Consider the following 288,358-nt stretch of genomic DNA (forward strand, 5'->3'; position numbering starts at 1 on the left):
TTTCTAAATGTAAAAAATTAACTGTTCATTTTTTTTTAATAAAATTTTCCTACAGACACTAATTGGCAGCTCCATGTCTTTGAGCTCCAAAATGTATTAACTCCATGATAAAAGTGTCCTGTGATAGATGATACTAAGTGTAGCTCTAGAACTATCACAACAATAATTATATTTTCACTGAACATTATATAGGTAACATTCACAAGTGATTGTTTCTGAACTATTTCATTTTTAACTAACGAGGTCATCACTAATCAAGCATAATTGAATCAAATGTTTTAGAGGTTGAAATCCTATGTGTGTATTTGAATAAACTGTGTTGGTGCTGGGAGCTTTGGTCAGATGACCACGGAAATACTCTAAATCCATTTCCTAAATAAATGGAAAACTCTTACACCCGAGAGAGCAAGACTAGGTGAGAGGATATTGCTTCATTAAAAAGCACAGAAAACAGTATCAGACCTTGGACCTGGACATTTTGTAGAAATCAAGAACAAACAGCCTTGGGAAGAGTTGATATAACAACATCCTTCAGCCTGGACCAGCCTCCGTGGTTTGGCTTCACAAAGGGGGAAAAACCAAATTGCTGTACAGAGAAATGGAGCTGAAATGGCGGGTGGTAATCATTTGAGCATTGCTAAGGTGGGTGGAATTTAGGGTAGGATTCAGAGAAGAGGGGATGACAGAGAATGAGTCTTCACAACATGCTTAATGATTCTTCCAGTGAAATTATGAACTTCACATATTCAAGGATAGATTGTACACATTCCAAGACAGACTTAAAAAAAGGCTAGCAAAGAGCAGCTACTGTCGGGTGATAAATGAACAAAGGTGTCAGAGTAATACAGCACTGAAGAGACACCAGTTTTCTGAGATGGCTCGAGGGGATAACTTTACAAATTAATTTATTATCTGAAACACCATCTCTTGACTGATTGATTGATAAAGCTGATAACAATAAAATATATTTCAAAACAATTGGAGAACTTTAAATATTAACTGAATATTATCTGTTAAATATTACTGTTAATATTAGGTTAGATAATAATACTGTGCTTAGCAAAATGTATTTTTATTAAGATACAAAAGTGCCAAATAAAATATCTTCCATATGAACTCTTATTCATTTTTCCTGGAATGTGTAAGGTAGACTAAGTAAGTAACTAAGAGATACCTTTGGTAGTAAAAAAAATAATCTAAGGAATGTGTAATGTGACTTAACATTAAAACATTTAAGAATCATATTAAGGGGAGAGAAGTAGTCGCTATTCTGACATCTCACTTGCACACCTGACAGTGCAGAGGGAATAATGTTCCTTTTTCCTACAAGCTGTTGATCCTAGAGAAATGAACTGTCAGCAGTCAAGAAATCTGTCAGCTAAATAGAAACATTAAAATGGAGAGAGTCAGAAAGTTATTTATTACCATGTAGACTGCTTTTGAAAAATTAATACCACATTTCCGGGTAACATAAATTGTCAACCTCTCTTAAATGATTATGTGGTTTATAGAGAAATATCATACTTAATCTATTCTTAACAACTATAAGTAGGATTTTAAAATATATTTCAATATTCTACAATTTCGTGGCAATTCAATATTTCCAAGGAACAGAAGTAAATCTGTATTGGTCATGTTTATGCCACAAACCTATTAGATTTTTCAATTGTGCTACAAAAAAGACAATTGAGTGTATGTAGCATTTAGGTCAGGGGACAAGTGTCAATACCAACTGATAACATTGCAGTGCAAGCATGTGAGAATTTTGGTTTGGTGTGGGGTTAAATCACTTTTTATTCGTAATCTTCATTTAGCCCTCAATTAGTAGAAAAAAATGAAGAAAATTTATATTTTTCTTTATACTTTGAAACACTTCAGAGAGAATTTTAAAGATACAGATTTTCTTTGTAATCTTTTTTACTTTTTAAATTTCTAAATATTTTTTGCAAAATATTCAAGGTGTGCAGATGTTTTTGATCCATGGCTTGGGACAGGGCAATAAAAGTGCCCATCACGTGAATAGTGGTCATCGTATTCATTAGGTGGGTTTTTCTCCCTCCTCCCTCCTCCACTGCCTGATTTCCAATAACTTTTACATCCCTCTGTGCACATGTGTGCCCATAGATTAGTTTCAATTTAGTATTGAGGGTACATATGGTGTGTGTTTTTCCATTCTTGAAACACTTCGCTTAGAACACGTGCACCAGTCCTTCCAAATTGCTGCAAAAATCATTAATTCATTCTTTGTTGTGGCTGAGAAGTACTCCGTGGTATATATACTACATTCTGTGTATACACGCACTAGCTTTTCATAACTTGTTGATTATTTCCTTAGCCATGCCAAAGCTTTTTAACTTAATCAAGTCACATTTATTCTTTTTGTTGCTACTCTAATTGCCATGGGGGTCTTAGTAATGTATTTTTGGTCTAGGCTGATGTTTAGATGAGTCTTTCCTACATTTTTCTAGAATTCTTTTAGTTTCATGCCTTATGTTTAAGTCTTTCATCTATCTTGAATTAATTTTGTAAGTGGCAAGAAATAGGGGTCCTGTTTCATTGCATATGGCTGTCCAATTTTCCCAGCACCATTTACTGAATAAACTTTTCTTTTCCCTAGTATTGCTATCTGTTTTGTCAGAGATCAATTGGATGTAGGTAGAGTTTTTGTTTGGGTCCTCTGCCCCTTTGGTCTATGGCAGGTTGGACATTTTAACAATGTGGGCTCTACTGATCCATGAGCAGGTTGTATCTCTCCATTCGTTTGTACAACATTAGTAATTTCTTTCCTCAGTGTTTCATGGTTCCCTGGCAAAGATCTTTTACCTCCTTGCTTAAGTATATTCCTGGGTATTTTATTTTTTATTAGCCTATTGTTAATAATAATCATTGAGTCTTTGATTCACCTCTCAGTTTGACTATTATTCATAGATAGAGATGCTACTGATTTCTGTATATTGATTTAACAACCTGATGCTTTCCTGAATTTATTTATCAATTCCAGGAGTCTCTGGGTGAGTCTTTAGGGTTTTCCAGGTAACACATCGTATTGTCTGTGAAAAGAGATAGTTTCACCTCCTCTTTCTTGATTTGGATGCCTTTTATTTTTTTCTCTGGCCTAATTTCTCTGGCTAGGACTTCTAGCACTATATTGAGTAGAAGTGGTGATAGCAATATTTCTTTTCCTATTCCAGTTCTTAGTGGAAATGTTTTCAACATATCACCATTCAGTATAATGTTGGCTTGGATCTGTCATATATTGGTGTCATCATTTTAAGATATATGCAATACCTCCTTGCTTTGTTTGTTGAAGATGTTTTTATCATGAAAGAGGCTAAATTTTGTCAAATGCTTTTTCTACATCTATTAAGATTATTGTATGATGTTTTTGTTTGTTTCTATTTATGTGGTGAATCACATTTATTGATTTACATATGTTGAACCATCCTTGCATTCTTGGGTAAGCCCACTTGATCATGATAGATTATTTTTCTGATGTGTTGCTGAATTTGGTTGGCTAATATTTTATTGAGGATTTTTTCATGTATATTGATAAGGAATATTTGCTTCACATGGTTCCACAACTAAATGACTCCTTCACCTGTATTGCTCTCTTTTATGCCTCTTTAAATGACTGGGTTAGCTCAAGAATCTTGTTGTCAAGCTCTGTGATTTTTCTCTTCTTGATTTAAACTGTTACTAAAGGTTCTGGTGTTTTTTCTGACCTTCTCTAAACAACTCTTTCCATTCTTTAAGTCCTTATGTTGACGAGCTCTTTTGTGACTTTTTCGTTAATTTCATGAAATTTTTTTTGGTTTCTTTTTTGGTTTCAACTTTTTATTCAACTCCATTCAGCTTACTTTTCATCCATATTCAGAATTCCATTTCTATCATTTATGCAATTTTCTGGGTGGTTGGAATTAACTACTGTAGCGCCACTGTGATCCTTTAGTGGCATTGATCTGTTTTGACTTTTCACGTTGTCAGTATTCTTTTCCTGGTTTCTTCTCATCTGAAGTCTCTTTTATTAACTCAGGCTAACAGGTTTGCAAGACACCTGTTCTTTTCTGGTAACTCTCCTGCTCAGTGAGATGAAGGGGGAGGTCCCTAGATGATGCTTTTCCCCTACTTGGGAACTTCGATGTGGTAAAAGGCATGTGAACTGAAACCTTGTATTTAGACTGCCAGGTTTGCTCTGTTCACCTTTGATAGCCTCTGTTCAAGTCTATGGTGGATGCTATTTGTGGTGAGTGTTGGGTTGCTCACAAGGTCAGTGTGGGATGTTTGAGTTGGGAATGATCTTTTTCACTGAGACTGCTGTTGTGGGGATTATTCTATCTGGGGTCTTCCCACAGAGATGACATTAGCAACTGTGTGACACTATTTAGTCAGTGGTCGTGGGTTCCTGGACCATGGGTGCTTGCTCAAGTCAGGTCCCAGTATACTGGCAGCTTGAGGCTGGGGGAGGGATCTCTGGTTGGGAATTGGACCCTGGAGAAGTTCCTGCAGCCTCATGGCAGTGGTGAGTGCTCTGTGCTGGGGTCTTTGGGCCCAGATGTGGTGCTAGACTCTCAGGGGCAGTGTCCCAGGCCTTGTGGGAGATCTGGAGGCAAAATAGCAGAGCTTCAGGCTCCAGCTTAACAACCTCAGATCTAGGACTAAGGAGAAGTCAGAATCAGGACTTTTGAGCTGGGATGATCTTAGAGCTGGTAGCAGGGCCATGCATGGTGGAGTTGCTGCAACCTGGAGGGTGCAGTCAGGGCCTAGGAGGTGGGAGGCATTTGGGACCCTGGGAGTCTATTTGAGGCCAAGCAAATAGACTGTTCTGTAAGCTCAGGGAAGGCATAGATTTGATGTCATGTGTGTGGAGTTTGGTTCCAGTGGCCCAGGGACCAAGGACCCTTAGGACCTGCTGAAGCAGTTGCCCAAAGCTTCCCATGTTGGAGACTTCAGCACTCCAGTCGTTCTCTATAACCTCTGCAGGGGAATATTGCATTTGGCTTCCAGTCACAGGGTATGGTGAGCCACTGGCTAGTTCACTCCCTTCCCAGCCTAGTGGGGACCATGAGAAGGCCTCCTTGGCAAAGCTCAGACCTGGGCTGACTGAGCCCCATGCATCTAACACCTGCAGTTAGTGTTAGCTTCTGCCTGATCCCCACCTCGCCTGTCATCAGATGAAATGACTCCGCATAGATCCTGGGCTGGTCCCTGTTCCATTAAAGGAGAGATCTGTGGCAGTGCAGGCTGCCGTCTTGGCCACAGCACTTCTGAAGTAATCAGGTACCCCAGCACACTGTCCTCCTTCCCACATGCATTTAATCTTGTCAAATACATTGTCTCATCACTTTTTTCTCCCCACACTGATTGTCTCACATTGCTTCTCTGTGATTTCCCAATGTTCCACTGAAGAAGAGCCATTTGTTCACAGGCTTCTGCCTGTACTTTCACTTCTTTCCAAAAGAGCAGCGTGCTGGTTGGCTGCATCAAGTCTGCCATCTTCTTCAGTTCTATATAGTTTTAAAAGGCTCTGTATTAACAACAAATATGTCTTCTGATTGTTACTCCTGTTATTTACGTACTGTATCATGTTGAAATATATGTACATTCACAGAAAGTGGCAAATAGTACAGAAAGCGCCCATGCCCAGGTCACCAGATTTTCTCAATGGTTATATCTTACATGATTACAGGATAGTAGCAACACCAGGAACCGATACTGGTACAATACATGCTCACAGTTTTCATTCAGTTTGAGATCTTTGTGGACCTAGACATAAGGAGAGATTTTCATTTGAAGGCTGACCATTTCAGAAATTATAAGACGCTGGTTCTTATTTAAATTTTCTGTTCTCCTAGATTTCTCTTATACCACCTTGTTACCAGAATTTCTTTCTTCAGTAGGTCCTTAGTCTCAGGAATTTGAAGAATGAACCCACAAACCACAGATCAGTGGTAATACAGGATTTTATTAGACAGAAAAGAATACAAAAAGTGTAAAAAAGTACCAGAGCTTCTGGCAAAAGGGAAGACCCAAGTCTGAAGTCTCTCACAAGAGCCTTTGGTCTAGGGGTCTATATTACATTTTGGCCAGGACTTGGTAGGTGGAAAAATATCTTTTCAAAGTTAATGAGGGCATTAACAAATGAATGAATGTAGTGCTGGGGCAAAGTTATCAGGCCCTTGCAGTTTTTGACTCAGGGAAGGGATTAGGGTGTGTGGAACCTAATTCAAGGTGGAACCACTAAAAAGGTTTCAGGCTGCTAGGGTGTGGCATGGAAATTGCAGCCTGTTTGTGCCTAGAGATGGAGGTCTGATTTCTGAGCTCACCTGGGCCTAGAAAATAGGGGGCGGGAGGTCCCTGTCCAGCCCGAGTGGGGGACTCTGGTATCAACTCCATCACTTTTGGGGAATGAAGACTTCTAGGATCCCCACAAGGTTTTGCCGACATCTGAAGTGGGGTACTCTTGAGACTGCAGCTGAGGGCAGAGTTTTTCAGCTTCCGACTGACAACTCTCTGACTTCAGGGGATAGGAGAGCCTCATACAGCCCCTCTCCGGGTCATCGTGTGCCTTCGTGAGTGGCAGCCTCCTCACTGCTGGGTATGGGTAAAACTCCCAACTCTCTAAGGGCCTTCTCTGACACCACCACAGCTGAAAAGGGAAGTGCGTGCTCCCCTTGTGGTGTCCGTGTACTGGTAGGTCCTATTCTCGGGGACTGGAAGAATGAACCCACGGACCACAGATCAGTGGTAAGACAGGATTTATTTTGCAGAGAAGAATGCAGAGAAAGCACCAGAGCTCCTGGCGGAGAGAAAGATGTAAGTCAGAAAATCTCCTCTCTGCCTGGATTCCTTGTCTAAGGATTCATATAGTCGCCGGGTCCCCGGTAGGGACATGAGGCTAGGACTTGGTAACACTTGAGTCGATATCGGCCCCCCTGCCAGGATGAGATGAATGAGCACATCGTGAACGGGTGCAGTCCCTTCCCCTAGGGGCAAGGTGCATGAACAATGAATGGGTACAGTCCACTCATGAAGTTTTTGCCCAGGCCAAGGGAATGAGGGGTCCCCCTGAATGGGGGACCCTGTATGGTCCTTGGGACTGTGAAATGCTTACAGGGGAGTAGTGCAGCCAGGGGAGGGCGCTCTAGGTCCAAGGCTTCCATCACGGTGCATCCAGAGGAGGGCCTCTAGGTCCAAGGCTTCCACCTGCTCGCCCTTTCTGTAGCACTTGGTTGTCCTGCTCTGCCTCCCCTTGATGGCTGCACCAACCGCAGGGGTGGAGGTGCAGAAAGCGGGCAGGTCCTCCTGGGTGGCTGCCGCTGATCAAGCCTGGGTGGGGTGCACCCGTCCTGTATCTTAGGGACCAGTGGACTTGGCCCGCGTTTGCCCCTCTCTCTGGCACCTGGCTCTCCAGCCCTGGCCTCCCTGCATTCACCCCCACGGTGAGGCAGCCTTGTTGTCTGCCTGGCGGGCGCCACCCACCCTGTATCACAAGGACCAGAAAACTCTGGCTTCCAACCTGGCCTTATCTAAAACAATCTTAAGGGAAGTCAGGGGTGTAGAGACAGGGCTCATTACAGTAGAGGCTAAGTGGGCGTTTCAGACCCGGCTCTCTTCTACAGGTGTAGGTAGAGGGAGTGATACGGAACCGGAGGCGCTGCCCAGCTCAGGCTGCGTTGGGCTCAGTGGAGGACCTGCTGCCCCGTCTGCACCGCAGCCCTGGGGAGATGTTGGTGCAGGAGGATGAGAGGACCGAGGCCTGGGGAGCCAAGCGCCTGAAAAGGGGCAAGCGTGATGTGAGCCGGCTGTTAGTTGAGGGAGGCCTCGGCCCAGCCCGGGCTGCTGCCACAGCCACCTCTGCTTGCCCCTTATTTGGGGGCGCAGTACTGCAGGTGTAAGGCTGCTTCCCTCTGGGGCTGGAAGTGGCTCCTATGCAGGGTTCCTCCATTCAGGGCGGAAATTTCCTAGGTCTGCTCAATTTCATGGAAGTTTCCTAGGCCTGGGAAATTTCAAGAAGGGAGCACTTGGACATTTTGCTTCTAACGAAAGGAACAGTATTCATTTGTCAACACATTCGTTAACCTTAACTCAACAGAAAGGACTGTATCCATTCATTTGTTAGGAGATTATTATACACACACACACACACACACACACACACACACACACACACACACACACACACACATCCCTAAGACCCAGGCAGAGAAAGGAGATTTTTTTCAGACTTGGGTCTTTCCTTCTGCCGGAGCTCTGGTGCTATCTCTGTATTCTTTTCCACTAATAAATCCAATCTTAACACTGATCTGTGGTCCGTGGATTCATTCTTTCTTTCAATCCCTGAGACCAAGGACCTACTGAAGAAAGAATTTTGGTAACAGGAGGGATAACAGTTTTGCTGCAAAATTTGGAATAGAGCATTTATTGTCTCAGTGTTTTCCATCATGATAGGCCAGAATTGATTGTAACCTTCCTGCATTTTAGGCAAAAAGGGACAGGCTTCATTTTTTGGTTTGCATTCTTATTTTTTCTCTTTGCCTATTGCTATTTCCAGCTTGCTGCTTATTTGGCTTTAAGTCTGGTACCCATAAAGCATAAAGAAAAATCAGAGAACTCGCCACAGTGCCCATTCTTCAGGTCCAGAGGACTCCAGCCAGCTAGAATCTTTGTCTCCAGCTCTTAGTTTTCTTCTAGGTTTTGTTTTACATATAAAATCCAGAATTTAGGCTGTATTTCCTCCCCCAAATAGGGAAAATTATGTCTTTTCCATCTTCCCAGAAGTAGAAATCTATTCTATTACTTATAATCATTGCTGTTCATTATGTTAAAAAGAGAAAGAGCTATATAATGTTTTAAAATGTCACTTGAAGTTCTGTGAAGGATCCACCTTCTCTAATTATACGTCTTAAGCAATCTATTCCAAAATTTGAAGTCAGAATGTTATGATTATAATTTGAATAGTCTTCTATTCTACTAATTTATTTTATATTATATTTGGTTACTAAACTACCAACCTTAATGATTAAGTATTTGCCAATGAGAATCTATGGAATTTCTTTTTTAGTGAAATCAACTGAACTAGGTATATATTTTTTATTATTTTTTTTTCTACTTAAAAAAATCCTCTTCCAATGTTGATCTCATGCTAATTTTTCTCACCTGTACTCACTTCCATGGTCTTTTTGGCTATCGGTATGTTTTCCTTGGGAAAATGTCTATTTAGATGTGTCCTCCCATTTTTCAGTTGGGTTATTTGTGTTTTGTTTTGTTTTGTTTTCTGTTGAGTTATGTGAGTTTTGTATTTATTTTGGTTATTGACCTCTTACCACATATGTGGTTTGCAAATAGGGTAGACTGACTTTTAATTTTGTTGATTGTTTTCTTTGCTGGGCAAAAGCTTTGTGACTTGAGGTGGATCCACTTGCATATTTTTGGTGTCGTTTGTTTTCTGCTTTCTTCTGGTGTTTTTCAGGCTGTCCCCAAGTTATAAACACCTGACTGATGTATAACACTCACTCAAAAACACAGCTATTTCAGGTAATAGGCAAGTAAATGTGCTTTTTCCAGTTTACATAGAACCAACCTACATAAACCTATCTTGTCTGTTTCCCAGGGATTGCCAGGATCCAAAAAATCATTGCCAAGACCTATACCATGAAGTAGTTTCCTTATGTTTCCCTCTATGAGCTTTGTAGTTTCAGATTTTATGTTGAAATTTTTAAACCATTTTGAGAAGAGTCTTGTGTGGTGTCAGATATAAATACACTTTCATTTATGTGAATGTGAATGACCACTTTTCCCTATACCATTTTCTGGTGAGACTGTCCTTTCCCCACAGTGACTCTTGGAATTCTTGCCAAATATTTACTTGACTGTGTATGCATAAGTTCATTCTTGGGCTTTTAATTCTATTCCATTTGTTTATGTGTCTGTTTTCATGCCAGTGGCATACTGATTTGATTACTGTAAGCTTTGTAATAAATTTTGAAATCCAGAGTGTAATACCACCAGCTTTGTTCTTAATTCAAGATTAGTTTAGCTGTTGAGTGTCTTTTTTTGGTTCTACATGAGCTTTAGAATCATTTTTTTATTAGCATGAAAAGTGCCAATGGAAAACTTATATGTATCACAGTGAATCTATAGATTGCTTTTTGTAGTTTGGAAATTTAAACAATATCTATTCTCCCACTGCATGAACATGGGTTATCTTTTCCATTTGTCTCTTGTTCCATTTCTTTCAATATTGTGTTATGGTTTTCAATGTTCAGATCTTTCACCCCCTTTGTTAAATTTATTCTTAACTGAAATCAGCCCTTCATTATCACAGGTTCTGCATTTGTGGACTCAAGCAAACACTCACAAAAAATATTTAAAGAAAATAATTAAAATAATAATACAGATACAGGTAATGCAAATATCAATTTTGTTCATAAGTATTTTATTATTTCGATTCTACCTTAAATGGAAGTACTTTCTTAATTTCTATTTTAGAGAGCTGATTGTTAACATATAAAACTGTTGATTTTTGTATGCTGATCTTGTATTCTGAAATTCACTGAATTTTTTTATTAGTTATAATAGGTTTTAGGTGAAATCTACATTTTCTATTTAAGATAATGTCATCTGAACTCAGGACAAAATTCCTTTCCCTTTTATTTCTTCTTGCCTATTTGTTCTGTCTAGGAACTCAGTAGTATAGAAATGGGCACATGTGCATTCAAGCAAATACTCTTCAAAAATATTTGAAAAAATAGTTAAAATAACAGTACAGATACAATAAGTAATGCAGATATAAATTTTATTCATAAGTATGTACCTCGTCTTAGAGAAAAAAAGGTTCATCTTTTCACTAGCGAGTGTGATGTTAGCAGTGGGCTTGTCATATATGGCTCCTTCCTTCCAGATCTCATTTGTTCAATCATCAGATACAGACAAATCAGAACTACAATGAGATATCAGCTCACACATGTTCGGATGGGAATTATCAAAAAGTCAAAATGAGATTTTGTGGAGATGTGAAGATAAGACAACCTCCATGCATTGTTGGTGGGAATGTAAATTGACACAGCCATTGTGGAATGCAGAATAGAAGATTCTCGAAAACCTAAAAACAACAAAAAGTTTCATATCATCCAGCAATCCCATTCTTAGGAATATGTTCTAGGGAGATATAATCAGTAAATTCAGGAGATACAGGCACTCCATGTTTATTGCTGCATTATGGAATAAACCCAAGGGTCTATCTATGGATAAGTGGATAAAAATGTGGGAAATATATATTACTTAGCCTTTAAGTAGGAAATTTATTATTTATGACAAATTTGGATGAATGTGAAGAGCCCACACTCTCTGAAAAGATACTACTTACTTTGTAATGTGGAGATTAATTATATTAGATTAGATAATTTATTTAGAGAGGCTATAAAACACTTCATGCTGTGGAAAATTCTGGGTTAAAACTGTTAAGAATAAATACCGATAATGTAAGTTTAGATGAACTGGATGGCCACAGAGAAATTAAGGTGTGACTTAAAGAATTTTTTTAGAAATGGTGGGTGACTAGGGCATTAAAAATTAAAAATCAAGGAAGGATCCAATTACAGATTAACTTAATTAACTGTACTGTACATTAATTTTTAGGAAAAAAAATTGGTACCTGAAATACAATATTAATGTGAAGAAAAGACACTATTAGGTTGTCTATAATAATGTATAATATAGGCTTGAAAGAACATAGTTGAAAAAATTCTGAATGACTGACAGTTAAAAATATAAGGGATTGGCATATTACTATATTTTGCTGTATATAATGTGCCCCTGTGTATAACGTACACTCACGTTTCTAACCCAAACTTTAAGGAAAACACCCCACGATAAAGTGGGCAGCTCTTGGCTTGGAGAGATACATCTGGAGAGGGTTAAGGTCCCCTTGAAAATGTGCCGATCGCACTGCCCTCCCACAGCCACCTGCTCTGGAAGGATGCCCATTTCCTCTCTTTTGGGAGCCCAGCCCTCTCCACCACATTGGGCTGTAGCCAAGGTGGCCACCAGCCTGGAGCTTCTGAAGCTGCTTGGTTGCAAGCAGTCAGGTAGTCCCTGGGGCTGAAGCAGGGATTCCTCTCTGTGGGGCTGATCTTAGGCCTCATTCCTCGCCCATCACAGCTGCAGCCCACCTCGTCAGTCCTGCAACTGCCCCCTCCCCTGATTGTGACACTAGGCCACTCTGGGCAGGGCCCACTGGATCCTGGATTCTCCCAGAGTTATCTCCTTGCACCTGGCGGGCTCAGGAGGGAGGCCCTCCCCGTCCTAGGAGACTCCTGGGCTCCACAACCCTGAGCTAGATGATCCAGGTATAATATGCATTTTTATTTCCCTCAAAACATTAGGCCAGAAAGTGCACATTATGCATGACAAAATAGAGTAATAATTAAACAGACAGTACATGTTAGTAAGCTTCTTGTAGAGTGTGAAAGAGTTTAGAAATCTCAAAAACAATATTTCAAAACATATAAATGCAAATGAACCTGTGTATGTAGCAATACATCGTCTGCATATATTTTACTCACAGTGTTATTTATTCTGATAGTACTTGAAAAAAAGCATGGTCTGTGGCTTAAAATGATCAGTTTGCCTTTCAGTATTTTTTACTGGACTACCTATATTTTTAAGAATTAGTCCCAAATTGATTAGCCATTTTGAATTAATTTTCTCTAATGTTAATAGATTTTACCTATGATTGTGATGACTCTAAGCATACATCTATAGACAAATATAATAAGAAGCAGAAAATATTTTTCATATTTAAGTGATTTTCAATAAAGTATACTATTTAATTATGTAACAATTTTTTCAGATTGTAATAAATGAATGAGAAGAGAGCCAGGGATTTGAAAAATGTTTGAAATCAGTCACTGAGTATGAGAATGCTGAAATGCATAATGAGACGATTTTAAGCCTGATGGGTCTCAGTGCCTGTCAACTTTTGGGCTTTACATATTTGAAATTGGCAGTTGGTCTACTCTAAGTGTCAATCATGAAATAGCAGGTATTTACTGCCTACTCTAGAGGGCATTACTTTTAGACCTATAAAGATATATGAATGATAGTATCTGGAAAATTAAATCCCTTCCTCACTATGAAGATGCTTAAAATTTCTTGGGGGTGGTATTTGAGGTACCCAGGGTCTGGGTTCTAAATCCAGTCTGGATTCTAAATCCAGTGGATTGAGAAGGTTGATTTATGCTCCCTGGGTTTATTTCACTTTGGTTTATTACTGAACAAGTAAAGGAAGAGAAGAAAAGATATGGGGATGCGAAAACTGATCCCTGAATCATTCCAAGTTCTTGCAAGTAAAATCACACATTTTGGCATTGTAGAGAGGAGTGTGATGTCAGTTTAGAGTAGCAAATGGTCACTATTGTCTTTGAGAGCAAGTGGTTTGAGAAAGAACTCAAGTAGATGGGATAAAGTATCTGCTTTTCTTTTTACATAAATCACTTTTCACAAATATTTTGCAACAATCACTCTTAAAGTAAAATTTGTATGTGAAATATCCTGCTTTCATAAACTTATAATAATCAGAATTTTTTAATTAATATAAATGAGTGAAATTAACTTACATGAAACTATAGGCATCATTTGATCTCTAATAATGTAAAATTATTGGAGGTTATGTAAAATTATTATACAGGTTGTCTATTCACATGGCTGCTTTTAAGAACTAATATTAAGCTGTGAGAGGAGAAAAGTCTTCAATACAGAATGTATACCCAAAAGAGAAGAACACCTTCACTATTTGGAAAACTAATAGTCTGAACATATAAAGAGTGAAAAATCATGTTTGGAAGACAAAACTAATGATATGGCCCCGTACCGATTTGCCAGAGCATGAGGAAGTATAGAAGGGGATGAGTGTTATTCCTTAAAAGATAATAGAAGAAAGATCTTAAAGACATTTACAAGATCTTCAGGCTGTCCCTCCCATCACTTGCCTTTTTGGGAGGACAGATGGTATTGAAATGGGCCCCAGACACCTTCTCTGGGATGACTACCCAGGCCCACCTTGGGATCTTGGGCTCTGATTCTAGCACAGTGATTTTTGGCCACCTTACCTGTGGCACAAGCTGCCCCAAGGACAGATCACTCTGTTATTCAAGAAGATACAAGCCATGAGCCCTGGCAACATTCATTTGGTGCTAATCCTGCAGATTTTAGGAAGCAAAAAGAGGAACAGCAGCCTTCACCCAGATTTCAAAGGATGCCACCAAAAGGCCACTGGCCCCGGCAAAGACTTGTCATAGGAGCAGAGCTGCCTCAGAGAGCCCCAAACAGGGGAAGGCCTGGTGGAGCCGTGCGTGTGAGATCACCATGGAGAATCGCTGGAGAAACTTTGGGAGCTATGAGGCTGCCATCAGGATGCGATGCCCACCTGGGAAAGCTATAGACACCAACCTACGTGAGCAGCCAAGTGGACGTCACCCATCTATGACATGGGGCAGGGCTACCTGAAACTTTGGGATCCCAACCCCTGCCCCAGTGTGTCCAGGAGTTGGTATGCAGAGTCAAATGGATTATTCTCCAGCTTTAAGATTTCGCATTTGCTTGTTGGGATTTGGTCTGCTATTCCTTCATTTTTGTCTACTGCTCGCTATTGGAATGGGAATGTCTGCTTATGCCTCCACTGTCATAATAACTTATTTTGATTGTAGCGGAACTCACAATAGAGTCTAGACTTTGGATTTTTGAGGTGGAGTTAGAACAAGTTAAAACTTCAAGACTATAGGCTTGAAACAAATGCATTTATATGTAAGAAAGACATGAGTTGTGGAAGTCCAGGGGAAGAACGTGGTGGTTTGAACATTAGTCCCCTCCAATGGGGACTAATTGTTAGTCCATGTTAAAATTTATTCCCCTATGTAGCAGTATTAAGAGATGGGTCATTTAAGAAGGTATTGGATAGTAATGGCTGTGGTCTTGAATGAATCAATACATAAATGGATTAATCATAGATTGGTAGATTATCATAGAAGTGAGACTGCTGCCTTTATAAAAGCAGAGAGACCTGAGCTTCCATGGTCACCCCGCCCCCAACAATGTGGTACCGTGGGCCACCGTGAGACTCTGCAGAGTTACAGGAGCAAGAAGACTCTCACCCAGTATGGCCAGCTGAACTTGGATTTCTCAGCCTCTATGAATATAATATTTTTTTTTCTTATAAATTACCCAGTTTTAGGTCATAATCCAATTTCTGTACAAGAAATAGAAAATGAACTAAGATGAATGCCCTCAACTGTCTCAAGCTTTCCATCACATTAACTTTAGTATTCTCAATAAAAATAAAAACATCTATTTATTGTGGCACTTCTGCATTTATTAGAAATGTAGTATATATTTATAAAAATACTAGTTCCTTATTAGCATCGTTACTACTTTTGACAATTTTTCTTACAAGATTTCATGGGTTTTTTTTTTTTTTTAGTTCTTTCCTAATCCAAATTTTTTTAGTTTGTGATTTATATAAAACAAGGTATTTCAGAAAAGAATATATTATAATTTATTGAAGAATGTCTAAATATCAGTATATGTGTTAGTTTTGGGCAAGAGACAGAAATCTCTCATCTGAAGGGTGTATGATTTGATGTAGGTATTGGTGGGTGTAAATTGTAAAGTTGAAGAAGCGTGTCCAAAGAGACTCCAGGAAATACACCAAAACAGTAGGAAAGTGACTCAGAGGCCAGTTTTGGCGCAACCATGAAATTATGCTGCTGTATCATCGTGCCAATGTCAAGACTGCAACTCCATCTCATCATCGGGACACTACGGAAGGGACGCCCATATCAATTACCCAAAGGGAGAGGAAATACCATCAACATTGAACTATTTCCTGTCCTCAAAGACACCGGACTACAGAAACTGCAATTTTTTTTTCAGGTAAGTCTCTCATTTGAATTCTCTCATTTGAACAACCATGCTCACCATCAGAAATAGAGAAAAGGGGAAAGGAAAACGTCCTCTGCCTCCCTTTTTACTTCAAAATCTCATGCAAGTGCAACTGTTAAAATCTCCCTCCCAGCCTGAAAACTGGCAGTAGCTTTTAAATTTCCATCTCTGAAAACTTTAAGGAAAGAAATGAAAGCTGAGAGGGACAGGCAGGCAGCACAATAGGTAAATGTTTGGACATAACAACTGTTGAAAACAAAATAGAGTCATCAGATGCTTGCATCTACTCCCGGTGAGTGTTTGTATCTAAGAGGTAAATGAAGACAGAAGCCATTTCTTCTAACCCTGATTCTCACAAATAAGTTAATTAGAAGAATTGTGTCAATTGCTACCTATCTGATAAAATGAATGCATGACTGAAACATACTGTGAGTGCTGAAATTCCAGCACATAAGCCCATAATAATGCACAATTCAGGAGTAAGCAGCTGCATAACGTGAGTGACGTGACAGGGATGTCCGCGTCTAATGCAATAAAAAATGTGTGTTTCTGTTACTGACACAATCCAATTATAATAAAAGGAGACTAAATAATCTGCTTTTCATTAACTGCTATGCCAGAAACTAAATGAAATCAGAGACAAAATACAGTTTCCTTAATCTCATTTTTTGGCCTAGGTTCTAAAGAATTGTTGTGGTCACCCGTGAGGTTTAATATATATATTATATATTTCATTATATATAACATTATTATATATATTATATATAATGTATATTATATATAATTAAATATATGTATTTATTATATATATTCATATGTTATATATAAATATACAAAATATGTATACATTTATGCTTCAATTAGCACAATTTTATCACTTGTGATTTAATAAATATTTGTGAACTCTCTGTTATGGTACTTACTTCCCAACACAGCCACATATTTTAGTAGACTAAGTTTAGTTCCATACGTACAAACAAATTTGTAACTATTTGGAAAGCTGTGCAGTTCCTATCTCCAATCCTGTAGCATACATATTCTTGCATTTGAGAAATAAACATTAGAAATAAAGATAATTGCACAGTCATTCTAAACATGAAGGGAAAGAAATGTGTTACTTGCATTTTGATCGTCTATATAAATACACAGTATTTATTTGTGTAGAACATGTCAAACCTCAGTGTTTCCGATCTTTTATGTGGTGTCCTCACTTCCAGCACATTTCAGTTTCAGTGGCTACCATTGTATCCCATCATAAACTAGATTAAAGAAATAGACACAAACAGTTAAATACAAACCTGTCAGACTTTTTTAAAAAACAGGATATTCTACAATTATTTTATTAATATTCTATAATGACTAATTTATATCCACCAGAAAAAAATAGTGATAAAACAAGTACCCTAAGTTTCATACACTGCCCTGTAAAAGTTCACTTGGAAATCAATTTATTTAAGTTATGAATCTCTCCCATGGAGGATTTCCAGCTAAATCATGATTTTAGTGTTGTTTATCACACGTTTTGTCAGAATTTCAATTTTAAATGACAATAGAGTTGAGCCTCACACTATTTGAGTTTTGGCTTTTCTCATTGCCCTTTAGTGCTTATATTTTTTAAAAAAAAAGTTCCACAAGTATGAACTGTTAAATATCATGAAAAATTATTATTAGAATATTTTCTAAGATCTCTGAGTATGCCTGAAAAATATAATTGGTGATTTTTTAAGAAATAATCTAAACATATTTTCTATCTAAGTAATTTATCACGGCTCCATAATTCTGCCAATTATTCAAAGCCCCAAATTACATTGTTGCAAATATGATTATCTTTCAGGGAATTAAGATAATCATGTGCTTAGAAAACTAGGTGGTATTTTGCTATAAAGTTCTGGATTTTTGTGTATAGACATAAGCCATTGATATTTTAAACATGATTTAGTTATGTTTATCACATTCAGCTTTTTTTAGACTTGGAAAAAGTAGACTGCTTATTATTCAATTCTTTGATATGGCTGAGAAAAAGTGATATCCATCGTAATATTTGATGACAGGAGTGTTACAGTAATCATTTCTAAGCAGTTATAATTCACAGCATTTAGATTTTATGGATAAGAAAAAAATCCCCATTTAGTTTGTTTATAACTATATCTTTGAATGAAAGCAGATGCTCTGATACGTAATTTTAGTACTATGAATAGATTCATTTAATATTCCCTCATTAATGAAAGGCCTGCTCCCTACCTTTCTAGGCCTAGAGGATATTAGAGAATTCTTTCATTATATTTTTTTTTTTCAGCCCCTGAGCTGGAATTATATATGTTGTTCAATCCAAAACAATCCTTTCCTTTGTATAAGCTGGCAGTATCAAGAAATTTATGGGAGCTACTCCCTCCTGCTAGTGAAGAGAATAAGACTCAATATGTTTTAAAATCAGGTATAAATCAAAATTGGTGAAAAGCAAAACTTGAAAAAATGCCGCCCACCTATAAAAATACCAAACATTTGTGAATATTTCTTTCTTGTGCTTTCACCAGCTGGTGGAGAGTAGAAATAAGAGGAAAGAAAATTGCAATCGATAATTTCAACTGACGTTATAAATCTCCTCATTAGTGACAGGTTAGGTAGTGGAACACTTTTTGATGTGACTGGGAACAAATCAACTTTCTTTTCTCTGAGGATATATATTTTTTTCACACTCAGGAGGAACTTTGAACAAAAAAGGGAGTTGTGTGGGAAGAGAATGACTTTTGATATCTGAGTCCTATGTTCAAATTTCAAGTCTTCTGTGTTGATTCTTAGTGCAAGTCACTCAGCTTCTCAGAATCAGTGACGCCATCTGCATCCCTTAGGTGCTGCTGTATGTGTGACTTAACGTTCCAGTAGGGAAGAAAAACCTGCACATGCTGATGGTTCTAATGACATTCACTGATCCTTCAGAGGATTTCACACATCACTTAATTATAAATATTGGTTTTGATGGACTAACACACCAAGGAGGCCCATTTCTGAACTGCAGACTGCAGATACCAGGGGAGAGAAATATCTGCATTTCCTCTGCACGATGCTTCCCATCTTTAGAGGCTCCAACACAATTCCTCTTTTGAAACGCATGTCATTACAAAGAAATTAGGGTTAAATATATTCATTTACACTCAAACTGAAATGCCTTCTTATGTTTTTTCATGGTCCCTATGTTTCTATCCTAGAAAGTAATATAATGGCAGGTCAGTTCTCTGCTCTAACTGAATAAGGGTTTGGGGTTCCATGAAGTGGCTTTATGGTAGCTTACATTATATACATGGCATTTTCTACTTTGAACGGAATAGGGCATGTAGCTGCATATGGTAACAGTTATTAAATTACAATGATTTACATTTTGAAATATCAGGTGAAGAATAACATTGTTCTCAGTTGCTCTTTGCAGGTTTTTCCTACTGGGGGGAACGTTATTAGAAACACTTCAACATGTTGATTTCAGAATCTGACATTGCACTAGAATTAGATTTTATTGCAATTTAAACAAATATGATGATTTTGCCTATAATAGTACACATATATTCACCAAGTTGATCATTCACTTAAGAAACATAATTTTAAATCTAATTTTTCCAAATGACTAGTATATTGAAATCCTAGAGGATAATACCTATAATAAGATCTTGTATTTTTAAGGTATAGTATCTTAAATTACCTGACATTTTCATGTCTTATGCTTTCTTTTAAAAATATTTTAATAAACTCAAAATTTCCCTGAAAACATGTATTTTCTCTAGATCCTTAAAATTAAGATTTTAATATTTTTTAAATGACTGCTCTGTTACTTCTTGACATTTTCTGCTTTCATCAGAGTCCATTACAGCACATATTGTGAACTGACTGAATGCCTCAACATTAAGATTTAAATTAAAACAAAGAATAACTACAATTTAATATCCTAAAGAGAATAGGCTTGAATTATTATTTTTTTTAATTTAGAACAGATATTATTTAAAAGAACATACACGCATGAATTGCAGGGGAAAAAAGAATGGTGGAAGAGGGATAGTTAGTGAATAATTGGTCAATTTTAGCAATCTTGATTTTAATTTGGAAAAGAAAATACATTTTTATATATTAAAGATCACATACAATGTGAGAACTTTTTTCTTTTCTTTTACTTTTTTTATTAATTCATATATACCTAGTTTATGAATACATTTATGCCTTTGTGTGATTCAATGTGTTGATTATTTGTATAAATTGGAGTTCTTACATCCTACTATTAAAATAGCTTTCACCTCATTTACTTAATCACAGTGTTAAGACATTTGTGTTCTATACTTGATAGATTTGACTTATACCCTTGCAATATGCTCCATGGGGTGGTCCCACCATGAACCCTCCCTCTGTCAAACAACCCCCCTCTTCCTGTCCCTTCCCTCCTTCATCCTGGGCTATAGTTGTGATGCATCTCTCATATGAAGGTGTGAGTGATTATAAACTGGTTTCACAGTAGTACTGAGTACATTGGATATTTTTTTTTCCATTCCTGAAATACCATGAACACTTTTTCCTTCAATGGTTTTAAACATCCATTTAGTCTGTCATTGAGACATTATTTGGAAGGAGGGGATTGGTCCACTGTCATCTACCACCGGTTCTCAATGTTCCTAATGCCATAACCCTTTACTACAGTTCCTCATGTTGTGGAGACCCCTAACCATAAATTTATCACCACAACATGAGGAACTATATTAAAGGGTTGCGTTGCAGCATTAGGAAGGTTGAGAGCCACTGATCTCAGAGGCTCACTTCCTGGATGAAGGGCTGCAGTACACAACTTGGGCTCTACCTAACAAACTCAAACAATGTGACCTAATAGTCTGTATCCTCATATTAATCTGAGATTATTTAAAAACAAACTTTACTTTTATGTATACACTGTTGTCAAGCTGACTTTTAACTCATAGAGAAGTTCTGATTCTGCTATTCAAGGAAACCATTGTATAATTGTTTCACCATCTTATCAATTTTAAATAATACAATTAAACTAATGTTATCTACATATGTATTAACTATAGGTATTATATTCAATTACATTCAATTGTTTTGCAGAAGCTTTTTTATCTTTTCCTAATTCTCTGTCCTAATTTGTGTTGGTTGTGTTAATATTACTATTATTTTAGCTGCTGCATTAATATATTTTAGAAAATAGAACTAAGTATCACATGAGGTGACCCAGATTGTTGCCTTGGGAAAGATTTCAAGCTGTGGAGCCAAGACTGGGATCTCAGCAGGATCCTGGCACATTGCTTTAGTTGAAGAGATGGAGGAGAGAGGCCACATGGGAGAGGGTAAAGGGTGTGGTAAGCTCACACCTATAAGGTACAGTGCCGGGGTACCCGGCACACCTCTTGGGTGTTGGGTGAAGGGCTCAGCTACAACTTGGATTTTATCTGAGAAATGCAAACGATGTTACTAATCATATCTACCCTTACATTAATCTGAAGGAAAAAGGAGTCTGTAAATAGAGTCGGGAGACCTGTAGCCTCCAGGTCACATTGGGCCTCCAGATCTCCAAGTGTGACTCGTGGATTGAATCCAAAGTTTGCAGAACAAATCCCTTTATTTAAAGAATTTGTTCTGTAAATTTAGATTCAGTCACAGGCTTTACTCAAAGATTGAGAAGGCCACATCGGCATTTGCCTATGTAGCTGAGGGCCACAAGAAGTAGTCAATGTTTTGTGTAGGTAGATAATTTAACATCATGTGTGTCAAAACACAGATTTCAGAAGGCACATGAGCTGAGTCTGAAGAGAAATGGATTGTATTTTAACCCTGGGTTTCATAACACCATACTAAATTACTAATTTTGCAGTCCTACCGATGAATTGTCAATCTCCCTCAGCACCACATTCTGCCACTTTTTTCATGTAAGTGCCTAATTGGTAACATCTCACATCAGGTACAAATTTCTGTATTGGTTTTAACTTTTGGTTTCAAATGCAAAATACATTTGCAGAAACGCAATGCAAACTTCTGTAGATAAACGAAGAACACATTGACTCACAGAACCCACACAGCTGACTGGAGACAGCTGGAGAGACCGTGTGCACATATGGACCAGCAAGAGCAGGAAACTGACTCACTCAAGGCCTCATCTCTGTGTGTCTCTTCTTGTTTGTGAGGTGCAATCTATCTTACTTTATCTCAACTTTTTTTCCTCCTAACAATTTTTTTTATTAAATCATTACTGTATACATTACAATCCAAATCAATAAGATGATAAGTCTGTAATTTTACTGCTAGTATAAAGATTGACCTCAAATTCTTTATAAAGTTTAAATGTTGCTAATAGCCTGACCGATCTGGTTTGTCAGGTGACATGTGAACCAAATCACAAATCACTGAATCTGGAGGAAGGAAGTTCTGGCAATTTCTATGATGGGGATAATAAGTTGAACTGTAATTCAATTATATTATGCAAATACAATGGCTCCTATACTAATTCTAAGAAAGTGGTACTAGGCAGCCAACTCCAGATGTTCACAGCAATTGGCCAATAGTATAGACTTTCACTTAAATTTCCTTGTATCTGTGTGTGTACCTATTTAGATATATAGTATATATGTACACACATAAACACACGTATACATATAATTTGTTTGTGTACATATATACATATATGTAAATTATATGGTATGTAAATATATATGTATTTTTATATACACGCACATATGTATATGTAAAATTGTTTGACTTAGCCCGCACCACATCATTTCAGGAAGGCAGCTTTCAGATTTCATACGCGTATATACATTTGAACCCAATGAGGTATTAGGGACTGAATGTTTGGCCTTCCCCCTTAAACACATTCATAGGCTGAAGCTCTAACCTCCACTATGATAATATTGGGGATGGGGTCTTTGGCAGGTAATTAAGATGAAATCTGATTATGAATATGGCATCACCATGATGGGATTAAGTCCTTATTGGAAGAGGAATAGAGACCCAAGCTAAATCTCTTTGCACCACATGCAGACAACAGTGAAAATACAGCCACTTGCAAGCCAAGCAAAGGGTGCTCACCAGGAACCAAATCTGCCAGCAGTCGATCCTAGAATTCCAGCCTCCAGAACTCTGAGAAATAACCATCTGCTTTTTCAGCCACCTAGAAGGTGGCTAGAAATATGGCCTTTTGTTCTATCAGCCTGCTCAGACTAACACATGGAGTTATGCAAAGCAGGATGTCAATCAGAAAGCATGGGCCTTTGATGAAGACCAACCGAATTTTCATGTCAATTCTTTCTACTTTTACTTGTACAACATACAGCATGGATTTCATTCATGATCAACCTAACTATAGTTTTCCTTATTTGAAAACTTAGTTAACACAGTTTATATGACGCGTGTGAGAATAGATTTAATGGACTATAGATCAGCAGCATCCGACCTTTCTGGCTCCAGGGACCAGTTTTAAGGAAGGCAATTTTTCCATAGGCCAGTGGGGATGGTGGTTTCCGAACAATTCAAGGGGATTGCATTTATGGTGCACTTTATTTCTATTATTATTACATTGTAACATATAATGAAATGATTAACCCTTTCACCATAATGCAGAATCAACGGTATCCCTGAGCTTGTTTTCCTACAACTAGATGGGCCCATGCTGTATTATAGCCACTCCCCAGTGCTGGCATCACTGCCGTGGGTCCACCTCAGATGATCAGACATTAGATTCTTACAAGGAGCGTGCAACCTAAATCCCTCACAAGCACAGTTTACAGTAGGGTTTGTGCTTGTGTGAGAATTGAACACCGCTGCTGATCTGGCAGGAGACGGAGCTCTGGTGATGACGTGAGCAATGGGGGCGTGGCTATAAACCACAGCCAAAGCTTTGCTTGCTGGCCACGCCTACCCAGCTGTGCTGCCCAGTTCCCAAGTTCCCATCAGGCCATGGCCCAGGGCCAGTGCATTGCCTGGGCTTGGGGACCACAGCTATCAATGACTGAACATAGGCAACATTTATTTTCCAATATTATCCCACAGTACATTCTTAATATAATTTTGTGCATATATGTACATATACATATGAAGAGGAGATAATCTATGCTAATTTTTATACCTATCTTATATATGATTTTAAAAGAAAATTCTAAAAAATTACTTTCCAAAGTAATGCATTAAATAGACTGTAAAAATCAATTCATATATTTTACAAGGGAAAAAAGCTTAGGATCTTTACTTAGATAAATAAATATTTGTGGTTTAAAATAAATTTATGGTGAAAAATGTTTTTTTCTTTATTTCCATTAAAAGAACCATCTCTCCTTGCCCCAATGCCTAGCAGTTTTGTGTTCAGAAAAGATACTTAATAATATTTCTTAAATGCTGAACAAATAAATATACCCACTTGAGAGAGTATGACTGGTATCCTGAGAATTTATTTTGTGTAATTTCTTAGCTTTTTTAGTGTTTACCTAAAACCTCTAAGTACATCTTTCCTAGACTTCAAAAGCCCCAAAAATGAGCAGTTTGGATAGACTTTTGGACCTAGGGCCATGCATTCGGAATAGTTTGGTGAAAATGTGACAATATGATGCATGATGGGAAACTCAGAATAAGCCGTTATGTGTTATTTGCTGTAGAAACATTTCTTTTCCTGGGTTTCAGCATGGTGAAGTCTTTCAGTCTGGCTCTTTTAAATATCTTGGGGTGGGAGATAAGGCTATTTATATCTTTTCTGATTAGAATAAAATATTCAGGATTGAGTCCATGTGTCACTGACTGACAATTACATTTAAATTTAAATTAGCTGGCATTAGAGATTTATTTTCCCCATGGTCATATAATATTATAATCATTTGCATTATCTTCATTAGGTTTATTTTCATGCTTTATCACTGTGAAAAATTAAATTTGCAAGTTTGTTTTCTTTAAAAGTTGTGCTGCCTTTATCTGTAAAAATTCTTGAAGGCATTGATAATATAGCACAATAAAGAAATTCCATCATTTGCATAAAATGTATTTGAACATCTGAGTAAACATATTCTTAAGGACAAATACATCAAATCTGTTAAGTCTGTGGATTTATTAATGGAAATAGTCATACGTATATAGATATATGGGTTAAAAGCCTCATTAACAAACACAAAATCCCTCAGTAGACTATATTGTCACATTCCAAAAATTAATCTCAGCCCACACTATTTGAAATAGAGCACCTATTGGGCGGCGCCTGTGGCTCAGTGAGTAGAGCGCCAGCCCCATATGCCGAGGGTGGCGGGTTCAAACCCAGCCCCGGCCAAACTGCAACCAAAAAATAGCCGGGCGTTGTGGCGGGCGCCTGTAGTCCCAGCTGCTCGGGAGGCTGAGGCAAGAGAATCGCGTAAGCCCAAGAGTTAAGAGGTTGCTGTGAGCCGTGTGACGCCACAGCACTCTACCCGAGGGCGGTACAGTGAGACTCTGTCTCTACAAAAAAAAAAAAAAAGAAAAGAAATAGAGCACCTATCATATACTGCATTTGTTCTATTCTTGTTAGTAATCACCAAGGTAATAGGACTACTGGAATAATACAGTTTTTAATTTGCAAAATTTATATCAATCATGAGGATATAAGGGGCTACAGTGTTACAAGAAAAATGTTTTCAACTTAGATCTTTAGAAGTGCAGGATAAATAAATTGAACTTTCATTTAAAAAAGAAAATTTCACAAAGAAACTCTGAGTCCAGTGGCTTCACTGGTAAGCCTAGATTGATCTTGATAGGCTGTTTCAAAAGGAGTCGTGTTCAAAGCATTTACTTAGTTTTTAACACACCTTTACCAAATACTTTGTATATATAAAAATGCTTTAGGCACTAGAACATATTCAATATTTCATAGTGTAACAAAATATGCGTAGACTGTTTTGAAGTTAAGAAAAAAATATATACTGCTTTCTTTAATTTTATTGTCAATTATGGAGTGTGTAGTGTCTTTATTGAAAAAGGATCAAAAATCATGGGAGTAACCAAACGTAAGTGTGCATTTCATAAAATTAATATGGAACTCTAGAAGTTACTCCAATAACTTACCAAGTGTTGAACTGTACTCTATCTAAGGCAGTATGGCTTTGAAAAGAATTTATAACACGCTTTATCATAGCTACAGTTTGTATTTTCCAGAGTAATCTAAAGAAGGAAGGGTGAACAGGTGGAGAAGTCTTTGCTTCCTCACACCTCTGACTTCTCATGATCTGACGGTCTCTGCGCTCCATCCCAGGGGTAATTAAACAGTTGTTGACTCCTGTTCAGCAAATCCTTTGGAGACCATCTGTCTTGTTTCGCTTTAGCCTTTTAAATGTCTTTTTTTCTCCCAATTTCTCACATTCAGCCTCTTCTTGTCATGTGATTAGTGATTCAGCTCTATCTGATTTATTAGATCCTGGTGTGCAAAATGGAAAAGAGAGAAGGTGGCTTTCACAGTTCTCTGCCTACAGTACATACGTGTAATCACTGCAAGATAATTAGATCGTTCATGCTGGTCAGGTCAGTGTTTTTGGCATGTCCTATTCAATAACATGATAAATGAGTGTTCATCAATTACAGTTTTATTATAAATATATGAATCCCTTAGAAATGTTCTCATAAAATGATTTAATATAGCAAATTTGATGCTCACAACACTGTTAGAACATATCCAAAAGAAGCTGACCTTTCAGGAAATTCTGTAAAAGCAGGAGTCACACGAGGCCACTTAAGAAAACCTCAGCTGCATTTTAGCTGTAAAACATGGGATTGGTGTGAATTTACCGGAAAGTTGTCACAAAGCTGCATCTGCAACTTTCAGATATGTGTGCCTATTGCTGTTATGATAGAATAATGATTTTCCATTTTCTTTCATTCTAGTTATTCTCAAAGGCAAGGGATGATACAGGGGACGGAGATCAGTGGGCAACATTTTAGAAGACCTCCGATGCACATTTTTTTTTGTGATGATTTTAATTGATGGCATAAAGTATATGTGAACAACAGAGTAAATATAGTTACTCATCTGCACTTTAGAGTTGTGTTCATAAATCTTATACCAGATATTTTGATGAATGACACACCAATTGAGGCAGAGGATTATTTGTAGCCGTAGGTCACGTCTTCTGGTCAATTTTAATTCTACTATTTCTTAATTAGTGGAAACCACGGCACTGTAGTTAAAATCTCTCTTTACACTGTATATTTATATCAATGTATACCCCAAACATAAGCTATCACCAGCAAGATGGACATCTTGAGAGCTACGGGACAACATTTTGCATAATGGAACTTTAGCTGTTGCAATAATCTCATTTTTTCATGGACTTCTCAGAGCTCTTTATGATGATTTAAAATTTACTTCTGATGGCTTCTCCTATCTGGTCCAGTATGTAAAGAGTTTAGAAGTAGTCACTCTGCCCTAACAACTAAAAAGTTGAAGAAAATAAAATAAAAAAATCAACTTTTCTTGGAGCTGTCAGAAATATCTGCGGGTAGATCAGTTTTTAACACAAGTACTAAGTATGTTGGACTGGTATGAAAGGATGATGAAGGAAAGAGGTAGGTCAGCAAATCATTTGGTAAAAGGGAAATGGAATGGAAACCACTCATAAACGTAATAAAAAAGGAAGAATTGCTTATGATGTCTTGACATCATCCCGGGTAGACATTTGGGGGTGAGGAGGTTATAGTTTTCTATTTATTAGAAATGATCATTTTGGCCACACAGATATTATACAATAAATTGAACTTTCAGTTTAAAATTTTTTTTTTTCACAAAGAAACTCTGAGTCCAAAGCTTCACTGGTTCACTGATAAATTTTATCAAGCTTTTAGTGAAAGAATAACACCAATGGTAGACTTTTTTCAGAAAATTATGAAAGATAGAATATTTTCCAACTCATTCTAATAGGTCCTTTTATGGTGCGTTATTGTGAAATGATCTTTCTGACATCTGAATGATATTCTTTCTTGTTCTTGATAGGTGCAACTTCTCCTACATTCACACATACGTTGGATCATGTTAAATACAGAATAAAAGATTTTGAAATTTTAATGTTGTGGAAGAATGAAGAAATACCCAGGTTTTTTAGGGAGCAGAAATACAGCTGTAAAGCACAAGCAAGGTACCAGCAGTAGCTGCTGTACCTGACCAGCCTTTCAGACGGCATTTGCCTGACTCTGGTTTACACTTAAGAGTTCTCATTTGCATGGTATACATATACCACAATTTATTAATCCATTCGTGGATCGATGGGCACTTGGGCTTTTTCCATGACTTAGCTATTATGAATTGGGCTGCAATAAACATTCTGGTACAAATATCTTTGTTATGTTGTGATTTTTGGTCTTCTGGGTATATGCCCAGCAGAGGAATTACAGGATTGAATGGCAGATCTATTTTTAGATCTCTGAGCCTTAAAGAAAGATGGAGACTTTACCTCTTTCATGTTTACATGGATGGAGCTGGAACATATTCTTCTTAGTAAAGTATCCGAAGAATGGAAGAAAAAATACCCAATGTACACAGCCCTACTATGAAACTAATTTGGGACTCTCACATGAAAGCTATAACCCAGCTACAACTTAACAATAGGGGGAAGTGGGAAAGGAGAAGGGTGGGTAGAGGGAGGGGGATCTGTGGGAGCACAGCTGTGGTGCATATTACAGGGGTATTTGCGAAACTTGGTAAATGTAGAATGTAAATGTTTTGGCACAGTAACTGAGATAACGCCGGAAAGGCTATGTTAACCACTGTGATAAAAATGTGTCAAATGGTTTATGAAGTGAGTGTATGATGCCCCATAATCATATCATTGTATACAGTTATGATTTAATAAAAAAAAAAAAAAGAGTTCTCATTTGCACTGCTACAAAATTCCATAATGTAATGTTTTAAGTTAAATGCTTTAAACAGGATAATTTTTTCCTTCAATTTGTAACATTGTTTCCTACAGTGTTCACTTAAGCGGGTTTCTAAAACATGTGATTGCAGATTTAATGCAATTCAAACAGAAGTTTGACATGCGCTGGTAAAATTTGATGCAGAATATGTGTGGCATCAAATTATAAATATCTTAAATAATGAATACCTTTTAAATGATAAATACCTCAATAATTACCCGAGGGACTGATAGCAACATTTAAATATATCAGCTTTGGAGGCATTTTTCCAGATTCTACTAAGTTCCAGACCACCTTAAACAAAGCAAAATACCCTGTCTCTACTAAAAGCAGAAAAATTAGCTAGGCATTGTGGCATGTACCTAGAGTCCCAGCACTCTGGGGACTGAGTTAGGAGGATCCCTTGAACCCATGAGTTTGAGGTTGCTATAAGATAGGCTGAGGCCATGGCACTCTAGCCTGGGCAACAGAAAGAGACTCTGTCTTAAATAAATAAAATAATAAAAGTATTTTATAACATGGGGGAAAAAGAAGACATTATTTAATGACTACTATTTTTATAAACACTATACTTTTCATTCATTGCTATCACTAATAAACCTGATGGAGGGATGGAAAAAAAAAAGGTAAAAACAGAGTAGTGTAATAAACATTTGCATACTCTTGAATATTGCATTAGTAGCATGAACTTCCAAAAGCCTGGTGTGTTTTACTGAAAATTTAACACATTTTCCTCTAGAGTTTGCTTTGTTTAACAAATACAAATTTTTACAAATGTTAAGTAACACATCAGTAGTTAAAGCCATATAACAATTGAATTAAATGATAAAAATATTTTATTTTCACAATATGATAATTAGTGACTAAAGGAGATAAAATTCCAGAGACAGTCCCTACGAATGAGGTCAAACAGCCATCTATCTTTATAGTATTTCAGCATCCTGACGGAGTCTCCTTCATACAAACATTATTTTACCCAATTGCTCTTGCCTCAAATGATGTTAGAATTAATTTCTTTAAATTAGAGCTTTGCCTCCTGTTGAAAAACAAGGATTCATGGGAACTTTTCTCAGATAATATTTTCCTTTCTCAAGAATATTTTGATACAAAAGAAGCTCTGAGAAATCGGAGGAACATGAAGCAGGCTGGAAGGAAGCCACCCAGAGAGGACCGGTGGGTTTTAAAATGCCAAGTGGGGACACAAACTACTGGGAAACTTGAGGTCTTCCACTTCTAGTGAGCTGAGACCACACGCTAGATTTTCTAGCTGTGGACTATGTGATAACACTGAGTCTCTCACTTATCAGGAATAACATGGGAAAAATAATCATCCTACCTCATAAGGATTTTGAAAATTAAAACGTACGCAGGTTAAATATGTGGCGCCCTTTCTCTCTCACACAGTACTATGAAAACATTTTCAGCACACCTGAACACAATGGTATTTTTCCAGTATTTTGAGTTTTTCTCTCAAATGTATTAATTCTTGATTTCCTCATGAATCTGATATTCACTTTTGTGAGGAAAACGCAAGTATATCCCAATAAACAGGTTTGTTTTTCAGCTATCTCACTGCTCTCTGCCTCTAAAGATGTTATTTTTAACTTTTAAAAATCTCATATCGTCTATTATATTTCTTTGGACTTAAGTCTTGGTTCCTTTGATTTTCTTTAATATTAAAGAGTTTCTATGAGCGGACAGTGATTTATGAGTCTAGAAATACCTGTCCATGGTTTTGGGTTTGGGGGTTACAGAGGGGCTTGAAGAAAAAGTCTCTTAGAAGGTACGAGAGGAAGCAAACCAGTTTAAATAATTGGTTACAGTTATGTGGTTGCTTTATGTGAACTATTCAGAGAGAAGTTTCCCTGTTATGTAATCAAAGCTTTATAGGCATTTTGTGGTCAGTGAAGCATAAGTTTTGTTTCTTTTAAGTTAGTAATTTACAAGAAATCCATTTGACTTGCAGGTAGGTTTCTTTAAGTTAAAACCCAGGACACCACAGCCATTATCCATCTAATTAACCCTATTTAAAATTTTATTTTATTTATTTTATTTCAATAGACTTAGTGGGTACAAGCAGTATTTTGTTACAGAGATGAATTATATAGTGGTGAAGTCGGGACGTTTAGCGTGCCCATCACCCAAATAGCATACTATACCCGAGAAGTAATTTTTGATCCCCCACCTCACTCCTCCTGAGTCCCCAAAGTTCATTGAGCCGCTCTGTATGACACATGCAGCCATCGTTTACCTTCCGCTTGTCAGTATATGTGTTATTCTTCTATTCTCGAAATACTTCACCTAGGATCATGGAATTCCAGTCCTACTTACACTGCTGGAAAAAAAAAATTATTATTGTTATGGCCAAGTTGTATTGTAAGGTATATGCGAGGTATTTCCAGACAGTATACACCCAGGTAAGTCTCTATTTTTCAAATTACATAGCTAGAGACTTTCTGGACAGCCTCATACACACCCCATTTCTTCAGACACTCTTTGGTTGATGGACACTTAGGTTGATTCTACATTTTTTAATTGTGGATTTTCCTGTAGTAAACATTCAGGTGTATTTTTTATATAGTAACCACCTTTCCTTTAGGTAGATATCCAATAATGGGATTTCTGGATAGAATGGTAATGCTTTTAGTTCCTTAAGGAATCTCTCTTCTGTTTACTACAGAGATTGTACTAAATTATATTTCTGCTAATATAGCGTATTAAATGCTCCCATTTCAGTGTACTGTGCCAACTTTTTTTGTTTGTTTTTATTTTTTATCATAAATATAGACATTCTGACAGAGGTAAGGTATTATCTCTTTGTGGTTTTAATCTGCATTAACAGATCCATAATATTACTCATTTGTAATTTTATTATGTTGACTTCTAAAGCTGAATGTACAGCTACCTTATAAGTAATTCCATTCTTGTATGTGAATATAATAGAGAACGTGTATCAACCAACAAAACATGGATATCAATGTTTATAGAAACTGTAGTCTTATTACACAACATCTAGAAACAGGAAAAGGCAATCAACATAACACTACACGGTCTGATAATTAAGTTTACAAACTTGCCATCACGTGCTTATGTTGGCAGCTCTGCACGAACTACGCAGTGAGGTTTCATAACCTTGGGATTAGTGCCTCACAGCTATTATCGTGTCAATGTGACGAGGTGTCTTGCTGAGCGCTGTTCATTCTTCTTGGTGCATTTTTTGTGTGCCTTTATAAGAAGGCAGAGACTTGAATTAGACCAACCAACAAATGTTCACAAATTTCGTGTTAAACTTGGCAAGAGTGGAAGTGAAGTAAGGGACAAGTTAGTCCGAGTTTATGATAATGCCATGAAGAAAACAGCAGTGTAAAAATAGGAAGCATCACTGATGAAGAAAGGGTGGGGTGGCCAGTAACAAGCAGAACTGATGCAAACATTGCAAAACTTCACTGAATTGTGTGTCAAAATTATGAGCTGATGGGTGGCGCCTGTGGCTCAAAGGAGTAAGGCACTGGCCCGATACAACAGAGGTGGTGGGTTCAAAGCCAGCCCCTGCAAAAAACTGCAAAAAATGAAAAAGAAAAGTTATCAGCTGACTGTGAGAAGCATAGCAGGCAAAGTAAACATTGATGGAGGAACAGGAAAATCTTAACTGGAAATCCGGGCCAACAACTCACGGCTCTTGCACTGTGACAGTGCAGCAGCTCAGGTGGCACTGTCTGTGAGGTGAGTTTTTAGCCAGTAAACAAGTGACTTTATTGGAACCACCTCCCCACTCACCTCATCTGGTTCCCAATGATATTTTTCTTTATTTAAAGATAAAGGAAATATTGAAAGGAAGGTATTTTGATCCCATTCAGGATATCAAGGGTAATACGATGACAGCTCTATCAGCCATTCCAGAGAAAGAGTTCCAAAATTGCTTAAAAGGGTAGACCTGGTGCCAGCATCAGAGCACAGTTTCCCAAGGGGAGTAATTTGAAGGTGACCATAGTGATATTCAGCAATGAGGGTAAAGCGATTTTCCTAGGATGCGTTTGGCAGCCTAACTGTCAGACCTCACGGTTAAGTAATTTTGAGATATTACTGGAATCGGTTACCCCATAGCAATCAAAAATAAACAGCTTCTGCTATGAACAACATAGATGAATCTCATCCTTACTAAGGAACAAATTAGTATGTATTAAATCATATGGTCTCACTTTATCAAGTTCAAGAATAAGTGAATGTAGTTGATGCTGGTAAAAATGAGAATGACGATGACCTCTGGGGAGTCGTTAACTGGAAAAGAGGCAAAAGGAACATTCTTGGGTGCCAGAAGTGCTCTATATTTTAAGCTGCAGTTGCTTCACTGGTTTGTATGTGTGTGTCTAAAGTACCACTGAGTTGCACACTTAAGATAAATGCACTAAATTGTTTGTACCTAACCCCCCAAACATAGTAATATTGCTAATGTGTATGTGTTTTAACAGACATAACTTAGCAAAGATGTTGCTTACATCAGAATTTAGATAATAAAAATCAAAAGGTGCCGTAAGAAAATGAAATAAAAGTCTGCATTAAATACATGCTTTAAAGTTCCCTATAGGAAAATGTGATTACATCACTAATAAAGATGGATAATACAATTCTGCATTAAATACATGCATTAAAATTCCCTACAGGAGAATATGATTACATTCAGAATGTAATCGTAATAGACCATCATAATAAAGATGGTTATGCACACGAAAGATGTATTTTTGTCTTTTGAATGTATTTCACTATATTTAATGCCCACTTTTGAGGACTTGTACCACTTGGTGCACCACACGTAGAATTATAACTGAATACATGTTTCCTGCAGGCACGCTGCTACTGTGGATAAGAAAACGTGTAAATGTGTTCATTCTTAAAGAAAACAAGGTCCCAAGTCTGCATATTTATCCTAAGGCAGTAATGAAAGCAGTTTGATGATGGATACAGTAAAAGGATTGTGTTTTCTCGTAGATTATAAGTAGAAAATTTTATTAAAACAGAATATGATGTATATGAACACAAATTAACTATCTCAAATTAGAAAACCCAGTCCTTATCTAGTAATTGTTACGCATTTACCCTGCTGCGTAACTTGTGAGATGAGTGAGCAGGGGGCATTATGAGCCTCTCTGTTCTGCTTACCATCTACGACAATGTTCTGATTATATGTTTTTATACTATCTCCTCTTTAAAACCCTGGCAGTTAACAACTTTCTTGCCAAATATGGCCCATTACTATAAATCTAGCCATTTAGATGAGGATGAAGTAAGGACACCATAATATTTCTGTGTATAGTTTCATGGCAGGATGGTAAAATATTTACCATGTTTTTTTTTTTTATTGTTGGGGATTCATTGAGGGTATAATAAGCCAGGTTACACTGATTGCAATTGTTAGGTAAACTCCCTCTTGCAATCATGTCTTGCCCCCATAAAGTGTGACACATTTTAATGCATTTGAAATCAATATTTCCTTACACATTAAATATACCTGTTAAATTGTTTATACATACATAAATATGAACAATATTAGTTTCAAGTGGTATCTCCCATATGGACTTAATGCATATTCAAACATTCCTAATGTTTCAGAGAAAATAAAAGACTAATCATAAAATGGTATGAAAGTAATCACTTAAAATTGAGATTTTTTTTTAACAATTGCAGAAGATGCCTACAAAATTAAACCATATTTTGAATGATCTTAAATTCTGTTACCAAATTCCTAATTCTGAGAGAGGGTGGTCCAAAGAGATTTTATTAAGGGACCAAGCAGTCAATTCATAACAAAACTTCTAAGTACACAGTGATCATTTTAAAGAAAACTGAGGGAAAAAAAGGTATTCATTAAATTATTTGGTTAAAAGGAAAATATAATAAGTGATCCCCTAAAACTTAATAACAACATTTTGGGGTTATACTTTACTAAACATTATTGTTTTACAAGTACTCAATTCTTAGGAATAAAATAAAATAAAAAACAAGTTAAATTGTCTAGTTTATAAAGTTTGAAAAAAAATTAAACTAAACCCACTCTCTCCCTCCCTCCCTCCCTTCCTTCTTTCCCTCCTCCTTCCATTATTATTTGATTCCTTCCTCCTTTCACAGATTTTAGTATTTATTTTGTGTTACATCTATATTCCGTGATTATGATAACACCGATTCCATGCTTTTGGAAACACTGATTAAAAAATAACTCCAAATTCTGTAGTTAAGTTTGCCACTTTGACATAATTATATTTACTTAATATAATTTTGGCTACAATATTTACCCACTGATAACAGATATCACATTATTCAATAAATATGAATATTTAGAATGAGAATTCTAATTATCTAAAATTCAAGGAAAGACAGAATTGAAAATATAAGCCATACAGTACTCCAAAATTCCTCTAGTACTTCATAGAAAACTAAATTATGCAGACAGAAGAAAAACCAGAGGAATAGTTCTCAAAAAGTAACTAGACTGACTGTGACACCACACAATTGCAACTCCACCTAAGTTCAGTGGAACCGTGGACAACTTCCTGTCCTCCACCTGGGCTTACATTTCCTGGGCTTCTCTAAACCAGTGCACTTCCATTTTATCATTTTATAACAAAACACTATCACAGCAATATAATACATATTTCCTTAAAAGCATCAAACTTTTAAAAAATAGAAAAAAGTACACGTTGGTGGAAATCCATTGTTGGTAAGCTAAATTAAAAGGTGGACTTACTGTAATTTTCGGACACAGTGAGAACCCTGTAAAAACATATGGATTTCCTTTGTTGTTGGCCATAAAGTAATTAAACCTTTTAAAGAACTTTAATGACTAAAATTAATAAAAAATGATCTATGTCAAATTTAATGCCATACACACAAACTAACATGCAAGGTCATGAGCTTGCTTAGCAGAAATGAAAGTGAGATTCGATGGTTGAAACCTTAATACATAGAGAATTTTCTTTCTATGGTTGTCTAACATTTTAGCTAGCCTTTTATTACCACTGTCTGTATTACTGCGTAATGTTTTTAATAAATTATAAACTAAATTAGGTAAATTAAGGCTTTTTGGGGGGAACCTCTATAATTTTACATTAAGAGGAAGACTAGAAATATATATATATACATATACATATATATTTAATTTCAGTGAAAAAAATCATCATCCAGCTTGCTGTAATTTGCCCCTTGGTTCTCTGCAATGAAATCTACCTCATCATATTTGGGAAAAACGTGGCAGCAAAAAAGTACGAGTTGCTATTAAGTAGCTCCCACATGCTTTAAAAATACATTGTGAAATCAGATTTGGCTGGATAGACATCTCTACATTGTTCACGGAAGTCGAATTGGCTACTCAAACAGATGGAGAGATACCATCGACCAGATACAGAGTCTTTTTCTTCTTCTCCAAGTAGAAGTAAGCACTTACAATGCTGCTTTGCCCAAGTCTCAAAGTGTGCTCTCCATAATCATCTGAGCGTTGTGAGTGAAAGAATGCATGATACCAATAGCGAGAAACTTCCACGGTTCTTTTACATTATTGCACATATAAGATTCACCCCTACTTGTCTTAGATTCCACCCTACCCCCATGGCTGCCTTCCCTCTTGCTACATACATGCTGTGTCCCACCGTGCCCTCATCCTCACCTGACCGCAGCTTTTACTAGGTTCTTATTACATATAAAGTCTTCCAGGTCTTCACTGTTTACTGTTTGGTTTTTTTTTGTAGAGACACAGTCTCACTATGTCACCCTCAGTAGAATGCGTGGCATCACACAGCTCACAGCAACCTCCAACTCTTGGGCTTAGGCGATTGTCTTGCCTCAGCCTCCTGAGTAGCTGGGACCACAGGTGCCCACCACAGCGCCCAGCTATTCACTGTTTACTTTTTTTACTTCACAGAATATAGTACCCACAATGCTCTTTTTTATCTTTCTGGAATTATTCTCAAAGTAAACACACAAAATAGTCATTATGCTAGCAAAAAGACAGAAAAAGAAGAGAAAGAAGTAATACAGAAAGCTAGTGTAGAAAGATACCACATTGTTTCGTTTAGTTTTATCGTTTTTCATTTTTTGGTGGAAGAGAGACTAGAGTTTAATTCACTTTCATGGTAAGTGGTGGCTTTAGAGTTAACAGTTACTGTGACTTGTGACAGAAGCTTGGGTGTGAGTGTGTTCATGGACACCTACACAGTGTGCGGTGATGTGAACCGCAGGAGGGCAGATGGACAGACTTGTCCGGCTCAGCAGCTGGTACCTCAGATACAGCATTTATTTTGCTGCAAAAACATCAGTGTCTTTCTCTCCATCTCCACTCTTTTCTATATAGTTAAAAAAAAAAAAGGCTTTGATCTTAAAATAGTTTTACAATTATAGAAAAATGTTGAAGATAGTACAGAGAGTTCTCTCCTAGTCACATTGTTTCCCTATATATTAACATTCTTAAGTGATAAGACATTTCTCATTATTAATACCACAATCTTGATAAATGATAATTAAATACCAAGTCCAAGCTTCATTCATATTTTCTTAAGTTTTTTATTTTCTTTTTTCTGTTCTTTTTTTTTTTATAGAGACAGAGTCTCACTTTATGGCCCTTGGTAGAGTGCCGTGGCCTCACACAGCTCACAGCAACCTCCAACTCCTGGGCTTAAGCGATTCTCTTGCCTCAGCCTCCCGAGTAGCTGGGAATACAGGCGCCCGCCACAACGCCTGGCTATTTTTTGGTTGCAGTTTGGCTGGGGCCAGGTTTGAACCCGTCACCCTCGGTATATGGGGCCGGCGCCCTACCGACTGAGCCACAGGCGCCACCCAAGTTTTGTATTTTCTGTTTCAGGACCTCGACCAAGGTATGACTTTACATTTAGTCATTCTGTTCCCTAGCTCCTTCTAGTTTTAATCATTTCTCAAATACTTCTTATGAATAAAGACCTTACTGTTTTGAGAAATATTGGTCAGGAGTTTGTATAATGTTCATGGATTAGTCGGATTTCATTTTTTTAAGATTAGGCTATTAGGATGACTTTTTAAGGAAATCCACATAAGTAGTTTGAAAATTTTGTTACATAATATCACAGGTGTGTATATACAGGTGCGGTGGCTCACTCCAGTAATCCCAGCTTTCTGGGAGGCTGAGGCAGATGGACTGCTTGAGCTCAGGAGTTTGAGATCAGCCTGAGCAACAGCCAGACCCTGTCTCTAGTAAAAATAGAAAAAAAAGTAGCCAGGACATTTTGGAGGATGCCTGTAATACCAGTTACTTAGGAGGCAAAGGCAAGAAGATTGCTTGAGCCCAAGAGTTTGAGGTTACTGTGAGGTATAATGCCATGGCACTTGACCCAGGGTAACAGAGTGAGACTTTGTCTTTAAAAAAAGTGTGGGGGGGTAGTATATGATCAAAATGTGTTATTATCTTTGACATTAGTCTTGATCACCTGGCTGAGGTTGTATTTTTCAGGTTTCTTCAGTTGCCCTTTTTACATGCTTTGCACACCCAGCTCTTTGGAAGGATATTGCCGTGTGCAGCCACTGGAGGAGGAGAGAGTTCTGCTCTGCTTCCTTGAGGATGGAGTATCTACATAAATAGTGTGGAATTCTTCTGCCCAGGATTTTTTTCCCATTCCCCCTTTTCCATTTATTCAAATATTCATTTATATTAATGTGGCTAATACATCTTTTGCTTCTCTTTGAGAGCTTTCCAGTTACCTCTTGTGTGCCTCGGATACACCTCCATTACTGATTTTTTTGGTTTTTGGACTTTACTTTCCTGCACTTTCAGATGTTCCAAACTCACTGTGTATATCTCCCACCCAAACACGGAATCAGCCATTCCACGAAGAGGCCGTGATTCTGCTCACTGTATAATCTGTACTAGAAACTAAGACATGGGTGCTGGGTTTGCTCTTTGCTACTGTGGTTGCTCGTAACCCTCTGAGGTGACGGAGCAGGAAAATGCACATGTGTGTAATAAAACACTCTACACACATATCTATAAACATCCCTGGAGATTATCATCTCTCATGCTTCACCTGCCCTCACGCTGCCAACTCCTGCTCTACTCTGTGACCACGTGAACAGCCTCTGTCCCCCTCACTGGCCTGTAACTTCCCATGTTAGTAACAAGAAACCAGACTCCCACCACCTGCTGACCATTTGCCCTATTATGTGCAGTGATTTCAAAGTATTCAGCCTCTACTCTTGTGGTAAACAACTTCATCAAATACAATACAAGGAGGTTTGGGGTTTTCTGTTGTTGTTTTTTGTTTCTTTTTGACCTTTATTGTTATTCTACTCATCCCAAAGTTTCAAAGGTGGCAACCATTTTTTCAGCCTTTTCCAGTGATACAATTTCATGACTTTGTAAAACAGTTATATCGTTGGTGACATTCTGCATTCCACATTGGGCTCCTCTCACCTCCTGAAACTTTAAAAAAAAAATGTTAAGGTTCAGTCCTGGTACATTGCTGGACAAATACTGTTTCTCTCCCTCCTAATATATAAAATCAAATAGTGATAATTGCACCCATTTTGCAAACTGGCCACAGACTATTCCTTCCAGTGTCCCAACACAAATAGTAGAGAGTGTTAAAACATTAATTTATTGTACATCACTTTGCTCTGATTTCTTAATAGTGAAGATGCAAAAACTTCTTAGCCAACAAAGTTTTCTATTTTGCATTTTTCTTCATAACTTCCCAACTCCTTTTCAGTGGATCTCAAATGGGAATGCCTCACTATTTATAGGCTTGTGCCTCAACAGCAGATGACACATAGACAGTGGTTCCATAATTTTATAACAGAACTGAAGATTCCTGTCCCCCAGTAGGCATGTGTCGTCATAGCATAACATGCTACCGTGCAAATAAGCCTACTGGGCTGCCAGTTCCATGCAAGTGTAGCAATGAAATTATGTACAGTACATAATTCTTGATAATGATAAAACTGACTGTGTTGCTGCTTTATGTATTCACTATTATGCATATTTTATGATTATTTTAGAGTATTCTCTTATAACTATTTTTTTTTAAGTTAACTGTAAAGCATCCTTCGGCAAGTCCTTCAGGAAGTGTTCCAGAAGAAGCGCAGTTAGCACAGAAATGACAGCTCCCTATGTGTTATTGTCCCTGAAGACTTCCCAGCAAGACAAGCTTTGAATGTGGGAAACAATGATATATACGGTTCTGACCTGCGTAGGCCCAGGCTAATGTGTGTTTTTGTGTCTTAGTGGGGGGCAAAAAAAATGTTAAAAATTAAAAAATAATTTAACAGTTACAAATAGAAAATTTTAAAAACAGATAAAAACCTTAAAGATTGGTGATATAAAGGAAGATGGTATTTTTGTTTAGTATAAGATATTTTGTACCGTACAAAGTGTTTGCTTTTTATGCTGTTATTACAAAGGAGTAACATAGTTTTAAAAATTAGTTCTATGAAGCAAAAAGTTAAGGTAAGCTAAGGTTAATTTATTATTGAAAAACATTTTTATATATTTAGTACAGCTGACGTGTACAGTGTTTGTAAAGTTCTCAGGAGCAAACATAACTGTACTAGGTCTTCACATGTACTCACCAACTCACTCACTGACAAATCCAGGGCAAGCTGTCATTCTGCAAGCTCCCTGCACCATCAGTAGCTATATCTATACAGATGTACCTTTTTTAAAAACTTTTACACTGCAATTGAATTGTACCTTGTCAATGTTTAGATTCATAAATACTTACCATTGGTTTACAATTGCCTACAGTATTTGGCAAAGTAATGTGCTATACATGTTTGTAGCCAAGAAACAGTAGGCTATGGTCTTGGTGTGTGGTGGGCTGTATCTCCTAGGTTTGTGTTAAGTGAAATGTATGTCATTCCCACAACAAGGATACCACCTAATGATACATTTCTCAGAGCATATCCACATGTTAAATGTCAGGTAGCTGTATATACTGTATAAATATTCAATCATTTCTTTTTCTTTGAGACAGAGTCTCACTCTATTGTCTCACACTGGACTGCTGTGCCATCACAGCTTACAGCAACCTCAGGGTCCTGGGCTCAAGAGATCCTTTCGCCTCATCCTCCCAAGTAGCTGAGACTACAGGTATGCACCACCACATCCAGCTAGTTTTTCTATCTGTTAGTAGAGGCAGGGTCTTACTCTAGCTCAGGCTGTTCTTGAACTGAGCTCAATCGATCCACCCATCTCAGCCTTCCAGAGTGCTAAGATTACAAGCATGAGCCACCAAGCTCTGCCTCAACCAATATGTTTTAAATTGGTAACCATTATAGGGCAGTAAGTGTTATTACTTTAGAATTTTATATCACAGTGTTTCATTTGGAGAGATTTTTGCATTTACATTTTGTGTGTATATATGGTTGTGTTGTATGCTATTTTGTGGAATATGAGATTCAGAATAGAGCCGACTTATACACATTATGTAAGATAGGCATAATGTACTTTCTAAAAAGCCAAACAACATTCACAACGCTTTTTGTGCTTAGATTATAACCATTTCAAAAAATAAGCTCTGAGCCTTAAGATAGCTCTGTCACATTAGTCTTTTACACATATAGTTACTCCTTTATGTCATCAAATCAAACATTTTTTGAAAAATTAGAGACTGTACAACATCTTTTAATATTAAACACATTAAAATTGGCCAATTTTGTTACCAGGAATACAAATGTGTAAGATCTGCTTCATAGGTTGGTAAATGTAGGCAGAGACTAATTAGGTGATTTGCTTAAATGTCAAACACAACTTTAACGCCAAAAAATCATCTGGAATCACATTCTTGTTAATTGCATATTACTTTTCATTTGTTCAACAAAGGGAAAATGCTTTTTTTAAAAATAGAAAAACTGAAAAACAAGAAGGTAAAAACAATTGCAGATGGATGACTAAGCTGACAACACCGCTAACAATCTGTCTCTTTAACACAGACATTAGCTTTGCTCCCAAGGCTAAAAGCATTCGTCATTCTTTAGCTAAAACTTGTTTTCCTAACACATTCGGTCCATGTTCTTAAGATGCTGTTAGGATTGTGCATAATCAACAATCATTCTTACCTTGACCTGCCTGTACCTTAATTCTTGCTCAGACTATCATCAATCTTCACCTGACTTTATTTCACTCTCCTAGAATTGCCAGAATTTTTTCTCTTTCTGAATTATACCTGCAGTGTACCTTAGGATTTACTTTGGCAGAGTGTGAACTATTCAAAATAACTTAAATTTAGAGTTCCTGAACCCAAGTAAAATAATTTTTGTAGAGATATTTACTAAAACAAAATTCAATTTGCAGAAACCCTCTGTATTGTTCCTACAAAGAAAGCTCTATGTGTTTTTCAGACACAGGTATAAATAATTTTATAACTATTATATATTAACCTAAATTTTAACTGGTTTCATATTTATGCTATAGTATAATTTTATTTTACATATCCTTATGGCATGAAAATATTATAAAGGTTAAGTAAATTTCATTTGGTGTTTCCTGAATGAAATTTAAATCATTTTTAAAATTCATGAGTACTGTACCAACTTTATTCAAGTAATTCTTCACTTATTTGACAAGGTGTTATTTCTATTATTTATTATACTATACCTATTATCTATATCCGTATCTATTATCTAAATACTATATTATCTAAATAGTATTATAAATACTATTATAAATTTACTATTATAAATTCTGGGGCTGGGTGTGGTAGATCATGCCTGTAATCCTGGCACCTGGGAGGCTGAAGTGGGTGGACTGCTTAAGCTCAGAAGTTAGAGACCAGCCTAAGTAACTCCATTCAAAATAGAAAAATTAGCCAGGAATAATAGCAGAATAATAATAGTCCCAGCTACTTGGGTGGTTGAGGCAAGAGGATTGCCTGAGGCCAAGAGTTAGTGGTTGCTGTGAGTTATGATGCCACGACTTTACCCAGGGTGACACAGTGAGATTCCATCTTAAAAAAAAAAAAAATTAAACAGATTGAATACTACAAAAACTCATCTAACATTAAGAGGAATATTATTTATCTATTTATTATCTGTTCTGATAGATAGTAAATTGCATAATGATTAGTGAAATTTGGGGGGCACTTCATAATGTTTGCACTATTGGCACAGGCACTGGTGCCCATTTGGAGACAGGCTTCTAGCAGTATTCTGTGGCAAAGTAATATCTAAAAACCATATGTAATGTGTCTGGGAAGAAGATAGTGGGATGGCCAACTTTAGTTACTTGTGAGCTTCAGAACTTAAGTAAAAGTGAATCCTCTTAAATGAGTGTGGTCATTTCAAAGTGAAAGGAAATCTTGGAGTGATTTGGCAGCAGGAATGGCTGTCATTTCAGGGTATGTTATATCATTGTATGCTGAAAGAAACTAAAAGCACCCATAATGATGCACACAAAATACGTTTCCTCCTCCTCCTCCTCCTCCTCTTCTTTTTTTGAGACGTTTTGTTGGGCCACCCTACATAGAGTTTAATAGCATCATCGTAGCTCACAGTAACCTCAAACCCTTGGGCTCCAGAGATCCCCCTGCTTCAGCCTCCCCAGTAGTTTGCACTACAGGTGCCCACAACAATGCCCAGCTGCTTTTTCTATTTATAGTAGAGACCTGGCCTCACTCTTGTGCCGGGTCCTCCGGCACTCGCAGTTCAGTTGCAGTTGAGGGAAGATGGGGGCCAGCCAGATCTCCTCCCAGGGGCTGAGCGGGATGGCGAGTATCCGCAGCTCCAACAGGAACACACGGAGCCGGGAGTCTGTGGAAGCAGGATCTCAACTTGATTGTGTGAAGGAGCCACTTACATAGGGCGTGGGGAAGGGGCAGGGAAAGGAGGCGGGGGATGAGGTACGTGAAATGGTGTGATGGGTGGTATAACAGGGTTGGGCCAATGGCATGGTACACGTTGGCTGTATCTAGGGAGAGGCAGTTTCAGGCCGGGCCTTGCTGAATCATTGCTACACGGAAGTAGCTGGATGGATCTACTTCTGGTCAAGCTCGGGAAGTTGCACTAGGCCTCAGGCACATGGCAGGGCCCAACACTCTTGCTCATGCTGGTCTGAAGCTCCTGAGTTCAAGCCATCCACCCACCTCAGGCTCCCAGTGTACTTAAACTACAGGCATTTGAGCCCCCATGCCTGGCCAGTTCTAATGCCTGAGAATTTTCAATGTTTTGGCCTTCTTGTGGATAAGGCATTATTTCAATCAATGATAATCAAATGTATAATAAATAGCAGAGGGTTAAAAAATGTCTTAAAGTCACAGATTGTAAGAATGGGAGATGGATTTTGAATGTAGAATTATTGATTATATCCATTTTTTAATTACAAAATTGCCCTTATCATTTTCCTTTATGTAATTTAACATTTTATTTTTTTCATGTTTTAAAATCCAGAGATAAAGAAATGATCCATAAATTTCAAAACTGAAAAAATTGATTTTTTTGACTTTTATTTTTTATTTTTGTAAAGCTATAATTAATATTCTACAAAAGTTGACCATTGTCAAAGGTAAAATATGGGAATTTTTTGGTATAATTACAGACTTGTCCAAACATCATTACTATTTAATTTCAGAATATAATTTTCACCCAAAAAGAACACTTTGTACCCAACCGCAGTCACTCATCATTCTGTCTGCCTCTAGCTTACAAACGTTACTAATTTGTATTATTTCTGCCTGAGTTTGCCTATTCTGGACATTTCATATAAGTAAAATGATAAAATACATGGCCTTTTGTGTCTAATTTTTCCCACACTTTTTCCCACAATTTCATCTATGTGAATATATGTATAAAATATTTATAAATTTTTGAGGTATACATGTAATTTTTCCATGGATATTTTGCATAGTGGTGGGGTCAGGGTCTTTAGTGTAACCATCACCCAAATAATGCATTTTGCATCCATTAAGAAATTTCTCATCATTCCCCCCTCCATCCCCTGGTCCATCACGGTCTTCACTGTCTACCATTCCACACTCTATGTACACACTTAGTTCCCACTTATAAGTGAGGACATGTGAGGTTTGTCTTTCTGTGTCTGGCTTATTTTACTTAACTTAATGACCTCCAATTCCACCCGCTTTGCTACGTAAGATATGATTTTATTCTTTTTAAAGCCAAGTAGTATTCCTTTCTGTATATATATTTTCTTAATCCAGTTATCTGTTGATGTACACTTAGATTAATTGCATATCCTCATAGTGAATAGTACCACAATAAACATATAAGTGCAGGCATCTTTTTGGTATGCTAATTTTTTTTCCTTTAGGAAGAAACAGTGGGATTCCTGGATCAAATGGTAATTGTATTTGTAATTATTTGAGAAATCTCCAGACTATTTTCCATAGAGGTGTATTAATTCTTTTTCCAGCAATAGTGTATAAACATTCCATTTCCCACACTTCCTCACTGACATCTGTTATTTTTGTCTTTTTAATAATAGCCCTTCTGACCTCTGTAAGGTGATATCTCATTGTGGCTTTTATTTTAATTTCTTTGATGATTAGAGATGTTAAGCATTTTTAATGTGCTTGAACATTTGTATGCCTTCTTCTGAAAAAATAGTTCATGTTCTACTTTTTATTTTTTATTTATGATTTATTTATTTTTATCAAGATGTTAACATGCCCTAATTTTAATGTGATTATTAACATTATTGTTGTTGAGACTATCTCATTCCTTTTTATGACTGAATACTATTCCATTGTATGGATATACCACATTGTGTTTGTCCTTTCATCAGTTGATGGAATCTGAGTTTTTTCACAATTTGGTTCTTACGAAAATGTTATAGTCAACATTCATGTGCAAGTATTTGTATGAATGTAAGTTTACAGTTCTCTTGCTTACATATTTAGGAGTGGAATTATCGAGTGATTGGCAGGTATATGTTTAACTATTTGAGGAACTGCTGTGTATTTTCTTCAGCTTTTTTGATAGTTTCTGTTAAAGCATAAATGTTTATAATTTTTATTTTTAAATTCAATTAATCTATTTTTTTCTTTTGTCACTTGTTTTATGCTTCAGATCTAAGAAATTATTTATTCCAAAGACATAAAGATTTGTACCTATGTTTACTTCTGAGGATTTTATTTAGAATTTTGAATTTCACATTCAGGGCTTCATTTCTTTTTTCTTTTTTTTTTTCACATCAATTTTTTTCTTTCATCTCTTAAATTCTGTTCCTATAATTCTACTTTTATATTTATTGTTAAGATTAACACATTTTACACAACATTTCAGACACAATAAATTTAACAAAATATACATTATTTTCTACAACCATAAGCAAGTATGGTTGCTTTAGTATTAAATCTGTAGTTTGAGAAATGACCTGTGCCATTTATATCTGTGTATATGTCTGTGTATAGTTGATTTGTTAAAATAATATATTAGAAATGTATTACTGCTCCAGCCAAATTACATATTTTATAAGTATAAAATCAAATCTTTCCTTTTATAAGCTCCATGTGTGATTAAAAATTATGTCAACTTTTACTTCGCTTTCTAACTGGAATATGACTACTACTGGAATGTAAGTGTTTTTATGATGCATTATGTTGTTGTCTTATTTTTTTCCTATTCATGAGAAATTTAAGCTCTTCCCTTTAATCTCAAAATTATTACCCATTTTTAAGGCCAAAATCACTGAAGTCGTTTTTGATGCTTTCTTCTCTTTCATCTTATAACACAGAATCTGCCTCTAAGTCCTGCTACCTATACTTTCAAAATATATTTGGAATTCATCCTTTCTGATATGAATCAACTCCACATCTATTAGTTCTATTCCAATCATATTATTGATCGGATTATTGCAAAAGTTTCCTAAATGGTTTCTCTTCCATTTATCTTCTACCTTCTACCTTCTAGCCTATCTTCGACAGGCTACTCCCAACACAATATTTCAAGTAATTCTTTCTAAAAATAGATAGTATATGCCACTTTCAGGATCAAACTCCACTTTCGGTTATATGTCCTGTGTAGAATCACACTGGAAGACATTTCATAGATCTATGTGACTTACTTTAGAGGGGATCTGATATTTTTTTGATCTCTGTTTCTTCCCTGCTGCCACTTTTTCACTCCATTGAGCTACACTTGCTTCATCTTTCCCCCTTAAATATACAAGCTGGCTTACACACTGGGACTTTTATAGTTGCAAGTTCTTTCCCCCCAGGAATGTTCTTCCTTCCCTCCCCTGACCAAATATCCAACAGCTTACTTCTGCCTGGCTCTTGCTTTGTTCTTATTCATGTATCACATGACATCTGAGGCAACCTTGACCATTTTCGTTGAAATAGCTGTTCTCCCATTTTTATTCCTCTACAACTTCTCTTACTTTTTATCATCATTGGACTAATTTTACATTTACCTGTTTGCATATTGTAATCTCTTTCCCCCCATTAAAATATAAATTCTATGATTGAAGATATTAGATTTTTTGCTCTAATTGTGTATTGTAATCTCTTCCCCCATTAAAATATAAATTCTATGATTGAAGATATTAGATTTTTTGCTCTAATTGTGTATTGTAATCTCTTTCCCCCATTAAAATATAAATTCTATGATTGAAGATATTAGATTTTTTACAACCTTATTCCAAGAATCTAGCACGTGTATAGAACAGAAGCTTAATAAATAGTAGTTGAACTATTTATTCATTCAATCAGTCATTTAATTAATAAAATTTAATTTATTTTCTTTTTGCCCAAAGACATACATCTTGAAATTTCCTGAAAAAAAGTTTCTATCTGAGCTGCTTTAACTCAAAGCCTGTTTATGTAACATTTATGCTTATGATTCACAGTATTGCATTTCTGGGAAAGAAACTGGGTTCCCATATCCCATAAGATTTGATATTTAGTTTTCGTTTGGCCTTCTTCATGTTCTTGTTGTTATTCACTAGTATTTGAGAAAAAAAATGGAATACTCAGGTATTCACTATTCAGTTTAAATCAAATTGCACCTACTATACTGAGGCTAATTTTGTTTTTAGTCATGTTAAGGACTGTCACTTGTAATGTGATTAATATTAACATCTGCATTGCAATAGTTAAATACAAGTGTTTGTAAGAATTATTGTTTTGGAAACATGGCAAAAGTCAAATAATTTTTTATGTATTCTGGAGAATGAAATGGATTAATGCCTTTAGCATTGGAAACATTACTTATTTGTTTATTTCTTAAATCATCTTAAAACAAATTACGTATGTTTTAAAAGTATACTTTTATAAGAACTTGACTTTTCCATGGTGTTTCAAAATGAATTGATCCTTTGATTGATAATACAGTCAGCATTGAAGACTCTGATGACAGATTACAGCCGGCAACCTGTGTATGTTCTATGCAGTCTATGGCTCTGTGATCTGATACGGATTTCCTGATAGATAACATAAAGATAATAACACCTACTTCCAGGGCTAGTTTAATTTGGTAATGTAGTTAAAATCTCTACTACATAACTTAGGCGATTACAGGCAACTGATACATGGCAATGTCCAATTTATACCTTTTCATAAATCTCTACCATGTCATCTTTTAATTGCATTCATGTTACTTTTGTAGGTATAAAATTTGAATACCACATTTCCTTATAAAGTTGTTTTATTTCCAATGTCATATTTTCTAACTTCCTGTATAGTACCATGATCTTTTAAATGAATAGAAAACTCTTTCAAAATATTGACACAGTCGAGTTTACCCTCTGGTCTAAATAGGGGATGGGAGAAAACAATCACCTCTTTGCTTGTGGAAACATTGACACAGTCAGATGAAGGTTGATTGAAGAATTTGATTTAAGAAAATTACTTTCCCATATTAAGAAAGGTGATTACACAACAACTTGACAATTAGCTACCAGGCATGGTAATTTCTTCCCTGTACCAGCTGTTCACACTTAATATTTGCATAAGAGTATAAATACTTTCACCTGCTGTCGGTCTAGTTTTTTTATCCCTTTTCTCTGCGGTCCCACTTTTAATCAAAATAATAATTTCTCTCCTGAGTTTTCTGCTAGGTCCAATTTACTTTTCTTTTGTAGTTATATGGCAATAAGAATATAAACTTTTCCCCACATGCTAAGGTTGTTTAATATTCCAAAATCATACTAAGCTTTATTTTATTGATGTAATGCACAGCAAAGACTACTTGTTTCAAAATCTAACAAATATTCAGTAGAGTAAACAAGAGTTTGTAGGTTTTGGTATGTGTAAGGTGTTCATAGTTCTAAGAGTTTGTTGAACATGTTATCTCCTTTGAAATGGCAACCAAATTACCTGTTTTTCCTGAAGAATTATGTATCATTTTTATTCTTATAATTTTACTTCTGGTAGACATCTACAAGTTGTAATGGAAAATGGCATTTCTCCATACTTCTTCCCTCATATGACTTTGTTCAAATATTCTGTGAATATGTATGTATGTATGTATGTATATATAGATAACTATATACATGTACACACACATCCTCACATATACAGAGACTTTTACACCTATGGTGTATACCTATTTGAGCTATATAGGAAAAGGAATAGAAAAAATATATATCTATCCCCCATGTTGTGGTATGGTGGATGCTCAGATCAAACCTGCCCATCAAAATTAATACGGTCACTGCATTTTTAATGTATTTAATCACTGATTTACCAGGAAAATAAAAAGCCAAAAGAAGATGAAAGTGGACAAGATGAGAATTGATGAAATCCAAAATCACATCCCATTCTGACCATATGGGTAAATCTTCATCATATTGAAGTAATGGATTCATGGAGATACATGACGAAGTCTAGGAAAGGAAGGGCTGGGGAACCTGGGGCCTAAATACCATGTGTGGCCCTCTAGGTCTTTCCTTAACTGTGACCTTTTGCCTGAATCCAAACTTCACAAACACAAAAAAAGCTTTCATTTTCATGAATACATTTTTGTGCAACCTTTCTATTTGTACTTTATTTTTAAAATGAACATATTCAAAATACCAAAGAATAAAATAAGTTTTAACAGCCAGATTGAACACCACAATTAGAACACTTGCAAACCATAGGGATAAATGGGAAGCTCCTACCTTCTTGATTTAGTTTCATGGTTTTACGTACTGTTGCATGAGCAGGTTGGTTGGTGAGAGTTTATGGGGAGAGTGCTCCTGTCTGTTATCAGGTTTGGACAATGGTGCACTGTGTTTCTGTTTGAAGTAGGATTTGTGAATAATTGTACAGCGCAACAGGATTTTTTAATTTAGTCTCCTTAGCAGTCCCCATGTCAAAGAAGACCACGGGAATGCTGAAGGAAGAACATAGACTTTTTAACCATCCCAGACCAACAGTGGTGGAATCAGGGATGGTTTGTTTTCACAAGTCCCTGACCACCCTTGTTTTGCTATTGCTTTTTATTTATTTATTTATTTTTTTATTTATTTATTTTTTTGTAGAGACAGAGTCTCACTGTACCACCCTCGGGTAGAGTGCCGTGGCGTCACACGGCTCACAGCAACCTCTTAACCCTTGGGCTTACGCGATTCTCTTGCCTCAGCCTCCTGAGCAGCTGGGACTACAGGCGCCCGCCACAACGCCCGGCTATTTTTTGGTTGCAGTTTGGCCGGGGCTGGGTTTGAACCCGCCACCCTCGGCATATGGGGCTGGCGCCCTACTCACTGAGCCACAGGCGCCGCCCTGCTACTGCTTTTTAATCGGTACAGTAACACCCTCAAGTTTTCCCACCATGGAAGGGAAAACTGTACCGACACTCACTAAATTTACCAAATTCAGTCCAACTTCATGACATTCATCTTGAAAGAAGTTGACCATGTCTGTTCTCCATGTTCTGTTTTCAAGAGTGCCACCCAAAGTGAGTAACTTTCTAGCCAAGAGAATCTTCTGTTATGAGCTGAATGAAGTACGATACAAAAGCCGTTCTGAGTCAGTAGTACCAGCTGATTTGTCCAAAGTGACTGAGTAATACATATTTCCCTTTTGAAGTATTGGATAAAGTTGTTCTGTTAAGTTGAATGGTAATTCATGCTGCTGATCAGTTATGTTTCTCCTTGCAAAGGCAATTGTACTTTGAAATCTTACTGGAGTCTAAGCACCCTAGACCTTTCATGATTTTTAATTAACTGAATAGCTTCCCTTTTTTTACCACATGTATAAGCTACTTTATGAATTGCTTTCGTTGCAATTTTTCCAGGCCTTATTGCTGCTTAAAAGTATTGCCTTTGATTTTGCTTTCCATTGTTTAATTTTTGCATACAACCTTTCCCACCTCTCCCTCTAATTGATAATAAAATATTTGTATTCATTTGTAGTCATTATGAATGTTATAATGCTGATGAGCTTTGAATCTCTTTGATGTTGATATTGCAGTGTCACAAAATAAGCAAATCATCTTATTTTAGCAGAAATAAGATATTACAATTCTGATCATCATTAATAGACGCAAACCAGTGGGGAGGTCAGGGATGTTGGAAAACAAACTGTCCCTGGCCCTACTGCCATTGGTATGTTTACTGTTTTAAAAAATGTATCAACTGATCCAGAAGCTCTGATTTCTTTTTTTTTCCATTTTATTAAGGCATATATACATAGATCATGAATACATTTATGCCTTTGTGGGATTTAATGTATTGATTATTTGTACAAATGGGAGTACTTACATCAAAATAATTAACATAGCTTTCATCTCATTTACTGAATCACAGTGTTAACACATTTGTGTTCTATACTTGATAGATTTGACTTGTACCCTTGCAATATGTTCCATAGGCGTGGTCCCATACCATGGAATACTATGCAGCATTTAAAAACAGAAGCTGTAATTTCTTTTCATTGTATCTTGCATCAGCAAAATCTCTATGCTAAATCTACTATTTTAAGTGACACTTTGCAATAAGTTAAAAGCATTGTTAACTATATTTGTGTGAATACAACATGGAATGGTTGGTTTCATAATGTGCTAAAGTTGAATGATGAGATATTCAGTGGGAATCTGCCATATCATTCCAAATGTAGAGTACTGGTGTAACAGGATGTGTTCTTTTTGTTGGTAGGCAGGGAGTGACCCATTAACAGATTGGTGACACAAAGATCTAGATAAAGAGCCATGAGACACACACTTTTCTTCATGGTTTTTTTGACTCTGGAAATTTGGGGGAAAAGGATGAGATAAAATGCTCTTTCAATGATATGAGAATGCTTATATTTACCTGGCTACACGTTTATCTGGCTTTGGACTACAGGTGAGTAGACAAAAGTAGAGCCTGTATTTACATCTTACTTAACAAGGGTTTGTACTTCATTAGAATTGATCAGAAACTTTACTTTGTTCTGATACAGCCAAAAGAATCTCCCCTATGAGGATTCGTATGGATAGGGACCACCAAAATGGAACAAAGAAGGGGATATATTTCCATCTACCCTTAAAACACTTACACAAAGAGGAGATTGTGTAAAGTTCTCAGGATGCCCCACCTCCTCTGTCAATTTAATGAATAGTTTCCTGCAGTGTTATAGATAATCACCATATCATATACCAATGTCCATACTAAATTTCCTAAGGGGTGGTTTTATCTTATGCTCTCTCTAATGCCAATAGGGGACTCTGCTCTCTAGGCAGAGTAACTTCTTTCTTTCCCAGGACACAGGACATCTATGACACTCTAACTTGAAAGACCCACTATCTTAATCTCCCAGAAGATTTCCTGATTGATGGTCACCTGTTCAGCCCAAACAAATATATTTCCTTGTTCTTGTTTGTAATGCCAGCCATGGTATTTGAACTAAATATTGAGGTTAGTTGACTTTGCTCCAAGGTAAGAGCTTTAAACAACACTTCACAAACTTTTAGTGCCCCAAGCATCGAACTGGGACAAGTCTGGGAAGCCGTCTTAGAAAATCAAGCAGCCATTGATTATTTGCTCTTAAGACATATTCATGTGTGTGCAGAACATACAGGAATGAACTGCTTCAACCTGTCAGACACCTCGCAATTAAAAGAACACAATATAAAACAAGTGCAAAATGCACTTGGTGATATCACCCATAAAGAAGGCTTTTTGGTTTAGATCCTCATCAATTATTTTCTTGGTTATTTAGAATTTATCCTTTCCCTTGCTCATGATGGTCCATGAATGTATTCTTCAATTTCCCGAGACCAAGGACCCAGCTGAGAAAGTCTGATAACACAAACGTTACCAAGTATAGAAAGGTAGATTGCAAAGTGATGAAAAGACAAATCCACAGGAAGATACAAAAACTTTTACTTAGTAAGAATCTAAAAACAAATCTCAGAGATATAAAACAAGAACCCCCAAACTACTAAACTATATTTATAGTCAGAGATTTCAATATGCCTCTTTTAACATCAGTAGGGTTACACAAGATTTAAACAGCAAGTTTAATTCCAACTGTAATTCACTGAAAGTGGGTAATTGGAAAAACATATAAATGTTTAGAAAGGCAGCAACATAAAGCAGAGTTAAATGTAAAGCTTTAAATACATATACATACTTAAAGATTAAAAAATACTTATCTAAGTACTCTGTTTAGAAGTTTAGGAAAGAAGAACAAAGAAAAGCAAGGGAAATAGTAACATATAAAGTACGTCAAGACCAGAAATGAATGAAATACAGTAAAAGGACAACAAAGAGAAATAAGAAAGTCAAATCTGGTGCTTCAAAAAAACAACTACATTTGATAAAGATATGGCAAAATTTTACTGAAAAAAAAGAAGAGAGATTATACAGAATATCTATACTTGCAATGTTATTCATTTCAAAAGTGGATATTACTAAAGTTCCTGCTGAAAATAAACAGAGATACAAGAGGATATTTGCATAACTTTTTGCTGAAGAAATTAAACACGTAGGTGAAATAAATTCCCAGATAAATTCCTAGATGGATAAAGGATTTAAAAACTAATTCAACATTTCTTTATAATGCAAGTAGATTGAAAGTCAGAAAATTCTGCAAGTTATATAAATGCTTTAGGTTTGTGGGACTACAGTTTCAATAGTTACTGAACTCTACCATTGTAGCATAGAATAACTCAGAAAATACGTGAATATTCATTAGTACATTCTAATACGGTTTTATGGACATAAGCCATAGTTTGTGACCCTGCTGTAAATAATCACGCATCGTATGACATTTTCTTAATCAGATTAACAGTATCAATAAAAAATTCCAGCTAATATATTTAACTCTTAATTATTAAAAGCTTTCTTCCCTCTGTATTACCTTAACAGAAGCCCTTACATGCAAGGTTCAATTACAGTAGCTACTTCACATATATGATAATGTCTATTTAAATTTAAATTAATTGAAACAAGGAGGGAATACAAACAACAAAATTATCAGTTTTGCTACCAATTATAATTAAGTTGAAATTAGCTTAGTATAAAAGCCTAAACAGGCGTAAGTTACAGATTTGGAGAGATGTACCCAGCTCAGATCATACACAGCTGAATCAGAGCATCTACAAATGTTAGCACATAGATACATGAAAAAAGCTTGGTCCTCATAGGGTGGAGGTGCCTAAGAGGGCAGAACTGAGTTACGCATACCTGTCATTGAATACACCCACCAGTAAAGTAAGTCATTATAATCCATAAGTGAGTGAAAATGTGGGGTAATGCCCAAACCTACATGACCAATCTTGACTTTACAGAAATGTTGTGTTTTAAGGCAGCTGTGTGTCTCTTTAAATGTTGGTGTTTCAGATGTCTGGATCCTTGGGTCTTGGGGTACTCTTGCTCAAAAAATGATCAAACACCCCAAAGTAAGACAAGCATGAAATAAAGTTTATTGAAAAAGAAAAGGAAGATTCACAGAGTAAGAGCAAGATATAGGCTTAGGGATCAAGATATGTTTGCCACACACAGCTAATGGGCCTCCTTCGTCACAACAAAGAATAGGCATGGGTCATGGCTGCCCATGCTCTGTTATACTCTCTCAATCCAACCTGTTTCACGGTTCAGAGGTCACCTTGAAACCTGATTCTTGCTGTACGTGGGGACCTTCCATGATTCCCTCTGAGAGCCCATGGGGGCTTGTGTACCACTATGTAGATTTAAGCTAATGACATGATCCTTAGTCTTAAGGCTATTCTAGGTCACATTTAAGACTCTACTGCTCTTGTTTCTAGGCCAGAGGGTCTCCTACATCCTATTGTCCTGGTCAGGCTAAGTTCTTACTAGGAGATTGGTAGGGCATTCCCTCCTCCCCAGGTGTGAGTAATCACCTGGGACAAAACTAAGGTGGGAGGCACTGAGATGACTTCCAGGGGGCTCCATCCTTGTTCTCCTCCTTCAGGAGACACTCTCCTAACTGCCTAACAGAGAGAAAACATCAGAAAAGAAAAAGAGGTAACACTCATTTAATACAAGGGTTGCTAGGCACTCATTCCAGACCTAGACAACAACTTTTGGCAGAAGCTATCAATGTCCTACTATATCTTCTGTCTTTTCTATGCAAGGTGTACTGACTTCAAAATTCTAGCATGTATTTGCCTGAAGATATTTCAGGGGAAGCTTAAACATACAGGAAAATTAACCCTCCTTGAGATAGCCCTTTATCAAAGAATGACCATTAGGGATAGATAAAAACAGCCAACTCCCTGGTTTCCGAGGCATATTAACTTTGAGATATGATCTACATGGACTTCTGAAGTTCCTAGCATGGTTCCTTTCCAGTCACCCAAGGGTTAACTAGATAGATAACCTACCAGATTTGGTTATTATCCTTTACTTGTTTCATTTCCCAATCCTTTGACTGTATGTACATACCACCCATAGAAACTACTTACATTTAAATTCTGCTATCATCTGGGATAATTCAAACCAAGACAAATGTTTCACTTTTTATCACTAATTAAGTAATATTTTACCAATTTAATATAATATACTGTACTTTCATATGGCTCATTCTTAAGAGCATGGTTCTATATACGAATGTAATATTAAATTATGGAAAATGGGAATTTGGGAGGACTGAAATATACACTACTAACATGTTTTAAAATTAAGCCATAATATGCTGAAATAGGTAGGCTTGTGGGCCTAATATAACAAAATACGTTGAAGTCACTGGAGTATAATATCTTGGCAGAGTGACCAATTTTACATAATAATGGATTGTGACAGATTTTTACACCTTAGGCTGGTGTTCTTAAGCTATTTATCTTTGATCTACCATCATTTTTAATTTACATCATGCCCCCCCCACCCCCACTGCCCCTGCTTTGGGAAAAACTAAAACAACTGAATGTAGCCTTTTATTTTTCACTGTGTCAATTTTCAAATTGCCATTTTTATCATAAAACAAAGCAAACTTAGAATCTATGCTTCTTAAATAAATTCATATACTCTTGTAAATGATTCTGTTAGCTAGCTATGCACTTAATTTTATATTTCACAATATTGTCTCTTACTGATCTCTACAAACCTTTTAACATGTCACAATATTTTATTTATAAAACCAATAGAACAAATCATAGTTGTATTGAGTATTTAATATATGATCTGTTTGGCAATATGAGATTCTCTGAAAATGTTACATTGGAGTTGACATGAAGGAAAACCTGATGTCACACTTAAAATCAGGTCTGTGATGCTTATTTTCCTTATAAATAAACTTTTTTCTTCATAAATATGCCATAAAATCTAAATTCACAGAATAAATTGATGAGATTTATTTTTTATTAAAATTATTACATGTTCAACTATTTATGGACTGAACTGTAAAATGTCAATTGATTCCACAGTGTGAGCCAAACCATAGCAGATGGTGTATAATGGTGAATATTTAGGACAGCAGAATCAACTGTTAAATACATACAAATACACAAACATGCACTCAGCATTTAACTTGACATCCATCAGGTAATAAAGAAATAGATAAATAAATAGATAATGTCCATTCAATAGATATGTGACCTTCTGTATTGCACAGTTAACACAGATATTTGGTATTCAAGTGGATATTGTATATTAATAGACTGATGTTGTTTTTCCAATAGAATGTTGTAACTACAAACTCCAATTAGTAATGGGAAATATTATTTAGACAGATAAAAGTTGAAGAACACAACTCAGTCCAATTTTGTAAGACATAACTAGAATAAAGGCCATCACTGTATTTTGTTACATATAAAATATTAATAATTTTATTAATATCATGTGCTAAATACCTTTTCATAACTCACAAAATACTCTTTTAATACAAATAATTATAGTATTCATTCCCATTCTCTAGAAATTTGAGATAACTATATTAACTCTGATAATGCTATATTTTGTTAATAAAATTATCTTAATGCTTTTTTAATAATCACTGAATAAAAATAAATAAGATGTTAATGATATAAATATTCACTGATAGCAAATTGAGAAACTAAAAATATTCTAGGGATATCAGTAGATGAGTCACATTCCAAAATATGCACTCAGAAGAGAGAGGCTTTTTTAAGACATTTGATAGTTTGGTATCTAAAATGAACTTTAGGTATAAAAATAATCAAATATTAAATATGCAAGAGTTTAAAAAATTCTTTATCCTTAAGACTTTATTGAGGAGTCTACTGACTACAGAAAGATCTTCCTTCAACCAGAGCAGGACTGGGAAAACAATAGGAAAAGAATTCCAAGTGAGTATTCAACAGTTGGATATCGACATATATCAGGCTGAAATAAAGATGGAGATGAGGGTGGAAGGCAAATGCACGTGTGTGTCTGCTGTGACAAAGTAATAGAAATAAAAAGGACGGTAAAGAGGAAAACGGCTGAGAGAAAGGTTGCTTTGATTTTTTTGTGTAGGCTGTTGGGAGTTCAGTATATTGTTTAAAATAACATATTACTCAAAAACTAACCAGATAGCATAGGGTCTTAAGGTATAATCACAGAAATAAATGGAATGAAAATACAAAACTATTAAATATAAATTTATTTTGTATAAGAGAAAATGCACATCTTATTAAAATGTTGGGTGAACCCACATATGAAATTACAGCACAGCATGATAGAGCAGAGACTGAACCTATCGATTACCTCAAGGAAAATAAACTCCTTTAATTCACACTAAAGAGAAAAAAAAAGATTTCTATTCTGGCTGATGAAGCAAGATGCAGCTATAATCTGCATAGAAGATCCAAGTCAAAATTAATCCAAAATGCTAAAGTTAAGTTGTAGCTGATGGAATATCCAAAAGACCAGAAGAAGAAAAAACTGGGGGTAGTAATCTTGATATGAACCAAAAAAAAAAAATAGAATTCAAGTTTAAGAAAAGCATTAAATGTGAAAAGAAAAGTTCATTTTAATGCTAAAAGCCATAATCTACAATGAAGAAGAAATGTCCACCAAAATTTATGGACGAAATTACACAGAAATTATATTCATAAGACAAAGGCTACCAAAAGTTTTATGCCACATATACAGAAAAATATTAATACTAGGAAAATCAGCATTGAAAAATCAAATCAATGTTAAATTTATAAAGGCATAAACACCTAAATATAACTAAAATTGATTTAATAGTTATATATCTAATTTTATCTCTGATATTTGAAAAAAATATCGTTTTAGGAGATAAAAAATGTTCTTTGTGAGAAATATTGCTATTTTCCCATAGTAAATTTTTTCCCTTGTTGGAAGATTTTATTTGAAATTTTGACCGTGATGGTTATAGATTTGGTTGAGACGCCTTTGGAGATACGAGCCCCTCTGTGGGGTCCTGTCCATCCCTGACCCCAGCAACGCTCCGCTGGTTTCTGGTCATCCAAACCTGCTGAATCCAGAGAAGCCGCAGGATGTTGTGTGACCAGAGAAGTCGAAAGAATAGCAGCTTTGTCGTGGGTGAGTTTAAAACAGCTTGCTATTCTCACTCCTGCAATTATTAAGGGTAAACAAGAAACAGACTACATAGTATGGGATGGCGTGTAGCAATTCTTTATTTGGGGATCTGATTTTATACACGTCTAGTCACGTACACACTTATTCTATCATCTGTTAGTTTCACCATTACCTCATTTTACCTAACTGAAATTAACTTGTAAGGAAATATCCTGTTACCACATCAACACAATCACTTCTGCAGTAAACATCCTCTTCTAGATACTGACTAATCTCTGGGCAGGTATCTAAATAAAGATCACAAAGAAGAAAGCAGCCACAGGGGAACAGAGTTAATGGAAGAGTACCTTCAAGCGTTCACTCAGTTTACTCAGTATGAAGTAATGACTGTGTCTCTCCTCAGGGCAGAGCACCATAGACCTCTGACAATATGTTTTTAACATACGTCAACCCTCTGGCCTGTATCTCTGAGGAAGGGCGGCATGCCCTTTGCCCTCACGCTTAACGGGGTGCACAACTTCAGAGAATTGGCTTGTGGAATTTTAACTCCAGGCAAGCTAACTCTGCGCATGTCCCAGGGGGGCCCAGGTTCCTTAAGCCTCTGGAAGAATAGCAAGCCGTTTTAAACTCACACTGAGTTCACTTTGTGTGCTTGATGTAGGATATGTTTATTTCTAAATATTATCCTACACCGGAGGCCTGAGGCCGCCCAGCAGCAAGCTTGGCTGGGGTGGGCAGGAGCCGGGGATGCCACCAGCCGCTGGGTACCAGCAGCTGGTCTGTCTCCCCTTCCTTTTGAAATCCCATAATTTCCTTCTCTGGAGAAGATACAGTTAGTCCAGTACTGGTACCAATTCTCCAGAGGTGACAGCTGCTGATAACTCCAAGAATACCTGGGAACCCATATTTTTAACAATGTCAAGGCATATGGTGTAAGTGTTTACTACGAGCTATATTGACACAGGATTTATCAAGGCAGCCACCAAAGGGAAGAAGGCTGAGTCTGACCTGCCCAGCTCTTGTTACTACCCCGGAGCGGAGCGAGTATCTCACTGACGCCAGACCCGGTGTAGCTCCAGTTCCACAGTTTCACAGTTTCTCACTTTTCATCTCTCCCTATTGCCCCTAACTTCTTAGGCTGTTGTCACTCACACGTCCCAATATGGTCAGAAAGTGTAAGACAATCCCTTTTTGAAGCTTTCACGATATGGTCGTTATTGTCAGCTAATTTTGTTATTTTAATTAAACTAAAAAGGCAAATACTTTTTCTTTAAATTATAGCATTTTACATGTTATCCATGTAAGAGGAGAATTTGAAGCTGCAGGAACCATCCCAATGTCACAGAAATAAATGGCACAGTTAATAAAGTTAGAGCAGAATGAAATTGAGAGGCTGAAATATTTGCATCCCTGAGAAGTCTTCCACAAGCTATGGACTGCCTACTTGTTAGATGAGAAGAATAAATAAGGATCTGTGAAGCCACTAGAGTTGACTATGTTATCTGTGCAATAGAAAAACATGGTGTTAAATAGGACAGTTGGTTTTCACATGAAAGCTATAACCCAGTTACAACCTAAGAATAGGGGGAAGGGGGAGAGGGAGGGGAGGGAGGGAGGGAGGGGAGAGGTGGGTAGAGGGAAGGGAATTGGTGGGTAGAGGGAAGGGATACACCTGCGGTGCATCTTACAAGGGTATATGTGAAACTTGGTAAATGTGAAATGTAAGTGTCTTGGCCCAGTAACTGAGAGCATGCCAGGAAGACTATGTTAACCAGTGTGATGAAAGTGTGTCAGATGGTCTGTGAAGCTAGTGAATCATGCCCCATGATCATAACAATGTACACAGTTATGACTTAATAAAAAAAAAAACTATGACTATTCTCTCCTCATAAATATCCAGTTTTAAGGTACTAGTTGAGAGGATGCAGCTATGTTAATAAAACTAGAGGCTCTGAGAATCATCAGTTTTCTTTGAAATTTTTATGTTAAATTACTTTCAGTTATCAACAAATTATATTGTCATGGAGATGTCTAGGTGCTCAGTTTTGAGGTGAATTTTCTGCCTTTCTAGGTGTAATGCATTTTAAGTGTCTGCTTCTCTGAAACATGGCGAATAGTCAATGAGAATTTGATTTCACCAACTTGTTTACTTTGGAAAGTTTGCCTTTCATTCACTTCTATTAAAGTCATCTTTATTAATGCATTCCATATCTTGTAGCTAATTACATTTTTTTTTAATTTACTTCTGTAAATAACTCTTTTGCTCAATTTCTTGTCAGAATACTTCCTGAAGTGTTTAACTTCTTCCTTTAAAGTACTTCAGAGTATTTTAGCAAAGAAGACGAGGTGGAAAAACAAGATAAAATATTTTTCTTCGTATACTTAAATAATAAAATTGTGAAAATGGTTTAATTTCAGGATAAATCAATATTCAAAATACACATTATATATATTAAGATTTATTAGAAATGATAACCTTGCTGCCAATGTGGGTTAAAAACATTTTTCTTTGTGTTTGAAATAGTTAAAATATATAATTAGTAATTCCTATTCTTCTTTATTCTTTCATTTTTTAGTTGATTTTCTTTATTATACTTAGAAAATAAAATTAGGAGATATTCTGCATCAAAAGCTCTATGTAGATTGTGTTTTTAGATATTTACAGATTTAAAAGATTTTTCCTATAGCCTCTTACTTATTTCACATAGTTGACTAAATTAAAATAGAAATAATAAGGGGAACAGACGGGCTCTGAAGGAGCGTTACAATAAAGGCAGAAGTCACAGCATATTTTGGCTACAACGCATTGTTCTTTCAAGGCTGAAATTGTGAGTTTAACAAGACAGCAAGATTGAACAAAAATTTTTAGCAATTGCAAAGATAATGGGATTTAAGTAGAGTTCAGCAATTCTGAAGAAGGAGAAATTGAGTTACAGATGGCATACATTGAAATACATTAGGCTTTGAGAAATGGAGATTACTTAGGATTTGTGAAGGAAAATTGAAAACTATAAAGTCTATTGAGAGTATGACATTCTATTCTGTCTGGAGAGAATGTTTAAGATTACCTTGAATGTGTTTCTGAGTTTGGCGAATAATACATATCTCAGCATTTCAGCCTGGTAAAAACAGAGAAGGGTAAGAACCCAGGGAAGCAGCCCAGGCATGCTTGTTGCAAGGTAAAATGTAAGCCCAATGTTTCTTTTAAGGAGAGTATTTCTGTTTGTTTAACTAATGTGAGAAAAAAGATGATGCCCAAAACTTTGTGTTTGAAATGTATCCCCCCATCTTAACTCCACAGTATGTGCATAAATTGATATTTAATATACTAATAGGTTTTGATGACGCTTAAGATAATAAAAAGCATGGCTGGGTGGGGTGGCTCACACCTGTAATCCTGCCACTCTAGAAGACTGAAGTGGGTGGATTGCTTGAGCTCATGAGTTCGAGACCAGCCTGCGCAAAAGCAAGACCCCATCTCTACTAAAAATAGAAAAACTGAGGCAAAAGGATTACTTGAGCCCAAGTGTTGGAGGTTACTATGAATTATGATGCAGGTTACTATGAGCTATGATGCCATGAAACTCTACCCAGGGCAACGGCTTGAGACACTGTCTCAGGAAAAAAAAAAAAAAAAAAAAAAACTAAAATAAATAATGAAAACTTTAAAGTATCAGCTGAGACTTGAATTATTTGTATTATTTATTCAGTCATTACCGTATACTTCTTCAGACTATCTGGATGATTGGGATACAACTATGTGCAAAGTATATACAAATACTTTGCATGATGAAGGAAAAATGAGGGAACAGATTGAATGATGAGATGGACAATGAACATTAAATATAAAAATGTTGGTTAAGTATATACTATTTATGAAGTTAATAAAATCTTTGGTGAAGGGGGAATAACTAGAACATGTAAGAGATGTTAGGCATGGTGCAAGTATTTAATTAATTGGTACTTTAATTTTCTCTGGGAAATAAATGTACAAATGGCGATAGTGTTTTCTCACACTAACAACAACTATCAAAAAAATCAAAAAAACAACACGCGGTAGCTACAGAACAAATAAAATACATAGGAACAAATTTAACAAAATGAGTGAAATCCATACTCTGAAAATGATATGACATTCATTAATGATATTGAAGAAGATACCTCATGTTCATGGACGGAAAGAATTAATATTGTTAAAATACTACCCAAAGCAATCTGCAGATTCATGCAATCCTTATTAAAATTTTGCCAATTTTCATAGAGGTAGGAAAAAAATCCTAAAATTCATATGGAACCACCAAAAACTCTCAACAGTGAAGGTCATACAGGATTAAAGATAAAGATGGAGGTATCACTATCTGATTTCAAACTAAAAGCAGTAATTACGGAAACACCACAGTACTAGCATAAAAAATGGTCACATCCACGAATGGAATGGGGTAGAGTCTGGAGACGATCTCAGGCATGTACAGGTCATAGACTTTTGACAAAGTTACCAAAACACACAGTAGGAAAAGCTGTGTGAAAAAGCTTTTTTTTTTGTTTGTTTGAAAAGCATTTTCAACAAATAGTTGTGAAAAAACTGGGTACCCATATGTAGAAGAATGACATTGGACATTTATTTTACATCATGTGCAAAAATCAACTTAAACACAAGACCTGAAGCTATTACAGAACATAACTACTTCCTAGAAGAAAACGTGAAGAAGAAACAGCATAACACAGGTTTGGGTAATGATTTCTTTTTGCATTTAATTCCTAAAGTGTAGGCAACCAAAGGCAAAATAACATGGTATTACATCAAGGTTAAACATTTCTGCACACCACAGTAACAATTAACAGCATGAAGGGACCACGTACAAACTGGGGGAAAACGTTTGCAAGCCATACATCCTGTAAGGGATTAATATACAAAGTACATAAGGAACTGAAAGAGTTCTACAACAAGAAAACAAATTAGCTGATGATTTTTCTCAAAGAACACAAATAGCCAGCAGATATATGAAAAAATGTTCTAATCACCAATCATTAGGGGAATGCATGTTATAAGCATATCACACCTCTCAAAATTATTATTTTCAAAAAGACAACACATTTGTAGGCGAGGATGAGAAACGAAGTTTCCCCCGTCCAATGTTTGTGGGAATGTAATAAGTGTGGTCATCATGTTAATAGTATGAAGCATCCTCAAAAAACTACAAATAATATTAGCATATGATACAGCAAGCACACTTCTGGGTATTTGCTCAGTAGATTTCAAATCCCTTTTTTAAAGAGGTATGTGCACGTCCATGTTTATTCCATCACTGTTCACAGTTACCAAGTTATGGAATCAAGTCCTGGAATCCACCAAGTGTCCCTCATCAGACAAATGGATCATGGAAATTGTCATATTTCCACAAGGGAATATGATACAGCGTTAAGAAAGAAGGAAATTCTGTTATTTGTGACAATGTGGATCGAATTGGAGAACATTATGCTACATAAAATAAGCCAAGCACAGGAAGACAAATACATCATGTTTTTATATAGGTGGAATCTAAAATAAGCTAGCAACAAAGAGCAGAATGGTGGTTATTAGAGGCCAGGGGCAGGGTAAGCGAGGAGACGGTGGTCACAGGGTGAGAGGCCTTAGACGGGAGGAAAAGATTTCCTCTCTGATCTATTGCACAATGTAGTGAATAGTTAATGATAATGTATTGTGCCTTCCACAATCACTACGAGAGCAAATGTGAAGTGTTCTTAACAAAGAAATAATAAATGTTTGAGGGGATACATGGCTTCCTTGAATTATTCCACCTTGTAAAACCACATAATTCCACATAATAAAACCACTTTGTATCTTCTAAACATATACAATCACAATTTGTCAATTTACAGAAAAATAAATTACTAAAAGAAGTGCTACTTATTATTTTATTCACTTGACTTTTATTTGTAAGTTTTTAATCTATTGTAAATTGATTTTTATGCATGTTATGAGGAAGCTCTGAAATTTTTTTTTGCCATAATATAACCAATTTTCTCAGAGGACATATACAGCAAATTCTGTGTTATCCTGAACTCAAGTAATCCGCACTCTGGAGCACCTGGCACACGAACTGTCCAGAAAATCCCTCAGAGTTTAAATTTTGTGTCTGGTGCCCTCACGAAACTGGTGCTTCACTCCCAGGTTTTCTCTGTAACAGTTTCAAGAGTTAATACCTTTTGCTTGAAGTTGAAGAAGTTTGATAGTGAAATTGGAAAGTGTATTAACTGCCAAGTTGAGAAGAAAATCAAGGACATAATACCCCTCACAGTAGCTAAAAAAGAAAATGATATACTTGGGAATACATCTAACAAAGGATGTGAAGGATCCTATAAAGAGAGCCATGCAACCCGGAAAAAGGAATTAGCATGAGACGCTAACAAATGGAAGAACATACCAGGCTCATGGCTGGGGAGAATCAACATTGTTAAATGTCCATACTACCCAAAGATATCTACAAATTTAATGCAATCCCATCAAAGCACCAACATCATACATTGAAGAACTTGAAAAAATAGTACTTCAATTTGTATGGAACCAGGAAAAAAACCCAAGTAGCCAATACAATTTTCCCCACTTTTTATATGGCTTTGGTGGTGGTGGCTGTTATTGGGACAGAGTCCCACTCTGTTGCCCTCGGTAGAGTGCTGTGGTGTCATGGCTCACAGCAACTACAAACTCTTGGGCTTAAGCTATTCTCTTGCCTCAGCCTCCCACATAGCAGAGACTACAGGCACCTGCCACAATGCTCAGCTTTTTTTGTTGTTGTTGCACTTGTCATTGTTGTTTAGCTGGCCTGGGCTGGGTTTGAACTTGCCCAAGTGGCTGGTGCCATAACCACTGAGCTACGGGTGCTGAGCTCCCTTGCTGGTTTTTCTAACACAGGGGATTATCGGATTTATCCTTAACTAGTTTTAAGCAAAGATATAAACAACAGCATCATTAAGTGCCAGGAACTCCAACACTCCATTAACAGAAATGCACAGGTCATGCAGGCTGAAAATGAACAGCCATTGGGCTTCAATGTGACTGTAGGACAAATGGACTTCACATATATTTACAGGACATTTTACCCCCAAACTACTGAATATACATCTTCTCATCAGAACATAGAACGTTCTCCAATATTGATCATATTTTAGCCCACAAAATATGTCTCAATGAACTAAAAAAAAATCAAAACCAGACCATCTACCTTCTTAGACCATAGTGGAATAAAACTACAAAACAATCCCCAGAGAAACACTCAATACAACAGAAAGCACAAAAAATTGAACAACCTTCAGCTAAGTGGTTACTGAATCAAGATTAAAATTAAGAAGGAAATCAAAACATTCCTCAAACTGAACAACCAAAGCAACACCTGCTTTGTTGTTGTTGGTTTTGTTTGTTTTAGTAAACAAATGTCCATATAATTTGTGAAATAAATAACATTTTCTTTTATGGTTATGTATTTTTTTGGTTACAAAATTAATATATTTCAACATTATGTAGATATTCTAATATGTCATCTTTCAGCAATTTCAATATTCTACCTATAACATATAAATTGACATCTACTTGAATTCTTTTTATTTGAGATAAACTTCAAGTTACATCCCCCCCACACAGGGATGATTCTCATCGACTCAGCAACACTTACTGAAAATATAACCCTCCTATTCTCTGCTGTGACCCATTATCATAATCATATACCCATGTATGTAGTGGTGATTTCTGAACTTTCAATGTAATTACTTAGTCTGTATTTCAATTTTTGAGCCAATACTATACTATCGGTGATTTCTGAACTTTCAATGTAATTACTTAGTCTGTACTTCAATTTTTGAGCCAATACTATACTATCGGTGATTTCTGAACTTTCAATGTAATTACTTAGTCTATATTTCAATTTTTTTTTTTTTTTTGTAGAGACAGAGTCTCACCTGATTGCCCTCGGTAGAGTGCCATGGCATCATACAGCTCACAGCAACCTCCAAATCCTTGGGTTTAGGCGATTCTCTTGACTCAGCCTCCCAAGTAGCTGGGACTACAGACGCCCGCCACAATGCCCGGCTATTTTTTTGTTGCAGTTTGGCCGGGGCTGGGTTTGAACCCGCCACCCTCGGGCATATGGGGCCGGCGCCCTACCCGCTGAGCCACAGGCGCCGCCCTATATTTCAATTTTTGAGCCAATACTATACTATGGGTGATTTCTGAACTTTCAATGTAATTACTTAGTCTATATTTCAATTTTTGAGTCAATACTACACTACCTTTATCATAACTTCATCATATGCCAATGTTTATTAACATAATTTTTTAACTTTGTTTTATTTTCTTCACTTTCCTCGGCTATTCTCTCCTTTTTTGTGCTCTAGAGTAAATATTGTGATTAAAATATTTACTATATATTTTACATGTATCGAGATAACCAGTTAACCTCGTTTATTTTTAAATTAATCATAAAAGTCTTATAGGTGAGATTCCATGTGGGACACCACATGTATATATGCTTAATTAATTTTGAAGGATCTAAAAGAATAATTCTGGAGATTAAGATCAATTTGTGTGGTAGGAAAAAAATATGGGAAATAAAAACATCATCTCTGCAATGGTTAAATGGCATTACCTATATAATAAATATTTTAATATTTCTATCTCCAAAGTTTTAGCCTACTTTCTCTTTTTTTTTTGGCAGTTTTTGGCCAGAACCGGGTTTGAACCCACCGCCTCTGGTATATGGGGCCAGCGCCCTACTCCTTTGAGCCATAGGCGCTACCCTAGCCTACTTTCTTAATTAGGGAAGTTCCTAGATTTCAAATTCATTAAATATAGGCCACCAATAATTCTACTCTAGCTCATTATAATGCTTTTTCTTTCTAATATATTGGAGACACGAAGTCCAAGTCTCAGGAAAGTGAACTCATGTTAATGAATCTCATCTTCCTGGCATGCGTAGTATCTATATCACTCTTGGGTTTTGCCAGCACAGGTTGGTAAGCATTTGTACCTCTATGTTGTATAATCGAACTCCATCCACAGTAAAACCTTGCTGTGCCATGCAGATTTCTTCAGGATGCAATGTTGGAAATCTGTTTCAATGTGGTTCTAAATGGACCTAGACGCAATATGAAATCATGGCAGGGATTCCGTAGGAGATACAGTCTCAGCTTATAGGCCACGTTCTAAATGTTCATACAAAACCATCAGAGGAAGGCTCATTCTCAGAAAGTAGACGGCAGTTGATTCTTCCAGGAAAAAAGTTCAGAATGATGTTCTGTTCTTAGTCTCTAAAGTGCATCTGTGTAGGTGTGTGTTTCTGACGGAGGAGTACAGATTCTTCAGGAGACACATTTTCCTCCTGCCCCTGTGTGGCCTTTGCAATGAGGCTTTATAAAACCTGAACGTCTTTGTAAATCGTTTTGAGCAATTTGAGTAAGGTGAAAGTGATATTGCTTGAACTCAAAATTTCAGACCTTATAGTTTTCACCTTTAATCTAAAATTTATGCTCTGAGATTTCATCCTATAAAATAGAACAAGAAGAGAGAATACCATAAAAAAGGATGCATCTATCTGTCAAACTGCCTCCCCTGAGCACAGCCCGGTGCTGACCCCTCCTGCTGATTGTAGAGGCATAAAGGGGAACGCTTGCAACCAGCAGAGAAATGACCCAGTCACCTCGCAATTAATTAACCCAATTATTTGGAAAAATAAGGAAATCATTGCTGCTTTAAAACACAAATACTCAAGAGCATACTACCAAACCAAATGGAATATCACATTAAAAGAACTAAAAACCATGTTCAAGTGGCATCTGTGATGGAGACCCAATGTATCATTTGGTTATAATCCAGTGTATCCAAATCAGCAAATGTCATATACTACAATAACAAATGCAAGACCAAAATCATTTGCTAATTTTAATAGATTCAGAAAAAGCACATGACAAAATTTAACAACATTTCATGATAAAAAACCTTTAAAAATCTGGTATAGGAAGAATGTGCCTCAACATAATAAAGGTTAAATATGACGAGCTCAAAGATACTCAATGAGTGTTATACTCAATGGTGAAAAGCTGAAAGCTTTTTCTCTAGTATGTAACAAAACAAATGTTACCACTCTCCTCACTTCTACTCAACATAGTACTAAAGTCAGTTAGGCAAGAAAAAGATACAAAAACACACAAATAACAAAGAAAAAAGTTCTCTCTGTGCCTATGACATAATTTAATACACAGAAAATCCTAGACATTACCAAAAGAATTATTAGAACTAATAAATAAATGCAGTAAAGTTTCAGCATACAAATTCAACATACGAAAAACCATTAAACTAATAAGTAATATCTGAAAAAAAATTAAGAAAAAAAATCCAATTTGCAATAACAAAAGATGTATAGGAATAAATTTAAGGAAGTGAACAATTCATGTACTGAAAACCCTAAGACATAATAAAATTAAAGAAGACTCAAATAAGTAAAAAGACAGCCCATGTTCATAGATAAGACGAGCCAACCTTGTCAAAATATCTATACTACCCAAAGTAATCTATAAATTTAATCTAATCACTATCAAAATTTCAGTAGCATTTTTCAAAGAAACAGAAAAAAAAAATCCTAAAATTGTTATAGAACCACAAAAAACACCAAATAGCCAAAGTAATCTTGATCAAGAACAGAGCTGGAGGCACCATTCTTCCTGATTTCAAACTATATTGCAAAAGGCACAATAACCAAAATATTATGTTATTGGCATAACATTGAGAGCCCAGAAATCACCCCATGTGTTTCCACCTGGGAACTGACCTGCAGCACCAGGACAAGAAGTCCTTGGACACCTGACCAGCCATGGTCTTGCAGACAAAGGGACAGAAGGTACTGCAGAATTTACATACGCCAAAATCATTGACAGTGTTTTGACCCACGAGAGATGACACAGGAAACTATGAGCCCCTAGAGAGGCTAACCGGTGCCGTGGGCTGCAGGATATTTAAGGCCTTTTATTAGAGGCCTTGCATACACGAGGCAAAAAAGTGAGAGGTTAACAGTTCCAACTAAACAGGCAGTTCTTTGCTCAAGGAAGAAAGCCGTCACGCTGAAGGACACAGAAGCACTAGACTAAAAATTAGACATTCTGGGTATTTAATGAGGAAAAGTTACAGACCACAGGTTAGACCGCTGCAGCTGGAAGGTACTTATCAGTTGCTTTCTAGTTTACTTCTATCTTGTCTCTAATGTGTTGATCATTATTTAGACACTTCCCAGCTTAGTTTCTCATCTCTTCTGCTGGACTTTCCAACCCCCTTCACCACGTTGGGTGTGCATAGCAGCAGAAGAGCTGAGGCTCAGGGCTGTAACTTGCAGAAGTCCTTGGGGATGCCAGCAACTCCAGCTTCCACTCGCACCCACTCAGAGATAGTCAACTAATACTCGAAAAGAGTGCCAAGAATACGCAATAGGCAAAGGATAGTCTCATCAATAAATGATTTAGAAAAACTGGACAATCACATTCATCAGAATAAAAGTGGGCCCCTATTTCACATCACTTAAAAAAATTTCCCCCAAATTGGATTAAAGATTTAAATGTAAGATCTGCAACCATACACTTCTTGAAGAAAACATACAGAAAAATCTCCTTGGAAGTAGTCTCAGTAATAATTCTTTGGAGATGATACAAAAAGCAGGGAAAAAAAACCCAAAATAAATATATGGTACTACATTAAACTAAAACACTTCTGTGGAGGACAGGAAGAGATCAACCAAAATTTTAAAAAGCAACCCCTGTAATGGGAGAACATATCCACAAATAATCTATTTGACAAGGTATCAACATCCAAAATGCAAATCCATCACAAAGAATCCACATAAATTACTTGCATTAAAAATGGGCAAAGGACATGAACAGTTATTTTTTCAAAGACATCTGTATACTCCCAGAGTTACTGTGGCATTGTTCACAATAGCCCTGACATGGAAATAAAGTATTCCTCAGGAGACCAATAGATTAAGAAATTTTAATATATGTGTATATAATGGGATATGATTTGGCCATAAAAAAGAAGAAATTTCTGCCCTTTAGAATAATATGAACAGATTTAAGGGCAGTAAGCTAAATGAAATAGTCACCCAGAGAAAGACAAATATTGTAATCTAGTGAGTAGAACCCACAGACGTCTCAAGTAGAGAAACTGAGAGCAGAATTCTGGTTTCCAGGGGCGGGGGGGGGGGCGGGAATGGGAAGAAAGTGGTCAAGGTGTACAAACTTTCAATTATAACGTGAATAAGTTCTGGGGATCTAATGCATGGTCATGAATGTAATATATGGTTTGCTTAAAATAACATGGTATAATATACTTAAAATTTCTAAATAAAGTAAATATTGAAACACAGAAAAATAGTTAAATCATAAAAAATGATACCTAAGTGCAATGACATGCATATTGGCTAACCTGATACAGTAATCATTTACTAATATACACACATGTCAAGTCATCGCAGTACATACCTTAAATTTACAGAGGTTTATGTGTCAACTATTCCTAAATTAAACCAGGGAAAAAAGTTAGAAACTGTGAAAGCCATGTGACTATAAATAATAATACTGTATTGCGTACTAGAGTGTATGCTCACGATAAGTGGGTATTTCCCTACCATCATTCATTCAAAGCTTATCAGGCAGGACACTGAATTCTGGTATTAAAAACATAAAAAGCCAGAGTGTCTCCTATATGGTCTTGTCCTAAGATAGACACAGATGTAATTATAATATATTAAATGATAATAATCATCAACCAGCATATAGCAAGTAAATAAAAACACAAAAAACATCTAAGTCTGGCAAGGAAGTTGGGAATGCTTTTTTAGGGGAAGTATCTTATTTAGTTACTGGAGGGTGGGTATACACTTTCAAGGTTAACAGATGAGGAATGTCTGGTAGATTAAGTTGCATTTAAAAACTCAGTATTGGCTACGCATGATAGCTCATACCCATAACCCTAGAACCCTAGCACTCTGGGAGGCCAAGGCAGATGGATCTCTTGAGCTCAGTTTAGTTTGAGACCAAACTGAGCAAGAGTCAGACCCTGTTTCTACTAAAAATAAAAATGAGAGAAAAAGAGAGAGCTAGAGAGGAAGGAAGGAAGGAAGAAAAAAAGGGAGCCAGGTTTAGGACCAGAAATCTAAATAATTATAATAGCTATTATAAGTAGATTAAAGAATTTTGAACAATGACTGTCTCTGAATGACCTTAACGGTCTTGACCAATGCAAAAATGGGGAAGAAGAGGGAAGGAAGGAAGGAAAGAAGGAAGGAAAAAGAAAGAAAGAAAGAAAGAAAAGAAAAGAAAAGAAAAGAAAAGAAAAGAAAAGAAAAGACAAGAAAAGAAAAGAAAAGAGAAAAGAAAAGAAAAGGAAATGAAGAGAAATCTAGCAATAGCCAGGTATTATGGTCAGCACCTATAGTCCCAGCTTCTCCTAAGACTGAAGCATGAGGATTGCTTGAGCCCAGGAGTTTGGGGTTACTGTGAACTATGACACCATGGCATCCCACCCCAGGTGACAGAGTGAGACTGCCAAAAAAAAAAAAAAAAGCAACTCAGTATTTTGGAATACAAAATCTGTAAAATTCAAAGTGCTTGAAAACCCGTATCTTATTTGCATGGTATTCCATGTTGATTTTTTTTCTACATCACAGCAGAACCTCTAGTGATAAAGGTCAAGCATCTGTATTTTACATTGCATCTCAATGAGACGTATGGAGAGCCAGGTTTAGGACCAGAAATCTAAATAATTATAATAGCTATTATAAGTAGATTAAAGAATTTTGAACAATGACCGTCTCTGAATGACCTTAATGGTCTTGACCAATGCAAAAATGGGGAAGAAGATGAAAATTCTCTGATTCGGCTGGTGAATTTGAACAGCAGTTGTCTTTGAAGTGTCATTAAAGGCTAATGTCCCAGAAGCCCGATCCTTTGAATTTCTTGCCACCTGTTCCCAGCTGCTGAGAACAATTTACTGTTTATAATGTACACACATTCTTACATTTAGACACATACAAGGAACTGGTTTAATAGGAGCCCATGTGGAGAATTGAATAGACACTCAGAATTCAGGGTTAATCACGACGCTTGGAGTAAAGTCTTAAGAGGAAACTGCTGATTTACAAAGATTAGATGCTAGAACCACATAATAGTTGCTTAAAATCCTTGTGATTAAACTCCAGGTGGCTCTGGACTTCAACGTACACTGGTAAAGTCCCTTAGGTCGACACAGATGAAGTAAAGTGATTGTCAGGAGTTGTGTTGAAACCTAAGGGTAAACCGGCTGATTTTATATTTTGTGTTTGCTGAGGGGAAGCTGCTAAATTGGAAACTTTAAATTGACATATAGTGTAACATCAGGACCAGGGTTTCATTTTCGGGCCAATTTAAATCTTCTTAACATTTCCCTTGTAATTGTTCTGACTTTTGAGCTCCATTTTACTTAATGACACTCGGTGAACTGAATTGCTTCGGTGAAATGAGGAAGCAGCAAGGAAATTCATGGGAAGGTTTGATTACATCCCTTGTTGTAGCCTAGTTTCTGAATAATCTTATACCTTGATTATAGAATCTTCTTTCCATGGTTTATCCCCCACTGAAATGGAAAACTATTCAGGAGTGATACGGTTCCCTGCCATTCATTTGCAGTACGTGTAGCTAGGATATTAAAAAAAAAAACAAAAAACTATAAATATTTGAATTTGATATTCCTCTGTTGCTGACCAGGATTTATTACTTTTAAATCTTACAAGCTTAGAAATTTCATACACTAATGTGTTTATTGTCTTATTTGATCATAATTTACATAGAGTTTCTGGTCCTTTGGTTAAAGTATTAAGTATTGATAACATTTCTGCCCTCATCTAGCCATTCATAGTAAAATTTATATTTTTACAGAAGCTTTTACAGAAAGATGTAATCAGTAGGTTGCCAGAAATTTAAAGTTCAGTAAATACTTCATTCTCCTGCTGGTATTTAAAGCTCCAATACTAGCTGCAATTTTTATATTTAAGCAGATGATAAAAAGTGAGCCAACAACTGCACCACTGAGTTGCTAAGCCACCAGAAAAAAGCAAACTGTTCTAAGCATAAGAACCAATCAAGCTGTGAGCCATGGACTCCATAAGCTGTGTATGAAATTAAGTCACTGAATCTTGATCTCATTCTGAACAAAATCATTTGGATACACATTTACATCAGGATGACTTGTTTGAAGTCCAAGAGTCGTCGGTGAAATTTGCACAGCGCTGTGTAGTGATAGGCACATCCATAAAGGAAAAGTGAAATCTCTTCCTTAGGCAGAGGTGTTTCCATGTGTAATCAGTTAAGTGCCACTTCTTTTTTCATTTCTACATATCCATAATGGTACCTTTTTAATTATCATAATTAGAATCTGTAAAATCCTCATGCATTTTATAACTGGGCTAATTTCAGAAACCATTTAGAACTACAGGGTGATAATATATTACTATGAAAAAAATCTATAAAAATAATCCATTTTTGGTGGCAATGTTAATTGAATTACTATGAGCAGGATAAGTTATTTGCCTCTCGATTAAGTTGTATAACTTAAGCAGATGTAAACTTGAAACTCAAACACAGCTGAGACAACAGATTATCTGTCAGAATACGGAGGACAGATGACACCATATGGCAAGGTATAGGGAGAAAAAAAGGGATATAAAATTCATAATGGCTTTGAACAAATTAAATTATCTTACACATGATATGGTCACTTGTAGTCAGGAAATGAAAAAGATCCTGGATTTCTTTAACAGGAAACTAACGCTGGAAGGATTCACTGGACACCAAGGTATCATTCTAAAAATTCAAATCAGATAGTAATACCCCTCTCAAATACTAGCTCTAGACAAGTAAATTCTGAATGATGATACATTAAACAAGACCAATTATTTGTAAATTTTAACATGATAATATCATTTTCCATAAAGGACAGATGAAACTTACTGATTTAGGGCATAAACCAAAAAGGAATGAAATATTTTGGAAAAGGTGAAACGTGATACACCTGCAAATGCATTTATTTTTCATTGCACTTTGCTAATTGTTACAGGAGAGAAAGCCATAATGAAAAGATAAGAGATACTTTATAGACTATATACTCTGAAAAGAAAGAGGACAGATCTTGTAGTTAAGAGTTTATTTTAAACTGACTCCTAGGAGTTAAGGACTATTATAATCATTATTATTTTTAAGGCAAGCATGAAACACAGTTTACTGAGAAAGAGAAAGAACATTTACAGAGTAAATGCAAGGTGTAGAGTTACAGAGCAAGATACCTTCACTGTAGAGCACATACAGGCCACTGTCATCTCAACAAGGAAAAGGCAAAAAACATCATTAACTTAAACACAAGAAAACCAAAAGATCAAAGAATTAAACAATTTATGCAGAGTGGTGTCTGTGGCTCAAAGGAGTAGGGTGCCGGCCCCATATACCACAGATGGCGGGTTCAAACCTGGCCCCCGCCAATACCTGCAAAAAAAAAAAAAAAAGATAATTTATGCAAAGACTAAAAATTACAATTTATAATGTCTGAAGGCACACTCACTCTGTACTGTGACAGATGTACCCATCAACCCTAATTCTATACTGTCTCTAGGAATAAAAACAAATGATAAAAAAATGATACTTTTAGGGAAAATGTCATAAAATTGTTAAAAGTCACAGGAAGAGCATAAATATATTAAGATATTATTTGTCTAGGTAGAACAAATTGACATTACAAAAATATGAAATATCTTCAATAACTACACAATCAGAATCGTAGCGATATTTTTTCTTTTTTTTTTTTTATTGTTGGGGATTCATTGAGGGTACAATAAGCCAGGTTACACTGATTGCATTTGTTAGGTAAAGTCCCTCTTGCAATCATGTTTTGCCCCCAGAAGGTGTGGCATGCATAATTTAAAATTTATATGGAGAATTAAATTTTGTTTAGAAAGTCTCCTTATCACTGTGAAATTCATGGATTCTCCACATCTTATTCAGTTGTAATTAAATATTGACTTTCTGTATATATGTTTGGAACCTATTTGAGTTCACTTATATTGGTTTTAAAGTAGGATGTATTTTACTTTTGTTCATATGGGGAGATTATTTTTAATCATCATTTACTAAAAATGCATTATGATTTTTATTGATTTGTGTTGATACTTTTATAGTAATATCACTTATCAAAGGGCGTGTTTATGTTCTTCAACATAATGTTCATTATTACTGTGGAACTTTACTAATTACATCAGGTAGGAAAAATGCTCTTTTTTAAAAAGTGTGATTCATTTATGAATTTTAAATTTTCTGCATGTATTTTGCAGCAAATTTGCTTATTTATTAAATTCTATAAACTTTATTTTTTATTAAATTGTAAGCATGTATATTAATGCTTTTATGGGGTACAATGTGCTGGTTTTATATACAACTTGAAATACTTACAACAAAGTGTTTAACATAGCCTTCACCGCACTTCCTTAATTATTGTGTTAAGACATTTATACTCTACACTTAGTAGATTTGACATGTACCCTTGTAAAATGCACTACAGGTGTGGTCCCACCAATTACCCTCCCTCCACTCATCCTCCCCTCTCCCCTTCCCCTCCTCTTTTCCCTTCATCTTGGGCTATAGTTGGTTTATAGATTTCGTATGGAAGTGTGGGTGCTTATAAATTAGTTTCATAGTAGGGCTGAGTACATTGGATGCTTTTTCTTCCATTCTTGAGATACTTTGCTAAGAAGAATATGTTCCAGCTCCATCTATGTAAACATATAAATTCTGCAAACTTTAAATTATAACTTTATTGAATGTATACGGTTTTTACAAGATGAACTGATATATATTTATAATTGTAAGTTATAATACCCATTAACATGGTATTTTACCTCCTATATTCAGATTCTTCTCTGTTTTTTTAATAGAGTTTTAGAGTTACCTTATAATACGCCTGGATTATATTGTTAGATTGATTCCTAGTGTCATTATAACTTATTTATTATTATATATTTAATTTTTCAATCCAAATTGTTTGTTTTAATCTATTAGGTTTTCTAAGTAGGTGATTATAATATCTCCAAATAATGGCATTACAATTTTTCCTTTCTAATGCTAAAATTATTTATTTCTTCTTTCTATTTTATTCCATGGTCAAGGACATCAAATAAATGATTCTAATGTTTTATATCAAATAAAATATTTATGTCAACAGTTGTGAAGTGTATGAGATTGCCGCCCCGCTGGTAAGTTGACAAGGTAATTTCCCACAATTCCACCGATGCTGACATAGACCTCTGGGTCAGAGACACTTGAGGAAAAATCAGTAGTCATATGTTTAACACATTTGGCTCAGTTTCTTGAACCATGATTTCCACAGAGCAGCAGAGGAGTCCTGAGGACAACTCAACACACAGTGGATTGCCTGAAGTGGAGGAACGCTAAGTCTGCGGAACGCACAGTTTCATGGCAAGTGCTAAGCAGGAAGGAGAGAGGCCATCCTGATCCTCAAGACACTTGCTGTAATAAAAAGAAAGACCAGGAAGGCTATGTTAACCAGTGTGATAAAAATATGTCAAATGGTCTATAAAACTAGTGTATGGTGCCCCATGATTGCATTAATCTACACAGCTATGATTTAATAATAGATTTAAAAAAAAAAGAAAGAACAAAAGTAAAACACTACCACCACCATCAAGCCAAGTCAAAACTGTTCAAGATAAAGAGAATCAAGGTAACTGCATTCTCCACACAGTAAAAACGTAATAGGAAAATATTTCTGAAGAGCTACAGCGTTCTGTTTATAGTCTTTCTAAAATTCTCTCAAATATTTTAGTATAAATTGGCATTTAACATTTTAAAATAGTCATTAACATTAACTTGATTTTTCTCTGTTAGTTCATTAATATGGTGGATAAATCAGTAATTAGTTTTGTAGTGATGAAATCTCTTAAAATTCTTGGTATAAATTCTATTAATTATTTTATAGATACTGTAACACACTACTTAAAAATAACTACTTTGAAAAAAGTTCATGATCAAGGCATTTCCACTTCCAGGTAAATATTTTTCTTTTCAATTTTTAATCCATCATTAAATGAACCTAAAATGATCCTATCTTGTATTGCTTTTAATTGACTTTAGAATTATGGCTAACCCAGCCTGCTAAAATGAAATGGACAGCTTTTCTTGTTTTTCTGTCCTAATGTACAACTCATCTGCGACAGAGATTTACAGCTTATTGAGATTTACATGTTATTGAAAGTTGGATAAACTTACCCACAGTGTCATTTAGATGAAGGTCCTTGATTGAACTTTCTTTTTGGTGAACAGCTGTATTTGTTATTTCCTGATGCGTCACGTGGGGCATTTTATATTTTTCTAGAAATATATTTTCATCCAATTTTTCAAATTGATTTCCTTTATTTTTCTTTTTTTTTATTAAATCATAGCTGTGTACATTAATGCAATCATGGAGCACCATACACTGGTTTTATAGACCGTTTGCCTTATATTTTTCTTTACTTTTCTCTTTCTCTTTTTTCTTCCTAATCTTGCCCGTGAAATAACTACATTTCTGTGTCTTCGTTTCACTCAGCAACATTTGGCAGAGCTGGCCACTTTGTCCTTCAGGAACCAGGCTCTGCTATTGGCGTCTGTGTTACCCTGATCTTCTGGTCATTCTCCTCCATCCTACACTCCACAGGGTCCTCCAGCAAAGCTCTGTGTATATTAGATCTCCAAGAACTTCCTTCTTGACTTCCTACTTTTGTCTCTGGGCATTTTTTCCCTAACTGATCTTACTCAGTTTTATGGCTTGCTCGTCAGGTTGACAAAGAAGTCAACTAGGTGTACATCTTCTATTAAACTCCCCATCTTTACTAAAAAATCCTCATCTTTACTAAATAAAACTCTTAATTTAATTCCCAGATTTAGTCCATTTACATCTGACCATCCATTGATTTGACAAATCAAGAACTTTGGGCATAATGGCATATATATTTTTCCTTTTATAGCACCCTAATTCCAATATATGAGCACGTCTGCCATTTTTACCTAACCCTTCACTAGAAATACTGGCATTCTTAACTGCTCCTCCCTTCTCCAAACAAACTAATCTTGTAAAAGTGGAAGAAATTTACCAGTCTCCAGAAAGGTACTAACTGAGTTATTTAAGAGGAATCTTAATGCACTCATTGTATTTTGATCATTTCAGAATACTTTTTTTTTTTTAAGAAGTTTGGTGTAGGGTGGCACCTGTGGCTCAAAGGAGTGGGTGCCAGCCCCATATGCCAGAGGTGGTGGGTTCAAACCCAGCGTTGGCCAAAACTGCAAAAAAAAAATAATAAATAATAATAATAACTAATAAAAAAATTAAAAAAAAGAAGTTTGGTGTGAGATTTTTTTAAAGTTGCAAATTACAGTGATGGTTGGCAAAAAGTGAGTAGTTAGAGTGAAATTGAATTTTTTCTTTTTTTCATGTTGAAAAATATTTTTATGATAATATTACTTGAAATGTACAAATATAAAACTACATATGCATATGCAATTTCAGAACACTTTTTGAATATATTGTAGTGAGGTAATCAGACAAGGGACAAAGCTCTTCCTGGGCGTATCACAATATGCAGTTGCGTAAGCATAATACGAAGTCAATGTATTTACCAGGCCTTCAAATACGTGTGACTTATCCCCACTAGGAGATATCTTTGTTGGTCTAGGGTCTTTTAGGATACAACAATATAAGTTTATTTTATATTTTGGGGGGAAGAGCGTGAGAGAAATATGTCACGACCTCTCTATAAGTATGTTAACACTAAAATTGCGATCTCATTAGGCATTCCCTGATTCGCTTAGTTAAAATTTCTAAGTTTCTCCTGTTGTGCGTATCTCCACCTTTATTACACCTCTGAGAAAGAGCTTGCACTGACATTGATCAGTATGCATACACGTCCCCTCCTCCCAAGTATGCCCTGGAATACGTGTGCACTGAAAAGTATCAACTATGATTTATTTCAATATTTATTTTGTACAGTAGTTAGGTAGCATGGAAATTTTCACATGGCAAAGGTGAATTAATTTTTATTAAATTGAAATTAATTATCAAGTGTAAAACATTTTGATATTATAAAGATTACGATATCAGAGGTGGAAGAGTCATTGAAGAATTTATTAACAATGTGTTCACTAAAATTTTGCCTGGTAAGTGAAAAGAATGTCTAGATAGTATGTAGAGAACTGTGATTTTGTCATGATTTTACAAAATATGAAGCCTCTAAGCATCTCTGAGACAACAATTCATTCAGTCTGTAACAGACATGGGACCACAGCGAAAGAAATTATCTCTGTATAATATCATCACTTACAACAGCACCTGATTTCATTTACACATTTTCTGGTACACCTGGTCAGATGGGCGGGGATATTTTGTTTTGTAGGTTTGTGCTGTTTACATTTGCAAAGCATTCATTAAGAGTGAAGAACAGCAAGGAAAATTATAAAAAACAGATATTTCTTATTTTTCTGTTTTGATTCACTTCGGTGCATTTTAAGTGTTGAAAAGGGGGAAGGATAAAGGACATTGGAGGTTCCTTTAAGACGTGCAAAGGGAAAAGGCCACAGTTCTTCAGTACAGATAAATTCCTAAATCATCCTTTTTAGCAAATAACCTTAGTTCTGTCCAACTATCTGTCATTGACCTCAGATGATATGTATCTCAAACATAATTTTAAAAAATAAATACTGACCGGATAGGCATTATGTCAATCTGATTGCTCTTGCCACTGATTTATTTATAAATGAGTGTGCATCAGGATACTTGCCATTTTCAATGGCTGGTCATTTTTTTTTTTTTTTTTGTAGAGACAGAGTCTCACTTTATGGCCCTCGGTAGAGTGCTGTAGCATCACACAGCTCACAGCAACCTCCAGCTCCTGGGCTTAAGCGATTCTCTTGCCTCAGCCTCCCGAGTAGCTGGGACCATAGGTGTCCACCACAACACTCGGCTATTTTTTTGTCGCAGTTTGGCCGGGGCTGGGTTTGAACCCACCACCCTCGGCATATGGGGCCGGCACCCTACTCACTGAGCCACAGGCGCCACCCAATGGCTGGTCATTTTTAATATGGAAAAATATTAATTATTATTAAACATATTTGAGTTGAAGTTTTCCATTAAATGTAGGTAAATTCTGACACAATGAATTAGACTTGTGAATTGATAATTCAAGAAAAAGTAAAACGTTTTCTGTAAAGAGGGTGTTTGCCTAGTGAGAGCAAGATTATTAATGACTGATGTAAATGTGCAGAATTTGAAAGCATCTTCTCCAACAATTTTCATGTTATCACGTCTTTGACAGAAACGTCAATAGAACGCATATAATTCAGTTTATAACACTTGAAGTTTATCATTTTAAGAATCTGGAAACCCTTGTTTTTAAGTATAAGTCTATAATTTGCGTAGTTTTGTAGAGTAAGTACCAGGCTGAGACCTGAGGGATGTGACCCAGGACGGATAAATTGTGATGTGTGAAAATGAGCAGAAAAGCATTGCTGGGACATGAAGCACATTGAGCAGAATGACTCCAAGGGCATAGGCAGTCTGAAAGTGCGGACCAACTGGGAAGACAGTAAAAGAGATAGAAAAAGGAAACTGCAGACAAGGTCAAATAATTTTTACCTTTCCAAGTACCATTTCTGCCTGAAAAATTGCTTGTCACATTCAGAATTTTTCTCCAAATACTTTCTGATTCTTTGCTGTATTTTCAGCTTTCTAATAGCCTTTTTAATTAAAGCTATTGTTCAAGGACATTAACAATTTTTTTATTGTTTGGGATTCATTGAGGGTACAAAGAAGTAGGTTATGCTGATTGCGGTTGTTAGGTAAAGTCCCTCTTGTAATTGTGTCCCACCCCAAGAGGGGGCCAGACACCGTGACCCCATCCCCCAACTTCCTTTCCTCTCCCCGCTCCCTCATTTCCTTATCCCCTTCCCTTCTATTAGGTCATCTACTGCCTCCTTATTAGAATTGAGTACATTGGATTCTTGCTTTTCCATTCTTGTGATGTTTTACTAAGAAGAATGTGTTCCGCCTCCATCCAGGTTAATACAAGAAATGTAAAGTCTCCATCTTTTTTTTTTTTTTTTTTTTTTTTTTGTAGAGACAGAGTCTCACTTTATGGCCCTCGGTAGAGTGCCGTGGCCTCACACAGCTCACAGCAACCTCCAACTCCTGGGCTTAAGCGATTCTCTTGCCTCAGCCTCCCGAGTAGCTGGGACTACAGGCTCCCGCCACAACGCCCGGCTATTTTTGGTTGCAGTTTGGCCGGGGCCGGGTTTGAACCCGCCACCCTCGGTATATGGGGCCGGTGCCTTACCGACTGAGCCACAGGCGCCGCCCAAGTCTCCATCTTTTTAATGGCTGAATAGTATTCCATGGTATACATATACCACAGCTTGTTAATCCATTCCTGGGTTGGTGAGCATTTAGGTTGTTTCCATGTTTTGACAATTCAAACTGAGCTGTGATAAACAGTCTAGTACAAACGTCCTTATGATAAACGGATTTTTTCCTTCTGGGTAGATGCCTAGTAATGGGATTGCAGGATCAAATAGGAAGTCTAATTTGAGTTCTTTGAGGGTTCTCTGTACTTCTTTCTAAAAAAGTTCTATTAGATTGCAGTCCCACCAGCAGTGTAAAAGTGTTTCCTTCTCTCCACATCTACACCAGTATCTGCAGCTTTGAGACTTTATGATATGGACTATTCTCACTGGGGTGAGGTGGCATCACCGGGTGGTTTTGATCTTGGTAAACCAGAGAAAATCATAGAGTGAAGAAAAGAATTCCTATTCAACAAATTTTGCTGGAATAACTGGATAACAACATGTAAAAGACTGAAACTCAACCCATGCCTTTCATCCCTTACAAAAATTGACTCAAGATGGATAAGTCACTTAATCTAAAACATAAAACAATAAAAATCTTACAATGTTAGATTTGGAGACAAATTTCAAAATCGTAGAAATTTAGATTTGTTTTAAAACGTAAAACAATCAAAATCTTAGAATTTTAGAAGTGGGGAAAACTCTTGATGATGTTGGAGTGGGGAAAGATTTTAGGACAAAGACTTCAGCGGCCATCAAAACAACAACAAAAATTTATAACAAATGGGACTTAATTAAGCTGAAAAGCTTCTGCACAGCCAAGGACACAACAAGTAAAACAAAAAACACTACCTTCAGAAGGGAAAAGATAATTTCAGGGTAGACTCTCACAAAAGATAGATAACTAGAATCCACAGAGAACTCAAATTAATCAACAGTGAAAGAGTAAACAATCCCATCTACCTCTGCGCAGGAGAGAGGAACAGAATCTTCTCTGATGAAGACAGACCAATGGCCATCAGACGTTTGGAAAAAAATGCTTGACCCCCCCCCCCATCATCAGGGAAATTAGCGAATTTTAAATTTATAAAATAATTGCACAAACTGCTGGGTTAACTGTGGACATTAATTGTTGTTTCCATGAGAAGATACAAAGTAACTTTTAAACGTACAGACTATTACTTAAAGGTAGCACTTCTGGAGCCAGGAAATCTAGAGTTAAACTTTATTTTCATTCTGTGAAGATGTTGCACTTCACAGGTAGGCTCAATCAACCACAGTAAAAGATCTTATCATGGATGTTTTTACTTGTAATACCAATGGTAAATAGATATTTCTATTTCTATTTCTATTTCTAGTATTTACTCTCAACTAAAGAGATATTAAGGATTTTTGTTATTTCCCCCCACACTTTCATTTGAAAGTCTAATGTGTTTGTATAAAGGATGGAAAAATAGCTTACAGTTAAATGCAAATCCAGCCTTTGATGCACAACAACCCAAAGTCAACTCTCATTTTCAAAACTCCAAAATCTTTGATCATGCTTACAAATATAATATTGATGAACTATGTATCAAACACATACACGGATGTCTCTTACATCTAAAAAAATAGCTTGAATTAGGAAACCAGAATATATTTAATAAATTAATCAATGTTATCTCTTTAATCCATAAAATGAAAGGTAATAATGTTTTACATACATGTAATACACATTAGGACATAATCTCACATATGTATTTGGTGGGATATTTTTTGCCAAATAATATGATTTTTTAAGTTTACATTGACATTCTCTAGACAATTTGAATTCCATCAATTAACAGAGGTGAGCTGGGTGCAACGGCTCACTCCTGTAACGCTAGGATTCTGGAGGCAGCTGAGGGCAAGAAATGGATACAGATATGCTTTTCATTTGTATTATTATAATTCTTTAATTATATAAGAATATTCTTAGGTATAATTATAGTGTTTGTAGAATAAATAGCAGAATTTAGAGAAGTAAAAAAAAGTTTTTAGAGGGAGAACTCCAAATATAAAATTGCATTATTCAAGAAGTTTTTAAACTGACATTATATTTAAGTGTGACGTAGAAATTTGTATTTGTGCAAATATATTCATTATTTTAATTGTGCTGATGTTTTCAAGATGAATATAGGTCAAAAATTATCAATTGTTAACTTATCAATGTTAATTGATAACTTATCAATGATAAGTATGTATGATTTATAGTGTATTTAGTATTGATCTCAATACAGCTAATATATATAGATGTAAACCTAAATATATACATAAAAAGGTTATATGTATACATATTTGGACACACACATGTAAATAGAAAATCATGGATGAGAGAATATGTTAAAAAGTAGAATTATGTTACAGTCATATAATGGCTAGCAATGACAATAGGAATAGTATGTATCTCTGCAAGAAAAAAAAATCCAGAAAACTAATTAAGAGAAATTACAGTCGTGATTACATAATAGTGGTAGTTATATTTCACTATTAAAATATTTTCCTCATGTGTTTTTCTGATATCATATCTGGTGTGTATGACAGCAATTCTCTTGTCATGGCTTCAAAACTATTACAATGGATGATTGAAAGGGATGGGCTGAACAAATTCTATGTTCAATGATAGAGCTTCAAAACAATCAAGCAAACAGGATAAACAATTCCAAATAATGTGGTTTGTGATAATTATGTTTTTTCTAGAGCTATGAATGTCTCATTTTACATTGAATACATATGTTTGCAAGAAATTTTATCCCACTGTATAATACATTAGTTGCTACAATTGATAAAAAAGTACTTATGATCTTGACTCTTTCTGGGAAACACTTGCAACAATCTCTGTGTTCATTTGACACTTTGACAATAATTCCTAAAAGTGAGAAGCAATTCAGTGTAGAAGTAAATGAAAAAAATAGGCATCTAGGTTTTTTAATTGGATTGAATTATTGTTCTATCAAAATTAGGTATCTATGTATTACATTTTTCAATTTTAGGATTACTATTTAAGGAAAAGTGTTACCTTTTTCTTACTTGTGTTATTTAGTCATAAGAAAAATTTTAATGAAATTATTTTCATTTATTAAATTGGTTGAGCAAAAAATTATCTTGTAAATCGATCCTATAAAACATTTACATACACTGATATTAATACATTTTTCCTGCCTTTTTGCTTAGATTAGGTTTTGAAATATTGTATAAAACTAAAACATATTTTACAGAAATAACTTTTTCAGTCTATCAACTGACGATATCAATGTTCCTTAGCCACTGTTTTTATAATTCTTAATAATACACTTGTTCAACTTTTATTATTTCCTCTCTTATTTTCTAATTAGCTCAGAAGACATCTCATTTAAAAATTTTTTTGAATTTTTAATAATATAAAAATATCTTACTTTTCAAATTCTATGAAAGCAGAGCCCTGGATGGTTTGTAGACTTGTGCTAGTGAAGATTCCAGAACCAAAACAAACAAACAGAATCCTGAACCCAAATGCACTACTGAGTACAATTAAAAAGAAATCTTTCTCTCTTACACTTGTCATGTTTAATTCTTTACAATTATATGAACCAGGTAATTTTTAGGCATGATTTTCAAACAAATGAAAAGGTTCCTTTTTGGATGAGAAAAAAAGATAACTTGAAAATAGCTGTAATAACTGTTGCCTTTATCTCCTTAATTTGATTTGTTATCAAACACAGCAAAGGAAACCATTATTTCTGACAAAGAGAAATGGATATTATATATCAATTTTATTTTATAGCTTTACCACAATCTAATTATGAATATAAAAGCTTTTTATGTAAACTTGCTGGCTAATGCACATCCTGAAACTCGCTGCTTTCTTTGAAGCACATCTCATTACATAGCAGGTAAGTTGAAATATTATTGGTATTTTAAGTCACCAACACACATAAATAAAGACTTTCATTCAGTTTTCATGAATTTAAATGTGGTTTTATACAATTTCACTTTGGAATTTTATAAATTAATGCATTTTGAAGAACTTTTAAAAACAATTTTAAACATCATCTATAAAAATTACTCCTACTTTTACAAAGCTATATGAGGTCGTCTAATCTTCTTTTACATCAAAAACAATTCAAGTTCACCCACCTGCTGTGTTGTCAATGCTGGAATCATGAATTAGACAGAAAATATCCTTGTTCTGTAATTTACACTCTCATGGAATGAGACAGATAAAAAATGTGTTTGTGTTTTTTTTTCTACTTTCCATACTTCCCAGAAGAAAATATGTGAACTTCTTAATTACTGTAAATATGATACTACTGCTCACATTATTCATGTGCTCCATAATGAGTTCGTTTTGATGCTTGTGTGTATGAATATTTACGGTATGTTTGCTATACTTCTTACATAAGAAATGCCTCTGGTAAGCTCTGAAGTAACTGATAAATTTAATACCCTATGGCCCCAAATTATCCAATTTTACTAGTATTTTCCTAGTCACAAACAATAATTAGTGTATTTAGCTGTTTGCATTCTTCAAACGCAGAAAGGTGTAACCTGGACAAATGACTAGACAAAAACAGCACATGAAGAGCATTGCATCCCACAAAGACGAGAGGCAGAAGAATGGAGAATACATTGAGGCGATGGAGAAAGGACTGATGGGCTTTTCTAGACTTGGGCTCACCTACCTAACATTCATATATATGTGTGCATGTGTATCAAAATATTAATGTATACATTTATCAAGATATCATTTTATTTATTTATTTATTTTTTTTTTTTGTAGAGACAGAGTCTCACATACCGCCCTCAGGTAGAGTGCCATGGCATCACACAGCTCACAGCAACCTCTAACTCTTGGGCTTACATGATTCTCTTGCCTCAGCCTCCCGAGCAGCTGGGACTACAGGCGCCTGCCACAACGCCCAGCTATTTTTTTGTTGCAATTTGGCCGGGGCTGGGTTTGAACCCGCCACCCTCGGCATATGGGGCCGGCGCCCTACTCACTGAGCCACAGGCGCCGCCCTCATTTTATTTTTATGAAATTTTAAATGTAAAGATAATTCAACATGTGTACCGTGGAAAGGTCTGTACTATTTAATTTTGGGGAGGATGACAGAGTCCTGTTCTAGGTAAATGCAGGTGACCCTTGAATACTGCGGGGTTAAAGGCATTAACACATCACACAGTGGGAAATATGGTTATAATATTTGACTTCCTAAAACCTAAAAAAATCACACACAGAGAAAATACATTTAATATTCAGTAAATGGAAGTGGATCATCACATAGGTCTTCAGCCTCATCACCTTCATGGGATGAGGAAAAGGATGAAGGGAGGGGTCTCCTGCTGGCTCCTGGACGGCAGGTGCAGAGCAGGTGGGCAGGGAGGTAGGGGAGGGTGCACTCAGTGTGACTTTACAAAAAATAGGTCATAATTTCTGTCTGACATTTTTGCCCTTTTATTTATCTAAAAATGTTTCTCTATGGTGCCAGTTATTTTTCTACCATTTGCTGTGGCTTCAGTTCCCGTATCAGATAAGGCTCCATGTTGAGAAAGAAGTCAAAGGCAGTCTGGGATAATCAGGGCCCTTCTCCAAGATGAATTATCAATTCATTTCCTTGCACTGTTTCTCACAAGCCTTTTTCTTCATCGTCTGGCACTGTTTCAGAAACACTCGTCTCAATTAAGTCATCTGTTCATTCCTCTGGCGTGGTGTCTATTAGTTCTGGAAAATTCCAAGATGCCCTTAACCCTGCATTATTCAAGCGTCACCTGCATTTACCTAGAACAGGACTCTGTCATCTCCCCCCAAAATAAAATAGTACAAACCTTTCCATTGTACACATGTTGAGAGGGATGGAGGGAGGGGGTGGGGCCTTGGTGTGTGTCACACTTTATGGGGGCAAGACATGATTGCAAGAGGGACTTTACCTAACAAATGCAATCAGTGTAACCTGGCTTATTATACCCTCAATAAATCCCTAACAATAAAAAAAATCATAAAAATCAAATGATATCTTGATAAATTTATACATTAACATCTTAAAACACGTCACTCACTCACCTTTGTGCCATAGCCACAATCTTTCAAGATTTCCTTGATTGGTTTCGTGTAAGTCCTGTGAAGGCCTGCATAACATCTGGACACAGTACCCTCCAGTAGGAACACAAGTATTGAAATCGGATGGTATTGACAACCTTTTCTATATGGAGTATCAACGATGGTAACTCCAATACTATCATGTACTAGACTTTCATGATGCTCTATGTGAGTTATCTTCCCTAGCCCTGGCAATCCTTTCCATGGAGCACTGCATATAGTAGGCCTTAAATATACTTATAACCCGCTGATGTCCAGGCTGAATTAGAGATGTTGTGTTGGAGCAAGTAGATCACTTTGATATATTCAGTGTTGAACTTACAAAGTTGTGAGTGGCCAGAGTATTGTCCAATATCAAAAGAACTTTAAAAGGAAGCTCCTTATGGGCAAAGTATTTCCTACAAAGCATCAATGAAACCCATCCAAAAAAAGGGGTTCTCCTTAGGCCTTTTTGCTGTTAATCAGAAGACTGGCAGCTTGTACTAATCCTTTCTCTTTAAGGCTCGGAAGGTAGTAACTTTATAGATAAAGGCACCACATATACTCACTATTAAATTGGAACTAATCAATCAACACTCTTATGCACATATGGCAGGAAAACTCAGTAGAAACCAAGCCAGTGGGAGGAGGGAAGAGGGGACAGATAAATTCACATCTAACGGATACCATGCCCACTAGCTGGGCAATGGGCACACTTATAATTTTGACTCGAACTACACAAAAATAATTCATGTAACCAAAACATTTCTACCCCTGTGATATTCTGAAATTAAAATAATATTAAAAAGTTATCAAATGGCATATACTAAGGAAGGGTTTTACTTAGAGTCAAGTGTCATGTTATATACTGAAAAAGAGCAATCATATCATGCAGTGCTAAATCACTTATTATTTGGGGGGCATGGAAAATGACTTTTGGTGGGTGTCTGGAAGGAAGGAAGGAAAGAAGAAAGGAAGGAAGGAGGGAAAAGAGGGAGGGAGGGGAGGGAGGAAGGAAAGAAGGGAAGGGAACTACAGGACAATAGATGTAAAAATCCCAAATCGATATTGATATTTTTTTTCATTTTTTCTATTAGTTCTTCTCTGATTTTTTTTTAATTTTTTGTCTTGTGCTGAATTTAGATTGTTTTTATTTTCTAGTTCCTGGAGGTGTGGCATTAGGTTGTCAATTTATGATCATTATGTCTTTTTGATGTAGGCATTTAATGCTATAAATCTTCACAGCACCGTTTTGGCTAAATTTCCAATTTTGGGTAACTTATGTAATCATTATCATTCAATTCAAAAAAAATTCCTGATTTTAATTTTGATTTTGTGGATGATTCAAAGACCATTCACAAACAGATGTTTTATTTCCATGAATCATTAAAGTTTTGAGAGTTCCTCTTGGAAATGATATCTAGTTTTACTCCAGTGTGATCTGAGAAGGTACATGATAGGATTTTGGTATTTTTTTAATTCAGTGAGACATTTTTATGGTCTAATACAGTGGCATCCAACCTGAAATCTTTGGACTGCATACTGATTTTGTGAGGATTTATTTCTATTTTCTATAGTTTTGGACATCACAATAAAGTATGCAGGGACTTTGTTTTTGGGGGGATTAGTCATCTTTCATTAGCATCTGTGTATTTAATGTGTGGTCAAGACAACTCTATTCTAATATGTGGCAGAGAAAAAAAAGTTATACATGCCTGGTGTAATATATCGTTGGTCTACCTTGAAAAAAATTTATGTGCTGATGAGAAGAATTACATTTAGAAATTTTGAAGTAGAATAATTTGCAAACGATCCATAAATGTATTTTAGGTTCTTTTGTTCTAAAGTCTTATTCAAGAACAATGTTTCTTTGTTTACTTTCTGACTCAATAAACTGTCTAGCTCTGACAGTGGAATGTATAAGCTCCCCATTACCATTGTGTTACTATTTATTTCTTTCCTTAAGTCTAATAGTATTTGTTTTATGAATCTAGTGTAAGAGGCATATATATTTAGGATTATTAAATCTTCTTGTTGAAGTGATAATTTTATCATTAAATAATGACCACATTTGTTTTTATTTACTATTATTGATTTAATGTCTATTATATCTGATTTAAGAACAGATACTCCTGCTTTCTTTTGGTTTCTATTTGTTTTAAATATATTTTCCTCACCTTTTCCTTAAGATTTTAAGAATCTTTGTGAGTCAAATGGGAATTTTGAAGCCAGCACACTTTGGGGTTGTTTGTTAAGCACCCCATCAGTCTTTATCTTTTAAGTGGAACATTTATACCATGTATTTCAGTGTTAATATTGATATCTGAGATACTGTGCAAGTCATTATGAAAAATGAGACATTGTAACCAATACCATAGAAATACAAAAGATTATCTGAGACTACTATTAATACCTCTGTGAACAGAAATTAAAAAATTGAAAAGATAATTTTTGGAAGCATACAGCCTTTCAAGTTTGAATCAGAAAGAAATATTAATTCTAAACAGAATAAACCCAGTTGGTGAGATTTCATGATAATAAAAAAATACCACCCCCAAAAAGCACTGGACAAGTTGTATTCACAGCTGAATTCTACCAGACCAACAAAGACAAACTGATACAAATCCCACTGAAATTCTTTCAAAAGAACAAGGAGGTTATCCTCCTAATTCCTTCTTTAAAGCCAGTAACATTTTGATACAAGCCCCAAGGAAGTGAAACACCAAAAAAGAAAACTATAGGCCAATATCTCTCATGAACATAGGCGTAAAAATGGTCAAAAAATTACCAAAAAGACGAATCCAACTCAAATCAAGAGGATAATTTATCATCATCAACAGGGTTTCATCCCAGTATGCAAAAATTATTCAACATATAGAAATTAATAAATGTTATTTACCACCTAAACAGAATTAAAAACTAAAACCATAAGAGCATATCAGTAGATGCAGAAGTAACATTGGAAAAATTCTGGCAACGATTTTATAATAATATCCTCAGCAAATTTGGTATAGAAGTAACATACCTCAAAATAATAAAATCCATATACGACAAACACAAAGCCAACATCATATCGAAAAAGATGAAATCATTTCCCCTAAGAAATGTAACAAGATCAGACTTTCCACTTTTTCAGGTTCTCTTCAACATAGTATTGGAGTTTTAGCCAGAGTGATCCGGGAAGAAAAGGAAATAAAAGACATTGAGATTAGAAAGTTAAATTATCCCTGTTTGCCAATGATATGATGTTATACTTAGAAAACACTAACGGTTCCTAGAATCGATAAATGAATTCAGTAAAGTGTACAAGGTTTACAAAATTGGTATACACAACTAAGTACAATTTCTCTATGCTAATAATAGCAAGCTGAGAATCAAATCAAAAATTTCAGTATCATTTACAATGGCTCAAAACAAAATACTCAGGAATATACTAAACCAAAGAGGTGAAAAGTCTCTTCAAAGAGAACTAGAAAACATTTATGAAAGAAGCCATACATTTCCCAAATACATGAAAAAACATCTCATGGTCATAAATTAGAAGAACCATTCTCAAACTATACATGTTACAAATGACTAATATCCAGACCTATAAGGAATTTAAATAAATCAGCAAGAAAAAAAAATAAAACTAAACTAACCTCATTCAAATATATACAATGACAATGCTCAACATTTTCAAAAGAAAGTAGATAAACATGAAAAAATACTCCACATTACTAATTATTAGGAAATCAAAGATTAAAACCGTAAGGAGATATTACCACATATCTATCAAAATGGCCATTGCTAAGAAGTCACGAAAACTATAGATGTTGGTGCATATGTGGGGAAAATAAAAGACTTACGCACTGTTGGTGAGAAAGCAAGTAAGTACTTCTATGGAAAACAGTGTGGAGATTCCTTGAAGAATTAAGAGTAGACCCACTATTTCATTCCCCAATCGCATATTGGGTGTCTACTCAAAGGAAAAAAGTTGCCACTTTGATTCTTGTAATCTAATGCTTTGAGAATTATTTAACTAATGAATTTTTATTTTGACTAAAATTATGTAAACTAGATAAGAAGTAACTAGACATGCATCTTCAGTGTGGCAGAGTAGATGGAACAATTATTTAATGTATGCACAACATAAGAACATATTTTGAGGATAACAAATAGTTAAAAAGGAGAACTACAACATTGTAGAGGTGTAAATTTTTATGATTTTTTTGTTTGTTTTGGCCATTTGTTTTACAGAACTACCTAACATAAAATTATCTATCACCAAGGTGTGACTAATTCTGGAAGAGCTCACTCAAGTATAACACTTTCATGTTAAATAGAAACATTTTAAAAATGTAGAACTTTTACCTAGTTTTAATTGTCAATAACATTATAGATGAGAACATTCTAATCCATCCCGAATATATACACCAAATACAGCGACGTTGTAACCCTGTAAAAAAGCAGGCAATAAAGGAAAGGGGTACATAAGGGGTAAACAATTAACAAGGATTTTCTTTTTCTAGAATTCCAATATAGATGAAGGCTAAGACAGGGTTTCATGGTTTTTACAGGCATACATTTTACTTATTAAGTACACTGTTCATGCAAATAGTTTTTAGTTATAATTTCTGTATTTTTGGTGTATGACTTAAGAAAACACAACAGCAATGAAGATATACCTGAGTTGAACAAATAAATGAAAGAAAAATAAATGGAAATTGGAAAGGCAAGAAAGGACTAAAGAACAAAAGAGCAAACAAAAGAAAGAAAAATCAAGTAAGAAATAATACTGATAAGAGAAAAAAGAGGGGAAAAAAGACCATAATGGCAAGAAGAAATTTAATCAATTGCATTGTAATATGTGATAGTATGTCATCATTAGGTCAAAAGTATACCACAAATGTTGCAGAATGATGATAACTAAGGAGCAACTAGATGACATAGGCCTTTAAATCAGTTTCATTTTCCTAAGGAGCTGAACGATATTTTTATTTAACATAATTTATCTGGATAGTGTTTTTATTTTCCTTTTAATTCCGTGTTGCCTTCCTTAAGCTTTTTGTTGTTGTTTTGTTTGTTTGTTTGTTTGTTTGTTTGTTTGAAACAGTCTCACTTTGTTGCCCTTGGCTAGAGGGCCATGATTTCAGCCTACCTCACAGCAACCTCAAATGTCTGAGTTCAAGAGAGCCTCCTGATACAGGATGGGTGCACCCTGGCTTGGTCAGCACCAGGGAGTGCCTGTCTGGGTCAGCATCTCAGCGTGGTGGGGGGAGTGGGTTGGTGGGGTGGGAAGGGGGGTGCAGCAGACCAGGGAAGGCAGATAGGGCGAGCATGGCAAAGTCCCGGGTCCCTACTTATTTGAGGGAGACCATGGTACAATCCTCATTGCTGCCGGGGCCAACTCCAGAACCACCCTTGGACCTAGAGAGCCCTCCTCTGGCTGCACTACTCCCTTCTGAGAATTTCACAGGCCTAAGGGTGATGCAGGGTTCCCCCATTCCGGGATGAACTGGGACCCTTCATTTCCTAGGCCTGAACAATGCCATGAAGGGCCTGTACCCATTCATCAATGCGCTCATTCTCCTTACCCCCTGGAAGGGCCTGTATCCATTCATCTGTTACCAAGTCCAGGCCAGATATAACTACCAAGGACCTTTGTGACTGTATACACCCCCTAGACAAAGAACTCAGGCAGAAAGGAGATTTTCCTCTGCCAGGAGCTCTGGTGCTTTTTCTGTATTCTTTTCTGTACAATAAATCCTGTTACTGATACTGGAATTTCTTCTTCAGTGGGTTCTTGGTCTTGGCGATTGGAAGAATGAATCCACGGATCACAGATCAGTGGTAAGACAGGATTTATTTATAGAAAAGAAAAGAATACAAAAACACCAAAGCTCCTGGCAGAGAGAACCCAGGTCAGGGGAAAAAGCTCTCACTCCCTCTCTCTGGGCTCTTTGTCCAGGAGTATATATAGTCTCCTGGGGTCCTCTGTAGTACATTTAGTCTGAACTCAGTAGCAAATGGGTGGCTACAACCCCTTTGTGTTTCAGCCTAGGAAACTTACATGAAATTGACCAGGCCTAGGAAAATGGGGGGTTCCCTGGACAGCCACAAGTGCCAGGGGAGGGAGACCTAAGGTGCTGGTGTTTCCCCAGCAATTGTCAGGCCTCTCCAGCTAGCCTCTTAGGGGGCCCCTGCCTACTCTCCCACGTGCTGGTTCCTCTGCCAGCTGTGCACCAACTCGTCCAAGGCTGAGGCGGCAGGTCCTCCCCTCAAGCTGGCTAAGCTGGCTGGGGATCACCTGCCCTGTATCATTACCACTGATCTGTGGGATCTGGGATCATTCTTCCAATCTCTGAGACTGAGGACCTACTGAAGAAGAAATTCCTTCCTCAGCCACCTGAGTAGTTGGGACCACAGGCCCCCACCACAATGCCTGAATTTTTTTTTTTCTATTTTTTGTGGAGAAAAGGTCTCAGTCTTGCTCATTTTGGTCTTGAATCCTGAGTTCAAGGGATCCTTGTGCCTCAGCCTTTTAGAGTGTTAGGATTATCACATGAGTCAACATTCTTGTTATTAATAATGAATACTGTATACACGTAGAAGACAACCATCACTAACTTAGAAACTACACAAAAGTTTTTATATCTACATATAAGACGCTTTAAATAATCTTAAAAATACAAATAGAAATTTAAACTTTTAACAGCTGCTTTCAACTAAATTATTCATATTTAGCTTTTTCTTCTTAAGATATTTTCTATAATTCAATGACACAATATTCTTTTTTTTTTAATTTTTTTTTTTTTTTTTTTGTAGAGACAGAGTCTCACCTTACCGCCTTCAGTAGAGTGCCATGATGTACACAGGACTCACAGCAACCTCTAGCTCTTGGGCTTCCGTGATTCTCCTGCCTCAGCCTCCCAAGCAGCTGGGATTACAGGCGCCCGCCACAACGCCCGGCTATTTTTTGGTTGCAGTTCAGCCGGGGATGGGTTTGAACCCGCCACCCTCGGTATATGGGGCTGGCGCCTTACACAATATTCTTAATCTTTGAAATTTACTAAATTCCAAATTTTCCCATATTGCAATTATAAAGCAAGACTTACATAATTGGAACATAGTGTCATGCATTTATTTTATCTTGGATACAGAACATTATAGCTGAAGTTGCTTGGCTCCTAATATTTTTCTTAAGATATGCAAAATATATTCATCACTGATAATGTATTTTCCTTTTTAAACATATTAAACCAGAATTTAAAGTACCACTCTGTAATGTAATTGTGTACCTGCTGCAATAGTTAATTAAGCATGTTTCGGAAACAATAAAAATATATAAAATAAGTCCTATGGCGAAAGAAGTACTATTTTTAAAAAAATCAATTATTCCCTGAAACACAAGAAACTGCTTTTCAGAAATTACAACAAAGTGAACTGCTGGTAACCATCCTACTGTTTATCCATTTCTCAAAAAAGCATTTTTACACACAAAAAGCCAAGTCATCCATTATAAAATGCCCCCAAGGCATAGATTTTCTTCAAGTGAACTTCCCATTTCTCCTTTGCAAAGGAAATCAATTTCAAAAATAGAGAGAAATGGTTAGCAACAGCAATTGAGTTGCTTTAAGCATATGTACTGAATATAGAGCGTATAAACATATAGGTATTTGAATACCATTTATACTTACAATTGAAACACTTCAGTTGATACTGTTAGTGAATGTTTAAGTGTGTAGTGCATTTGCAGTAGCATTTTTGTGCATGATAACCATGTGTAGAAAGCATAATTCATATAATAGCAACACTGTAAACTTTCTAGTTAATAACTATTTTAATTTTTAAGCACCAATATATTAAGAAAATGACTAATTTCATGGATTAAATGCTATGATAGAGGCTCCTCAACTATCTAACCTTCAAAATATCTGAAGTTATTTTTTTAAGTGACACTAACAAATAAGAACTTTTTTTTTAGCAGTGAGCATTTTGACATTAACTTAACATCTGTTGGCAATTATTATAGTTTATCTTTTGTATTTCTATAAATTAAGATTAATTCAGAAATTCTTTTTTTTCACTTACGTGTGTTGACTTAAGTGGTTGGACAAAATAAAAGCAAGCTCATTAGATGATTGATTTTGCAGTTTTAGGAGAGGTTACATTTCCTGGTCTGTAACTTAACTCATACAAACAACACCATCTGGATAATAAATAGAACATTTTGGGTAGTGTCATTCCAGAGAGCATCTACCCTTTGCACAATATTCAGCTACATATTTTAAAGCACATACAAATTATAATTACCTAAATGGAGCTATAAAGATAATTTTCTTATTCTTTCAAGTTATAAAATTCTCTCCATCTGCCTGTTGGAATAACTAATCAAGAATAGCCCATCATGCCAAACAATTATCGGCAGTCTTAAGTGTTTGTTTATCTATAAAGGTAATCTATTTTTGAAACCCACTTTTCTTGGAATGTTAGAACTGAACAAGCAGAAAGTGTCTGTCTGTACCTTCAGGCTTCAATCATTCTTCTTGTTCCAGTAGACGGAAGGCCTAGGTGATACTCTGCTTATTATATTTGTAGACACATTCTCAGCTGGCTACGTAGAAGAAAAACAAAATAAAGGAACTGCAAATGAACAAATTCTTCTTTAGCTCTTTGTTCCTAATTCTACCATATATTTTAAAGAGAATTAATTTAAGCACGAACTGTTTTGTATACATGCTAAAATTGTGCAAAGATAATATCCTTTTTATTTATACCACACACTGTTGGGTTTTTTGTTTTTTTTTCCAGATTGCATCACATGTATATCTGAAGTTCAAAATAATATAGTGAAGTAACTACTGCCAAGAGATTATTTTGTTAATGGAGATGGAAAACTGAAACTTAGGTTCTGAAGCTTGTCAAAAATCATAGGCTCTGTGAATTAGCATGAAATTTAATGCTAATAAGTCATTTATTACCTTTACTCCAAGTGCATGAAGAGAAACTGCACTTTTTCAGCATGCTTCTTTGCCACATGAGAACTTTAAACAGGAGAAAAGCTGTATTTGCCTCCCATTATAAGCATTTTAAAATGAGTTCGCATATAACAGGTTCAAAAAAACCCCATTAACATTGTTGATGTCAGAATTATAATGAGACAGAGAGTGGGCACTAAAGAGCTTGAGTCTGTATTTGATATTTGACACCTGACAAATTTCCAGCCCCACAAATCTCCCTTTCCCTCTGACCCACATCTGTAAAATCTGAATGTTCCTTCCCTTTAGTGTTAGTAGGAAATTCAAGTTCTGGAAATCCTAACCTTTCTGCAAAGAAAGCTTCTCCTTATCTTCACCTTATAATCAACATAAAACGCAATGCAGGCTCCATTCTTTCCTTGAAACTATTTTTGGGTGAACTGGGAGAGTCACCCACTTGCCACAGAGTGCGTCATCCTGAACATAGCAAAACTTTTCATACTCTCTTCCTGTTCATGTGGAATTATCAGCATGGACTTCTGAACAAAATTTTGGTGTGAGGGGTACCTCTCTCTTCACTATCCAAAACAAGGAGTTATTAGAATATCCTTATTACCATCCGATTGAACAATAACAGCTTGTGAAATTAAGCTCAGAGAAACATCAATAAATATATCAATAACCTTCTCCTTTTTTTATTTTTAAAAGAAATTGTGAGAGGGCGTTTATTCCCTCTAGAGTGAGTGTTTACATTCAGGGAAACAGCATGCTTTTGGACCTAACAATATTGCTTGTTCTGTGTCATAAAAATCAGCACTCTCTTCTTAGGCATATTTATACAGAGTTCCTCCATTCAAAGCTGAACAGGGACCCTCATTTCCTTGGCCTGGGCAATTTCATGAAGAAAGGCCCTGACGTTTGCTCCCAGTGGAAGAGGCCAATTCGCTCATTTGTTAACATGTTCATTAACTAGAAAAGGATTTTTCCACCTACCAAGTCCTGGCCAAATGTAATTCTCCAGCGTCTATACACCCCTAGACATGTGGAATCTTCCAATGTGGGTCTTTCCCTCTGCCAGAACCTCTGGTGCTTTTTAATCCTTTTGTATTCCTTTATTCCTTTCTGCTTAATAAATCCTGTCTTACTACTGATCTACCATCCATGGGTTCATGCTTGGAATCCCTGAGACCAAGGACCTACTGAAGAAGGTAATAATATCTCATTTGATATGCATGAATTATGTGTGCCTAACTCATTCCCTTACATGTATATATTTATTTATTTTTATTTTTATTTATTTAATTTTTGAGACAGTTTCCTTATGTTGCTTTCTGTAGAGTGCTGTGGGTCACAGCTCAGAGCAACCTCAAACTTTTGGGCTGTTGTTTAGCTGACCCAGGCTGGGTTTGAACCCACCAACTTTGGTGTATGTGGCTGGCACCATAATCACTGTGCTATGGGCACCAAGCCTACATATATATATTTAATTACTGTGGATTATTTAGTCACTGTGAATGACATATTGTTAATATTTGAATGCATCACTACTGTAAGAAATTCTTTATGCAAAAAATGTTGAGTTTACTTTGTGCAGCTAAGAAAGTCATTTAATCACTTTACAAATTACTGTTTTGTTGTAATTGTGACTCATCTCCTGTGATCATCTCATGTGTGCCAATCGGGTTTATAAGTGATATGGCTTTCCAAATCGTCAATCATTTAACATAGTATAAAGCACTTAACCAATAAATAAATTAATCTAGAGCCCAGCTGGATGTCTTTGCTGCCAACAATAGGGACCATGTGTCTGCCAATACTCACAGCTATTTCTCTGCCCTTTGGATTTTGATTATTTATACATCATCTGCCTTGAGGAAAAATAGTCTGTATCACACATAAGACTTCAAAGAATAACCATCTATTTTCTTCCATGACATCATATGGTATGCTATTGTATTTGTTTAAATAACGTCACATCAGTGATGACAAATTTTCTTATCATTTTCGCGCTGGTAAAGTGAGATATTTTATTTATTTTATGTCTTTATATATATGGTGTCTTTTCTTCAATTTTTTATCTGTTCATTTGGAGGGTATACAAAATTTGCCTTGGGTTTGCAGATGGTTGTTTTGTGAACCTTTAAAACTGCTAGCTCCAGGATCAGGAGAGATTCAGCATCCTCAGTCAGACTGAAGAGTGACAAAAACCAACAAACAAAAAATAAAATCTCCTTAAAAAAATTCTTTGACAGAAATTGACAGAACCTGCAATAGTAAAACACCAAAGTAGTTTGGAATTCCACCTCCCATTTCAATGTTGTTTCCATTTTAGGTTTTGTTTAGCAGGAAAGGGCTCAATTAAGGGAAGAAAAGAAAAATTTTCAAAAAAATCAACAACCATAGGAAAAATGCAATTTAAAAACTTAAAATATATTTACAAATGTTGCCAGCATTGGAAGGACTCAACAACAGTATTCTGGCTAACAGTTATAATGAAATATCAGTTTGCACTTTGTCTCTCTCTGCATTTATCATTCTCCCCACTCCACCTCTCATGATCAAATTTCCATATGCCCAGTTGTTTAATTCTTCTTTAAACTTATACTTTCTTTTTTTTTTTTTGGCCAGGGCTGGATTTGAACCCGCAGCCTCCGGCATATGGGGCTGGCGCCCTACCCTTTGAGCCACAGGCACCACCCTAAACTTATACTTTCTAAATTTCCCTGCTTCTTCCATTCATAACCTGAATAGAAGTGATAGGTACAAATATCATAACATAGGGACAACCCTTGGAATTTTCTCTTTACGTATTATGACACATGCTTTAGTTTAGCAAGTTGTACTTAGCAAACGTGTCCTTGGCTTAACCTCTGACGTTCTGAGCTCTTTATTGTCATCAGAATAGTGAGAGAAATCAGAATTGTATCTTGGATCACCTTGAGGAAATATGCAAGGATCAAATGGGGATGCTGAACCCCCTTTAACTTGCTGAGGACCTTTATTTATTTATCCTCCAAGAAGAACCACATAGATTCTGGATTTTTATCTTAATTGTCATGAAGAAGAGAAGTAAACAAATGTTTTTAAATCTCTTAAACATGCTGGGTGTGGTGGCTATGCCTGTAATGTAGGGAGCTGAGGCGGGAGGTTTGCTTGAGCTCGGGAGTTCAAAACCAGCCTGACCAAGAGCAAGATCCTGTCTTTATGAAAATAAGAAAAAAATTGCTAGACTAATCTTAAACTTGTGGTTCCTGAAGCATTATGACTCATAAACTATTGTAAAATCCTAGTTATATGGACCACCCGAAAAAACATAAACTGCATGATAATGCAACTTAATTATTTTCCTAACAGAAGTTTAATTCTTCCAAAAATCTCAAAAATATGTTCTTAGTAAAGTATCTCAAGAATGGAAGAAAAAGTACCCAATGTACTCAGCCCTACTATGAAACTAATTTAGGGTTTTCACATGAAAGCTATAACCCAGTTACAACCTAAGAATAGGGGGAAGGGGGAAAGGGAGGGGAGGGAGGGGGGAGGTGGGTAGAGGGAAGGGGATTGGTGGGATTACACCAGCGGTGCATCTTACAAGGGTATATGTGAAACTTGGTAAATGGTCTGTGAAGCTAGTGAATGATGCCCCATGATTATATCAATGTACACAGCTATGATTTAATAAAAATAATAATAAAATTAAAAAATTAAAAAAAGAAAGAAAAAAGAAACATCTCAAAAATACTGTTTATTGTTTTGTGTTTCTGTGTTCCTTTCTATTTTTACCTATTTTTTCTAAATTTTTATTTGTGTTACAGGAAGCTATATTCTTTTTTGGAGGCACAAAATTCTTCTGAGCTAAAGCATTTCTCTATTGTCAGAAATATTCAATTTGGTCTTGAAGTAGTAGATGAAAATTGATTCTCAAATACACAGAGATTTAGAAGAGAAATACTTCTTAAACAAAAGCATTAAATATCTTCCTTTCTATCTTGTTTAACTGCCTGTAAGCACCTCCACGTGTAATTCAGTTCATAAATAAATAAATAAAATTGGAAAAGAAAAAATTATATCCTTTCATTTCAATGGGAATCTCAATATAATGAAGAGTCCTCATCAAAGATCTCCATAAAGATTCTGGTACAAGAATTGATTAGGAATTAGGCTAATCAATGTTAGTGAGATGTATTCACACCTCTCTTGGACAGAATATTCACCTATTTCACCCAATGTGCTTTTCATAAATTTAATCCAGGTGTGTATTTAAATAGCCTCACGTGGTTTATGGCAAAACCAGAATCCTTCAGGACAAAAGAAAAGATAAATATATGTTATAATCCATAAATCTTGAGAGCAGATTGTTTATAGCTGTAATTCTTCCTGCCCAAATTTCTAGCTCTGAAATGTTAACGTACCTTGTGAAAAAAGAGCATAAAATAATTATCTGCTCTTTTTTTACACTGTTTCTGCTTAAAACTGAGACACCATCGACACTGGCTCTGATTCGATGTGCATTGGTGACGTTTAGTCCCCCATCCACCTCTTTGAATTTAGCCCCTAGACCACTGTCCGGGAAGAGAATTGTGAAATTGTCCTGATTGAAATCTAAGTGTATGAGGATAATGTCATTTCTTTGTGCTTATTTCCCGCCAATCCTTTAAGAAACAAAATAAGAACTATTTAGTTTATAGTATAGTATATTTAAGGGAAACAAGTAGATTTGGGGACTTGTCAAATTCTGGTTTTGTAAACCTTGAAAACCTACTGCATTTTTATATCCCATACTTGAAGAAAGAAATCCCCCCAAATTTGAACCTAATAAAGTTTCAGGAAATTTGTCAAAAGGCCCACACAGCAGAGACATATTGTTTGGTTAAACTTTGTCTCCCTTTTTTATTTCATCAATTAGACTTACCATTTTCAGAGAATTATTTTCTCTTCTGGAACATTCAGTATATAAATGCCACTAGTACTGATTACTTTCATATTAATGTTAAAATTAATGAGATAATGTATGGAAAATATTTAATGAATCTACTAAATAAAATGTTAGCATTTAATAAAAACATTCCCTCTTTGTCTTTTTCAAGTGTTAAAATAACTTATTCTAAGTACATAAATTTAGCATATACACACAATTTTAAAAATTCAGGATATATTTACTTTGTTCAAGTAAGTTTTCATAGAAGGAAATATAAAATAATAAAAAAATTTACATATGCACATGCATGATCTAAGATCTTTAAAAATTTAGGCTACTAATGTCTTAATTTATAATGGGGAAGAACGTTTCATGATACATAAGACTAAGAAATAAGAACAACATTATGTTTTTTTTTACTGGAGGTAAATGTGATTTTTCTCCTGATTGTATAATGCATCCAAATCACATTGATTCAAATTGCTGTTAGTTAGGTTCTATGTAATTCTCTCTTTTAATGAAATTAAAATTAGAATTTTAGTTTTCTAATAGTAATTGGACATCAATTGAGCTCTTTCCTGATGTTCTAGAAAGAGCATCATTATGTTATATAATGTCTTTTAGTGCATTATACATTTATAATATATAAATATTATATTTATGTATTTATAAAAATTATATGTATAAATCTATTTATACATTAATAAAATTATAAAATAATATATAAATATGTATTATATATTTATAAAATATATATTTATAATATATATCAATATATTTATAAAATTGAGCTCTTTCCTGATGTTCTAGAAAGAGCATCATTATGTTATATAATGTCTTATAGTGCCTTATATATTTAGTGCATTATATATATATATTAGAAAACTGTAGAAATAATCAGCACCCTAAATAAAATAACTAAAATTTAAATTATGTACTTGCTGAAGTTTCCCATCACAAATTAAGACAAATTATGATTTATAAATGGAATATCTTAATGAAAATGTTTCCATGGTATGAGTATGTTTTCACATTTTAAGTAAATCTGCTTAAGGCTATCATGCTCTTATAATATTTGATATGCATGAAAGGCTTGTGATGTCCCTGAGTAATAATACTAATCCAGGTAGAATAGCCTCAAAGTGTAGTGATGGAAACGATAGCTCTAATTTTAAGGGAAGACAGAATATTTACCACGTAAATCTCCTTTTTATTTTAATTCTATAATAAATAAAGAGTATATCTTGATCACATCAGACTATATTTCCCAGTTTCTTTCTATGTTAAAAATCAATTTTAAAAATAATTTGTCTGATGGAAGACATGCCCTATGTACTTTGCTAGGATGCATCCTCTCGATAAATGTCTCTCTCTTTAAAACGATAAAAGTTTGCCATAGTTTAATGAATGTAAAATGGTTAAATATTGAAGATGTGAGCTTAATGTTTTAAAAATATGTATTTATCTTTTAATGGTTTCTTTCATCTTTTTTTTTTTTCTTATATGTGTCTTCACTAGATGCTCTGAGCAAGGAGAAAAATATTTCATAAAATGATACCTTGGGTGTCGTGTAATACTTCATGGTCCAAGACCTCACCCGGCTATCTAGTACTGTCTGTTAATCAGATATTTCTCCAGTAACCTCATTCTCCCAACTATTTTAAATTTTTTACAAACCGCTCAAATCTTTTCTCTTGCTGATCACTAGAAAATAAAATCATTATCCTTCACAACAGAAATAAAAGCTATCAAATGGAAACCAGCAACTTAAAAAAAAATCTGCATTTATTATACTCTCTCTTAATAAATAATAAATCTGCATTTATTATACTCTCTCTTACTCTTATAAGACCAGGGAGGTGACTCCGAGCACCTAATTCCGTTCTTCCCATTCTTTCTCCATCAACTTACATATTCACATCACACACACACACACCGTCTTTCACACCCCTTTCAATTCTGCTTCTCTCTACTCCCTATTTGTTCTCTCCTAACCAAGTAGAGGAAACTCCCTGCTGGGAAAAAACAAAAATGATTTTCTCTGGTTTCTATCTCTGTGTGTTTCTTTACTTACATTCATACTAGGGTTTTGCTAAGGCAACTTCTGAGGCGTACGTAGTGGACTGTCACCAATGCCTTTTCATTGAAATGCACATTTCTCTGGGTCATGGCCCCTAGGATGTAGACATATTAAAATATTAAAAAGACATAATATTATCACAATGATAGTTACATAAGTAATATCTTAGTGTCTTATTTAATATTTGCAATACCACCTGAGAGATGAAAGGATGGGCTGTTCCCACACTGATATTGTAGGACTTACCTGCCTCTCTCATCTCTACCTTGGCATTTTCTGCTATGAAGATGATATTTGATGAGAATCACTAAATATGGATGAAGTTGCGATGTTATATCACAATTTACACTGAAGTATTAACACTTTAAGTAGAAAAACAAGCAATTATTCAGATGTATCTATTATTTTCAGAACAATAAAATGGGCCTTGCTTTATCAATTCTACTATTGTTTAATTTTATATTCCATAGGTTGGCTAATAAAAGAGAACAATCAACATACATACAGGTATCTTTATTATGTCTAGCAAAAAGCAAACAAAACTTTATTCTTCTAGAACAAGAAGTAAACTATAAGCCAAAATATCTTTAAGGCAAGTGATTTTAATCAGAGGATTCAGAATTATTCAGAATTATTACATCAAATCTACTAAAGTTACAGGGAAGAAGAAAGACAGGCAATAAAAGGTTAATTTTGCATTAATTAGAATACACTGACGTTAGCATTAAATTGACAGAGTCTATACTCCAATCTGCTGGCAAGAGTACAAATTAAGCCCTTACCTAGTTTACAATTTCTGTAAAATGCACAAAAAATATTTTATGAAATATTTTTGTTAGAAAATCAGAAACTATGGAATAAAAAAGTCAAAGTCAAGCTCAGAAGTACAAAGTCTAACCCTCTTAGACCTCATTTCTAGTATTGCATCCAAAGTAAGGCAGCTACAGCCGGGGAAAGTGATGGTGCCTTTGATGCTCAGATGGAACGGAGAGATTGAGAAAAATAATGAATTTAGAAAGTGAATCAAATGAACTATTTTAAAAAACTAACAAGTGAAACACGGAAACCTGCACACACAACCCTCTCCTTTCAGAGACAAGGTCAATGATTTAGTAATAAAGAATATATTTGAAAATGTCTAAATGTTCCATTAGGTTGTAAATGAGAACTAGGTCTGAGACTGTTACTGCCAAATCTTGACCTGCCATGTTTCATTCACTGGGTCTTAGATCTGCTACTACCCTGTTTCCCTGAAAATAAGACAGTGTCTTATTTTAAGGTGTGCTCCCAAAGATGCACTAGGTCTTATTTTCAGGGGATATCTTATCTTTCCTGTAAGTAGGTCTTATTTTCGGGGAATGTCTTATTTTCGGGAAAACAGGGTAGGTCAAGGGCCTCCCCTGCCCAATCATTTTCCCCTCCTTTCATCTTCCACTGACATTGTCTGCTAACAAATACCTTGCCGTTGTAGCTCTGTCTCAACGTCTCCTCTCAAATGACCCAGCTAACACAGGACTTTATAGCATTCCATGTACAGGATCTGACAGACAAGATGAAAACTAACTTTCATTGTTTTACCGAAATCATACATAATACAGTTCCTCATCAGCATCACCATACAAGAGCAGTGTGTACCATTTCACTCTGCTGTCTTATCTGGAGACCACCTTTCACTAACCTCATTAGTGTGGAGCAGCTCTAACAGCAACAATGAAATGATAACTGTTTGTTACACTGGGAGATAAGTTTATTCAAGAAATTAGAGAGAGACATCTTTTGGTAAGTGAATATTTCAGCAGATGTAACACAGGAATTGCATGATTAATCTTGGACTTTATTTTTTGTGACAAATAAGGAAAATGTTAAATCCAGCAATTAATAGTTGCTGGATTTAATGCTAATGTGAATGAAATTTTTTAATACTAATGAAGATTCTTAAGTCACAAAATTTTACAGTGTTTTCTCTCTTGGTAAGAGTTACATGTATTACACATATAGCAACTCTTTTATTTTTTGGAAAATTATATTATCAAATTATTCATAATAACAAGTCAAATGATCAGTGTTATGTAGAGAGTAACTAAGGACAGTGTAATAAATTGGTGTTCATAGTATATGTCTTTTCTGAGTATTTCTTCTTTCATTAGGTAGTGATATAATACTAGGTTATCTACCAAGCTCGTGTTTGAGGAAGTAAATAGACACCAAGTGTTATATGAATCCCAGCCACAGTGGAAAGGGGAACATTCAGAAGCCATGTTATCATGTATTAATAAACATTTATCTACGAAAAACAGATTTTTAAATGATATCTTATTTAAGAGGAAACAATAATCAAATCATTTTTCATGTTATTCTAAAAGAATAAGTAAACAACCTAAAAGTAAGAAAAGTTCTACTCCTTAATTCAGAACCAGATAAATATTTATAGATGCCTTGAATTTGACTGCCAAGATATTCTATATATCCACAGAATTTCTGTCTTGTTTAATGAAGTCAATATCCAAAATAGAAAAGGCAACATTATTTAAAAGTGTTATAATATTACAGTGAAGATAAATATGAAAGTCTGAAAGGACCTCTAACATATTTTCTCTGCATTATTTAAGAGTTCCATATTCTAGAGTTTATTAAAATTTGTCTCTGATCCAAATGTAGCATGCTAACCTTTTAACTTTATTTCCCTGTGGTCTGTGGACTATATAACCTTCTGTCTGGTTTTATTACTAATTTCAAGCTTTTGTTTTCATTTTATTGTTGATGATGACTCAACATTTTATAACTTACGCTGTTCACTAAGAAAATTAACTGCAATTCTTATTTTGTAAATACCACTTTTATTTAGCAAAATTTTAACCTATTTCCTGACAAAACCCTAAATGTTACATAGTAATTATTATTGCACTAAGTGACACATAGTAATTATTATTGCTAGGAAATAGGCATGACTGAATGAACACCATTCTATTATACGTTCTAACTTAAATTTACAGTATCAAAAGATGTCTGCTTTTGGTGTAACAAGTAATCTCAATCTTTTGTATTTCTTCAGTTAAAGGATTCTCTAGACTCACTAAATTCAGTAGAAGAAACGTTAATCTACACTTTTCCTCTCAGAAATTTATTCAAGTGGATAAACTTCAGGTAGGGCAAATGTCTTGTACTTTTCCAATATGCTCTTCATGACTGTACTGAGTATCATGACTCCGTGAGGTCCTTTCCTGTCTCCCCAGCTCACTGATTTTCTTGCACGTACTTTGTCACGCTCCCTCTGAATTTTGTGCACTGCCTGTTCTCTCTACCTGAAATGCTCCCCTGCAGGTAACGCCTTCATTATTTTCAAGGTTTGGGTTAAACGTCACATTCTATTTATTCTATTCACCTCAACTCTTAGCTCTTCATTCCCATTACCCTGCTCTGATTTTGTTTGCCCAAAGTATTTCTGTTTTTAGATTTTATAAAATACAAGATGTTTTATAATTTTTTTATATTTTATGATATTTTTATAAGATTTATAAAATATAAGATGCTTATTTTCTGTTTCATGCAAAAAGGATACAATGTCTATGGGGCAGCTATTTTTATTTGTTTTGACTATTGCTATATCTCAGGTGGCCACCTAGTGTCTCACATAGCAGATACTTAATGCCTATGAATAAATGCATTTAAATGAATGAATTTATTTTGGAAAACCTTCTGGTCAATTCCTATTTTCCATGTAAGCATTGTCTTTTGTGTGGCAACTTGTTATTTACTGTGAATATGATCATGGACTGGACAGACATGAGAGTGTGCTAAAGTAGATCGTAAAATATAATGAAACAGGAACATTAAAGAAAACCCCAACTGACTGATTCATATAATTTTGAAAGGCTTTGAAAGAACGGTGCTTGGACACATGGATACATGGAAGAAGGTTGTCTTCATCTAAGGCGTGGTGTGAAAAGGGGGTGAAACATTCACAGAAAGTGACAATGTTAGCGGGTGTTCAGACTGGAGATTTCTGTGTTTTGTGTTCAATGGCAAAGTTGAAGTGCTAGGCTATATGATTTTTTTTTTTTTTAACTCAAAACAGTTTTAGGGAAAAATTGAAAGGAAGGTACAGAAATGTCTTTTACAACCTTTTCTCCACATACGTGTAGCCTTTGCCATTCCCAATATCTCCCACCAGAGTGGTGCACTTGTTATAAATGATAATATTTCAAGACCCCATTATATCTCAAAGTTAAAAAACTATAACATAAAATAAATATTTTCTAGTATTTAAGGTTTGGCTAGTTCCCTATTGTGTTTTTCTATAAATAGTGATGCATTATGTTCAAAATGTTTTTAATTAATTAATTTCATTGTAGATGCAGGATAATTGCTCAGGTAGACTATGGCTATGCTATGAAGTTGTGAAGATGATTAAATATGTATGTTTTACCAATCTTCTTTAAAATAAATGCTTCATTTTAAGTAAATGAGTAGCTTACTGATAACTGTGCAAATTGAAAAAAATAAGAATCAAGATTTTGTTAAAATGCATTTCAAACAATCCCCAAAAAACACTGAAGAATTCAAGGATTAAAACAAAAAAAAATCAGGGGATGGCACCTGTGGCTCAAAGGAGTAGGGCGCCAGCCCCATATGCTGGAGGTGGCGGGTTCAAACCCACCCCGGCCAAAAACTGCAAAACTAACAAACAAAAAAATCAGAAAGGAAATTATTCAATCAATATTCTGAACTGAGTGACAAATTGTGGCACGGGAAAATGTGTAGAATTTTCTTATAAAAAGTAATTGCTATGTGGAAACTATTTTCTAACCTAAAACACAAGAACACTATTTCCCTTGTCCCATGTTGTACCTGTGGGATTATCCTCTAAGTTGTACGCATAAATCAAAAAATGTACCCCCATAAGGTCTGTCCCCCAACTTTCACATACTTGCTCATTCTCAAAACTTTTAATGATAAAGTTTCTGTTTTTTCAAACCCTGAACAACAATTAATATTGTTACATTTTTTAATTTTTGGAAATATAACATATGAAACAATATTAATCTTCATTTTAGTTTGCATTTGTCTGATTATTAAGGAGTCTGGAAAATTGTTCATATTTAGGTATCAAGCTCATGGTTTCATGAATTTGCTATTTAGAGTCTTTAAAAATGTCTTCATTTATTTTAGCACTTCTATTTCTGAATTGTAGAGGTTCTTTACATATTTATAAATTTCCTTTATGATTTTTTTGTTAAACCTCAAATTCCTCAGTGTCTTTACATACCATGAATAGTGATTTTTACTTTTTTCTATCTGTAAACTGTTATCCCTTTGTTAATACTCTCTTATTGTTCACCATAGGATCAAATTTGTTAACATTTCTGCATACATTTTGTGACTTTTGAGTATTTTTAACAGCTTTCTTCAATGTTACAAAAATAATTGCTTGCTCTTCTTAAAGAAATATTTTTCAATTCAATTATGTGGTCTTTAATCCTTGTGTAATTGCTTTTGCTATGGTATGAACCACAGAGACATTTGTATTTCTTACAGATAGCTAAATTACAAACAATCTAAATTTCACTTCCTGATTTTTCCTTCCAATTCATAAGTGACATGGATGTATGAAAAATACATTATTGGGTGGTGCCTGTGGGTGAGTCGGTAAGGCGCCAGCCCCATATACCGAGGGTGGCGGGTTCAAACCCAGCCCCAGCCAAACTGCAACCAAAAAATAGCCGGGTGTTGTGGCGGGCGCCTGTAGTCCCAGCTACTCGGGAGGCTGAGGCAAGAGAATCGCCTAAGCCCAGGAGTTGGAGGTTGCTGTGAGCTGTGTGATGCCACGGCACTCTACAGAGGGCCATAAAGTGAGACTCTGTCTCTACAAAAAAAAAAAAAAAAAAAAATACATTATTGTAACGGTAAAAGTAACACTCAATTGCATACATATGACAATTCTTTCCAAATAATCTGAATGCAATTTAATTTTATACAAAATTGCAAGGACAATTTCTCTACGACTCAACAAATTTATGCTAAAACTAATAAGATAGAGGACAGGTAATTGAAGTCAAATTAATTTTGAAGACGAATAAGAAAGAAAGGATTTAAGTTTCTGCATGATATAAAACTACTTAAATTACAATGAATTTGCTTTTTATAGTGATAGCAAAATAGATCAAATGTGAACATTACAGAGCTTAGAAACAGCACCACATGCATATGGAAACTTGATCTGAAGAAAATCATAAAAATTCAGAAGCACTCAGTTGCAACGATACAGCTAAAATCTCTGAAGTACCGGTTACATTAAGTTTTCTTCTTATGAAATCATATTTTCAAGAAAAATGTATTTTTAAAATTATGCTGAATTCTTTTCTATGTTTTGGGGAACAGAAGGATCTTTCTTTTTGTCTTGTGTAACTTTATGTCATCAGGAGTTGGTAAAGTCCTAGAGTCCACGCTTTGATTCCGTATTTCCATTGCTTGATATTGAGGAAAACAAACAAACCAGAACCCTACAAGTCAGGGGAGCTTAAAACTTACCACGTACAAAGGAAAAAATAGAAATAAAAGTTATGAGACAAAATTGGAATTGGAACACATGCTCTTTTGCATTTATAAACAGTGGTAAAATAGCTTGAAAGCTTTTTAATGGCAAATAAGATATATTCAGTGAATTATTGTTTATTTTCCCTAGTACAACCCTGAAAATCCTCAATGGCTGGGAAGTGAAATTGCCCTGCTGCCATTACGTTTTTAACATTTAAAGTGGGCTTTCCACCACACTGTTCACTATTGCTTAATTTTATTTTAAAATAACGATTTATTTTGATGAATATTTTAGTGTCATTAACCTAACCAAAAACAAACAAAAATATTAGCCCTCGTAAATGTTTTCTAACAAATACTCGTGTCCTGTGTAATCCTCCAACAAGTACAGATCTCTTGCAATACAAATCGCTGGCCCCATATACCGAGGGTGGTGGGTTCAAACCCAGCCCCCGCTGAACTGCAACCAAAAAATAGCCGGGCATTGTGGTGGGCACCTGTAGTCCCAGCTGCTCGGGAGGCTGAGGCAGGAGAATCACTGAAGCCCAAGAGCTGGAGGTTGCTGTGAGTCCTGTGACATCATGGCACTCTACTGAAGGTGGTAAAGTGAGACTCTGTCTCTACAAAAAAACCAAGAAAACCAAATCATACTTGGTCCAACATTTACTTAAGACTTAGTACTATTCAAACTGCTACAACATAACTTCTCTGAGAGGAGGAACCATTCCATGCCCCTCTTTATATTTCTCCCAGCAATCAGACAATGCTTTACACAAAATAAATCTGTGATTGATGTCTAGCTATTTACCAATTAAAATAATTGCACTTAAATGTGAAATCACAGCAGAAATCTAAAAAGTAAAAAAAAAAATGCTCAGAATTAATTATAGAATTATAATTATGTGTCTAATTATATAGTGAATAAGTATCAATTATGAAGCAACAGTTGAATCTGACTCCACATCTTCTGGAAAACAGGCAGGCACATGAGCTTGAGCCTGGACTGGAGCCTCGTCATTTGCATGGGCATAATACAAAGACACAGTATTTTTTAACTCTTTTGTTCTTTTTGGATCTGCAATCATTTTATTGAATTCAATTGATTCTAAAATTAGTATTTTTTTCATGGGTTAATGTTCTGAACTCAGTATATATAAAATAATGATATTTTCATTTGGTTGGCTTTTTCTTAGGATTTACATGAAATAATGGTGTGTATTAAAATAAATGACTGTTAGTCATGATAAAATATGATGTTGTCTTTTAAATAAGTGGAAAAAGCACTATGCCTGTTTAATAACATAGTGATTAGTTAAAATTGCGCATAGTGTTAACAAGGGACTTTCACCATGATAGCAGTCTGCCCACAGGGAATTCAGAGGCAAATGATTTCCGCAATCTTTAAGCTCTCTCTTTTTCTATTATTTTAAATTGCTTGAAGATGCAGACGTGACTTGTTTTATAGCCCATTCCTTTACTGTACGTGACAGACAATGCATCGTTTACAAATTGGAGGTTTATAGCAACCTTAACAGAAGCAAATCTAAAATCTATTGGCATCATTTTCCTAAAAACTTGTGCTCACTTAACATCTCTGTGTCACATTTTGTTAATCATTGAAATATTTCAAACTTTTTCATTACTATTACATCTGTTGTGGTGATCTGTTATCACTGACCTTTGACACTAGTCCTGAAATCATTTTAAGGTGCCACTATCTGCCCACTGTGAAATGGCAACTTAACTGGTGAAGCTGTGTCCCGACCACTCTACTGACTAGTTCTCCTCGCCTCTCTCTATTCCCAGAGACACAACACTATTGAAATTAGGTCAGTTGATAACCCTACAATTAAGTGTTCAACGAAAGGAAGAGTCTCAAGTCACTCATTTTAAACCAAAAACTAGAAACAGTTAGGCATCGTGACAAACGCATGCCAAAGCTGAGATAGGCCAAAAGCTAAGACTATTGCTCTAAACTATTAGTCACGTTGTTAATGCAAAGGAAAAGCTCTTGAGGGAAATTTAAACTGCTAGTCCCATGAACACACAATGATGAGAAAGAGAAGCAGCCTGTTGTGGACATGGCGGGAGCTTTGTGGTCTACACACATGATCAGACCACCCACAGCATTGCTTTCCGCCACATCCCAAACCAGAGCAAGGTTCTAACCCTCATTATTAAGGCTGAGAGAGGGATGGAATGACAGAGAAAGAGTTTGGAGTCCCGGAGGTTGGTTCATGAGGGTTAAGGGAAGAAGCCAGCTTCAGAGCATAAAAGCACAGGGTGAAGCCAGGGCTGATGAGAAGCTGCAGCAAGTTACCCAGACAATCTGGCCCTGATGATTGTTGAAAGTGACTGCACTGAAGAACATAATTTTAATGTAGATATAATAGCCTTATGTTGGAAAAAGATGTCAGATAGGACTTCAGATGAGAGTCAATGCCATAAGCACATTTAAGCCCATTGAAAATGCCTGCTCAGAAATAAATAAATAAATAAAAATGACAGCTGGCAATACACCTCGTCACCCAGGAGCTCTGATGAAGTGTAATTATTATAAAACGAGAATGATATTTTTAGTCTTACTAACACAACATGTAGTTTAAACACAATACACTTCTGATACATTGTGCGGGTTCAGTTTTCTTGACAAAAGACTGGTGCAAAGCTAGAGTAAATCAGAAAGGAAAGAAAAACATTGAATTATACTGTTTGAACCAATAACTTTGATTTTTATGTCTTTCAATCTCTTATTCAGTCATATAAACATATAATTGTAAATAGACTTACTTGTAGTTTTAAAATACATGTGTATATTATATATATAGTGCGTGTGCCTATATATTGGTATTTTGTATTCATATCTTTATTTACATCCACCATTATATCTTACTTAAGGGCTCTCATCTTCCCAACATCATTCAATTTTATTACTTTAATTAAAAATGTAGTAATCCATTGTGTGACATTGTCTTCACTCTGAAGCTGAAATTTTAAATGATTTGTTCAATTATTATATGGGTAAGCCCCTTAGTGTTTGGAATGTTGTCAAATTCTATATAAAATTTGAGTTGGTGCCGATACAATATAACATACACAGATGGTCACGTAGGCCACGTTCTCCTCTGTCTTATTCTTGGTCAAATAAAAGTCTTAGTGAACTTGATAAGCAAAGTTTTCAAAATATTTCTTGGATTTTGTTATTTTTATGTATGTCTCCATCCTACTGAACAAAATTAGGATCATTAAGTTTTAAAATTAAAATTGAGAAGGATATTAGAATTCAATAACAACAAAAAAAGAGGAGGCGGAGGAAGAAGAAGAAGAGGAAGGGGAAGGGGAGGAAGAGGAAGAAGAAGAGGAAGGGGAAGGGGAGGAAGAGGAAGAAGAAGAGGAAGAAGAAGAGGAAGGGGAAGGGGAGGAAGAGGAAGAAGAAGAGGAAGGGGAAGGGGAGGAAGAGGAAGAAGAAGAGGAAGGGGAAGGGGAGGAAGAGGAAGAAGAAGAGGAAGAAGAAGAGGAAGGGGAAGGGGAGGAAGAGGAAGAAGAAGAGGAAGGGGAAGGGGAGGAAGAGGAAGAAGAAGAGGAAGGGGAAGGGGAGGAAGAGGAAGAAGAAGAGGAAGGGGAAGGGGAAGGGGAGGAAGAGGAAGAAGAAGAGGAAGGGGAAGGGGAAGGGGAGGAAGAGGAAGAAGAAGAGGAAGGGGAAGGGGAGGAAGAGGAAGAAGAAGAGGAAGAGGAAGGGGAAAGGGAGGAAGATGAAGAAGAAGAGGAAGGGGAAGGGGAGGAAGAGGAAGAAGAAAAGGAAGGGGAAGGGGAGGAAGAGGAAGAAGAAGAGGAAGGGGAAGGGGAGGAAGAGGAAGAAGAAGAGGAAGGGGAAGGGGAGGAAGAGGAAGAAGGAGAGGAAGGGGAAGGGGAGGAAGAGGAAGAAGAAGAGGAAGGGGAAGGGGAGGAAGAGGAGCAATCTATTCCATACACACCCTACTGACCTGATCATGAAAACATTCTGGAAGTACAGACGTCCTTATTTTAGCTTTCCCTGGTGAAGGCTTTCATGCAATTGAGAGCACAACGATTGAATAAAATCAACAGAAGTTGATTTTGGTTTAAATCTCCAGAATTTAAGTTAAGTCCTGAAGATAATTTAGTTACTACCTTTAATTGTTTTAGATTTTATTTCACTCCAAATTATATATTGTGAAAATTCATCTTTCTTTGAATTTGCAATATGCCTGATGGTCCCAAGTAAATCTGCTAAATTTTATGTGTTTGAATATGTTACGTCTCAAAAAATATCTTGATTTTCATATTGTGACCAGTATCTAAGCATTGACATACTTGATTTATTTTTAATGTTTGAATATTAGATACTTTTCCAGATGAGTGAAGAACAGAAATCAACCATGATGCTCTACACCCTGTCTTAGCCCTCCCTTATAATAATTCACTCAAATAGTTAGGGAGAGGGAGAGAGAGATTAAAAACATGGGAAGAGAAAGAGAGACAATAAGATGGTGACTTTTCCAGTTCTCACTTTGGACCTTTCTGCTGAATGCATTGGAAGGAAATCAGTTATGTCTTTGACATGATGCCGTATTACTGCCCAGAGCTGATTCTGCCCTTCTCCCCAAATGCCTTATTTTTATGTGATGCCCTAATTTTCTGGTAGGAATTATCTCCCTCGAGGATATGATAAGTCAACAGGCTTTTCATTATGTTTATTTCCAAAAAGCTTCATTTTATTTCATCGTCACCATTGGAAGGGGTTTGGGAAATTTCTACTCATGGTCTTTCCAGTTTTGATAAAAATCTTTCTTCGGCCAGTGTGCTTGTATCTTGATCAGTCGACTATTGTCACATATAAGACCTTTCCATCTTGTATCCTTTACTCTTATTATAAATGAAATTGGCATTATTTCCCAAAACAAGAGAATAATTTACTAATTGGCTTGATATGACTTAATATTTTATAAATCAGAAATAATAAAATCGTGCTGCTTTTATATATTTCAAAGCATCTGTTTCTAAACAACCTGCTAACCAGCCTGTATGTTCACTTTTTGTGAGTGAATTAGTTATGTCCAACTTATCTCACTAAGGATTTTGACTACAAATTCTCATTAATAAGCTGTGGCTTGAAGAATGCCATATATTAAAAGGACTATTACAAAAGACACAGTTTTGGAAAGCATCTTGGCATATCCCAGTACGTGGTCCCCAAGCGTTCACATAGTTCATTTTTATTTCCATGTCACATATCCCCTGACAAGGCATGCCTTGCTGCACAACTTTGCTAAAAAAAAATCAGTGACTTTTACAAATTCGATCCAAATAGGTGGAAAACTGATAGCCCCCAAACTGGCTTGGATATCAAAGGCTACTTTTATCTTTCTTACAATAGACTCAAAGGAGGCCCAGAAGTGTTTCTTACAGCATCTCCCACTTTTTATTCTTTTTTTCCCTTTCCAAATTGTAACCACTATCATGCTTCCAACACCTTTTTCTCTTTTAAACAAACTAGAAAAGCATCCAAAGCATTTCCATAGTTGTATCTTATTTCCTTTGCCAGTATAACGCTCATGAGATTTAGAATTGTCCTGAGGTGTAGCAGAAGTTCATTCATTTGCATTGTGAAGTCACTTTTCACTATGTGAGTACAGCTCAGTACATTCGTTTATCCGATTGTTAATGAATAGGTGATAGTTTCCACTTTCTTTTTTTTTTTTTTTATTGTTGGGGATTCATTGAGGGTACAATAAGCCAGGTTACACTGATTGCAATTGTTAGGTAAAGTCCCTCTTGCAATCATGTCTTGCCCCCATAAAGTGTGACACACACCAAGGCCCCACCCCCTCCCTCCATCCCTCTTTCTGCTCCCCCCCATAACCTTATAGTTTCCACTTTCAATCATTCATGAAAACGCTGCTTTGAGCATCTTATATTCCTTTGTGTTTTCTTCCCTGTTTGATGTATATATAGAAGAAGACTTGTTTGAATTGGGAGGTAAACGTGCTTAGCTTCATAAGATACTGCCAAAAATTCTCTGAAGTAGGTAAACAAGTTACAGAGCACTCAGAAAATGTAACATCCTGGGATATCACACTGAGGTCCTGTTTGGGGATTGCAGGCACCGTAAGCTAAGCTTGAGATTTGAGGGGGTGCAAAAATCCTCCACCCCTATTGTGGACTAAAGACACAGGGAGACTTCATATTTATAAATAAAAGAGGGTGGTGGAGGCATGAAGAAAGTAGACCATGACCTTCTACATGGAGTCGTTCTTCCTGGTGTCTGAAGCCAGAGCTTCCTGACCAAGCTCTTCCTGGTGTCTGAAGCCCTTTCTGTCTTGTTCTCTAGTCTCTGTCCTCCATATTTACCTGGTTCTCATTTTATTGCAGTGATTATGACCTGTCTCTACTTCTAAAAAGTTATCAAGAAGTAGCGTGAAAATAAATTCTCAGTCAATTACTAACAGAGCTGAACAATCACCAGTGCTATTTTCATACATCAAGGAGCAGGTTTTAAGTTTTTAGCTAACATCATAAAAATATGTGTTAAATTCTTTATACCAACATAAAGGTTGAAGAGGTGTTTTGAGAACACTAGATCCTTTATGGCCCGTTTGCACTTCAGAGAGTAAGATCTACGTTTCCCGTCTGACCTGTCAGGGTGATCATGATTCTGAGGAAAATGATGTAATGTCTTTCACATAACAGCCCCTAGACAATGAAAAGAATACCTGAATAATACAAATAAATCCTAGAGTTGTGTAGCTTAAAAACCACAAACTCAGTCAGTAGTCATCAGACTAATTAATATCAGACTGTTGTTACCATAAATCTCAATCCACTTTTAGGAAGGCAGTGGGACCAGGAGTTATGATCCTGTGGACTCTGGTCTAGCCCCTGTTCCACCTTCTGCAAGACCCTTCTTAACTGGAAGTGTCTCAAGTCCAGAGTATGAGAAGTATTGATACAAAGAAATACACAAGTATTTCAAGTAAACAGTATTTTGCTGTAGTCCTTAGCATGACCACAGGCTACAAACTACCAAGTTTGAAATTTGTAGAAGGCTTTTCTGTCCTGAGGCACTAATTTAACATAACATTTTTTGTTGTTGTTGCTGTTCACCTCTAGAATGCCATGAAAAGTTTAAAGTACTTAACGTTGATGTAGCCTACCAGGGGTTCCATAGCAAGAGCGTCAATCGATAGTGACAATTCCCAATTCTCATCGTATCAAGCACAACAACACACATTAAAGACATCTGTTTTGTGATATATTAAGTGAATTGCCACCTACATTTCCTTGGTTCTTTTGTCAAGTATGAGATTTACTACATATTAAAGATAATTCACTAGAAAGGTGGTCATTTTAGTATGTATAAGTTGCCAAAAAAAGTCATCAAAATCGATGGATTTTTAATTTATGCATGCCTGAATTTTATGTCTCATCCAGATATAAATCACTTTGAGCAAACATATTGTGCTAACCTATGTCTTACATACAGAAATGCCTATAATATGCAGAAAATATACCCAGGATGGTAAAAGTCTGAATCAACTTGTTCCTATTTTTAATATAATTTATAGTAAATAAATTATGAATAATGTTAAGATGACAGAAAATTGTAATAAGCTAAGCAAAATATTGAAAAATATATTCTAGATCGTTATTTACAGATTATTGATACTTAGGATCAATATTTCCCAGCATTTAAAGTCAACAAATTTTAATGTCCTACAACCTACTGGCTTAATTTTTTACTTTTAGATCTTTCTAATCTTCTATCCCCCTTCTAGGGGCCTCTAAATTCATGGAAACTTGTTCCCTGACCTTGAATATACGCTCGCTTTCTGCTGGAGAGACTTAAAGCATCATAAGAATGCCAGGTGAGTTGTGTACCTGCAGGAAGAGGAAACTGTTCTAGAGAGAATGTGTGTATGAGGTGTGGCAATAAAGATTCTCTGGATTCCAAAGGTCTCTTGATGCATGAGACAAAGGTCTCGCTGAAGGTCACTGTTTTGCAAAAACACAGGTGGAGACATTGTACTGATCTTCTCCACGTCCTCCTTATCAGGAGACATTGTACCTGATCTTCTCCACATCCTCCTTATCAGGAGACATTGCACCCGATCTTCTCCACGTCCTCCTTATCAGGAGACATTGCACCCGATCTTCTCCACGTCCTCCTCATCAGGAGACATTGCACCCGATCTTCTCCACGTCCTCCTCATCAGGAGACATTGCACCTGATCTTCTCCACATCTCTCTTATCAGGAGACATTGTACCTGATCTTCTACACATCCTCCACATCAGGAGACATTGCACCTGATCTTCTCCATGTCCTTCTCGTCAGGAGACATTGCACCTGATCTTCTCCACATCTCTCTTATCAGGAGACATTGCACCTGATCTTCTCCACGTCTCTCTTATCAGGAGACATTGCACCTGATCTTCTCCACGTCGCTCTTATCAGGAGACATTGCACCTGATCTTCTCCACGTCTCTCTTATCAGGAGACATTGTACCTGATCTTCTCCATGTTCTCCTCATCAGGAGACATTGCACCTGATCTTCTCCACGTCCTTCTCGTCAGGAGACATTGCACCTGATCTTCTCCACGTCCTCCTTATCAGGAGACATTGCACCTGATCTTCTTCACATCCTTCTTATCAGGAGACATTGCACTCGATCTTCTCCACATCCTCCTTATCAGGAGACATTGTACCTGATCTTCTGCACGTCCTCCTCATCAGGAGACATTGCGCCTGATCTTCTCCACGTCTCTCTTATCAGGAGACATTGTACCTGATCTTCTCCATGTTCTCCTCATCAGGAGACATTGCACCTGATCTTCTCCACGTCCTTCTCGTCAGGAGACATTGCACCTGATCTTCTCCACGTCCTCCTTATCAGGAGACATTGCACCTGATCTTCTCCACATCCTTCTTATCAGGAGACATTGCACTCGATCTTCTCCACATCCTCCTTATCAGGAGACATTGTACCTGATCTTCTGCACGTCCTCCTCATCAGGAGACATTGCGCCTGATCTTCTCCACGTCTCTCTTATCAGGAGACATTGTACCTGATCTTCTACACATCCTCCACATCAGGAGACATTGCACCTGATCTTCTCCATGTCCTCCTTATCAGGAGACATTGCACCTGATCTTCTCCACATCCTTCTTATCAGAAGACATTGCACCTGATCTTTTCCACATCCTTCTTATCAGGAGACATTGCACCTGATCTTTTCCACGTCCTTCTTATCAGGAGACATTGCACCTGATCTTCTCCACGTCCTTCTTGTCAGTGCTGATGTCTGATAAGCAGACATCTTATCTACTTTTCTACTGCTCCCTGTTTTATGATGATAAATATCCACCAAGTTTGCTGTAGAGGAAGCCTGCCTGAGCTCCTCCGTCCCCTGGCACAGACTCTGTGTCAAGCCTTTTCCTTCTCCCCACCAAAACCCCTTCTTTACCTATTTGAATATGTTATGCTTTTTTGTTTTCTCACATAGCATCTGTTTTACTAACAATGATTAAATGTTTGATAGGTACTAGATATCTCACAACATACAAGGATAAAATAGTATGCTTTTGTCTTAGGATTGCCAAATTCAACAAATAAAAATTCAGAACCACCAGTTAAGATATCATAGAATCTTGGATCAAATAATCATTTTTAGATCTGGGCCATTTTTATGTTTAAAAAACTATTATTTACTTTCAATTCAAGCTGAATTATATTGTCCTACATTTTATCTGGCAACCTTATCGTGTTTGCAAGGTACGGGCCATTTGGATACAAAGAAAAATGTAATTGAGTTTTCCAAAAGAGTTAATGCTAAAAAAAATTGAGTAGAAATTCAAGTCAAGTATTTAAGGAAGAGATACATCAGACTGCAATAGAAATTTCAGCATATATCAGGTAGTAAAAAACACACCAATTCTTCTAAAAGCAGTATAGAATAAAAAATGTGAATACAATAAACGATGAAACTTTACAGCATATGCATAGGTCAGAGGAAGGAAGAGGAAGCAGACAAGAGCGGGGCTCACAGAAGAAGAGGTTTAAAAAATGCCACAGTTGCCGTGGCTCATGCTTGTAAACCTAGCACTCTGGGAGACCAAGGCAGATGGATTGCCTGAGCTAGAGCAAGACCCTATCTGTAAAACTAGCCAGGCATTGTGGCAGGTGCCTGTAGTCCTAGCTTCTCGGGAGGCTGAGAGGCTGAGACAAGAGAATCCCTTGAGCCCAGTAGTTAAAGGTTGCTGTGAGCGATGATGCCACAGCATTCTACTGGGGACAACAAAGTGAAACTCAGTCTCAAAAAGAGGAAAAAAGGAAAATTTGCTACATGCCAGAGAGGTAACAGAAAGCAGAGACTAATAATAAATAAATAAATGTATAAATAAAAACTATTTTTTTGTTCTAAATTTGTCTTCTCTTTTTTTTTTCTATCCCTCTCAACTTTTTATGTTTTCCAACTTTTCAGGACTTGCTGAGATGTTAAATTTGCACATAAATATTATGTCAATATGATACTTCAACAATGTCAAAAAATATTTAATGTTTATCCTTATAAAGAGCGCACAAAAAATTAGCAGATTTCTAGAGACATATGTTTTCTAGGATTTTCTAATTCAACTGTTTCACAAACAAATTCCTAATAGGACCTGACACTGAATCAGGCTCTGAAATAGGAGAGTTCTTTGTCACTTCCCTTTTCTTTGTTTTTTTAGAAGTCTTTTGCTACCTGAAAACGTATCACCTATTCCTTTAATTGCTATGTTTGCACCACCGGACTATCAGGTCCATGAAGGTGACAGCTTTATATTGTTCAATTATTGCTATGCTATCAAGTCTAGAACAGTGTCTACTTCATGATAGGCATAAATAAATATTTTTGACTAAATGAATGGCTAGCTAATCCCTTAGCCTTCACAGTCTAGTAAAGGCTATGGAAGCCTATGGACAATCTCATAATGTCATTCCCCACAATAACATTGTAAACGCAGAAAATGCAGACAGCTTAAGGATCACCCAGCAGTAATCACATAGAAATTAATCTATATTTTTGAGTTCTTATGGACTAAATCAGTTAAGGAGTGATACATTTAAAAGGGGAGAGGCGATGTCATTCGTTCTCAAGGCATATGAGAGGCATCTGTGTGATGGAACTCCCAGTAGAATTAACTTTATTATCACAGAAATACCAATTTCATGGTCAATTATACCACATTTAATATAGTTACCATCCATATTTATCTGTTTAATCAAACTTCCTTGAATCAAGCTTTGTTATATATTTGCAAAACTTCAGTTGCTCCTACATATTATATAGGCTTCCTTTTCTTTTCTGTTTTTATTATTTCCCTGAATAAATTCAGGTGTAAAAAGTTTTCACACAGTAGTCCTAAAGTGTAAAGTCCTAATTCTTACAACATTGGCCAAGAATAGATGTAATTATATAGGTGAATATAGTTTCTCAGACACTGAAATGAATTTACAAACAGGAGATACACCATAGTTTTCATGTTATTCTCAGTCTAATTTCTTGAAAACTTGGAAATTGATAGGCTCCCATTTTTTACAAATCTAATAGCCACTAAAACCAGAAAGACAATTATGTCTGTCGAATATTATAAAAATATATGATTCAATGATGCAATTAAAGATAAATGGGTCCTTTACTTGAAAATGAAAAGATAAATCATTTTTGTTGTTTTTTTACATTTTATCTTAAAAGTGAATTTATTTCCATATTATGATATAAAACGTTAAAAATTTAGGTATTTAGCAATTCATTTTGAAAAAAAAAAAAAGCTCTTCCCTTAGGCCAATTATCATAACAATTTCTGGAAGGCAATTATGAAAAGTATTATTTCCCCACTTGCCTGGAATTCTGACCCACTTTTCTTATAAAATCCATTGCCATTCATTATGTCTGTACTTGACCTCAGGTGATACTATTTTGTGCTATATTTCTTATTGCAAGGTAAATAAACTCATTAAATAAATTATAAGCAAAAATAAAAAGCTCCCCTGTTAATTTTTAAAATATGTGTACCAAAATTCTGATGTGTCACAAAAATATCCTAATAAAAATGTAAAATACCTAAAAATTAATGAGAATCAAATTATTCCATATTTAAGTTAATGTGATTCCAAACCATTTGTTTGCACTATATGACATTACTTCTCTGAAAGGTCAGAGACAATTGAATATCAGCGTATGCGTATGGTGCAACTTAAAATTTCATGAAGGTATTATTTTTAAGAGCTTAGTGTGCTGATTCTTACAGGTGTTTAGAAGAAGGACTCAGTTGAAGTAGGAGATAAAGAGGAAAGGAGGAGGAGGTAGGGGTAGCAGCTAAATCTGTCAAAAAAATCAAAGATGGTTAACTGACTAAATGATAGATCAATAGATAGATATAGATAGATGGACAGATTGATAGATGATAGATAGATAACCTCTACACCAGGATAGAATATTTAATGGCTTAAGCATTAAACAGAACAGGACATGACAGAGAGCCCATTTAACAGTTTCACAAATACGGAAACAATCAGGCCTGGAATGTCACTGCAGAGAGGAAAGAAACTGTAATCAATGCTGCTGGGACAATTGATATGCACCAAATGTTATTGCATTGCATATTTCAAGATATAGCAAAAAATTTAATTTCTATAAATTGAGTATTTGTGCAAACTTATAGAATAAAATATAGTTGAATATATTTTTAACCTTGAGGTAAATAACAATTTTTTAATCTCTACACAGAGCATACCATGTTTAAAAGAAAAATTAAGTACTAATGTTTATCAAAAATAAATCATACCTACATAAAAGCAAAATATGAGGGATATTCTGGGAAATAGCATTGTAACACTTTTATCCAACAAAGAACTTAGTTTCTAAAGTTAATAAAACAATAATTTTTTTCAGACAGTCTCATTCTGTTACCCAGACTAGAGTGCCATAGTGCCAGCCTAGCTCACAGCAACCTCAAACTCCCAGGTTTAAGCAATCCTCTTGCTTGAGCCTTCTGAATAGCTGGAACTACAGGTACCCACTAATTTTTCTATTTTTAGTGGAGATGGGGTCTCACTCTTGATCAAGCTGGTCTCAAACTTTTGAGCTCAAACAATCCACTTTTTTCAGCCTCCCAGAGTGTTAAGATGGTAGGCACAAACTGCTATAACCCAGAAACCAAAATAATTTCTAAATATTACAAAATAAGATATAAGGTATTATAATACAGTAGAAAAATGAAATAACAGACTAAAGTAGGCATTCTATTAAAAGAGAGGGAGACAGAATGAATAAAAAAATCCACAAATTGAATATGTATGTGGAAAGATACTGAAATTTATTAGTACTTAGCAAAATGAAGAATAAGACCTTAATGCTAACAGTTTATATAAATTATATTGGCAAGTACTTTATATGTTTGACAAATTAGTCATTGGTTAGTATGTATCAATCAACTCTTAACAACTGTTAGGTTTAGTAGTTGACACATAATCTCTGGAAAAATTTTATCACTATTTTTCAACATTCGTATGTCATATTTAATATTTCCATCATTAAAATGTACTCTAAAGAATATTTTATATATATATATGCCCTGCATAACATTTACACAGACATGTCTAAAAATTTGATAATGATCAACCCCCCCAAGGAAAAAAATCTATGTGCACAGACATGCAAAGATCATTGAGAATAAAAATTATTAGAAAAATAGAAAGTTAATAAGAGTATGTTATCAAATAAAAATTATTAGAAAAATAGGAAGTTAATAAGAGTATGTTATCAAATTCAAGCAAAGGAAAGTAATTTGCTGTGTACATATATATGTGTGTGTGTGTGCGTGTATTTTTGGTATCCTCTGGGTGTGTCTGTATCTGTATACATATGTGTGTGTATACACATTTTAAGAAAGGAAAAATATTATAATATGTTATAACATATACTATATTAGAATTATAATATTTACTGATAGAAAAAGATGAATACAAGTCACATTGAGCAATGCTTATAATTGCAGGAGTCAAACATGATCCAAGTATCACAAATTTAATGCAGCTTTTTTCCTTTCTTAAAAAATATATATATATTTGGCACCTCTGTGTATGTGTGTATGTGTACTATATACGTGTGTATATATACATATGTCACATGTATGTGATAAAGCTGTTCAAAATTCTGATAGTGATGAGAGTTGGGTGAAGACAGCACAGGTGCCTGTCATATATAAATAGATGTAATGACAGTTATAAAGGTCTAGTTCTTGGGCAAATTGAGTGTTGGGTTCACAGATGTTTATTTTTATTATATTTAATAAGTATCATATGGGTTGCATCCAATTTTTGTGTATCAAATTTTACATGCTATTTTAAAATGGCATTATGACAGTCAAGGTCCTAGCCTAGAAAGGGACAACACACACATTAGTCTAACTTGGTGGACAGTTTAATGAAATTAATATCTACAAGGTTTGAGCCGTCAAAGCCCTAAGCATTGATGCAATTCCCCAAATTAGTGATAACATTGTGGTATCCCTGCTAGACTGTGTGTGTGATGAAAGGGAGCAGTCATATCCAGGTGACGACCAGGACAGAGAGGTTGGTGGACAGCGGAGCATCTGACAGGAGGTAAGGACCTCCACGGAAAAGCATGAGCCAGTCTGCAGCCACCTCATAGGAAGAGAGTCAAAGAAATAAATATCTTGAGCGCACTCTTCCTTCCTCCAGTCCTCTCCTGTATAGGCTGGATCCAAGAAAAGAGAAGGAACAAGAGTTCTCTGTCATGTTGGCCACATAGGCTTCAACTTCCCAGAAAACAAGACAAGGTGATGAAAGTGTTTGCACCTGCAGGACCACGTGGACGATTTCCTGCACAAAGTCTGCCATTTGATACTGCCAAAGCTCACCAAATAAGCGTTGGTATGTAGAACTTTCTTTTTAAAACTCATTATACCTCTTGAGAATGTAATTTGTATTACAATATTGCCATATTTCAATACACAGATATTATCTAATTTTCTACAGAGCCTGGAGGGTATTTAAGAATATAAACTCAGCCTTGGAATGATTTATGCTTGCTTTTTTTTTTTTTTTATTAAATCATAGCTGTGTACATTGTTATGATCATGGGGCATCATTCACTAGCTTCACAGACCGTTTGACACACTTTCATCACACTGGTTAACATAGCCTTCCTGGCATTCTCTCAGTTACTGTGCCAAGACACTTACATTCCACATTTACCAAGTTTCACATATACCCTTGTAAGATGCACCACTGGTGTAATCCCAGCAATCCCCTTCCCTCTACCACCCTACCCCCTCCCTCCCCTCCCTTTCCCCCTACCCCCTATTCTTAGGTTGTAACTGGGTTATAGTTTTCATGTGAAAACCCTAAATTAGTTTCATAGTAGGGCTGAGTACATTGGGTACTTTTTCTTCCATTCTTGAGATACTTTACTAAGAAGAATATGTTCCAGCTCCATCCATGTAAACATGAAAGAGGTAAAGTCTCCATCTTTCTTTAAGGCTGCATAATATTCCATGGTGTACATGTACCACAATTTATTAATCCATTCGTGGATTGATGGGCACTTGGGCTTCTTCCATGACTTAGCAATTATGAATTGGGCTGCAATAAACATTCTGGTACAAATATCTTTGTTATGATGTGATTTTTGGTCTTCTGGGTATATGCCCAGTAGAGAGATTACAGGATTGAATGGCAGATCTATTTTAGATCTCTAAGTTTTCTCTATATCTCTTTCCAAAAGGAATGTATTAATTTGCATTTCCACCAGCAGTGCAAAAGTATTCCCTTTTCTCCACATCCACGCCAACATCTCTGGTCTTGGGATTTTCTGAAATAGGCAAGTCTCACTGGAGTTAGATGGTATCTCAAAGTAGATTTGATTTGCATTTCTCTGATGATTAAAGATGATGAGCATTTTTTCATATGTCTGAAGGCCGCGTGCCTGTCTTGTTAAGAGAAGTTTCTCTTCAAATCCCTTGCCCAGCCTGTGATGGGATCCCTTGTTCTATTCTTGCTAATGTGTTTGAGTTCTCTGTGGATTCTGGTTATTAAACTTTTGTCCGAGACATAACCTGCAAATATCTTCTCCCATTCTGAGGGCTGTTTGCTTACTTTACTTACTGTGTTCTTGGCTGTGCAGAAGCTTTTTAATTTGATCAAGTCCCAGTAGTGTATTTTTGAAGCTGCTTCAATTGCCCTGGGGGTCCTACTCATAAAATACTCGCCCAGACCAATTTCTTCAAGGGTTTTCCCTGCACTCTCCTCTAGTATTTTTATAGTTTCATGTCTTAAGTTTAAATCTTTAATCCAGTGAGAGTCTATCTTAGTTAATGGTGAAAGGTGTGGGTCCAGTTTCAGTCTTCTGCAGGTTGCCAGCCAGTTCACCCAGCACCATTTGTTAAATAGGGAATCTTTTCCCCACTGAATGTTTTTAATTGGCTTGTCAAAGATTAAATAATGGTAAGTAGCTGGATTCATCTCTTGGTTCTCTATTCTGTTCCAGACATCTACTTCTCTGCTTTTGTGCCAGTACCATGCTGTTTTGATCACTATGGATTTGTAGTTAGTCTGAGATCTAGTAGTGTGATTCCTCATGCTTTGTTTTTATTGTCTTGGCTATTGGAGGTTTTTTTCTGATTCCATATAAAACGAAGTACTGTTTTTTCAAGATCTTTAAAGTATGACAGTGGAGCTTTAATGGGGATTGCATTGAAATGATATATTGGTTTGGGTAGTATGGACATTTTAACAATGTTGATTATTCCCAGCCATGAGTATGGTGTGTTTTCCCATTTGTTAGTATTTTCAGCTATTTCTTTTCTTAGAGTTTCATAGTTCTCTTTATAGAGATCTTTCACATCCTTTGTTAGATAAATCCCCAAATATTTCATCTTCTTTGGCACTACTGTGAATGGGATAGAGTCCTTAACTGTTTTTTCAACTTGACTATTGTTGGTATATATAAAAGCTATCGATTTATGAATGTTGATTTTGTAACCTGAGACACTGCTGTATTCCTTAATTAATTCTAAGAGTTTTGTAGTAGAGTCCCTAGTGTTTTCCAGATATACTATCATATCATCTGCGAAGAGCAAAAGTTTGATCTCTTCTGACCCTATAAGGATACCCTTGATTGCCTTTTCTTCCCTAATTGTGGTGGCTAAAACTTCCATTACAATGTTAAAAAGCAATGGAGACAATGGGCAGCCTTGTCTGGTTCCTGATCTGAGTGGAAATGATTCCAATTTAACTCCATTCAATATGATATTGGCTGTGGGTTTGCTGTAGATGGTCTCTATCAGTTTAAGAAATGTCCCTTCTATACCGATTTTCTTAAGTGTTCTGATCATGAAGGGATGCTGGATATTATAAAAAGCTTTTTCTGCATCGATTGAGAGAATCATATGGTCTTGGATTTTTAATTTGTTTATGTGCTGGATTACATTTATAGATTTACGTATATTGAACCAGCCTTGAGACCCTGGGATAAAACCAACTTGGTCATGATGTATAATTTGTTTGATGTGTTGCTGGATTATGTTTGTTAGGATCTTGTTGAATATTTTTGCATCTATATTCATTAGTGATATTGGTCCATAATTTTCTTGTTGGGTCTTTTCCTGGTTTGGGGATCAGGGTGATGTTTGCTTCATAGAACGTGTTGGGTAGTCTTCCTTCTTTTTCTACCTTTTGGAACAGGTTGAGTAATATAGGTAATAATTCCTCTTTAAAGGTTTGGTGGAATTCTGACATGAAACCATCTGGTCCCAGGCTTTTCTTTTTAGGGAGGTTTTATATGGTTGATGCTATTTCTGAACTTGATATGGGCCTGTTCAACATTTCCACTTGATTCTGGCTATCTTGGAAGGTGACGTGCTTCCAAGTATTGGTCAATTGCCTTCAGATTTCTGTATTTCTGAGAATAAAGTTTCTTGTAATATTCATTAAGGATTTTTTTGATTTCTGAGGAGTCTGTTGTTATTTTGTCTTTGTTGTTTCTGATTGATGAGATTAGAGATTTTACTCTTTTTTTCCTGATTAGGTTGACCAAAGGTTTATCTATTTTATTAACCTTTTCGAAAAACCGGCTTTTTGATTTATTGATCTGTTGTATTATTCTTTTGTTTTCAATTTCATTTAATTCTGCTCTAATTTTGGTTATTTCTTTTCTTCTACTGGGTTTGGGGTTGGAATGTTCTTCCTTTTCTAGTTGCTTGAGATGTCCCATTAAGTTGTTAACTTCCTCTCTTTCCGTTCTCTTGAGGAAGGCTTCCAGTGCTATAATTTCCCTCTTAGAACTGCCTTTGCCGTGTCCCAGAGGTTCTGATAGTTTGTGTATTCATTGTTGTTTTGTTCCAAAAATTTGGTGATTTCTCTCTTAAGCTCATCTCTGACCCAGCTATCATTCAGTATAAGGTTATTTAACTTCCATGTTTTTGTATGAGTATGCAGATTCCTGTTGTTACTCAGCTCAAGTTTTATTCCATGGTGGTCTGAGAAGATGCAGGTAATAATTTCTATTCCTTTAAATTTATTGAGGTTAGACTTGTGACCTAAGATGTGATCAATTTTGGAATAAGTTCCATGGGCTGATGAGAAGTATGTGTAGTCAGTTTTGTTGGGATGAAATGTTCTGTAGATGTCTGCTAAATCCAAATGTTGGATGGTTAGGTTTAAGTCTAAGATTTCTTTGCTCAGCTTCTTGTTGGAGGATCAATCCAACACTGCCAAAGGAGTGTTGGAATCTCTGACGATTGTGGAGCTAGAGGAAATCAAGTTGCTCATGTCTGTTAGAGTTTCTCTTATAAACTGAGGTGCATTCTGGTTGGGTGCATTGATATTAATAATTGAGATCTCATCATATTGAGTGTTACCCTTAACAAATATGAAGTGACCATTCTTGTCCTTCCTTACTTTTGTTGGTTTAAAGCCTATTGTATCTGCAAATAAAATTGCAAACCTCCTTTTTTCTGATTACCATTTGCCTGAAATATGGATGACCATCCTTTCACCCTGAGTCTGTATTTGTCTTTTAAGTTAAGATGTGACTCTTGTATGCAACAAATATCTGGCCTGAGTTTTTGTATCCAGTCAGCTAACCTATGCCTCTTTAGAGGACAGTTTAAGCCGTTCACATTAATGGAGAATATTGATAAGTCTGGTGAAGTTTTGGGTATCGAGTTTTTCAAAAGTCCAGGGGGCATTTTTAATCCTTTTGCCAGTGTGTAAATTGGAGTTTGATCCAAAGTTTCTGAGTGAGTTTACTTTTGTGATATAGGATTGGGTTGGTCATTATGAAGGATAGGTCTGAGAATATCCTGAAGAGCTGGTTTGTTTATGGCAAATTTCTTCAACATATGAATGTCATTAAATTATTTAATTCCTCCATCATAAATGAAACTCAGTTTAGCTGGATACAAGAACCGGGGTTGAAAGTTATTTTGCTTTAGGAGATTAAAAGTCGGTGACCACCCTCTTCTGGCTTGAAAGGTTTCAGCAGAGAGATCTGCAGTCATTCTAATATTCTTCCCTTTGAAGGTAATGGTTTTCTTTCTCCTGGCAGCTTTGAGGGTTTTCTCCTTCATATTAACTTTAGTGAAGTTAATTATGATATGCCTGGGGGATGTCTTATTGGGGTTGAGTCATGCTGGGGTTCTGAAGCTGTCCGCTATCTGAATTTCAGAATCTCTAGGCATGTCTGGAAAATTCTCTTTCATAATTTCATGCAGAAGGGCCTCTGTGCCCAGCGAGGCCACTTCATCTGTTTCTGGAACTCCAATGATTCGGATTTTGCCCTTCTTTGAATTATCCCAGAGCTCTCAGAGAGAATGATCCGTTTTTGCTCTCCATTTCTCTTTCTCTTTGAGAGTTTGGGAGCGTTCAAAGGCTTTATCTTCAATGTCAGAAATCCTTTCTTCTGCTTGTTCCATTCTGTTGCTGAGGGATTCTACTGTATTTTTCATATCTTTGAGGGCTGCAAATTCTTGCTTCAGTGTGTCTAAGTCTTTGGTGGTTTTGTCTTTAAATTTGTTAAATTCTTGAGACAACTTTTGAATTTCTCCTTGAATTCCTAATTCCACTTTATTAATCTTGTCTGCCATCCAAATTCTGAACTCGATTTCTGAATGTTGTCAGAAATGTCACCCCTCAGCCAGTTGTTTATGAATGGGATCTTCAATTACATCTGCCGTATCTTTCCTTTGGGGGGTTGATCTATTCTGCTTATTCATGTTACCAGAGTTTTTCCGCTGATTCCGTCCCATGGTTGTTTTACTCCCTTTGATTTTTTTCCCCTGGGGCTTTGTCGAGGTTCTGTATAGTGTTGTGGCCTCAGAAACTGGGTCCCTGTCTGGTGTGGTGGGGCTAAGTGGTTCTGTATTGTTTTCAGCCGGTTTCTGTTCCACCCTAGTGAAACAGATACTCTGGATTGAAGTCTCAACTGTGGAGAAATATCAGCAATTAAGTCAACCCGCCCCCCACCGGCAAACAATTGGAAAAGAAAAATCAAACCTTCCTACCAGCATGCACTCAGGGCACCACCTGATTTGTCCTCAGGTGATTGGTTCAGTTCAATATTCCAAATCAATTGTCTCAGTCTGCACTTGTCTCAGGTGAGAGAGTTTAAGAGGTCTCTGGGAACTAGATCACAGGGTTCTGGTGACTAGTCTGGTGTGGCTTGCTCCAGTCATGCTTGGAGTCAGGAGGAGCCACCCAGCCAATTCATGGGTCTGGGAATGTTGTTGCCTCCTTCCCCACCTTGTACCACTGTCACACCCAGTCACTGATAGCCCTGCCGTTGGCTGACCCAGATGCCTGTAGTGAATCGGTACTCCAGGAGTTTGCACCTGCCTGAATCACAAGGAAGTCTGCCAGGCTGCTGCACTCTGCCTCCCTCTAGCAGGAGGAGGTGAATCCTGACAACCTCGAGTGCTCGATGAAGGTTGGGGGGTTTTCACTCAGGTCCAGTCTTGCCCCTGATTAATGTTACTGACAGAACAGACCAGAAAAACTTTGCGGTTCCCCTGCAGAAGAGAAGCTGAATTGAGTTCCAAATCAGCTTGTCTTTGCTCTTGTATTGTCTATAGGCTGACGATCCCCTGAGGGCCAGGTGCGTCTTAGGTTCAGTAAAGCAGACCTGTGGGTCAGCCCCGCCCTGGGAGTTCCCCCAGTTTGCAAGTTGGAGTTGCCTCAGGCAAATCCTATACTCAGAGTCTCTGGTTTCCCAGGGAGACATGGGGAGTGGCTTCAGAATATTCGGTAGTGAGCCCTATTGCTAGCAAAAGAGGGCTGCTGCCTTATGCCTCAGGCAACCGCTGCCCTGGTGCAGCTCCCTTCCGGCCAACCGTCCTCTCTCCGCTCCCATGCCTCAGAGTCTGCACCTACTGGCTGCAGCCTGGCACTATCTACACCCCTCAAACAATCGCCCAAGAGTCTGGACTCCTAGGGGACAGGACACCAGACCTTGGAGTGAGAGCAGAGGGAATCGCGGGGAGCACCGGGAGACTGGGGTTGCGGGCAGAGAACACACAGTTTTACACAGTTTTATTCCTGGTCATATTGTCGCCAAAAGAAAGCTGTCGCACTGTGCTTCAGTGAACTGCCGCTCCGGTGCGGTCCCCACTCCGCCAACCATCCTCTCCTCACTCTGGTGCCCCAGAGCCGGCACCGACCAGGTGCAGTTGAGGCCCCATCCACACCCCTCGAGAAATCACCCAAGACTCTGAACTCTGGGGCACTGGCCTCCAGACCTCAGTGTGGGTGGAGGGGAGCGCTGGGAGCTCCAAATTCCACGTAGAGACTATATACAGTTTATACAGTTTTATGCCTGGCAGGAGGATGCTGTGGCACCCTAGTAGGGGAGGTAAGTCCATTTTTTAGAGGGTCTCTCCCGTGGAGTGTAGTTGGAGGACCTTTGAATTCTGCCTGATTGTTTGTGGGGCACTCTGAGCTGTTCTCATGGGGGAGGAGACTCCCATCTACTTGGTGATGGATTTTGTACCTTTTTTTTGTATCCTTGTGGTCGCAGCTCGCCTCAGCAGGGTTGACGTGTGTTCTTCAACCTTCTCTCTTAGTGCATCTCAAATCCACAAGGTTACTTGCCGAATTTTTGTCCTTTAACTCTCCTAATGGACAGGAGTCTCTGTGGAAAGCTGGCTTCAGTCGATTTATGCTTTCTAGCCTTCTAATTTTTGTCTTTTAAGTTTCTGTGTCTTTCTCAAAATTAAGAGGTGGCTTTACACAATTATGAAAATGAACAAATTACAGAAAAAAAAACTATTCTAATTAGAAGAAAGTCACTTTTTGTAAAATAGAAACCTCCAGTTGGGTCTCATCAGGTAAATTTGAATTCACCTTGCCCCATGGCAGTCTGGAAAAATTAGATGTCTCATTTATCTTCATAAAGGCCAAATTCTTTCAACAGAGTGACTGTTCTTTGTACAGAAAATTAAGCTATTGTTTTAGTACTATGCTCCTGTAGTCAGTAAAAATCTTTAAAGCGACCTTAAAATTAATTTTTTGTCTTTTTGATGAACTTTCTCTGAAGTTTGGATTGCCTCTTAGATCTGTTGTTTCTATTTCCATAAAACCTGTATAAAAGCAGAGAAGTGCATGTAAAGTTTAATGAGGACAACACAGTCTTAAGAATTAAGACTTTGTTCTCGCTCTTGCAATGAATTTGCATTGCCTGTAGGCAGCCTTTTAATTTATCTGGTACTCAGGTCCTTGGTAAAAGGAAGAATTTGAAGTAAGGTTCCTTTGAATACGAGCGCAGTAAACTTTCATAACACACATACAGGATCTGTGTGTGTGCTCAGGTTGTCCCAGCATCATTTAAAAATTTTTTCTTCTTAAATCCCCTTTCATTAAAAAAATAATTTTTACTTTTAGTTGCACTGGCTGACATGTTTAAAACCACAAAATATGCAACTATAAAATATATCCAATTATTTACAGAATGCACATTACGTTGTTATCGTGAAGACATGCATTTCTGAGTCACTCTTAAGTTATATATGAAATTCTTAAAACTACAAAGATAAATATTATATTTACAGGTTTCGTATGAAAGTACATTTGGGAAAATTATCAATTTACTGCCTTCATGCATTGGAGGACTCAGATTGTAAAGAGGTCAAATTTTCCTTAATTGATTTGTGGATTTAACACATTCCTAACCAGAGTTCCAGCTGGGATTTTTATAAGTATAGATAAAGTGATTTTAAAATTTAATCAAAAAATCAAAGAAAGTAGAGTAACCAAAATAATTTTTTAAAAAGAAGAATCAAATGATTAAAATTAGTATCTAACAGTCACTTATTTGTGAAAAGATAGACATAGATCAATGGGAAAAAAGAGACTGTCTAGAAATAGATGTATTCACAATGGTTAATTTGAGTTTTGACAAAGGTGAAAGAGTAACTAAACAAAAAAGAATGATCTTTTAAAATGTATTTTTGCAAGCAACAGTATGAATCGTAACCTAAACTTCATAGTTAATAAAGAAAGATTAAATAATGGATCATTAGTCTAAATGTAAGCTATGTAATAACTCTAAATATTTTAGCATATTTCATGAACCGGGCTTAAGTAGAGAGCTGTTAGACATGACACTAAAAACATGGTCTATAAAAATAAATTTGATAAATTAGATTTTATGAAAATTAAAAATACTTGCTCTGCAAAAGATAGTGTTTTGGTTGCCATTGTTTCTGCCGGCCCGGGGCCAGATTCCAACCCAGCAGCCTCGGTGTATGTGGCCAGCGCCCTACCCACTGAGCTACGGACACCACCTGCAAAAGATATTGTTAAGAGAATGGAAAGGGAAGCCACTGCCTGCTAGAAAATGGGGTGAAAATCACATATTTGGGAAAGTATCTTTATTCCCAATATATTATAAACCTTCAATGCTCAATAAAAAGAAAATAACCTAATTTAAAATGGGCAAAATATATCACTGGAAAGAACACATGAAAATACATTCCACATTCTTACCCATTAGTGAAATACACGTTTAAACCATGGTGAACTATCCTCGCATACACATTCGACTGAGTAAAAGGAAAACTATGGACAAATCCACATGCCGATGGGAATGTGAGGTGACTGAAACCCTTGTAGGTTGCTGCTGAGAGTGCAGAATGGTGCACTGACCCTGGGACATGGTTTGGCATTTTCTTATAAAGTGAAACATAAATGTAATGTACAATCCAGCGATGTCACTTTCACATATTGATTCTAGAGAAATGAAAACTTATATTCTCATTAAAAAGACAGATGCATTTATATGATGACTTCATTCAGAATCACCCAAAACAGGAAACAAATCCAATGGCCTTCAACTGAAAACAAACATCTATACCATGAAATTCTGTTCAGTCAAAAAGGACTAGAAGTTTTCATGACTGTCCAAGGCATGATGGTGAGCAAAACAAGCCAGATTAGAAAGGTTACATCATTTTTAATTTCTTTTTTAAATAACATCTTCCAAAACAGGAAACAATGGTGATGGAGAAAAGGTTACTGGCTGCCAGATGTTGAGTGAGGGGAGATTATGGATGCAGGGAATAGCAAAGACAGTTATTGTGGGTGAAGGAACTGTTCAGTATTATAATTATTATAGCAGTTTCCTAAATTTATACTGTGTAGAATTATACAAAATTTAATATGCCATATACACAATTCTATTATATGTATTATATGTAAATTAAAGAAATAAAATGTTAAACATTTTGACAGAGATGATAGTAAAATGTTAGGTCATTTAATGTCGAAGTGGGTCACTCCGTACTCCCCAATAGAGCTGTACAGTACCACTATAATAAAATAACACTTTTAAAATGTAATCTTGAAAGATTTAGACATCAAGTACCTTCCGTATAGTCCTTTGGAATGTTAAAATTCACAGAAACATATATATTTCTCCTAACAAGTAATAATTAAAATCTTTAAAATGTTTAATTTAAATTCTCAAGTTTTATCTGCCTTTATTGAAATGGCAGTTTGGAATAGGGGAAAAAAACTGAAGCTGTTTAAATTGGTGAAAACTGTTTGGTGGTACAATGGAGGAGACTTAGAGAGACCCCTACTCTGTGCTGGACTTGTTTATAGGAACTTACCAAAAAAAGCATAAGCAATTTTAAAATGCATATCCTGAGAAGTTATTTATAAAGTTCAATATATAAAAGACAAAATTACTAATAATTGATCCTTTATCACATAAATAAGAGTACATATTAAACAACATTCAATACACGTAGCCATTAATTGTGAATGCTTTTCTCGTGACATTAATGTTTGTTCACCCCACACATATACACAAACACAAGATTGCAGAAAAGGCCTACCCTGTCATCATTTTTGTCATAACTATACATACATATGACCAATGGAACCAGGAAAGAAAGAAAATAATCATGTGAGGAACTGGAATTCGAACTCTTTTGTTTTGTGTTTTTTTTTCCAAAATTAAAAAAAAAATGATTATAGTCATTTAAATAAATTAAGTAGTAAATAATGCTATAATTTAGGGCGACTTGTAAAGTACTCCACTTAGGGCCACCACCATGCAATCGGCCTCTCAAAATCTTATGTTTGTACCAGTAGTTTCTCTTTCCCTCATTTCCACTCACCAACCTACTTTGTAATTAATTCGGTAAACATTATCAACCTTCCCCAGCTTGAGTTTATTAAGAAACTCCACAGATCAGGCATATTCACTTTAAACTTCATATACTGATCTTGATTTCTCTAAAACAGAATTCTCTTCATTTCAATTTTTCTCATCTCTCTACTATGTGGCCTCCAATAAGTTTTTTATTGATATATTATTCATCTTTCTATTTTCAAAAGATTCCAAAGAAAGGTCCACATTTAATTTTTCTTGCACATAGTAACTGAGCATTTTCTTCCACATATTCTGCTTATTAATTCTTGTTTTTAAAGTCCTACCTTCTCATTTGTAAGAAAAATAAAATAACTGCTAATACTTAGCACTTACTATGTATCAGATACTATTCTATGAAAGAAACTCATTCAGTTATACACACACGCGCACGCACACACACACACACACACACACACGCACTATGTAATATATACCCTGAGAAATTGAAACTTGTCCAGGACAGAGGAGTTGCAGCTTTGATATTTGAACTACATGATTTGGTTCTGGAATTCTGATTCTCAAATTTTAATTCCTTCTCTTAAAAAACTTAACACCTCATCCACAAAAACCTCAAATTTAGCAAATCCAATACAGAACTTAATAAACTTCATTTCTTATATAATCAATTCTTCATATGTCCTCATATGAAGACAAATAATTCAAATAATTCAGGAAAATATTTAACACTTTTGAGTCTTAATTCCTTTATCTAAAAAAATGAAGGCCTGCTTCTTAGGATTATAATGAAGATTGTAACATTTATATTTCATATTGTATATTTAAATTATTCTAAGCACACACCATATTTTCTTTATTCTCTCATGAAATAATGGACAAATATGCTGATCCCACATCTTTGAAATTTTGAATTGTGCTATGATAAAGATTAGAGAGCAGGTGTTTGCTGGGCAGACGTTTTTAAATTTAATTAAGCCCCATGTATTTATTTTTATGATTAATAAATTTGCCTTTGGGGGTCTTAGTCATAAATTCTTTCCAAAGGCCAATGTTGAGAGAAGTTTTTCTCCATTTTCTCTAGAATTTTTAGGTTTTCACATCTTGAATTCATTTTCATATGACAAGAGATGGGGGTGCCATTTTATTCTTCGGCATGTGACTATTCAATTTTTCCACTTCATTTATTAAATAGGGTCTCCTGTGCCCACGGTTGCGGTCTGCTTTGTTGAAGATCATGGGGTTATAGCTATATGATTCTATATATAGGTTCTCTAGGTACTCTATTCCGTTCCATTGGTCTTGCTTCTCTTTTATATAAGTACCATGCTCTTCTGGTTATTATCTCCTTAAAGCATTAGTTGAAGTCAGGTAACGCGAGGCCTCCAGATCTTTTTCTTTTGCCTAAGACATAAGACTATTCATGCTCTTTTTTGGTTCCAAATGAATCTTAGTGGTATTGTTTTTCTACGTCTGTGAAATAGAATGATTTTTTGATGGGAATTGCATTGAATCTGTAATTCACTTTGGGTGGTAAAGATTTGTAAACAATGTTGATTCTGCCAGTCCATTCAGCAAGGAATTTTTTCAATTTGCTTATGCCAAATATCATTTTCTTTATCAATGTTTTATAGTTCTCTTTGGAAATATATCTCATCTCCCTGGTTAAGTATATTCCTAGGTATTTCATTTTCTTTGTAGTTATTATGAATAGGACTGAGTTCATGATTTGACTCTCAGCTTGACCGATGTTACTATATAGAAAAGCTATTCATTTGTGTACATTGATTTTATAAACTGAGATTTTGCTGAATTTATTTAAAAATTCTAGGAGTCTTCAGGTGGACTCCTTAGATTTTTCTAGATATGAGATTATATTATCAGCAAAGAGGAATGCTTTGACCTCCTCTTTTCAGATCTGGATGCCCTTTGTTTTTCTCTTGCCTGATTCCTCTGGCTAGGACTTCCAGTAGAGTATAGAGGATTGAATGAAAATGGTACCTTTGGGCACGCTTGTCTTATTCCATTTCTTAAGGTGAGTGCTTTCAGTTTTTCCCCATTCAGAATAATGGATTTGTAATACATGGTTTTTATAATATTGAGTTACATTCCTTCTGTGCCTAGTTTGTTGAAGTTTTTTTCATGAAAGGATACTCTTTTATTTTTCCTGCATATCTTTTGATAATCTTGTACACTTTGTCTTTATTTCTGTGCATGTGGTAAATCATATTTATTGGTTTGTGTATGTTGAACCTTCCTTGCATACGTGGGATGTAACCCGCTTGATCATGGTGAATTATCTTTTTGATATGTTTTTGAATTTAGTTTGCTAGTAATTTGTTGAAGATATTTGCATATTTTTTTCATGAGGGATATTAGTCTGTAGTTTTGTTTTTTTGTTTTGTCCTTTTCTGACTTTGGTGTGAAGGTGATATTAGCTCCAGGTAATGAATTAAGCTCGATCCTCCCTTTTCAATGAAGTGAAATAATTTCTCTAGGATTAAGTCCCAATTCTTCACAGGTCTGGCATAGTTTTGCTATGAATCAATCCAGTCTGGGACTTTTAATCACAGTTTTATTCTTGCTGCACCTTACTAGTCTGTTCAGGGTTTACACACATGTGTCTTCCTGATTCCAGCTTGGCAGCTTGTGTGTTTCCATCTATTTATCCATTTCCTCTAAGTTTTGAGTGCACAGAGGTGGTCATAGTATTCACAGATGATTTTTGTATCTCTATGGTAACATTGCTGGGTCTCCTTTTCCATTTCTGATAGATCTTATTTGAACTCATTATCCTCTATTTCTGGATAATCTGGCGAGTAGTAATTGATTTTGTGTATCTTTTATAAAGAACTCACTTTTTGTCTTGTCCATCTTTTGTATTTTCATTCTGGTTTCCATTTAATATGGTTCTGCTCTGAAGTATGTGTATCTCTTCTTTCACCAGATTAGGGTTTGGTTTGTTCTTTTACTAGTTATTTGAGATGTGATATTAGGTTGTTAATTTGTTATCTTGCTGTCGTTTTGATGTAGGCATTTAAGTGTAATGAACCTTTCTCTTTACTTTTCCCCATAATTTTGAAAGCTTGTTTCCTCTTTGTTATTCTCTTATGAGAATCTTTCATTTCCTTCTTAATTTCATCATTGACCCAAGAATCACTAATCGGCAAGTTGTTTAATTTCCGTGACTTTATGTAGAGTTGAGTGTTTCTCTTGAAATTGATTTCTATTTTTATTCGACTTTACTTTGAAGATACATAAAATACTTTTGATTTTATTTAATTTGCTGAGATTTGTTTTGTGGGCAAAGAGATGATTAATCATGGAAAATGTCCCATATGCTGATTAGAAGAATATGTATTTAGAATTTGTTGGATAGACTGTACTATAAATGTCTGTTAGGTCCATTTGTTCTAGAGTCCTAGACTATAGTCCTAGTCATAAATCCGGTGTTTATTCATTTTCTCCTTCAATGATTTGTTGAGTCCTCTCATTTGGATATTAAAGTCCCTGGCAATTAAGGTACTACAGTTAATTTCTTTTCTTAGATCTAGAATAATTTGCACCATTAATCTAGGTTTTATATGTGTTCTGTATTTTATGTGTATGTATATTTTGGATAGTAACATCTCCTTGCTAATATGTTCTCTTTACCATTATATAATGACCATCTTTCTTTAACCATTGTTGGTTTAAAGTTCATTTTATCTGATATTAGAATGGCTACACTTGCTTGCCTTTGGATTTATTTGCATGGAATACTTTTTCCACTCCTTTACCTTGAGTTTATGCAAACTCTTCTGGGTTAGATGTGTTTCTTAGAAACAGAAAACAGTCAGATTGTGTTTTTCCTTCCATTTAGTCAGTCAATATTTTTTACATATGGCAATCAGACTGTTCATGTTATATGTTAATATTGACATATGGGGATGCTATTCTGTTCACTACATTGTATAATAACTTGTTTTGTTATCCTTATGCTACTTCTGGGTGTTTTTACACTGGGAGTATCTATTTTACTGTTCTATGTATAATGTACCTTTTGGCATTTTTGGTAGGGAAGACCTAGTAGTAACCAATTCCTCTGGTTTACTTGTCTGGAAAAGTCTTTATTTTGCCATCATTTATAAAACTTAGTTTTACAAGACACAGATTTTTTGGCTGGAAATTGTTCTGAATAAAAAAATTAAAAATTGAGCTCCAATCTCCTTTATTCTATAACAGCAGTTTTCAACCTGTGGGTCGCCACCCCTTTATAACAATGAAAATACATCGCGGCATTAGGAAGTTTGAGAACCACTGTCCTATCAGACTCTGCTGAGAGTTCTGCTGTTAGTCTGACTGATATCCCTGTGTATGTTATTTGTTATTTTTATCTTGCACCCTGTACAATCTCTTTCATTTTGACTTGGCTAGGTTGATGTCTTGGATATGTTCTATTTTCTATGAACCCTTCCTGTGTTTGATGGTCATCTTGTATCTGAGTATCTGAATCTCTGGTAATACCAGGGAAATTCTTCTTAATCATTCCCTGAAATAGATTCACCATGATTTTGATTTTTTTCTCCTTTTCTTTTAGAATACCTATAATTCATATGTTGATTTGCTTTACATAGTTCCATGTTTTCTGAATGACTTTTCATTCTTTTCTATTTTTTTTTTTCTGCATCTTTGACTGAGGGAGCTAGTTAGAAAGCCTTGTCTTCAACCTCTAAGATTCTCTCCTCTGCTTTTTCTATCCTGTTGTTGAAACTTTCTGCTGTATATTGCAATTCTATAAATTACTCTTTCAATTTTTTTAAAGTTGTATTATACTGTTTCTTATATTGTCTATCTCTTTAGTAAGTTTTTCATTTTTTTTCATCATATTCTGCAACTTTTTCTTTTTTTTTTTTTTGGTTTCATTGTGTTGGTTATTTTTATTTATTTTTTTTTTGCAGTTTTGGCTGGGGCCATGCTTGAATCCAACACCCCTGGTATATGGGACTGGTGCCCCACTCCTTGAGCCACAGGCACCACCCTCTTCATGTTGGTTTTTAAGTTTCTCTGACATTCCATTCATATTCTTTGCCATCCATATTCTGAATTCTATTTGTGAAATTTTGACAAGTTCCTTTTTCTTGGGCTATTGCTATGAATCAATTGTGATCTTTTAGAGATATCAAACAAACTTTTTTTTTTGTTGTTGCCAGAATTTTTTAATGTTGCCAGAATTATTCTGTTTTTTTTTTTTTTTTAATCTGCTATCACGTCTTTTAGCTCATATTTATGATGCACCCAATCTTTACAGATAGGAACTCCTCGAGTCAGTGAGAAGAAGTCACTAGACAGTTTTATTCTGTCTGACTTTGGAGGATTGACCCACTAAGAGAGTTGCACCTACACTAAAATCCTCTAATGCAGCTGTTCTGTGCATCATCTTGTTCCCCTGTTGTTGTCATAGTCTAAGCCGGTGCTGGGGCATGTTTCTACAGAGTGGTGGTTTAGTTCCCAGGCCACTGATAAAGGGTTGGGCAGGGAGCTGGATGAATCCTTCTCTATGGGGGCAGGTATTATGTATGTTTGCTCTACTCAGGTCTCTCTGTCACAGTGGGTGTGGCAGATTATTCTGCTACAGGACATTGGTGGGCAGCTGTGTATTTTGAGAAACCTTTGAGAGTACCTATGTATGTCATAAGACTATAGACAGTGACAGAAGAAGGTCATGTCACCTTTGTGGGCACCTGGGAAGATTGCAGGACCTTGCCAGATGCTTGAGTGAGTTGAGAGACTATAGTTGGTGACAAGACAAGTCACAGGACTTTGACAGGCAGCTAGATACTTCTTGGGAGCTTGGCTGGTGCCTGGGCAGGTTGTGGTACATTTAGCTGCACCAAGGCAGTTTGCCAAGCTACAGTAGATGTACTGAATGCCCTTGTTAGGTGAGGATAGGAGACATATGATGAGAAGTCAGAGTAGCTGAGGTTCTCCCTCTGTTCAGTCTAACTGAAGGAGCTGATGCTTCAGTGCTACTTAGATGGTATTGTCAGTGCTATTGAGATGGTAAGGTAGTTACATGGCAGCAGCATATGCTGAGGCCAGTGACAGTGGGCACCTACTCTGCTTAGATCCCTGGGAGGGAGCCGGTGGAAATGGTTGGACAGGGTGCATGGGCACCCAGTACAATGTATATGAGACTGCCTGCCCTCTCTGCTCCCTCCCTGACCTTCAGGATTAATGAGGAGGTGGCTGCCAAGGAGCTTATCCCTCTGCAGACCGAGCACCCTGGGGCTGAGAGGGCAGAATGGCATTTATTCCAGGAATCTGAGATAGGAAGCTGGCAGGACCCTACTGTTCCTACTTGCTGGTGCAGGGTACAGTGGTGTTACAGTCTCCAAGTGGCTGCTAATCAGTCCAGAGTCCTGTTTTAGTGGGGGATGCCCCTCATAATGTGGGTTATGGTGTTTTCTGAGGGTGTTCAAAGCCCTAAAGAATCTCTCCCCTGAGCCCGCCCCATGTGCAGATGCTTCCTCCAGGTACCTTCTGACTTGGCCAGGTGGGTTCCTTCACCGTCCCTCTTCCACTTTAGGTGTCTCTAGTTACTCCTCTAATGATTCACAGTGCTCTGAAACAGCCCATCTGTGGGTGAACCTCTACCTGGAACCTTTCATTCTTTCTTTCAGAGTAGCAAGTTCAGGCTGCTTGTGTGAATAGTCTGTCCAGCTAGCCCCTTCCCTTTCTTTATTTTTATCTTCAACTTCAAATAATTTTGCTGGTGTACAACTCGGAGCTCACAATTCCTCACCAATTTTTGGGCAAACAATATTTTTTTTTACGGTTTTTTGCCAGGGCCAGGTTTGAACCCACCACCTCCAGCATATGGGGCTGGCTCCCTACTCCTTTGAACCACAGGCACCGCCCATAAACAATAATTTTTTTAATGTTATTTCCGATTCTCTCTCTGTCTCTTTGTGTATGTATGTGTGTGTGTGTGTGTGTGTGTGTGTATATATATATATAGAGAGAGAGAGAGAGAGAGAGAGAGAGAGAGAGAGAAAGAAATAGATATAGATATCCTTGCCTGTTTTATTGGTGGTTCATCTCAAGTCTTTCATTTCTTAACTTCATTTTCATTTTTTTTTTTTTTTTGTAGAGACAGAGTCTCACTGTACCGCCCTTGGGTAGAGTGCCGTGGCGTCACACGGCTCACAGCAACCTCTAACTCTTGGGCTTACGCGAGTCTCTTGCCTCAGCCTCCTGAGCAGCTGGGACTATAGGCGCCCGCCACAACGCCCGGCTATTTTTTTGGTTGCAGTTTGGCCGGGGCTGGGTTTGAACCCGCCACCCTCGGCATATGGGGCCGGTGTCCTACTCACTAAGCCATAGGTGCCGCCACTTCATTTTCATTTTTAAATTCTTTCATAACTCTAGTCTTCTTTATCTCTTAGGAAATGTGTAATTTAACATTTGTTTATGATATAATTTCATTCTTTTAGTATTTTTTTAAAACCCTTTCTACATTTATATAGGGTGTTTTGTTTATTTGTTTGTTTGTTTTTTAGTATACGTGTCCTTTCTGAGTTTTTGAATTTCTGACTGGAGACGTTTTTGCATGTCTATAAATGGTTGTTTAATAATAATGTAGTTTAGTTTACAATGTATTGTTTCAGTTTATCTCTGTTCTTCATTGCTCTATAAAACAATAATTTTAGTCCTGGCGAAATGACTAATCCCTCAGCTTGATCAGGAAAAGTATAAGATTTCTCCGGAATATCTGGTTCCACCACAAAAGCAACAAAAAAATAATGGAGAATCACTTCTTGGGCTCTTGGTTAAGATTAAGTGTAAAAAATAATGGGTATGAGCCATATGTTGGACCTGGCTTATACTGGCATGTGAAGTTAATGTTCATGTTAACCAAATAATTTTATTCTCATCTCCTGTTTTATTCTTACATTAGCCTATATACATCTTTCTTACAATACTATTTGTAATGTCTCCCATCTTTTTTTGGTAGGCTAGCAGTAACATAGTAATTAGAATTAATAATTCTGTTTCTTAGTCAAAAGTACTTTTTTTCCCTTGGCCAAGTGAAGATTGATTTCTTTAATCAACTGTGACACGTTTAAAAATTAAGTTTGTATGTCTTCTGATCTTTGTGGTAATATTTTGTTTCTGCCAGCTTCTTTCTTTTTTCTTTTCTTCTTTTTTTTTTTCTGAGACAGAGCCTTAAGCTGCTGCCCTGGCATCACAGCTCACAGCAACCTCCAACTCCTGGGCTCAAGTAAGTCTCCTGCTTCTGCCTCCCAAGTAGCTGGGACTACAGGTGCCAGCCACAACTCTGGCTATTTTTTGGTTGCAGCTGCCATTGTTGTTGGAGGGCCCAGGCTGGATTCAAACCCGCCAGCTCAGGTGTGTGTGGCTGGCGCCTTCGGCTCCAAGCTCAGCTTCTGTAATTTCACCTGTTGTGTCCTTCTTTGTCTTTATCATCAAACATCCAAGCGACAACTTCTCTATTCAAGGAAAAACAATTCCCCTGAAGTATGCCTTTCCTAAACTTCAAAATCAATACCTTCTTTTTGATTTACTACTGGCCAGTATCTCAACCTGTATGTATATTAGACCTGTTCCAAATACTTCCTCATATATTGTGGTATTTTTTTTCTTTACATGATGTAATGTGGATTGTACACCTCAAAATATTATGTCAATAGGTTCTATTTTATCTATTTATTTATTTATAGCAATAGAGTCTCACTTTATTGCCCTCAGTAGAGAGCTCTGGCGTCACAGCTCACAGCAACCTCCAGCTCCTGGGCTTAGGTGATTCTCTTGCCTCAGCCTCCCAATTTAAGTTTATTTTTGTGTAGTTTCCTTGTACCCTTATCTAGCATAGTCTCTAGAGAATGCATTGCTGTTATTGAATATTTTTCTATCAATAGATGAAATAGTTTAATTTATTGTCTTTTCTATATACATGTGTTTTAGAATGGGGAGATAAAGGGCTCCCACCATTATATTATGAAAACCTAGATTTTTGGTTTGGAAATTCTGCTATGACTGAAACATGACATTTGAAATGGAAGAGGTGGGAAAATCCTGAGATCTGAGTAAAAGTTTAAGTATATTAAAATAATTAGAAAAATGAAAATAACTGTAGCTAGAACATGTACAGGTTTGTAAAATGAAAAATAATTTACACAGGAGAAAACAAGGGTATTGTTTTTCACTACTTTATCCACTTTTCACTACTATAAAGGAATGTCTAAGTGATTTTAAAAGAAAACAAGTTTATTCAGTTCATAGTTGTACAGACTGTCCAAGAAGCATCAAGCCATCATCTGGTTCTGGTGAGAGAGAGAGGGATCTTCCAATCCTGGCCGAGGGTGAAGGGGGAGCAGGCTGTCTCAGGACAGAAAAGTAGCAAAGGAGGGAGGAGGTGGTGAGAGGCTGTTTTAAGAACAGTTCTCAAGGGAACTAACACAGTGAAGATCATCTATTGTTACAGGGAAGGCTCAAGGTCATTCATGAAGGATCTTCCTCTATGACATAAACCCCTCCCAGCAGGCCCCACGTTCCACATGTGTGGAATCCAAACATCTAAACAAGGCAACAAGATCATTCAATACTTGGCTTTTTGGAATTAAGACTTAATGAGATGATGGAGTGTCATAAAATTTTGTGAGACCCCGATTATTAGTCTATCTACAATGTTAAGTATACTTAACATACTATCCGGCTCAACCCTATCTGAGTATAGTAAATGAGTGAGGAACTTAAGCCAGAATTAAATAATTTTTCATTTATATGCTATGTCTCATGTACAGTTACCTGTCAGAATGTATTTACAAATAAATTAATATTTAATTTTCAGAGTTATATATAATAATCACTATCAATTGGTAAACAAGGAGATTGTTGCTTAGTTTAAGTTTTAAATGTTGTTCCCATGGCTAAATAGATAATAAATGGCAAAGCAATCATTCAAAGTTATGTCTAAGCACACATATTTTTAAAAGTAAACTAAAATATTAGCCAATAAATAAATACTTTGCTCTACATAAGTCATTTATAAAAGTAAAGTCAGCAATCTGAATTCACAACTTCCATTGTAGGAATCTCCTCATCTAAGTTGGAAGAAACATTTTGAAGGATAAATCTCAACATCTTGACATTTTATTGCTTGTCCATAGAATTCTCTGCCCCAGTCAAGGCATGTCAGAATGGGTTTCACTACAGGAAATAGATTAGTTCAGGAGGTCAAGCCAGTTCTGGGCAATTCCTGTTTTATTCTAAAAGAAAACACTGTGATTTTCTTAACTTAAGTGGATATTGACTTCTACTATGGAGAAGATCAAGATTTATTATCTCAAATGATAGCCAACAGACTGGCTGACAACTATTGATGGGGGGAAATCACAGCAGGCCACTGAGGCACCACTGAACCTGAAGGAAGATCTTGTGTGCCTTGCACAGCAGGATAAGGCCAATCTCACATCACGAAGAGAAACCTTGCTAGCAACAGGGATATTAAAGTGTGTCTTTCCATGTACTAAGTGTGTGGTGTTTCTCTAATGCCTTAGTAGTTTTCAGACTGACAGCAGCTATTTGTAGAATTAGAGGGTCAGAGATGAAAATAGGTATAATGATATGAAAGGTATAATGATATGGAAGTCTTAATTCCTTGGTAAAAATAATGCTTAATGAGTCATTCAAAAAGACCCTGCTTTATACTCCTGTATGTTTAATAGTAAATCCAATTTGTGAAATGACGCAATTTATTTAAACATTTTTAATAGGGTTAAATTTCCATTGAATACCAGGAACATTTCACAAAATATTATTAGATAAGTAGGAATCTTAACAATTGTTTAAAAATGGTATCTTTAAAGAATAAAATTAACATACTTGTATACTGTTCCAAAAAGCTTCTAGAGGTAGAATAAAAGGCTTATGGATTTAAATTCTTTGTTGTCTGGCATCCTATGGCACAAGCCCAGCTAAATACAAACAGAAATCAAGCCCCATGGAGCTAGATTGACTAAACACAATGCAACCTCTTCTTACTTTTGATAAGATGAAAATGCAACATTCCTCCTTCTAAATAGAGCAAAAAGACACATCCCTGAATACCAATCAACAGTCCATAGACTGTGTACAAAACACACAAGGCAAGAAAGAAAAGACCAGAGGGAGGCAGGGTGAAGATGAGTGTGGTCAGCTGTGCCCTGGGATGACCCACAAAGACCAGAGGGAGGCAGGGTGAAGATGAGTGTGGTCAGCTGTGCCCTGGGATGACCCACAAAGATCAGAAGGAGGCAGGGTGAAGATGAGTGTGGTCAGCTGTGCCCTGGGATGACCCGCAAAGACCAGAGGAAGGCAGGGTGAAGATGAGTGTGGTCAGCTGTGCCCTGGGATGACCCGCAAAGACCAGAGGGAGGCAGGGTGAAGATGAGTGTGGTCAGCTGTGCCCTGGGATGACCCGCAAAGACCAGAGGGAGGCAGGGTGAAGATGAGTGTGGTCAGCTGTGCCCTGGGATGACCCACAAAGATCAGAAGGAGGCAGGGTGAAGATGAGTGTGGTCAGCTGTGCCCTGGGATGACCCACAAAGACCAGAAGGAGGCAGGGTGAAGATGAGTGTGGTCAGCTGTGCCCTGGGATGACCCACAAAGATCAGAGGGAGGCAGGGTGAAGATGAGTGTGGTCAGCTGTGCCCTGGGATGACCCACAAAGACCAGAGGGAGGCAGGGTGAAGATGAGTGTGGTCAGCTGTGCCCCGGGATGACCCACAAAGATCAGAAGGAGGCAGGGTGAAGATGAGTGTGGTCAGCTGTGCCCCGGGATGACCCACAAAGATCAAAAGGAGGCAGGGTGAAGATGAGTGTGGTCAGCTGTGCCCCGGGATGACCCACAAAGATCAGGAGAAGGCAGGGTGAAGATGAGTGTGGTCAGCTGTGCCCCAGGATGACCCACAAAGATCAGAAGAAGGCAGGGTGAAGATGAGTGTGGTCAGCTGTGCCCCGGGATGACCCGCAAAGACCAGAGGGAGGCAGGGTGAAGATGAGTGTGGTCAGCTGTGCCCCGGGATGACCCACAAAGATCAGAGGGAGGCAGGGTGAAGATGAGTGTGGTCAGCTGTGCCCTGGGATGACCCCCAAAGACCAGAGGGAGGCAGGGTGAAGATGAGTGTGGTCAGCTGTGCCCTGGGATGAGCCCCAAAACTCTTCACCCTCTGGTTTATACACACCTGCTTCCTGTTATCCCTTCAAATACTAAAGTGCCCCTAGGAAGTGAATTTTCAGATATAAATAAGGTATTGAGGTCCCGAAACAGCTGACTTTAAGTTTGGGAAGGTTTTCTCAATGAGCTGGACCTAATCTGGTGAGGCCTTGAAGGGACCGGGCTTTTCATGGGGAGAGAAATAAAGTTCAGTGGTTGCAACATAAGGAGGTTATCCATTTCCGGCTTTGAAGATGGAAGGAGCCACATGATAAGTAATGCAACTGCTTCTTGGAGCTGACAGTGCATCTGGTAGCAAGTATCTGTATTTAACAGCAACTTTACTGAGCTTGGAAGAGGATTCCATCCCCAGATGAGAACAATGAACAGCCACGAACCTGATTTCTACTTAGTGAGGCTTTGATCAGAGAACTCAGTCTTGCCACACCTGGACTTTGGGTCTACAGAACTCTGAGTGAATAAAAGGGTATATTCTTAAGCTCCTAAACTTATCAAAAGTTGTTATACAAAAATAGAAAACTAATGCAAGAGAGGAAAGAGTAAAATGTTGCTATGTTAATAAATAAAAATAATTTAAATTCCTGGTTAAAAGATGAACATTATTGGTTTCAATCTATACAAATAACAAACATTATGTATCAAGCATAACTTAATAAAAATAAGAATAACAGCATTAACAAAAAAGCTTAATATAATATTAATGGTAATTAGATAAGCAAACCAAACAGAAATGGTAGTAGTTGACAGATCTGTTTTATATGATATAAAGTTAAAGATGAAAGATAACAGAGGTAAAAGGAAGTATCATTAGTAAACCTAACAGATGTAACAGTTACTAGAGAATCCAGTGTCCACTGGATAACTGAATATGCTAATATTAAATACACACTGTCATATATATACTAGATGCATATCATGATTTATGAATGAATTCTTTATTTTCTAAACATAGTATGGCAGACTTTTTTTTTTTTTTTGTAAAAGGCGAGGCAGAACTATTTTAAGCTTTGCAGGCCATAGAGTCTCTATTCTAAGTATTGAAGTCTATTGTCATGCAAAAACCAGAGAAAATATGTAAATGTGTTTACCCACCAAAAATTTATTTTTAGATAATGAGACTTAAATCATAAACAATTTTCACATTATGAAACATTAAGAAACTCTTCTTTCTACTTCTTTCCAAACATTCAAAAATTAAATGACAATATTCTTAGTTTATGGAGAATCAAAAAAAAAAAGTCGTGTTCCTAATTTTGTCTTTGGCCATCATTTGCAAACTGCTGATCTAAAGTCTTCTTGTTCTGGAATCAAACACATGAGGACTAAGAGTAACCCTTTACTTCTCAACTCGTAATTACAATTCTCATTACCTATCATCATATGCAAAATAGCTTCAGACAGAAAGGATGATCCTCATTTCTACTAGCCTGGTGTAATAACTCCGACAGTTACATGTGGTCCGACTTTGCTGGCCTTTCTTCAGTCCACAGATTACAAAGTAAATAAAAGAAGGAATTGTCATTGGTGACCAATCAGTTCATTTTTTCCCAGATCTCTCAGTGACTGGCCACTGTGCCTTTGTTAGTTCACACACAGACGTAAGGCGTGTAGCTGTGTCGTCCCTGGTTGGGTTCAAAGCAAAACTAGCCCTTTTCCCTTGGGCTGGTTCACTGAAAAGATCAATTCAGTTTTAGTAAATTTATAAGAGAAAAGTTTGTTTCCAAATACCAAGCACTTGGGGGGAACCCCAAGAATGATTTCCCAGCATTTCAGTGATGGTCAGTAGCTTTTAAAGACAGGGAGGGGGTAGTGTGTGGAAGGTATATGTGCAGCATTTGGTTGCTAAGAGGGATGTGTGTAGATGGGTGGAAACAGATTGATTTGCAGATCAACCTGAGAGATAAGTTGTCCTTCAAATGACCTTAAATTCAGGTCTGTGTGAGAAGGAGTCCACAGCCCCTTTTCTGATTCTAAATCAGGTTACTCAGGTTTTATAGAGGAGAGGCCAGTGCTTTCTGATCAAAAGTGACCTTTTTGCTTAAAATATTCTTTATACCAATGAATCAACTTTGTGGGGTGAAATTTCCTTAGCTCTTTTATCCTTTATCAGTGATGAATTCATGTGACAATAAAAAATAAATGGGTAATAGAAAGAGAGAATCACAATGAATTTAAAGGACAGCAAAGAGCTAAAAAGTGGTAATGGTGAAAGGAAATCTGAATTAAATGTAAATTGAGTTGTGTGAGAAATAGGTGGCCATGGGAATGTTGACATGGCTGCTGTTCAAGAGACGCTAGATGAGTAGCTGCAGGAACTCAGAGAAGACAGGCATCATATAAATGAGGAAATGTTTGTGACAAAAATGATGAAGATGTCCCAGAAGGAACTGATGTGGGAAAAAAAGCTCACACTAAGAAAATCTTCAAGTATTTTATGATATTCAGAGTGAAAAGGAGCAAAATATTAGAAGCAGACCTAAGCTCAGAAAGGAGGATGACAGTCTATAAGAGCAGAGCAAAAAGGTTCATCTCATATAGCAGGTCTTACAATGGGATCAGAGCAAAGCACCATGCAAAGTACTTTTGCCAAGTTTTCATCAAAGAATAAAATACCTAATTCTCAATGTCTCTCAAGGTTAAAATACAATATGCTAAATACATATCGTTGTACTAATTCTCCTTTTCTCTATGTATTTATAATCAGCAGTGAGAGCATTTTTGCTTTGACTAAAATATTTCAAAGTCCTGACACAGGTGCAGTTTTCCCCATTGGCCATTCAGATTGCTGTGCACAGCTTTAGTTTCTGCCATCATGTTAGCGCCTCACACTACCGTGCACGGGGAGGACTGCCCCTGTGCCTGTGGCACCTCATGCTACCGTGCATGGCGAGGACCCCTGTGCCTGTGGCAGTCGTGGTCCTGTGTGTGTGGCAGTGGTGGTGGTTGTACATGCATACATGTGCGTGTCTGTTATAGGATCATTTAACACAACAATCTTTGTGACATCAAGTAGTCAATATTGTGTACACATTTAAAGAAATGAAAAAAACTGTATTAAAATTGTAATACTCAGGCAGTCCCTGTGGCTCAGTGAGTAAGGTGCTGGCTCCATATACCGAGGGTGGCGGGTTCAAACCTGGCCCCAGCCAAACTGCAGCAGAAAAATAGCTGGGTGTTATGGCGGGCACCTGTGGTCCCAGCTACACAGGAGGCTGAGGCAAGAGAATAGCGTAAGCCCAAGAGCTGGAGGTTGCTGTGAGCTGTGACACTAGAGCACTCTACAGAGGGCAATAAAGTGAGACTCTGTCTCAAAAAAAAAAAAATTGTTATACTCAATTAATGTTGATAACAAAAGTTGACTACTGAAGGAAAGTACTACCAAATCCAAAGGGGGGGGGAACCAGATATGTAGCAGCACTCCTCGCCCCTACCATAAGAATGTGACCTTTTGTAACTGTCCTAGGAAATAGCCCCGAGCTGAAGCAGATAACCGGTAACTGGTTCTGAAAGAAAAAAGCTAAGAAATGTTTAACTGCTGATCTTGTCTTAAGATAGATGAGTAATGAACCAGAGTTCTTCTTATCTGGAAAAGCCCCTATGTCTGCTACCCCTCCCTAAAGCCCCTGCTATAACTGCTACCCCTCCCTAAAGCCCCTGCTATGCCTGCTACCCCTCCCTAAAGCCCCTGCTATGTCTGCTACTCCCTCCTACTTTGTAGTTTTTGCCTTTATAAGCTTGTAAAAACTACTGTTCAGGGCTTGACTTCTTGGCTCCTAAAAGAGTTGTGAGTCAAGCCCCAGCATGCTGGAATAAAATCCTCTTGCGTTTTGCATCAAGCGCCGTCTCTTGCGGTTGATTGGGGTCGCCAGAGCTCAGGGCAGAGTGGGGGGTCCTGCCCCAAGTCTTTCATTTGGGGGCTCGTCCGGGATTTGATGACCACCCCTCACCTGCAGAGTTGACCTTGGAGGTAAGAAAGGGGTACCCCGAAAACTGTCTGGTCTGTGTCTTCAATCATTTGTTTGACTTTCTGTGCGCGCTTTCGGTTTTGCAGCCGTCCGGCACCTCGTGAGAGTGGCCGGACAGTGGTCGGTAGACGTGCCTGGAGGACCACAGGCTGAAATCCTGGGGGACGCCCCAGGAACTGAGGAGAACCAGGGACGCCTGGTTGTCTCCTGCTGTAAGGGCGCTGATCGAGTCCGGTTGTTCAATCAAAAATTACGGGAAACATGCCCGTCTGATTCTGTTGTAGGCTTGTGAGGGACCAAGTGTGGTAGGTAGGTCCTTATATCTGTAATATTTCTGTTATTCCTGTTATTTGTGTTTCTGACATATCTACTGATGATGGGACAGACTGTGACAACCCCTCTGAGTTTGACTCTAGATCATTGGACTGAAGCGAAGAGAAAAGGTCGTGATCTGTCAGTAGAGGTTAAAAAAGGCCCATGGCAGACTTTCTGCTCCTCAGAGTGGCCCACTTTTAATGTCGGCTGGCCCTCAGGAGGTACCTTTGACTTATCTCTTATTTTTGCTATCAAAGAGATTGTTTTTCAGAGAGGATCGGGAGCCCATTCGGATCAACAACCTTACATCATAGTCTGGCAGGACCTGGTGCAGAATCCACCCCCCTGGGTTCGGCCGTGGACTGCCACATCCAGGCCCCCGTCTAATCCTCGGGTGCTCGCTGTCCAATCTTCCGGTTCCAGAAAAGGGGGTGACAGCTCGGACCCCCCTAAGAAGATCTACCCGGAAATTCAGACTGATCATCTTCTCCTCAACCATCCGCCCCTTCCTCCCCCATACCCTCCCGCCTTGGCTCCTGTTGGAGGGCAGGGAGGACCAGCATCGCCGGATCCGGTGATTGCCCCCTCTGCACCTCCGGGGGAACCTTCACTGGGGCCTGCACAAGGTACCAGGAGTCACCGGCAGGGAGGAATGTCTCCCGACACTACTGTTGCCCTGCCCCTGAGGGCATACGGCCCCCTGCCGGTGGCAACAGATGAGGGACCACCTCCTCTCCAGCCCCTCCAGTACTGGCCATTTTCTTCCGCAGACCTGTATAACTGGAAAACTAATCACCCCCCTTTTTCAGAAGACCCCCACCTGACTGGGCTGGTAGAGTCCCTGATGTTCTCACATCAGCCCACATGGGATGACTGCCAGAAGCTCATACAGACTCTCTTCACTACTGAAGAGAGGGAGAGGATTTTACTAGAAGCTAGGAAGAATGTACTTGGGGCGGACGGGCATCCTACCCAGCTCCCCAACATCATCGAGGCTGCCTTTCCCCTCTCCAGACCTGACTGGGACTTCAACACGGCAGAAGGTAGGGAGCGACTGACAGTCTATCACCAGGCTCTAGTGGCTGGCCTCCGTGGGGTGGCAAGATGCCCCACTAATTTGGCTAAGGTAAGAGAGGTAATACAGGGGGCCACGGAACCCTCCTCAGTGTTTCTTGAGCGCCTAATAGAAGCTTTTAGGCGCTACCCCCATTTGACCCTGCCTCTGAAGGACAGAGGGCTTCCGTGGCTATGACTTTCATAGGGCAGTCAGCTGTAGACATTAAAAGAAAGCTGCAGAGGATTGAAGGATTGCAGGACTATACCTTGCAGGATTTAGTTAAGGAAGCTGAGAAAGTATACTATAAAAGAGAAACTGAGGAAGAAAAAGAGCAGAGAAAGGAGAAAGAGAGAGAGGAAAGGGAAAATAAGAGAGACCGAAGACAGGAGAAAAACTTAACACGAATTTTGGCCGCAGTAGTAGGGGAGAAGAGCCAAGAACAGACCCAAGGTAGAACTAAGAAGTCAGGTAGCCTGGGCAACTGCGTCCCATTAGATAAGGATCAATATGCCTACTGTAAGGAGAAGGGGCACTGGGCCAGGGAATGTCCTAAAAAAAAAAGGAAGAAAGTACTGGCCTTAGAGGAAGAAGAAGATTAGCGGGGATGGGGCTCGGAACCCCTCCCCAAGCCTAGGGTAATACTTAAGGTGGAGAGGAAGCCAGTTGAGTTCCTAGTAGACACCGGAGCTCAACACTCAGTCCTACTCAAACCATCAGGACCTGTCTCCAAGAAAGAGATTGGGTTGTAGGGGCCACAGGGCATCAGCAGTACTCATGGACTACCCCAAGATCGGTAGATCTGGGGGTGGGACGGGTAACCCACTCGTTCTTAATTATCCCTGAGTGCCCTGCACCCCTCCTTGGGAGAGATTTACTCACCAAAATGGAAGCCCAGATCACCTTCACTCCTGATGGCCTAGAGGTAACCCAGAATAAGAGAGTAACAGCCCTGACCATGCGTTTGGAGGATGAACATAGACTCTTTGAAAAGCAGCAGGAGAAAGGGACTAGTCTCATACATGACTGGCTAGAAAAATATCCCGGGGCATGGGCCGAAACTGCCGGAATGGGACTGGCCGCAGAAAGGCCGCCTATAGTCATAGAACTCAAAGCTACTTCCACTCCTGTGGCAGTGCGCCAGTATCCTATGACTAGGGAAGCTCAGGAAGGGATTAGGCCTCACATTCAGTGTCTCCTACAGCTGGGCATACTAGTAAAGTGCCAGTCACCATGGAATACCCCCTTATTACCCGTCAAGAAACCCGGCACAGGAGACTATCGCCCTGTGCAGGACCTGAGAGAAGTAAACAAGTAGGCACAAGACATCCACCCCACCGTGCCTAACCCTTATAATCTGTTAAGCTCTCTCCCTCCGGACCATATCTGGTACACTGTCCTGGATTTGAAGGATGCCTTCTTCTGCCTCCGACTACACTCCTCTAGCCAGAACATCTTTGCATTTGAATGGAGAGACCCGGACTCTGGAATGATGGGGCAATTGACATGGACCCGACTTCCACAGGGGTTCAAGAACTCCCCAACCATCTTTGATGAAGCCCTCCACCAAGACCTAGCTCACTTTTGCGCCAGCCACCCTCAGGTAACGCTCCTACAATATGTAGATGACTTACTACTAGCTGGAACGACAAAGGAAGAGTGCCATCGGGGCACAGAACTGTTACTGGAAGAGCTAGCCCGCTTAGGATATCGAGCCTCCGCCAAGAAAACCCAGATCTGCCAGAAAGAGGTAACGTACCTGGGTTACACCCTAAGAGGAGGGCAGAGATGGTTAACAGAAGCCAGGAAGCATACTGTGACTCAGATTCCAGTTTCCCACTCGCCCCGCCAGGTGCGAGAATTCTTAGGGACTGCGGGGTTCTGCCGCTTATGGATACCGGGGTTTGCTACTCTGGCAGCCCCCCTCTACCCTTTGACCAAGGAAAGCACTCCCTTCGAGTGGGATGCCAGCCAACAGCGGGCCTTTGACAACATTAAAAAGGCATTATTATCAGCCCCGGCCCTGGCTCTACCAGATGTAACAAAGCCCTTTGTCCTATACGTAGATGAGAAGAGAGGAGTGTCCCGAGGGGTGCTGACGCAGCCTTTAGGGCCATGGAAAAGACTGGTAGCATACCTCTCCAAGAAATTAGACCCCGTCGCTGGTGGTTGGCCAGCCTGTCTGAGGTCTGTGGCGGCAGTAGCGGTACTGGTAAAAGATGCAGACAAATTGACTATGGGGCAGAAGTTGACAGTCATTGCCCCCCATGCCTTAGAAAGCATCATCAGACAGCCCCCTGACTGGTGGCTGTCCAATGCCCACATGAAACACTACCAGCGTCTCCTATTAAATGGAGACAGAGTCCAGTTTGGCCCGCCTGTCATCCTCAACCCGGCTACCCTACTACCTGATACCTCTGTCCAGGAGGATGTATTACACACATGCCAAGAAATACTGGCTGAGGAGACTGGAACTCAGAGGGACCTCTGTGATCAGCCCCTGCCGGATGCCCAATTGACCTGGTTCACTGATGGGAGCAGCTCCATAATAGAAGGTAAAAGGGTGGCCAGGGCGGCGGTGGTGGACGATAAGCAGACCATCTGGGCAAGTAGTCTGCCTGAAGGAACGTCGGCCCAGAAGGCCAAGCTGGTTACCTTGACCCAGGCCTTACATTTGGCAGAAGGAAAAAAAGTTAACATATACACCGATAGCAGGTATGCTTTTGCTACAGCCCATGTCCATGGGGCCATTTACAGACAGCGAGGACTGTTGACTTCAGCAGGAAAAGAAATTAAACACAGGGAAGAAATCCTAAGTCTACTGGAGGCTGTTCACCTCCCTAAGAGGGTGGCCATAATCCACTGCCCTGGACATCAGAAAGGGGGGTCCAGAGTTGCTGAGGGAAACCAAAGAGCTGACGGAGAAGCTAAGCTAGCGGCTCAAGGGCTCAACATCCTACCGCTATATGAAAACACTTTAAGGCCTAGCCTTAAAGAAATAGCACCCCCCCCTTATCAAAAACTTCAAATATTCAGAGCAGGATCTCGAGAGGATGGACAGATTAGGCCTCCACCTAGAATCCCCAGAGGGGATCCGAGAAACCCCGGAAGGGAAAAACATCCTCCCTGAAGAGCAGGCAATCACCTTTCTCAGGCAACTTCATAAATTAACCCATCTGGGCCCCAAGCATCTGAAAACCATTGTTCAGTCCTCTCCATACTATATTATAGAATTAAGTAAGCTCGTTGATGCAGCTGTAAAAGAGTGCAGACCTTGCCAATTAGTAAACACCCAGCCTAGCACACTACCTCAGGGAAAGCAACTCCGAGGGGATCGCCCTGGAAGCTACTGGGAAACAGATTCTACTGAGATTAAGCCAGCTAAGTACGGATACAAGTACTTGCTAGTGTTCATAGACACTTTCTCAGGATGGGTCGAAGCTTTTCCTACAAAGAGGGAGACTGCTCAAGTTGTGGCCAAAATAATATTAGAAGAGATTTTTCCAAGATTTGGGCTACCCAAAGTAATCGGATCCGACAACGGTCCCGCTTTCGTTGCCCAGGTTAGTCAGGGTTTGGCCAAAATCCTAGGGCTTGAATGGAAATTACATTGTGCTTATCGGCCCCAGAGCTCAGGGCAGGTAGAGAGGATGAATAGAACCTTGAAAGAGTCCATAACTAAATTATCCTTAGAGACTGGCATTACTGACTGGACAGTCCTCCTTCCCTTTGCCCTGTTCCGTGTGCGCAACACCCCTAGTACTCTCAAGCTGACCCCCTTTGAAATCCTATATGGAGCTCACCCCCCGCTCGTTGCCATGCAGCACCTCCCTTCCCCAGAATCTTACTCCTCTCAATCTTTCTACACCAGATTAAAAGCCCTTGAAACTGTGCAAAAGGAAGTGTGGAGCCGGCTGATCGAAGTCTACAAGCCCGGAGATCTGCAAATACCTCACCAGTTCCAGGTTGGAGATTCGGTATACATCCGACGCCACCGGACAGCCAACCTTGAACCACGGTGGAAAGGACCATACCTAGTACTGCTCACAACCCCGACCGCAGTAAAAGTTGATGGCATCGCAGCGTCTCATGTCAAACCAGCACCGCCGCCAGACTCCAGGTGGAAAGTGGAAAAGACGGACAACCCCCTCAAGCTCCGCATCCGCCGCAGTAGCCCTGCTCCTGCTGATACAACTCCTGGTGATAAGTAGCTCCGGTCCCAACCCCCATGCCCCCCAGAGATTAACCTGGCAGGTTCTCTCTCAGACTGGTGATGTAGTATGGAGTACTATAAAAGAGGACCGTCCTTGGACCTGGTGGTCGTCCCTCACCCCACATATTTGCGCCTTAATAGCAGTGCTATATAATTGGGATATCCCTGACGAGACCTTTGAGGAGGTCCTATCGAGCCTTGATCATCATTTGGCAAAGCGCTCGCTTACCCGAGGCTCCACATCCCAAGGCCAGTACATTGCAGACGCCCCTGGCTGTGGCAACTTGCCTGCCCAGCGCCGGATGCGACAAATGGAGTTCTATATCTGTCCCCGGGATGGGAGAACAAGAAGCCAGGCCAACAGATGCGGGGGGATAGAAAATTTCTATTGTAAGCAATGGGGATGTGAAACAACTGGGCAGGCCTCCTGGCACCCCATTTCCTCTTGGGACTTAATAACCGTAAAGAGAAGCAGTACCGGGGCAGGGTGAAACCCCCTAAATATTTCCTTCACGGAGAGAGGGAAGCAAGCCCGAGATTAGTTAAAAGGAAGAACATGGGGATTTCGTTTCTATATGTCAGGGTGGGATAAAGGATTTACCTTCTTTAGCAAATTAAAAATAGAAACCCCCATCACTGTCCAGATAGGACCCAACATCGTACTCTCAGAACAGCAGCCGCCAACCAGGCCGCCTATTTCCCCCCGTATGCCCCAGACCCCAGGGAGCACCCAATTGACTGGGGCCAGCACAACCCCATTGCCTGCGGAACTGTCTCCCCAGGTAACATCCCCGGAGACTCCAGGCACCGGGCAGAGACTCCTTAACTTAATACAGGGGGCTTTCAATGTCCTCAATACTTCCAACCCTAATCTTACCGAATCTTGCTGGTTATGTCTAACCTCAGGCCCGCCCTATTATGAAGGGATCACCTTCTCAGGTATCTTCCAAAATACCACCTCCCATAATTCCTGTGACTGGGGATCCAAGATCACCCTTACAGCAGTCTCCGGGGGAGGCATTTGCCTAGGCACGATCCCCGAAAATCGCCAGCATCTGTGTAATCAGACCATTAAAAGCCCATCAACCACTACCAATTATTATCTAGTGCCCCCTAAAGGAGGATGGTGGGCTTGCAGCACCGGGCTAACCCCGTGCATTTCCTCATCAGTGTTTAACTCCACTGCAGACTACTGTATCCTCGTACAGTTAATACCTAGAGTTATCTACCACGAGGCGAGTTCCTTTGAGGCAGAATTCGATCTCTGACCCCGTAGACAGAAGAGGGAACCAGTCTGTATTACCCTAGCTGTCCTGATGGGTATAGGGGTGGCGGCCGGAGTAGGAACAGGAACGGCTGCACTTGTCCAGACCCCACAGTATCTCGAAGAACTGAGAGCAGCCGTAGATGAGGACCTAAAAGCCATAGAACAATCAATCACAAAACTAGAAGAGTCACTGTCCTCCTTATCTGAAGTAGTATTGCAGAATAGACGGGGACTCGATCTCCTGTTCCTAAAAGATGGAGGGTTATGCACTGCACTGAGAGAAGAATGCTGTTTCTATATAGATCACTCTGGCATGGTAAAAGACTCCATGTCTAAACTCAGGGAGAGACTGGAAAAAAGGCAACGAGACCGGGAGGCCCATCAAGGGTAGTTTTAAAGTTGGTACAACCAGTCCCCTTGGTTCACCACTCTCGTTTCCAGTTTAATAGGTCCCCTTATCATACTGCTTCTAATTCTTACCTTTGGGCCCTGCATTTTCAACTGTATAGTCACCTTTGTCGGGAGAGAGTAAGTGCTGTAAAAGTGTTAATGCTCAGACAGCATTACCAGTCTCTCCGCCGGGATGATAGCCATGAGAATGAATACATAGAGCCAGAAGTTCCATGATTAGAACTTCCCCCAAAAAACAAATGGGGGAATGAAGGAAAGTACTACCAAATCCAAAAAGGGGGGGGACCAGATATGTAGCAGCACCCCTCGCCCCTACCATAAGAATGTGACCTTTGTAACTGTCCTAGGAAATAGCCCCGAGCTAAAGCAGATAACCGGTAACTGGTTCTGAAAGAAAAATGCTAAGAAATGTTTAACTGCTGATCTTGTCTTAAGATAGATGAGTAATGAACCAGAGTTCTTCTTACCTGGAAAAGCCCCTATGTCTGCTACCCCTCCCTAAAGCCCCTGCTATGTCTGCTACCCCTCCCTAGAGCCCCTGCTGTGCCTGTCGCCCCTCCCTAGAGCCCCTGCTGTGCCTGCCGCCCCTCCCTAGAGCCCCTGCTGTGCCTGCCGCCCCTCCCTAGAGCCCCAGCTGTGCCTGCCGCCCCTCCCTAGAGCCCCAGCTGTGCCTGCCGCCCCTCCCTAGAGCCCCTGCTGTGCCTGCCGCCCCTCCCTAGAGCCCCAGCTGTGCCTGCCGCCCCTCCCTAGAGCCCCTGCTGTGCCTGCCGCCCCTCCCTAGAGCCCCTGCTGTGCCTGCCGCCCCTCCCTAGAGCCCCTGCTGTGCCTGCCGCCCCTCCCTAGAGCCCCTGCTGTGCCTGCCGCCCCTCCCTAGAGCCCCTGCTGTGCCTGCCGCCCCTCCCTAGAGCCCCTGCTGTGCCTGCCGCCCCTCCCTAGAGCCCCTGCTATGTCTGCTACCCCTCCCTAAAGCCCCTGCTATGTCTGCTACTCCCGCCTACTTTGTGGTTTTTGCCTTTATAAGCTTGTAAAAACTTCTGTTCAGGGCTTGACTTCTCGGCTCCTAAAAGAGTTGTGAGTCAAGCCCCAGCATGCTGGAATAAAATCCTCTTGCGTTTTGCATCAAGCGCTGTCTCCTGCGGTTGATTGGGGGGTCATCAGATCTCAGGGCAGAGTGGGGGGTCCTGCCCCAAGTCTTTCAATACAAGTCACTCTGAACACCTCTTCTAATTGCAGAGGCAAATGTGCCTTGAGAAGTACAGTTCTTTCCTTTCCTAAAACGTGTTACATTGTGTACACATTCTTTTTTTTTTATTGTTGTTGTTGTTTTTGGCAGGGGCTGGGTTTGAACCTGCCACTTCTGGCATATGGGGTCAGTGCCCTACTCCTTTGAGCCACAGGCGCCTCCCTGTGTACACATTTTTTGTTCCCTCTGTATTTATGTAGTATACCAAGCAAAAAAGTTAATAAGACTGAATTGTTCTGAAGTTTAAAAAAAAGAAAAAGATATAAGTATCAACAACAAAAACAAAGAAAAGACTGCATTGCTGCATGCAGAGCTCTGTACTTTATGAGAATACACTTTCTTTTAAAGAATAATAGAACATTTAAAAAAGATGAACACTTTCGGATTAGAGCAATAAAAAAACTACATTTGGAAATGCATTCACAGCCTACAGAGCACTTCCAAATGTTTAAATAAGTGGTTATAAATACAAATATTGGAGGATTAGGTAGGGTAGGTAATGAGTGAATGAGCCAGGAAACCAAGAAAATCTATAGACAACGATTTTGCCAAAACAATTAACATGCCCTAGCAAATAAGTCTGTGTCTATGAAGCTTTAGGCATAAATGTCAGGGAAAAAATTGATGACATTAAGATTTTCATTAAAGCAGAAAACCCAGGCTCTTAGGAAATATACTAAATGGTAAGTAGAAGCTCGATTTTCAAGTGTATGTTGGTAAAATAAAATAGAAGAAAGGAAAAGAAACCAGCAAAGAGTAAGAAGACACAGTTGATAAAGTTCCTATTATGATATGCAGGGGATCTTGGAAGGGATTCCATAAACTCTAGAAGATTAGAAAGTTATCCTATTGTGTTTTTTGCTGATTTAGAGCCCAAACTCATTTTCTGATAGTGACTGTTGTTTAGTGAATCCCAAGAACTTCCGTAGCCACTTCAAGGCAACAATGTCTCAGGTAAACTTCAAACTAGGTGATGTTTGGAGTCTAAATGGGAAACAAGATTCATGGCCTTGTACATGAACCTATTAATCTCAGCCCTAACAACAAAACTAAAAGGTAGATTAAATCAAAATGTACTTAAAACTAATTTTCTATAAGACTCTTGTTCCACATTTTAAAATGTAATAATCAGGAGTCTGACATAATATGTGATACCTAACTTTTCTTCTGTACCAGACACTGTTCTCAGGTTTTGTGAGTGTTATTTTATCTTTTAACAACTCCGGCTGATAAATATTTCGTTAATCCAATGGACAGATAAGAAACTAAGACACAGAATGATTAAGTAATTTGCCCAAGATTATCCAGCTAGTAAAAAGCAGACTTGAGCTTTGAACACAGTGATTTTGATCCAGATAAACCTAGAACTTTAGTTCGACTATTGTTGTAGCACTGTGAAAGACACAGCTGAGGCATAGCTAAAAACAAGAACAGTCAGAACTCTTAGAAAATGATCTCAAGAAAAATGCACCATGACAGGTGAGATCTACCCAGGGCTTACTTACTTTTGAAACATGCAGGAGGTAAATTACCGTGATTTGAGGACTTAATAGTTAAAGAATTTGAAAAGAAAATGAAGAGAAACTTTATGTTTCTGATTTGAATTACTCATGTCACCCACTGCACGTGAAGCAGTAAGTTTAAGGAATAAAATATGTCTGTTTAACTGTGGATATCTTAATATTGGTGTAGTTGAGCCCAGGACAATTTAATCTGAAAGTATAAATTCGGTAGTAAACAATATGCATGTATAAAACAATGGACTGTTATCAGAGTAGCTGAAATCACCCAACATGCATGTGATTTTAGAGAGAAAAAGAACATTAAGTGATTGATAGTGATAATGGAATTTTATCTTCAGTAGGTTCTTGGTCTCGGTGATTTGAAGAATGAATCCACAGATCAGTCGTAAGACAGGATTTATTTACAGAAAAGAAAAGAATACAAAAACACCAAAGAGAGAAAAAGAAAGAAAAGAAGCCAAGTTGGGGGAAAAAACTCTCTGTCTGTCTCCCGGCTCTTTGTCCAGGGGTGTATATAGGCGCATGGGTTCCTTGTATTTAAGGCCAGGTAAGGAATGGATACAGTCCTTTCTGCTGGAGCAAGGTGAATGCATGTATTAATGAATGGGCACAGTCCATTCATGGAATTGAGGCCTAGGAAACTTACATGAAATTGACATATGCATAGGAAATGGGGGTTCCCTGCTCAGTCATAAGTGCAAGGGGAAAGAGATACCAAGGCACCCTGTCTCTCCAGCAGTTTTCTGGCCCCTCTGGGCTGAGCTGGCTGGGGTGCCACCTGTCCTGTATCAATAGAACACTGGAAACATATTATTTTATATGTAGAAATTAAGGGCAGACCTCATTATGAATACTATGACAATGGAAGATGAAAAAAAAGAGTCCGAGGAGCTATTAGAGAAGAACATCACAGAAGAGAGAAGAAAAGGATGTTTCCAGAAGTGTTGCCAGCAATGGTGTACGATGCAGAGATAACCGGTAAGAAAGGAAACGTAGCCAAGAGCAGTGTTAATGGAGGATTGACACCAAAAGTAGAGAGGAGGGTGTTTGAAGCATGAGCGAATAATGAGGAAGAGGCCTAGGGGAGCAACAGAGAGAGAGGTGGAGAGGAATGAAGCGGAGTTTGGAGAACAGCAGATATATGATAGAATAATTGGAGACATGCACCTGTTAAAAGTAGAAGCAAAAGACCAGTAGAGAAGGAATATGATGGTGCCAATAAGACAGGTGAGAAGTGGGCAAGATCCTAGGAGAAATGCAGTGGGTAAAGGATTAACATTAGATCAGGACAATTAATCTCTTTCCCTAAGACTAAAGATGATTCAGACAAAACTAGTTCATATACATTTTTATCTGAAGGGAGGTAAGTAGGATGTTAAATCAATCGTACACAATAGGCTGATTTTTAAATAAAGTAGAAGGCAATTCTTTGTTTTCTTTGCACCGAGAAAGAAGGATGTGACCATAGGTGGAACCTTGACTAGAAAAATTATTGAAAACTTGAATAAAAAACTCACAAAAAATAATAAAGAAATTGTCAAGTGGCCTTGAAAATCAATCTGATGAAAGACCGGCAATTTAAGAAATATATCTTGCTGTGAAGAAAATTAAAATCTCATTTTGTATGTATTAACTATCAACCCACTCAACCATAGAAAAAGTTACACTTGACCCTTGAAGAACGTGTATTTGTACTGTGGATGTGGCACTCATATGTAGAACTTTAAAAATTAATATATTGAAAAATATTTTGGAAATTTGTAACAATTTGAAAAAACTCATAGGCAAACCACATAGCCGAGATACACCAAAAAATGAATAAAAAGTTATATGTTATGAATGAATGCATAAAATATACATAAATATTAGTCTATTTTGTCATTTACTGCCATAAAATATACATAAATCAATTACAGAAAGCTAAAATTTATCAAACTTATGCACATAAACATGTGTAGACCACACAAGGAAACATTCACAATGCAAAGAGACGTTAACAAATAAATAGATGCAGTGTTATCATGCTGCGTAATATTCACTGTTGTATATATGGTACCACTACAATAATTTTGTAGCTACCTCCTATCACCTATTGAGGTGAGCTCAAGTCTCAAGAGTATCCGCTTAAAATGCCTGGTGATGCTAATCATCTCCCCACGGACAGCTCCTGTTTCCACTGCATTGCATATGACCTTAATAAGTAACTTATGCTAGTTCTCAATATTTTTATCATGTTTGGTGCAATACCACAAATACTGACTGACACCATGGCACCCATATAAAGTGCCACAAGTGATGCTGGAAGTGTTACCAAGAAGCAAAGAAAAGTCAGGACGTTACAAGGAAAAGCTGAAATGTTTGATATACACGTATAGGTTGGGGTCTGCAGCTGTGGTTGTCTGTCATTTAATGATAAATGAATTCAGCATAAGAACCATTGTAAAAAAAAAAAAAAGGAAGGGAAGGAAGGAAGAAAGGAAGGAAGGAAGGAAGGAAGGAAGGAAGGAAGGAAGGAAGGAAGGGAGGGAGGGAGGGAGGGAGGGAAGAAAGAAAAGGAAATCTGTAAAATCATTGCCACAGCCGCAGCAACCAGTGAGAAAATCTTGCACTTTTCACAAAATACTGTCTTACTGCGTGTTGAAAATTCATCATGTATGTGGTACAGGATTGCTACAAGAAAGAAATACTTTACTCATATGATTTGAGAAAAAATAAAGTGATTATAAGACAACGTAGGCAAAAGAAAGATCAAAAGTTGAAGAATTTAATGTCTGCAAAGAATACTTTGATACTTATAGAAAGAAATTTGGGTAAAAAGTCAAGATAACAAGAGGAAAAGCTGCTGCTTACCTAGAGCAAGACACACCTATGGTGCATTTTACAAGGGTACATGTCAAATCTACTAAGTGTAGAGTACAAATGTCTTAAACAATAATTAAGAAAGTGTGGTGATGGCTATAATTGTATATAAAACCAGCACATTGTACCCCATAAATGCATTAATGTACACAGCTATGATTTAATAATAAAAAAAGAATAAAGGTCGTAAATGCCATTATTAAGAAAACCATTGACAGAAAAAGGAAATCTGTCAGAATAGGCTTTAAATGAAGATTAAAGTACCACACTGGGGGGGAAAATGCTAGAAAGGACATTAATTAGTAAGGAAGAAAAGCAGCCACCAGCATTTAAAGCAGGATGGAGAGGCTAATTCTATTGCTTTGTGCAAATGTAGTCAAGTTTATGATCAGTACTATCCTTACTTATAATTCTGCTAACTGCCAGTCTTGAAGGGAAAAGATAAACACCAGCTGCCTTCTAGTCTTTTAGTCGTACAATAACTGGGAGTAGACAACAAGGCCTTCTGATTTTGTTCCATTGATACTTAGTTTACGAATTCAGAAAAAGCTTTTCAGGAAGGGATTGCCTTTTAAAATTCTTTTAATATTGGATGACATCCCTAGGCACTTGACACCCCATGCGCTCGACACCTAAGGTGTTGAATTGGTCTACTTACCCCCAAAGACAATGTGTCCAATTTCGCCTCTAGAACAATTGCTGATAAGGCCCTTTAGAGCGCATTACACAACGTATGCTCTGAAAAGGACTGCCAGCAGGAGGGAAGAGAAGTGAGGGAGAGACAGACAGCCTCATCAAAGTTTGGGAAGGTTACACCACTGAAGTTGCCATTATTGTTCCAGAAAAAGTGGTGGAAGCCACAAACCTTAAAACAATAAATTACTAAGGAGGAAGATCATTCCAACCTCGTGCATGACTTTGCAAGATTTATGACAGCCTCAATCAAGGAAACTATGAAAAAGATTGTGGACGATCTTTTCAAAAAAGTGGAGGGTGATTGGTTTCATTGGCTGAATTCAAAAGCTAATAGAAACCACACCAGAAAAATCAGCAGAGACTAATGTGACGGAGATAAGTGCTTTGGAACTAGTGCCAGATGGGGCAGAAGAAAGATCAGAAGCAGCGGTGCCACCAGAAAAATTGTCATTAGGCAGTCCAGCAAGAGGATTCTGAGTTTTCAGTACTGCTTTTGACTTCTGCAACTTGGTCTGTTTTGTGATACGGACACTAAAACTAAAGGAAAAGCAGGTGGTGGAAGAAGGATGGTATCATACAGAAACATTTAGAGAAATGAAAAAGTGAATACTTTGGGCGGCGCTTGCGGCTCAGTCGGTGAGGCGCCGGCCCCATATGCCGAGGGTGGCGGGTTCAAACCCAGCCCCGGCCAAACTGCAACCAAAAAATAGCCTGGCATTGTGGTGGGCGCCTGTAGTCCCAGCTGCTCGGGAGGCTGAGGCAAGAGAATCGCTTAAGCCCAAGAGCTGGAGGTTGCTGTGAGCTGTGTGAGGCCACCGCACTCTACCGAGGGCCATAAAGTGAGACTCTGTCTCACTTGGGGAAATCAAAAGTTATGTGTTGATTTCCAACTGAGGGTGGTGGAGCCTGTATCCCCAATGCCTGTGTTGTTAAAGAATCAACTATGCCTACAATTAAACAAAATAACATTCTATAAAATGACTTGCTAAATATTTTCTTTAAAAAGGTTTGAGGAAAGAGTGTTTACTGAAATTGCTTTTTCTTTTTTTTCTCTTTTTTTTATTAAATCATAACTGTATACATTGATATGATCATGGGGCATCATACATTCGCTTCATAGACCATTTGACACATTTTCATCACAATGGTTAACATAGCCTTCCTGGCATTATCTCAGTTACTGTGCCAAAACATTTACATTCTACATTTACCAAGTTTTGCAAATACCCCTGTAAGATGCACCACAGGTATGATCCCACCGATCCCCCTCCCTCTACCCACCACCCCCCTCCCTCCCCTCCCTTTCCCACTTCCCCCTATTGTTAGGTGGTAACTGGGTTATAGCTTTCATGTGAGAGCCCCATAATTCCTCTGCTGGGCATATACCCAGAAGACCAAAAATCACAACATAACAAAGATATTTGTGCCAGAATGTTTATTGCAGCCCAATTCATAATTGCTAAGTCATGGAAAAAGCCCAAGTGCCCATCGATCCACGAATGGATTAATAAATTGTGGTATATGTACACCATGGAATATTATGCAGCCTTAAAGAAAGATGGAGACTTTACCTCTTTCATGTTTACATGGATGGAGCTAGAACATATTCTTCTTAGTAAAGTATCTCAAGAATGGATGAAATTGCTTTTTCAAAATTATTTTTTGTTGTTGTTGTTGTAGTTTGACAAGTGTTACCAAAGTAAAATGATTCTTGAATAAAGAAACCAATCCATTTGTAAATACTGTCAGTACTCTCTGAACTGGGTAAAATGGACAAGGTCTGAGTTTATTGTCTGCTGACTCTAGCCTTCCTTTATGGCTCCTATTAATCTTTAGTATAAATTTGTCTTAAAGTATAAAATGTAGAGTCAAAGGATTTACTGAGAATATTCTAATCATTGCACAGGCCGTAACCTGTCTGCACTGACCACCTCCTTAGGTTGACCTATTTTTCGTAGCCTGGACATGCACCTCATGTTTGAATCGTTCCTTATCCACCTCTTTACATACCTCCGTATGTTGTTACAATCCCTTGGTGGGTCAACTTATAGAGATTCTAATGTAGTAGATAGATATAGGTGATATACATCTATAGATAGATGTAGATAACAGATATCTTTATTACTGTTTTTTTCTAATGCCATTCTTGATAGTCACATTATATTCATTCATTATTACATTTGAGCCAGTAAATTTGTTAACAGTCATGTTTATTTCAAAGGCAGAATCCTTGGGTAGTCTCTACAAAATCAAGTTTGGGTCATTTCCTCACTATTTGACTTTCTTCCTGTGTTTTTTCTCTATGATTTTATTGTTTCCACTTTATTTTGACATGCTGCTACTGTTAATATTTTAGGATATGAGTAAAGTTGTACTGAATATGCCCTTTAATTTTCACTTTTTCCAAAACATTGACTTCAATTAATGAGGCTGCTAGCCTTACCTCGTCTATGTCTTATCAAAAGAGATTAAAATATTGGCTAATGATAGAATCGATAAAACTGTCAATACCCAGAAGCCACAGCACAACTGTTCTGCAGATGAATTAGAAAAAGTGTTTCCACCAAGGAATCATTTTACACAATTAACTAGCTGCTTTATTGACATCCTCTCTGTGGTTATTGAATAAGTTTATGAATGAATCATATTTCCAAAGTTTAAAGCTACTGTTTTCTTCAGAATAAAAGATTATTGTGGAACCCTAGAAATTAATAAAAAGAGGCAAGGATAATGTTCATGTTTATTATGATCTATTTTTAAGGTGACAGCATTATCTAAAATATATTCAAGTACTTGATTATTACTGTGTGCAAATTCTCCTATTGTTCCATTCATAATATATGTTGGGATAACATTGATTAGAAATAATTAAAAAATACTTTTTATTCTTAAATAGCAAAATGTTATTCTGCTAGGACATGCCCAATTATCCTCTAAGAGGTCAAATAAGTAAACTAATTAAAGATTGTTTAGAAATATACCTAAATCAAAGAGGAAAATTATTAAAAAAGATGTGCTAACGAAGAAACAGAAATAATTTTTTCAGAAGCTATTTGCTTTAGAAATTCTTTTTATTCTTTGATCATTATTTACCTTTTTACATTTTAATCTCAGAGTGTTACAGGGGTATACACATTTTGGTTACATAATTTGCTTTTGTACATTTTAAGTCAAAGTTAGAAGTTTTCCCTTGATGAGAATATGTGCATTGCATCCACCAAGTATGAATTTACCCTATCTCTCCTCCCCACCCCACCTACTTGGTTTCCATTGAGTTTTACTTCCATATGTGTGTATGTTAATAGACTAGTTCCAATGTAGCATTGAATACATGTGGTGTTTGTTTTTCCATTCTTGAGATGTTTCACTTAAAAGAATGGTCTGCAGTTCCATCCACGGGGTTACAAAAGACACTAGATTACCATTTTTTATGGCTAAGACCCCACAGTGTGCATATACCATATTTTATTAATCCATTCATGTACTGATGAGCGTTTTGGTTATTTCCACATCATTGTAATTGTAAATTGTGCTGCTATAAACATTGAGTGCAAGTGTCTTTTTGACAAAACATCTTTTTTTTTTTTTTTCTTTGATTACATGTAGCAGGAGTTTGGGATCTAAAGATAAGGCTACTTTTAGTTTTGTGAGGTAGTTCATAGATGTTGCCTTAGTTTGCAGTATTACCAGCAGTGAATGAGTATTCCTTTCTCAGTGTGTCCACCCAGCATCTGTTGCTTTGGAACTTTTTGATATACTCACTGAAGTTTGGTGATATCTCATTATGGTTTTGATTTCTATTATCCTCATGACTAGAGACATCTGGATTTTTTTCATGTGTCCATTGGCCATCAGACTATCTTCATTTGAGAAGTTTCTGTTCGTATGTTCTGCCCACTATTTAATGGGATTATTTAATATTTTCTTGATGATTTGTTTGAGTTCTTTGTAGAATGAAGCTATTGGCCCCTATCAGATGTATAGCATGCAATTTCTTTTTCTCATTCTGTAGGATGCCTATTTATTCTGTTGATTGTACCCTTGCCTATTCAGAATCTTTAATTCCGTAAGATCCCATTTGTTTAATCTGGTGGATGTTGTGACTGCTTGTGTAGTCTTTACAAATTGTTTTCCTAGGCTGGTATCCTTGAGAATTTAGTCAGGAAGAAATAGAACTCCTGAACAAACCAATATCAAGCACTGAAATTGAAGCACCAATTCTGTCATCCTGTCCCAAACAGTCTCAAACCAGATGGTTTTTTACCCAAATTTTAACGGACCTACAAAGAACTTATACGTATATTGCAGAAATTATTCCATAATATTGGGAAGAAAGGAATCATACCCAAGCTGATATTAACTTGATACCAGAGGCAGGAAAAGGACACAACTCAGAAAGAAAACGACAGACTAATATCAGCAATATTACAGATGGAAACTTCCTCAATAAAATCTTAGCAAACCAAATTCAATATTACATCAAAAAATAATTCACCATGACCAAGTGGGTTTCATCCCAGAGATTCAAGGATATTTCAACATAGTCAAATCTCTAAATGTAATTCACCATATAATAGATGCAAAACAAAACATCGTATAATCTTTGATTGATGTAGAAAAAGCATTTGACAGAATTCACCCTTTCATGATGAGAACACTCAACAAAATTGATATGGATGGAACATACCTCAAAATTATAAAGGCTACAAATGACAAATCTATAACCAACATCATATTGAATGGGGAAAAAAAATTGAAAGTATTCCTGCTTAGTACTGGAATCAGACAAGGCTGTCCACTTTCACCACTTTTTGTTCAACATAGTGCTAGAAGTCCCACCCAGAGAATTATGGAAAAGAGAAGGAAATTAAGGGGATACATGGAGAAGGAAGCGATCAAACTATTGCTTTATTGCTGATGATATGATCTTATATCTGGAAAACCCCAAAGATTTAACGATTTGACTCCTGGAATCGATAAGTAAATTCATCAAAGTCTCACGTTATCAAATCAGTAGCTTTCATAAATGCTAACAGATGAGCTGAAAATAAAATTAAAGATACATTTTGTTTCACAATATGTTTCACAGCAGCAACAAAGAAAATAAAATACTTAGGAATATATTAACTAAGAAAGTGAAAGACCTCTATAGAGAAAACTATGAAACCCTCAGGAATGAAATCACAGAGAGTGTAAACAAACAGAAAAACACATCATGGTCATAGATCAGTAGAATCAACATTGTCAAAATGTCAGTACTACCCAAAGTGATTTACAGATTCAATGCAATCTCCATTAAAATTCCAAGGTTATTTTTCATGGATCTAGGAAAAACAGTGGAACAGTTCATTTTGAACAAGAAAAGATCCCAAATAACCAACATAATCTTATATATTAAGAACAAGTCAAAAGGTATCACTTTACCAGACTTCAAGCTATACTACAAGTCTATAGTCACCAAAACAGCATGGTACTGGCCTAAAAACAGAGACATAGATGGATATATATATCTTAACAGAAAATCAAGAGATAATACAATTGTCAATTTCTATCTGATCTTTGATAGGGCAGACAAAACACACAATGAAGAAAAGAATCCATTTTCAATAAATGGTACTGGGAAAATTAGATAGCCACATATGAAAGACTCAATCAGGAGCTACACCTCTCCCCACTGAAAAAAAAAGTAGTTCACAATGGATAAAAGACTTTAAACTAAGGAATTACACAGTAAAAGTAAGGAGAGAAAAAATAGTTGGTCATTCTTTTTTTAAAAAGTCTCATATAATAAGAACTTAATAAAGGTGGCTTAGAAATAGTAACCCTCATCTATGAGCAGCACAGAATACTGTAATTATTTATGCTATTCTGTTGAGAGTTTAGTGAAATAGGCACATATTTTAGTAGGAAGAATTAAAACGATCTACATTAAAAATGCCAAATAATGGCAAAAAAACTTACACTTTTGAGGTTTTATTTGATTTGTAAGGTTTTACATGTTAAGGCTTAACATACATGATTTCACTTTACTAATACATTTTAAAGTAAATGATTTATCAGTTTTAATAAATATATACTCCAAAATAAATCATCTAATCAAGAAAAATTAGTTTGTCAATGGAATTTGGACTTCCTACACACTAATTTGTGGCAGTCATTTTGATTTTTTTTAATTCTTTATTAAATCATAACTGGATACATTAATGCATTTACGGGGTACATTGTGCTGATTTGATATACAATGTGGAATGCTGACATCTAACTGATTAACATAATTGTCTCCTTGCTTATTTGTTATGGTAAAAACATTCCTACTCTATTCTTAATAGTTTAGAAATGTATCATTGCATTATGCACATTAGATTGGATCCCCCAAATACCCTCCCTCTTTCCAGCCTCCCCTCAACCCTCCCATTTCTTTCCTCCTTATTTCTAGACAATAGCTATGTTTTACAATTCTTATGAATGTGTAGGTGATTATATACTGATTTCATAGTAATATTGAGTACATTGGATACTTTTTTTTTTCCATTCTTGAGATACTTTACTAAGAAGAATATGTTCCAGCGCCATTCAGGTAAACATAAAAGATGCGAAGTCTCCATCTTTTTTATGGCTGCATTGTATTCCATGGTGTACATATACCATTTGTTAATCCATTCATAGGTAGTTGGGCACTTGGGCTGCTTCCATGACTTGGCAATTATGAATTGGGCTGCAATAACATTCTGGTGCAAATGTCTTTGTTGTAAAATAATTTTTGATCATCTGGATAAATACTTAGTAGGGGGATTGATAGATCAAACAGTAGGTCCACTTGTAGTTCCTTGAGTATTCTCCAAACTTCTTTCCAAAAACACTGAATTAGCTTGCATTCCCACCAGCAGTGTAGAAGTGTTTCCTTCTCTCCACATCCACATCAACATCTGTAGTTTTGGGATTTTGTTATGTGGGCTAATCTTATTGGAGTTAGATGATATCTCAAAGTGGTTTTTGTTTGCATTTCTCTGATGATTAAAGATGGTGAGCATTTTTTCATGTTTGTAAGCCATGTGACTGTCTTCTTTGTAGTAGTTTCTGTTCAAGTCTCTTTCCCACATAAAAATGGGCTTATTTGGTTTTATTCTTATTGATTAGTTTGAGCTATCTGTGGATTCTAGATATCAGACCTTTGTCAGAAGCATAACCTGCAAATATCTTTTCCCATTCTGAAGTCTATCTGTTTGCTTTATATACTGTGCTCTTGACTGTGAAAAAGCTTTTTAGTTTGACCAGATCCCAGTAATATAACTTTGCTGTTGCTTCAATTTCCTGGGGGGGGTCTTCCTCATGAAAAATTCTCCTAGGCCAATTTGTTCAAGCATTTCCCCTTCACTATCTTCTAATATTTTTATAGTTTCATGTCTTAAGTTTAGATCTTTTATCCAGTGAGAATCACATAAATAAAATAAAAAACAAAGACCACATGATTTTCTCAATTGATGCAGAAAAAGCTTTTGATAATATCTAGCACCCTTTCATGATCAGAACTCTCAAGAAAATAGGCTTAGAAGGGTCATTTCTGAAATTGATAGGGGGAATATACAGCAAACCCATAGCCAATATCATACTGAATGGAGTAAAATTGAAAACATTTCCATGTTGATCTGGAACTAGGCAAGGATGTCCATTGTCTCCACTGCTATTCAATGTAGTAATGGAAGTTCTAGCCATCACAATCAGTCAAGAGAAGGGGATCCAGGGTATTCAGATGGGGTCTGAGGATATCAAACTTCCATTCTTTGCAGATGATATAATACTATACCTGGAAAAATCCTGGGGACTCAACTACAAATCTCTTAGAAGTGATCAAGGAATACAGCAGCATCTCAGGATATAATATCAATACTTACAAATCAGTAGCTTTTGTATTACCAACAATGGTCAAGTTGAAATTATGGTCAAAGATTCTATTCCTTTTACAGTAGTGCCAAAGAAGATGAAATATCTGTGAATTTATCTAACAAAAGACATGAAAGTTCTCTAGAAAGAGAATTATGAAACTCTGAGAAAAGAAAAAGCTGAAGATGTTAACAAATGGAAGAACATACCATGCTCATGGTTGGGAAGAATCAACATTGTTAAAATGTCTGTATTACCCAAAGCAATCTACAAATTTAATACAGTCCCTATTAAGACACCATCATCATACTTTAAAGAGCTTGAAAAAATAATGCTTATTTTTATATGGAGTCAGAAAGAACCTTGAATAGTAAATACACTACTCAGAGATAAAAGCAGATTAGGAGGTATCATGTTTCCAGACTTCAGGCTATACTATAAATCTATAGTGATCAAAACAGCATGGTACTGGCATAAAAACAGAGAGGTAGATGCATGGAACAGAATAGAGAACCAAGAGATGAACCCAGACACTTATAGTCATTTGATCTTTGACAAACTTACCAAAAAACATTCAATGAGGGAAAGATTCCCTGTTTAACAAATGGTGCTGGATGAACTGGCTGGCGACCTGTAGAAGAATAAAACTGACCCCCATCTCTCATCATTAACAAAGATTGATTCTAACTAGATAAAAGATCTAAATTTAAGTCATTTTGATTCTTCTTTCAACATATACAACCTTTATCCTTGATCTTCACCGCTTCCAGTTGTGACCAACATTGTTCCTCAGACATTATTACAACCTGGCCTTTGATGTTTACCACATTTCTCTTTCCATGGAATCAAGAGGGGGAAAAGGTGTCATGATTTTGGTGACTCCTTTCTACCACTGCAGAGTATGGAGCTGAAATAACATTTGGTCCAATCTGAAATAGTGTCGCATAGTTTAAATGAATCAAAAGCAAAGTTCTAATCTTCCTTTACTTGTTCGCAGATGCCTTAAACATCTCAATTTCTAATAATAACATACATTTTTCTATAAAATAATTCAAAAGTTAGAAATGATGGATTTACTGATTATTTGTTCTGTGCAAGCAATTTCATTGCACTATTATTACTAATCTTCTCACTCTTGTGGGCATGTTACAAGGTTTAGAGAGTGAAAATAGCATTTTATGGTAGTATTTGAAAATACAATAGTATTTGAAACTATAAACGATGGAAGTTTATAACCTAGAGAAAAATTTAGCAAAGACACTACCAGCAATCTATGGTTCTTTGGAGCCTATTTCTTTTTTCTTTTTTTTTTTTTTAGACTTTTTTTTTTTTTTGTAGAGACAGAGTCTCACTTTATGGCCCTCGGTAGAGTGCTGTGGCCTCACACAACTCATAGCAACCTCCAACTCCTGGGCTTAAGCGATTCTCTTGCCTCAGCCTCCGAGCAGCTGGGACTACAGGCGCCCGTCACAACGCCCGGCTATTTTTTGGTTGCAGTTTGGCTGGGGCTGGGTCTGAACCCGCCACCCTCGGTATATGGGGCTGACGCCTTACCGACTGAGCCACAGGCGCCGGCTATTTCTATCAACTAAAACAGCACACAACTTGCATGTGCAGTTCCCTCATATTACATGTTTAATTCTGGTTACATCATTCATTACTCCTGACTTCTTCAGGCCACTTGTGAATGCAGGCTCCCATTTACTTGACCAGAGGTTGTTGCTAGGCTCCCTTAATGATGACTACAAATAGGTCTTCCCCACAGTATGCAGGAAAATGAGAAGGGGAAAACATTCCTTTTAGCCATAATAAATTTACTGCTCAAGATTTTGCAGTGCAAATGGAAAAGAAACTATTTTCCAAGCAAATATTCCCTTTGAACTTTTCAAGAAGTTGTATTTAATGACTTTCAATGAATTGGACCCCAGCCCTTTCTTTACAGAGCATCAGTAGGAGCTTAGGGAAGGGGCCGGTGAATGGACAAGTTGAGTGGTTTCCTTTGCTGGTAAGAGGTGTCCATCTCTCCACTGAGACAGCTTGGGAACAACCTAGAAGAGCAAAGTTTCACCACATCAGCTGGGAACAGGTGAGAACGTGAACCTGAGGAGCACACTGGCCTCCTACAGCAACTGTCTCTAAAGCACTCAGGCTTTCAATCACAGCAGGGACCTCACCACAGTGCCCAATAAAGCAAACACCACATCATACTTTGTCCAAAAAAAAGCAAATGCCTAGATGCAGTCATTCAGGTGATTAATTTACTTCTATGTCTGCCCTATAAAAGCTCACTGCTCACACTACTGGGCAGAGATCTCTGAACCTATTCTGGGTATTACTTGATTCATGAATCATTCTTTCCTCAGATAAACTCTGTTGAGTTTAATTTCTCTAAAGTTTTCCTTTAACACACTTAATCATATATATTTGACAGTCATTCTATATAATTATAAAGGGAGAAAGTTCTCATTCATTTAACAAACTAGTTACCATCATATTAAACTTTATAATTTATTTAATACTATATTTATGTTGACATAAATAGAAGCATTTGTTACTATAATTATAGACATGTTGAAAGTCCTTTATATAATGTTTTGTACAAATTTACAACATCTTTTGGATTAATTTCAGTAAGAGAATATATTGCTACAAAATTATGCTTTTTTAAATTTAGTAGACAATATGTAAGTTCCCTCATGAATGTTCAAACAGTTCACATTTTCATTCATAAAAAAAGAATATCTGACTATATACTTTTACATATTATCACAGTATAGATTATCAATCATTTTGTTATTTATACTGATAGATGAAAAAATAAAATCTCTCAATTATTTTTCCTATAGAGACAGGGTCTTGCTCTGTTGTGCAGGCTGGTCTTAAGCTCCTAGACTCAAGCAATACTTCTCTCTTGTCCCCCAAAATGCTGGGATTATGGGTATGAGCTGTCAGCTGAAATTTGTTTTGCATGTATTCAATTATAAATTATGTTTTGCATCTTCCTATGATTTATTTTAATTTTCTTTCTCTGAACTGTAGCATCATATCCTTTCTATACTTAGTAGTATATTGTTCTTTTTGTACTGTAATATCACAATCCTTTGTTGCTGGTTAATTTTACAAACTCCCCCTAGTATCTCCAGTGTTCACTTTAATTTCAGTTTTATTTATAATGAATAATTTTTCCTTAGAGAAGGTACTGAGTTTTATGCTTCTTTTTATGGTTTCTGAATAGAGAGGATTTTAATATCTAGAATACCAATCATACAAATTATATTGTATATACATATATACTAATATAAACACATAGCTTCATATTTTCTTTTAAATTTTTATAGCTTACCATTTTCGATTTTTTTTTTTTTTTGAGACAGAGTCTCACTCTGTTGCCCTTAGTAGAGTGCTGTGGCATCATAGCTCACAGCAACCTCAAACTTTTGGGCTCAAGAGATTCTCTTGCCTCAGGTTCCCAAATACCAGACTATAGGTGCCTGCCACAACACCTGGCTGTTTTTACGGATGGGATCTCACTCTTGCTCAGGCTGGTCTCAAATCTGTGAGCTCAGGCAATCCACCTGCCTTGGCCTCCCAGAGTGCTAGGATTACAGGCATGAGCCACTGGGACTGGCCTACAATTTTTAAATTTTAAATGTTTGATTTAACAGAATTTTGGTATAAGGTAGAGATTTTTTTCTATCTGTATGCAATGCCATATTTATTGTAAGTCTTGGCACTTGGAATCTTCAAGTTTTATTCTTCATGTAGAATTAGTCATGATTTTACAATTTTAAACCCTAGTATATTCTCAGCTCTTGATTAATACACTTTTGAGATAATCATATACGATATTCTAATAACTACTTACATAATTAGGAAGTAATTAAGTCAGCTTTGAGAGAATACTAAGAAAACCTATTCAATTTAATTCTAAATAAACAGAACAGATATTTAAAATGTAGGAGCTGAGAATAAATGTGTATCTGACAATTTCCGATGGTTCAAAAAGTCTGTTACTCAAGTTAAAATTTAATGACAGTTAATGACAGAGTAGGAAAGGCAGTAATACAATACTTGTTTTTAAAAAGTAGAGCTACAAGGAGGGTAGTAAAATGTACACTTGGTTTTGAATCAGAAATTTTGTTCCCACTAAATATGTGCCCTTGGACTAGTTATTTAACGTCTTTGAAGTCGTTTTTACTTAAACATGAAACAGAGATTTAAGAAGTCATCCTAATTCAAAAGGCTAGTATTAGACACCTAAACCTTTAACCTATTTTGTAAAGTGTTATATTAATCAGAGACAGTGTGAGATACATGATATGCCGTGTTAGAATCAAGTGGCGGGGAAGTCAAAGCAGGGCCCCTAGGAAGTAGGGCTACCATTCCAAAGCATGCGGTTAGCGTTGGGATCTTGAACAGACAGCAAACTCTCTTCCTTTTAGGTGGTTTTCTTTTTCTTCTGATCAGCTTTCTTCTGCCCATCAATGTTTTTGTCCTGAGCACACACTTCCACGTCTTTTCCCCTCCGCTAAACCTCTCAGGAAAGGGCCAGTGAACTAGGTTGTGTCAAAGCTCGTGAGTGTCTTCACAGGAATGTAACTGTAGAACAAAACTTTCTTACTCTATTTTAAGCATTTGTTGTGTTAAATATTTACATAAATCAAAAATATTTTTTGTGTTCTGCAAGGCAGACACTGATCTCTACTAGGGATATAGTACATGGCTGAGGTAGACAAAGGACAGACATATTTTGGACACTCAACTGGTGTCCAGTGAATAACACAAAGTTGTAGCTAATTACAAGCAGTGTGAGAATATCAGTGGTGGCCACAGGGTGTTTCAATAGCTTATACAAAGTCCTGGGCTATTAGAAAAGCAGTAGGTATAAAAGCACTGTCCACATTCTTAAGGAAGGATTAGTCAATATTATCACCCCAAAAGAACAGAGATGGTGGTAAAAAGGGGGAAGAAGACCATATACCAAATAAAGAAACAAGGCAGATTCAGAAAAGAAAGAAATTTTGATGTAGGAACCTAAGACATAATTATTTTAATTTTAGAAACATAACTTCCAGATTACTTGGAAAATATGTGTACAGTAGTCGTGATGGATAGGAAGATAATTTTGGAGACTATTGTAGGAATGCAAAGATGGTGTTTTGAAGTTAGTTGGTGGCAGTGAGATTAAAAGGGAGAAACAGATTTTTAAGCTGTCATAGAGGGAGAAACAGATTTTTAAGCTGTCATAGAGTTAGATAATATAGGAATTGGTCATTGTTTGTTACCAGGTCAGATGTGGGTCAGGTCCCTGGATGCAGCAAAGCCAGACACTTAAGCCAAGAGGGGGAGCTGAGAAAAGAGATATTTTCATTGCAGGGCTCCGTGCAAGAAGGGGCAGCTAACACCCAAGACCTAAACTCCTCAATGGCTTGCAAGCATTGGTTTTAAAAGCAGAGGTACATTTCAGGCAAGCAAAACTGTAAATCAACACAGAGAGGTTATACATTGGCTTGGCCCACCAAAATAGGACATCCTGGAGCGGGGACTGCATCATAGGTAGATTGAAGGGTTCTTGGAGTAGTGGAATGTTAAGATGGGTACGACTCTCCACAGGGCCCTCAGAGAGAAATGTAAACATGGAATGGTGGTCAGAGCTCAGTTCTCACTTCCCCTCACTGCACTTTCTATCTGGTGGGAATTTCTCAAAAACAATTCACAAACATGTTAAGACGCCCTCTTTTAGTATCCATGTAGAATGAAAACACCTCATGACCATGATTTTCTTGGAGGGCCATTGTTATTTCCAAGGCTAGCTGGATGCCCGGAACTTCCCCTGAAGTGACTCAAGTTTTCATCCATTTCCATGCTCGGAAAGCCTAAGACGGGTCCCTGCTCCGCATCAGTTTAGCTGTAAGGGGTAAGAGCGGAAAAAATGCCAAAAATAACTTTACATTCTGGTTTGGTCACTAAGCTCTGTGGTTGTACAATTTTTTGAGGTAGGAAATATAAGACTAGAGAGTGATCAGGGGAAGGTGCTGCTGAGTACAGTTCAGTGTATTTAAGCATAGTTAGGTAAATACTCTAGTGTAGCAATTAGAGAATCCGCAGCATATAGGTGGCATTTCCAGCCATCAGAATGTGAGGCAGATAGAAGACAGAGGGTGGAAAGGGAAAAGGACAAATAAAACAAAAACACTGAGTAATACTTGTTTTTATGAAAATACAAAGAAAAAGTTCACCAACAGGGAACGAGAAATTGAGACAAAAAAATGTTGGAGGGTAGCGTTAGCGTTATAAGCATCAATGGCTAAAATATGTCATGAATTAGAGAGGGCCCTTAAAACCAGTGGGGAAGTCGCCTTCCTTGCCTGAAGAGTTAAGAAAATTGAAGAGTTAAGAAAAAAATACAATACAGCCCAGAGATTGCTCACAATCAACGGTTGTCTAAAACACAGATCCACTCACACCCTTATCCTGCTTCATCACATTCAGTAGATTGCGATTTTCTAAATACCTGTCTCAAAGCTTCAGCATTTAATTTGAAGCACTTGATGATTTGGCTCTTACCAACCTATTTCCTTCCTGTCTCTCATACACTAGCGTTGTTAGAGTAAGTCCATACTGAATCTTACTTTTGAGCTTGTTCTTTGCCAGAAAAAAAAAAAAAAAAGAATTGTCTTTCATTTAAATGACAAATTCCTGGAGGGTTTCAGAAGTTTAATTTAAATATTACCCTCAAAAGTCACCATAAAATGTTCTTGACCTTGCTTCTCCAAAGTTAAACAAGTAATCCATCTTTTACGTTGTGAGCACATCATTTCCTAAAAATATGTAGTGCATTTGAGAATGCATCATTATTATTTGTAATAGTCCCCTCCTACTCTGGAACCATAAGCTCCTTTAAAAAAAAAGTATTTGTTTGCCTATAATTATTTAACAAATGACAAAATATGTTTTAATGATGACTAAAGGTGATTGTGTTTTCCCTCTTGCAAGGAAGAATGCAAACCAAACATAAGAGGTTAATTCTCCCTGTTTGAAAAAAGGAAGACTTCTTCTCCCTTACTTTTTCTTGCAACATACACTTTAGAAAAATTGTAAGTATTTCCTCCTCTTGAGGAAATGTGTGTGTATATTCTTTTCACAATTAGAAAACTTTTTTATGACACAGGAATATTTTTCTTGGATGCTCAAAAAACATCTCTTTACGGTATAAACAAGGGACATGCTGTTTCTATCTCCCAGACCCTGTGAAAAGATCTCAGCCTTGCTCCAAGCTGCATAGCCACCTTCCTCTGGCTAATGCCAATTAGCTAACACAAGTGGTCACTTCAATTACCAGGTGAATCTCGGATGCACTCTGTGTGATAAATGCCATTTTCAAGTTCTCTCACTTGAGGACATTCATTGTTCATCTTAAGAACATATGGTTATATTTGGCAACTGTATGGCCATATAAAAGGGTAGAAATCTGAGAATCGCTTAGCAAATTTCCCATGATGGGCATCACATCTGGTTAAATTCTTATTCAATAAAAAAATATCTATTTTTTTTAACTATCTTTGTGGAAAGGTTAACTGAGTAGGTAGAAAAAGTTTCTTTTTAATTACAATATATCAAAACTCATACTTGATATATGTATTATTAAATATAGTTTATATGTTATGAAGTATATGTGAACTATATGTTTATATTTATGTATATATAAAGTATGTATTTTTTTCTTCAATGCTATCACTTATGAATTTTACCATCAATCCTATCACTTATGACTTTTATACCTCAACAATTCTTTTAAATATTTCTTCTTATGGTAATTTTTCTAATTTCATAGTATTTAGCACAAACTTAGTCTTATTAATTTTATTAATACTTTATTATATCAAAGTGATTTCAAGGTTTAACCGTATGTTGCTACTTTTTAAAATTAAAATACTGCCCCCAATGTTTAGAAAATAGTTACATGTAGATGTTGGATCTTTTAAATATTAATACTTTTTTCTTACCTGTATTTCAAATATGTGTGTACATATGCAGCCATAGGTAGATATTTCATTTTACCTGTTACTGTGAGACACTGCGGTGCTAAATAACTTAATGGTACACTTAATATTTACTGTGAAAATGGTAACAGAACAATACCTTTTTATTTGTAAAGTTTTGTTATTTTTTGAAACAAGATTTAGTTTGCTGCATGCATCTCTCAGGTTAAATTGCATAATACTTTTAGAAATATTAAACAAAAGAAAAATAAGAGCACAGTCATGTACCACACAATTATATTTTGGTCAAGGGCAGACTGCATACAGGACATGGTCTCGTAGGATTATAACAAAGCTCAAAAATTCCTGCTCCCTAGTGAAATTGAGACTGCTGTAATGTCATAGCAGAATTCACTACTTACATGTTTGTGGTGATATTGGCATAGACAAACCTACTGTACTACTAGTCATATAAAAGCAGAGCACATACAATTGCGAACAGTACCTAACACTTGATAATGATAATAAAATGGCTATGTGACTGGGTTATGGACCCACTATACTTTACTTTTTATTATCTTAAATTGTACTCAATAGAGTCTAGTAACACCACTAGCCCAGGAAAATATCAAAATTCAAAATTCAAAGCACGATTCTTACTCAATATATATTGCTTTCGCATCATCATAAAACTGAAAAATCTGTCAAAACATTGTAAGTTTGGGACTATTATCAACTGAAGAATTATGAGTTTCTTAAATTTGGAAAAGAGAGTTTTATTTCTCCTAAAAGGTTGCGGAGTGCTGGATGGCCAACTTGCAAGCTGGGAAGCATAGCCTCTGGAAAAGACCTGAGACAAGGACTTTGAGGAAGGGATAAAATAATCATAAATTTATGCAGAGTGGGGTGGCTGAATATACGTATTTAATAAATTATAGGATAAATCATGCATATTTACACAAGAAGAAACTTGTGCACGTATCTTTGAGATTCATACCTCTTTATGAATCACATGTTCAAAATATGGCAGCCTTAGTGTCATCTGAGGGTAAAGTTTCTGGCCCTCTGATGTCAGATGACAAAGCAGAAGACATGAATCAGGTGGCCACTGGCCTTTAACCTGAAAGGAAAGTTAGTCAGTTGTCTTGAAATCATAAAACAGAGAGGCAGTCTTGAGGCTGGTTGAAATGATGGTGGAACAAATCTTTCCAAGGGCTGGTTTCCATGTAATTCTAGGGGAGGAAAGCCTAACAATGATTAGAGAAGGAGGGGGTTTAATGAGGCATATTCAACTTCTTGTCCCATCATGACCAAGAACCAAATTTTAAGTTTTTCTGGCTCTCCTCGGCAAAGAGGGAATTTATCCAGTCTCTTACAGGGGAACTAATGATGTTATTTTTATTTTTCCCTATATATACTTGTTTTTTGTACTAAAAATATAAATACACAGTACATACAGACACATAGATATCATGACTAAACTCAGCCCTAGAAATTGTATCTCCTAGGTGTCATTTCAAGCATTTGAGATTGGATAATTAAAAACTTCCAAATAGTTATCACTGTACCTATTTTTTTCTTCATCCTTGTCGTATATGTGTGTATGCGTGTGTGCATTTTTAAATAAAGTGAACCTTACTGAGTGAAATGGAGAGACAGAAAGTAAACAATCTGACAAGTTGTGACAAGTTTTAAACCTAACCCCAATGAAGACAGAGACCATTTCCACTTTTCCTCTTTTGGGCATTCTATATTCCATACAAGGAACAAGTGCTTTAGAGATCTATCCATGTTTGCAATATCAGTAGCCCTTTTTTTATTATGGCTCAATAGTTTATCATTCTAAATCACACAACCATTTATTTACCCAAAGTCTCATAAATATTTTTAATTTTTGACCATTATAAATAGAGTTGCTATAAACTATTTTGAGCAAGTATTTTAAAGACTTACATTTCCATTGCCTTAGGGCAAAAAACTTAGGAGAGGAATTGTTGGGGCATTTGGAGTTACTTATAAGAAACTATCAAACTATTTTTCAAAGTGTTTGTACCAATAAAACAATTGGTTAATTGATGTCTTGTTTAATTTCTACATACATATGTGGTAAATGTCCATGTATATTTCTCTAACAATTTTTAATTTAATTTAATTTTCATCAGAACTAGTAAGTATTTTATGTACACTGAAAATAAATTATTATTGGATCTTTTTGGCTCTGTTAGGCTTCATTGTATTCTTTGTTAAGAAAGCCTATCTCAGTTTATATATCGGATTTAGAATGTAGCAATTACTCTATGGTGTGGTATTTACTCCAAAGGCTCGTCTTTCTGAGATCACACCAAGGGACTTGGTTTTCTCCACTCCAGCTGGATCAGAAATCTGATGTGTCCCCACTGCAGAACCTTTACTATCCTCAGTCATCTTTCAGCTCTATGCAAAGGCATCTCTGTAATAAATCTTGGAGTTAAGAATGAGAATGAGTGGCCATGGCATTGGCTAAGCACCTATGATTATTGCCCACAAAGGCCCTTCTTCAATGCAAGTCTTTCACATTAGCAGTCTGCAACTCCAATGTTTGCACTGTCTCTTCAATGGGACTACAGACCTGCTTGTGTGAAGCTGAGTCTTGGTATTAGTCCAAGAGAACACCAAGAACTGAGAAGGGAAACAGCTGCCAACCCATCACTTGGATTCTGTCTTCATGAGACTTAGCAGAAAAGTGTCTCAAGGCAGAACCCAAAGGGGACCAAGACACTGTCCTCCTGTGCTCTCCTTCTTTCAAAGATCACAATCATGAGCCGTCTATATGTAGGTGCCTAATAACTGTTGCCCAATATATTTTGTCCAGTTTTATCATTGCTTTTAATGAAAGGGTAAATCTGGTCTCAATTACACTACTACAGCTGGAAGTAAAAAGACAACCACCCCTTGGAGTAGAGGTGAGGAACGACAGAATAAAAGCTTTCTGCCCCCCCTCTCTTTTTTTCATAGAATTTGAAGTTACACTGAAAAAAATCTATTTGTGATCCTTTAGTAGAGAAGAAATTGATGTGATTATGGGTAGTCATATGACACGTATTAGGGCAATTTCCCGTATCTGTAAAACAGAGATTCTAGTATCAATGTTTCAAAGTTGTTAGCAATTTTAAATAAAATATAATATTTGAAAGATGTGTGTCACATTGGAGGCATATATATTTTAATATTTTCTCTTCTCATTTAAAAATATTGCATATATATGTAAATTATTGTAAACACATAAATGACTTATATTAAATGACAAAGCTATTTCTATTTCCTTAGGTTTATTATTTTTCTTTAATTCTATCAGAAATAATCGGTAGATTGTTGTTATAAAAAGTTAAATGTGATGAGACAGCCCAAGTTCTTCATAGTAGTAGTCAGGTGTCCCTGAGAGTATTTTACAAACAGGATTAGATAGCAACCAGGATTATCTATTTTTTTTTTTTTTATAATATCCCTCTCTAATTCAGTATTATCCATTCATTAGTCCTTGAAGTCAAGGTCCTTTTCCCGCTACACTTTTTTTTCTCTGACATGAATCTTAAAATCTACCTTATTCCACTCAGTGGAATCAGTGATATTCTGTAAATTGCTTTCTTAGGCAAACACTCAGGAATTTTGTATAGATCCTTGGTGTATTTTTAATAAAGAGCATGCCCTGTATTTATATCCATTTATCAATTTTTTTAATCTTATAAATCTTTGCTTTTGTTGACTTTCTTTCCTTTTCCCTCCTGTCCTGTAATCCTTTCAAATAAATCTTTTTCCTGTTCTTCTCATTTGATAATCCTATAAACACATTACAGCCTCTCTAGAGTCCTTAGTGTCCTTCAGGATAACTGTACTCACTTTTTCACTCCCATAATCGACAAAGAAGGAACCAACAAGGGAGGTAGGCAAGATTTGTTTATTTTTGTATTTTATTAAGGCAGGTGCACTCCAAGTAATAACACTGCATGCCTGATTGGCAGTTCAGCTGTCAGTGGAAGACAGGGCAAAGTGCCAGATTTACAGAAGCAGCTACAACACCCTATCATCAGGAATTATTTCATAACCTTTCAGAAAGAATTTTTTACCAGTTCAAAAATGGCAAGTTTGATCGAAAACACGGGAAAAATGGCTGGTTAATTTTCTTTTTTTTTTTTTTTTTGTAGAGACAGACTTTCACTTTATTGCCCTCGGTAGAGTGCCGTGACGTCACACAGCTCACAGCAACCTCCAACTCTTGGGCTTAGGTGATTCTCCTGCCTCAGCCTCCCGAGTAGCTGGGACTACAGGCACCAGCCACAACACCCGGCTATTTTTTTGTTGCAACTTGGCCGGGGCTGGGTTTGAACCCGTCACCCTCGGCATATGGGACCAGCGCCCTGCTCACTGAGCTACAGGCGCTGCCCGGCTGGTTAATTTTCTCTTTAAATAAACAGCCACATGACTGTTGATAAATTTTGCCTCCAGGTCAATGCCCAATGTTAACCATTGGTCTAATTCGTGGGAAATATAGGGGTTCTTGACCATCTTTCTTCACGTTAGTTGAGCATCCTGTATGAACCCTTGTCATTGTGTCAGGCTGGCTGTCTGGTCTCCGTGTGTGGTGCCCTCCTGGCTGAAGAATGAATGATCAGACACACCAAAAGCAAGGCAAGCATGAAATGAAGATTATCAAGGAAGGGCAAGATAGGTTAATAGAACGAGAATAAGATACATTCCCCAGAGATAAAAAACAGACCCCAAGTCAAATAAGAGTCTCTGGTTATGATCTAGGGTCTGATCTTGTCTGGACTGTACCTTCCTGGTGGCTCAGACTTCTCACCAAACTACTTTCAGGATATGAAAATTAGCCATAGGCATATATGTGTATATATATATATGTATATACATATATGTGTGTGTGTATATATATATATATATATATTTTATCTTATTTTTTTGAAACAGAATCTTGCTCTGTTGCCCTCAGTAGAGTGCCACAGGGTCATAGCTCACAGCCACCTCAAACTCTTGGGCTCAAGCCATCCTCTTGCCTGAGCCTCTCGAGCAGCTGGGACTACAGGCACCCGACTCAACTCCCAACTATTTTTATAAGAGACGGGGACTTGCTCTTGCTTAAGCTGATCTTAAACTACTGAGCTCAGGCAATCCACCCACCTCATCCTCTAAGAGTACTGGACTACAGGCAGGACCCACCGCCCCTGGCCCTTTCCAGGTCCTATTTGCCTGCCTGTCCCCTGGGTTGGGGACTTCCCTGCATTTTTTTACACATTGTCAGGTTTCCCTCCTTCTCCCAGGTGTGGCAGTTGCTCAGGGCAGGATCAAAGTGGGGCAGCACCAACACAGGGGCACCCGCCTTTGTTCCTAGAAGAGCCCCGCAAATCCCTCACTATTTAGCTAATGATTCCATATCCTTCTTGTCATAAGTAGTCCTAGGCTCAAGCCTTCTGCGATCATTCGTTATAAAGATTGAGGGATTTTTTGTTTGTTATTTTTTGTATGTTTTGTGTCATTTGCTTTTTTTAAAAAAAGAAGCAGCCTGAGAGGGAAAAATCTTAATATATAGAAAAATCATCTCAACTTTCAGTTTTACTTTAGATGTTTTTAGTAAATAAATGTACTCAATATGTATAAATGAATTTAAGCATTATTTTTATTTACTATCGTAAATGAAAAATGAGAACTAATCGCCTATAAGTGGTGGTATAAAATAAATCCAATTAAAACACAACAGTACTATTAACTTCCAACTGAATATCATAATTCAGAGAAGGTTCTGAAGCTAAGATCCACATCTTTTTAAATAAAAAGACAGATTAGAAAAGTCCAGTTTTAAATACATTTTAGTGTCAAAGTGAAATTCCTTATGATGTAATCAGAAAGACAGAAACCAAATTGAAAACCAACTTTTCTCCCCATGTAAATTTGCTTCTTTAACACTTAAAATTACCTCGATGCCAATAGTAGCACACGTCATACCTACCTTGGAGAAGTGTTTGGAGACACTTCCCCAAGGAAAACCCTCTTAATTTGAGAGAATAGATTTATCATCGTTGCCTAAATATCTGTTGCATCTTTTAAATTATTAAACACAAAGCATTATTCACACAATATAAAGAGCCAATAAAATAGGCCAGCATACTTTGAAATATCCTAATTAATGACAACTGTAGGTCATATGTTTTTCTTCTAGTTATGATTTCTAGCATTATGAATAACTAAATTTAATTTAAGAGTCCTGAAGAATTAATCATGTTTAATCAGCATGATGACAGGTCACTACCTATTGTGCAGAAATAGGGCAAGTAGCTAGCCAGTGAGGAAAGCAAGTGCTTTAAAATTTCACAGTTTTGTAAAAAATAAACTGGTTCTCAGTCAGGTATTTCTCATTCATTTTCTTAACTTAATGCCTTTCTTAACTTGCGTGCCTTAATGAATCTGGAGCTTCCTGAAGCAATCATGATTGCCCAAAGATTTATATATTGCTGTAAAAGACATACTCACACATGTACACAGACACATAGACACACACACACACACACACATACACACACATGAAAACATGCACAGAGTCCTGGGTAGAGCTCAGATGGCATCAGAAAGTAAACAAAAGTCTGGAAACAGAAAGCCGTCACGAAATGTCAAGAAAAGATATTTCAGAGCATTAGAACTTTAAGCAGCTTCTGAATTCAGAATTCCAACACCATGGACAGAAAGCCATCTTTCAATGCAATGCTTTTTATTACAATACGTTTCCCACCTCAGATCCGTGGCAATCATCTGGGCCGCCAGCATATTAAGAAAAATCATCTAAAATTCTAAAAACTGACTCAGACTTAACTCCAGACTTCCTTATAGGCAGAAGCTCACACACAGTATGATTTGAGAAATACTTGAAAAAAGCCCTTGTCCACAATAATTGTTGACCATTTTTCTGCATCAATATATAAACATTTTTTTCAAATTTTCACAATCTGGAAAGTTATTCTTTATTTTTATCGACAGTCCCGTGTTCCCTAACTCCAGGGATGCAGATCTGTACCAGCCTATGACCTGTTAGGAACCCTGCTGCACGGCATCACTGACTGAGCTGGGCCTCCTGTGCTACTCCCCCACACCCCAGGCTACGAAAAATTGTCTTCCACGAAACCAGTCCCTGGTACCAACAAGGTTCTGGTCTGTCACCTATTAGGAACCGGGCTGCACAGCAGCAGGTGAGCAGTGGGCAAGTGAGCAGAGCCTTGTCTGGTTTGCAGCCCTTCCACATTCCCAGATCACTGCCTGAGCTCTACCTCCTGTCAGATCCCACTGACCATTCATGGAAAAATTGTCTTCCATGAAACCAGTCCCTGGTGCCAACAAGGTTGGGGACCACTGATCTAGCAAACTCCTATTTAGCTTGGAAACCAGGCCAGCTGTTTTTCTACAACAACCTGAGCTGACAGTTCTTTGTGTTGTGCTCACACAGTCCTCTCCCTTAGGCTTTGTTGTTGACAGACACTCGACAGGTTTTACTTCATTGCTTCCCTCACTAGGGCCGATGTAGTATTTTGAATCAGCTGCAGCTGTCAGAGCCACTGCAGACAGAGCCAAAAGTGCCTCCCTGGAGGCAGAGCTACCCCCAGGCTCCATAGTTGCAGAGCTACCAACACTCAGCACCAAGTGGCCAGAGCCACAGGCTTGGAACTCCAACTCGTGAGCAATATGGTATGGCGGGGGTCCAGCAAAGCCATAAGGTGGGCTGCCGGGGTTGGGTGTCCCAACCTCCACCCCAGTGTGTCTGAAAGGCAGGTCATGGAGCTGACGAAGGAGTCTGAAGATTTAATGTCATTCGTCCTGTTGAGTTTTGGACTTCCCTGGAACAGATTATTCCTTTCCTCTTTCTCTTTTTTTTTGGAACAGGAATGCCCTATGCTTGTCACACCACTGTATTTTGGAAACACGTATCATGTTTTCTTTTACAAGCTTACCGCTGGAGGGGACGTTTACCTCAGAATAAACCATACCTCAAGGCTCCCCCATATCTGATTTAGATGATAGTGAAATGAGACTTTGGACTGGGACACGTTGATAAGGGAATGAATTCAGAGTCTTAAGCCTCTTGAAATGGAATGAACATATTTTGTATATGAGAAGGACATGAATTTGGGGGGGGGTTAAGGGCAAAATTTTCTGATTTAAATGTATTTGTCACTCCAAAAGTCATATGTTGAAACCTAATCATCAAATCGATGATGTGGGAGTTTGGGGAGGTGATCAGGTCCCCGGGTTCTGCCTGCATGAGTAAGATTAATGTCCTCATAAGAAGAGGCCTCTGAAAGCTTGGTCTGCCAGCATCTCCTGCTACTTGAGAGCCTGGTGTTCAGAAAGCTTGATCTGCCTACATCCCCTGCTACGTGAGGGCCTGGTGTTCAGAAAGCTTGGTCTGCCTACATCCCCTGCTATGTGAGTGCCTGGTGTTCAGAAAGCTTGGTCTGCCTACATCCCCTGCTATGTGAGAGCGTGGTGTTCATCCCTTTTACACTTCAAACCCTGCTGCCATTTGAGACAGCAGCAACAAGGTGCCCTCTGAGAAGCAGAAAGTGAGGCGATGCTCCACCAGACGTCTTGGACTTTCCAGCCTCCAGGACTAGAAGAAATAAGTCTCTATTATTTGTAAATAACCCAATCTCAAGTTGTTTTTTTTGTTGTTGTTGTTCTTCAGCAGAAACAGAATAAGGCATATCTTTATATAATCCCTAGTAGTGAATTTTAGTAATAATTTCAAAGATATAAATAATTGCAAGCCAAGATGAAGTGAGGACAATTTGAGTCCTCCAACCCTACAACCCAGGTTCTTTATTCAGCAGCGAAATGCTCTGGGTCAGGCTGATGTGTGAGGTTTCCAAGTGCCTCAATCATCTCGGAAAAGCCATTTAGGTCATGAAGCCTGTCAGTTTCATAGTCTGATAGTTGTATTGCTTAACTGAAATTTTCCAGTACACTTTCTCAAACCACTTTGTAAGTTTTTTTTTTAGTTTATTTAGTTTGGGAGAATGCCTGGTGTTATCATGTTGATAGGCTATGTAAATGGATTGTAGACCCACTGTTTGAACATGTAATTGTTAGGTATGTTTGATAAACTTGATATAATTACAATTTATCCAGCATGTTACTCTTTAAGTTACACACACATACATACATATATGGAGATGGAGAGATATTGATATATTTTCATGTATTCACTTATCGATCCAGTTTATATCTATGCTTATAATGTTTATGGCAATCGTGTGCTGCGCCTGTCATCATATTAGCATCAGATCTGACACCTCTCCCTCGATGTTTTTAGCTTATTCTCCCTTCTTTAAGAATATCTGGGGCTTATTCAGTTCAAAGGAACTTAGACTTGCTTCCAAATACTACGCATACGTAGAGAAAGGCAAAGTGAAATTCATTCACAGTGTTAAACTTTATTCTCTGGCACTTGATGTCAGCACTGTCATTTTTATCCGTGGTCTCGTGGTAACTTTCCCACTGCTGATGGGATGGCTGTCTCTCCCTGATCTCTGCACTGTCCTTATTCCACCACCTACAATGCCAACATCTGTCCTTTCCATTATTTGCTACCTTAGCCCTTTACTTAAACAGAAAAACTACATCAATTTCTGCCTGAGAGGAATATCCATGCTGAAAAAAATATGGTAGGGTTATTGAAGCTAGAACACAAGAGATAAAAATATTCAATGTTAAGTTTTTATTGACTTTCAAAATAAATAAAATGGGAACTCAATTTTTCTCTTTTTCTCTATATCACTCCAGTTGTTACAAACATGTATTTACTCACTTATACAACCAGAAAAGTCCTGTAAGTTACTGTCCACCCTGTCCAAGCTATGCTGATGAAACATTTTGTCTCCCATCTTTCATAGAAGGATGTGAGAATGTCATGTATGCATAACTAAGTAGATTTGTAGACAAATATAGGCACGTGTAATACCGTTCCTTACTTCTATAGTTGCTCCCAATAACTGAAATGTTTGAAGTGCTGATTAAACTATGGACATATCTCTTAATTTATTCTAAATAACTTACTTTATACTCTTTAAGGATAGTAGTTACAACAAATTTTAGCTATATTCTTAATTCAAATTTGTAATAAAACGTGATTTTCGCCACAGACTGTGCTAAGTACTTACATGTATTATTATTATTATTTTAACACTATATCAATTCAACAACATGAATATTGTCTCTACTTAACAGGAAGCTGAGTCTTAAAAGTTTTACCTGAATTGCACATGGAACCTTATGGATCCAGGATTTGAGTCCAAGTCTCTCTAAATCTAGAAACGAAATGATTAACCAGTTAATAATGATAACTCCCTGATCACCAAAATGCAAATATTCCTGAAATGAAGAATACAATAACTTCCAGAACATTGATGTGAGTGTATTTATTAGATAACTTTACTCCGTAATGTAACAAATTGTACATTAAGGGATGCCCAGTATGGAGGCAGAGGGAGCATTTGAATGGTAGAACAAGTGTAGAAAGAACACTCAGACAATCTGACCTCCTTTGTTATTTTGCTTTGCTCTAAGACACTAAGATTCAATCAGTTGAAAATGAGAATATTGGGCAGCACCTGTGGCTCAAAGGAGTAGGGAGCCAGCCCCATATGCCAGAGGTGGTGGGTTCAAACCCAGCCCTGGCCAATAACTGGGGAAAAAAAAAAAAAAGCCTATAGGCTTTTATTTAAAAAAAAAAAAAAAGAAAATGAGAATATTTAGAAAATTAGTACTTTTACAGTAGTATCATATGACCTGTCTTTCACACATAAACACTCACAGATACTAGACTGTTCCTAGCTGACTTTCAGACAGAATACACATAAATCAAAGCAGTATAGATTATTTATTTTTAATCTTATTTTTCTAACAAACATATCTGGATTATATAAAATGAGAAAACATAATTTTGAAAGACTGGTGAAGTATAGCATATTTATAAGACTTCATCTAAACTATTAAATGATTAACTCAAAAGAAATATCATATAAGATGATATCATCCCTATATAATGTTATATAAGACTGTGCTTTCATCAATGTATGTTATTGGCACAGGTGTTGAAGATGTGTCCCCTGCAGATGTGTGAATTTATTTCTGGATTCTCTGTTCTCTTTCCTTGGTCCATGTGTCTATTTTTATGTCAGTACCATGTTGTTTTGTTTACTACCACTCTATAGCGTGATTCTTCCATTATTTGCTACAACTGTTTTTTAATTTTGTTTTGAAAATAGCCCATTATTGGTTATGAATGTTATTACACCTCACCCACTGTTAGTCACAACTTCAACTAACTTCATTAGTCTTTCTGGGTTTTATCAACATAAATTTTTAAAAGTAAGAGTGCCCTTGGCCAAATTCAGCAAGTATACTCTGGGAGCACTAATCAGATTATGAATTAATTACCTTTGGATGAGATATCTACGCCTGGTGTAAACAGCTCTGCCTGGGTAGGTGACATGGTCACAGGTTAAAAAATGAAAGACAAGATAACTATGGACTGATGGCTACGGGTGGGACTGCAGTGATTAGTTGTCGATATTTTCAAGCAGAAACTGAGACTGGCATTAATTCAACCATGCCTGTTTCTTACAAAATTCTTCTGTATATACTTTTTACTTACAAACTCTTGACTTTTTGTTTTTTATGCATTTCTTACAGTTTTTTTCAGAAAAAATTTCCTACTAATTTCTCTACGATAGGTGCCTAAGGTTTTATTTTGGATGTACATTCTTTGCTCTTTTATTTATCTCTAAAGATAATCATTCTTATGAATTCATTTATCACATCTTTCATGTTGTCTTTGAGGCTATCATTTTGTCCTCAGCTACCCTCTGAAATGTCAAATCCACCTTTCTTGCTTGTCTGTATGTGAATGGCCACAGCATTTATATATACGTTTTAAGAAATGAACTCGTTATTCCTAGTAACCACTGAATGAATGTCTTCTTTTGAAATTGATGCTTTTATTACTGTAATCACAATTTTTTAAGTTACCAAGTTAGGTCTTTGATTTAGCTTTTTTCTCCTTCTCCTTCATCCCTTACACCAAGTCTGTTGCCAAGTACTAGGTTATTCTATTTCCACATTGCCTCTTATTTCATCTTTTCTGTATTCTCATGTTCATCCTCTAGTTATTTCCTTTATTTTTACTTTTAGCTGGACTAACAAATGCAATCGCTTTTCTCTCTATACTCTTTATTTATCACTGTCAGATTAACTTTTCCACAAGAATTCAGTTTTATACATCTCAATTTTAGTCAAGACTCTATTGCAAACAAATAGCACTCTCAAATTGACAATGTTTAGAAAGATGCTGATCAAGGGATAATAACATATCAGGGGTTTACATTGCCAGTGTTTTGTTTTTCTTTTTTCCATTGTACCTAAAGGAGAGAGAAAAGATAGTGGCTATTGGAACCTACAATGATACAAACCTGTGGGGAAGAAGACCTGTTATGCGGGATGTAGCCTGCCTCACAGGAGGAGGACCCAGGAGTGAACCCACCTCCCTCTTCCCCCCCCCCCCCCGTCCGCCACAGGCCTGCTTCTGCTTTTCATTGGGCAAATACCTCTGGAAGCCTAAAGACAAGGGCTCACCTGAATGAGATGCAGGTAGGTGGACCTTTCAGAGTCCTGGATGGACGGTGTATCTGAAAGGGCAAGGGGAGAACAATTCCACCATCACAAACATTCAGTAGCTCACCATTACCTTCTAAAACAAGCAGAACACATTTAATGCCTTTAATTTAAAGCCTAAATCTTTACCATCAGTTTTATCAGCCAAACTAGCCAACGGAAAAAGCCTGGCATTTTCATTTTTCCATATTATGTGTCTTCTCTATTCTGTCCTCCTTTGTCCCGCCTCCTACCACCTGGAAAACTATCTGTGCTTTCAGGCATTTGTCAGCATTTCTTATCCACATTTCTTCCTCAACATATGTATAATATGCATGAATTCAATTTTCACAAATCTAATTTCTGTTTTGTTTATAGACTTACGCTATTCCAATGTATACTTTGTGATAGGAAGAATTCTAGATGTCCCAAATGTTTCACCTTTCCCCAGTGTACAGGCCCCACTTAATCTTCTTGCTCTTTTCTGTAAGCAAGACCAACGGATGTGACAAAATATTGTTCCTAGGTTTATGCTACCTTCCATGCAAAGATATTTTTGAGATATAGTAAGGTAACTTAGAGTTAGTCAAAAGGGAGATTATGTTAGTGGACCAGGCCTAATAAGATGAGATGTTATAAAAGGCTGCACATTTCTCTTTGAGAGCAGATTTAAATCAAAGAAGATTCTGCTGCCAGCTTGAAGGAGGAGAACGGCATTTCATGGAGAATGACAAGTGCAGGGAATGGTGGTCAGCCTGTAGGAGGTGAAAATCATTCCCTGTTGATAAGCATCAAGAAAAAAAAAACCTCTGTTTCATAGTTGGAAGGAACTATGTTCTGCCATTAACTAGTGAGCTTGCAATAGGACGCTGAGTCTCTAGTGAGATCACATCCTGGGCAAGCATCTGTCTTCAAGTTGAATTGAATGGAGGACTCAGCTAGCCCCTACCCAGACTGTGACCCATGGATGCTGTGAGCTAATACACTTTTATTGTTTTAACCTACTAAGTTTGTAGTAATTTATTATACAGCAATATAAAGCTAATATAGATTTTAATTATGTATGTATCTAACTCAATTCCCTGAATTTTTAATTTCTTTGAAAGCTATGGTTATTGTCTTCTACTTTTTACAAAATAGTATATACCCTTTAAAATATGATCAAAATCATTATCTCTTTTTTTTTTTTTTGAGACAGAGTCTCACTATGTTAGCCCCTGGTAGAGTGCCATTGTGTCACAGCTCATAGCAACCTCAAACTTTTGGGCTTGAGCAATTCTCCTGCCTTAGCTTCACAGTAGCTGGGACTACAGGCACCCGCCACAACACCTGGCTATTTTTTGTTGTCGTCGTAGTTGTCACTGTTGTTTAGCAGGCCCGAGCCAGATTTGAACCCACTAGCCCTGGTGTATGTGGCCTAACCACTGAGCCACGGACACCGAGTTAAAACCATGATCTTGTAACAAATCAATTACATGGTGTAGGTGAAGGTTTAAGCCTTATCACTCTGCATTGCCACATAAAACAGCCTCTCCCACTTACGTTAACATTCTGGTGAGAATAATTAACCTGTACAGATAAATTACCTTTGTGAGTTCAAAAATACCAGATGATAAAATAATCCAAAATGAATGATCACAACTGAATGACAACAGCTCATAAATTACCTTTGTGAGTTTAAAAATACCAAATGATAAAATAATCCAGAATGAATGACCACAACTCTTTTTTGACAACAGCTAAGAGTTGCCTGGATTAAAAAATGGAATTAATGCTATTAAAATGTGTAGGAAGGTAAGTTATTTTGTATTTGAAAGAGGACCTATAATTTTTACTGCTGAAAATGATGTCTTTTCAAGCCAGAAAAAATTGGCTCTGTTTTTTAAAGTATGAAAATATTAGAAGGCCTTTTTCCATCCAGAACCTTGAAAAAAAATAATAATCTTAGATTTGATAGTGTTCAATGTCAAGATAAAACACCTCAAAAGATAACATTGAGACAAGTAGAGACAGTTTGGAGAGAATGGAAGAAAGGAGCACTTCAAAAGATGAATGATTTTAATGCCCGCATTTCTTTCCACAAATGGACTTAGAAAACAGAAGGCTGACGCTGTCTGATTATCTCAGATTCAGCTAAAGGAGGATGTCATTTGTTATTCCAATTTACAGAAACTGCATAAAACAGTCATCATTGGAGCACATTCTCTCTCCCTGCACCATGTTAATCATCATTACATCTTTTTCTGATCACTCCAGAAAGAATTGCTGCAGATGGTAAAGGAATGGGTCACGCAGAAAAGAGAACTATGCTCAGATTAGCGATGTTCGCTGCAGATGAAGGGAAGAGGAATGGAATTTTGTTCTCTTGAAAGTAAAATGGAGAGCTGTACCTATCTTCATTTTAGTAAACTAAATAATAGATGAGGTAAAGGATGCTGCCCTTCATTTTCTACTTTTTTCTCACTATACTTAAAATAAATTTTGAGAGAAATTCAGTCACTTTATAGAAGAGTGTCATATTTTCCAGTATTGTTAATTCTGCCTCCTTATTTTCTATGAGTTTTCCATAAATATTTTCAAATGTTCCTAATTATTATCTATGTACAAATAATTTAGTGCTAATATATTCACTTAAACAAATTTTTCACAAACTTCATCCTTAAGTACTGTTTTTCTTCTTTCCGTTTTTTTTTATTGTTGGGGATTCATTGAGGGTACAATAAGCCAGTTACACTGATTGCAATTGTTAGGTAAACTCCCTCTTGCAATCATGTCTTGCCCCCATAAAGTGTGACACGCACTAAGGCCCCAGCCCCCTCCCTCCATCCCTCTTTCTGCTCCCCCCCCATAACCTTAATTGTCATTAATTGTCCTCATATCAAGATTGAGTACATAGGATTCATGCTTCTCCATTCTTGTGATGCTTTACTAAGAATAATGTCTTCCACTTCCATCCAGGTTAATACGAAGGATGTAAAGTCTCCATTTTTTTTAATGGCTGAATAGTATTCCATGGTATACATATACCACAGCTTGTTAATCCATTCCTGGGTTGGTGGGCATTTAGGCTCTTTCCACATTTTGGCGATTGTAAATTGAGCTGCAATAAATAGTCTAGTACAAGTGTCCTTATGATAAAAGGATTTTTTTCCTTCTGGGTAGATGCCCAGTAATGGGATTGCAGGATTGAATGGGAGGTCTAGGTTGAGTGCTTTGAGGTTTCTCCATACTTCCTTCCAGAAAGGTTGTACTAGTTTGCAGTCCCGCCAGCAGTGTAAAAGTGTTCCCTTCTCTCCACATCCCCGCCAGCATCTGCAGTTTTGAGATTTTGTGATGTGGGCCATTCTCACTGGGGTTAGATGATATCTCAGGGATGTTTTGATTTGCATTTCTCCAATATATAGAGATGATGAACATTTTTTCATGTGTTTGTTAGCCATTCGTCTGACGTCTTTAGAGAACGTTCTATTCATGTCTCTTGACCATTGATATACGGGATTGTTGGCTTTTTTCATGTGGATTAATTTGAGTTCTCTATAGATCCTGGTTATCAAGCATTTGTCTGATTGAAAATATGCAAATATCCTTTCCCATTGTGTGGGTTGTCTCTTTGCTTTGGTTATTGTCTCCTTAGCTGTACAGAAGCTTTTCAGTTTAATGAAGTCCCATTTGTTTACTTTTGTTGTTGTTGCAATTGCCATGGCAGTCTTCTTCATGAAGTCTTCCCCCAGGCCAATATCTTCCAGTGTTTTTCCTATGCTTTCTTTGAGGATTTTTATTGTTTCATGCCTTAAATTTAAGTCCTTTATCCATCTTGAGTCAATTTTTGTGAGTGGGGAAAGGTGTGGGTCCAGTTTCAGTCTTTTACATGTAGACATCCAGTTCTCCCAACACCATTTATTGAATAGGGAGTCTTTCCCCCAAGGTAAGTTCTTGTTTGGTTTATAGAAGATTAGGTGGTTGTAAGATGTTAGTTTCATTTCTTGGTGTTCAATTCGATTCCAAGTGTCTATGTCTCTGTTTTTGTGCCAGTACCATGCTGTCTTGAGCACTATGGCTTTGTAGTACAGACTAAAATCTGGTATGCTGATGCCCCCAGCTTTATTTTTGTTACTAAGAACTGCCTTAGCTATATGGGTTTTTTTCCGGTTCCATACAAAACGCAGAATCATTTTTTCCAAATCTTGAAAGTACGATGTAGGTACTTTGATAGGAATGGCATTGAATAGGTAGATTGCTTTGGGAAGTATAGACATTTTAACAATGTTGATTCTTCCCATCGATGAGCATGGTATGTTCTTCCATTTGTTAATATCCTCTGCTATTTCCTTTCTGAGGAGTTCATAGTTTTCTTTATAGAGGTCCTTCACCTCCTTCGTTAGGTATATTCCTAGGTATTTCATTTTCTTTGAAACTATGGTGAAGGGAGTTGTGTCCTTAATTAGCTTCTCATCTTGACTGTTACTGGTGTATACAAAGGCTACTGACTTGTGGACATTGATTTTATATCCTGAAACATTACTGTATTTTCTGATGACTTCTAGGAGTCTTGTGGTTGACTCTTTGGGGTTCTCTAAGTATAAGATCATGTCGTCAGCAAAGAGGGAGAGTTTGACCTCCTCTGCTCCCATTTGGATTCCCTTTATTTCCTTGTCTTGCCTAATTGTATTGGCTAGAACTTCCAGCACTATGTTGAATAGTAAAGGTGACAGAGGACAACCTTGTCTGGTTCCAGTTCTAAGAGGAAAAGCTTTCAGTTTTACTCCATTCAGTAAAATATTGGCTGTGGGTTTGTCATAGATAGCTTCAATCAGTTTTAGAAATGTGCCACCTATGCCTATACTCTTCAGTGTTCTAATTAGAAAAGGATGCTGGATTTTATCAAATGCTTTTTCTGCATCTATTGAGAGGATCATGTGATATTTATTTTTGCCTCTGTTAATATGGTGGATAACGTTTATGGACTTGAGTATGTTAAAACAGCCTTGCATCCCTGGGATGAAGCCTACTTGATCATGATGAATGACTTTTTTGATGATAAGCTGTAATCTATTGGCTAGGATTTTGTTGAGAATTTTTCCATCTATATTCATGAGTGAGATTGGTCTGAAATTCTCCTTTTTGTTTGGGTCTTTTCCTGGTTTTGGTATCAGGGTGATGTTTGCTTCATAGAATGTGTTGGGGAAGATTCCTTCTTCCTCAGTTTTTTGGAATAATTTCTGCAGTACAGGAATAAGCTCTTCCTTGAAGGTTTGATAGAATTCTGGAGTGAAGCCATCTGGACCAGGGCATTTTTTAGTTGGAAGCTTTTTTATTGTTTCTTTGATCTCAGTGCTTGAAATTGGTCTGTTCAGGAGGTCTATTTCTTCCTGGCTAAGTCTAGGGAGAGGGTGTGATTCCAAATATTGATCCATTTCCTTCACATTGTCAAATTTCTGGGCATAGAGTTTCTGGTAGTATTCAGAGATGATCTCTTGTATCTCTGTGGGATCAGTTGTTATTTCCCCTTTATCGTTTCTGATTGAGGTTACTAGAGATTTTACTTTTCTATTTCTAGTTAGTCTGGCCAATGGTTTATCTATTTTATTTATTTTTTCAAAAAACCAACTCCTTGTTTCATTAATTTTCTGAATGATTCTTTTGTTTTCAATTTCATTGATCTCTGATTTGATTTTGGGTATTTCTTTTCTTCTACTGAGTTTAGGCTTAGATTGTTCTTCTTTTTCGAATTCCATAAGATCTCTTGTGAGATTGTTGATGTGCTCTCTTTGTGTTTTTCGAATGTAGGCATCTAAAGCGATGAATTTTCCTCTCAAAACTGCTTTTGCAGTATCCCACAGGTTTTGGTAGCTTGTGTCTTCATTGTTGTTATGCTCAAGGAAGTTAATGATTTCCTGTTTTATTTCTTCCTGCACTCATCTGTTATTCAACAGAAGATTGTTTAATTTCCATGCCTTTGGGTGGGGTCGAGCATTTTTGTTAGAGTTGAGTTCCACCTTTAGTGCCTTATGGTCTGAGAAGATACAAGGTAAAATTTCAATTCTTTTGATTCTGTTGATATTTGTTTTGTGTCCCAGGATATGATCAATTTTGGAGAATGTTCCATGGGGTGATGAGAAGAATGTATATTCTTTGTCTTTGGGGTGGAGTGTTCTATATGCATCTATCAAGCATAGTTGGTCTAAGGTCTCATTTAAATCTCTTATATCTTTGTTTAATTTCTGTTTAGAGGATCTGTCCAGCTCTGTAAGAGGTGTGTTAAAGTCCCCTGTTATGATGGTATTATCAGATATCATATTGCTCAGACTGAGTAAGGTCTGCTTCAAGAATCTGGGAGCATTTAAATTGGGTGCATAAATATTTAGAATTGAAATGTCTTCTTGTTGTAGTTTTCCCTTGACCAATATAAAGTGACCATCTTTGTCTTTTTTGACTTTAGTTGCTTTAAATCCACATGTATCTGAAAATAAGATTGCAACTCCTCTTTTCTTCTGAATTCCATTTGCCTGAAAAATTGTCTTCCAACCCTTGACTCGGAGCTTTAATTTGTCTTTGAAGCCATGTGTGTTTCTTGCAGACAGCAAATGGATGGCTTGTGTTTTTTAATCCAGTCAGCCAATCTATGTCTCTTCAGTGGGGAATTCAAGCCATTAACATTTATGGAGATAATTGATAAGTGTGGTAGTATTCTATTCGTCTTATTTGGTGAGAGTCCATTGCTTAGTTTTATCTTTTGCATCAGTGTGGAGGTTAGGTTCTGTCCTTTAATTTCTGAGTTCTTACTTTGCTGCTGATCCATTGTGGTGGTCAGTGTGCAGAACAGGTTGAAGTATTTCCTGTAGAGCTGGTCTTGTTGTGGCAAATTTCCTCAATGTTTGTATATCTGTAAATGATTTGATTTCTCCGTCAATTTTGAAGCTTAGCTTAGCAGGGTACAGAATTCTGGGTTGAAAATTGTTCTGTTTAAGTAGATTAAAGGTAGATGACCATTGTCTTCTTGCTTGGAAAGTTTCATCAGAGAAGTCTGCGGTCACTCTGATGGATTTGCCCCTGTAGGTCAACTGGCGCTTACTCCTGGCAGCTTGCAGAATCTTTTCTTTTGTCTTGACTTTGGACAGGTTCATCACAATGTGTCTTGGAGAAGCTCGGTTAGAGTTGAGGGGCGACCTGGGGTCCGATATCCCTCTGAAAGCAGTGTGTCAGAATCTTTGGTGATGTTTGGGAAATTTTCTTTTATAATATTCTCTAGTATGGCTTCCATTCCTCTGGGGCATTCTTCTTCCCCTTCTGGAATTCCTATAACTCGTATGTTGGAACGCTTCATAAAGTCCCATAATTCTGACAGTGAACGTTCTGCTTTCTCTCTCTTCTTTTCTGCCTCTTTTACTATCTGATTTATCTCAAAAACTTTGTCTTCTACCTCTGAAATTCTTTCTTCTGCATGGTCTAACCTGTTGCTGATACTGTCCATTGCATCTTTAAGTTCCCTGATTGTTTCATTTCCTTCAGCTCTGCTATATCCTTTTTATATTCTTCATATCGTTCATCTCTGATTTGATTCTGTTTTTGGATTTCCTTTTGGTTATTTTCCACTTTATTAGCAGTTTCCTTCATTGTTTCCATCATTTCTTTCATTGTTTTCAACATGTGTATCCTAAATTCCCTTTCTGTCATTCCTAACATTTCTGTATAGGTGGAATCCTCTGCAGTAGCTACCTCATGGTCCCTTGGCGGGGTTGTTCTGGACTGGTTCTTCATGTTGCCTGGAGTTTTCTGCCGATTCTTCCTCATGAGTGATTTCTTTTATCTGTTTCCTTGCCCTAATTTTCCTTTCACTTCCTCTTGCTCTTTAGTTCTTGTGCCTGTGGACTAAGGGTTACAGGACCAGAAGGGTGAGAAGGTTGAGGAGCAAAAAAGGGATGAATGAAAGGAGGACCGAGTGATAAGAAAAAAAGGAATGATAGAGAAAGGAGAGGGGGTGGGGATAAGGAATATTGACAAAAAGAAGAGAGGTACAGAAAGAGGGAGACAGACAGGGCAATATAGGTGTAGAGTAGGGTACTTTGACACGACCTTAAAAATCCCCACCTTCTGGGAGTGCCCAGTTGGGTGGTTCCCTTGAGGTCAGCAGCTCTTTGCTAACCTGATCAGACACAGTACCCCACCTCCACCAAATAGAGAGGAAAGACAAAAATGCTATAAATCAAACCAAAACAAGCAAACAGAAAACTTTACGGGGATACAATTGGGTGAAAAACCAAATGATAGCGGTAGAAACACTAGCAAAAATGAAGTTGTAGTTATTCAAAAAGGCAGCAATGGGAAATTATAATTAAACTAGAAAAGTTGAGAAAGAAAAAGGGATCTGTATGGAAAAGATTGAAATTAAAAAACAAAAGAACATCAACAACGTCAAAATAAACAAACAAACAAAAAAAAAAAAACAACCAAACAAAAAAAAAGAAAAAAATACACAACCAAAAACAAAGCAGTTTGTATATGTTATTGAATATTGTCTGGGCAACATGTGGTCTTCTGGGGTATGAGATGTTAGTCACAGTTCTGATACGACTGGAGGCTGCTGATTTCTCAAACCCCAGCAGGTAGACACCCTAAATCTCTCTTCAGCCCACTTAAAAGGCACTTTGAACTTGTAAACTTGCTGAGCAGAAGCTTTCCCAGCTTTCTCGCTGGAATCACTGCTGAAGTGGCTATCCGCTTACCCAGTGTGCCAAAACCGGTCTCACTCTGCCCCTGAGGGTTAGGGCTGCATGGCGGCTCAGACCCCACCCTTAGGCTACTTGGTTGCTGGGTTACAAGCTCCCACCTGTTTCTAGCTCTGCTACCCTGAGGGTGGAGCTTGCCGGGGCAGATCACTGACAATGGTTCCGTGTGACCCACCGCCAAACACTATTAGCTCCGTCTGGCTCAGCGGCTCAGACTGGGGCCCTAGACAACGGCCAAAGTTCTCCGCACTCCCGCTCAGGCCTTCCCCAGGGCAGTTCAACTCAGTGCCAAGCCCAAGGACATCAAAACTGTTCACAGGTAAGGCCTTTCTGGTTTGCAGTCTCGCTGCTACTGAACTTACAGTTGTGGGCGGGTTTAGACGGATTGAACACACGCGACCACTTGCCGGTTTTCCACTGTTTTAGTCCTCCTCTTGGGGTCCAGAAGTCTCTCGCTGACTCCCTGTATCCTCATAGGAGTGATGATAGGCAGTTCCCACCAGCCAGAGATGCCTGGAATCCTATCTCCCCAGACTCACGGTGCCCAGACGCAAGGAAGCTGTTACTCGGCTGCCATCTTGCTCCCATCCTTCTTTCCATTTTTAATGTGACTCATATTTATTCTAGATGAAAATAAATTTGAACATACTTTGTTTAGGTAAAAAAGCAGACTTGAATATGAAATTATTTTCATATTTCTCTTGAAAATATTTAGATTTTTCTTCAGACAACCTGATAAAAAATATGTATGCTCCATACTTGAAAATCAATTAAAGCAGACAGGAGGTTGGTTAATTCACACTACTTCACTAATGTGTATCTCAGTGGTAATCAATTCAACTTATTGTAGAGATTTCAGAAAGGAATTTACTAAACCATGTGGAAGTGTTGAAGAAAATGATTCAATTCCTTCTCCCAATCTCCAATCCTTGGATACCCACGAATAAATAAATGTAGATTGAGATTTTCTTTGGAAGATTATTATTTAATCCTAGGAGAAAGAAAAAGACTGACTTGCATAATTTGAAATTTTCATTTGAAATTCTGAATGAGTTAGAAGTCTCTAATCCTCCAAGAATTTTCTACATTAACTTTCCACCAAAACAATTTTCTGCTCAAGTTCTATATTGTGGGGCATTATAAAATATAAAGTAATTTTCCAAAAATATAGATCACGCATCTCTCTACTTCCATTAAATTATGTCAGTATATGTAAGCAGTCATAGAGCAACTGAAACTTTTGTAATTTTGGAATTTAAAAGGATTAAGGGAAATAAAAAAGTTATTTTTTTATTTATTTGAGACAGAGTCTCACTCTATTGCCCTCAGTAGAGTGCTAGGGCATCACAGCTCACAGCAACCTCCAATTCTTTGGGGCTTAAGCAATTCTCTTGCTTTAGCCTCCCAAATAGCTGGGGCTACAGGCGCCCACTACCATGCCCGGCTATTATTTTTATTGTGGTTGCCACTGCTGTTTTAGCTGGCTGAGGCTGAGTTCGAACCCACCAACCTCAGTATATGGGGCTGGCACCTTACCTGCTGAGCCACAGGTGCTGCCTGAATTTAAAAAGTTATTATAGTACTTTCTACTTTGAGGTAGAAAAAGATCACAAAAAGGTAATTATTTAATTTATTTATTTATTTATTCATTTTGCAGTTTTTGACCGGGGCTGGGTATGAACCCTCCATCTCTGGCATATGAGGCCGGCGCCCTACTCCTTTGAGCCACAGGTGCCGCCCAGTAATTATTATTTATTTATTGTTTTAAATTATTTTATTATTATATGTTAAATAATGTTATATTACTAATCTCTTTGGAACCTAATTCCCTAGAGATTATGTTTGTTTTCTTATCTATACTTGTCATGATAGCTTCATAAAAATTATAATTGTTTTAAACAGCCATTAAAAATCTTCTAATAAGCTCAGTTGATATAAGTGTTAGTCTTCCTTAAAATATAAATATATATAAAAAACAAATGAATAAACAAAATTAGTTAGAGCTAACTTTCATGATAATTACTTTTTGACACACTGAGTAAGCATATTTAAATTGATGGCAATATGTAGACACTATGAAACAGCTGAGCACATTCTCCAAAATTCAAGGACTTGTGGAGGAAATGAATATATAAATTAATAGTTATTCAGTAAAATAAATGCCTACATTTGTGTACAAAATATTACAGAATGTGCTGAGGGAGTAATTGATTACATAGAAATTTTTTAAAGTCTTCATAAAAGGTTGTACAAACACATTTAAATTAAAGACAGAACATAAGCAGAGACATCAACATGCCCACATACATGCACATATTTTATTATTTACATGTGTTTTGGAACATGTAGAGAATGAATAACAAAGTGTCCTATGTTGAAAGTTGCAACAGGGGTCAGAATTCAGTATTGATCCTTTATTTAGGGACTCATAGACTTATTTCAACCACATCTGCCCAAAAACTTAATTAAAATGATATCAGGAATATGCTTGCAAGTATCAAACATACTGGGGTAAGTATTAAAAGTAGCCAATATTACAGTTAAGGAACAAATGTAAGGTTCAACAAGGAAGTAATTTATAAAATATTTTATATATATTTTATTTTATTTTTATTTTTATTTTTTTTAAGAGACTGAGTCTCACCTTGTTGCCCTTGGTAGAGTGCTGTAGCATCACAGCTCACAGCAACCTCCAGCTCTTGGGCTTAGGCAATTCCCTTGTCTCAGCCTCCCGAGTAGCTGGGACTACAGGCGCCTGCCACAACGCCTGGCTATTTTTTGATGCAGTTTGGTGGGGGCCAGATTTGAACCCACCACCCTTGATATATGGAACTGGCACTCCACTCACAGGCACCGCCCCATTCTAATATATTTTTATTGGTTTTTAAAATAAATTTTTATTAAATCCTATCTGTATACATTAATGCATTTATGGAGTACAGTGTGCTGATTTTATATACAATTTGGAATGCTTACACCGGTTAACATAGCCTTCACCTCACTTACTTAATTATTGTGTTAAGACATTTATACTCTACACTTAATAGATTTGACATGTACCCTTGCAATATGCACCATAGGTGTGGTCCCCCTGTTTACTCTCCCTCCATCCAACCTCTCCCTTCCTCTTCCCTCCTTCATCCTGGGCTGTATTTTAATATATTTTATTCAGCTGGTGGCAGCAAATTAAATCATAAGAGCATGTAAATGACATAACTAAATTTTCAGAAATATAGTACTTGAAGAATAATGCTGTACACCTAAAGTCGTGAAGAGCGTTCTTGTGTTTGGAGTTTTCTTTCATTCCTTATTTATTTATTTTTTTTACTTTATTTTTTTTCACTTACAAAGCTGCTCTGTCTTCTCAGTGGTTCAATCAATCCAGCTGTTAGTAAATAGCTACGGTAAATGTAGATAGCATTTATTTATTATTTTATAAGTACTTTATTTAAAAATCAAGATCAATCACAAGAAGAATGACAGCATCCCTTACCTGTTGGATGACATCTTTTCTATCATGCGAGTGACTTACGTCATCTGCCTCAACTTGCAAAATAAAATGAGATGTGTGTGCTGATGGGGCTGTAAAGGTCTTCCCAGTATGACATCTGCATTTCCATCATATATCTTTATAATTTCTTTCATTAATCTAGCTTTACCTAATTAAAACAACACCCGTGTCTATACATCACAAACATGAAAAGAAGAGGCAGAACTCTTCTACGTGGAGCTGACTCCTGAGCTACGTGAATTTGAATGCTCTATACCAGTAAGGAAAGCTTGTAATAATATTAACTGACTCGATGCTAAAAATAACTCCAGTTTTATTAGCTCTCTTTTTACTATAATAATTAATTTAATTTTTTTTTTACATTTAAGAATTTTGAGGACAATTGGTTATTACTTAGGAAAGTAATAGCATTCATCTAGAATATTCTACAAACAAAAACAAATTCAGTTTTTCTTTCTTTGGGATGAGCTTCAAATGCTAAAGGTCTTATTGCTATTCTTTGATATTTTCCCCAAGCATGTGAAAAAAAAACAAAACACATTATTTAGCACATTTATTGATTTGTTTTGGAAATCCTCATTAGAATATTAAAATGGAAGTCTAAGAAGGTAAAATTTGCCCCTGAAAATATCGATTTGCAACATGTCAAATTATGTTCCTCAGTGTCTCAATTCTGTGCACCCAACTACTACAGGCAAAACAATTACTGTCTGAACTGCCCACCAAGGCTGTCACGACTATGTGGGCTTAAATGGATGTCCATCCAGACAAATCTTCGAAAATTATTGATTACTATACTTGTTTCAGGAATTTTTTTTGTACAATGTAGTGAGAAAATAATGAATCCACTGTGTTTACCAGTCAACAAGAAGACCAGGTAGTAAAGATAAAACTTTTTCATTTGATAGTAATAGAAACAGGATTAAAAATTTGGATGAATATATTGTATGCAGACTTTTATTTATTGGCAATAAAAGCACCTTAGAATTTTAAGCATGGGAGTAATGGTGTGGACACAAGATATTAATTTGTTAAAATATAAGGAATGGGTTAAAAAGATAAAAATACATATATTTATAATATTAATATAACATATATCTTTATATATATGTAAGATTTTTATAGTTGTGTCTGATTTTGTCCTCTTCATCCTCCTTGTCTACACACACACACACAGACATATGTAAACTAATGTGTCACTTTCACTCTATGTCTGATTATTTTTTTGTTGTGAGTTTGTTTTATGTTTTATGCTTTTATATAAGCAGGCACGTTTTTCTCTTTCTTTTTCCTCTTTTTTCATCAAGATGCAGAGGACTTGTGGAAAGGATCCTACAATATGGACAGAATCCTGGATTACCTGAGGGAAGAAAGTTGATCTCCGAACAGGAGAGGGGGAAAGAAAGACATACACACAGAGATGTTGATATACAGAGAAATAGCTCTGTAAATGTGTTTATAGTTTTTTATAACCAGATTATCTCCTCTCATTTACTATTTTTCCATTAGACAAACATATACCTGTTTTATTAAGATATCATGAAAGGACATATGATCAGATGATATATTGGGCTCAGAGCATAATTTTAAACAATACTCCTTGAATTAGAAGGAATTATATTGTAAAATCAACTTTTGAAAATATATTCTCCTATTTGTGATAGCATATGAAAACATCTTTTTTTTTTTTTTTTTGGAAAGATCAAACAGAAATCACATCAGCCCTCAATTGGATGAATGAAGAAAAAAGCAGTATAGACTGTCGTACATTGAACTGCACAATTGAAGGTTCGCTTTGAAGATACTTTCACTAAATGAAGTTAAATGGACCTATATATTATAAAATACAATTGAATTATTTAATAACTTCAACGTGTTCAGTATAAAGGGTAAAATTTGGCTTAATTTGTACACAAAGTAATTTTTCCTAAGACTGATATTAACTCAAGGTTTTCATTTCTCCTGGTAGTTATAACAGTAAAAATAAACACTGAAAACAAATCTTAAAAATGTATATGCTCATAAATATCAAATGTGATCCTTGAAGAATATTTGTATTATCTTTTCACATGAGCAAAGTTAATACACACTTTGGCTTGACACATAGCTAGTACTCTTTGATAAGTGTTTTCTACCAGGGAATCATTTGATTGTATTGTATAAATTGTGTAAATTACTGCTGTGATTTGTGTATTCTCCTAGATTTATGTTTTGGGTAATCTGAATCTTGAGTTTCATAAAACTAAAATCTTGAGTTTCAAAAAACTAAATCCCAGTAATGGGATTGCAGGATCAAATGGGAGGTCTACCTTGAGTTCTTTGAGGGTTCTCCATACTCCCTTCCAAAAGTGTTGTTTGAGTTTGCAGTCATACCAGCAGTGTAAAAGTGTTCCCTTCACTCTACGTCCACGCCCGTATCTGCAGTTTTGAGATTTTGTGATGTGGGCCACTTGCACTAGACTCTTTATTGCTGCTCAATTTACAATCGCCAAAATGTGGAAACAGCCTAAAAACCCACCAACCCAGAAATGGATTAACAAGCTGCAATATATGTATACCCTGGAATACTATTCAGCCATTAAAAAGATGAAGACTTTACATCTTTTGTATTAACCTAGATGGAAGTGGAACACATGACTTTTAGTAAAGCATCACAAGAATGGAGAAGCAAGAACCCAAGTACTCAATTCTGATATGAGGACAATTTTTGACCTAGTACATAGTGGTGGGTGGGAGGAAGAGGAGAGCAGAGAGAGGGAAGGAGGGGGGTGAGGGGTCACAGTATGTGGTACACCTTTTGGAGGTGGGACACAATTATAAGAGGGGCTTTATCTAATGAATGCAATCAATGTAACTTGGGTTTTTGTGCCCTCAATGAATGCCCAACAATAAAAAACTGAAATCTTACATTTTTATGCATTCGCATGACTGTCTCAAACTGAAATTTGACAAGTTCTTATATTCCACAATAGTGTGATTGCCAAAACAAGTAATAATGTCAGAGTTACATAAGATTCCTGACTTAAGGAAAAACTTATTTACTCTGCGAGTTTTTCTTGCATCTTCTAGTAATTTTTAAAGTCTAGAAGTTGTCCCTTTACCCAGGCAGGTTTGTTTTCCTTTCTCTGTCAGGTTGATATCTTACCTACACTGTGCCAACAGCCTTCCTTCCCTCTGGCTTCTAATTGTGGTCTAGCAGTTGGAATATTAAAATGAGGGAAGACATTATGATCATGATATTTATTCCTTTGACTGCTTACTCCCCATAGTGATACCTTTGGCTGGATGTGTCCCTCAGTAAAGATCACAACCCCTGTAAAACTCCATATCACTTTTCTTCCTCTTGATTTTATGTTTCCTGCCCTTGACACCTCAGTTACCAGTACCTCTTGATTTTCTGTCAAAATTTTCTTAAATAAAATTATCTAAAAACGATCCACTATAAGTGTATAATCCTTTTCTTACTGGGACTCTGGCTGGGAAGGTAATATAGATAGTTCCTAAAGTCAAAGTAACTAAACATCAATCATTCCTATGAGTTGGGAAGCCTAAATGGTATAACTAAAAGAAAGCAATTTTTATCTACAGATTCCCCAGCAAACTTTTGTTTATGCAAAACTTTATTTAATTTATTCATTTATTTATTTATTTTTAGAGACGAAGTCTTTCACAGCATCTTCCAACTCCTGGGCTTAGATAATTCTTTTGCCTCAGCCTCCTGAGTAGCTGGGACTATAGGCACCTGCCACAATGCCCAGCTATTTTTTTTGTTGTTGTTGTTGTTGCAGTTTGGCCAGGGCCAAGTTCAAACCTGCCACCCTTGGTATATGGGGCCGTCACCCTATCCACAGAGCCACAGTCACTGCCCCAATGTAAACCTTTAAGTGTTTTTTTCTCCTCTTTATTTTCTCTTCCATGCTGTACAACAACTTCTTTAAATTTTGCCATGGAAGTGAAGTTTCCCACTTTGGACTAATGATAGGAAAAGGAGGGGAGAAAATAGAATTTTAGTGGAAAGAAGAAACTGTTGAAAGTAAAATAATTGTTTCTGATCTACTTCTGATTCCCTCCTTGGTAATTAGAGGTAGGACAAGAAAAAGAAAATAGAAGCATAAATTCATAGCACACCTTTTTTTTTCTTGATATTTTATCCTGCCATTCTTGGTCTCTAATACTGATGGAATAAAGGAAGGAGAGAAGGAAAATATGAAAGAAGAGGAAATCCTGTCCTTCCAGTCCCACGATTTTGTTGACAGCACAATTTTAAGATCTCCATACAATGTACTGCCCTTTCTGTAACCTCAATTTTGATTTCAACTTACCATCTTCACACCTTTATTTATCGCTATGATTTTTTGTTAGATCAACCTCCTGAGCATCGTTTTCCACTTCACACATTTGAGTTTCCATTTTCATTTCTTAACCACACTCCCTTTTTGTTGGTTTTATTCTTAGATATGTTTTTGGCTCATTGTAGCAATATGTCTGCCACAAACTCGCATCACAAAACACAATTTCTTTATTCATATCTTATATCAGTCCTAATATTTACAGTAATGAAAGTGATTTAGTAGAGAAGCCTCTCTATGACATAATCAAGAGTCCAAGAGAAACAGTGCACTGATAGACCAGACTTTAAGATGGGGCAAAACCCTGTGAAAACAAACAAAAAAAAGAACAAAAGGTAGAGAGAAAAACAAGCTGTTGTAAAACACAGATCAAGTAAGAAAATAGTCAATAACTATTAGTTTAAATAATGATGCCATGAAAATTCAGATCATAAGAATATCATCATTATTTCATACTGATGTGGATTGTCCCAAGTCAGTTACTGTTGGTCTAAGAACATTTTAGTACTTGTTCCTGTTGAAATAGTTTTCACTGGCTTCATGAAAGTAAAAAAATCCTAGGAATCACAGTCTTAGAGGAGCCCTGTATTTTATTCTTTCTTCTTCTTCTTGTCCTTCTTCTTCTTCCTCTTCTTTTTAACTATTTGGGATTGACGGAGTGTACAATCAAGTTACACTGATTATGGTTGTTAGGTAAAGTCCCTCTTATAATTGCATCCCACCTCATCCGTCTTCCTCCTCTTCCCCTCTCCCCACTGCCTCATTCCCCTACCCCATCCCTTGTATTAGACCATATTAGAATTGAGTACATTGGATTCTTGCCCCATACTTTTGTTATCTTTCATTCCAGCTTCTCATGGTGAAGACCTGAGAAAAATTCATCAAGCCTCTGACAAGGGGAGGGGAAGAGAACCAGAACCTACGTCAGAAAGTCTACCCTCTGGTGAAAAGTACTTTGCTAGAACATAATTTTGAAAAATGTGCTCAACTGATAGAAGTGAATTACTTCCCATTCTAGCATCCTCCAATCTTCCTGTCACACCTTCAGGGGTTCAAGAAGGAACACAACCAAAGGGGGACATGGATTCAAGGAAATAGATCGAGAAAGATGACACAGTACTTCTTATTCATTTATGATGGGATTCCAAAATGACTCAGGAGCTTTGGAAAATAGTTTGGCAATTTCTAAAAAAGCCAAACTCTAAGGAGTTGGAGAAATTTCTGGTCCAGAAGTGTCCAGCAGCAGGGCGGATTTGGTAATTAACTGGACTGGGTTCCGTTATAGGCCTCAGTTGTGCTGTACCTTTCCATGCGGAGCTCATCCAAATTAAAAGAGTGTGGCACTCCACCTTCTCAGACTCCAATAAATTTTATATTTTGGATGAAGAACGTGTGCTTTTTTTTTTTTTTAAATGAGTTGACTTTAACGAACATAATTTAGAATTAAAGTTGTCGGGAGGTGCCTGTGGCTCAGTGAGTAGGGCACCGGTCCCATATGCCGAGGGTGGCGGGTTCAAACCCAGCCCCAGCCAAACTGCAACCAAAAAATAGCCGGGCGTTCTGGCGGGCACCTGTAGTCACAGCTGCTCCAGAGGCTGAGGCAGGAGAATTGCGTAAGCCCAAGAGTTAGAGGTTGCTGTGAGCTGTGTGACATCATGGCACTCTACCGAGGGTGGTACAGTGAGACTCTGTCTCTAAAAAAAAAAAATAATAAAAAATAATAAAAAATAAAAAAAAGCTAAACATAATCTACCAAATAATGCAGGAATCATGCTCTGAGGTATATACCCAATAGAAAATATGTTCACATAAAAATGTGCCTGCAACTATTTATAGCAGTTTTATTCCCCAAATAAAGTCCAATGTGAGAATGACACAAAATTGGAAGAGAAATCTAAAGCCATGTAAAAGACATACCCCTGAGACAAAGGCCTACTCAAAGACAGAATTACATCATAGTATTTTTAAATTGCTTCCCTCTTCACATTCTACCACCGCATCAAAGTAGTTCAAGTACAATAACAGTATATACCAGCCTAAAAAGCTGCAAGAGGCAGACTCTCTATGAAGAACAATACACACAAAATATAACAGAGTACATAGAAACATGGACATGAGAGAAGTTGGAAGTGGTATCAACAGCCACAAGAAATTAAATACAGCCCAGCTCATAACCAGATTAACACAGATATGCTTAGAGCCTATTTACCTCAAGCCTTCTTACCCAATGCAGCATATCTGGCTTGCAACAAATTATAAGTCATGTCAAAAAGCAAGAAAAAAAAAAACACTTTAAAGATAAATTATATTCATCAGAACCAAGTTCAGATATGACACATATTTTTGAATTAACAGACAAATAACATCAAATATCTATAATTTACAATAAAGACTCTCATGGGAGAAGTAGATAATGCTCGAGAACAGATGGGCAGAGTGAACAGAAACAGAAACATTAGAAAGTAAACAAGAGCTAATGTTAGAAATCAAAATCTCTCTGGAAGAAAAAAGAAGAAGAAGAATGTAATCAGTGAGTCCCTCCTTATACTTGACTTGGCTAGGAGAGAATCATTGAGCTCGAAGGTAAATCCATAGGTAGCACTCAATACAGAAGTATTTAAAAAACCTTCTAAACAGCAGAAGGCATTCAAAAACTGTGAAGCAATTTCAAAAAGCATAGTATTTATATAAATTTAATCAAAAAGAGAATAGAGAAGAATAAATAATTGAAGTGGTAACAACAGAAACTTTTCAAAATTAATGAGACACTGAAGCAAACAGACCCCAGAATCTCAGAGACCACTAAGCAGAGTAAACACCAAAATATCTGCACCTCAGTCCAATGAAATCATATTGTATTGAAACTGCAGATTAAAGACAAAAAAGAAACAAAAATTAAAACTTTGTAAGAACAAGGATAAGAAATACACCAGACTTTTCATCAGAAACTATGCAAGCATAAGGACAATAGAGGGATTTGTCATTTTTTGTTGGGGCAGGGAGGAAACGCTCATCTAGTGTTCTATTCCCGTTGAAAATTTTCCTTAACGTTTAAGAATAAATAAATATTTTATCAGACAAATAACAACTAAGGGAATCAACTACATAGCTATCCTTAAAAACATGTGAAATGATAATTTTCAGATAGAAAAAGTATTAGATAGGTCAAAAGTTTGAATCAACGTAAGCAAAGAAGAAAATCAGGAAAAAAATGAATAAAAATCAAATAAAGATTATAGCTTTCTTATTCTTAATTTATCTAACTGATAATTAAAATAATAGCATCAATTTATTGGACAAAATAAGCATATGGAAAAGTAAAATGAATTACAATGTCAAAAAGAACTAGAGGAAATAATTGAGAATTTTTAAAATGAAGATTCTTCACTATATGTGAAATAATGTTGTGTGGTAGTAAAGTGGATTACAATTACATAGAAATAAATAATATAAACAGTAATGTAACTGTTAAATTTTTTACATCATGTATAATTGGTGAATTAAGATAGAAGCAAAAATAAACTTATATCAAGTACTTAAATGAATCCAAAAAGTCAAGAGATAAAGGGAGAAAAAATAAGAAATGAAAAAAAAATCAATGGATAAGAAGTTATAAACATGGTAGATGTCAATGTAACTATATTGATAACTGAATGCAAATGATTAACTATGCCTATTAAAAACAAAATAGGTAGATAGTAAGAATAGATAAAAAAGATCCAATCACATGTTATCTATAAAATAAATTCCTTTAAATGTAAAAAAGGGAAAACTTCAGGTAGTTTGTAAATAAAGAGATAGAGAAATATACACTGCACACTAACCAAATGGAAATGGTACAAACTATATTAACTTCAGAGAAAAACATACATTAGAACATAAAACAAGGGAAAGAAACATTAATGACAAACAAATGAGTTGGATTTATTAAATGAGAAATGTGTGCTCTGAAAGACACAGATAATAAAATGGAAAAGGAAGTTACAAATTGGGAGAAAATATTACAAAACACGTATGTGGCAAAGTACTTGTAGCGAATTATATAAAAAACTTTTAAAACTTAATAATAAGAGAATAAATAGGGCAATTAAAAATGGATAAATGGTCTTAACATATACCTCACCAAAGAAGATATACAGATGCAAATAGGCACATGAAAATAGAAGCAATATTAAGGAATATTAATAGAATTAAAACAAGAAAATCCAGGTGTAGTGGCTCACGCCTAAAATCTTAGCACTTTAGAAGGCCAATGTGGGAGGATGACTTGAGACCAGGAGTTTGCAACCAGCCTGAGCAATATAATAAGACCTCTTCTCTACAAAAGAAAAAAAAAATTAGTAGGTGTGATGGTTCAGGCCTGCAGTCTCAGCTGCTCAGGTGGCTTAAGCAGGAGGATTCCTTGAGCCCAGGAGTCTGAGGTTGCTGGGAACTGTGATGGTGCCACGGCACTCTGCCCCCCAAAACAGAATAAGACCCCATCTCAAAAATAAAATAAAATAAGCAACAATGAGATGCCATAAAAGACCTATTGCAATTATTAAAATAAAAAAGGCAATCCCAATTTTTTTTTTTTTTTGCAGTTTTTGGTTTGAACCCACCACCTCTGGTATATGGGGCTGGCGCCCTAACCCTTTGAGCCACAGGCGCCACCTGCAACAGTACTTCTTATACATTTATGATGGAATTCCAAATGATTCAGACGCTTTGGAAAATAGTTCAGCAGTTTCTAAAAATGTTAAATATAATCTAACAAATAATTCAGGAATCATGCTCTGAGGCGTATACCCAGTAAAAATATGTTTACATATAAATGTGCCTGCCAAAGTGCCTACTTTTAACAACTTTAAACACACATGCTTTTAAAAAAAAAAAAAATCAACAAATATCACATGGAAACTTCCCCCTCATTTCTACTAAATTATTCTAATGGATATTAACATATAGGTAAATAATTATTTATAGAGAGAAAGTGAAAGTGATGTATTATGTGTTTTAAATAAAAGATGGCTATCCCACACAAATTGTTTTAATTTAAATTTAATTTTAATAAATTTAAAAATTAAAAAAGAAATGTGCCTGCAACTATAGCAGTTTTATTTACAGCAGTTTTATTCCCCCAAACTTGAAGCATCAAAGACATCACTCAGCAGGTAAAGAGATAAATAAACTGTGGTGTAGCCATTAAATGGAATATTATTTAGTGAAAAGGAAAGAAGTTACCAACCCAGGCAAAAACATCAAAGTTAAAGAAGTCAGTTTGGACAAAGCTGACATACTGTATTATTTATTTAGATAACATTTGGAGAAAGCAACACTATAAAAATGGGAACAAGCCAGTGGTTGCCAGTGCTTTGGGAAAGGAAGTAAATTGAAAAGTGACACCCGGGAGATATTTTAGAGCAAAGGAATTATTCTTTGTGAAATTTTAATGCTTAGCATATGCCAATAAGTATTTTTCAAAATCCATAGAATTTTAAAGCCACAGGAGTAAAACTGAAAGTATAATTAAAAAAAAAATTATGAGACAGTCAAGTGTTCCAGGGAAGAATGCAGACTTGTCAAAGTAATCAGTGACAAACGTGTGAAGTCGTCTCACTGTTGAGGGTGGATGAAAAGGTGCTCAGCTTTGGAAATGAGTGGAATCTGTATAGCAGTGAAGCCAGAAGAAAATGCATGTAAGATTTATACCTGGCTCGATAAAGTTGTTTCCCAGGGGGTATTAACAATTATGACACTGCTATTTATGTATATTGAAATTTAACAACTGCGGAAATGGGTCAGACATGTTGGGAGTTACATTTTTCACAGTTGGAGTGAAAGGTTATGGACAAGGAAGAGAAAAACAGAATTATCCAAGTTGCATTTGATTCAAATTAGAGAAATAAATATGAATTTAGAATTAGTTTAATACAGGAGCAGAAAGATATCTATGTAAATATCTACAGGTGTGTACACTATACCAGTTAGAGTATATGCAATCTGTCCTTGCTCTCTCTGCTGCAGGAGTTAAGGGCTATGTTAAGAAATGTGAATCAGTGTAACCTGGCTTATTGTACCCTCAATGAATCCCCAACAATAAAAAAAAAAAAAAGAAATGTGGAATGCATGTATGAGCTTGGAACATCTTGAAACACCGGAAAGTAATAAATCACTCAAAAACAAACAAACAGAACCACAAACACAGAGACGAAGCTAGGTCAGAAGAACAAAGGAGCCAATTGAAGTAGTTCCCAATGGACAAAAATAGAAACATTTTAACAACAAAATAGAGAAGTATTGGATTATAATCCAAAGAATATGTAAATACCTATGAACCCATATTGATATGAAGAAATGATTTCATACAAAAATAAATTGGGGGACGGCACCTGTGGCTCAAAGGGGTAGGGCGCTGTCCCCATATGCCTGAGGTGGTGGGTTCAAACCCAGCCCCAGCCAAAAACTGCAAAAACTATGTATTTTGCATATATAGAGGAGAGAGGGAAAAGTCAGAATAGAAAATAAATGACCACCCTGTAACTTTGAGCCCATCACCAAACTCCACAATAATTAGGTGGAATATCCAGGAATTCATTGGAAAAAAGGATAAAGAAGAGAAGTGAAGAATTGTTAAGTTGATGTTTTGAATAGGAGTTGAATAGGAGTTTTGATGGGAAGAAAGTCACACTTTGGAAGTAATCTGAATTTATCTCCTCCTTCTCCTTACAAGAACTTTCTTTGACTAGCCTGTTTTTTTCCATACTCTTCTTTGTCATGAACTTCATTTGTACTATGCTCTGACTGAAATAATTTTTTCTCTTCTTTTTCAAAACAATTCCCTTAACTGCCTAAATCTTATCTCATAAATAACCTCTATAAAATATTTTTAAGTAATAGAAATAAATATTCATCCAAACTCTGATTTAAGTAGACTGCAGGATTTAATTTTGGTTGATCTTGTCTTAGAGAATATGTAACAGGTCCTGGTGAATTTCCAGGCAGTTAATAGACTTCAGTGATTATTGAAAACTATGGAAGTAACCTGGTGAGATATATTTGATGTTCAAACATAGTTAGCAGTTCAGCATGATACTGGTGTGTGTTTAATCTATCCGATCGTAATCAGGCTTTATCCTTCAACAAAGGCTGGAAATTACATATGCTATGTAATGTTGGTAGCTAGTTTTCTGTGGAAACTATAAGACTTATTATTGTATGACCTCTTTTGTGTGTTGTTACACACAGAAATATTAGTAGCTAGGTTAATACCTATATACTGAGAAGATACTCCTCAAAAAATCATGTACTGTAAAGATTAAGAAACAGAAGATGTTTGGTGCTAGATGTTAGGGTAGGTTATTATTTTGTTTTATTAGTTTGGGGGATGAATAAGGTCACTTTTCTTTCTAACAATCTATAACCTCTTTATCTTGAAAGCCTTTGTCTTATTTATTCTAAGTATCACATGCTAGTTGCCTATAGCCAGGAAGACTCAGGAAAAAGCACCTGGTAATGCTCCGTGCTGGTAGATCATTATGGAAAATATTTCACCTTTGAGGAAGAACGGTTATTTAGTATTATGTTTTATTACTAAAATCCCCTTAACAAACATGAGCAATAGAAATACTTTTTCTGATTTATATCAAATGTTTTTAGAGAATGATCTGTACACTAGGATAAAAGTGATCTCATTGCTTTGAAAAAATATATTTTCATGCTAATACGTTTGAATTCTCTATGGATTCAGGTTATTGTCAGAGACATAACCTGCAAATATCTTCTCTCATTCTGAGGGCTGTCTGCTTGCTTTACTTACTATGTTCTTGGCTGTGCAGAAGCTTTTGAGTTTGATCAGGTCCCAGTAATGTATTTTTGAATCTGCTTCAATTGCCTGGGGAGTCCTCCTCATAAAATATTCGCCCAGGCCCATTTCTTCAAGAGTTTTCCCTGCACTTTCTTCTAGTATTTTTATAGTTTCATGTCTTAAGTTTAAATCTTTAATCCAGTGACAGTCTATCTTAGTTAATGGTAAAAGATGTGGGTCCAGTTTCAGTCCTCTACAGGTCGCCAGCCAGTACACCTAGCACCATTTGTTAAATAGGTGATCCCATCTCAGGGTGGGCAAGGGACTTGAACAGAAACTTCTTTGAAGAAGACAGGAGCACGGCCTACAGACACATGAAAAAATGCTCATCATCTTTAATCATCAGTGAAATGCAAATCAAAACTACTTTGAGATATCATCTAACTTCAGTAAGATTAGCCCACATCGCAAAATCCCAAAACCAGAGATGATGGTGTGGATGTGGAGTAAAGGGAACACTTCTACACTGCTGGTGGGAAAGCAAACTAATACGTTCTTTTTGGAAAGATGTTTGGAGAATACGTAGGGATCTATAAATAGACCTGTCATTCAATCCTACAATTCCTCTACTAGGTGTATATCCAGAAGACCAAAAATCACATTATAACAAAGATATATGTATCATAATGTTTACTGAAGCCCAATTCATAATTGCTAAGTCATGGAAGAAGCCCAAATGCCAATCAACCCATGAATGGATTAATAAATTGGGGTATATGTACACTATGGAATACTAAGAAGCCTTAAAGAAAGATGGAGACTTTAACTCTTACATGTTTACCTGGATGGAGCTGGAACATATTCTTCTTAGCAAAGTATCTCAAGAATGGAAGAAAAAGTATCCCATGTACTCAGCCCTACTATAAAACAATTATAACCTAAGACTATGGGGAAAGGGGAGAGGGAGGGGAGGGGAGGGGGGAGGATGGGCGGAAGGAGAGTAATTGGTGGGATTACACCTATGGTGCATCCTACAAGGGTACATGTGAAACTTAGGAAATGTAGAATATAAATGTCTTACACAATAACTAAGAAAATGCCAGGAAGGCTATGTTAACCAGTGTGATGAAAGCATTTCAAATTGTATAAAACCAGCACATTGTACCACATGATTGCATTAATGTACACAGCTATGATTTAATAAAGTATATATATATATATTTTTCAAGGGCATTAACATCATATGATTCTTTCTTTTAGAAAGTTGTCTTAATTATATCAATTATTCATGGATGACTTCTTCAAGAGAAATAATTTCAGTTGTTTATAGTGTGTTTTTGTTTTAACTGGGAACAGATTTGCTTTTTAACTGGGAACAGATTTGCTGAAAGTAGGGGCGGCGCCTATGGCTCAGTCGGTAAGGCGCCAGCCCCATATACCGAGGGTGGCGGGTTCAAACCCGGCCCCTGCCAAACTGCAACCAAAAAATAGCCGGGCGTTGTGATGGGCGCCTGTAGTCCCAGCTACTCGGGAGGCTGAGGAAAGAGAATCGCTTAAGCCCAGGAGTTGGAGGTTGCTGTGAGCTGTGTGAGGCCACGGCACTCTACCGAGGGCCATAAAGTGAGACTGTCTCTACAAAAAAAAAAAAAAAAAAAGCTGAAAGTAAACACTTTCAAAAGACTTCCTCCAAGGAGTTAAAATATATGGCTGGACTAAACAATAAAAATATGTTACTTTTAAAACATAGTGATGAAATTCTATTTCTTTATCTTTTAAGTCATGTATCAGGTGAAACCTAAATACGACATGCGTTCATAGTTTTAATAAAGCCAATTAAATTCTACAAATCTGATTGGTGGCTAGAGAGTTTTGATGTGAATCAAACGACCTGTATTAGAAATATAAAATAAACTAAGATTAATTTTAAGGATAAATAAACACAAATTTCTTTCAAAACAATGATATTTATAGTGCTGATTATTCCAAATAAAGTAGAAATAATTTTTAAAATATTTTATTATGTAGTAATACATAATATGAAATAAAACTCATTAAAACACTGAAATTCTTTTAAGATTCAGCTAAATAAATTATAAACATCATTTTAATGTTCTAACCTGTAGTATTCCATTTTCTATCTTTCTTTCTTTTTTTTTTTTTTTTTTGCAATTTTTGGCTGGGGCTGGGTTTGAACCCACCACCTCTGGCATATGGTGCCGGCGCCCTACTCCTTTGAGCCACAGGTGCCGCCTCCATTTTCTATGAATTCAAGTTCATGATGTACACAATATGTGTTTATATATGTGCACTTTTTTTGGCAACACAGGTGTTTCAGCTACTGTTTGCATAATCACTGGCGTCCTTGTAGTATTCTCATTTTTCCCTCATTCTACCTTCCTTTAGTACAAGAAGTATTTGACTTTTAGCTTTTCAATATTGCAAGTTAATGACTACAACTTTTCACAGTGAATCATAAAGTTTATAAATATTATTGTTAATAAATTTGGGCCTTTGGCCAAATTGTTATTAATACCAAAATTTCAGATTTAATCTTTTTAATCTTGACAATTTGAGAGTCTGGCTTCAGGACGGGATTTGTGGAGGCTACTACCAGATGTTATTCTCAGACAAATCATTGGAAAATGTTAAATCTAACAAGAGAAGGAAGACATGTTTTGAAGAGTTGATGTTAGGGCTAAAAAATGCGGGGCTTCTCTTATAGGGCTTGTAGTATATTTTTCTGTTCACATGGGATATCCAATCTAAAAATGAATTAGCCAATTACCTACAGGTAAGCATATTGTTTAGAATAATTTGAAAAAAATTTTTTAAAAATGCTACTTCTTAATTGTCCTTATAGAGCTATAATGTTGTAGTCGAGTCCTTATTTCAAATGTAGTCAAAACGAAGTTTCAAATAAGTCTGGTCTTTACGTATGACATCTGAATGATGATAGACCTGTAACTTATTATTATTTATTTGCACTCAAACAACTATAAGAATTATACAATATTAATACTCTGTAACTTTAAATGACAGTAAAGTAATGTGAGTAAATAGGGCACATGGTGGACATCTCAGTTAGCCAAACTTGAGATTCAGACTCACGTAAGCCCTGTTGCACTTGTGTGTTAGTGACTAGGTTTTCTAAGCAATTGGTTCTTTTTCGTATCTTATAAAACAGGAAAATAACTGTGTTCTAGAGGAATATTTTAATGATTGCATGAAATATACATCAATCATGTAGCCCAATTCTGGCACATAGTATTCAAAGGTAATTCATCGCTGTTATTGCTCTTATTTTATTACTATTAGTAATTCTATTATTTGTGTCATTCTGAGTGTGTGTATTTTCTCATTAAGCATCTATTTTCACGTTTCATAGCATGCTGGCTAATTTTTTGTCGAATGCCACACATATAGATTTTATGTTATTGGGTCCAAGAGTTTTATTGTGTGGTTTTAAAGATATTTCTAGATTTGTGTTCTAGGATACAGTTAAATTACTTGGAAACAATTTGATTCCTTCCACGTTTGCCTTTAGGTTTCATTGGGTGAGATCAAATGGGGTATTATTTGCTTGTGCTACCAAAGGCTTTATGTCCTGTGTGCTGGGAGGACTTTGTATTCTAGTTCAGGGCGTGAGCCATCCCAGCCCCATGTCATTTACTGTAGCTGTCCCTTGCTTGTTCCTCATTGGTGGTCTTTTTTTTTTTTTTGCTCATGAGATATCCCTCATGAGCATGTACTGTTGATATTCAAATGGAGATCCAACAACAATCTTCTCCAAAATATGTGGAAATCATTTACATTGTGTATTTTTTCCTGTATAAAATTCTGCCTTGTGAGTAGTAGCCATCGTGTCCTTCCCAAACTCTGCGCTCTGTTTTCTCAACTCAGGAAGGTCAGCAGGCTCTGATTCAGGCATCCTGACTTGCCCTTCAGCCTGCAGATATTCTCCAAGAAAGCAGTACAATCTCAGAGATCACTTTATTTATTTGTTTATTTATTTATTTATTTTATTTTGACACAGAGTCTCACTACATCACCCTTAGTAGAGTGCTGTGGCATCACACAGCTCCCAGCAACCTCCAACTCCTGGGCTTAAGTGATTCTCTTCCCTCAGCCTCCCGAGCAGCTGGGACTACAGATGCTGCCAAACGCCTGGCTATTTTTCTGTTGCAGTTGTCCTTGTTGCTTAGTTGACTTGGGCTGGGTTCGAACCTGCCAGCCTTGGTGTATGTGGCTGATGCCGTGACCACTGTGCTACGGGCGCCAAGCTCAGAGATCACTTGATTTATTTCCCTTGTTGTAAGATTCATGTTTGCCAATTGGAAAAAAAAATTCATAACCTTTGTAGTTTTAGTTGTTGAAAGTGGTGGTGGGTGGTAACTCCAGTCTCAGTTACTCCATTGAGGACAAAACCATTTCCATATAATGATCTCTTAAATGTACTTTATCATCTTAGAACTACATGTCTATGTGTGCATCAGTGTCTGTGTGTGTATCTGTGTGATGTGTGTACATATATGTTCCCTCTTATTTTTTCAGTCTGATTATCCAGAAGTCTTTCTGTATTTCTCTTGTTGAAGACTTTGCACAGGAAAATTTGTCAAGCAACTTTATTTTTATTCTATTTTTATTAATTTCAGATATTATCTTCGTTAGATTTTTCTTTAGGATAAGATGTTTATTTTAGCAGTTCCCATTCCTAGTTTCTTGAATTTATTTTTCATCTTTCTTGCTTTTGTAATAAATTCAAGGTTTAACTTTCAAGGTTTAACTTTTGTGGACTTTAGAGGAATAACTTCATTTTTCCTCTCTCATTTATTTTATCTTATGTCCTGATTCAATTCTTATTTAAGGCCCGTGGCACCCTCATTAAAACTTGCCATTTTCAAGTTTCTTGTTCTGACAATCGAGGCACTCCATCTTCTGTATTCTTTTTGAGGCTTAAAATTGATCTGTTTCTGTTTAAGAGTATAGGTGAGGCTGGGCACCCATAGCTCAGTGAGTAGGGCGCCGGCCACATATACCGAGGCTGGCGGGTTCCAGCCCAGCCTGGACCTGCTAAAGGACAATGATAATTACACCTAAAAATAGCTGGGCATTGTGGTGGATGCCTGTACTCCAGCTACTTAGGAGGCTGAGGCAAAAGAATCACTTATGCCCAATCACTTATGCGGTTGTGGTGAGCTGTGACGCCACGGCACTCTATCGAAGGCGACATAGTGAGACTCTGTCTCAAAGAGAAAATAAAAAATAAAAAAAGAGTGTAGGTGGTATCAGTGGAGCTACACTCTTCTTAGGTTTCCAAAGGAGCAAAGTGGCAGGAACTCAGGTCCCCCAGGTGCAGACGATGGCGATGCTAAAGGATAACTTAGCCTCTTTCCTCCTGTCAAGAGTGAGCTCATTTTTTCCTAACTTACCAGAAGACAAGGAATATTATCTTCTTAAAAATAACACAATTTAATATTAATTAATTAATTAATATTGTTCCAAAAGGAATATTATCTTCTTAAAAATAACACAATTTAGTTTCTATGAGGAATTCTTAGATACATATTACAACTTGTACCTATTTGAAAAAAAAAATTAAACTCTGGCCTGATTACGTCGAAAGCTTTTACCCCACGATAACATTCTGTTGTAACTATATATTACCAGGATCCTCAAATATTTTCTGAGTACCCAAATAGAATTCTTCTATTTCTGCTTTGATAGCAGTACAGATATATTTCAGTTCTTCCAAATGTGTTTTTCTCTTCCTTTCACTGAGACTTAGGAAAAAAGAAAAAAGAAAAGAATTCATGTGGTCTGTCAGCCATCCTGAATCCAAAATTGGGGGATCTTTTTTAATACCCATAGTAGGTGTTGTTTACTGCAGAGAACTCCATGCAAGGCCAAACCCATTTTCTCAGCTGCCTGGAATTTTCACCTGCTAAACAGAGCTCTCTACCCCACGTCATCCCCCACTCCCGGGGTTCTCGTCTGAGCTGATGTCTGGCACAGCTCCACGGCACAACCTTGATTCGCAGCAGCTCTGAGGGACCACGAGAGCCCCACAGTTCCCTGCCATCTCCCCTGGACCTTTCGCTTTGACTTCATTGCAGTTCAGCTTTGCCCTCTGCACGTTTCTGCTTCCCACAGGGGCTGTTGTGAAGGATTTTGACAAACTGTGTGTGCAAAATTCCCTCTTAGTGTGTTCCCTCCTTCAAGTCTTAACCTAAGACTTGTTACCTAATCAAATTGTTATATCACGCACAATTTTTTGACTTACATTTCTCATGCGTACTTTTTACATTATATTTCACCCTCTCTCACTCTTGCTGCAAAGTTTAAAAATGTGGCAGCCCTTTTGTTTTTAAACGAGGTATTCAGAAACCTGAGTTTCGTGTCCAACCTTTTACCTTGCCCCAAAGAATTTAACAGGTTAATTTTCCCTGCACCACTCTTCTAACCTTGAACATTCCTTTCATCTTGAGAACATTTTCCTTGTACTCCTCATTATCTTTTCTCTATTATCCTTTTATCATCCTACCTCATTCACTCCCCTCACAGTCAAACTTTACAAAAAGTAGTTTACACAATTATGATTTATACTCACTTTCTCTGCAACCTGATTTTCACCTCTACCTACGCTGAAAATACCCACTCAGGTGAAGTAACAAGTGAAGTTTTGATAAAACAAATAGACCATTTTAATTCTTCTGAATTACAATCTCCTTAGTTGTGAAATTCTTTCTGCCCTTGATTTGTAGGCAAATCTTTCTTCCCTGGACACTTTACCTCAATTTTCTTAGCTCTTTGTTTTTATTTCCATTCCATAAATTCTGGCATTCCTCAAAGTTCTGGCAACGTTTCTCTCCCCTTACCTTCTGTGAAAATTTCAAATAACCAGCTTTCGCCTATATATGTTAATGCTGCTCAAATCTATGACTTTCAACTGGATCTCACCTGGGTTTCAGGTCCAAATATTCCATTACAATCCACCACTGCCAATTTGACATCTCATATTTAACATGCAAAGAAAACACTTTCATGTTTTCTCCCCCAAACATGAACACATACTTTAATTGCTTGCTATAGTAAATTACACCAGCATTTGTTTTTTCTTTTGTTGTTTGTTTGTTTTGTTTTGAAACAGAGTTTTACGTTGTTCCTCTAGTATAGCGCCGTGGGGTCATAGCTTCACAGCAACCTAAAATTTTTGGTCTCAAGAAATCCTTTAGCCTCAGCCTCCCAAGTAGCTGAGACTATAGGTGCCGCTGCAGTTCCTGCCTTGTTTTTTCTATTTTTAGTAGAGATGGGGTCTTGTTCTTGCTCGAGCTGGTCTTGACCGCCTGAGGTCAAGCAATCCATCCATCTCAGGCTCCCAGAGTGCTGAAATAAGGGATGTGAACCACATGCCTGGCCAGCATCAGCATTTGTACAATTATTCAAACAAGATCATTGTAAAGTAGCATATCCTCTCTCTTTTCTATTGAATCATTAAGGCACACCAACAACTTAATTAACTATCAAGCTTGCCTCCTTCAGCTTATTTTTTGCCATCTTGTTTAAAATGAAGTCCCTGAGATATTTCGCTGCATTATGGTAACTATTTTCAAATTACTGTCTCTGGGCCCACAGCAGGTCCAGCTTTCAAAACATTCTCAGTACTGCTAGCAAGTTTTTCATTTCCTAATATTTAAAACTACTCCTATCACTAACCTCTTTGCTGCTACTTCAATTTTGTACAGAAATAAATCTAATTATCTAGCAGGGTGTACAATGTCCTCTGTAAAAACTTCCAGTCTCACTGCTGATGTGCTTTCACTGCTCCAATTTAAAAATAATTACAAAAACTAAAATAAACAAGCAAAACACACAGCCCTGGACTTTCCATTATTTATCACATCTATACATTTTTGGCTTTGCTACCCTTGCTTTGAAAGTTTTGTTTTTGTTTTTCATCTTTCTTCTTTAACTTGCTACAGAAACATTTTTTAAATCATAAGCTTTTTCACCTAAATCAATGTTAAGTCTCTGTATGTTCTAGAAATTAACATTAATATCTTTTATCTACTTATTGTATTATCTCTTCTATTACAAATCTGTAAAGTCAGGAAACTATTTCGTGTATTTTTCCATCCTTAGGGCCTGTCACAGGAGTCGCACTAAGATGGAATGAAAAATGAAAAAACAAAGACACAATGGAAAAGATGGCCAACAACAGTCAATCATAATGAGATTTTTGAGTTTTAGACTAAAGAACACAGATTTAACATCATAGACAGTGTGGATCAGGAAGGGTTTCTTGACCAAGATAAAGACATGCTAATAGTTTTTGTTTGTTTGTTTGTTTTAGAAAAATTATTTGCTATATGGGTGTCAGATTAAGGTGAAGAAAACAAATATAGAGAAGCTATTAATAGGAAATTGAATTGTTTTTATAATTCTGTTATGGCTCAAAAATATGACTTCTATTTTGCTTAAGGCTGAAAGAAATATTCCTTAAAAATTGAAAAATTATACTTTATGCTAATAAGTTCAGAGTCCATTTTTAAAAAAAGACAAAATCAGTTTCACCAATTAAAATGGCTTTTAGGTTGTTAATAAAAATATTAGTATAATAGCAATGAGAGTAAAATTTATTAAGTATTTATGAGTTCTGATATGTTTGCAGATCCATCTTAGAAAACATGCTACGTAGTTCATTGCTGAATGTGACTATAGTCACCTTCAATTTACTCCCCTTGGGAAGCTATGCACCAATGCCAGCACCTAATCCGTATTTTGTAGCAGTTTTGGAACTCTTTGTCTGAATGACCATCAGAGCTGTTGTAGCACAAGGTCTGGCAATTAAGTTCGCAAACTGGCCACCACGTGTTTACATTGGCAGCACTGTACAGACAACTCAGTCAGCTTTCATTGACCTTGGTATATCAGGGTCCCAGAGCTGAGTTCATGTTGATGTGTGGCTGTGACTTGCTAAGTGGCATTTATTATTTTGTTGTGTTTATATGTGCCATATGACAAAAGCTCTGACAGCCATTCCATAAAAAGAGTTCTAAAATTGCTTTAAAGGTGTGGGTGTTGGTACATAGGTAGTAAGGGGAGTAATTTGAAGATGACTGTAGTGATATTTATCAATGAGGAAGGTAGCATTTTTTCTAGGATGAGTTCGTGAACTTAATTGTCAGACACATCTTATGTGATAGAACTCTTCTACAATCACACTAATGCAGTGCAATTAGTATTAACTTTGTTAAAAGAAAAAACTTTAGACAAATTAAATTTAGCAAAGTTTACTTGGAAAAAGACTAATTAATGAATCAGTATTCAGAAGAGTTTCAGAGATCTCCACCCAAAACTGTGAACAGAAAGCTTTCATAAGCCAAACACAGAAGGGAAGTAGAGAAATTCCCTAATTGGCTACAGCTAGGTTTCTGCCTTAATCGAGCATGGTGCGAGGGGGCATTTGCTTTATTTGAGTATAGTCTAATGAAGGTTCCTAGTTGTGTAATTAATTGGTTATTTGGCTGGTTATAATTGGCTAAAGCTTTTTTTTTTTTTTTTTCCTAAGTCAGTTACAAGAAATGTTACCAAGTTAAGTTCTGGTCTGCTCATGCAGAGCTCTGGCTACACAGAAAATCTCAGGCTAACAGTAATAGTCTCCTTCCTATCTACATTAACGGATTCATAGGTAGGTAAACAGGGTAATCCAGAAAGCTCCATATCTGGAAGGCCACATACTTGGGTTTCAATGTTTATTTGAGATTCCTTTTTTTTTTTGAAAAAGGGTCTCACTCTGTTCCCAGGTTAGAGTGCTGTGGCCTCAGACTAGTCCATAGTAATCTCAAACTCCTGGGTTCAAGAAATCCTCCTGCCTCCACCTCCCAAGAAGCTGGGACTATAAGTGCCCACCACAATGCTCACCTCTTTCCTATTTTTAGTAGAGACAGGATCTCACTTTTGTTCAGGCTGGCATTTTGAAATTCTTAATCTTTTCGTTGAATTTGTCCTTTGAAAGTAATATCTGATAAGACACGAGCCTTATTACATGGCTGTTTATTTATTTTATTTTAAATATTTAAAAATTTATTTTATTAAGTCTAGTAACATTTTGCTTTATTAATCTGGGAGCGCCAGTGTTATAATTTTTATATTTCATTTTGAATTAACGCCTTTGTCATTCTACTATAATAACTATCTTTGTTTTTATTATTACTGTTGTTGGTTTATAGACTATTTTATGGTATAAGAATAGCTACTACCACTTGCTTTTGGTTTCCATTTGCCTGGAATATTTTTTTCCTTCCCTTTACCTTGAGTCTAAGAGAATCTTTATCAATTAAATTTGTTTCTTGGAGGCAGCACATTTTGGGGTTGTGTATTTAATTCAATCTGTCAATCTGTATCTTTTATACAGGGTATTTCAACCATTTATATTCAATGTTAACATGGATATATGAGGCACTGTTCCAATCATCATATTGATTGTGACCCAGTTGCTTTGTTTTTTTCTTGTGTTACTGCTTCAGAAGAGCTGTAATTTTTTACTTTCAGGGTGTTTTTACACTTCTTAGGTATGGATTGTTCTCTTGAATATATAGAGCACATTTTAGCATTTCTTACAGGGCAAGGCTTGTAGTTACAATTTCCTTTGGTGTTTACTCAGATGGGAAAGACTTTACTTCCTCATTTATGAAACACAGTTTTTCAGGGTACAAAATTATTGGCTGAACACTATTCTATTTAAAAAGGCTAAAGATAGGACCCCATTGCCTTCTGGCTTGTAAAATTCCTGCTGAGAAGGCTTCTACTAGTCTGATGGGTTGTCTTTTTTGCATTACTTGATGCTTTCATCTCACAACCTGTAAGATTTGTCTATTTGTCTTTGACCAGTGTGGTAAGTATATGCCTTGGAGTTGTCTTGTTTATAACCAAGGAAGTTTTATTCTATTAGTCCCTCAAATAGGTTTTTGTGCTTTTTACTTTTGTCTTCTCCCTCCAGTAAACCCTATATTTCTTGAACAATTTTTTCAATTTTCATTACTGTTTCTTTATTTTATTTTATTTTTTTTTTGTAGAGACACAGTCTCACTGTACCACCCTTGGGTAGAGTGCCGTGGCGTCACACGGCTCACAGCAACCTGACTTGGTTAATTCAAAAGCCTTGTCTTCAAGCTTTGAGATTCTTTCTTCTGTTTAGTACAGTCTATTTTTCAAACTTTCCACTAGATTTTGTACTTTCCTAAATGATTCTTTCAATTATAGAAGTTCCATTTATTAAAAAAAAAAAATCTCTTTAATAAACTTTTCCTTCTTGCCCTGAATTATTATATGGAATATTTTTATTAGTTTTCAGTTTTCTCTGGATCTCATAAAGCTGATTTGCCATCTATATTTTTATTTTGTTATCTGACATCTAGTAACTTCCTTTTTGTTGGAATCTATTGCTGGAGAGCTAGAATTATTCTTTGGGAATGTTGTTATCTTTTGGGTTTTTTTATACTGATAGGATTCTTGCATTGATTCCTTCTCAAATGGAGAACCTACCCCTTATTGTTTTTGACTTTACTTTTATTTATATGGACATCCCCTCTCATCTTTTGAAGATTTTGATTGTAGCATATATCAAGGACCTTTGGCTTTTTTGTGGGTACTTTGAGATGGCCACGGCTCTGAATAAATTCCTTAGTGGTAGATAATAGGCCAAGGTTGTGGTTTTCTCACATGCTAGTTATTTTCAGGCTGTACTAGAGATATGCTATATGTGTCAGCAGGTTCCCTGTCTCCTGCGATATAACAGAGATGAGGGTCTCTTGGATCTTACCTCTTCCCCCAGCCCTGTGTGATTCTCACAGTAAGAACTATGTTGGGACATCTAGTTTTTTCTTCAGACTAAGAGGTAGTACTTGCAGCTAAGAATTGGCCAAGTCTATAGAATTGAATCAGCAAATAATTAAACAGGCTACATGTGTGACCTTCCCTGCAAGTAGGCTATGCTGAAGGAGAACTCTAGATGTGGCGGTATTTGTGGGAGTTACACTCAGCCCTAACCTATCAGAAGAAGCATTCAGATGTCTTAGGCATTGGGCAGGGCCCTGGAACTTCTGGGGGCCTTTCTTGTATTCTTCAATCCTAAGGCTGATGGGCAAGTCAGGTGGGGCTGGATTGGGCAAGGCTATGTTCAGGGTCCCCTGAGGCTGCCGTGGTGCCAGCCCAACAGGAGCCAAAGGTCAGTTTTTAAAGTATTCCTTTAAATAAAAAAAAAAAAAAATTAAGTACAAAAAAAAAAAGCTAAGAAAAATATTTAAGAAGAAAGGAAAATGTTTTATTTTTAGTGCCTTTAACAGCACTTATTTCCTGTTTTTGAACAAGGGCTATGTATTTCCATTTGCACTGAAGCTTGCAAATTATGTTGCTGCTCCTGAGTGAGATAAGTGCTAATTATTAAAAGTATTTTTTCTGAGGCTGAGAGAGATTCAGTAATTGTACCAAGATTATACAGATCGTACATAGGGGTACCAGAAATGGAAATAGGGGAGTCTAATAAAAAATCAGATGCTCTCAAATGTTGCAGCATAATTCATCCTTTCTGGTTAAACTGGAAAGTGATGGTTGGTGATGATGCTATTTCTACTACTGATAATATTAATAATGATAGTAATAATAGACAATGCTTACTGTGTTTGAGGCATTACTTTTAAAACTTTATTTATATTGCATCAATTAATTATCACATCAAGAATATTAAAAATGTGCTATTATTATCAGCTTTATTTTCATAAATAAGAAAACTGTGGCAATGAAGAGTTAAATCACCCAAGGTTATATAACTTATAAGCAGAAGAGCCAAGATTTAGATATATGTGGTCAGGCTCTCAAGTATATTCCAAATCATTGAACTGTCAGAACATATACATAGAGTAGCCATTAAGGATTTTAAGAAATGCTTTCTATCCTATATAGCCCCATGCATTGTTAACAATAATATAACATATAATTTTATTATTTAAGTAAACAAAAAGCAATCCAGTTCCTTATCTTTCATTTGGTTGCTATCTGTAAACTTTAAGTCGTATGCTAACCAAAGACAGATGAAATGGATGGTAATGTTTAGACATTTCTATCAGCAGACTTGCAAGAGAGGCAGCACCTGTAAATCGGGGTCCCTTTGCAGGTTTTCAAAGAACTTGGCAATCAACTTTCTCCTCATGTCTAAATATTTCCAAATTAATTTGTCAAATATCCTATTGCATAATAGAACAGGCCAAGTTGAAAATAAGTCTCGTTATTTTTGGTTCTCAATAAGAATACAGGAACAAAGATAATGGAAAAATTTTGGTGTCTATGTTAAAATAATTAAAGTTCTTAATTATTTTTAAATAATTTATTTCTTCACAGAATTTATTTTATCAGGAGGATGGGAAGCAATAAACACAACTTTACCTACACCTTGCAGTCACCTCCAGAAATGTATTTATGTTTGCCTCACCATGAGTACAGCAATAGTTCTCAATACTTGACTGCCCCATTCTTGATAGCCACAGGTTAGTAGAGAATTTCTAATTCCACTATCCTAGAAGAATAGTAAACTGAATTATATGAAGTTCACCTTAGGAAGGAGATTTCAGATAAGTTAATTAAAATCATTTCCTTTTCAGATAAGGATTTGGTATGTGAAGTGATGTATATGCCTATTAACTTTACATGATTTGCTGGTGATAATAACAAGACATAGAGGCTAATCTTTCCAATCTCCATTGCTGGAAATAATTGTACTACAGAACTCACTGGATATTAAGTATTTTCCATTTAAGTCTTAAAGTACCTAGATAAATACATGCTGTCTTTATATTATTGATTAGAATACCTACACAGGTGGTTTTAGTTTGCTTTTTGATATGATATAGTAGTACCTTGATAAATATTTCCTTTTTTTATGTTTTTTGACCACTCTTATTTACTTATTTTTTTTTCTATTTGCCACATCAAATATATATAAAGGCATTAATAGTCATGAAGAGGGTAAAAGTCAACATCATAAAGTGATATCTAATAAGCCAGTTAAGAGTAAAATAATTAAATCATTAAATAATTAAATTTTTTGTATCAATTTTGAAAATATGACTAAATGAACATGTGCTACTCCCTAGTATATTGGAAATATCTTGATCTAACACTCATCTGTTGCTCTCAGAGGTGCTAATTCCTTTAAGTCAAGGCACCCTTCCTCATGACTTTATCCAACTTTAATTGTTCCCCAGATCCTCCTCTCCAAATGCCATCACATTGGAGTTTAACATCTCAGCATATGGATTTGTGAGTACATGAATATGTTCTGATAACAAGATTACAGTCTCATATTTGTTATAGATGGGAGTTTCTTCATTCTTTCAAACCAGGAATAGATAATGACTTATCCCTCAACAATCACTGCACAATCTTTACTTAGACAAATAAATTAGCTCAAGTTCAGAAACATGGCTTAAGATGAATTAATGAATCTTGACTCCTTTTTCTTGAAATTATATAGAAAGAATTGTTTTCTTTCTATTGAAGTTGATTGCTTTAATTATGTATAAGCTTAGAGTTCTAATCGCCATAAATTTTACCACTACTTAATGTTTTTCCTCTTTTGAGACAAAATTTAAAAGCAAAAACCTAATTTAACCAATAATTTTACCATTTATTGTGAAATTTATTATTCATACTAAATGACAAGGACAAATAGTAATACAAATGAATAAACAAAGATTATATATATATTTTTAAATTGTATTATAAAAGAAGTAACATTTTGTTGTTAAGGACAGGATATTGATGATTTTCAAAATTTGTATGTTGAAGTTCTGACTCCCACGTGATGATATATTGAGGGGGGTCTTTGGGAGGTAATTAAAGTAGATGAGGTCATGATGGTGGCATCCCAGAGGGATTAGTGACTCTCCCTTCGTCCTGAGAAGACACAGTGAGAAGGTGGCCAGCAACAGGCTGCAAAGAGCCCTCACCAGAACCCAATCATGCTGGCATCCTCCAAAATTGTGGTAATATAAATTTCTGCTGTTTAAGCCACCTAATTTATTTATTTATTTATTTATTTATTTATTTATTTATTTTTGTAGCAGCCTTATTTGGCTAGTACACATATTTTAAAAAAATTATTTTATTAAAAGAGCCCATGATATATTTTATGTTCATTAAGAAACATTTCACAACCTTATGCTAAGTGATGGCTGGGTCAAAGATGAGATTAAGAAGGAAATTACCAAATTTTTGGAACAAAATGATAATGAAGACACGAATTATTAGAACCTCTGAGATACCACAAAGGAAGTTCTAACAGGGAAATGTATAGCACTGCAAGCCTTCCTCAAGAGAACAGAAAGAGAGGAGGTTAACAACTTAATGGGACATCTTACGCAACTGGAAAAGGAAGAACATTGCAATCCCAAAGCCAGCAGAAGAAAAGAAATAGCCAAAATTAGAGCAGAATTAAGTGAAATTGAAAACAAAAGAATTATACAAAAGAATAATAAATCAAAAGTTTGGATTTTTGAAAAGGTTAATAAAATAGATAAACCTTTGGCCAACCTAACCAGGAAAAAAAGAGTAAAATCTCTACTTTCATCAATCAGAAATGGCAAAGACAAAATAACAACAACTCCCCAGAAATTCAAAACATCCTTAATGAATATTACAAAAAACTTTATTCTCAGAAATATGAAAATATGAAGGAAATTGACCAATACTTGGAAGCACATCACCTTCCCAGACCTAGCCAGAATCAGGTGGAAATGTTGAACAGGCCTATATCAAGTTCTGAAACAGCATGAACTATACAAAATCTCCCTAAAAAGAAAAGCCTAGGACCAGATGGTTTCACATCAGAATTCTACCAAACCTTTAAAGGGGAACTAGTACCTACATTACTCAACGTTTTCCAAAATATAGAAAAAGAAGGAATGCTACTCAACACATTCTATGAAGCAAACATCACCCTGATCCCCAAACCAGGAAAAGACGCAACAAGAAAAGAAAATTATAGACCAATATTACTAATAAATATTGATGCAAAAATATTCAGTAAGATCCTAACAAACAGAATCCAGCAACACATCAAACAAATTATACATCATGACTAAGTTGGTTTTATCCCACAGTCTCAAGGCTGGTTCAATATACATAAATTCATAAATATAATTCATCACATAAACAAATTAAAAAACAAAGACCATACGATTCTCTCAATTGATGCAGAAAAAGCTTTTGATAATATCCAGCATCCATTCTTGATCAGAACACTTAAGAAAATTGGTACAGGGCGGTGCCTGTGGCTCAAGGAGTAGGGTGCCAGTCCCATATGCAGGAGGTGGCAGGTTCAAACCCATTCCCAGCCCCCCCCCCAAAAAAAAGAAAAGAAAATTGGTATAGAAGGGACATTTCTTAAACTGACAAAGGCCATCTACAGTAAACCCATAGCCAATATCGTATTGAATGGAGTTAAATTGAAATAATTTCCACTCAGAACAGGAACCAGGCAAGGTTGCCCATTGTCTCCACTGCTTTTTAACATTGTAATGGAAGTCTTAGCCATAGCAATTAGGCAAAAAAAGGCGATCAAGGATATGCATACAGGGTTAAAAGAGATCAAATTCACTCTTCGCAAATGATACAATTGTATATCTGGAAAACACCAGGGATTCTACTACAAAACTCTTATAAGTGATCAAGGAATACAGCAGCGTCTCAGATTATAAAATCAACACTCATAAATCTGTAGCCTTTATATATATCAATAATAGTCAAACTGAAAAAACAGTCAAGGACTCTATTATGTTCACAGTAGTGCCAAAGAAGATGAAATATTTGGGAGTTTACCTAACAAAGGATATGAAAGATCTCTAAAAAGAGAACTATGAAACTCTAAGATGTTAAAAAATGGAAAAACATATGATGCTCATGGCTCTGAAGAATCAACATTGTTAAAATGTCCGTATTCCCCAAAGCAATATACAATTTTAATGCAATCCCTATTAAAGCTCCACTGTCATATTTGAAAGATTTCAAAAAAATAATACTTCGTTTTATATGAAAAAAACTCGAATAGCCAAGACATTACTCAGAAATAAAAACAAAGCAGGAGGAATTATGTTACCAGACCTCAGACTATACTAGAAATCAATAGTGATCAAAACAGCATGGTACTGGCACAAAAACAGAGAGGTAGACATATGGAACAGAATAGAGAACCAAGGGATGAACCCAACTATTTATCATTATTTGAACTTTGACAAGCCAATTAAAAATATTCGGTGTGGAAAAGACTCCCTATTTAACAAATGGTGCTGGGCAAACTGGCTTGTGACCTGTAGAAGACTGAAACTGGATCCACACCTCTCATCATTAACTAAGATAGACTCTCAATGGATTAAAGATTTAAACTTAAGACATGAAACTATAAAAATAGTAGAAGAAAGTGTAGGGAAAACTCTTGAAGAACTCAGCCTGGGCAAATATTTTATGAGGAGGACCACATGGGCAATTGAAGCAAAATCAAAAATATACTACTGGGATCTGATCAAACTAAAAAGCTTCTGCACAGCCAAGAACACAGTAAGTAAAGCAAGCAAACAGCCCTCAGAATGGGAGAAGATATTTGCAGGGTATGTCTCCAACAAAGGTTTAATAACCAGAATCAATACAGATAACTCAAACGTATTAGCAAGTAAAGAATAAGTGAGCCCATCTCAGGATGGGCAAAGGACTTGAAGAGAAACCTCTCTGAAGAAGACAGGAGCACAGCCTACAGACACATGAAAAAATGCTCATCATCCTTAATCATCAGAGAAATGCAAATCAAAACCACTTTGAGATATCATCTAACTCCAGTAAGATTAGCCCATATCACAAAATCCCCAAACCAGAGATGTTGGCATGGATGTGGAGAAAAGGGAACACTTCTACACTGCTGGTGGGAAAGCAAACTAATATGTTCCTTTTGGAAACGTGTTTGGAGAACACTTAGGGATCTAAAAATAGACCTGCCATTTGATCCTACAATTTCTCTACTAGGTATATATCCAGAAGACTAAAAATCACATTATAACAAAGATATATGTACCAGAATGTTTATTGAAGCCCAATTCATAATTGCTAAGTCATGGAAGAAGCCCAAGTGTCCATCAACCCATGAATGGATCAATAAATTGTGGTATATGTACACCATGGAATATTATGCAGCCTTAAAGAAAGATGGAGACTTTACCTCTTTTATGTTTCCATGGATGGAGCTGGAACATATTCTTCTTAGCAAAATATCTCAATGATGGGAAAAAAGTATCCAATGTACTCAGTCTTACTATGAAACCAAATTATAGTTTTCTTATGAAATATATAACCCAATTATAGCCCAAAAAGAAGGGGAAGAGGTGGAGGGAAGGGAGGGGAGGAGAGAGGATGGGTTTAGGGAGAGTAATTGGTGGGACCACGTCTACAGTGCTTCTTACAAGGGTACATGTGAAATTTACTAGGTGTAGAATATAAATGTCTTGACACAATAACTAAGAAAATGCCATGAAGGCTATGTTAACCAGTTTGATGAAAACAGTTCAAGTTGTACATAAAACCAGCACATTTTACCCAATGATTGGCATTAATGTACACAGCTATGATTTAATTAAAAAAAGAAAAGAAAAGAAACATTTATGAGTCTATGAAATAGTCCTGAGAAAAGTGTACTAGCATATTTTGTTGTCTCAAAACCCTAAGTTTATTTCGAGTCATTTATAGAAATTAATATAAGCTTATGATCTAAATGTAACTCTTTCTTGTATTATAAAAATTAATCATCCATAAAGCCTCATAAAATTTTTATTTTCTCTATTCATCTTAATGGAGTATTTACTTCTCATTATACTTCTGTTGCTTCTAAAATAAATATGATCTAATTATTAAAATGATAATTGTAATATATTCTAATGTAGGTGTACACATACATGAAAGAAAGAAGGAAAAGGAAGATTTGGAGATTAGTATTTTAATGTTTTCCAGGTGCAATCTGATTGATGGTAGAGACCTATTACTTCTTCATTTTCTTTCCTGTACTTCTCTGATCATCTGCCAGAGGAAATGTGCATATTCCTAAAATAAAATCATATTTTATGATACTATTTTAGCTTAATATGTTCTGTTTCATAGATAGGTAGATACAATGATTATTAAGCCCTCTAATTTCTCAGGTAAATTATACATTTTCTAGATTCTTTTCATAGTCATTGATGTGTAAAATATTATCAGTAGATATGAGGCATTTAGAAGATCTCACTTCAGTTATGGGGAAAATTATTTGCAATGTGGATAGATCTACCCTAGGAAAACATATTATCCACCCAAATCTCCTCTATATACCACTCTGCCTCTATCATCTAATGTGCTGTCAAAATGCAATTACTGGAGTTCCGTAATACAAGAGACCTATAATTTTCTCAAGTTCGGGAGTCTTTTATTAAGTATACCTGACTGATGAATTTTCATTATACTCTCTACTAAGATGATGATTGAAAACTTTTAAAACTAATTTCTTGAGGTAAGGGTTGTAAAATTTAGCCTATAAAATTACAAGATGCTTAGTAAATATTATAACGTTGAGGACAGACTAATACCAAAAAAAAGTCATTCATTATGTAACTGGAACTCAAATTCAATTGTACATCTTGTATTTTATTAGACAAAGATACTTAAAAAGGTACTTTTTTATCTTAGAAGGGTACAGGTGAAACTTACTAAATGCAGGATATAAATGTCGAACTCAATAACTAAGAAAATGCCATGAAGGCTATGTCAACAAGCTCAATGAAAGTATTTCAAATTGTATATAAAACCAGCACATTGAACCCAATGATTGCATTAATGTACACAGCTATGATTTAATTTAAAAAAGTTTCAAATCAAATTTTAAATATTTAGTAATTTTAACCTAACTCCATTTTGCTGTTACTATTTTTTAGACAGGGTCTGAATGTCCTGTGCAGGCTGGCATTCAATGGCCTGGTCATAGCTCACTGTGACGTCAGACCCCTAAGCTCACGCAATCCTCTCACTTCAGTGCCCCATAGCTGGCATCGAAGGCACAAGCCAGCACGCCTGGATAATTTTTAAAAAGATTTTTTGGTAGAGACAGAGTTTTGGTACATTGTCCAACCTACTCTTGACTTCTGTATTCAAGCAATCCTTCCACCTCAGCCTCCCCAAATCCTGGGATTACAATCATGATCCACCTCACCCAGCCACACTCACTCATCCACCACCCAGCAGTGGTAGGCTGTTGGCAAGACCACTTTACAGGAGATGGACCATTTGAGACATTTTTAAGCACCAAATACTATATTGCTAAACCATAGGTACTGTGTTGTACAGCAGATCTCCACAGCTCATGCTTCCTGCCTAACTGAAGCTTTATACCCGTTGGGCAGCAACTCCCCATTTCTTCCTGCAGCTTCAGACAGCCACCACTCTGCTCTCTGCTTCTGTGAGTCTGGCTATTTTACAGACCTCAAATAAGTGGGGCCATGCAATATTTGTTCTGTAACTGTCTTACTTAAATTAGCATCATATCCTACAGCTTCATCCAGATTGTCACAAATAGTAGGATTTCCTTTCTGAAGGCTGAAAAAAAAATCTCATTATATGTATATACCACATTTTCTTCATTCATTATCTGTTGATGAATATTTAGACATTTCCACATCTTGGTCACTGTGAATAATACTTTAGTGAACGTGAGAGTGTAAATATTTCTTCACGATCTTAATTCAATTATTTGGGTGTATTTACTGCAGCGGTTCTCAACCTTCCTAATGCCCCAATGTATTTTCATTGTTAAAAAGGGGTCACAACCCACAGGTTAGGACCGCTGATTTACCTAGAAGTGTAATTGCTGGCTCAGATGGTAGTTCTGTATTTAATTTTTCTGATGAATCTCTATACTGTTTTATACAGTGGTTGCACCATCTCATCTCCCACCAGTAGCAAACAATGGTCAAAACATATGATCATCTCAATAGATGCAGAAAAAATATTTGGCAACGTTGAACACCCCGTCATGATAAAAATGCTCAACAAACTAGGTAGAGAAGGAACATAACTCAACATAAGAAATATCATCTGTTAACAGTCCACGGCTAACATTGTATTCAAAGGTGAAAATCTGAATGGTTGTCTTCTCACATCAGGAACAATCTGGGGTGCCCACTGTCTCCACTGCTATTCAACATAGTGCTAGAAGTCTTAGCCAGAACAGTTAGGCAGAAATAATAAATGGTGTTCAAGTTGTAAAGAAACAAGGAAAGTTGTCTTGGTTTCCAAATGACATGATCGTAGGTATAGAATATCCTAAATGCTCCACAAAAAAAAAACAAACAACAAAAAAAAACAACTGTTAGAACTAATGAATGAATTCAGTAAAATGGCAAGATAAAAAAAAAAATCAACACATAAAAATCAATGTCTGTACACTTACAAAAAACTGTCATAAAATCAAAATTAAAAAAAAATTAAAAATTGTTTTAAAATAAGGAAATTAAGAAAACCGCTAGGTTGAGCAGCTTTTATGAGTCTTGGGGGGACAGCTGACAATAAATCTTAGGCCTATAATCTCCCTTGTCATCAGTCTGTAATAAACCAGTTTCGTGTGACCTGTTATGTCTGTGGGTGTTTTGTCCCACCAGAGTGTCACAGGTTGGTAATCAGGGTACTGGGCACCTGCTTCCCCAAACTGGTGCAGTGAGCAGGGTCTGCTCTAAGAAAACTTGGCTTCCTGACCAAGTGGAGGGGCCAAACTCAGTGCCTGGTCCAGGGCAAGGGTGTAAGCACAAGGGATGCCAGACTAGCAGCTGGATCGTTTATCTGGAAGCCAGAGTAGTAAGTAAGGCGTAGATCCCCCCAACTCCCAGGAGGGGAGTGAGCTGTGTTACTTGAGAGAGAAAGAGTGGAGTACTGCAACAGAGAGACTGTACGTGATCCACTGGTGGTGAGGTCTATGTGAGCCTCATTCCTGTGCTGGAGAGCTCAGGACGTGGACTCCAGATACCTGGGCACCTGGGATGTAGCCAGTCCCCTGAGCACATGACAGGGAGACAATGTGGGTTTGCACAGACAGAGAACCTTGCTGCCTAAAGGAGAGAGAAGGAGAAAGGCCATGAAAATCTGGGACAGCCTGATTGGGGTGCTTGTTTGATTGAAAATCTCGGGCAGAACGATACAAGTAGGAACTGGGATAGGGTCTCCAGCTCCTTACCAAAGCCTATGGCCCTATACTCTTGTCAAGATGAAAAGTGAGAGAAAGCCAATTCAGACTTTTCTGTGGTTTTTAGATTTTGGCGCTTGCATAACAATATTTTCAGGTTCTTTTAGGGGAAATACTAAACTGACGATTTCAGGAGGTTTGGGAATGAACACAGTGACTCATGGCACTGATGTGCTTGTGGGGTTTCTCTGGTGGTGAGCGGAGCCGTATAAGTCACTATGGGTGCCAGGGACCGTGGTTCCCCCTGCTGAGTCCCTTATAGATGTTGGCATTGTGGCTGCTTGTGGCACAAAAAATCAGTGCTGCCTAAGGGGTTATGCTGTCTTATAGACAAAAATTTGACCCATAACAGTGAAACATATTCAGTCTTACCTGCCACCAAAATTACCCAATCCCCAATGGATTATGCAACAAAAGTAATGTTCATTCCAAATGGAGAGCAGGCCATTCTGATGCTAATTTAGGATCAGATAAAAGTTACCACTCACACTGTCACAGGATAATAGCCCAATTTGGCTGATCAAAAATGCCTCTGAGACATGAAAACAAAACTATTTATTACAGGCTGACTGTCAGGGCAGGAAGCCAAAAAAAATGTCCTGGAAACAACCAACCAAAAATTGTTGGCCCTGAGGGCAGACACTAATAACAAAGGGTTCCAACAGCTGGCAGAGCACTGTGAGGGCTGGGGACAGCAGGGACGCACGTGCATGTAATTTTGACCCGTTAGACAAGGTGACCAGTGACGCAACCAAATTGAAAAGGGGCCCTTTGCAGTAGCAGGACTTGGTAGCTGTTTGACAAGCAGTGGCCCAGACACTGCTCTTAAAACCTTTACAGCTTGTTATCCAGACAGACTCAGATGTGTCTATGAACTCTGTGCCTACTGATTGGACTCTGCAGCGACTGCAAGTGCCCCTAGGGTGCAGCAGCTTCTTGGATTTTGGACGTGTTTGCTGAGGCAGCCACCAGATATGCTTTTCCAGAGTGACAACTTTTTGCTCACTGCTGGACACTGGTGGGAATGGCCATCCTATGAATGGCCATCCTATTGCAACCTGCACTGCCCATTGCCACCTGAGTGCTTATACCCCCATCAGTAAAACTGGAAAGGCTCAATACAGCTCGACTGTCAAATGCAAACAGTACATTCAAGGTCAGGCCCAGCCTGGCACCCAAGGGACCCATAGTTTCCAGACACAGATGGCTGGCTTGCCGGAAGGGACCTGACAAACACCGAGGATGCTTTGGGGTCATCAGTGGCTGCCTGGAACCCAAAACTTAGAGACATGCCGGCAAGTATGGCACGAGGGACTGATGGCTTTGTGAAACAAGAAGTGCTCAGGGCCCTCTGGGCTACAGCTGTCCTCTGGTAAGTCGGTAGTCATCTTTGAGTGAAACTGGCCGTGGCTTTCCACCCAGTGGGCTGAATTGCATGCAGTGTTGAAGGGGAATCATGTCACTCCATTGCCACACCTTGCTATATATTCACCGTCTAATCTGAATGATGACAACTGAAGGACTAAACTGTAAGAAATGCTTATGTGGTGCTGAGGGCTATGCAACAGCTGACCACCCAGAAGGGACAAATGGGTAAACACTGGGACTATCATAGCTGCCCTTGAGAGCAACGTATATCTTCAGATACCCCGTGGGACTTCACTCTGGTCAAGGAACATTCTCCACTGCCCAGGCAAACCAAAATGGGCATAACTTTTGTGGAATATGATGAATTCACCATATTATCTGTCATCTGAGACCAATGGAAGTATGGAACAGTCAGCTCATACAGCAACTGAAGCAAAAACAGTATGAAGGCTGCTCATAGGGTGGACTCCCTCACTGGTTAAGGTGCTGTAGACACTGGACGTTGTGCTCCGGGGCATGGGAGACACAGCACTGCTGGGTGCTGGGAAGCACTGACTGTAGGAGGGATGTAAACCAGAGATGACCTGTTTAGGCTGCACCTGCAAAATCCCAATATCAGCGTTCTTTTCCCTTTTCTTCTTTGGAGTTTTTGTCCTAGGAGTGGTTTTTGAGGTCAGTGTACCACTCTCTATTTCTTAAAGGCCACATCTTGCTGAGTTCTCTCATGGAAGAAGGCAAAAAGGAATTCTGTATCCTCACATGAAATGGATGGACCAGACAGCTCTCTAGAGACTCTTTGAAAGGGTCATTAGTCCAATTCAGGAGGATGGAGCCTTCGTGGCCTAATTATCCAGCAAAGGTTCTACCTCTTAATGGCATTACTTTGAGATTTAAGTCTCAACCTATGAAATTTGGAAGGACATCTATATTCAAATTATAGCCAATGGCCCCAGATATATGAGAAGGTGCTCATCATCTAATCATCTTAGAAATACAAGTCAAAATTATAATGATATATCATTTTCTACCTGTTAGGATGGCTATTAAGAAAAAAATAAGGATGACAAGTGTTGGCAAGGATATAGAGAAATTAACCTAATATTTTCATGACTTGTTTTAGTCCCCCTCAATTAATTTTGAATTGATAGTTGAGGTTGTTGTTCTTAAATTAAATGACCTTTTAACAAATTACAAAAGTTACCCAAATTTGAAGTGTTAACTTTTAAGACGGAGTAATTTATATGTATCTGGTCTTTCCTATTTTCTGCAATTAATGCTAAAATTGTAAATAAATTAACTATAGTATATGATTTAATGACTGTCTTATCTATGTTAAAACAAATTCTGCAAAAATGAAATTTCATAAATCGTCACATAATGCTCTGCGAAAAAGTTTTATCTTTCAGAAAATAATCCACAATTATCTTAGTGTAATTTGAACACGATGTTATCCAAAATAATTCAAGCGTAGGGTATGCCCAATATTCAGTCATGACTTACCCTACACAGTAGATTGCTACAGTAATGGCCAAGAGATCACATTTCCCTGTGTCATTGTCATTACATAGCCTAATCCCACATTGACCTGGGCTTAGTAATGTGACTTGCTTTGGCAAATGGGAGAGATATGTACCTTGCTATTTATTCTCTGCTTTCCCGAAGACCTCCAGTTGAGAAAGCCTTCTTTGCCTAGTATAATTTAGAACCCAGGAAGCACAGAGAATCAGTCCTAGCTGAGGTCATAAGACCAATGATCCCTTGGTGAATAGACAAACTAACCAATGTTATCAGTAGAACTACTCATCTGAGACCAGTCCTAATTCCTAACCCACAACATCAAAATCAAGTTTAGTGTTCCTATTTTAATCTACTATTTTGGAGTGATCTGTCATGCAGCAATACTAAATTGGGAAACTCCATGTTTTTTTTTTTTTTCATTATCTTTAAGAATGTATTATGCCAAACTGACAAATAACTACAACAGCGTTAGCTATGGGGAACAGCATCCTGCATGTCCATATGACCACGGGGCAGTTTCTCCTGGCATGATTGTTGTTTTATAATCCCATGGTCTCTTCAAACTCTCCCTACTGATACTACCAGTAAAAGATTTAATAATGTAATATTCACAGCGCTAAGCATTTCTAGCTTTAAGCAACAAAGGAAAAATAAGCTGATTTATTTCAAGTTATTTGCTACAATAACTGGTAGATGGTAAAAGTGATAAATATTTTAATAATTGAGATTGGAATGAGTCTCATCTTGGTAGAACTTATAAATAGTACCAAGTGCCCTAAGTTACTCTATCTGCCAATAAATGTCTAGGCCAAATTGTGGTAATGTTGATGGAACAATTTTAGAAACATTAAGTATGTTGACTTGACTAGTGTTGGGTATTTGGGAGATATGTGTATTTTATTGTTTTAAATAATTTGAAAGATGAATCATTTAAAATTCATGTTTCCTTTTTTCTTAGAAAAACAAATCAATGATGTTATGGGAAACAGGTTTAAATATATGTAGGAATAACTAACTTTTATCTCCCTCAATCTTTTTTTTTTTAATTTTAAAATGTTTTAATTATACAGTTCATTCTGCTGTTTGAGCGCTGCTCATGTGCATAAACTCAGACAATGGCGGTGACATTGGAGAAGTGGAATGCAAGGGAAATGGAAAAGAGCCATCACGTACATGTGTATAAGAAACTGATACTGAAGATACGTTCAGGGCACACGTGTGGGAAATAAATTCAAAGCTTAATGGAAGAGATACTCATAAACTAATGACTTATGTGAGGTCTGAATTAAGTTTGCAAACCCATCCTAGAAACAGTGCTGAATATCATTAGTCACCTTCAGAGTACCCCCCTCGGGAAGCTCTGCATTGACATAAGCACCTACTCCATCCTTCAAAGCAATTTTGGAATTCTTTCTCTGGACTGGCCATCAGAGCTGTCATCATATCACCCTTGACATCCTAAATGTCCCCAGATGTCTTCCTTTTAATATTTCCTTTATCTTCATGTAAAGAAAAAAGTCACTGGGTGTCAAGTAAGATGAGTAAGGAGAGTGTTCAAATCAATCATTTGTTTACTGGCTAAAAACTCCCTCATGGACTGTGCCGTGTAACCTGGTGAGTTGTTGTGAGGCAAAAGGCATGAGCTGTCAGCCACAATTTTCAGTTAAGATCTTTCTGTTTCTCTATCAATGTTCACCTGATATAATATCAATTTATACCATGCATATGTGAAATCAGTCCGATGTTAGCTTCTCACAGTTAGCTAACGATTTTGACATGCAATTTGATAGACGTTTGCAACATTTTCATCAGTTCTGCTTCTCCTTGGCTACCCTGACCTCTCTTCATCAGCAACGCTTTCTCTCCCATCAAAAAAACATTTCATCCATTTGTACACTGCTGTTTTCTTCATGGCATTATCCCCATAAATTTGGACTAACATGTCCCTGATTTCACTTCCACTCTTGCCAAGCTGAACAAAAAATTTGTGAATGTTTGTTCATTGCTCTGATTCAAGGTCCAACATTCTTGCAGAGGGAACACAAACACACAACAATAATGAACACCACTCAGCAGGACACCGCCTCGTGTCAACAGGAACACAGCTGTGGGACACACTGACACACCAAGTTCATGAAACCTTAACGGAGCCCTTTCTATAATGCAGCCAACATAAGCACGGAGAGGCTTGTCAGACCTGTGTACATGTAGATAAATAATCCTCTGTAAATTTCAGTCAAAATTATTGGAAAGCAACAAATATTCCCATTTTTGTCATATGTCTGTAGGCCGCACGCCTGTGTTCTTCAGAGAAGTTTCTCTTCAAATCCCTTGCCCAGCCTGCGATGGGATCACTTGTTCTTTTCTTGCTTATACGTTTGAATGCCAGGAAGGCTATGTTAACCAATGTGATGAAAATGTGTCAAACGGTCTATGAAACTAGTGTATGGTGCCCCATGGTCACATTAATGCACACAGCTATGATTTAATAAAATAAATAAATAAATAACCTCTGTGTACGAGTTTGTTTATTCTGCCTTCCAGATAACTGGCCAAAATGCATATTGTTTATGCCACAGAGGAACACAATTTCAGTTGCTGTGTGAGGTCAAAAGATAAATAAAACTTGAGCGTGGTTTTTATTTCTCTTAAATTAATGTAAGACAGACATGATTGTCACTGGAGAGTTAGAATGTAACATGTTTCACGTCATACAAAGCAGTGAGAAGTTACAGAGGTTAGAAGATGAATTTTAAATGGAGGTTTTGAAATTATTCATGGAAGAATAATCCTTCAACTTCCACTCCCTCATATCTCTGACAATGGGAGAAATCAAAGAGCCTTCTGAAGTAGAGAGTGTTGCTTGGATGGAAGAATTGAGTTAGAAATCACTGAACTCAAAAAGATGGCTAGATGGCTGGGTGTCGTGGCTCATGCCTATAATTCGTGCACTCTGGGATGCCAAGGCAAGAGGATCCCTTAAGCTCAGGAGTTTGAGACCAGATTGAAAGAGACCCCATCGCTATAGTATTTTCTACTAAAAATAGAAAAATACATATAGCTCAGCATTGAGGTAGGCACCTATAGTCCTAGCTACCCAGAAGGCTGAGGCAGGAGAATCACTTGAACCCAGAGTTTGAGGTTGCTGTGAGCTAGTCTGATGCCTCACAAGACTCTAGTTTGGGGAAAACAGAGTGATATCGTCTCAGAAAAAAAAAAAAATTGCTAGGTAGCACCAATTGTTAAGGAAATCTTTGCTGTGTTTCAACCACAGAGAGATGTTCTACCTTTAAGCTTCAGGAGACATCAGAGTTTAGATCGGCTGGTACCTCCCTGCATGGAGGGCTGCCCGCTTGCTTACCCACATGTAAGGGTCCCTACTATTACCTTTCCTCCACATCCTGGTAGGGGACCAAAAATGAGATGCAATCGCTGCTTGGTCTTTTGGCTAAGATGAAGTAAAGTGCAAAAATGAGATGCACTAAGCTAGAAGCTGGAATCGAATGTTGAACCTTTTGAATGACGTAAGAAAAGGCTCAGTATTCATCTTGTGAAAGAAGGAATCACATACTCATTTGGAGCCAAGGTTTGATAACTTGTTGTTTGTCACTGAGGAATGAATGCAAAAAACAAAATGAAATGAGGAATGTGTTTGCAGGGAACTATTGGGAGAAAGAACTGGAAAAATTATAATGGAAATGTCATTCTGATGGAAAAACATGAGAAGATATTTCAGAGATATTAAAGAGGTATAGACTGATTCCAGAAAATAGTTGAAATATATAAAAACACGCAGCAAAATATGCATAAATACTCTTATCTTCTTTAATTTTTTAAATTTCTACAGTAATAGGACCTTGGATTAGTTTGTTTTTTAAATGCACATTCATTTAAAGAATGAGAGGGAGGAAAAAAGCATAGGTCCCAAAATAACAAAATTATTTATAGACGATCAATCAAGCCAGATTAGGTATGGGGAAGAACGTACGAGCCCATGCCTCCCGATGCCATCTCATATCTTTTGTAGCCTATATTTTACGTTCTATGAAACATTTTAAGTTATTGCTGCATGAAGAACAGAGCAAAATGTTTACTGAATTATTTTGGTAAATCTCACTTGCAAGTTCATGGATATATTTAGTAATTTCAGAAACTGCTGCAATTGTAATGGTAGGACATCCAGTAAAGCAAGAGCAGCTCAGAAAGAGGTGTGCTTTACTTTAAACTTATTTTGTCTTCGTCCTAGTAAATTAGATGTTTCACTGGAAGTATGGGAAATGGTCTGAATTTTCAGAGAGCTTTTGTTCCCCCTGAGGAAGAGAGACATGTACCAACATGAAGGGTTTGGGAAATGTGATTCTTAAAACAAAGAAACTCCTCTAACTCTGGTTTATTATCTTCTCCCCAATTCCCAAATGCCACCCCTAGTTACACAACTTTAATACGTTAGGTCTGTGCCTGATCCTGTCTTTCCAGACATGATGTCTCTACCTTAGTTCTTACAGAATTATTTCACTCACCAACTTACATTGATCGTGGTGACTCTGCTCATATGTTTCTATCACTAGGATTCCAAAATAATATACTTTCCTCTTAAACCTAGAATCCAAGCAGTAAAGTTTCTTCTCTTTATTGAAAAAGCCAGGCTTAATCTTTAAGGTCTCCTGTAAATTTCAACACTTCAGGTTCTCAGAAATTATATGACAAAGAGAGCTTCCTGAAAAAGCCATTCTTCTGAGAGAAGAAACTGGTAATTGCACAGTAATCTAAATGTTTTATGTTAAACTGAATAAAATGTGGGGTGATATTTCCTTTTTTTTTTTTTTTTGTAGAGACAGAGTCTCACTTTACTGCCCTCGGTAGAGTGCCGTGGCATCACATGGTTCACAGTTCCAGCTCTTAGGCTTAAGCGATTCTCTTGCCTCAGCCTCCCGAGTAGCTGGGACTACAGGCGCCCGCCACAACGCCCAGCTATTTTTTGGTTGCAGTTCAGCCGGGGCTGGGCTTGAACCCACCACCCTTGGTATATGGGGCCGGCGCCCTACTCACTGAGCCACAGGCGCCACCCAGCCAGGCTTAATTTTTAAGGTCTCCTATAAATTTCAACACTTCAGGTTCTCAGAAATTATATGACAAAGAGAGCTTCCTGAAAAAGCCATTCTTCTGAGAGAAGAAACTGGTAATTGCACAGTAATCTGAATGTTTTATGTTAAACCGAATAAAGTGTGGAGTGATATTTCCTAGAGACTTCTGTTATTTTTGAGAATGCCTTTACCTTATCTGTACAATGTTCAGTAACTTCCAGTTTTACATAAAATATCCAGTTTCTGAGATACATGCTCTTTAAGGATTGTAAATCATTTTTCACTCTTAGGGAGCTCTGAAAGTCCTAGTTAATAGTAATGTACTTGATTGAAGTAAGACTTCATACGTTTATTGGTATGTGACATCTCTATCTTCAGTGTCACTGTCTCAGCTAACGACTCTCAAGATTTTAATGTATTTGATCTATTTTTGTCACTCTTCTTTTCCAAAATATAAAACCATTAAACACAGACAATAATTCTCATTTGGGGAATATTATAAAAAAAAATCAATTTTAATGCAATTTGATTTGAAAGTACTTAAAGAAAATTGTGGTGAGACAATTTTTAGCCCATAAAATGAATAATGCAATAAGTACTGACAGGCTAAGAGATCTAAGGTTGATGAGAACCAGACATCATTTTGTAAGCTATGAAAATATAACATATTTTGTGAGCATGAGCTCAGATACACCAGGTCCTCCCTTCTCAGATATCTCTCTTTGAAAGACCTGGTCAAATATTTTAGTACTGCATATTTACTTCTGAGATTAAAAAGATACTCAAAAGCAAACACAAGTTTAACATTATATATAAAAAAAAAGTTTAACATTATAAAAAAATTCAATAATTAAGCCTATAAACATAAGAAACCGTAAGTAGAGTCTTAGTGTAGGAAGATTCTGGTAGTAACTTCCACTGTCTTTTGGCAAAGCAATTTGAAACACTTTGTCCCTTCTGATAAGTGAATGCCCGACCCAGGGTTTATATTCAGACGCAGTTCGCTTGTCCTGAGGTGACACAAACCTCCTACACAAGGATCTGCTTCTCCATTTCTCTTGGTGTAGGTTCACATATTCTGGAAATATCTGTCACTCACCATATGTCAAGCATTTTTCTACCTATTGGAGATATGGTAGTGATTAAAGGAGAGCAACTTCCTGTGCTCACAGCACTTGTCCTGCAACACGCAGGCTGAAACAGGAGACTCTGCAGCCGCTTGTCTGTGCAGAAGCTCTGTCGCTACATGACTATTAGCTGTGTAGCTCTCACCAAGTGACTGCGTCTCCCTGTAACTCAGCTGCCTCTCCTGTGGTGGGGGGGTGTATATGGTTGAATGGGCTACTCTAAATAAAGTGTTCAGAGCAATGCAGATGCATAGCAGGTGATAACCATCACTGGAAAAGAGGGGAGCTCGGAGAATTGTGACGGTTTGCTGATTTTGGCTGGAGGAAATCATAATGAAGATCACTAGGCTAAAACTTTTTATTATCTCAAACAAAAATCTCTCCTGATTCCCTATCTTTAACCATTGCCATGTCTTGGCTTCCATTATTCTCACAAAGTAAAACATAAATAATTTTTTTTTTCTGTAGAAAAATACATCCACAATTAGAATATCTATTTATATGTCAGATATTTTGGAATGGCAACAGAAGAATGCTTGAGATTATTTGGGCCATTGGAGCATAGATAAAATTTTACATGTTGGATATTTATTTAAGAACTTTGTGAATTTAGCATATTTTTTGACTGATGTATTATTTATTTATTTATTTTTATTAAATCATAGCTGTGTACATTAATGGAATTATGGGGTACAATGTGCTGGATTTATATACAATATGAAATACTTTCATCAAACTGGTTAATACAGCCTTCAGTGCATTTTCGTAGTTATTATGTTAAGATAATAACTTAACATAAGTTAAGTTTGTATTCTACACTTAGTAGATTTAACATGTACCCTTGTAAAATGCACCATAGGTGTGGTCCCATCAATTATCCTCCCTCCACTCCTCCTCCTCTTTTCCCTTCATCTTGGGCCGTAGTTTCGTAGTTTCATAGTAGGGCTGAGTACATTGGATACTTTTCTTCCATTCTTGAGATACTTTGCTAAGAAGAATATGTTCCAGCTCCATCCATGTAAACATAAAAGAGCTGAAGTCCCCAACATTTTTAATAGCTGGATAGTGTTGCACTGTATACATATACCACAATTTGTTAATCCATTCATGGATTGATGGGCATTTGGGCTTCTTCCATGACTTAGCAATTATGAATTAGGCTGCAATAAACATTCTGGTGTAAATACCTTTGTTATAAAGTGATTTTTGGTCTTCTGTATATATGCCAAGTAGAGGAATTGTAGGATCAAATGGCAGGTCTATTTTTAGATCCCTATGTGTTCTCCAAACATCTTTCCAAAAGTAACGTATTAGTTTGCATTCCCACCAGCAGTGTTCCCTTCCCTCCACATCCATGCCAACATCTATGGTTTTGGGATTTTGTGATGTGAGCTACTCTTACTGGAGTTAGATGATATCTCAAAGTAGTTTTGAATTTAGCATATTTTTGATAAATAAAGTGATATATTTCTTTTTCATTTGGTGAGGATCTCATGAAAGTTTTTTCTTTCTAGGAAGAGAAGTGTAATCAAATACAGAGACGCACAGGTATACATACATCTGTGTGCTTTATTCTCTCATAAATCAAGTCAGTTACCATTAAAAACACTCATTTTTAAATTTTTATTTAATTTTCTTTCTTTAAAGTTTTAAGCACATCTCAGAAAAAAATTCCAGAATTTGAGCAAACAAAAATAATAATTGAATTCCTTAACAAGATATGTTAGAACTGGCTCTGTGCCTGTAGCTCAAATGGCTAAGGTGCCAGCCACATACACCAGAGCTGGCGGGTTCGAATCCAGCCCAGGCCTGCCAAACAACAATGACAACTACAACCAAAAAATAGCTGGGCATTGTGGCGGACACCTGTAGTCCCAGATACTTGGGAGGCTGAGGCAAGAGAATCGCTTAAGTCCAGTAGTTGGAAGTTGCTGTGAACTGGCATGCCACAGTACTCTACCCAGGGTGACAACTTGAGGCTCTGCTCAATAAAAAACAAAAACGATATGTTAGAAAATGAATTAAACCCTCTTCTGCTCTGGCGAAAGCCCTTCTTGTTTATAGTTTATACACACATAGTTACAAAATAGGTACAATTTCAATTGCCTTTCTTTGCTTTTTGAGTTAACCTAGGTCAGAGAGGAATTTAATCTCATTGCCAGAGTTTATTTCAAATGGCTTTGTTGATTCGTTTAGAGCGGCTTAGAATCAACATTTGTATCCACGATTATCACTTCACCACAATGTGTTGGAAATCAGCACTATTTCTGAAATTTAAGTAGTGAAAGGTGTTAATAACATACAGGGATGTGTTGTGAAGGGTTTCTGTCCAATGTTCTTGGTAACAGCCACTCTATCTTAAAATTCTTGATCATATATTATGATTTTTTCCTTTTCTGGAAATGCGGAATGAGCTTTACAAAGTAGATAGAGCTATTTCCTTGGCCATTCATGTGCTTATTCGGAAGAAGCAATAATTCCACCACCAGGTTCTATCTGAGTTTTTTGCAGTAGGTATGAATATATGATCCAGGCTACACAAGGTCTGACAATGAAGTCACAAATTCATCCTAGAAAAAGTGCCCATGGCTGACTGTCACCGTGGTCACCTTGGAAGTGCTGTGCAGTGCCACCAGTGTCCAGTCCACCCTTTACAGCAGTTTTGGAAATTTTTTCTGGAATGGCCATCAAAGCCATCATTGAATTACACTTGATGTACTGATTGTCATCAAAATGTCTTCCTTTTAATATTTCCTTTAGCTCTGGGTAAAGAAAACGTCACTGTATGCGTGGTGAGGCGAGTAAGCAGTGTGCTGAGACGCAGTCATTTATTTTCTGGTTAAAATCCAAAATGTGGAAACAGCCTAAATGCCCACCAACCCAGGAATGGATTAACAAGCTGTGGTATATGTATACCATGGAATACTATTCAGCCATTAAAAAAAATGGAGACTTTACGTCCTTCATATTAACCTGGATGGAAGTGGAAGACATTATTCTTAGTAAAGCATCACAAGAATGGAGAAGCATGAATCCTATGTACTCAATTTTGATATGAGGACAATTAATGACAATTAAGGTTATGGGGGGGAGGAAAAGCAGAAAGAGGGACCGAGGAAGGGGGGTGGGGCCTTGGTGTGTGTCACACTTTGTGGGGGCAAGACATGATTGCAAGAGGGACTTTGCCTAACAAATGCAATCAGTGTAAACTGGCTTATTGTACCCTCATTGAATCCCCAACAACAACAACAAAAAAAAATAAAAATCTCCCTCACAGACCGTGCCTTGTGAGCTGCTGCATTGTCATGGTGCAAGAACCATGAGTCACTGGCCAAAGTTTTAAGTTAAGATTTTCCCTTCTAAAGCATGTATCTGACGTACTCGATACTAATATGAAACCAGTGGACTCGCAAATACACTCCTGCACAAGAGAAAAATGCAACTAAACTCAAGTGGGGGAAAAAAAGGGAGCGGAGCAGTGGAAGGAGGGTCTGGTGAGCTCTCACCTAACAGGCACAGTGTAAGGGCGTGGGGCACACCTCCTGGGTGAGGGCAAACTACAACTTGGACTTGCCTCACAAACTCAAACAATGTTACTAAATGTCAGTACCCTCATATTAAGCCTACAGTTTTTTAAAAAGGAAAAGGAAAATGATTTTTCTTTTCTGTTTCTTTACTGATATTTACTTGGTCTGCTCTGCCTCTCATAATCATAATCACAATTGGACAAAGTTTTGAAAAGTTGTTGTTGCAGTTTGGCCGGGGCCAGGTTTGAACCCACCACCCTTGGTATATTGGGCTGGCACCCTATCCACTGAGCCACAGGCACCGCCCCTGAAGTTTTGAAAGTTTTTAGCAGTTCCACTGTACACTGGCTGCCATAACCCCTTTTCATCAGTGATGCTTTCTCTCCCCTCAGAAAAACATTTAATCTATTTATTCAAGACTATTTTCTTCATGGCATGGTCCCTATAAACGTGGACTTACGTGTCCCTGTTTCACTCTACTCTTGCTAAGTTTCCCAAGGAAATTATAATTCTCATTTATTGCTTTATTTCAAGCTCCAGCTTTCTCACCATGCCACACAAAAAACACACAACAATAATGAACACCACTCAGCAAGACATCACTTACCTTCAACACAAACACAACTAAGAGACTCTGGTCTCCCAAGGTGATGAAACCTTCCAGAGGACTTTGCACAGTGCTGCCAACGTAAATGCACAGTGGCCAGTTTGTGAACTTAATTGTCAGGTCTCACACGCCCAGAATTTTAACATGATCCGGCAGACCAAGTGAATGTCATGTTTTGTGTTTAAAGCTGATTTATTGCACCGCCTTTCTCTCTTGCTCCTTATTGTAATTTTGTTTTATTGAAACATACACACCTTGCAGATATTTGAATTTATGTAATGGCATAGATCACAGCAGATATCCGTAAAATGGAAGGCTAGATACTGAAGTGGGTAAAGTCCCTACGATACACAGATGGGGCTAAGCACATATTTGCAACATTTCTCACAGACGGAGCAAACTATTCTTTGGAAAATCTTAATTAATTGATACATGGGATTACAATAGCCTGAATGCCTTGAAAGATCATTTATTAAGTTAGCTAGGCTTTGTTTCTTCAGCCTTAGTGTGGTATAACTGACAAATAAAATTTGTACGTGGTAAGGTGTACAACTTGATGCTCTGATATATGCGTATGTTATGAAATGATCTAGGGTTGGCTTTTTATAATTTTGAAAGAAGTATTTGTCCTGTATATATAGGATCCACACATATTAGCCTATGTCAGCATATAATTAAAATTTAATCATTTAGTTTATAAAATAGAGGCATCTTTGGGAATTTGATAAACATTTTACTACAACTTCCCACCTAGTAACTCTTCTGAGAAATTAAATGTGATAGTCAGGAGATGTCAGTGAATATTAACCCTCGAAAAGAAATGTCAGCCTCATTCCACAGCCTTCATTGCTCATGCTACAAGGTGTTCAAATTATGATTTATGCCAGTATAGAAACACATTCTAAATAGTTTATATGTTATTAAAGAGGTGGTGTAAACATCCATTTGTTTTCCCCAAATCTATACCCTCTAAATAAGATTTTTTTTCGATGTGCTAATATGTCATTACTTAATAAATAAGACATACACAATTACATAATAATAATAAATTTTACATTTTAGCATGATCATCATATCAATAGAAGGCAATGTAGTTCTTCACAGTGATTTTTCCCTTCTTTTCAGTTATCCCTTCCTGATAAAAATTTCATAAAACAGTGAGGTTATTTATATCTGAAAAGTTCTGTATTTCTGCCATTATAACTTTTCATGTCAATACAGGCCAGCTATGGGGGAGGTACAACATGACATTGCTTTATTAATACTGACATTTTTCTGTGGATTGAAGGAATTTTCATCCTGTTTATATAGAGAGACAAGTTATTAGCATTCAGATTCCATTTCTCCATTAAGTAAGCCACTTCAAAATATTTGCACAAAATCAAATTTGCTTACCAGTCAGCTACATATAAAATATGATTTACAGACTTGGGTTCACATTAGTGAAGTTTAGTTATTTAAAGCATGGAAAAATTATCAGTCAATCTCATTACCAAGGAAGACAGGTAGTGAGTTCCGCAAGCACTGTCACTTGCCTGTCCTAAGCTGATTTATACAGTGTGTATTGCAAATGTTTAAAAATATGTTGGACTTGGAGTCTTACTGATAAAATTTCAAGATTTGAAATTTGTCATTTAGACAATTTTATGAAGTGACTTTTTCCCTTACGAAATTTATAAAGTAAAAGTTGAGCCCAGTTGCATTTCAATGAGTTTGAGGCTGACACATAGTTATCTAAATAATGCATAGTCAATTACTGTAAAGATTTTACCTATTAAATTTTTTTTTTAATTAAAGTATAGCTGTGTACATTAATGCAATCATAGGGTACAATGTTCTGGTTTTATATACAATTTGAACTGTTTTCATCAAGCTGGTTAACATAGCCTTCACGGCATTTTCTTAGCTATTGTTTTAAGACATTTGTGGTCTACATTTAGTAAGTTTCACATGTACTCTTGTTTTCTTTTTTTATTAATATTAAATCATAGCTGTGTACATTAATGCTATCATGGGGCACCATACATTGGTTTTATAAACAGTTTGATACATTTTCATCACACTGGTTAATATAGCCTTCCTGGCATTTTTAGTTATTGTGTTAAGACAATTATATTCTACATTTACTAAGTTTCACATGTACTCTTGTAGGATGCGCTGTAGGTGTAGTCTCACCGATGACCCTCCCTCCAACCACCCTCCTCCTTCCCCTCCCTTCCTTCCCTTTTCCTTTCCCCTCTTCTTGGGCTATAATTGGTTTATAGCTTTTATAAGAAAGCTATAAATTGGTTTCATAGTAAGACTGAGTACACTGGATACTTTTTCTTCCTTTCTTGAGATACTTTGCTAATGTCAACCTAAGTAACAACAATTTTATGTTATAATTGCATTTTTTTTTTTTTGGCAGTTTTTGGCCAGGGGTGGGTTTGAACCTGCCACCTCCAGCATATGTGGCCCGGCAACGTACTCCTATGAGCCATAGGCACCGCCCCATAATTGCTTTTTTTTAATCTTTGTTTTTAATAATTATAGGTAAATATTTGTATATCTTGGTAGAATAACAAGTGATGGTTTGATAACAGCATACAATATGAATTAATCAAGTCCAATAATTGAAGTTATCCATTCCTTGAGACATTTATTATTTCTTTGTGTTGGGAATATTCTAATTACTATAATTCGATCTCTAATTCAAATAATTGCTACAGTTGACCAGTGTGCTTTGTGGACCTATACAAGAAATGGATCATAACATCTTTATGTGCCCCCCAGTTCTGAGCTATTTACAATAATTAATTTATATGCTTTTTTAAAACAAATTTATGAGATAGGTGTTATAATTAATTCCATTTTAAAGATGAGGAACTTAATCACAAATATCAAGTAATTTCCCCAATCTTACAAAACAAGCAAAGGACAGGCCAGAATTCAAGTGTGGGCACAGGCTGAACTTTGTTCATAACACCACGTGACGTGAGGTTCAGCAGGAACACAGCTGAGTTGCTGTGAGGGTTAGAGAGGGTATAAGTTTCTGGAGATGCTGGTTTAGTAGCTTTGCTAATGCTGTAAAGTTGAAAGTGTTTCTAATGGAAGAAGAAATATGTTCTCACTGGAGCGCTCAAATAAAGATGTCTCTAGGGTTCCTACATAAAAGTAAAATTGCAATGTCTACTGACCACACAAAATTTACACATGGAGTTTATCTGTGATAAATAAAGCCAGCTGTCAACACTACTTAGCATACATTAGAATAAAAGAACATTTCATTAGCTATATAATTGACAAAGTTGCAAGTCATGTAATTTTCAATCAAGAAATTGATCAGATTAGTTCTAGAGACTGAAGGTAAGGAGACCCATTACCCAGCCCAGCCTAGGTGAGGAGCAGGGGAGCAGGGTAAGGTAATAGTTTCTGCAGGCTCGGCGAGAGAAAGGTGTTCACTTCCACAAAAGGATGACTGACTTTCCTTATCTAGGAAAAAGTTTCACTGTTTTTTGCATTATAATTCTGTGTTTGATGTTTGTGGTTTGCTGTATTTCTTTTTTAGTGTAATTCTAGTAATAATGTAGGTAATTCCCATTTCTTTTTTCTTTTTTATAATTTTGAGACAGAGTGTCACTCTGTTGCCAATGCTTGAGTGCCATGGTGTCAGCCCAGCTCAAACTCCTGGGATCGAGTTATCCTCCTGTCTCAACCTCCAGAATAGCTGGGGCTACAGGCTCCACCTTGACGACCAGATAGTATTCTTGTTCCTTAAAAGGAATTTGGTCATTCTCAAATAACTCTTCTGTATTTCGTAAATAATTATATAAACTAATTGTTGAAGATGACTTAATATTATTGAGCATTACTCACCTATTACATATGGAGAGATTCTTTATTATACATAAATTAAAGGAAAATCAAAGCTTTTAAACAAAAGCAATTATGAAATTTAAGATGACATTTAGAAAATAATTCTTCCTTAAGCATGGGGAACACAATTAACTTAATTTTATGTTTTTAGCACAATTAATTTTAAATGGTAAATTATAGACATTTTAGATCTATATATTTTAAGAACAAGTTGCTTGAAATTATAGATCCCATCCATGGTGGATGGAAAGACCTGGCGTGAGAGAAGCTGTGTATTAACAGAGTTTCTATCATTTTCAAGCTCAGAGAAATCTTTGTCTTGAAATCGATGACTTTTGAGTTTGTAGAGTCAAAAGAGCAGACGATAGGAAAGAAGATGCTGATTCTTATCTAGTTTCATGAGTGGCCATCATCGTGAGGTCTGACAATCATATTCGTGAACTCCTCCTAGAAAAACTGCTACATGCCTCATTGCTGATTCTCACTGTGGTCACCTAGGGAAGTACTTCCACTGGGCATTTAGTGACCTTATGATGACATCTCTGAAAAAGAGTCCCAACACTGCTTTGAAGTATGGACCCCGCACTGGTATTTGTACATAGCTTTCCAAGGAGAGTACCCATCTTTTCTTCCCCCTATCTGACCCTGCTCCGTGCTATATTACTCTGCATAAAACCCTTGAATTATCCCCCAAAAACATTATAATAATGTCTTGCAATTTTTTAACTTTTTTTTGGGGGGGGGCGCTGGACAGACCCTCAAGCTGTCGCCTTTAGTAGAGTGCCACGGCACCACAGTTCACAGCAACCTCCAACTCCTGGCTCAAGCAATTCTCTTGCCTCAGTCTCCCAAGTATCTGGCACTACAGGCACCTGCCACATGCCCGGCCATTTGTTGGTTGCAGTTGTCATTGTTGTTTGGTAGGCCTGGGCTGGATTTGAACCCACCAGCTCAGGTGTGTGTGGCTGGTGCCTTGTTAAATGTAACGTACAGAGATAAAAGAAGACAAGCCATTAGGACCTAACTTAAAAAATCATTAGAAAATGAGCAACCACCCATCTTTCTCTCCAAATCGAGATCATAAAATTACCACAAATTGAAAAGTTTCTGGATCATTTTTATTTAGAGGTACAATTACCAGTTACCTAGAGGTAAGGCCAGTTGTCCAGCGGTAATTGGTAGCCTGGATTGGGGATAATATTGACTTGTTTCTTTTATAACACTAGATGACAACATGCACCTCTACATTGTAAACTCTGGTGCTGCTCTAACTACAGTGATGCAAACTTCCTGTGTCTCATTTTACCTCCCTTTACCTCAGCATCTTCCTCTTTCAAACAGAGAATTTGGAGAAAACTATTATCTTCTATGATTATTATACTAAAAATGAATTTGTAAGCAGCCAGTGGTTCCTTGAGTTATGCTGCTTGTTAAAGATGCTACCCAGTATCTTTTTCAAATCAATGATCTCTTCATTCACATCATAAATAAAATATTTTATTTTTTACATTCAGGTGTTTCTAGGGGAGACCAGCCTATTTTTTCCTCCAGCTTCTCCAGTGACATTAACTTTTCCAGAAGTGCTTACAATTCTCACACTAAATTATCAGACATAGATTAGTTTTCTCTGAAATTTCTCACTTCTGTATCAACTGACTCAGTAGAAAGAGGCCAGCCAAGCTGTGAGATTATTTTCTGAGTAAATGAATATGTCTCCCCACAAAGCAAAATCCTTAGTCTTTTGTAGTATTTTTCACTCAGCCTCAGAAATGATCCTAACTTTGACCTCTCACAGCAGTCTTATTATGCAGGCAATCCCTTTTTGGGAATAGATGGGGCCACTCCATTAATATTCTAGTCCCTGTCCCCATCTATTTACTTTCATAGATCACATAGGGAACTTGAATGCAATATTTTTGATATAATAAATACATTATTTTGCTATATCTCCCAAGAAATATATCTCCACAATTCTAAAAGATGTACAACCTGTATTCCTCCATCAGATTTAATATAAGCAGAGGAAAGTTATGTTGAAGGTCAGTTATCTCTATTACTGTAGATTCACAGTAGGTCTGTCATTGAGGGTCTGTGATTATTCATTTAAGTTGTAAGCACATAGATGGCTAATTCTTTTTTTTTTTTGCAGATTTTGGCCAGGGCTGGGTTTGAACCCACCACCTCCGGCATATGGGGCCCACCCCCTACTCCTTTGAGCCACAGGTGCCACCCAGTGGCTAATTCTTTATTTTGTATGAGCCTATTAATATCAAACTGTTTACAAATGGTGCTTTCTTGCCATGTTCCACAATAATGATTTTTTTTAAATTTTCATCCTTGCTGTCTTTTGTAATTTTTGAGCGTCATTTTCCTCTTGAAATTCACTTCTGCGATGAGCTCTTTGATGTAAAATTTTCTTAATTTTTATTTTTAATTGAATATTTTAATTTATTATTATTTTTCCTCCACTTTATAAGAATTTGAGCATCGAAGGGAGTTAATATGTTTATTCTGTAATGGATTTTGTCTAATCATTTATTGTTCCCCACTGATTTATAAGAATACTTCATAAATTAAAATAATGTATCTATTAAGTTCCCTAATTGCAAACCAGAGTAACCATCTCTTGGTCACTTACATATTGCAAACATTTCATGGTGAAAAATATCAGGGTCAGGCACGGTGGCTCAATCTGTGTAATCCTAGCATTTTGGAAGGACAAGGTGGGAGGATCACTTGAGCTCAGGAGATTGAGACTAGCCTGAGCAAGAGTGAGACTCTGTCTCTACTAAAACTAAAAAAATTAACTAGCACTGTGCCAGGCCTCTGTAACCCCAGCTACTTGGGAGGCTGATGCAGGACCATCACTTGAACCAAAGAGTTTCAGGTTGCTGTGAATTAGGCTGATGCCCTGGTACTTTAGCCTGGGCAACAGAGTGAGTCTGTGTCTCAATAAATAATAAATAAATAGATAAATAATAAATAAAGTTAAATCAGGAACAAAAAGATGTTAGGAGGTTACCAGCAAAGCTGCACCTCAGTAGCTGCCTAATCACAGGTGCCGTGGCTGCTGTTTCTGGATACTGAACAGCCCTGTTGCTTTTGTAGTAAGTGAGTAAGGGTGCTCTTCTGAGTTCCTTGTTTCAGGTTCAAAATGCAGTTGACTTCTCCCCAGATCTGTGCCCCAGTGGTAAACTAAAAAGTGATGGAGAGCCGCCAACTGGATTTCTGACTTCTGCAGTTTGACTTAGAATTCCCATTCTTTACTTAGTTGAGGCCTCTCTGTAACGTCAGTTTATCAGAGAGCTTCCCTGTCCACCTTTCCTACAACGGCATCCAGGCCCATCCCACCTGCTCATCACCCTCTATCCATTATTCATCATCTTATTTCATTATTTCCAAAGTACTCCGTCCCATTTGATATATTATGTATTTATGTATTCATGTTGTGATTGTTTATAACTATTCTTCCACCAACATACATACAAAGACTTCTCCTTCCCACTCCCCACTTTATTTCCAGAAGCTACAAAAATGCCTGGCACAGGGTAAGCCCACAATAAAATTTCCTAAATAAAATGATTAATACCAGATTCCCTGTACTTACACAGGATAAAAAACAAAAAAAGTAAAAAATATCCAGTTCAGATGACTTTGCGTCCCTGGATATACATATAAGTTTCAAAAATTCTTATCCCAAAAATTGTTTTGCTTATTGTAATACAACTACAATGTGACTAAACTACCAACTACAGCTGTGAATGAATTAGGATTTGTTAACGGTCATAGAAAATAATCTCCGACTCTCACTGCTTAATACAACTGCAGTTTGCCATTTAAATTACAGTTCCTTCTGGATTTGATGAAAGACTGTTCCATGCATTCAGAAATCTAGGCTCATTTTATCTAAATATTCTGTCTTTGCCTAGAAATTGAAAGTTTTCTTTCACCAGATCAAGAGACAGAGGATGTTAAAGCATTGGAGAATCCCACAAAAAGGCATTTTTTGCTTGTTTTATATTTGTTTTTGTTTTCTTTTTAACTCAATATTCACCATGGCTTATACCACTAGGGCCAATATTCTAATCTGAAATTTATGTTAGCAAATAGGGTGAAAAAATAAAGTTGTTTTTATTTTAATAGGTAACCCAAACCAGTTTTGAATAATTAATATTTTCCTTGATTTCAACTGCCATTGTCATATATGGAACTCCTACATGCTGCTGAATCTAATTCTATGTTTTCCATTTAGTTCACTATTCTTTCTGTTTCAAGTATTTATATTCGAGAATTAAAGTGTCATTATGGAGTCTTGAGATCTATATATTAATAAAGGACTTCCAGAATGCATGAGTAAGGAAGTCAGTAGAGCCTTTCCTAATCAAAACAACAATTTAATTGGTGAGTGAAAATTATTTCAAAAATTTAAAAAGAATTATAACATCTAAATTCTCTAGAAATGTCCTAAAAGCACCTCACAAATGGAGCATACTTCATTCAGGAAAGTCTTATAGTGGTAAGAACAGTTAGTCTGGGGCATTTGAGCCATAAGCTTGTGACTGCACCTATCTTGGGCTGCTACATCAAATTACCTTAGACTGAGTGGCCTAAACAGCAAACATTTATCTCTAACAGTTCTGGAAGCTGGAAATTTAGAAAAAATTATTTTATTTTTATACATATACACAGATACAGTCACACATATAAATAATGTACAGGTATATATTTGTACATAAGTACTAGACATGTAGGTATAAATACATACAATTTATAACAATATTTATGTTAAAATTGTATTGTATATATTTTAATGTTGGTGTTATCATCACATGCATATCATCCATAACTATTTTTTATTTTTCTGTTTACTCTTCATCAACTACTGCTACTTATACAAATTGCTATTATTAATGGTTAAGATGGGTTTACAGTTTTTTTGTTCTATTTTCCTTTTGCATTCTGACTGCACCTCCTGTACTTCTCCAAAGTGAATAAAAGTTTTTATTCTTTGGAATTGTCTCCATTCCTCCTTTACCACACTGCACTGCAGACACAGCAGGTGAGCCCCCTGGGAGCTTCTTCAATCCTCTTCCTGCAACATGTTGCACCCACGCTGCATTTGGTCCTTATCTCCCGAGGCCTATGGGATTTAATGAATCTCTTTCCTAGTTTTAGCACATAAAATATTTGTTTTGATTCTTATTAATTTTGATGTAAAAGATTACAGAATAATTTAAAAACACTGACATGAATACGTAGCTTCTTTTATTGCACAATGACTTTGAAATATATTTAATGCTGTCGTAGGTTCTGACATGTCTTCAGAGTAAACTAGGAAAAAAAATATAATTTTTTTTGTTGTCAATGTCTTAAAATTTGACATTTTCTTCTACAGAATGGACTGAAAAATAAATTGAATTTCTCCTTTAGATATCCTGCCCTTATTTTATTTTATTTTTTGAGTCTCACTCTATTGCATAGAGTGCCATGGCGTTGTCATAGCTCACAATAACCTCATACTCCTGGGTTCAATGTATTCTCTGGTCCCAGCCTCCTGAGTAGCTGGGACTGCAGACATGGGCCATCATGTTGGACTAGTTTTTTCTGTTTTTAGTAGAGACGGGGTCTCACTCTTGCTCAAGCTGGTCGGGAACTCGTGAGTTTAGGTGATTCATATCCTTTGGCCCTCCATAGTTGTGGTATTATAGACGTGAGCCACTGTGCCCTGCCCATCCTATCTTTTTAAATTGAACATTAATATACAAGATTATTCACCAGTTATCACCAAGTGAAACTTTGTCAAATTAAATACAGAAAAATGGAATCCATGTTTCTGGTTTAATATTACTGTCTAATTCAATTTAAGAAATAAAGAAATTTGCTCACTAATTTTTATTTGTAATCCTTTTATTTTCATGATTAAGCCAAGAGTTTTTTGTCTGAAAAAAGTTATGTTTGCCACATGTACATCATAATGTAAGAATTCATTGTTATTAATAATTATAATTAGCTTAAGTATAGAAAATAAATCATATAAGTCATTTTTATGGAGATTTTATTTCTAGCACACATATATTCAAATAGAAAAGTTGCAATGTTGAATCCAGATTAAGAACTTTGAAAATTGAAAATATGAACTGGAAACAATTTTTATGAAATGTAAAACTCTAGATTTAATTTGGCATAATTTGTGTCATTTCTAAATTGAAGATATAATAATGGGAGTTGAAACCAGGAAACTTTTGCTAGATAAAATATTTAATATAAGGGGAAAACAAAACTTTTCATTCATTTCATTTTCATTGTTTATTTTAATCAGTACTTTTGAACTTAAACATAAGTGAAGATCTGGAAACACCAGAGAATTTTGCCAAAAGAGAACTCAATGTGCAATCTATTGTAATGTTAGATGCCAGAAAATCCATTTATTTATTTAGCAGACGTGGCAATTCTAATGTGAACTCAGGGTATGTTCGAGGCTTTAATTAAATGGTAATGTCTTGTTTTAGTTGTGAGAAAGAAAACAACTGGCTGTTACATTTTCCAAACTATAAGTGCTAAAAACACTGTTTTTATTGGGTGAAATTCTAGACATTCACAAACATGTACACACACGGTCAAAACGCAAACAACCGAGTTCAATCTATTGAACAGCTAACATATGTAGAAAAAGAAATTTACGATTTACAAAACTTGGGAAATAGTTCTTATCATGTTCGACGGTCAAGATTTAAACATTTAGGGGGCGATTCTTAGGTTACTAGGTCCCTTTCTTATTTCCAGGTTATCTAAACAAGAATATTATGTTAGAATTGAAATATAACAGACATTCCTTGATATATCATACTGGACTTCTTAGGTAAGACTTCAACTCTGAATCATTTTAACATAATTCAGTAAATTTAAAAAGTTGTGATGCATTAAATAGCAAACCTACATCTAACTAACTTCTCATAAATATTATTCATCAGTAGATTTTGAATAATGGTTTTACATATTTGGATATATGTAAAACTGTTTTTTGAGATTGTCTCACTTTCCTAGACTGCCTTAATCACAACTGATGCATGTAAACACAGTCCACAATGAATTTTCTTAAACAAATAAACTATCTCAGGGCTCTTTATATGATTTATTTATCTTTCTAACTGAATAAATTAATTTTCTAATATATGATGATTTCAGGAATTCCCGTTCCTTAATCCCACCTACATATCATTTTGCCACTTTTTATTATACTATCCACATGGTATGGCTCGAACTTTAAAAAGCACTTAAAATCAGCCGGTTGTTGTGGCAGGCATCTGTAGTCCCAGCTACTAGGGAGGCTGAGGCAAGAGAATTGCCTAAGCCCAAGAGCTGAAGGTTGCTGTGAGCTGTGATGCCACAGCACTCTACTGAGTGTAACAAAATGAGACTCTGTCTCTAAAAAAAAAAAAAAAAGCACTTAAAATCACTTGCTATTCTTCCAGTGTGATGGATACTACAAATAAGATGTCGTGCCTTATAGATAAATATATTTTAAATTTAATTTGAATAAAATATGCCTTCTCTGAAAAATAGGATTACGATGTTGTAATTATAATGAGTATCTTGTGTGCCGGTCCTGAACTTTCAGTACAAACAACCATATAATATTAGAGAAGGGAAGTTTTTTTGTCAGTTAATGAAAGGACAGAAAAGGTGAAAAGCATTAATCTAATTTGTACTTTGTTTAGGGTCAGCCTGGAAGAAAAGAAAATGTTTAGCTATGGAGAGATGATTGAATTTCCAGGTCTAATTATCTTGGTTCTGAGGGTTGCAGGAACACTGCCAAATTTACCATTGACTTTGTGGAAGAGTTCTAAGTAGAAATTTGACATAGGATAGCTGACTCAACGAGAAAGGTCAAGCATAAATAGTCCCAAACAACCTATTTTCCATATTGAAATGCATTTCTCCTAAGATGGGAAAGCTTGAATGAAGTCAAAGAGAACTGCTAAGTGGCTTACCTGGCGGAGGAAGCAGTTAGCTCGTTCTCTCTCTGCAACTAAAAACTCAAAATTTCCCATCTGTCATGTCTCCAGTGGGCAGGGATTATCAGGAAAAGCAGCTTAATCACATAACAGTCCCTGTTCCAATGATGGATCATATAGTGTGCAGAACACATTATTGCCCCACAATAAACAGCACTACTCATTTTTTTATCTGTGACATTTCTAATTTACCATTTTTAATTTTGTTGTGTAACCTAAGATTTTAGCACATTATCCTTTGATGTTCCTACCTCTCTTTTTTGTATTTAATTATAAATTATGCAGTGATTATTTGTAAAAAGTTACTATGTATACCTCAAATGTATGAGGGAAAAGAAAAGTAATATGATTTCAATGAAGACTTCTTTTTTATCCTTGTTTTTTTTTTGTAAAGGGATCTGCCAGTTTGGACAATCGTTATCAAGGGAGGGTATCCCACAGGGTGTATAACCTTATTCATGTGACTTTGAGCAAAAGATCCTTGTGATTTAATCCAATATTATTCCTTTATATAGCTGGATGGATGCTAGGATTCCAAACTTGGTACATTTTCTTCCTCTTATTTGGCTCACTCAGTGATAACCTTGAGCTGCTACACTTGCAATTGAGTATGTGACAAGAATGTTGAGCTTGGTAGGAATAAGGTAACAACACTTAAAAAGGAATCCTTTTAAATTTTCTACATAAAAGGACACATAGAAAGAGATACTCAATATAGATAAAATGCCTTTAAAAATAACTTTGCAAGGTGATACATGCAACAGAACATAGCCTCCTTTATTTCACTAAAAAACTAAAATCGAAACATTGCTATTTTTATGCAACGCTTTTTAATATATTAAAAAAAAGCCTCTCAAACACGTGGATCTGTTACTTCTGCATAACAAACTCCTCTGAAGTTTGCCAGCATACAGCAGGTATCTACTTAGTTCATATTCACCTGGATTGAACGGTGTAGGCAGGGCTGGCCTGGTACAGCTGCCTGTGTGCAGAGCAACTTTCTTCCCCGCCCAGGCCCATATTTAGCTCAGCTGGCTGCTTTGCAGGGGACAGAAGATACGTATGGGGGAGCGCACGGGGCCACCGAAAGCTGAGGCCTCCCACCGGCACACACTTGCTTCAGCTTAATTCTTGCATTTAAAACAGTCCCGTGACAATACCCAGGTCTCGGGTCAAGGAGGTAGATTCTGTTCCTTAATGTGAGCAACTGCAAAGCCATGCAGCAAGAATGAGAATCACAAAGGAGAAAAGTTGTAGGGTTAATAATGTGATCAACCTCAGCAAGAACTGGGCCATCGGGGGGGAGGAAGAAATCGCAGACAAGATCCAGCATGGCCAGAGTCCACAGTCTATTATCCTTCACCAAAGAACAACATTCTTCTGAAAAACTTTTAAATTGGTTAACTATTGTTGTGTACACATTATTTTTGTTGTGGTTATCCATCCTACTATGGGGGAATTTTCTATAATCACATACATTTGATACTCAGTGGAAGGCTGAATCTGTCACCCAGACCAGAAGCTGAAAATGCCACTTTCTTTTCCAGCTCCCTAGAAGATCTAGGACCTCATTCTAAGATTTAAGTCCAACCTATGTTGATGGGTAGATGTGAGATGTCTTGGAATTTTAAATTTGGGTCTGTGCTTGAACAGGTGGTAGACAGAGTCATGTCTCCAGGGGCAGCTGTGGCAGTGTCATCAGCCAAAGGATCCAGGACAGGCAGTGCAGGTGCTGGAGACTGTGACGGGTGCTCACCGGTGAGCGGCCTCTTTTCAGAATGAAGGTCGGCCACAATTCTTTCTATTTCACGTCTCTGGGTTTTATCCCTTTACCTTCCCCTGATATGCTAATCTTCCCATTTCTTTTAAGAATTTCCCTTTATCTGGTTGGAGAAGACAGAGTTGTAGTTTGCTCCTTTAAATTACAATTCCTGACTGATATGCTTAACAGTGTTTAAATGAACACATACGTTTTACGGCAATTCAAAAAGAAAAGAGCAACATGACCACAAGAGTAAGGAAAAGAAAAGGAGGGTATGGGATGTGACCATCTCTTACAGGAGGTCTGTGGGGGAGAAAAAGACAGAGGTATGGATTCGATGTCCTGAGCAGGCGACGCCGGGTGAGTGATGGGGGTTTCACAGTCAGCAGTGGGCCTGCGTAGCAGTCACTTGAGAAAGATGTCCCAGCTGGATGACTCAGACTCTCCTCCTCACTTGCTCCCCCTTGTATTCCAATGTGATTTCCTCTTTCCTAACATTGTTTTGTTACGTATTTAATTCCACTGGTGTGACTCCCAGGTTATGACTTCCATGGACAGTTTTTAGTTATTATTACTTCAATGACTTCCGTTTTCTCTGATCACATTTACCGCTCTCACTTTTGGCTTCTGGGACGTGCACCCTCTGAAGTTGCTTCCTATCATCCAGGCTGCCTCCTTTCTGTCTCCTTTTCCCATCCAGTTTCTTCTTCCACTCCACCAAGGATGGTGTTCTTCACCATCACAACAAAATCAAAAACATGATTTTTGTTCTCACTTTGTACCTTCTGCCATGGCAAGGATGTGAACTTGAGGGGGACCCGTGTCTGTACTGCTGACTTCCAGATCTGTAGCTGCAGCCCACGTCATTCTCAATTTCCAGAGGCAGCTCCCATTCAAACCTTTTGCCTTGGTTAATGGCTTCACCAACGCAGGTCCCCTTTTCTCTCCTCTTTTTTTTTTGGCAAGAAATTAAGGGGGTACTTTTTTTTATACCCAGATACATTGTATAATGCTTGAAACAGTGCTGTTGGCATGCCCATTATCAGAATAATGTTCCCTTTATGGTGCAGAAACGTTTGAATTTAATTAAGTTTCATTTAGTTATTTTTTGCTGTTTCTGTATTTGCTGTCGAGATCTTAGTCAAAATTTTCCTAAGGAAAAAGTGAAAAATCTGCAGTTTACTTAGGCCATAATATCTGTTTTACAGTCTTCTTCTGCTCTAGTTTTCTCGATTCACTACATAACTTTATCTGTTCTTGCCACTCTCTTTCTTTCCTGATGCTAATATTCTCTTTGTATTATGAATAATTTTAAAATCAAAAAACAACATTTTTAGGTTATATATGTGAATGCAAAATTAGGAACAAATTCATGTTTGGAACCAGAATAGGGTTCCATGGCTGATAAGAGTTCAGTGCATTACAGAAAGATGAAAAGTAATAGAAATGTTGTGAGATTAAACACATGGAGTTTAATCAGAGATTAAACCATTAAATCAGTGATGGCTGATCTGCTAGGTATAATCCCATAGAGACTTCAGAGCCAAGGTTTGCACCAAGGAAATTCTTGATTGAAGAGGGATAGGCTAACCATCAAGGAAAAAGATCTCAAATTGCCAAGTTATGAGTAAACTGGTGAGATCTGGTTGGGGAAAGGTTTATGGTGCTAGAAACTATAATCTCTCCTCAGTTTCACACTTGGGGCCCCTCAGCCTCACAGCCATGTTCCCTTCAACTATACATAACTACATCCTGCTAGTCAGCACATCTCACCCCAGGATACGTATTTCTCATGCGGATTTCCTTCTCAGGAAGAGGATGATTGACAAAAACAATCACGTCCATTGTAGATGAGGAGAACTTCTAGAGAGACCAAAAAGTTCCATGCAATCCCTTAGTATAAAAAACATTAATAGATCATTGAAAATCACCAGACTCTTGAGAACTATCCCGTTCCCCTGAAAATAGACATCCTCCGAAAATAAGACCTACTTACAGGAAAGATAAGACGTCCCCTGAAAATAAGACCTACCGCATCTTTGGGAGCACACCTTAAAATAAGACACTGTCTTATTTTGGGGGAAACAGGGTAGATCAAAAAGAAGTTAAGATAAATTTTTAAAAAATGGAGAAATGTATTCAATTCAAGGAAGAAAAAAATTAAAAAATTAAGAAGAAGAACAATAGAATTCCTAGAAACTTTTAAGAGTAAAAACAAATATAAATAGTTCATGCATAAACCAAGAATAGAATTTTATTCGTATATGTATATATATATAATGAACCAGAAAGCAAGAAAGTTCTTCAGCTTTGTAAAATCTAATTGCTTATCAATACAAGAATATCTATTGAGAACTGTAAGATAAAAATATTAAAAATATGTATAAAGAACAATTATTAAAAACAGGGAAATCAAGAGTAAAAAAATGTGAGACTTGGGAAATAATGCAGGGAACTACTGAAGAAGCTGTTAGTGATAATTATAATAAAGTGTTAGAGAAGATCACATCATAGGGAGACTCTCCTGTCTACCATATGATGTACTCCGGAAATTGTCTAAGCTAAGACAACTTCTGCTTTGTTCTTTTTTTCCCCCAATGGTCTTTTAGGGATAATTTAGAGTTTCTTCTAAACTGTCTCAGTTCTCTGGCATTTCAATTGTTTATTGGCCAAGCACCGTGGCTCCCGCCCGTAATCCTTCTCCCCAGGAGGCCGTGGCGGAAAGATCCCTTGAACTCAGTCATAGGAGGCCAGCCTGAGCAAGAAGAAGGAAGCCCCATCTTTACTGAAAATAGAAAGATTAGCCAGGTAGAGTGGACAGTACCTGTAATTACAGATACTCAGGAGGCTGAGGCAGGAGGATGCTTCAACCCAAGAGTTTGAGGGTGCTGTGAGCTAGGCCGACACCACGGCACTCTAGCCTGGGCAACAGAGTGAGACTCTGTCTCTCAAAAAAAAAATAAAAAAAATGTTTATTTTCTCTTCTGTGGTTCTTTTATTTCCCTCCTCATGAGTCTGGTGACGTTTGTGTCTCAACATGTCACTGCACCGGCTTGCACGAATTTCCCTCGGCCGCCCTCAGTGGTCTCATCAGCTGTTGTGGACATTGTCTTCTGCGGACAGGGGTTTTCCTCATCTTGTTCTCCTGCAAGGGAGGCCACTACCTGGGAGATGCCGGCATCTGAATGGGGCATTTGGAGTAGCAGCGTGTGCATTAGGGCAACAGTCCCTAACATTTTTGACTCCAGGATTGGTTTCATGAAGACAATTTTTCCATGACCTGGGGGGACAGCAAGGTGGTAGGTTTGATTTGAGCCTGATCTGACTTACTATGGTCTCTGTACAGTCAAACTTCTCTGCTAATGATGATCTTTATTAGCAGCCGTTCCCAGCACTGGCGTCACCACCTCAATCAGCTGCACCTCAGATCATCGGCACAAGATCCTCATAGTGAGCAAGCAACTTAGAGCCCTCACGTGCAGTTAAAGCTTGAGCTTCTCTGAGAATCTAATCCATGACGTTATGCCAGCAGGCAGCACTCAGGGATGAGGCCAACAAATGCTGAGTGACTGTGAACACACAGAGCTCCTCAGGCTCCCCCTGCTCACCCTCTGCTGTGCGCCCCATCCCAGCAGGCCACAGACTGGGGACTGGGGTATTAGGGTATCAGGAGGTAAGAAACTTAGTAAGACTGAGCTTCCCTTTTAACTATCGATTATAACATATCCCTGATGAAAAAAAAGGATATACATATTAACATAAAATATATAAATTTCAGAGGCAATTTCATTGCTTTCCATTGATTAATCATTGCATTGATTAAGATGTAATTTAGAATAACTTTTATGATGGTTTTAAATCCCAACTTTTATGATGGGCTTTTCTGTGGTGACAAGAGTCAAGATTTCCTGTATATTTCAGCAAATATCATTCTGATGTAAAGGAATTACTGAAACTTATCCACGTAGTCAACAGTATATATAAAGCAACATTTTTTTAAATAAAGCAACTTTTATATTATAAGTATTTTTTCATGCCCTTGGGTTAGATTGGTAAACAAAATATCTCCTTAACGGGAATAAAGATGAAAATAATTGACAAAGGTGACCAGAGGGAGGCAGTAAATTGGTGAAAGTCGTCTTTTGAGGGTAGTGAAGCATTTTACTCTCTACTGTGGGTATAGAAAATAAACAAAGCTTAAGAAGAATCTAGAATCTAGAAGTCCCTTACTTCTGATTCCACATTTTAAAGGGTTTATTTATTTATTTATTTTTCATACAGAGTCTCTAGCTTTCACCTTGGGTAGAGTGCCGTGGTGTCCCAGCTCACAGGAACCGCAAACTCTTGGGCGTAAGCAATATTCTTGCCTCAGTCTCCAAAGTAGCCAGGACTACAGGTGCCTGCCACAACGCCCGGCTATTTTTTGGTTGAAGTTTTCGTTGTTGTTTGGCATTTTTTGGTTGTAATTGTCATTGTTGTTTGGCAGGCCTGGGCTGGGTTCAAACCCACCAGCTCTGGTATATGTGTCTGGCCCCCTAGCCTCTGAGCTACAGGTGCTGAGCCATTTCCTAATTTTTTTTTATATATCTATCCATATGTTCAAAATTTCTTTAGCATATTTCTACAAGAATGTTTTGCTACAATTTTAACTTTTACCTAGTGCTTTGGAAGTGTAAAGATAGGTTGTTTGAATATGCCCAGGCCACCAATACCATAGTCTTTTTTTCCTAATAAAAATCTAGCTAATTGTTCTTCTTTTTATACCACACAAGATAATTTAGACCTTGATCAATTTGTTCCTTAAGCACAAAATAGCTTTCCTTGATCTCTTCTCATACAGTCTTTTCCAAGGCAGTTCCCACATTATTTCTTTCTAAATATCACCATCATGTCACTTTCATGCGGCTTCCTTTATCCATGAACCAAACCAAAATGATTCCTCCTTCTTGCCAGTGACATCTATGACTCTACTCAGAACTGACTTTGCTCGGAACAGTGTCTTCCTGATATTTATAATCTCTTTCTAAAACAGTAGTCATTCATTCTGTAATAGTTGCAAATAGGTATGTGACATTAGAGAAATAACACATGAAAAGGAGCGCCTTTTCCTCATTGCAGGGGTCATGGCTGATACTCCTAGAATTAAAGGCAGAATAATGTAAGAAGCATAATAAATTCATTGAACCAAAGTTCTACATGACTAGAATGCTTCAAAAATAAAATCCCAAAGGCCTCGGAAAAACGAGTATATTGGTGATAAATTTGATGAAATAAATGGTTAGTCATAGAGAGAAACATTAGATATAAAGAAATAGGATCCAATGGTAATATACCGGGGGGTGGGGTCTTGGGAAGGTCTGTTTGTTCAAATTCTTCTTGATCTTCAGGTGTGGGGTCTGATTCTGTCCCCCCTCCCCCTCCTTCTCTCCCTCCATTCTTTGCTCCCTTCCTTCCTACGGATTCCTTCCTTCCTACCTGCCATGACATACAATGAATGCTCCTCACTCTAGGATTTTACTTTTGGAAACTGTAAATTTTTCTTGCCTCCAATTTTCATGGCAATAGAATTTTCTTTCTAGTATGATAAAGTCACCGAGTGTTATAAGCTAGAATGGAAGTGTTTAAATTCTATCCACATTGTTTTTAGGCATGAACAATATTTGAGCAGGTAAAACTTTTTAATGACTTGGAATTCAGACCAAAAGCAAATGAGTTTCAAAGGCGCTCACCTGTTGCGCAGTCTCGTGAAGATAAACCCAATACTTCAGCTTTTAATGGTCACAGATCTGTATTTAGAACCACCTTGCTGAACTGAGCGGTTATTGTGCTGTCGATTATATAATTATGAAAGCAAAAGATGAGTGTTTTGAAATTGAAAGGAATGCAATTCTGATATGGAATAAGGAAAACGTATTTCAGCCAATGGTTACTCATTAATGTTTTTAATATTGAAGCTCTCTGTCATGCCGTGGAGACAGGCAGCTTACTTGTGCTTTCAGATAATTTGTTTTTTACCTACCTCTGCCACCTCTGGTCAATGCTCCATGAATATTTTATAGTCTCTCTCCTACCACAATACTTCCATTTATGGCATAATAGCATTCTCTAAAAGGAGCTCGTTTTTCATTATTTCACATAAATTCCATTCTTTTGCAGATAATTTGTTTGGATATTCAAGTTTTCCTGAACAAATAGCTGTTTAGAAGGTGTTGCATCATGTATTTCCTAACTGGCCTGTTCTTAAACATCACAAACCATGGTTCTGAAGCACTGAAAATAGAAGGATAACCTGTGATATTCCTGCTAAAGGAGTGTCTTCCCCTCCCTAGGCCATGTTGTTAAGTAAAGTTGGTGGTAGGATTCAGATATATGTATTTGATCAAAAACTGTAGGTGATCCTGATTCAGGTAGTATAGGGACTATATTTTGAGAAACATTGTTAGCCGATATATTAATTTGGATATTATTTTGGCATTTAGATTTTTATTGTTAACAATATTTATTGCTTAATCTGTCTTTTATGCCCTCTTTGAAGTTCTATATAGAAATTTACCCAAATTTACCCAAATGTGTATATCTCTCCCATTATGCCTCACTAATTTTCAACATAAACCTGTGTTGATGAGGGAAATAGATCTCTGCTCTTTCAGCCGATGGTACCTATGACAGTTTAACATATGTTGACAGTGTACATTTTTCTTAAAATCCCCTATCCATCCAATTCATTTATCCAATTTTGGCCAATTTAACCCACTTGTTAAACGTATCAATCTGTAAAAATTGAATCAGGGTAACAGGGATAACGGTCACCTCAAATATTTATCATTTATTTGTATTGGGAAGGTTCAAAACCATTTCTTTGTGTTGGGAATTCTTCTCTTCTAGGTATTTTGAAACATACAATGAATTATTGTTAATTTTATCTGTTGTACTATTGAATACAGAACTTATTCCTTCCATTTAGTTGTCTTTCGTACCTACGATATAACATAAAAATATCACTAACATTTTTTTTGTTTGTTTGTTTTTTGTAGAGACAGAGTCTCACTTTATCACCCTTGGTAGAGTGCCATGGTGTCACACAGCTCACAGCAACCTCCAACTCCTGGGCCTAGGAGATTCTCCTGCCTCAGCCTCCCGAGTAGCTGGGACTACAGGCGCCCGCCACAACACCCGGCCATTTTTTTGTTGCAGTTTGGCCGGGGCCGGGTTTGAACCCGCCACCCTCCATATATGGGGCTGGTGCCCTGCTCACTGAGCCACAGGCGCCGCCCTACCAACATTTTTTAAAAATCAGTATGTTGACTATGGTGAATATTTCTAAGTTTAAATAATACTTAGCAATCACAGCAAGGCCTTGAAGAAGAATCATTATGAAATAAATAATAGAGTAGGAAGTGATAAACTTTTCAACTGGTCATGTCCTTTCTTATTTCTCATTCATCCTCTTTGTGAAATTGTGCTTAGAATATTAGTAAAAGTACTCCTTTTTCAGGGACTGGAAGGTTACCTGGCTGCAATGATGTGAAGTAATCACTGGGATGAAGAGTATGGAAGGAGTAGTGAGGGCTGGTGGTGGCTCACGCCTGTAATCCTGGCATCTGGGAGGCCCAGGAGGGAGGACCACTTGAGCCCAGGATTTGGAGACCAGACTGAGGCAAGATCAAGACCCCACCTCTATTACAAATAATAATGAAAACAACAACAACAATAAAATAATGGTAATAATAATAATAATCTAGCCAGGCATGATGACAGGCACCTGGAGTCCCAGCTACTTGGCAGACTGAGCCAAGAGGATCTCTTAACCCTACAAGTTTGAGGTTACTGTGAGCTGTGATGACTCTATGGCGCTCTATCCAGGGCAATGGAGTGAGACTCTGTTTCAAAAAATGAAAAAAATAAAATAAGGAGTAGCTGGGAATAGCTGTTGGCATTTGTACAATCACTCCAACTTATTTAATACAAAACTGAATAATATATATTTTAAATATTTCAATTATCCAAAATATTGGGCTGTTTTTCCTATTTTTATTAGCTATAATGTACCAGTAAACTAAGTAGGAACTTGAGGATTCACTAAAAATTCTACTGTTCAAGTCTTCTCAATGAATACTTGTATCTATATTTTGTTTTTCATCTGATTTCCCAGGTGTTCTAGAGATTCTGTGGTGAATTAATGATAAGAGAGTTCTATCCAAGTGGGGAATCTCTATGCTCTACTTCTGTTTCAATCCAAGGCCGTCAAGATCAAAATTAGATTTGAAAATCACTGATTAAATACTATAAGTAGTAAGAACCAATTCCACTTTTATTGCTGAATGTCTTTTTATTAGCAGAGCACTGAGAAAGGAGTTATATGACATTGTTATTTTGGCACTGTGATCCTATTCATTAGAAAGGATATATTGAGAGTTTATTAGATTTAGTTAATTTTTCTCTCTAGCCTATTACCTCTGGAGGTACAATAAAGGACAAAGATGAAATAAAGAACAAGTGCTTAAGGAGCTCACCATCACCATCACCATCACCATCACGAGCAGTAGTCCTCAGCCCTGAACACCTGGAAGAGTGATGGGGGGCTCATTTGTAATTCAGTCACTATCTGCCACCAGTTTTTGTTGTACAGTTCCAGAGTGGGACCCCAACATCTGTATTTTTCACATCAAAGTGATTATGATACTGTAGTGTTAAAATTCTTAGAATTTTTTATTTCAAAATAATAAGGGAGTACAAGTATTTTAGTTTACATGGATTGCTTTCTAGGTATGCCCATCACCCCAAAAATTTGAGTTATAGAAACTAGTCTAAGTGAATAAAGAATAAATGTCTTTGCAAATTGGCCAGAGGAAAGAGTAAATAAGTTTAGAGATGAGAAAAACAGAAAACTTCAAAGAAAAATTGACTTTTCAGGTGAATCTTTAATTAGAGTAAAAATTTAAAATAAGAAAAGGAACAGGGTCTATTTCACGAAGAGAAGATAGCATTAAAAAAAAGAAATGGAGGAATGCACCATTTTTTCCTTTTTTACCTTTTATTAAGTCATATATACATAGATCATGAATATATTTATACTTTTGTGGGGTAAAATCTGTTGATTTTTTAAATACAATTTGGAATGGTTACATCAAACTAATTGATATAGCTTTCACCTCATTTAGTTAATTATTGTGTTAGGACATCTATGTTCTATACTTGGTAGATTTGTCTTGTACCCTTACAATGTGCTCCATAGGTGGGTCCAATCGTTCACCCTCCCTCTATCAAATCTCCCCCTTCCACATCCTTCCCCTCTACTTCTCTCCTTCATCCTGGGCTATAGTTGTGATCTATCTTTCATTAAAAAAATGTGAGCAATAATAATTTGGTTTTATAAAAATATTGAGTACATTGGATACTTTTTCTTTCATTCTTGAGATACTTTACTAAGAAGAATATTTTCCAGCTTCATCCATGTAAACATAAAAGAAGTAAAGTTTCCATCTTTTTTTAAGGCTGCAAAGTATTCCATGGTGTACAGATACCACAATTCATTACTCCATTCATGGGTAGATGGGCACTTAGGCTTCTTCCATGACTTGGTAATTATGAATTGAGTTGCAATGAACAATCTGGTGCAAGTATTTTTGTTGCAAAGTGATTTTTTGGTCTTTTGGATATATACCTAATGGAGGAACTGCAGGATCAAACGGCAGGTCTACTTTTAGGTCCCTGAGTGTTCTCCAAACTTCTTTCCAAAAGGAACGTATTAGCTTGCATTCCCACCAGCAGTGCAGAAGTGTTCCCTTTTCTCCATATCTATGTCAACATCTGTAGTTTTGGAATTTTGTTATGTAGGCTACCCTTACTGAAGTTAGATGCAGCATTTTTCATACAGAGAAGAGCAAATAAAAAAGAAAGCAAATAAAAAGACCAATAAAAAGGAAAATTGGAATATTGATTGTTTTCAGCAAATGAAAAATTATGTAAGAAAAGTAATGTCAGCATATAGAGACATTGGACGTCATAATACAATATTTGTATGTAATGCCAATGGCAAAACCAAATTCAAAGCAATGGAGAAATCTAAAGTTTTCAAAAATAAAATCTTTGAATGTAATAAGTAAATCTGGTAGAAGTGTGAAAAAAGGAAGGAAAATATTTTTAGATTGAGCTTCTTAAATTATATAATTTGATATATGTGAAAAGTTTAGAAAACATTTTTCTTTAAATTTTATATTAAAAATAATAGTTTAAGTTAAAAATAAGACTTTACAATTATCCTTGAATTTAAAAAAAAACTAAATGTGAGCTGGAGCTTTTGACTATCCCAGAGATGTAATAATATAGATTATTTACTTTATTAACTATTTCACCATACGGTTAACTAATGCTTTAATACAATTCAAATATAATTCTATTAATAAATCAAGTAAAAAATAGTCTAAGAAACCTGTAAGTAATTGTGTCCTATAAATCAGATCATCTATAATCCAGTGCAAAAGGAAATGGTGCAAGTCAACCTGGAGGATTTTAACCCCCCATATAATTAAATACCAGCTTTGCTTCCAGAAAGGTCATGATTAAAAGCCTTTGGTCATGTGTACGTGTGCTGTAGAATTTGAGAATTAGAAAAGCTGAGTAGTAAATTATAATTCTTCACTAATTTAAAATTAATCCACTTGAAGATAGGGTGAGGCAGATAAAGGCAGTAAACTTTCCTGTCTCAGATTTAAGAGTACCTTATTCTTGACTTAAAAGAGTCTAGAGGCTTGTATGGACAAGTCCTCCAAGTATTCTGGGAATGTACACATCGTATATGCCTGCACCCTAAGCTATCCAATCCCATTCAAGTCTCTGCAGAATTAAATTATAAATTGTTAAAAAAAAATCACATTTTTGCCCAAGATTGAGATGTGGAAATATTGTCATCTTTAATTAAGTCATTATTACAGTCTGTATCAAACATAGCTCAACTTTTCTACTTGCTTTTAAAAACATGCTGTGTCTTCAAATGGCCAAGAGAGATGAAAGAGGAGAAGGCTTCCAGCTCCAGCATCAGTGTCGTGTGGGGACGACAGTGCCCACAGCCCAGCACCAAGTGGGGTCTCTCGGGCTCTGCAGGGATGTGGACTGCGTAGCGTGAAGTCTGAGGGGAGCCCGACGCTGTAGCTCTGAAGAAGCTGCAGATGGGCACAGCAACGTTAGAACAGAGTGGGATCAGAAGTTTCCCAAACACAGAAAAGTATCAGCAGGGAGAACATGAACTCACACACTAAATTAGTGTATAATAGAGGGGTAAAAAAGCTACAACTTCCAGGGTTTCCCAGTGAAAATAGTAGAACTGTTCTGTCACAGACCACTGAGTGTATGACAAAGCCAAGAGTCGCAGGATTGATCCTGCTTGCTTGCTTGCATTCTTTTTAGAATTTCTTTTAGCCAATGGGAAGAAGGTGAAGAGGGAAAAGAGAATTCATGAAATGTAAATATATGTCAGAGATCAATGATCAAACTTGTAGTTCTATTATCCTAGGAACAAGGTGACCTAGGTGGTAGCCACGTGTTTATGAGAATCTCTGCATTAGATGGCCTGGAGTTCAGATTATTTATTTGGAACCAGGTTGCTCACTTGCTCTTTAATTTATCAAGCCAAGTGCCAGCTTCCACATCAGTAAATCCAGATAATGATACATAACTGTAAGGGCAGCTGAGAAATGAATTAGCTACATGCATCTGAAGGACTTAATCAGGGACACAGGCACAGGAAGTTCTTACTATAACTAGGGATCGGCAATTTATTCCTTAAATATATTTCTAAAATTATGGAGCACCAGTTATATGTGAATTAGAATTTTAAAATAATAAAACCATGCAATTTTAATTTGGATTCTGGAAAAGAAATCAATGCTTATTTGTCTTAATACATTGTTTCTCTAATATTATGCCAAATTTATATACATATATTTAAACATATATACTCAAACTTAGAAAATGTGAGAGGGATAGTTATTTTTTTTTGAGATATAATCTCTGTGCAATAAATATGTGTCTTCTTTTCCAAAACAACTGGGAAAGCATTTTGTATTAATAATTTTCACTGAACAAAATTCTTATGTTTATCTGACCAAAAATTCTTTCCAGATTCATAAAAATGTATAGAATTCTGTCAGTATTTCATTTTTATGTCTCTATTGAAAGCATTTAAAAATGTTCTCTTAATGCTCGGTGCCCATAGCTCGGTGCTTAGGGCGCCGGCCACATGCACTGGAGCTGGCTGGTTCGAACCCAGCCCAGGTCTGCTAAACAACAATGACAACTACAACCTAAAAAATAGCCGGTATTGTGGTGGACCCCTGTAGTCCCAGCTACTCAGGAGCTGAGGCAAGAGAATTATTTAAGCCCAGTGTTTGAGATTGCTGTGAGCTGTGACACCACAGCACTCTACCAAGGGCTACATGGTGAGACTCTGTCTCAAAAAAATAAAATATAAAATTCTCTTTAAATGATAAATTTTTCTTTCTCCTAAAGTCTCGAGTGTAACAACACTGTTATCGTTGACTTAATGAGTAGTTGACTCTTTTTAACTAGGACACTCGTTCTCTTTTAGTTCTTCATGCAGGTTCTATGTGCTTGTACTTTGGTTTATATCACCTTTTATACTGTCTCATGACAAGAACTATGTTTACATAGAAAAACAATAAAAATAGAAATTATTATTATAACTATATTATGTATTTTAATGCATAGGCTTTTTTTTTTTTTTGCAGTTTTTGGCCAGGGCTGGGTTTGAACCCGCCACCTCCAGCATATGGGACCGACCCCCACCTCCTTTGAGCCGCAGGTGCTGCCCATGCATAGGCATTTTATAGTAAAAATAAAAGTAGCCTTTATATACACAAGCTTTAGACTGATTAAATTACATTTCATTGTGGGGCCCATGTTTACCCACACGGTCACAGAAAAGCCCTACCCAGTCTACTACCCATTCAAGAGTTTATATCATCTAAGAATTGGGGGGATTTTATGACTGATGAAATAATAATTGAGTAAATAATTAGTTCTACAGCTGAAGCAAATATAAGGTGGTATTATCATATTTTTGACATTTTACTTTCTATCAAGCATTACGATGTGCAAAAGTAATTTGAAACAATAATTCTTCAAAAGGCAATTGATGGCCCACATTTCAGGCAAAAATGGCCATTAGAAGGAAAAATTGGGTACTATGTTCAGGACAAATATTCTTTCAAAATGTGATAAAATCATAGTCAATAATATAAAACTTAAGGGAAACCATAAAGTGTCAGGTATCATAAATGATTCTCTCATAGAAAAAGCAATTATGTTTAAAATACTTTCTCTTAAGCAGCGGCAGAGGCCACCGTGGGGCTCTACCTGATGGATAGAGCAGGTACCCTGTGAATGTTACTGGATGCTTGTTGATTATAAGAAAGAGTAAGTTAGTAACTTCGCTCACTTGAAATGTGTCACGCATTTTATTATTCTGTGCTATGTTGCCATCTACTTTATTGTGTACCATTGATATTTTATAAGATTGTGGGTAGTGGAAATGAAACATTGAACCAAATATCCATCCTTTCTCTTTACCTTTTTTAGAAAAGCACAGACATTCACGTATAAAAGCCAAAGTTTAAAAATATCAAGCAAATGACAATGAGGGACCACAAGCAGCTCCCCCACAAGACTGGGATGAGACCAAGTTTATCAGGGATAACCAGGGACCGTGGCTGCAGCAGGTGCAATGCTCTCCCATCTCGGGGCAAAGCAGTCAGGCAGCCCCAGGCTTTACAATCCAGGAGAGGTGTCCCGACGCATCCTTTGTGGCCATTTAACCTGTGTGGTGGGGAAGCATCGACCACATCTCACCTCACTGACAGCAATTAGCAACCAAATCTTTGCCAGCCATACTTTTCCGCTAACTCAAAACACCAGCTCCTTTGCTACTATGATTAAAAGTTTGGGTTGAAGCTTTATTGGCACAGCATACAATGTGGTGAAAAGGGAGCTGATCCCCCACCAGCATTGCAGCAGTTAATTGCCCTACTTACAATTTCTCCTCCCTGAGTGATTGTTTCTGATACAGCCAGCTTATTCCTCATCTCACAGATGCAAAACCCAACACATCCCCATGGCATCAGTGGTGTCCAGAGTCATATAAATAAGTTCTCTTCACGTGTATTGTGTTTAAACTACGCAGTTCACATCACAATACCAAAGGGAAATTCTAGAAAATAATGCCCATGAGTGTTAGTGAAAACATAGTACCATCCCCAACCCTCTGGCTGAGCTTCCTGCTGCCTCTGAACATCCTTTCAGCCCCCTCTTGACAACCCAAACCTCTCTGGGACCTGTGAGCAATACATTTCTTCTGCTGTACATATTCTGCTCATTCTGGTTTCATCTCCCCATTATATTCATCTAACACACACACGTAACTTTCTCACAATCAGGACAAGAGTGGTTATCCTGGTTTATAGCTGCTCTCAAGACAGATAGACTTTTAAAACAAAACTAAAAGAAACCATAAAATTAGAAACTACAACAACCTAAGTCAAAGCGAAAGTTAGTTTACTATCTTACACTTTTGTAGGTCAGAGATCCGAAATGGTTCTCAATATGCTAAAAGCAAGAGGATTTGGTTCTCTTGGAGGATCTAGAAGGGACTCTGTTAATTCCTTACTTCTTACAGTTGCAGAAGACCCCTGAATTTCTTCTTGGTCTACAGGCTCATTCTTGTTCCATTTTCAAAGCCAGCAATTGCTGGCTCAGTCTTTCTTACATGGAGTGACTCTAACTCTGACTTATACTATGCCTTCTAATCCCACTCTTAAAAACTCTGGTGATTACATTGGGTCCACAAAGATGATCCAGTATAATCTGGCTATTCCTGGGTCACCTGGTTATAATCTTAATTCCACCTGCAACATTAATTCACATTCATAGATACTAAACGTTAGCAGGTGAACATTTTTCTGAAACAATTTTAAACTGCATCTGAAAGGACTTCGTCTCTTCAATGAGGCAAAGTTCCCCAACCCTAACTGACCACAGTGACCAAGAATGAGATCATGACCATATTTTTAACTTTAATATATTTTCCTCCTTTTTTCTTTTTCATCTTCTGAGTCAAGCACAATGAGTAGCAAACCATAAACACTCATGTTACCCAGATGCAGTGATGACTGACTGAGTGGAGGGCTGTGCACATCCCCCGTGTTAAACACTTCTTCATAGTCACTATGTTACAGAACAAGCAAAATGTGCTGGGGGCTACGGCTGCCATGTTCAAACAAAGGCTTTTTTTAGATCTCATTTTTTATAGGAAATTTTAATATTTTTAAAAATAAATATAATAAAATATCATATAAAATAGCTTCTACATATAGATGTTTTTAGAAAAGTAGCCTTATGATTTTCTATAAATTTCATAGCTTAGAAATTAAATTACAAATTTTAACCTACAAATTAACTCAGATGTCCTTTGCTGCAATTAAGTATGTTAACAAAGTAGGAACATGAGGTCTTGAAATTCCAAGTAACTTGTCTCTGTCAAAAATTGTTAGTATAGAGAAAAAACTAGAATTCTTTTGCCTGATCACCTAGTCCACCTTTTCTCTCTTTTCTAGTTATCACATAACACTATTAAATAAAGCTGTTGAATTAAATCAAGATGGAACTAAATGTTTTATTTTTATTTATTTAGTTAGTTATTGAGACAGGGTCTCTCTATGTCACACTCGGTAGAGTGCTATGGCATCACAGCTCACAGCAACCTCCCACTTTAGGGCTTAAGCAATTCTCTTGCCTCAGCCTCCCAAGGAGCTGGGACTACAGGCGCCCACCACAATGCCTGGTTGTTTTAGCTAGCCCAGGCTGGGTTTGAACCCACCAGCCTCGGTGTATGGGAACTAAATGTTTTAGACACTAAATTTAGCCAATTATCTTTGTTTTTTTTTTCAATTAATAATACAATCTCATTAAGTTTAGGTCAAGTTATTCAAAGACCATACAAATCTGCTATGAGAAAATCTTTTGAGTAAAAGCTTAAAAATTCTTTTGATTAAATCGATGAATATTATTTAGTCAAATCACTGCTCCTGTAAAAACATGTACTAATACGTTTAAAGGTTTTTGTGTCAAAAGTAAATTAATATAGATTCCTTTTTTTAAAAACAAATTTTTTTTTTTTTTTTTTGCACAACTTCTTTTGGGCAAAACTTTTGCCTTCAGTCTAATTTATAATATTAAATGAACAAAGAATTTACTTTAGGGTATAGAAGTAATATACAATATTATTTTATTGTACAATATACATTTACAATATATATATAACAATATTATATAATATTTATATAACAATATACATTTTATTATTATTTTAGAGCCTTTATTCACCGGATATTGATTATAAGTTTATCAAATATGATAATGATAAAGCCTTATTATATGTGAACAATAAAATATGCAGAGAGACTTTTAAAATAATTTTTCAAAATAAAGTCAGGAATCCAGTAGTAGCAGAACAAACACAGCCATTTTTCCGTTGCACACAGGTGCCTTCCTCCCGATGCAGATGGATCATAGTCTGTCTCTTCACACTGTATACAAAGTACTTTTGAAGAGTTTAGGACAGTTAGTTTAAGGCTTATAAATAGTTCATTAGTATAATAAAATATGAAAGCAATATTAACTATAAACAAGTCTGTTCCCCTTTGTTTAAAATGTTAAATATAATTTGAAGAAGACTGAAAAATGGAAGCCACATATTCATCAGGTTAAATCAGTACTATTGAAATTTTTGAATACAAATTATTGCAACCAACATTTGTGATAAAACAAATAAAAAGTATAATGTTATCAACCTATTCCACCAATTGATCCCAATTGGGGCTATTTTTAATTTTGTCACATCTAAACAATAGCCATTGTGCTGTTAAGCAGTGAATACAACAACGTCTCGGTCTTTATAAATGATTTAGCTATTTACGTTTTCCTCTTCATTTATATTTTCTTCTAAGGCAATTTATAAACTTTGTAACAAACTGTGCATCATAGTGTGAAATTGCTTCAGAAATGGTTACTAGAATCCTATCAAAAGTGATGGATTCTTCTGGGCAATTCAAGAATTCAGAGATCCCGTTCACGCAGTTTCATTACTATGAGTTGCATGTCACTGCCACTATACCCAATTTTATAAGAGGGTTTTTGACAATTTAGGAGATATTATTTTTTCCTATAATAAAAGAATATTTAATTTTATCTAAGATGCATTCGGATGGTTTTCAATTTGGTGTATATTACTTCAGATTACTTTCTACATAGATTACAGAATGCTGAATCTTGGCAAAAATAAGACTTCTGTTAGGGGAAAAATGTGATAATCTTAAATAAGCATCTGATACATATATTAAACATTTGAGAAGGAGCTGGTGTACTGTTGAAGGTTTGCATTTTTTTATTCAATAGCTTCTCTGTGGCGGAGATAACTGCTATTTATAACTCAGCATTTACAGTTTTTAATGTTACTTCCATGATACATTAACTAAGGGATCACTATTATTCCTATTATCAGTTCCATAATTATTATTTTTATTCAGATCAAAATTAAAGTATTACTGTTTTATTCTCTTTTTTAAACTCATTTTTACCTTAGCTAAAATATTGCTTTTCTGTATTATGATGTCCTAAGTTTGTGGGCCGCAGTATGTTTAGCAGAAACACAGTACGTCCTAGTGACAAGTGGGTAAATTTGGGGATATTAGGTCACCTCGTTCTAAACTTTTGCTCTGTCATCAACTACTTTTAGTTATTATTCTCGGACAAAACTCTTTATTCTGCTGAACCTTAGTCTTCGTGCCTGTTATTTATCAGCTCTGTTGAATTTAACAGTGCCTGAGACAAAATGCGTACTTAACAGCTTGTATATAGAAATGACATTTATTGTTATTCTATACGCTAGAACAGCTGAGTAGAACATATATCTCTGTCAGGTGCTGGTGCACTCACTCGTACAAGATCCTGAACTCACTGCGCTAATCTTCTAAATGCCTGATTTTGTTTCTGAAGTCTGAGTGTTCAGTTTTCAAAACTTAACCTTTCTCGATCTCTCTCTTGCCCACATCTGAGAAAACTGATGAGAACTCCCTTGTTTTCCCTCTTTTGCACTGACATAAAGTTCAAATCATGCAAATCCTTGCCGTCCGAGGAAAGCTTTATCACAACCCCATCTCCAGTCTCCATAAAACTCAAATCAGCTTCCCCTCTCTGATCTCTGAAGCCATTTTTAAACTTCATTGGGTGCCTGCTCTGCTCCTCAGAAAGCCTCATTTTCTGAGGATTTTAGTTTCTTTCTTTCTTTCTTTCTTTCTTTCTTTCTTTCTTTCTTTCTTTCTTTCTTTCTTTCTTTCTTTCTTTCTTTCTTTCTTTCTTTCTCTCTCTCTCTCTCTCTTTCTTTCTTTCTTTCATCTTTCTTTCTTTCTTTCTTTCCTTCTTTCTTTCTTTGTCTCACTATGTCACCCTCAGCAGAGTGCTGTGGCATCACAGCACAGCAATCTCAAACTCTTGGGCTTAAGCAATTCTTTTGCCTCAGCCTCCCAAGTATCTGGGACTACAGGTGCCCACCACACCTGGCTATTTTTTGGTTGTAGTTGTCATTATTGTTTGGCACCACTGGGCTGGATTCAAACCTTTCTGCTCCATTGTATGTGGCTGGTGCCCTCACCGCTGAGCTACAGGTGCCGAGCCAGGCTTTTAGTTTCATTCTAACTTCTTAGTGGTTGAGAGTTATCTTCCATCTTGACATTCAACCAAATTCTAGGGACAAGATGGTGGGACGGTCTGTTCTATTTGGAGAGGATATTGCAATAATTACAACTATTTGGAATTTTCCAATTTTTATATGTTCAGCTATTTGAATAAATCATGAACTCAAGAGTTGATGTTGACACATGTAAAATAAACTTCCTAGTGCAATTTTACTGATTTTTTTTGTAGATCTGAAGAGGTATTTAGTGTTGTGCATTCCTGCAGCACCTCAAGGTGAGGATTCATGCTGGGTATGCATCATTAGCTGACATGGTTGTGCAAACCTCACACAGAGCACTCACACAGACCTGGACCTTACAACCTGCTACACTCCTAGGCTGTGTGTGACAATGTTTCCCAACTGTTTCTATCTCATGGCACTTGAACGTGTAGTTAATCTTTGTGGGAGACTTCAATTATGTTGATCCAAAAAAGAGTGGAAAACACTATGCTTTGAACTTCTTTCGAAAACAATTTCATTAATGAACTTTAAAATTTTTGCAGCCCATGTAACGTGCTCTCAACGCACATCAGGTGAAAATCACTGCTGTGTGATGCAGCCTTTTGCCCCTCAATGGCAAACCAGTTTAGCGTGTTACTGTACTAAATTCTGTAGGCAACTTTAAAATTAGGGTAAATTTTGTCTATCTAAATGTATCTAAACATAGAAAAGTGCAGTTTCAATAAGGTATAAAAGATTTTAAAAATGGTATGCCCGGGCAGCACCTGTGGCTCAAAGGGGTAGGGAGCCGGGCCCATATGCCGGAGGTGGTGGGTTCAAACCCAGCCCAAAAACTGCAAAAAAAAAATTGTGTGCTTATTAGATAAGGTGCCGATTGTGAATAGAGCTTAGGAGGCTGGAAGTTCCTCTGGGTGAGTTGGTGATTGAATGTGAAGGCTGAGGAGATCACTGAACACCACTGCAGACCTCAAGAACACTATATCTTAGGCTAACCTATATTTATTTAAAAATAGCTTAGTGCAATGTTTTTACTTTTTAGATATTTATTTTTCAAAGAAATTTTTGACTCTGTCATAACATTTGGCTTAAAATGTAAACACATTGTACACATCTCCTGTGATAAGAAATCTTCAAAACATGAAGGACCTAGGTGTCATCTGTGGCTCAGCGGGTAGGACACTGGCCCCATATACTGAGGGTGGCAGGTTCAAACCCAGCCCCAGCCAAATTGCAACAAAAAAATAGCCCAGCTTTGTGGTGGGCTCCTGTAGTCCCAGCTGCTCGGAAGGCTGAGGCAAGAGAATCGCCTAAGTCCAGGAGTTGGAGGTTGCTTAAATAAAAAAAAAAAAAAAAAAATCAAAAAACCGTGAAGGACCTGTTCGAGGCTATTTCACAGTT

Source organism: Nycticebus coucang, chromosome 8 (genome assembly GCF_027406575.1).
Source record: "Nycticebus coucang isolate mNycCou1 chromosome 8, mNycCou1.pri, whole genome shotgun sequence".
In the NCBI taxonomy this organism is placed as follows: domain Eukaryota; kingdom Metazoa; phylum Chordata; class Mammalia; order Primates; family Lorisidae; genus Nycticebus; species Nycticebus coucang.